We start from the raw sequence: 237,248 nt of genomic DNA, 5'->3' as shown, positions 1-237,248 counted from the left end.
GGACAGTCCCAGATTTACAAAAGCTGTTCCAGTTTCTGATTTCATCCTGGAATATCCCACTTTTCCTTAGCATGTCACTATTTACATCAGAGAAATGTTGGAGGGTATGCAATCGTTAATTTTTGGTGGATACCATTTTCTCCCCCCCCCCCCGGTGCCCTGGAACAATGCCCAAGGGATTGTGGGGGATGCAAAACAATGGCCAGGGTGCCAGCCCAGTTGTTCTAGCTGCCGCTTGCAATGACAGCAAAGCAAAGCAAACAAACAAAACAGGAAAAAAGAAAGAAGCTGTGCAACTGCCACTGCAGATGGGGATCCCCACCCCTGAGAAACTGTTGGAGAAATTTGATGAAATGGTCCCCCAATTTCTCTCCTTGCAAATGGGGGATGGAAGACTTCAAGAGCCCAACAGCTTTACTTCAAACTAAGGACTCCTTCATATGGAGAGTGGTCTTTGTTAAGAAAGATATGTGGCCACCCCAGGTTTGAAAGCACACCCCTATCCACATTCTGTCCCAACTAGTCATATGTAACTACAGTCAAACCTCTGTTTTCAAACGTCTCAGCTGCTGAACGTTTCAGAAGCCGGAAACCCGGAAGTGAATGCTTCCATTTTCAAAGTCGAATGACTTCTGAGATGCATTTTTCATCCCCCCCCCCCAATTGACTTTGCAGTCAGCCCACTGATCCTCGGTTTTTTTAACATTTCAGAAGTCAAACAGACTTCCAGAACGGATTACATTCAAAAACTGAGGTTCCATTGTACATGCAGCTAGAGCTAGATCAAGCTAAAAATCTTGGCACTGGCCAGCAATGAAATAACCAGTTTGTTATAACAAGAAAGGACTTATGAGTGGGCAAACCAGTATTGTTTGGCCTCCATTTCCTCTCTGTAACAAGATAATAGTGACTTCACCACCACCACCCTAAAAAAGGTCTTTAGTGATAAATATGCCAAGGAAATATTATAGACTGCCTTGAGCCCTAGAAAGGGTACGAAATAGGTCTATAGGAATAAATGAAGATTGCTGCAAGAGTTACAGAAGCAGCAGGAATTCACATCCTGGCAGAAGCTGTAATGAAGAACATGTCCTCTTCTCTAGAAAATGTGCTTCTGTGACCAAAAGCATGCATGTCAGTTAATCTGCTCCCAGCTCCAATTCTGCCGACTTTCTTGCCTGAGAGCCCCAGGACCCTTTGTGCAGTTTGTATGGCATGAACCACTTTCCCCACCCCAAGAGCTGAGAGGATCAATAAAGCGCACCCAAGGGCCCAGAGCTAGCAACGTGCCTGCAATTTAACAATGCAGAAAATTCAATGAGGTCAACGGTGTCACAAACACTCATCAGTCATTATGTGTCTGTCTCTCTGAGCTGATTACTAACTGGGAAACAGAGCAGTAAATCAGCAGAGCTCTGCCTGCCTCCATCTGGCAACAAAGTCCATGTCAGCGTGGGAGATTCCTATGCTCTTTCGACGCCTTAGGAGCCATTTCTGTGACCTCTGCGATTTGGGATGGCTCTTCATGTGGAGCAATCTCCAAAAGGCTTTGGATTAAAGCAGCACCAGGTGATTGTTTGGTTGACATGATTCCAGCTCACAATTCAGAGTAAAAGAATCAAATGTGATTCAGCTCATGCCTGCAAATGCAGGTTGGGCAATTATCGTTGATTGGCAGGCCTTGTACAACAAACCCGCTTCCTCAAAGGCTCAGACTTCCTGTGATAAGGGAAATGCACAGGAAAGTGTGCGATAACTCTTGATTTCATGTAACATCATCTAACATCCCTACAAACAAAGCAGAGCAAATGCTCATTAGATAGCCCCCACAAATGGCACCCACAAATGTTACTTTAAGTCTGCAGGTCAATAAGAGGCAAAGATTTGAAAGAAACTTCAGAGAAGCACTGAGGTATTGGGACCTTAATGCACAGTCTTCCCCCACTGAATACAGCAAGCTTTGGGCTACAAATAGGACATATTTCTGCCTATTTAGATTTTTCCTGGGTTGCTCTGTCATTGAAATGATTTATGATCAACCGTCGCCCTGGCGACCCCACTGGATTTCATTAGAAACACTGCAGCTGGTTCTAAATTTAGTTTCAGCCAAAGGAATGAAAAGGAAAATCTTATTTGAGAATGCAGGAGGGATAGAATAAAGGGGTTGTTAAAAATTATTTCACTTAATGCCACACAAATAATACAGCAGAAGCAGCTGAGAAAGGTTGCACAGGATGTAGCAGAAGGAGGTTGCATTGCAAAGTTTTGAAAAATGGATTCAGATTTCTATGAGCACCAGATCAATAAAACACAATCCAATATAAAAACAGATGTTTACCTTAACTCTTGGGCAATAACAATGCAACCCTAAATACAATGTCCAAAAGTAAAGACCAGCTAAGCTGGGTGTAGGTAATGACATAAGATCCATGACAGGCAGTGATGTATTTATTTAATGTTCAGGACTCTTGTTCGTCTGGAGTTTAACCCCTGAATTAAACTTAATTCTTTCGTTTCCCCCTAGTTAGTCTTTGGATTTATCTGGAACTGTATTTAATGGCCACTTGACTGACCAAGGTGGAAGCAAGTGGAGCACAACCTTGAAACAGAATCACGGAATTGTAGAAATGGAAGGGACCCCAAGGTCAAGTGCAAGCCGCTGAAATGCAGGAGTCTCAAATAAAGCAGGTAGCATGAGCAATGAAGTGGGGGGGGGGTCATGGTGGGCTTAGGAGAATTACATTAATTTCCCCAATAATGTTATACATTGATATTGTTGTGAGTTTGTGGGGGCATTAGGCTGTATGCCTGAGTCCCTTCTCATTCCTGGATCCAGCAAGGATTCAGCTGGTGGAATAGCCAGGCCAGCTTGGTAGTGGCCCCCTAAGTATGAGTCATTAAGGTAACAAAAGAAGTGACTCTGTGCCAGAGGACAAATGGGTACTCCCCCCAGCTGGTAGTTAGAAGGACAAAAACCAGAGTTCTGTGAGAGAGCTGGGCTAGAAGCAGGAGGCAGGCTGAAGCCTGTGAACGAGAGACATGCTTGATTTCTGCCTGACTCCAAGGCTGCGGCTATGGGAGAAGGAAGGACTTATTGGGGTGTTAATGCCATGAGCCCCTCCATCATAGGCTCAGGTTGTCTATACAGTGGTACCTTCAGTTGCAGACGGGATCCATTCCGGAGCTCTGGTCGGATCCCAAGGTTTCCGCAACCAGAGGGACCGCTTCTGCGCACACATGCACGGGGTGGTAGAATGCTTCTGCGCATGCACGCATGGCAAAAACCCGGAAATATACTTCCGGGTTTGCCGCATACGTATCCCGAAGTTTACGTAACTGGAGGGATACGTAATTGGAGGTATGACTGTATTTGTAAAGAAACCAACAATGGGAACAATTAAGAAGGGTGGAGGCACAGGTCAACACAATAGCTGCCACAGCATAGGACTGCCAAAAAAATGTGTTTTATCTCAAGTCTTCCTCCATAGGGAAGCCCATGGGTTGAGAGGTGTAGCGTTGACTGTAAATAACGAAGCTGTACTTAAACACATCATCTTTTATTTCTACTAGCTGTGGATGTGATCCACTTCCTTCCTGATATTGAACAGAGCTTTCAGGTTACATGGAAACAGTAGAATTTATCAGAACCACACCCATCGCCAAGTTGCTAGGTAATTTTAGAAGTTTGACTTAATAACAGTGCTTGGTGGGGCTTTCAATGGCCAGCTGCTTACATTCTGCTGTAAAGCACACGATATTTCTCTTCTTCCACTGCCATGCCACACTTAAAGCTTCTACATTTCTGATACATTACAGCAATAACAAAAAAACAGTTTGCCAACCCTGATATGAGAGAGGAGAGGAGAGGAGAGGAGAGGAGAGGAAAGGAAAGGAAAGATAAGATTGCTGGGCAAGTGGAGTTAGTTTCACATTTTAAACTACAGTACTGAGATTTTGTCACCATCATGGCTACAGAAATAAAATGGTGTTTTCTGCTGCTGCCCTGATGCAAAACTTAGGGCACAGCCACATCCTATATTTAAAGGACATTCAACGCGCATTTGAAGCTCATGACTTCCCCTTGAAAGAATCCAGGGAACTGTAGTTTCACACCTGCAGAGCTACAATTCCCAGTACTCATAACTGACTACAACATTAGCTTGGCGTGACGCAGGAATAAGGTGGCCAGGGCATGTGTGTGCAAAGCAGCAGTGAGCTCCTCTTTAGAAGCCCACAAGTCCATGCAGTTCTAGTACGCCATATCTTAGCTTGATGTGGCATGCAAACAAGGCCTCCTTCTCTCTCTGCTAGCCCATCTCTGCGCACCACATGGAATTAGAGCCTCGTGAAATTAGGCCAAGGCCACAGGCCACAGGTTCCTCATCCCAGCTTTCTGGAGTGGAGAGGCTTCTGTGTTTCTTGGGATCGTTCCCTTGAGAGAGCTCTCCACAACAGACACACACACAGTTTCCCTCAACTGTGATAAATCAGCCATGGGGGAAGCTGCTGTCAGGGTTGCAGCCCAATTTGCTTTGATGGAGGAATCTGAAGCTAAGGAAAGGAAACAGAGAGGTTCAGATCGCCAGCCTGCAACATCCAAATGTAATTTGCCTCACTGGAATCCCTCAGAGATGCCATTTCCCATCTGCTCAGGCACTGGGAGCCAGAGGCAGCTCTGAGCATCTGCATATCACAAAGCACCCTTGCTGACAGATCAACAGCAAACTCTCACTTTGCTTCTCCATCTGGGGAATCAGTCGGCAGCTCGTGACCTCTTCTTCTGTTCTGCATGTAAAACATGCAAGGCTCACACAAACAAATTTCCTTTTGTGTCACAGGAAATAATTAAACTATCAACAGCTCAAGCTCAAGGCTGGTGCAAGAGATTCTGCCGCCTAAGGCAGGCAGCTGTGCTGTTTCTACCCGCCACTCCTCCTCCTTCTGCTTCAGTCCTCCTTTCTCTTGTTGCCATCCCCTCCTCCTCCTCCTCCCATTACAATTTATTCTACGTTTAAACTGCATTATTAACTACCATGGCAAACCACAGCACAGGCAGTTTCCTGGCCATCTCACCCAGAATGCCTTGCTTTGAGGCAAGAATGCCTTGGCCATTCCTGAGAGTGAGACAGTTGGAAATAGAGGGGGAGGGAAGCACTGTGTCTCTGTAGGTGGGTGGCACCAACACTGCAATCCTATGCACACACTTACTAGGGCTAAACCCCACTGAAAGCACCGTATTTTTCGCTCTATAAGATGCACCAGACCATAAGACGCACCTAGTTTTTGGAGAAGGAAAACAAGAAAAAAAATATTCTGAATCCCAGAAGCCAGAACAGCGAAAGCAGCGATCCCTCCTGCTGTTCTGGCTTCTGGGATAGCTGCGCAGCCTGCATTCGCTCCATAAGACGCACACACATTTCCCCTTACTTTTTAGGAGGGGAAAAGTGAGTCTTATAGAGCAAAAAATACGTTAATACAACTTATATGCATAGTACTGTATATTTTTATGATCTGTGAATAGGTGTATTTTGTAAAAATCAATGTTTAGGTACAAATACCAACAACAACAAACAAACCCACCAACCTGGTAAAAGTAGAAGAGAAAAGGCAGTAAAATATCTGGAAAGACTTGCTGCGTCAAGGAGCCACTGGCAGTAACTACCGTTTTTAAGGTAGGTACTGTATTCAATTTAGCAGTTTGGCTCCATCTGTACTATACATTTAAAGTAGTATTATACCGCATTGAACAGTCAGTCCGCCCCGCCCCCCAAAAAATCCTGGGAACCGTAGTTTGTTAAGGGTGCTGAGAGTTGTCAGGAGATCTGCATTCCCTCTCACAGAGCTGCAGTTCCCTCTTCCCAGGGAACTATGGGAATTGTAGCTCTGTGAGGGAAAGGGAAACTCCAGTATGAAAGCGCTGAATTAGAATTTACCAGGCAACCGATTCAAGCTCCCCTGCAGCTTGAATCAATATTGATTATGGATTTTTTTTTTATCACACTATATGTGTTAATTAGCTGACCAAGGCCAGGATGTTTGTGTTATCTCCAGCACTGCCTTGTTAATTGGTCACGGTAATTATTTTGCTTTTAGGTAATCGCCTCTTCTTTTTGAATTGTACTTTGTTCTGATCTCACGTCTCTTCACCCATCCCAAACACACCCAGGCCCCATGATTTCTGGTGTAAGTTACACTTCAGGCATCTGATGAAGTAGACTAGAGTCCATGAATGTTTATGCCATAATGATAATAGTTCAGCTTTAAGATGCTCAAAGACCTTATGTTGTTTTCTGACGACTAGGATATCCTTCCTAAGCCAAATAGAAATATATCTATTGGCCAAAGGAAAACAAGCCACCAGTTGCTATTCAAAGAAGATCACCAGCAAGGGAAGATCAACCTGGCCCCAACTTGAGATCCTGCTGTTCTGACCTTTGTTCTGACCTTTAAGGACCCTCCACTCTACATTTTCCTTCCCTTCTCCTTCCCTTCTGTGTCTTTTTAGCTGCATTGGTTTGCCTGCCTTTCCTTTTGTGCTGACATGAACTGCTTCAGGAGACAATGAGGTCACATCCATACCACACTTGTAAAGCACTTGGCTTCCTCCAAAGAATCCTAGGAACCCTAGTTCGCTAAAAGTGCTGCGAATTTTAGTTCTGTGAGGGATAAACTACATTTCCCAGGATCCTTTGGGTGAGGGGTGCCATTGTTATGGTCAAGAATCTGATGCTTGGGGTGACCTGAGTTCAAATCCATGAAGCTCACTGAGTGTCCTTGGGGGCCAGTATATTCCTCTTAATCTAATCTACCCTACCTCACAGGGTTGTTGTGGGGATTAAATGAGGAGGGTGAGAGCCAGCATCTTCAGCTCCTTGGAGAAAATGTGGGGTATAAATGCAATAAACAAACAATAAATGAAACGGTGATGCTGCTTCTGACGTGTCCCTCTTCAGACTGTAAATTTCAGGCTGTTCCACCACAGGTGGTGAATTCTGAGGACAATACAGGCAAGATCAATGTTACACAACTGTTTCCCAAAATATGCCACTCTTGGGCTCTAATCTCACCAGCTTCTAAGATGGCGCCATGGGTATGCTTCTACATGTTCTGTGGCCAGATGGATATGACAGAGCCTGCTGTGTTTAATAAAATCTTCAAGCTTTTCCAGAAACACCAACTCTCAAGATGGTCCCATGATCCTCCACTATCTGAGGCTCACCTTCTTTGAGTGAGGCTTTGAACAGGATAGGAACTTTGATTGCATCTAAGGCAACAATAACTTGAAAGGGATGTCAGCAGCAACGCCCCGGTGACCTTTCAAGAGCTGAATTGCAGGGCTTAGCGTGTTATTATCAAGATTAAGCTAACCCAGCTGGTGCACATCGTTTCAGCAATGGCCTAGACTCTGTACGCAGCTTTGTGCTGATAACAGTTTTGATTTTCATGCATGCATTTGCAGCTTCACCTTCCTGATGAGCGACAGAGAGAGGCTGCTAGGTGGATGAGCCTCGAGTCAGCTCTGCACCGTTGGGCGGGAAGGTAACCTGCCCCCAACTGAGTGTTGCCTGCAAATTTCCTGTCACTCGGAGCAGAAAACTTTCTCACCTCAAACAGAGACCACAGACAGAGATAACAAGAGAGTAAATATAGAAGGAGCCAAAAATGAAAAAAAAAATTGTCAGAAACCCAAAACAGGCACAGGAAGTGGTAGGCTATTATTGAAACAAAGGCAGTTATTTCTGTCAGGCAAGGCCTAGTTTTATGCAACAACCACATCAATGTTATTGCTCAGGCTGCCTCCTTTGTGGATATTATTTGCCAGATACCAAGCTGGTGTTAAGTAAGCATGAACTGTAATAGCTGTAGACCACGGGCACCTGCCAGGCGAGACATGCCCCATTGACTCTAGAGGAGTCTACATCATGAAAACACTGACCTATTATAATGTACCGGTACCTCATTTACAATACTTCCCTGGATGGGTGTTGAAAGCTTGACAGTGTGGGTTTCAGCCAAAAGTTAACACGCTTCCGGATGTTTTATTGTGGAGCTAAGGAATCAGGAAGTCAATGAACAAGCACGGATACAGTAATTCAGTGGTTAAAGAACAAATAACTTAACATGTCATGGGGAAACTAAAATTACTGCTAGCAGCTAAACCAGTTCAGCATGAAGCATATAAATCAGGTTATCATCATCCTAATGCCCTCTATTTGCAATGTTTAAAGGCAGTTGCCGAGCCTTATGTAGCCAAGATGGCAGCATCCACAAGAAAGGAAGGCTTCAGTGAGTTTGGGGTAATTTCAAGGTTTGCAGAAGGACAAAGAAACCCCTGGAGGGGTGGGGGGAAACCAAATCTGGCCAGCGATGGTTGAACATGCTCACTTCAACAGACTCCTGACTATTGGGGTGGGGAAGAAAGAAAACAGAAAACCAAAAGGAGGAGGGAATGGAATGGAGTATCCTGGAAGGAGGCATGGCTGATTGGCTGGAATACTAAAGAGGAGCACTCCACACTGCAACATTTTATTGCAGACAGTCTAAGTCAGGTAGCCATGGCGATGCCTTCCAGATGTTGTTAGACTACAACCCCCATGATCCTATTCACCATGCTGGCTGGGACTGATGGGATTTGTAGGCCAACAACACCTGGAGAGCTACACCTGCTCTGATCTGTTTCCAGTTCCTTTTAACACACACATATATACCGTATATTTGGTTCAAAGGCTTGAGTGCTGCTGTTTCAGGTGCTGGGCTCAGTTGGCAGCCTTTCCCTTAAACAACTGTTCCTTTAGAGCCAGCGGACTCTGGTGGGGTCTCTGGGAAGCTACCCATTCTTCTTTCCAGTCTTCCAGCTCAGAAGGCTTTCTCCCTCCACTCAGACACGACCATCTCCTTGCCTGTCAGGTAGGACCTTCTCAGCTTCTTCCAGAAAGAGGTACCTCAGATTAATGGGCACCTCCACACCACAGCTGATTATGAACTTTGAGCCAATCCACATACATTGCTGTACATGCAGAGGACTCCCTCTGTGCAGTTAGGGGCTAGACTGAAAGAGGATGAACAGCAGTGGCAAGTGGAGGAGAGAAGAAGAAGAAGAAGAAGAAGAAGAAGAAGAAGAAGAAGAAGAAGAAGAAGAAGAAGAAGAACAACAACAACAACAACAACAACAACAACAACAACAACAACAACAACAACAACAACAACAACTTTTATTTATACCCCGCCCTCCCCAGCCAAGGCCGGGCTCAGGGTAGCTAACAACCAATAATAAAAGCAAGAAGGCTGCCCAAGGAAAGAAGCCTGCTCTGTGTGATATCTGCTCTGCTACAGAGTCATTCATTGTCCTTGGGACCGTTTCAGCCTCACTGTTACCCTTCTATAAAATGGGTAAATATTTCCTAGAACGTCTTATATATACAGAATTCCATAAACATATGTATGTGCGACTTGACCTGAGTATGTTGCTTGGCTCCCTTCTTTGAGCTATCTGCTCTGCTCACAATGTATTATTTCCTCATGTCCAGATGTGGCACAGTTGTAATCTGGGATTGTGATACTTGAGGGCCTGCCTGATGTCATGTGCAGATGGTATGTGCAAGGTTGGTTGGGAGACAATGGAGGAGTGCACCTTTGGGAGTGAAGTCAAACTGTTGGAAGGTTATTGTGCCTGCTGTGGCTGCAGAAGCAGATACAGGAGAGACATCTTTTGTTGCAGCCGGGGCAGATGAAGGCGTCTAGTTGTGCTGATGTTGCCAGGCTCCATGCCACTTTGTAACATGGAGTTGGTCTGGCAACAGGCCTGGTGCCTGAAGCCAGCTCCCCGTAGGGCACGTCCTTGGGGATCCTGCCATCTTCCATTCTGTGGACATGACCAAGCCAGCATAGACAACACTGAGGCAGGAGTCTGAACATGCTGGGAATGTGGGCTTCGGAGAGCACATCTTTGTTTGAGACTCTGTCCTCCCATGTGATGCCCAAAGTCTTCCTGACATAGCGCATGTGGAAGACTTAGAGGCGTTGCTTGAGGTGTGTAAGCTGCCCACGTCTCACTACCACAAAGCAGAGTGTTCAACACACAAGCCTAGCAGACCTTCATCTTGGTATTGGATGTTAGCATCACATTCTCCCATACCCTTTTGGAGAGGCGAGCCATTGCCGTAGCTGCCTTGCCAATACGCTTGTCCAGCTCAGCGTCGATGGAGGGGCTGCTGGTTAGGGTGGAGCCCAGGTAGACAAATCATGTACCACTTCAAGCTTGTGGTCACCAGAGCTGGTGTGTGGAGCGCTGACGACATCCTGACCCAGGATGTTGATCTTCGTCAGGCTGATGGTAAGGCCAAACTCCCTGCAGGCTTGTGCAAAACAGTTGAGGAGTCTCTGTAGAGCATCATCGGAGTGTGGTGTCAAGGCTGTGCAGATGGTATGTTCGTGAACACAGGTGATTAATAACGATTCTGCAACAGTTGTTTACAGACTGCTTTTGCACTGGGCTGTGCCTGCACATCTAGCAAAAACCGCTCAGACTCCATGCAGGTACTAGAATTTTAAAATTACTAGCCTGTCAGTGATCCTAAATCTGACTAGTTTCCATGGCAACCAGAATTAGTGAGCAGCCTGCATTTCACCTTGGTTTATCTGTTAGATGGTCACCTAGCAGCACCACACTGCTATGCTAGCAAAAAGTGGCCAATTGAATTGATTGCTGTGTGGCAGGATGGAAGCTTTGCCAGATTCTATTACATACTCAGTGGGGCCTCAAGTTAACACCAAAGAGGATTGCCAAACACCTTCCACCCCTCAGTCCTCAACACCAAACTTCTCAAAAGGAGTTCCTTCCAGACCAGGGTAGTACCTCTGTTTTTGAGGATAAGCAGTAAGTTATATGACATGGGTGTTTCTCTGTCGCTCTCTCTGTCCCCTCACTCTACTTTGAGAGACTCCCTCCGTCGGTTCCAGTGACTGCTGTGGAAGCAGAGGTGACGAGAAATAGTATCCATTTCAACTTCTAATGCAAATGGCCTAATCTTCACTTTCCAAAGTAACACGCAAACAGAAACACAGTTGTCTTTCAAAAGGCACACTTCTCCCAATCATGTGACGCAGTTCTTCAACCAAATAATGTGTACAAAAATGGGTATACGGTATTAGGGGAAAGTAGGCATACAAATTAATGTTAGTGAATACACACACACATTACATTAGGGGAGATTGTTTGCAAAAAAAAAAAAAGCAAGTATTTCAGGCAAAACTGCATGCAAAGAAAGTGTATCTTAGGGGGAAATTTTAAAGTATCGCAAATGGATACAGAAATGTGGAGATGTAATGCTGGAAAAAGGAGAAACCGAGAGAAACTGAAATTGACAGATCACCCATCTCTATGCAGAAGCAAGTGGGGATTATTATTAGTATTGTTGTTGTTGTATTTTTTGTGGCCAGGTGTTTTATAAAGATTTATAAAGATTCTGGGGAGCAGCTCTAGGACTCTGAAGGATAAAGAGAAGACTGGTACAGAAAGCACAGTTTAAGCAACTGAGACATGACGCAGAAAAACCACATCAGGACGGGGAGAAAGTACACTGCCTTCCTCCCCAACCCCTCCCTTTGCCTAGAGCAGGTAGCAGAGAAGCATCAGGGCAGGAACACGAAAGTGCTGCCTGTATATTGTCGGATGAGGAGGAACGTGCCGATGAAATTCAATCATCTTCTAGCCTTTGTCCCATTGACGTTGGTGGGGATGTGGGGTGAGTAGTGCTATCAAAGGCTATTCCATGGAAGGAATGGTTCAAAACTCAGCAGAGCTGTAAACTCACTGGTTGGCTTTAAACAAGCCATAATCCATTCCCCCCGCCTCTCCAGAATCTTTATAAATGATGATAATAATGCAGGATTTTTGAGTTTGTGCATGTGAAGCATTTTGAGCATTCTGGGGAAATTATAAGAGTTCTGATGTAGCTCTCTTGCTTCTGGAGTGCATTCAGAAATGTCACAACCCTTGGAGGGGCATTCAGCTGTCCCTGATCAACAGAGCATCTGTCAACAAACGGGCTGGCTGGGTAAAGGCGGCCAGTGGATGCCAATGCTAATATTGGCCTAGGCCCAGATTATCTGAAGGAACATTCTCCCATATGTTCTCCCCCATGCACTGTGATCTCCAGAGCTTTCTCTATAATGTGCTCCTTCGTTCATGTAATTATGGTCAAGGGCAGATGGACGGTGGGCTTTCTCTGTCCGGGTGTGTCTGTGCGTGCTTTCTTCGATACTCACTCCTTAGAGTAGAGTACCTGGCAAATCCCCCAGTTTATGGAAGATTATTGAAGGCTTTCCATTTGGGCTTTTAGGTTGCTGTAGTGAGGTGCATTATCTGCATGTTTAACAAATTTTGGAGACTAACTTGCTACTTATTCTTTTGTCAATTTTTACTGTCAACATGTATTTTCTTAACTGAAGTTATATAAACTGCTTATTATCTAAGCTGCTGCTACAAGAGACTTCAATATAAGGGCATGGTGGGCCAGTGTAACTTACCCCAAATATATCTCTGCTTTTATGAAATCTTTATCGTCAGCAGGCAGACAGATTCTCAGCTCAATTAAATCTCATTTTCCCGGTACCAATTTAGACCCGGGGCCAAATCAGCACAAACCTTTCAGACTGATATTGCTTGTTCTTGCTTGCTCTCAATGCACATCACCACTTGTATTAATACGGCTACTTAGAATTTTAGTATCATAGAATTGGATGGGACCACGAGGGTCATCTAGTCCAACCCCCTGCAATATAGGAATATTTTGCTCAACATAGAGCTTGAATCCACAATCCTGAGATTAGGAGTCTCATGCTCTTCTTACCTTTTATTCCAGGCTTTTTCAGACAAGTCTTAATGGTGCTTTCTTCTTGTTATTGCATTTTGCTACAACCGTGCAGCAAGGTCTAGAACTGCTGTTAGTGGCAGTGGCTTTGATCCTGCAGAACTGAGCTGATGCACCCACTATATATTATTTCATACATGGGTAGGCAAACTAAGGCCTGGGGGCCAGGGCCGACCCAATCACCTTCTATATCCAGCCCACGGACGGTCTGGGAATCAGCATGTTTTTACATGAGTAGAATGTGTCCTTTTATTTAAAATGCATCTCTGGGTTATTTGTGGGGCCTGGCTAGTGTTTTTACATGAGTAGAATGTGTGTTTTTATTTAAAATGCATCTCTGGGTTTTTTGTGGGGCATAGGAATTTGTTTGTTTGTTTTGTTTTTTCAAAATATAGTCCGGCCCCCACAAGGTCTGAGGGACAGTGGACCAGCCTCCTGCTGAAAAAGTTTACTGGCCCCTGATTTAATATTTCTTAGCACTGATTGTCTCAACTGCTTCCTCTGTTGGCTCAGAGCAATAATTTCATAAATTAAAAAAAGGAAATAAACCCCATATCTTATGCAAAATGTGCTCAGATGCAAACCAACCTGTTTTCTAGGAGAAAAGCAAAGCATTTCAAACCAAGCCCAGGATCCTAAATAAGAGCAGATGCCACTCCACTTTAGCAAGTGAGGTTAATGTGTGGAAGGAAGCCCTTGCACACACAGTCCTGTATGAGTGCTGCAAATGCGCTTCCACTGTGATTGTGGGGCAGGAGGCACTAAGCATTGCTACATCTGAATTAGCAGCTTGGGTAGAAGTCTGATGGTGGAACTATTGCTCATCATTCGGACAAGCAAATGGTTCATTCTGAACTCCAAACCTTCCTTCTGCTGCTCCCTTCTCCATTGTGCCTGAACACGATCAAGGCTCTTTTTATCTGTCTACCCTTGTTACATTTTCATTTAACTAGAGATAGTGAACTTTATATTATCAAGGGGGACTGTCAATGCTAGCAGAAGATTTTTGCTTTATTTTAGTGCAATACAATGCCAGTTCTTCTAGCTACGAGTAAAGATATAGATAGATTGATCAATGCAATAAAGAAGTATTACCTGGATGTTGAAGATGGATGGAAGGCTGATAGTAGGCTGCCACTGGAAAATCAAGTTCAGGGGACAAAATCAGATCACCTCGAATTGTTTAAAATGGGAGAGATTGCATTGGGGAGCGTATATGGATGCTTGCAGATTCTAAATTGTGCTGAGCATACCAACAGTGCTGTAATTCTGCATTACTATGCAATGTTTATGTATTTGTATAAATTTGCCGTGGCCTACTGCTAGTTTAGTACATTTACTTTACTTTACATAATGTTTATTTCACACTACTAGGCTAGCGGTCCCTGTCCCACAGTATCCCTTGTAACATGCGGTGCATAGAATATATATATATATATAACTTGAAAATATTATCTGATGATAATGATAGATGTCACCCATGCCAGGGCATTAATAGCAGAAGATAATAAAATTTTCCCAGTGCAGCTTTCTCTAGATAAATATATGTTTTGAGGTTTGTGTTCTGTGGTGCCTCCAGATGAGTTGTTTATTGAGCATTTAGCTTCATTTATTTGCAGTAAGCTTGCACAGAAGTCATTGCTGTTTACTGAGCATTCATTCTGAGTGGTTTGCTCAGAGGTTACGTGACTTCCCACCAATCGATTGTTATCCCACACTTTCTTGTGCATTGTCACACAATATCCTTACTGTGAAAAGTCTGTTTTAAAAAGTGGGTTTGCAGATCCTCCAAGTACCCCTTTTTTCCTGGGACAGTCCCGGATTTACAGAAGCTGTCCCAGTTTCTGATTTGATCCTGAAATGTCCCCCTTTTCCTAAAGATGTCCCTATTTTCATTAGAGACATGTTGGTGGGTATGGTAGGACGTTCCTATTTTCATTGGAGGGTATGGAGTTATGCAACCTCCGAGGCAAGGAGATAAGGAACTGTACCACCTTTAGAAGACATCTAAAGGCAGCCCTGTATAGGAAAGTTTTTTAATGTGTTGTTTGTTTTATATATGTTGGAAGCCATTTAGAGTGGCTGGGGCAACCCAGCCAGATGGACGGGGTATAAATAATAAAATTGTCATTGTTATAGAATAGAATAGAATAGAATAGAATAGATTCTTTATTGTCATTACACAAGTGCAACATTGCACAAGTGCAACGAAATTGGATGCCATCCCTTAAAAACAACAAAAGCAAAACAACAACAACAACCAAACAAACCACATTCCAGCCACACCCACACCAACACCCATCAAACTCCCAGGTCACACTATCGAGTTACAGCATTCAAAAAGGCCACAGCTCTTGGATAGAAACTGTTTTTCAGTCTATTTGTCCTTGACTTGATGTTTCTATATCTCCTGCCAGAAGGCAGTAGTGCAAACAGACTGTGTCCCGGGTGAGATGAATCCTGCAGGATGTTGTTTGCTTTCCTAAGACAACGGGAACCGTTCTTCCAAAGATGGGAGAGGATGACCAATAATCCTTTGGGCTGTGGTTATGACCTTCTGGAGCACCTTCCTCTCCCTAGCTGTACAACTGGAGAACCAAGCACAAATACAGTATGTAAGAATGCTCTCTATGGAGCCTCGGTAGAAGGACACCAGCAGTCTCTCACTCAGATTGTTCTTCTTTAAAAGTCTGAGGAAATAAATTCTCTGCTGGGCCTTCTTCACCAGAGCAGTGGTATTTGCGCTCCAAGTCATGCCCTGATCGATAGTTACTCCCAAAAACCTGAATTCCACCACCCTCTCCACCCGTTCCCCGTTGATATACAAGGGCTGAATGTCCGCCTTTTTTTCCCTGTAATCCACCACCAATTCCTTGGTCTTAGCCGTATTAAGAGCCAGATTGTTCTCTCCACACCAAAAGTCATTGTTATTGTTATTGATTAGGACGTCCCTGTTTTCATCAGATATTGGAAGGTATGGGGTTGCAGCACCATAGCACTTTAGTCTACTTCAACTGCAAAAACCTAAATTTGCTGATAAATGATTGAAACCCTCCCATAAAACAGTGACAGTTTGGAGAGGACCCGGGTTGCAATCAGCTAAAATGTCCAATGATTAACTGGGAATCAACTGTAATTTGCTCTGATTGTTTTTAGTTCTGAATTTTAAATTGTTGCAGCCTGCCCTGGGACCTGCCAGAGAAGGACAGGTAATAAATTTAATCATAATAGTCATAATAACCCGAGAGTCTCCAGGAATGACTGAGCTTGTGTTAAGGGACCATTCTGGGGGGTTTCGGGCAATAATGGTGCATAATATAAGAAATCACATTTAAGAGATATGAGTCTGGCTTTTGTTTTCAAGTGACAGTGGACATCATAGTATTGTGCCCTTGTTTACAGCAATTAAGAGGATGTTCACACAATGCACAATTATTTCAGGGCCCTGTGGGGTACTCTGCATGTGTAATTCAGAATGATTCAGGGCACAGCATGTTGGCATTTGACCTCAGGAGATGGATTAACTTTGCTGCTTGTTCTTGGGTCACTGACCAGCTCTAGACAAGCCACTTTGTCTCAGCCTCAACTCTCCAAATGCAAAAGGAGAATGAAAACGATAACCCTCACAGGGAGGTTTAAAAAGATGTTGAATGTCATAAGGAGCATTAAACATTTTGCGTGTTGAAAGTGTCATACAGTGGTACCTCAGGTTAAGAACTTAATTTGTTCCGGAGGTCCGTTCTTAACCTGAAACTGTTCTTAACATGAGCTAATGGGGCCTCCCGCTGCCACCGCTGCATGATTTCTGTTCTCATCCTGAAGCAAAGTTCTTAACCCGAGGTACTATTTCTGGGTTAGCGGAGTCTGTAACTGAAGCGTCTGTAACCTGTAGCATCTGTAACCTGAGCTACCACTGTATATGTGACAGAGCCTGCCCAAGATATTTTGGCCCCTTGAGGCGAACCACAAAATGGCGTTCTCACTGCCCATCCCTGACCAGGGAAGAATGGCTGAGTGAAAATCCACATCAGGAACAAGCGGGGTAATAAAGATCTACATCAGGAACATGGGGGTGGGGGAGATCAGCAATGCCTCCTATTTGCTAAGATGGTGCTGTAGAGGAGGCATTGAGAGGGGGGCTGCCAAGGAGGTGGCAGATTCGGCCTCCAAGGAGCACACCACAGCTGTTGCTGCCACCACAGCAGTGGCAGCCAATGATGGATTCCTTGGATCAGCTGCCCCTCTGCATCTTGCCACCAGAGGTGACCGCCTCATCTTGCCACATAGGTGGGCCGGCCCTGATATGTGATGATTAAAAGTAAATGGGAGCTAAGCATTATGACTTAAATCTAGTTTCTTTCCAAGCATGTTCTGATAAAGTTCCTTTCATTTTAATGTTGTTGTTGTTTTAAAAAAAACAGTTAGCACTTCTGGCGCTGTTGGATATAGCTGTAAACAAATAAATACTAAAAGCAAACAGGAAAGATGTACCTCCCCCATCCCCGCCACAAAGTTGCGTGTGGCACTCTGAAAATGCATCATTTTATTTATTTCATTTCCCAAATGTTTGCAGGTCTTGTCTTTCAAGTCCAAGCTGGCTGAATATTCTTTATAACAAAGAATAAAAAGCAAAGGTTTGTAAAACTCTTCAAAATGGAAGGATATTCTTACAGGGGAACGGGTGGCTAGACTAAAATATCTCAACTGTCTTGTCATGGCCCCCACCCTGGCTTTTGTAAAAGGCTGCCTGTATGATGCAGCACACAGCAAGTGGGTGCTCAGCCTCTAAAGATATTTTACCTGGCTCTCTGGACAGTTTTTTTTCCCCTTATGAAACAGTGGCTATGGGAGGGGGTATTTGAAACTCAGGAGGCTGGTGAAGAAAAGTGAGAGAGAGAGGGCGGGGTGTTAGCAAAGAGGGAGCATTTCAATTCAGTTTGCATTCACAGGCAAATCTGCCGAATTCGCACTTTCCTAAATAATACACGAACTGAACCACAGCCATTCTTCAAAATCCACAGTTCTCTGAATTCTACAATGCATAATATTTACAAGCATGAATATGTTGGGGTAAAGTTTGCATAAAAATGTCTATATTAGTGAAAGTAACATACAATAATGTATTATATAAGGGTTCTTGCAAGCAGAACTGTATACAAAAATGTATTTTAGGAAAAATAGGCACTAAAATGCTAACAAACTTTCTTGAAGGCTTTATTTTTAAAAATGCAAACAGATGGGGAAATGCGGGGAAATGAGAGAAACTGAGAGAAACTGAATTTGACAGATTCATCAAAAGAAATCAGAATTGATGCTCATTAAGTAACCAATGGCCATCTAACCTCTTAGCAAACCAATCAGGATTAATGCTCAATAAACAGGTCATGTGGAGACACACTCTCTCGCAGGGTTTCAGGTGATGAATAGGAGTCATGAGACCCTCAGTTTGGATCAAGACTATGGTGCTGCGGGAGGTGCAGGATAACCTTTCGTCTCCTGTGGCGTTTCCCCAATTAAAATCCTGCCCCCAGCTGCTATGTGCCTCATGGGGACTGTTATTCCCTGCCGGGCCTGTGGGAGGGGGCTTCTAGTTGGAAAAATGCAGGGGGGAAATGTTTAAATCCCCACCACCCCCAGCATCATGGCCATGACCTAAATTGGGGTTCCTGTCCGCTGTATGCTAAAAGCTTTACTGTGGGTTTTTTGGGAGGGAAGCTCTGGTTTTTTGTTTTTTTTTTAGTCCACCTCAATGCATGTCCACTCACAGAACAAACTTTTGGGTATCTGCTCAGAAGTAACAGGGTTTCTGGGTAAGTGTGTGTAGAACAGCTGCCATAAATATTAATTTGAGGACCAGATACACTGAAATCAGTGTGTATGGTTCCTAGCTGTAATCCTGGTATGCCCAGAGTTTCAGTCCATGTAGACTCCCTCAACCCAACCTAAACCTATAATATGGAACACATTTCCCCTCCAGTCATACATTTCCATCTCTCTTGTCCCTGTTTTCAAGAGAGCCCTGGACCTATCGAGGGCTCCAAGAAGGCACACATATTTGAATATTATCCAGAAATTACAAATTTGCTGGACGTAGCAATATTACGGCATTGGTGTGCCTGCCAAAAATGGGTCTTCCATATAAAAGTGTGATGCAGCACTACTCACTGCAGGGGATAATATAATTGGATTCGGGTGGAGGGAAAGGTATGTTCAAATTCCCACTCAGAGTCAAAGCTGAAGTGATGTGCAGAGGGTTCCAGATTAGATCTTCTAGTTTATTTTTATTTTTAATTTTAAGGCAGCAGAGGGAGTGGGAGGTGTGTTTAACACTTTCATCCAAGTTGGCTCCCTGATCAAAATGCTGCCCTTAGGTACTTATATCCCCGCACATCCCAGTTAACATCAGCTCTGAGGGAGGAGGCATTTAGTTTGAGAGAAATGATACAGGCACAGAAAGGGTTAAACCGCTGCTTTGATAAAAATTGGAGGCTCCTGTGGCTGCTTTGAAAATTAAAAATGAAGTTAAATGATCCATCAGGAACTTGGATCTCTGCGGTGAATTTCACTTCAGTGGCTGCTGTCATTATTTCAGGCTAACTCTAATGATTCTGTCAGGATTGTTTCATGCTGTCACTCTGAGTTGCTTCAGTGCGGGTGCGGCCAGAGAATAAATGCATAATGAACAATTAGGAATGTGAGATAAATTCAATTCAGTTCACATTTAGAGGTGAAACTACCAAATTTGCGCTTTTTGCAGCCATATGCTAACAAAACCTCTGCTGTCCTTCAAAATTTGCGCTTCTCTGAATTTTGCAATTCAGCTGCCCAGCCACGTAATATGTATACAAATGCATATCACTATGGTAAAGTGTGGATAAAAGGGGAAATAACAATAAAAATGCATTATATTAGAGGAAATTGCTTTGTAAAAGTGCGTATATTAGGCAGTTTGATGTGAAAATGTGTATGCTGGGAGAAATGGGCATGATTTCTCGTGAATTTTCATGCAGACGTCAATACAAATTGATGGGGAAATATGAAGAACTGAATTTGAGATTGGGAAAAATGAGAAAATTCGAGAAAATGAAATTAACAGTTTTGCCCTTCCCTAGTAAGAAGTAATGTGGATTTCGGCTGAGGGGAAAGAGGCAAGCTGGGATGCCTGCAGGCTAAACAGGAGATGGCCTTGATTTTTTATTGTAATTAATGCGCACCTTGTTTGTTCTACAAATAGCAGCTGATAGGAAGGCTGAGCAGCCTCTCATCCCTAGAAGCTGGAGGGAGAAAGTCTGACTCTTTCTCTTTCCAAAATTCCCACTCCTAAGGTGTTGTTTGCATTTCAAGGAAAACCTCTAATGATGCCAATTGGAGCTTCCCTTGAAATGCAAATAGCAGCTCCGGAGAGGCAAATTTTGTCAAGGACCACAGCAGTGAGAGAAAGGGTTAAACTTCCTCACCCTACCCTGCATGATCCTGATGCCTCTGAAGCTTCCCTGTGGCAGCTAACTACATAACACATGCACACACACACATATGCACAAATCACATTCATGCAATGAGCTTCCATGCAACTGGCTGTTTAAAACAATGCAGTAAACGAAGCCTGGATGGCGCCGAGATCATCGCCCATTTAGAATATCAGTAGACACTTGATGGCAGATGGAGGAGGCAGTGAGGTTCAGGACCTGCCTAGGGTCCAGTAAGAGGGCTGCTTGATACATGGAGCTGCAAAGCCATGCCAGCACATGCACAGTTGCCAGGGAGCTAGAGTTAAACCTTGCAAACATGTTTGTTGCATGCACCTACAGATGTGAAAATGTAAAACATATTGGATACGTTCATGCGAGTACAATCCTTGCCGAAATGGTTGCATGGATTTGTGTTTTTATAAATGGAGGGGAAAAGCAAGGTAGTTAAAAGTAGAGGTGTAATTATGTTGCATGCTTAATTGTCAGGTCTAACGGGGAGAGAAAATTCCCTTGGTACAAATCGGGACAGCTCCACTGAGCTCAGCAGAAATCTAACTTGAGCCCTTAACCCGTATCTTTAATTATTATTCACTACTCTCGGTGTACATCAAAATTCCACTTAATCAAATTGTTCTTCTGAGAACAGTAAGAAAAGATGGTAATTGGTGTGGTAATCAGAAGGAGACAAAGGGCCTAATTTGCATTTGTAAGGAATATCTCCTGCACATGTTCATTTGGAATGAATAGGAACAACATAAATTTGTTCTTTTGCACTTTTCTCATTAATGTCAAAGGAGCCTGTGGATGGGTTTCCCAGTGGGTTTTATGGTTTTCAAGCACAGCTCATCTACTTCATAGACTCAGGGCATTTTTACACATTATGCTTAAAGTGGCTTTCATCAAGTCTGCAATTCCCATGTAAAAACTACATTTGTCAAAATGTGTTGTTGCTGCTACTATCGTTGCATTTCAGGCATCTATTTCTTCCATATTTACAATACTCAGATATTCTTTATGCTCAAGAAAGTGGTGTGTAGAAATAGTCCTATTCAGTGCATTCTCTTAGAATGGCAATGGTGTCCACCTCAGAGGTCCCAGAACTGAGTTGCAGTGAGTTCCAGCTGGGGGGGGGGGGAGCCCTGGTCATATTACATCAACCAGACTCTTCAATGGCGTTCAGGGCTGGCCCAATACATTTTGCTGCCTGAGGCAAATGACAAGATCTCTCCCTCCCCTGCCCTCCCCATTCTACTTACAAAAGCCGACTGGGCTAGCAGCTAAATCTTCCTTCTGCACTGGCAATGGCGCAGTGTCCCCCTTCCCACGTGAAGGAAGCGGGCTCATTCAGATAGTGCAGGAAACGGTGTGTGGCAGAAGGAACAACTGGGAAGGCCTGCAGTTGCTAGTGCCCTCCCGTCAGCATCTGCAAATACAGTGGTACCTCGGGTTAAGAACTTAATTCGTTCCGGAGGTCCTTTCTTAACCTGAAACTGTTCTTAACCTGAAGCACCACTTTAGCTAATGGGGCCTCCCACTGCTGCTGCTGCTGCGGCACCGGAGCATGATTTCTGTTCTCATCCTGAAGCAAAGTTCTTAACCCGAGGTACTATTTCTGGGTTAGCGGAGTCTGTAACCTGACGCATCTGTAACCTGAAGTGTATTTGAACAGGTTTTCTTAATGAGCTTGAGATAAGAGGAGGGTGAAAAGCATTTGCAGTGTAAATTATTATTTTGGACAATGTCAGTTTTATGTTCTCATTGCAGCCCGGATTCAACAAGATCTGCTCTAAGCCTTTCCTCTGTAGGCCTCTGGTAGTTATCACAGAAGGAATGGCTTTACCCCCTCACATATCAAAATGCAGCCAAGGGGCACCAGCAGACTCACAGGGGGCATATGATTTCACCCCCTTCTTTATTTGCATTTTGCTGACTGGCAGCTGATAGTTGGTGTAAGAGGTTTTTCCATGGTGAGCATCAGGGATGGAACGGCTTTAGGGTGAGCTAGATGGGGTAACGTATAAACATAGCAGACTCTGACGTACTTAACTGATGGATGTGTCGCTATGTACAGGCAACTCCCCACTTACATGGGGGTTACGTTCCGGGCCTCCACACACGTAAGCGAAATGTGCGATGGGAGCCCACTACAGTACATAAGCTTCCCACCCAATGGCATAGCGCGGTAGCAGTGAGAGCTCCCAGCTGCCATTTTGGAACCCTTGGAGTCTTTTCTTTTTCTGGACTTTTGGCTCACTGACGTCCTCTTCGGGCTCTGGGGAGGGTCTCCTCGTGAGTTATGAGGGCTTTCCAGCTCTCTTCTGCCATTTCAGGTTAAGAATGGAATTATTTCTTTCCCATCGCTTGCGTAGATGTGGTCGTGTGTAAGTCAGTCATGCACAAGTGGGAGGGTGCCTGTTCCACCAAAATCCCAAAGACCTTGTGGTGTTCAGTGTGTGTGTGTGTGTGTGTGTGTGTGTGTGTGTTGGGGCAGGGGCTTTTCAAGGGGCCCTTTCTCATTTCAGTTCCTTCAGCACGTCTTGAAAAAGCTGTAGAAAGATTCTCAAGAGCCATGTGCCATGTGGTGTGGGCGTATGCACCTGGTGGGTGATGAATCTGGAAATTCTCCCATCTGCTTTGCACTCACACACAGCTTTTGGGCGTCTGCCCCACTTTATGATTGGTTGGTTGGTTTTTACTTTGTTCCTTTATTTGCAGTGGTCACTTGTGATGACGGACAAAGTGAAAGCATTGAAGGTCAGTATTTCTTATTCAATCGAACACAGTGAAACGCATTTGTGAGTAGACAGGCATAGGATTCTGCTTCACCACATGGATTCCATTTTCATGATTTATACCTGTAAAGATGGTGCATAGCTAGATCAGTTTCTGCCTTATGCTGTGCCATGTCCCAACTGACATTTAGTTTCCATGTTTTATCATAAGAAAGGGCACAAGGCCTCCAAAATTAAGCACATTTAAATCACATTTATTTCAGTGTGGGGGAGTTAAGCCATGATCATGAGACATAATTCTTTGCTTCAACATGGCAGTGTATTGTGGACTCAGTGCTGCTGACTATTATTATTATTTTTGCTATTATTATCATTATTATGAATAACTATCAGAATTAGGTTTCTTATCTGCCATTCACCATAAGGTCCCAGGGCGCATTACACCAATGTAAATACGGAAAACAGTTAAAACAATTTACCATAAAATAATAGGGTATTTCATCTTGCACAGGACTTTCCCAGTGTGTGCCCTGCACTGTCCTCAAATCTGTTCCAGAGGATTAGGAGAAACCCCATAACAGATTTAGGAAGGGAACACGGGTGGGCAAGAGGGGGAAAGTCCTGTTGGAGCCGCGGAAACTGTTCCACTTATGCAATGAATGACATGGCGCCACATTGAATACAAGCGTATATATTTCAGGTGTCAAAGGCAAGGCATGCATTCTAGTTTGGGGCTGCATCCACATGGCATCTTCATCATAATGCCATCCTATACCTCCCCTTCACCACAATTTAATCTGGATTTACCATTTCCACTGGTACGTTTTTTCTAAAAAATTGTGTTTTCCATGGAAGTGGTAAAACTGGATTGCACAGGGAAATAATACAGGACAAGATAGCATTTTGATGAAGATGTTGTTGCTGTGCTAAACTTGCTCGTATGATAAGGTTACCAGATTTTTTTCAATGAATCCAGGGACACTTTTCAACATCAATGGATTTTGTATGGGGACTGATTTGTAAATCCGGGGACTGTCCCTGAGAAATAGGGACATCTGGTAACCTTATCGTATGAGCCCACAATAAACTGCTGTGTGGAAGCAAAATTGATCAGCCGCCCCAAGAGGAGGGAGAATGGTGCAGGGGGTGATGCTATGTTCAGTGGTTTTGCCTGGATGTCTTCAGTATCTTAGTCTTTCCCCAACAGAATGGGCTGTGAGGCTCAGCGGTACCAGCTCCAGGTGTTCTGGGTTGTTGGAGATTTATCTCAAAGGCAAATGGAAGAGCATTTGTAGCACAGGTTGGACACAGCAGAATGCAGACCTTGCCTGCAAAGAGCTTGGCTGTGGTCTTCCCTTTGGACTGCTGCAGCCGTTTGCTGAAGAACCGCAGAAACAAGAGGCGCTCGTGTTGGGCTGCCAGGGAAACGAGACAGCCCTGGAGGACTGCGCCCTGCAAGAATCCAACTGCACTTCCCATTTGGCCTTGGTTTGTCAAGGTAGTTAAAACACTCCTTCCTGCTTGCATTCTCTCTTTGGGCAAAACAAGTGTGACATAGAAGAGCAGTGGGGGGTGTTTTGGAAGCGCCTTCCCATTGTACTAGAGATTCGGAGGTGTTCTCTGGCTTCCGCTAAGAGCAGACTAACCTTCTACTGAATGTAAACTGTTTTATGATGGAGACACATTTGAGACCTAAAGCCACTAAATGCAGTCAGCCATCTGAACAACAGTAGGGTTGCCATATTTACACCCTGAAAGTTGTTGAGCTTTTTTTAGACAAAACCCAAAGCACGATTTTCTTGCCTAAGATCCAGGACAAAGCACCACATTGCAAGAAACTGTCCCAGACGTAATTTCTGCCTTTGAAATCCTGGTTATGTCTGGTTGTGTAGCAGCCCTAAACAGCAATAGTTCTTCTTCCCACGCTCCCCCAGAAGGCAGATGGACCTGCCTCTAAATATGAACACAGCTTACCACAGTACAATTCACATACTAGGGGGCTACTCTATAGAGGAAGGTCCTCTGCTTTGAAAGGCTGTCAGGGGACAGTCCTCTATTTAAAAACATCATCCACTTGTGGGCTGTCCAGTCCAAGTCTGATTTAACAAGGGAGATCAGGAGCCATCAAGTTGCTAGCCAACAGTTACTAAGACCTGATCAGCCCCCTGCGCAGGCCAACAAGGAACCTTGTGCCTTCCCCCCTTTTACTGTATTTTTCCGTGTATAAGACGCCCCCATATATAAGACGCCCCCTATTTTTAGGGACTCCAAATTTAGAAAACACCCCTCAGCACTATCTGTGTATAAGACGAGCCCCAATTTGAAACCTATTTTTTGGTAAAAAAGACCCTAGTCTTATACACGGAAAAATACTGTGCATTTCTATTTTAAATTATATTAAATTTTCATAATTTTGCATCTAAACACTTATATGCAAATTTTATGCAGATTGGTGTCCTCTTTTATCGGTGATACAAATCCACATTTTTGGCCATGCGTACCTGGCCACCTTACATAGAATTTAGCACAGTCCAGTACAAGTTCCACCTTTTGTCCGTGCTGGGACAAGCTCTGAAAAACTCACTCTGCGAGTTTTCACATGTGGTTCAGTTTGAACCAGAGGGGGAACCTATCTATAGAAGGCTGCTCTTGGCTCTTGCCTGTAGCAATACTGGATAAACTCACTCCCCATTCCCCCTGTGCAACCCCTCTTAAAAGCTATAGCTCTTTTTTCGTCTCATCCCTTTGGTTGCATTGATCATTTCAGATCCCATGGAAACCTCAACAGCATCACAGCCAACAACAGCACCTTTCGTGACCTCCTTAAAACCCACTGGTAAGAAAACTAAGAAGCACAAATCCCCCAACTCTTTATTGATTCTGCTGCAAGTGATCAAAGCTACAGAAATCATAATTGTGGTTTAAAAAATTAGTTTTCCTGTCTAATAACTGTCAATAGACCTCTATTCCATCCCTTTGTCTAATCCCCTTTAAAACCATCTAAACTAGATAGCGTAGCCGTATTCGGTAGCGGTAGATTCCATACATTAATGATGTGTTGTGTGAAGGACTGCTTTCTTTTATCTGTCCTGAACTAGCTGCCAGTCAGTTTAATTGGATGACCCAAAGTTCAAGTATCATAAGGAAGAAATGCCCTTCTCCGTCCAATTTCCCCCGTTATGCATACTTATAATATCAGTATCCTAAATGTTCTCATTGTCATTATCGTATACATGTTTACTCATGAGACAACCCCACTTTCAATGGGGCTTTGTTCCAGGTAAATGTATATAAGTTTACAGCCTATGTAATTTCCCCCTCCAAACGCAAAAGCAGCGACACTTGAGCTTCTCCTTGTAAGGTGAATGCTCCCACCATTCATCATTTTGGTTGTCTTTCGCTGCACCCTCCCCACTTTTGCAATGTCCTTTATTCAGCATCCCTTGCTATCTACTTATATAACGTTATCACCATGCTGACTGTTATTTCCCATCGCTTTCCTAGTTTTTGCTTTTTTGAACTATCAACCATGACCTGACCACAAGATCTTTCTTGTAAAGCTACTAGAGCCCATGAAAAGTATGTGAAATCATGTTTTCCCTACCATGGGTATTATCAGAGATGATGCCATGCAGTGTTATATGCTATTTCCCTTACCCATCCACCCTGTTTGGAGACATCCTTCTGGGTCTTATTTCAGGCAAATCAAACAATACAGCCAACGGTGAAGTAAGTCTTATATTGCCTGTCAGCTTCCTCTTCCTTAAGTCTCAGTATTGCTTTGGTAGAACACAGCAGGGAGATGGATGGGGACAAAACTAGAATGGACTCTGCCTGTCATTGGCTCTGGCTTCACCTACGGTTGACCTCCCTGCCTTCCACCCTAGCAGTCCCAATGGCACCAGCCACCATTGAGTTCAGGGATAAAGTTCACATTCAAGCCAGACGCTTGTAGCTCATGCAGTTGACCACTGTACTGCCACACGACTTTGACAGTGCCTTACACTCACTTCCCTGCTGTCGTTCTCTTACAGATACTCCAAGGATAAGGCTAGAAGATGGGACCTCTTTATGCTCTGGGACTACGGAGCTGAAGTTTGGAGGTCGCTGGGAAATGGTTTGCCTGGCTTTGCAAAGCTGGTGGAATGGGCTAGCCCGCAGGGATTGCCAAGGAGCAAAGTGTGAAGCTTCAGTAGGACTTAAGGACCTGGCGTGGAGGAATCCGTTGCCTGCCCACTGGTCGGCGGTGCAGTGTGAGCAAAGGAACCTTAGCTTGGGCTGTCTCGACAAGACACAAGGGTGCTTGATAACCTTGGTTAAATGCTCAGGTGGGCAAGGCTGACTAGAAGAGCACACCTATGCTCTGCTTTCCTTATTTGGATTATATGGAATTCAAATTTAGCATTGCGGGGGGGGGCGGGTATATACATTTTATACACAACTGTAATCAGCTGAAGTTGTGGAATTCTGGATTCTAGCAGACTGCAAGTACAGGATAGTATTTTTTTAGAATACTAAATTCCCTCATTTTACAATTAGTAATAACCTCCATGCATTTTTTTATTTTTTATTTGGTAAATCACATAATGGTTTTAATGTAATCAAGTGGTATGTATTTTTTTTTAATTAGATAAAATAACTATAGTCAACTTGAACACCAGGGCTAAGCCTTTTGCAATGATACATTAGTTTAATATCTGTTTATTAACTTTTTACATGTTTTTACATAGGGGGACATTCTCAAATATGGCTCCAGCCCCCACTGCAGTCTGAAGGGGTGCAGTCCAGAATTCCACAACCACATTTTCCCACCTTATTTCATGTGGTTGATTGATTGATTAAATGTAGCTTGCAATTTCCTGGACTCTCTGAAAGTGAGATTTGAAGTATAGCAGTCATTTTCTTTAGGACTCTGTTGCTATCCTGAACACCAAGGTTGGTAAATAGTATTTGAATGCTGTTTGCAGTGAAAGTTGAAAGCTGAAAATTGACTTAGGCTGCACACACACACACACACACACACACACACACACACACCCCTCACACACAAAAAGAATCCTGGGAATCTACAGAGCTGCAATTCCCAGCATCCTTAACAAACAACAGTTCCCAGGATTATTGAGACAACGGGATGTGCTTTAGACGTGTGCTGTAGACACAGCCTATGTATGAGTTTTCTGTAGCATAGTAGGAATGAATTTTGGAAGATTTACAGGTTTATGAGTTTTCTGTAGCATAGTAGGAATGAATTTTGGAAGATTTACAGGTTTAGTATGGACGATGAGATTAAAAGATGAGCACAATCCGGTGAGTAGAAGGGAGCAGCTGGTTTTGCTGTTATGTGTCAGAGGCAGTAACATTTATCTGAGGACGAGCTTCCTCTAGGGATGAAATAATATGTAATTTCAACTTCTCTCTCCTGACCAAGTTTCCAAGCCCAGGGTGTCCAATACTGAGACCGTCTTGGGAATCCTGCTGGGTCTTGTCCTCACAGCTGCCCTCCTGTTTTTCTGTGTTCCCCCAGCCTACAAAAAGCTGGTGAAGAAATGTAAGTGACATTCTTTTGTTGTGGCAAACTAGAAGCTCTTCTGTTTTGTAGAACAATGCCCCCAGTCTAAGGACCTATTCATACCATCATATGGGAGCCCTCAGGGCGTGGGGGTAACATGACCATGTGACTTTTAGCGCTGAAGCATATGGGGGGGACGGACGGCTGAAGTCATGAGGGTGTGGCTTAGTTAAGGTTATTCACTGATGGACTGAGATAAGATGTACACCCGGGTATTTCTGGTTCCCAGTTTCCAGTCTAAGACTACAATTAGGGCAGGGAGAGTCTGTCATTCTGTTTCTCTAAGTTTCTCATTTTTCCAAACTTAAATTCAGTTCTCTGCATTTCCATAATAGTTTGTGGATTTATTTTTAAAAGCTCTCAGAAAAATGCATCACAATTTCATGGGGTTTCCCATTTTTTTCCTAATTTACACGTTTGTATGCAATTCTGCCGAATTGGCACATTTTAAATGTTATTTTAGCTAATGCACAGGCGTTTATATGCACACTTTACCTTAGTATAATCCTTTTCGTACACGTTACTTGTCTGGAAAACTGCTCTGCAAAATATGAAGTGTGAATTTTGAAAGGATTGATGGGTCTTGGCTTGCATTTTGTTTTGGGATGTGCAAATTCATTAAGTTCACCTTTATATGCTAACTGAATCAAAATTTTCCTGTAATGCTAGCTACATTGTCATGTCCTACACTAGTTCTGTGATTGTGTGCACTAAGCTCTCTATACTGATTTCTTTCTGTTCTTGTTTCCTGTTACTTTCTCTGGGATTTTTCTCTTTCTTGTCTTATCAATTGTTCTGGGGAAAAACAGGGTAAGGTTGATTAAGGCCTAGGTATATTCCTGAAGGGAAAGGGTTTAATTTTTGTTTGACTTCTCGCAAGTGGTGACTCCTAGTTGAGCCAAGTACAAATACCTGTTTCACCAGACGTGAAAGGCAGCAGAATATATGTCAGCCGCAGCACTATTTTGTTTACTGCATACAGCAGGATGGAGAACCTGTTCAGTTCAGGTGCCATATTTCTCATGGGCAATTTTCCAGGGATCTCATGCCAGCGGTGAGCGCAGAGGCAGAGTTAAAAATGAGCGAGGCAGCAGATGTGAATCTTGTCTTCCTACAGCAACCTACATTTCCGCCATGCAAAAGCCAAGATTGTTTACTCGGGTTGGGGGAGAAATAAGATTCAGTTTGTGTTTAAAGGCAAACTTTCAAAATTCACGCTTTGTGGAACAATGTGCAAACCAAAATGCAGCCATCCTTTGAAATTCACCTTCTCTGAATTCCGCAAAGGAGTTTTCCAGCTAAGTAATATGTACAAAAATGTAGAGTAAAATGTGCATGAAAATGCATAGTTAAGTAAAAATAACACATACTGCCTTGGTCGCGCTGGTTGATGATCTCCGGCAGGCTAGGGACAAAGGTGAGAGCTGTTTCCTAGTTCTGCTGGATCTCTCAGCGGCTTTTGACACCATCGACCATAACATCCTTCTGGACCGTCTAGAGGGGCTGAGAGCTGGGGGCACTGTTATACGGTGGTTCCGCTCCTTTCTCCTGGGCCGTGTCCAGAAAGTGGTGGTGGGGGATGAGTGTTCAGACCCCTGGGCTCTCACTTGTGGGGTGCCTCAGGGTTCCGTCCTCTCCCCCATGCTTTTTAATATCTATATGAAGCCGCTGGGAGAGATCATCAGGGGGTTTGGGCTGGGTGTTCATCAGTATGCAGATGACACCCAGCTCTACCTCTCCTTTAAATCAGAACCAGTGAAGGCGGTGAAGGTCCTGTGTGAGTGCCTGGAGGCTGTTGGAGGATGGATGGCGGCTAACAGATTGAGGCTGAATCCTGACAAGACAGAAGTACTGTTTTTGGGGGACAGGGGGCGGGCAGGTGTGGGGGATTCCCTGGTCCTGAATGGGGTAACTGTGCCACTGAAGGACCAGGTGCGCAGCCTGGGAGTCATTTTGGACTCACAGCTGTCCATGGAGGCACAGGTTAATTCTGTGTCCAGGGCAGCTGTTTACCAGCTCCACCTGGTACGCAGGCTAAGACCCTACCTGCCCGCAGACTGTCTTGCCAGAGTGGTGCATGCTCTAGTTATCTCCCGCTTGGACTACTGCAACGCGCTCTACGTGGGGCTACCTTTGAAGGTGACCCGGAAACTGCAATTAATCCAGAATGCGGCCGCTAGACTGGTGACTGGGAGTGGCCGCTGGGACCACATAACACCAGTTCTGAGAGATCTGCATTGGCTCCCAGTACGTTTCCGAGCACAATTCAAAGTGTTGGTGCTGACCTTTAAAGCCCTAAACGGCCTCGGTCCAGTATACCTGAAGGAGCGTCTCCACCCCCATCGTTCAGCCCGGACACTGAGATCCAGCGCCGAGGGCCTTCTGGCGGTTCCCTCATTGCGAGAAGTAAGGTTACAGGGAACCAGGCAGAGGGCCTTCTCGGTAGTGGCTCCTGCCCTGTGGAACGCCCTCCCAGCAGATGTCAAAGCAATAAACAACTATTTTACTTTTAAAAGTCATCTGAAGGCAGCCCTCTTTAGGGAAGTTTTTAATGTTTGATGCTGTACTGTTTTTAATATTCAGTTGGAAGCCGCCCAGAGTGGCTGGGGAAACCCAGCCAGATGGGCGGGGTATAAATAATAAATTATTATTATTATTATTATTATACGGAAATGCATGGTGTTACAGGAAATTGCTTGTAAAATGGTTATAATTGTTTAAACTGCATACAAAAATATGTTTGATGGGAGAAACTCACACTAAAGTTCTAAAAAATTTCATGAGCATTTAAAAAAATAAATCTCAAATTGTTGCAGAAATGCGGAGCACTGAATTTAATATTGGGAAAGTGAGAAACTTGGAGAACTGAAGTAGGCAGATTTGTCCATCCTTAGTGTTTACACTAGGGGACGCGGGTGGCTAGGGGACACGGGTGGCGCTGTGGGTTAAACCATAGAGCCTAGGACTTGCCGATCAGAAGGTCGGTGTTTCGAATCCCCGCGACGGGGTGAGCTCCCGTTGCTTGGTCCCAGCTCCTGCGCACCTAGCAGTTCGAAAGCACGTCAAAGTGCAAGTAGATAAATAGGTACCGCTCCAGCGGGAAGGTAAACAGTGTTTCCGTGCGTTGCTCTGGTTCGCCAGAAGTAGCTTAGTCATGCTGGCCACATGACCTGGAAGCTGTACACTGGCTCCCTCGGCCAGTAAAGCGAGATGACCGCCGCAGCCCCAGAGTCGGTCACAACTGGATCTAATGGTCAGAGGCCCCTTTACCTTAGTGTTTACACATGCCCACTTTTCTCCATTCTCTGTCCAGGAAAGCAAGAGGCATTATCACAGTTCATATTTCAGCCAGGCAAAAACATGGGGGGGTGGGGCCTTCTGAAGAGCCGCAGAGAGGACATGTCCGAGTGAGAGTCCCAAGGTCCGGAGGTTCCATATTCCTAGTATATAAACCATAACAGCTAATGTGCTGTTAACTACATCATTTTTAGAGCCATGCAGTTTGGCACAGGGTATTTATTTTTGCCTATGCTCTATTTTGCTTAATGGCTTATCAAATGTCCCCTCCCTCTACCCCACTACAGATTCAAAAAACAGAGAGCATCAGTGGATTGGCCCAAATGGAATGAATCAAAATGGTATGTATGTACGCATGTGTTATGCATTTATACTGTCCTTCAAGCAAGCCTCCATGGTGTTTTACAAAAATTAAAATCCATAAAATACAAAATACAATCAAAATGAGCTAAAACAATAGCAATATGATATCTATGCCATGAGCATAAGAGAAACATAAACAGCATAAAATCAGTATGAAACCAGTTGTTAAGGAACCAATTAACAAGGTGCAGTGGTACCTCGGGTTAAGTACCTAATTCGTTCTGGAGGTCCATTCTTAACCTGAAACTGTTCTTAACCTGAGGTACCACTTTAGCTAATGGGGCTTCCCGCTGCTGCCGCGCCGCCGGAGCACGATTTCTGTTCTCATCCTGAAGCAAAGTTCTTAACCTGAGGTAGTATTTCTGGGTTAGCAGAGTCTGTAACCTGAAGCATCTGTAACCCGAGGTACCACTGTGGTGGATATACAAACCCAGCTACCTCTCAACCCAAGACATATGCAAGATATGAATAAATCCATGTGAACCTCTTTTGAGGTTGTGTAATGTTAATATGGAATAGACAAAGAGTTATTGAACATGCATCCCGGGTTTTACATTCTCATTATAAACTATTTTAACAGGAATGTCTAACTTGCAACTCTGGCCAGTTTGGTTTGAGACAGACTGACCTGGTGTTACTTGACTCAGTAACAGATTATCATTTGCTACCTAGCAAATATGATGTAATGTGTAATCTGGGTTTCCATTTCCTACTATGTACAGCCAAAACTGGGGACGCAGGTGGTGCTGTGGGTAAAAGCCTCACCGCCTAGGGCTTGCCGATTGAAAGGTCAGCGGTTCGAATCCCTGCGGCGGGGTGCGCTCCTGTCGTTCAGTCCCAGCGCCTGCCAACCTAGCAGTTCGAAAGCACCCCCGGGTGCAAGTAGATAAATAGGGACCGCTTACAAGCGGGAAGGTAAACGGCGTTTCCGTGTGCGGCTCTGGCTCGCCAGATGCAGCTTGTCACGCTGGCCACGTGACCCGGAAGTGTCTGCGGACAGCGCTGGCCCCCGGCCTCTTGAGTGAGATGGGCGCACAACCCTAGAGTCTGTCAAGACTGGCCCGTACGGGCAGGGGTACCTTTACCTTTACCTTTACAGCCAAAATGTGGAGTTTTATTATAGCGTGATATTACAGAGCTACAGAAGCGATGTTATCATACTGTAATAAACACTCCACTTATTCTTTACCCCTTTGACTGTTAGGGTCAGAGACCCTGTCTAATAATCACAGTTCCATTGTTCCACATTTATGACTGAAACATCATAGCAGCACACTGAACTTCCATGCTATTAGATTTTTGATGATTATATGTGATCATATGTGATCATCGTTCAGAGATCACAGTAAGATCATTTACTCCCTCTAGAGGCAAGAAATAGCTTCTTTTGTTGCAACAAACCAAAAGCCAGGAAGCTAATACAGTGGTACCTCGGGTTACATACGATTCAGGTTACATACGCTTCAGGTTACAGACTCCACTAACCCAGAAATAGTAACTCGGGTTAAGAACTTTGCTTCAGGATGAGAACAGAAATCCTGCTCTGGCGGCGCGGCGGCAGCAGGAGGCCCCATTAGCTAAAGTGGTGCTTCAGGTTAAGAAACAGTTTCAGGTTAAGAACGGACCTCCAGAACGAATTAAGTACTTAACCTGAGGTACCACTGTATATTCACTCTGTTCCTTTCATTAAACAATAAAATGTATATTTAACTGAAAGTTAGGATATTTTCTGGATAGAAAGTGATTCCACATTATGCTTTTATTTAGTTTCATTCCATCGCAGCAGTTCTGTCACGTTCCAGCCACGTCCTGAAAGCCAAGAGGTTCAGGAAGAGAATAAGTATCCAGCCCTGAAGAAAAACTTTCATCTCTCACCCTATGCAGGTAACATACAATAGGTGGGGTTTTAAAGTCCTATAGTGTGTATCACATGACCTTTCTTTAAAAATCCACTGGGTTTCCCACACTTCCAAAGGATCCCAGTCCCACTGCAGCCCAGGCTGGTACTCTTGGTATTAAATTGAAAGAGTTTACATTCAATTCATATTGTTGATGCTGGGCAAATGTGAGTGTAATGTGCCATCTGAACCAATGGAGTATTATGACTGATAATTTCAGTTCTATGCCAGACCTTGAGGCTTTATGTTATTCCAGTCTTAGCTGCATAGACGTTCACCCACAGGCTGCATTCTCACATAATATCACATGGTTTGACACTGCATCCATTCCTTTTGCACAGCCATTGGCACATGTTCTTGGAAAAGTCTCTTCATCGTGGACCTCAGTTTCCCCAATACCCTTCTTCATATTTTATTGTCTATTACATTGCTCAAGGCGAGTTGTTTATTAGACTGATCCAAGGCGATCCAGTGGTTTGAATACAAATATCTGCATAAGCAAATGGAAAGCACTCCCACTTACGCAGGCAGCGGGAACATCGGTTTCCAGCAATTTCCCCCACCCCAGAAGTAGCCTGTTGTAGCAAACACATCCTGTGCTGGAGAGACCCCCAACCAACCAAGAGTGGTTTTTCAGGGGAGAATGAGTGGCTGTAGCAGGAAAGGGTCAAAAAAGCCCCATTGCACTCACAGAACACTGCATGCCATTCTCTGGATCAAAGCCCATTATCAGTGAGCAATGAAAACACAAGAAGACAGTATCAAAAGCATTCTCTTGGCATCCCAAATATTTTCTGAAAGAAGAGGGTTTTAGTCTCTTCTAGATGATGGCCCTTATAGAAAGATAACAGTCTTAAACACTCCCCAATTCTCCAAGCAATTAGAAGTTCACTGGCAGCGCTGCAAGGTTTTGTTACCTTCCAATGAGGAGACATATGATGCCTTTGCGATATCTTGTTCTCTGCTGCCCCAGAGGGCAGAAACAGATCTGTTGGGCTTAATTCACAGGAGGGTATATTACATCTTCTTTAAAGTAAGAACAGTTTCACAATTGAACCAATTACCTGCAGGGATGATAGGCTCTCCCTTACCAGAGGTATTCAAGCACAGATTGGACAGCCTTCTGTTGAGGATGCTGTAGCTCTGGGTTTCTGCAATGAACTGAAGGTTTAGCTGGGTGGCCTACAAGGCCTCCTCAAATATGATTCTATCCTTTAATGTGTGTGTATAATACACAAGGGCGTGGGTGGTGCTGTGGGTTAAACCACAGAGCCTAGGGCTTGCCGATCAGAAGAATGGCAATTCGAATCCCCGCAATGGGGTGAGTTCCCGTTGCTCGGTCCCTGCTCCTGCCAACCTAGCAGTTCGAAAGTACATCAAAGTGCAAGTAGATAAATAGGTACCACTCCGGCGGGAAGGTAAACAGCGTTTCCGTGCGCTGCTCTGGTTCACCGGAAGCAGCTTAGTCATGCTGGCCACATGACCCGGAAGCTGTACGCCGGCTCCCTCGGCCAGTAAAACGAGATAAGCGCTGCAACCCTGGAGTTGGCCACAACTGGACCTAACGGTCAGGGGTCCCTTTATATATATATATATATATATACACACACACACAGAGAGAGAGAGAGAGAGAGAGAGAGAGAGAGAGAGAGACCATAGTGGCAGCAAAAGGATCTTTCAGTACAGCCACTAATTCTGCATCAGATTCCCAAAGAGAGGATCTACACCACAAGTGTGCCTCAGTATTAATTTTAACCATCTCCAGCTAAAAACTGTCTGCCCCCAAATTCAAACTGCCAAAAATATTTCTCCTCCCCTCCCAACCCCCACCCACCCACTCAATGTTGACTTTAGACTCTTACCATGCAAGTAAGTGCCCTGTTAAGAAAACATCTCCAGAAAATACAGCGGAAACACCAGCCACTCCCCCCCCCCCCAGGTATTAGGAAGCAATTCACATAATTGTGAGCAGTTATCTAGAAAAATATAACAATAGCATGCACTGGTATATTGGGATGAAAGCTGATGAATTGTTGGAATTAATTGTTGTTCAGATCTTGACCTCTATTAAATAAATGCAACACACAAATGTAAGGTGATTGAATCAAGACAATTACTGAGTTTGTACCATCCCAAAGCAAAGGGAGATCCTCGAAATACAAAAAGCATTATGGCATATCCTGCTGCTACTTTAGTCTCCGTTATTTTAGTCTTTCCCTGGAATATGCAATTCCCTTTGAAACATTACAGTATTTTTCCTTTTTTTGTACAGCTCTGGAAGGGGCAAGCAACAGATCTTCCAACCCCCCAGACAACTCTTCTGACAGTGACTACGACTTATGTTCTGCACAACGGCTGTAAAATCTGAAAGGTATGCATGCCTATTTCAATAAACTTTCACGCCCAAGCTGATCTCTGATTATTTGTGGGTTTTTTGTTTTGTTTTTGTATATCCTTAGGTTGAAAGAAAACACCAGAAATAGGGCAGGTCTATAGCATAAATTGGATGCGGGTGGCACAGTGGGTTAAACCACAGAGCCTATGGCTTGCCGATCAGAAGGTCGACGGTTTGAATCCCCGCAACGGGGTGAGCTCCCATGCTTGGTCCCTGCTCCTGCCAACCTAGCAGTTCGAAAGCATGTCAAAGTGCAAGTAGATAAATAGGTACTGCTCTGGCAGGAAGGTAAACGGCGTTTCCATGCGCTGCTCTGGTTCACCAGAAGCAGCTTAGTCATGCTGGCCACATGACCCGGAAGCTGTACGCCGGCGAGATGAGCGCCGCAACCCCAGAGTCGTCCGCGACTGGACCTAATGGTCAGGGGTCCCTTTACCTTTTATAGCATAAATTAAAACTGATTTTTGCTGTGTGTGAAAACAATGAGTTTAGACAGGTGCTTTAGCTATGTGTCAGGCAAAACCTGTAGGATATAAACCTACAACTTCAGTAACTGCATTGTCACTTCTTAAAACATTGAATGAAATGAAATATTAATTTTGTGGGATTCATTTTCTCCCCTGCAGATACAGGCAGAGTCCAATACAAGGAAAAGCTGGGATCAGCAGAACTGAAAAAAGCTTTCCACCCACACCAATCAGTGTGAAATACCATCAGCATCCTTCCTGCAACCATATAGACCTTCTCTACCTTCAAAAAGAGATGTACAGTAAAAGCAAAGCCAGTGCATTTCCTTTTCAATGCACTGAGAGGAATTAGGATCTCTACCTCAAATCATCCAGAGCACTATTGTTCTATATTCAAACCTCATAGTGGAATTATGTTAGGTTCTCTCTGTTTGAGGGCCTATAAAAATGACCTTTGGGCTTCAGCTGTACTGGTCCTTGCCAACCTTATACTGTACCCTGCAGTTGTTTAGGACGATTCCCATCAGCCCCAGCCTGTGCTAGAGGACACAAGGTTGGTGAATGTTGCTAGATTGCATCTAGATCGCTCAATGGCGATCATTGCAAAAATTAGGACTGCCTCAAAAAATGCTAAGGTCCCTGGCAAGCACTAGCTGGGCAAGATTTCTGACAATATTGTGCAATTGGCTAGGTAACCATTCTGAGTTAAGACAGGAAAGTATGAATTAAAACAAAAACCAAAACCAGGGAAAGCTGTTGTTATTGAACAAACCAGGACTGCTTTTTTAAGAATATTTCCAAGCACAACAGTTTACCCTAGTAGCTAATGTCTTATTGACTAAACTAGATTATATGTTTATAGATTTGTCATAATTGAGCAAGTATAGCTGTAAGTTTTTAATGTTAACTTTGTTTTGCACTTGAGTGCATCTGTAATTTAATTTGTAAATTGTGTATATTCATGTTTAATATCTGGAGGTATAATAAAAGCAGGAGGGGACACCCCAGACATGCAAACTGGCAGGAGCTTAGTGTATTTTGTATTTGAGACTGGACGCAATGACGGTTAAGTGTTGGGCCACAGTTCAGAGACTAAAAGCTGGCTGGCATATTGTACAAAGTTGCCTCTCATCCCGGTCAATGCAATACCCATTGATACAAGCTTCCATACATTTCAAAGGCATTTTAGACATTTAAATGATGCAGAAGTCTTTTCATAGTTTTCAGCTGCAAAGTGAGGTCGCAGTTTGAAAGCTGCCAGTGAAATTCTTTGTGAAGTGCAGAGTTACCCCTTATGATGATCCTCACAGTAAAATCCTATAAATAATTGTGGAACTTCAGTATAATTTAGGAAGTTGCCATGCTCTGTGCCTAAATAATAATACTCCCCCTTCCTGATCCAACGAACTTTTTTTATAAAGGTACTTCTGAAATTTAAAAAATGATGTTAGTATCTTAAAAGATTACCATACATGTAATTACATACATGCTGTAGTGGTTAGTGTGTTTAATTAGTAGAAAGATCTTTGCTCATATCTTCACTCAGCCGTGAAGCTCATTGTGTTACCTCCAGCTGACCTACCTGACAGGGTTGTTGTAAGGACAAAGAACCATACGATTGTAAGTTCCAAGGTAGAAAGTTGAGACTAGAAATGCAGTTAAAAATGAAAATGTTGTTTCCCTTTGGAATGAAACTGACTAAACAAAAAACCTGTTCTGTCCTAGACAATTTAACCACTCCATTGATTTGTATGGGATTACAAAGTTTTATTTAGAAAGCAGAAAAATTGAACAAACAGGCTTACTCTGGCTTTTAGATTCTTTAAGAACCACCTTAGAGCTCTGGTTGTTTCTACTTTCTATAGTCAGTTTTCAGAGTACTGTCCATATTTATCTACAAACAGAATTTTTCACATGCAGTCCTCCAGGACCTAATTTTAGTGCACATAGGACAGCTATTTTCAGAATGTATTCTCTGCAAGTGCTGCCAAGATCTCCTCCTACATAAAATGTATTAATATGTGATGCAAAATTAATATGTGCATGCAGCCAAAGGTAAGGCCCATCACACTTGTCTTGTATGTGTCGACATGCACTAATCCATGCAAAAGTGTGTATGAGAGTACGGGGTGGCTATACTCACTTTTGTCATGTGGCCCATGCAGCCCTTGGAGCAAAGAAGGTATATCACCTCTGATCTAGTGTTAGGTTAGAGTCTAACCAAGTATAGATGATAAAGCTAATAGATCAAAGTTGGGGAACTGAGAGTTAAAAGTCAGTGCCTTCCATATGAGAGGTTAATTACAGTATACCGAAACAGAACAACACTAAATGCATCAATAAGGAAAGGGCAAATGGATGGTAGAAATTGCAGTGGACAAGATAGAGGAAACATGGTGTTGAAGGATGTTGAGAAGGGCAAAGTTTATTAGTCCATGGGGAAGAAAGATGCACAAATGGATCTCTTAAGTAGGGCACAGACACAAGGAACAGTCAGATACGACAAGGAAACATATGACTCTGTGAGATGAAAGGTGAAAGGCCTTATTGACACAAACTAGAAGTCAAAGGGAAGATGTTTAGCAAGCAAAAAAGAAGCATCAATATCAGATATCAATCACCACAACTCCATTTCCAAGAGTCATAATCATAAGCTTCTGTGCAATTCATCCAAGTTTTATTACCATAATTAATCACAGATATGGAACTGCTTCCATCAAATTCCAGGCGCGTTCTACTGGGTCAAATCTATTAGTAGTCTATTTTTTAAAAATAAATTACGGGCAAGCAAAAAGATAAAGTGCTTAGCAAAGCTATTTTGATCAACATTAGAGCCCCTCAGTTGGGAGCCAGTGTTTCTTCTTGTCAACTGAAGTGGGACAACAAACAAAGGAGGGAGAGGCTTTCATTATCAAAGTCCTCTTTTACCCCAAGAGGTTACTGAAGAAAAAGGGCAGCCACAGAGGCCTACACGCTTCAGTGAAGCAAACTACAATCAACAATGGAAAGAGGAACAATAGCATTTTGTCCATTATTCCCATGTATAAAAATGCAGAGCGATTTGACTTTCTAGAAAAGTCAAACTTGCTGTCTTATTGTTCAACGAACCGTTCCAAGATCCTCTAGCTCACACCTTCCACATACTAATTATTAGTACAACTAATACACCCACTGCTTACCCTCAGAAGGGAGGATAAAGACAAATAAGCCATGATGAAAACACACTGGAGGAAAGGAACATGCAAATTAGCTAACCTCTATGGGAACGGCCACCACAGACCGACTGAGGAACATTTGACTGCAGCTGAGGCTAGGTGAGGGAGCTTTTCATTCTCCATTTGTGTTAGCTGGGCTGTGCTTTCTATCTACTGTCTAGTACATAGTACATTTTCTTGGTGCCAGGAGAAATCATACATTCATTCATTCCTCTTCTGGAAAACATGCTCTTCTCATCAGAAATGCTGACCTGATATCTCCATCACGAGTTTTGTGGAAATTATAAAGTGAGCAGAATTCATTTTATTTATGTATTATAGATACTCTAATGTAGTAAAGTAGAAAACAACACACACAGTCATGAGCACACCAACACACGCACAGGACCAGATCCAAGCTGCAGCCAGTAAGCGGCTTACTTGGAACAATGCCAGTATACGTCAGCTAAGTGTCTGAGCCTAGATTTGTATTTTATACTATGGCTTGGACGGACTGCTTAGTCAGTACAGCTGGCCACTGAAGGCTGCCAACAGTCATTGCCTGCTGATACTCAGGAAATGGAACCATCCCACACAGCCGTTCCTTTCCAACTCTTACAGCATCAAACCACACATGCCATCAATATAATGCTTACGGAAGTATGTCTCTCAAGAGGATGCACCCAAGTTTTCATCTTGGGCTTCAGTAGCTAGCAAAAATCAATTCATCAGGCTGCTATGAAAAAGAATACTGTCTGGGAACGGGGACTAGTATCCTGGCCAAGAAGGGCCCTGAGGGGGCAGGGGCGGTGGTGGAGGATACCCAAATGGTGGGCTTGGACCTGTGGGATATGGAGGCTGGGAAGGGATGGGGTAGCTAGGCACTGGAGGCTGGGTAGGATAAGGGCACTGGGGCCTTCCCGCTGGTGGAAAAAATGGAGACTGTGGGTATCCTGGTCCTGTAGATAGGGCCCTAACGGGGGGCTGAGGGTATCCTGGTCCAGAAGGGGGTGCTCTGGAGGGAGACCAAGAGTACCCAGAGGATGCAGATGGGTCTCCTACCTGAGGCTGGGGTAATGAACTGCTAGATGAGACAGGTGGGTACCCAGGACCCGAAGGTGATCTATTCGGAAACGGGGGTTGGCTACTTGGCTGAGAGGAGGTGACATGTCCCACCATAACAGGTGCTCCTGGAAAAGAAGCTGGCTGGAGAGCTCCGTGAGCTGAAGGGCCGGTGGGCATGCAAGGGGATAGACTGTAAGGTAAAGGATAGGGTAGTCCCCCAGCCAGGCTATTCTGTGGCTGCTGGTTTGCAGGCCCAGAAGGCATCGTGGAAGGATGCTGGTGGTTGAACGCAGAGCTTCTGGCTGGCTCTTGGGAAGACTGAGACTTCCTCAACACTTCCTGAAGCTTCTCCACTTTCACCCGCCGTAGATGGGACAACTTCCTCATGGAGGAAAACTGCTCCAGGAATGTCTCCAGAGGCACTTCGCCCTCCAGGAACTTTTCAGCCATCATCTGCAATGTAAAAAGACAATTAAACCAGGGCTTTCATTTGCAGTAAGGAACAAGGTTCTCTGCTGCGTTCTTCATCACAGCATGCACATTCCATCTCCCAATGACTACTCCCAGTGAAAAAGACTGGGCAGGGGGTGGGGGTGGCGAGAGAAACTGGATCCTCTCAGGCAACTTGTCCATTGCTCTAGAACAATGGTGACCAAGTTCCCACAAGTCCACATATGAAACAGTGCCCCTCAAGTGCATTTGGAGCCCTCAGTTCCTTGGCACAGTTTTGCATCTAGTCTACCATCCTGGGAAGCAGGAAGGTAAAATACAGAGAGAGAGCCAAACACAAGGGCAGGCCGGACACTAAGCCACAGTCAGGTTCCTTGGCTCTTTTGCCACCGCACTGGAGTGCCATAAACTCTTGACGCTTGTGTGGTTTATGGGGCCCATGCTGCTGACTGGCCACCCACTCTAGCAAACAAAACAAGCTCATTAAAACAAAACACGTGAACTGCATTATGAGACGATTCTCACGCTGGCTTGAATTTAGGATGTGAGAAAGGAGAGGTGACACAGTCCTGGCCGACAGTCTGGGTGTATGAGGGTCAGCCTGGAGAGAGGTGAGCTCAGAATAGATCACCAGTATTAACAAACTTTATCAGACATGAGTCTTGTTTCCTCCTGAGTTTAAATCATAGGCTAACCTCAGATTCTTCTTCGATTTTCTGCCCTTCTACCTCCAGAAGATTTAACAGGGTGCCAGGCTGCATCGCTGCTGAGAATTTCTCTGGGATGGGGAAAGAATAAAGAAGGGTGATTAAAAATGCCATGCAAAACAAGCACGTCTCCTTCCCTCCATCTCAGTGACAATGTCAGTTCCTGACTCTGCACAAGCAGATATACATGAAGAGTGCCACCTCTGAAGGCACAGCTCCCATTGCTTTCAGAGCTGCCACCACACAACTATCCAGCCACAACGGAGAGGAAGGTTGGGGAGATAAAGAAGAACAGAGGTCTCTGTTGCCTATACACAAGCACAGAGCTTTCTATGGTTATCCAGGCACAAATAGCATTGAAACTATGGTGCACACCATCAGTCTGTTCAGGCAGCTAGAAGGCTCAGAAAAGAGGGAACCAAAATATTTTCTCATAAATGACCATCCCTCCTTGATGACCATCCACATTTGCAATGGGAGAGGTGTCAAAAAACAGGAGCCTTTTCCAGATCAGGAGTGGCTAACCCTAGGGTTCGCCTCCACACATCCCAGCACAGAAGAGGAATCACAAGAAGTAAATCTGGTTATGGGGGCGGGGGGGGGGGAGCCTAACTGATGCCCCATCCTGGACTGAGGAGATCTGAAACGTTACCCAGTTTTGCCTTTTGCTCCTGGCATTGCTCGACCAGCTTCTGCAGTTCTTGATATTTGTCTGAGAGGTTTGCACGTCCTGTTTCTAGGGGTTCCTGAAACTTCAGGTTCCGCTCTGCCAGACTGCGATTTGTGGCCAAAGCCATCTCCCTTTCCAACTGGACATCCTGAACCTGATAAAGACAGGGCATTGTTAGGGAAAGGTGGCTCCCCTTAACCCCCCCCCCCATTCCAGTCCAATCCTTCTGATGCATTCTAATGTATTCTAACCTCATTAGACTCCAGTGCCAAGCGTTCAATCTCCTCTGAATTGTCCTGCAGCTCCTTCAGCTCATCCACAGTCTTGTCTCTGAATGCCATCATCATTTAGGAGGCTCATTAATACCTCTGAGTCAAAAGAGAAAGCACAAGTGATTAGCAGGTTTTATATCCCATGCTAGGCATTCCAATCCTTTCATGTGTTGGTAATAAAGGTCGTTACCACCCATGTACTGTTTATATGACTGCAGGGTGACTCTATCATTTTCATTGTTAGTTTATAGAAGCTGTGTTTCCACATAAGGCAAAACCAATGCACAGTGGCACACCATGATCATACTCATTCCTCCCTCCCTCATTTTGGCAAGTTGGATTTAAGAGTATACCTGCCACATGTGAATGTTAGCCCAATAATGCATGATATTTTTCTTCCAGATTTAGTAGGGAAGGGAAGTCCCAATGCATGTTGCACTTTCTGCATGCACTTGTCAGTTAAGACATTGTCATTTTGTACATAGTGTGTTCCTTTGCACAATAACCCTGTGTTTAAACTCTGTAATCCATCCTCATCCTGCTAATCCCCAGCCCACAGTTTGAAGTAGCAGGGTCTGCATGGAAATCTGCAAGGTCCCTGCATCACTTTAGGTGTCAGATACACTCAGGCAGCCCAATAACTGAAAAGTTCTATGTGTGAAAGCATGCAAAATTAGGAAACAGCAAGCATAAGAAACCACCCGATTCAGAAGCATGCTGCCTTACCCAGTATCAAGAAAAACAGTGTGTGTGTGTGTACACATGAACTATTTGTATATACAATATTATATCATTTGTATCTGAGAAACTCACAACAGTCCTGTAGCTCACTCTCCCTTTGTTTGAATATCTGGTCTAAAAACGGCTCGCGTTTGTTTTGGAACAATGAGGCAAGCTCTCTCTCCATACTTCCTGCTCATTTAGCAACAGTCAGTGCACAATTGTTGGCACAAGGCCTGATTCAGATACTGCTCTTGTCTGCTTAAAAGTATTTATTTGATTCTGCTTATGAATCACTTCCCATAAAATATCTCAAAGTGATTTCACAGTAAAAAAACATCAATAACAAAACTAAGATTCTATCTCAAGACAACTTGCATATCTAAAAACAATTTCACATCCAGCACAAATACAGAGTTGGATGAAGATCTACACTTAAAAGCTGGTCAAAAAAGAAAAGGTCTTCTGAAGGTACCAAAAAGACAATTGTCTTATATTTAACAGAAGTGAGCTCCAAAGGGCAGCTCTTGCCACACTAAAGGTCCAATTCTTATATTATAAAGAATGGGCTTGATGCTGAGATAACATCTGCAGGAGGCTCTTTCCTGTGGAGCACAGAAGCCAACTGGGTATACATAAGGGGTATACAAAAACAATCTCGTCTGAAAATGAGGATTTGAAATCACCCCCTGTTAAGTAAGGCCAAATCAGCAACCAACTCTGGATTGCAATGGAAACAAATTAAGTGGAGGCACAAAACTCAATACAAGGGCAGGGAATAAAACAATTATCATCTCAAATACTTTACACAGAATTACTTCATATTACAGTGGTACCTCGGGTTAAGAACTTAATTCGTTCTGGAGGTCCATTCTTAACCTGAAAGTGTTCTTAACCTGAGGTACCACTTTAGCTAATTGGGGCCTCCCACTGCTGCTGCCGCCTCACGATTTCTGTTCTCATTCTGAAGCAAAGTTCTTAACCCGAGGTAATATTTCTGGGTTAGTGGAGTCTGTAACCTGAAGCATCTGTAACCCGAGGTACCACTGTATCTTGTTGTTGTTAATTTGATTTATTAGTCACTCAACGCAAAAAAAAACTCTCTAGGCAGCTGAATTCATCTAACAGCCCCATAGAAGAAAGACACAAGGACTTCTGGCTTTCCTCCACTCTCTGCCCCAGTTGGGAGAACTCCAAAACAGTGAGCAAGGGGAGGATTGTTCCATTTAGTAAACTGCAATGTTTGCGCAGATGGTACAGCTGGATGAGAGTGATGTTGAATTCCACCCAATCAACCTATAGTCACTCCACACTGCCAAATTAAGAGTGAAATTAATAAATTATTTTAACTCATTCCAAGTTTCTCAACAGTTCCTAGCTACCAGTGTCTGTTAATATCAAAGGATCTGGTGGTTCTTTTTCCTTCCTCAGTTAAGTGAGTGAGTCCACCTTACTCTTTGTTTTTTGTTCTGATCAGAGGTGGGAACAACTTTTTCCATTTCTTTTCTTTACTCGGTGTTTTCCAAGGGAAAGCATAATCTGTGTCTGAGTAATGCTATCTCAGCATCTCTAGCAGTCATGTTGGGGCTTCATCATCTGCTGACTGCCAAGTGGTGCTTTTCTCATCATCTTGTCAGCCAAGATGTATTACAAAGATTACTCAGTCACACTGCCACAGTTTCCCATTGCATGTGCCTCTTGTGGCTGATTCTAGGATTAACCAAACTCAGTAGTCCTATGGGTCCAGATTAACACCTGACTTTTCAACAGTTTATCAGATCCTTCAAACATAGTTTCTCCCCCTTGCTGTCCCACCACATCTACTCTCGTTAAAGACAAGGGATGGAATTCAACATCACACTTTGATGGAATGCCCTGTCAGTGCAAGTACTGCAGCAATGCCCCGCCCATCTGGCTCAGCTGCCCCAGCCACTCCAACACATATAAACACACTTTGGGGGATGGAATGGGGGTGAGGCATGATAGCAGTGAGGAAACAGCGGTGCCCACCGGCAGAACCCATCTGGCTCTTCCACCCATGTACCAGCAACAAAATAATCCCCCTCTTTTCCCACTGTCACACAATAGTTTGGTCCTTATTTTCCAAATATTCTGTTCAACACAAGGGGTGGCATGCAATGCTGGGCCCAACAACACAACATACTCCTGTGAGCACAATGAAGCTTCTTCTCCTATCCCCTCCGCCTCCCCACATCCCTAGTTGCGGAGAGCACAGAGGGAGGAGAGAAAATGGATGCCATGCTGCACCAGTTGAATTTTGCCAAGAGCACTGGATACGAAGACTGGATAGTTTTAGCCTTTTCTAAACCAAAATTTGCACACAGCAGGTGGAACAAACAACAAACTGGCAAGGATCATAAGCTGTTACTACCTGGCAGTAGCTCTTCTACCTCTTGTTGAAGCAAAACATTTCACAGGTTTGGCTCTGAGGATCCTGCATCAGTATCTGCAAGAGAATTTAAGTCAACCTTGTTAGCCTACCTGCCTCCAAAACTGAATGAATTAAGCTCTTCTGTGGGAGGGAAAGCGATTTTCGTTTCAAGATTAGTGCCATAATTTGAGCAGCTGGGGGCACTAGACATATTCAATTTTTACATCTACACCTAAGATGCTATTGAGTGTACACCCCCTTGAGCATACACTCAGTAGCAGATCATTTCCCCCTCTTTGTAATGTACGAAACTGCCTGTAAAATGTGTAATGTGCTCAATGACAGATTGAGAGGTGAGCACTCTTATTTAGCAAGTCTCTTAGTGAACTCTGGGAGCCAGCCAGGAAGCATTTGTTAGTTAGCAGACTGGACCAAATAAATACTCCACATCTTTCCAGGGTATCTTTGTACATGTTTATATGGTTTATCCCATGTATGCCAGTTCTTGAAAGGTGTGCACATATGCAGGCAAGACTCAATTACATCAGCATAATGGAAACTGTGCTTTGCACATGTCTTTACAGGCCATCCACGTGGGTTGTCACAGCTACAAAGCTGTTCTCTGCAAGTGGCAAAAACAGAGAACATTCCAGTAAGTCCAAAATGTGAATAAGCATTAGCATGAATCCTTGCTGTGTGCCAATACTGGACACAAATACAGTGGTGCCTTGCAAGACGAAAAGAATCCATTCCGCGATTCTTTTCTTCTAGCGGTTTTTTCGTCTTGCGAAGCAACCCCATTGGTGGCTAAGCGGATTAGCGCTATTAGCGGTTTAGCACTATTAGCGGCTTAGCGGCTAAGCTGTTACAAGGCTATTAACAGCTTAGCGGCTTTGAAAAAGGGGAGGGGGGAGCGGGGGAAAAATGGTGAGACTCGCAAGACGTTTTCGTCTTGCGAAGCGCCTCCGCGACAGAAAACCCTTTCGTCTTGCAGGTTTTTCGTCTTGCGAGGCATTCGTCTTGCGGGGCACCACTGTACAACTATCAGCAAGAAAACCTAAAAAGCACTAACAAAGTTGCCGGAATCATTTCTATGTTGCATTTAGGAGTGGGAAGACAATAGATGGTCAGTTGTCAATGACAGGTGAGGCAGCATGACATTTGCAAGAAAAATACTAGCTATAGAGGAAGTTGATGTTTGTTCACTGGAATGCCAGTAGGAAACATATACCTGGGGGTAAGGTAACTGATAAGCAAAAAGTTCAAAAGTAAAAGATAACTTATTATTTATTCAATTTATACACATGGATTTCTGGTACCACAGTTAACTTTCCCCTTCTTTAACCACAACCTCAGAAGCAGCCAAAAGGGGGGGGGCACACAATCATTCAATCAGATTTGCTACATGAAAATGAGCAGCGTCCCTTTCCCTTTTAAGCTGAGCCAGAGATTCACACTAGGATCTGATTTCAGTGCCACGAGTATCCTGCCCCCCAAAGAAGTTACAAAGTATTGCTGTAAAAAGAGGACACATCTTTGAGCATGAAGGAAGCTGCCCCTAGCCAAACCATCCCATAATACCTAAGAGGAGGAGGAGGAGAGTCCCCTCTCAGGGAAGGCGTGGCTCCCAGAAGAGCACAAGCCCCAGTTCCCTCTCTTGCCATTTCAGAAGCCAAGCGTCTACCACCCTCCATCGCTCAGATCCACGGGGCGGGGGGTGGGATCCTGCCCACCGGGAGCCGGTGGCGGGGAAGGTGCCGCCCGCACAGAGGACTCCCCTCTCACACCTACACACCCTCCACTCGAATGAAGCGAGAGGACGCAGCTCGACTCTTCTCGCGAGACGGCGCGAGGAAGGGTTAAGTGATAAAACTCCCGTAAGGGTCGCGATTTACCTGCGAAGATCCGGAGGGAGAAGAGGGGAGGAGTGAAAAGCGGAACAGAAGAGGGAATCCCTAGCCGCCGAAGTACTTCCGGCTTCCGGTGGAGATCCGGAAACTGTGTGCGCTCATTCTACTCCGAACCAAGAAGGGAGGGATTAACTCGAAGCTCATAACCCCCCCTCCCTAAAGGAGGGGAGGTGGTATGTTCCGCAGGCAGAACCAATGAGAACGGCGTGCGGTACCTCCGCCGCGGCCATTTTGTCGGCTGGGGGAAGCCGCGCGGCGGGCTGGGGCGTCCGTCGCGGGGCGAGAGTAGGCGGAGTTTCCTCGCCCTCGCACCTCCCGAGGGGTCGAGGAAAGGGCGGGTCATACGTGGCGGGGGTGGGCGGGCGGAGTCGTGACGTGAAGTCTCCTCCCCCCGGCCGCGTGGCAGGGAGTTGCGACGGATATTTCCATAGGCTCTCTTGGGGAGGCTCTGCTACCTAAGCTGAAACCAGTTCGGGCATAGCTTTATATTAGTCTTTTATTTTATTTTATTTTAAAGCTAGTTTTTAAAGCATGGTGGTGCAATGGGAGCATCGCGCTGCAGAAATCCATATAGGATCCCTTCGTGCATTATTTAGTTTCTCTCCATGCGGGCACCCATAAAACGCCTTAGGAGGCATCTTGCAATACTGGAAACTCAACAGTCTATTAAATGCAAATCTTCTGCACACCTGTTGGCTTGGTTCATTATTTCTACAACTTAGGTGTGGTCCTCTTGGTTTGTTTTGTTTTTTAACTGATTCTTCTTTCAGATAACTAGAAATAAACGCTTGCTTTCTTTACATACCATCACTTTATTTCAAGTCGACTGTCCTGCTCAGATGTGGTCCATGGGGCATCAGGAGCTGTCCACCTAACAGTCTCCAGTTCCCTTCTGTCAAGACAAGCATCAGCCAAGAAAAGGTCCAGCCAGCCAAGTGCCAGCCCCAGCTCTAAATAAATGAGTATAGCAGCCCTGAAGGCGAAAGAAGCCCTAAGCTGAGACAACAGCAATGGACACAAAAGTTGTGTAGAAACTCCCATTTACTCTGCATCCAGTGAGCTTGGGAAGAACATTTGCCACAAGCCATGTCGATCCTACTGTTTCTGAGGAAACTGTGTTTTGATGTGTTTCCCTCAAACCAGATTTGATTTGAATTTAGAAAAACAATGACTTGGCTGAGTTATAAACCCATAAGCCATGGGGAGTTGTGTCCAACAAATTTCTACTCCCAAGTAGATCCACTAAATTTATTGGACGCAAACTAATAGTGTCAGTTGATTTCAGTTTTGTCGGGGGTTTTCTGCACAGCAAAAACTAATTACCTTTAGTTTATATTGCATAAAAGAAAAATTTCTATGACTTTCCAGCACAACAGTATTAAAAACAAGCTGGTACTCGGCACAAGTGTCCAGTCTTTTTTATTTTTAAAATCACCAGCTATTAAAATAAGACTTCCCCTAAGAGGCTTTTACACATATATCTACTAGCTTTATAAGATAAAAATACTAATGTGAATGGCTTCTTCCACCATTTGGTATTTCAGCTGTAAAAGACAAATAACAAAATGCTTATTAACCTGCCCAGCTGCTTCTTAATACTTCCTCTAGAGCTATGCCAGTGCTAAGAGACAGGTGAGGTGGGAAAATGCATTATGATAATCCTCCATGTCTACGAAAAATTATATAGTTGTTTAGCTCTTTGACATCTGGCAGGAGAGCATTCCACAGGGCAGGTTCGACTACCGAATGCCACATCAAAAAAAGGTCTGTCGCTGGGAGTCACCCACCTAACCTATGAATTTGAGCACGGCCACTGATGATCTCCATACATGGGCAGGTTTGTGCTAGTGAAGGTCATAGGCATCCTAGGCATCTGAGCATGGTAAGAAAGCAAATAATTGTTTCATGGCAGAACACAGTTCATGCAAACACGTACCCCATATAGAGAATATCTAGGGAGTTGATTTGGAGATTGATTCAGATTGCATATGATTATGACAGACCCATGTATTTGAACCCAAATCAGTGAGCACATACAAAGTGGAGGGGGCGGAGCTCATTTTTCTTCAAAGAAAAGGGGAGCACATGAGTGGGGGGAGCAGAACCCACCCCCTCCCACAGCTTACCTTCCTGCAGTTCCATTTCCCCCAGAAATGGAAGTGAGCCAAGGAAAGTGGCTTGGGGAGCAGGATCTGCTCTGTCAGTACAGCTAGTTCACAAAGTATGTGCATCAGAATGCTGCAGCCCATCCTGGTCATCTGCTATCAGTCTACCAACCTGATATTGACTAGCATGGGCTATGCAGTCCACATAGCCAACTTTTCAAAGTGTGTATGGAGCTGGTTCTGGGTTTCCTGCCTTTTGTATGGTGCTGGATACAGTATGTATTTAGCATTGGAAGAGTTGACCCCCTAGATATTCATACCAGTAACAGGATGCTGAATATAGTGTTTCCATGTGGCTCAAATGACCTGCTGTAGTTAGCACTTAGCTGGCAACACTTTCCATTAACCACTGTTAAGATATTGGGACAAACATCCAGGAGCTGTTTGGGAACCACCTTGCACCACCTGTGATAACAAAGCAAGAATGCTAACAGACATTTCTACAGTAGCCAAAATTATTCAAGTCCTTGGGTCATGTAAAGCAAAAGATTTAAGGAACTCGAATCCATTTAGTTTATCAAAAACAGAGAAAAGGTTCAGAAGTCACTTGATTATAGCCATATACCTTCAGTGGAAAAATACTGGGTACTAAAAAGTGCTGCTCTCTAATCAAGAGGGAAAGGAGTGGCAATAACCAATGACTAGCTTCCAAATTCCAGTAGGAAAGAAAGTGCATGTTTTTTAACCATTGGTGAACACTGCTAATTTAATGGTGGACACTTTATCACTGGCAGTCTTCAAACAAAGCAAGAAAGATTATTTCCAAGTGACACAATTTGACAAAACTCAATGTGGTATTCATTTACTTATCTTACTGGTGAAATCAAATTAAAGCATTCCCAGTAAAGAATTTAATTTAGACTGAGCTACCTTCAGGGACTCTCATTCTATGATTCTGGAGTTTGGCCAGGAGAAGAACCGGAATAACTGCTGAAGATTACCTTAGGAGTTCTGGCAAGTATCTCCTTTGTTAGGTGGCAGGTGATGTGCTGCTATCAAAACTGAATAGAGTGGATAATTTATCTCTCAACAGCTGGCCTATTTTGCTGCCTGAACTGGTGCGTTTCCTCACATTCAGAAGCCAGACAAGTCTTAGTTCATCGGTGATGGGATACATTCTCCACATGGCAGCAGGGAGGTCTGGGGCAAGTTGAATGCATACACAGCCACAGTATGTCTTCAAACACCTTGCTACCACTCCTTGCCCACCAACACCTGCTGCCTGAGGCATGTGCCTCCTTCTGCCTAATGGAATAATGGCTCTAGCATACCTGACAGAGGGGTGATATCTCTACCCCTCCCCATATGAGGATGTTTCAGTGAACAAAGGGACGTGGGTGGTGCTGTGGTCTAAACCACAGAGCCTAGGGCTTACCGAGTTCCCATTGCTCGGTCCCTGCTCCTGCCAACCTAGCAGTTTGAAAGCACGTCAAAGTGCAAGTAAATAGATAGGTACCACTCTGGCGGAAAGGTAAACGGTGTTTCCGTGCGCTGCTCTGGTTCGCCAGAAGCGGCTTAGTCATGCTGGCTACATGACCCAGAAGCTGTCTGCAGACAAACAGGGGCTTCCGCGGCCTATAGAGCGAGATGAGTGCGCAACCCCAGAGTCGTCCACGACTGGACCTAATGGTCAAGGGGTACCTTTACCTGTGAACAAAAACAAAAGGAGACTGCAGTTTGTGTTTGGAGTCAGACAGAGTCAGAGGTCTCTGGAAATCATTTTGGATTCCTGGCTGTCTCCTAAGAGATATGATGTGGGAGAAGTAGATTTTGGCTGGCTTAGCCTCCACCTATGCTCAGTTTAGTTCTCAAAGTTACCAACATGAGCTTGACCAAACTGTGGGAGGCAGTGGAAGACAGGAGTGCCTGGCGTGCTCTGGTCCATGGGGTCACAAAGAGTCAGACATGACTAAACAACTAAACAACAACAATGCTCAGTTTAAAAGTTTGTAAATAAATGCAAACAAGTATACAAAGCCATAATATATGCCTCCTGCATCATTTCCTTCAAAATGAACCAAATCTGGGTGAGTGGCTGCACCCCTGGAACTTCTCACTGTTCAAAGAACTGGAGTGTGCTTAACACTATGGTTACTAAAGGGGATCTCACCTCCATCTTCAGGTTGGCTGGTAGGCTTTCCTGCTCTGTTTTATTCAGTAAAGAGGTGTAAGCCGCAATCTACTGTGCTGAGGTTATAAGTGAGATGGGTCTCCCTTCTCCCCAGCAATCAATACTGCAGGGAATAGGAAATGCACTTATTTCCCCAGTTCAGTTTATGAAGCAAGACACAAATAAATTGACCAGATCGAAATCCTACTAATTTGCCCTTGTATGTGGGTACAGCTTATTATATTTCTCTTTTCCCTGCTCCTATTTCCTTGCTCGCATCCTCTGGTTCAGAAGTTGACTGTCACTGTGCTCTTGTTTATACTTTATGCACAATAACGCAAATGCCCTGGATGAGCTACCATGAGAAGTATAATAGAAAATGTAAAAGAAGCCTCTTTACAAGCAGGTGCAGTTGCTACTCACAGTGCACAATTGTGCAGTACTTGTTAGAGATGTTTAAATGAAATGGAAGAATTTGGGAGGGATAAAGCATGACCAAATGAGGCCATGCAAACCAAGGGACTAAGAGAGCGAGCAAACATTGAGGATGCCCTGAGAACTGGGAGATTACAGCTGTCCAACAATAAACATGTAAACAATGTGGGTTAACACTACATTAAACATGATAGAGCTGGTGGCACCTTTTCCATCAGTCATATACACATTTTAATATAAGACCTTGTTGGGCAAGTTAGCATTGTCACAAGTTTGGCAATGCCATAAAATCTAACTGATGCACGTTCTCTATCTAGGTAGGAGCTGTAACACCTGCCCTGTCAACTGGGCTCATAGTTACCCAAGGGCATTTTCAGACAAGCAAGTGGAAGAAGAGTCAAATTACTAGGGAACATTACCATGGCTCAGTATACCTGAAGGAGCTTCTCCACCCCCATTGTTCTGCCCAGATACTGAGGTCCAACTCCAAGGGCCTTCTGGCGGTTCCCTCACTGCAAGAAGCAAAGCTACAGGGAACCAGGCAGAGAGCCTTCTCGGTCGTGGCACCCGCCCTGTGGAACTCCCTCCCACCAGATGTCAAAGAGATAAACAACTGCCTGACATTTAGAAGACATCTGAAGGCAGCCCTGTTCAGGGAAGCTTTTAATGTGTGACATTTTAATGTATTTTTAATCTTTGTTGGAAGCCGCCCAGAGTGGCTGGGGAAGCCCAGCCAGATGGGCGGGGTACAAATAAAATTTTATTATTATTATTATTATTATTATTATTATTATTATTATTTACTAGGTCTACTTCTCAAGCAGCAGATGAAGTGATAATTCTCTTCCTGGATTGCACCAGGTCAAATGGGACTCTCAAGATTAAATCCCCACACATAGAAAACTGGCGTGTCAGGGAGAAGCCTAAATTACAACCTTTTCTGGGGCGTTTATTGTTTGATCAGAGCCTTACTCTCTTTTTTTAAGGAAGGAATGTTATATCGTGAGAATCTCCCCAACGCCCAGTCTAGATACAGATTTACCAGGTCAGATGATGTTTGTGACCTGAGATGCACAGGATTGGAGGCATTAAATGCCAAGAAATTAAAACATTTCTAACGGAAACTATTTATCAGTTTCACAAATGTATTGAGTTCTGTAATCTACTCTGTCTCTCTGCTAAATGTCCCCAAGCAGAGAATGAAAATTAAATTCCATTAATTAACAAACTACACAAGAGTATCAGGAGACAGCTGATAAACAGTATTTGCAATGCCATTTTCATATTTTACGATAAATAAGGAGCAGATATGCAGCATGGCAGTTATCAGGCCAGTCAGCACAATAACACAATAACTTTAGTAAAGGTCGCCCGAGAACTCATACACATCTATCCCACATTGCAATTCACTTAATTTTCTGGGGGTTTGCTTGTTCCTGCAAGTTCAGGACCCCAATAGCTTTAATGGAAAATAAAGTTTGTTATCTAATGCTTGCAATGACTTAGTGTCTGATGGAAAAACCCCAACTCTTTGAAGCACTTCACTTGCAGTTACCCCATCCAGAGTCTTAACCATACGTGATTATATGTAACTGTCCTTTCACATGTAAGGTAAAGGTAAAGGTACCCCTGACCATTAGCTCCAGTCGTGACCGACTCTGGGGTTGCGGCGCTCATCTCGCTCTATGGGCCGAGGGAGCTGGTGTTTGTCTGCAGACAGCTTCCGGGTCATGTAACCAGCATGACTAAGCTGCTTCTGGCGAACCAGAGCAGCGCACAGAAATGCCGTTTACCTTCCCGCCGGAGCGGTACCTGTTTATCTACTTGCACTTTGATGTGCTTTCGAACTGCTAGGTTGGCAGGAGCTGGGACCGAACGGGAGCACACCCCGTCGTGGGGATTCGAACCGCCGACCTTCTGATCAGCAAGTCCTAGGCTCTGTGGTTTAACCCACAGCGCCACCCGCGTCCCTGTCCTTTCACATGACCTTACAACAAATCTGGGTTTGCCACCAGGACTACCTTTCTGGAGATTTATGGTTTTTATTGTACATTTAAAAAATTGTTGTTTTATATATTTTTATTCTTTTATGCATATTACATTTTCATGGAATGAAATACTATGCATAAAGAAAAACTGTAATGACCTTAATACAAATCAACACAGCAAACATAAATGCAACAATTGTACTTGTAAGGCTAAGAGGGAAATCACTATTTCTCAGAAAGTTAGAACACTTATTTGAGTGTGGGAAAATGTTTTCTGCTCTGTGATGGATGCAGTAGCAGAAGTATCATCTCTATAATGCACAGCATTGGCCCTACCGTTAGGCAGCAGATGATTAAAGGCAAGGAATGACTAGAGCTGTGTTTATCAAGCGGCCTTTCCTGCACCAACTATGATAGACTGATGCCCTCAAGTGCAGCAGAAAGTGTCCATCACCAGGGCTGAAGTAAGATTTAATAGCTAGTCTGGTTGACTTTTGTAACTGGAACAGGAGAGTTACAGCAAAATGTCTCGAGCCAGTTTTGACAACCCATGTACTTTAAAAATGCTTTGAAAGGGAGGCTAGATTTTTTTTTTAAAGTTGGCTCCTATTTTTTTAAAGTTCATAAAATGGCACATGGACAGAAAAAGGGTCTAGCTTTGTGCCTTACTACTAATGATATCAATGGTATCATAAAACTGGCTCCCATTACGCTCATGCAACCAGATTCCATGTAGTACTACTGCAAATGCAACCAACATGCTAGTTTAGGGGCAGGGGTTGTATTCTCCCAGTGACAACTTATTGCTATCTGTTCCAAACACACCCAGAATAACAAGGATGAGTGACTGGATTTACCACAGTTTCTAGGAGTTGAGCTATCAGGTGATCTTTAGCTATGCTGCTGTGCTACAATATAAAATAATATTAAACAGCATATTTAATATACAATTCCTTACATTTTTTGAAGAAAATTTATTTGTGCTTATTGTCCTGAGTACTATAAGAAGAAAATGTTTTCTTTTTAGTAAACTAAGTCCTACTCAGAGTAGGCCCATTGGAATTGATAGACACTGTGAACTTAGGCCCATGTATATCAATCGGTCTACTCTAAGTTGGACTTGGTTGAATGCAATCCATTATGTAAGTACCCTTGACACCTGCCAATGTGTTCTGATGGGTTTTAATGTCACATGAGTTTCAGCACCCTTTTAGGTCAAGGTCCTAGAGCAAATGGAAATGAATGAACTTGGAACGTTCTCTAAGCCTTTTCTTTAAGGACATAAAAAAAAATCTTATCAGGAAGGTTTGCATTTCTTATCGGAGTTGCAAATATGATATGAAAGACTTGGAGCTTCATGTATATAAGAAGCAGCACCCTGCTGTGTTGCTCTACAGTTGGGACCCACATTTCATTTTCATCAGCGGCTTGGGGATAAAGGAGACATCATGAAGTTGCTTTTGCTTCTGGGCTTGGTGGCACTCTCCCAGTGCTTGGTGACCAAGTAAGTACTGGGATTTCAGCTTTCTTGAAGGAAAGGAGGTATATTCTGCTTCAGAAACATCCAGCCTTATTTTTAAACCAGGGATGGTGAAGCTATAGCCCTCCAGATTTTGTTAGATACAACTCTCATCAGTCTTCACTATTGGCCAAACTAACTGGGACTGATGGGTGATGGAATCCAACAACATCTGGAGGGTCACATATCCTAACTAGGCTCTAAACTTTGTTCAACAAGCTCTTTCAGCAAACTTTCTGTCTCTGATGCCAAGCAAGCCATAAACCCTTTGCTGTGCCCCAGTTCTACCCCCAAGAACTAAAGAAAGCATTTTTAAAAATTATCTATCTATTCAGCCAGCTAGTCATCTACAAAAGCCCTGTATATTCTTAGGGTAGGAGGTGCCATCTTTCTATAGAAAACTTGGTGAAGCCATTCTTGACTAGGATCTCCAAGGCCTACTACATTGCAAATACTGAAAGTCCTAAAACAAACTTTGCTTTGCAAGCTTCGATAACTAGAATATATATTTTCTCCTATCACCTTGCCATCTTTCTTTCTTTTCCCCCTTCTTACTCTTTGCTGTTTAGGGTCCCTCTGAGGAAAGGGAAATCCCTGAGGCAAAACCTTAAAGAACATGGGCTGCTGGAAAAATACCTGGAGAAACATCCTCACAACTTGGGCTCAAAGTATTTCCCCAGCCAAGGCAACGCAAATGCCGCTGAGCCCTTGGAGAATTACATGGATGTAAGTATTCTTTATTCATAGGTTATAACTGAAACAATACATTACTGAGTTTTGGTAAAGAGAAGGAACTGTCCAGGGTTATTATGTGCTTGCAAAATTGGTTCACTTGGTATAAAATTAAAATCTGATAAGGAGAAGATCAGGAGTGGGACCTACATCTTGGTAACTAGTAAACCCAATCTATCCCTTCCAAAAATTCCCACACCAATTCTCCATTGCTAAGCATCCTTGGTTTGTTCTTCAGCCACTTCTATCCTTCACTGAGGCACTCCTATCCTGGCACTTAGTGTTCTACTGCCAGAGACTACCCTTAGGACTTCTCCAGATGACCTTTTTATTAGCATTCATATTGATTTGTGTCTACAAAGCTTATGTGGTAGTTAGGCTATGCCTGGACTTTATTGAGCATTTGCTCTGTTTATTTATGGGGCAGTTATACAACAATGAACATTCATCCTGATCTGCTTGCAAGGTGTTTACATGTCTTCCTGTTAATAATTTGTTCATCCCATACTTTCCCCATCATTTTTCTAATGGCCAAAGGTGAGGTTTTTTAAAAAGCAGATTTGTTGCTCTAGGTCAATGGAGCACTTTAATCCACTTTAATTTTGCATACCTAAAGCACCCTTAGATCTGGGGTATAATGTATTTAGAACATTTTAGCAGAGGTCTCCATGCAAACTCCTTCCTGAATGCAGAAGTGGTTTGCATGGACTCCTGCCAAACTGAGCAGGATTTAACCCTGCTGCTTGGACTGCACACACCCTGTTTCCAACAGGGAACAGGTATGCACAGCCAACATGGAATTTAACCCTGCCCTCATGACTATCAGATGATGTCACAAGTGATGTCAGCTGATGGGCAGGTGGCTGTGGTTTGGAGAAAGTGGTCTTGAGGGCCAACATGGACTCCTGGTGGACCAAGATTGGCCCAGAGGCCAGAAGTTCTTCACCCTTGTCATATGAGCTTCCAATGAACCAATCAGAATGGATGCTCAATAAGCGGGTCACCAGGAAGAACTTCTGTCTCCAGGTGAATCTTCTGTGGTGCAATAGTAATGATAACACCCTGTTTTCTTCCCCCCACAGATTGAGTACATTGGCACCATCTACATCGGTACTCCACCACAGCAGTTCACAGTCCTCTTTGACACCGGCTCCTCCAACTTGTGGGTCCCTTCTGTGTACTGCTCCAGCTCAGCCTGCTGTAAGTAGCCTTTAGAATTGGGAATGGACTGGGTAATCCTTTCAGCCCATGCCCAGCAATCATCTCCTCAATGTGTATTCATCATGGTCATGCAAAATGCAGTCCTAATAACAGGCCTAAGTGGACAGTTGCCTAGACTAGCCCATGGCAGGTGGCAATAAAGGGAATTGAGGTGGAACAACAACACAAGGTCTACCTTCACATATGGCAGGGGTAAGGAACCGTTCTCAGCCCGAGGGTCACAATCTCTCATGGGCAATTTTGCAGGGGCCTCATGTCAGCAGTGTGTGGGGCCAGAAGTAAAAGGGGATAGACAACTGCTAAAGGAGACTACATTGCGAGCCCAGTCGCAGTCCCCCTCCCCAGAAATCAGGCCCCGCAAATAAAAAGATACATACACAGCGTGTTATGGGATTAAATTAGGCCACAACTTTATTAAAATTCAGATGCAGGAGAACCTTGGCTTAGGCATTGGGTGTGTATCCCTTTCCAACCCCGGCTGGGAACTAAGGAAGAGCAGGGATTGGTAGGAGTTCAGGTGGACACCACAGAACATAAGTTTATGCGGCTGGGCCCCCCCAACTCCTCCCGTATGAGGGTTCTGACCATGCACCGAGCCCTCATGGCCAGCATAAAACCCCTCTAACTGGGCCCTGATAACGCCGCCATGTGAGAGATGCACTACTGCACTACCCCTTGGTCACATTGATGGACTAAAGGATTCTGCCCAAGGCCTAAAATCGCCACCCGAGGCTGCGAAAATCGCAGCCTCGCTGCCAAGATTCCCCCAGCTGAAAATGCCTACCACTTGCAAAAATTTAGCAACAACCCACAAACCACTCTTCCGGGTGCTCTGACCAGAATGGCTGACCTGCTTTGCCGTCAGCTTCCTTTTCTGGTTCCCAGCTCCATCCCGGGGCTGCAACCGATTGGCTGATGGAGCACATCACCTGGATGACCTACAGCCTAGGGGGATGGCCCAGAGGTTGGAGCAGCTGGCAGGCATGACCCTGTGGGTCAGGGAAGCCCACTCCGGGTCACAAAAGCTGCCCATGTCATGACTGGTGAACGGTCATTCCAGTCATACAAAATTGGAGGTTTCTATTCACACACATACCACACACTCCAATCGCCACCCAACAGAGCAAGAGGCATTAACAAATTTCAAGGACACATTCTAGCCAGACAAAATCCCTTGGGGAGTGTGGGATGGGAAAGGAATGACCTGGGATGAGGAAGGAAGAGCCCTCAGAGGCAGGCAAAGAGGCCTGGAGGTTCCCCACCCCTAATATTTGGGGAAGTGACATGAGGGGATATTTCTCTCTGCATCTACTCAACCGGCTGGAGAGGAGCATTCCCCCTAGCACTGGCCAGGTGTCTTCCCCTCACAACCACAGCCAGCTCCCATTCAGCTGAGGTTAGAGGAAAGAGCTTTCACATTGTTGTACTGAGGCAGCTCACGTCTGTATACATGCTAAACCTGAACGCCAAAACATCACGGATTAACTCCTTTGTGTTCTCAGCAAACCACAACCGCTTCAACCCCCAACAGTCCTCCACCTACCAGGCCACCAGCCAGAGTGTCTCCGTCACATATGGCACTGGGAGCATGACTGGATTCCTAGCCTATGACACCGTCCAGGTAAACTGCTAGGGAACAAAGAATGATGGGCAGCCAGTTTGGAAGCTAAACACTGGGCATAGGTGGATAAAGAGGAGCAGTACCGACTGAGAACCAGTGCTTTTTTTCTGGGGGTACTCAAGGGTGTGCAGTACTGGCACCTCTTTTTCTAGAAGAAAAGCACTGCTGGGGACCATAGAACTAAAATACATCACTCTTTGCCAACTTGGTGAGCTTCATATATTTTGGGCTATGCTCCTCATCAGCCTCAGCCAGCACACCTTTCAGAATCTGCATTACAAGTCATATTCTATACTTTACAGCTTGCACTTAGCTATGCTAGATTCCCTGTTATCTAGATTCCCTGCACAATTAGCAGAAGGTTCTTTGAAAAAGGATGTTTATATAGAGTAGGATTTACCTAATGAGTCCTGGCAGTGCAATATCTGCCTGAGGGTTTCTGCTTGCGCAATGGGGCTTCCCCCCTCCTCCCCAACTTGCCCAGCAGTGCACCCCCCATTTTTTCTGGGGGGAGGGGTCGGGAGGACACCCAAAACAGATGGAGGGGAGATCATTCCATCTGGCAAACTGCAAGACATTCACCATAGCACAATGTTGAATTCCACCCACAGTGTTTTTCCTAGGTTCTCAAAGGACTCCACAAACATTGGTCCCATTTGAATAGAACTCAGAATCAGTTTAGTGCTACACAATTGAGCCTGGTTCAGACTTGTTGTGTTTAATAAGGTCAATATGTGGTTAATTTAAATGATGGCTTATTTAAATAATCCAAGATTATTGGATTTCTGATGGTTTCTGATCCTGGCCTTCTTCAATAAACCATAGTTTAAGCTATCAGCAGTTCCAGGTCTGAAAATAATGACAAAATGGTTATTTAAAAAAAAGGAAACGAGTACTTCTTTTGTTCCATGGCAGAGGAGGATTGCTCACGTAGTACTAAAACTATGGTTTAGCATTAGGTCCAAGCCAGGCCAATATCATAGCAGTCCTTGCAACAGGCCACTATTATGATTCCCATGTTAAGGGCAAGGAGGCTGAGAGTGGCTTAGCTAAGGCTACTTTTCCAATTTGTGGATGAGCTGAGCTTTGAAGAAGGGGAATTCCAGCTCACACTCAAGATTACACTGTCTGAAAAGAAAAGAGAAAAAAAAGGAGCCTTTATTAGGGTTGCTATATTTCAAAAAGTGAAACTCTGGACACAAAAGTTGTTGAGCTTTTATTTCAAAATCTGAGAGAGAGAGAGAGAGAGAGAGAGAGAGAGAGAGAGAGAGAGAGAGATTTTTAAGCTACCCCCCCCCCTTTGGAAATTTGCCAAAAAATCAACACTTCCAATATGGACTACCATACGCCTGGGATTCCCCGGACATTTCAACCAATTTCTGAAAATTCCGCCCGGATGCCATTTTTGACGGACAAATTCCAAATATGTCTGGGAAATTCTAGATGTATTGTTGCCCTAGCCTTCATTATGTTGCATGGTTAACAAAAAGTACTGCCCATCACTGCTGCTACCACCACCACCACCACATACATCAGCTAGGAAGTGGAATATTTTCATTTAATTTCATAATGTATCTGACTGTGGCTTCCCTCCCACATAGGTGGGAAGTATTGAGGTCACCAACCAGATCTTTGGCCTGAGTGAGACCGAGCCCGGCACTTTCCTTTATTATTCCCCCTTTGATGGCATCTTGGGTCTGGCTTACCCCAGCATTGCCTCCTCTGGTGCAACTCCTGTCTTTGACAACATGATGAGCGAGGGTCTGGTGTCTCAGGATCTCTTTTCCGTCTACCTGAGTTCGTAAGTACTATATGAGCTATCTGAGAGCATTCCCCCACAAAGGGATGCAGCAGGGGCCCATTGCTAATGGACAGAGGACATGAGAACTAAGTAGGTTGTTTCTAGAAACTCAGCAGCAGGAAAACTTGTGCTGGATAGCAAGTCCAAAATTTGACCCAAACACCAAATTTAGCTTCATGTCTAAGCACAAAACTGCATGCAAGTCTTTTTAAAATATTGGGGATGTTGACTTTATTCCTCACTAACCATCACCATATCAAGCATCACTTAGGGCTCAGCTGGACCAAGAACTAGACAACTACTAAATATATTACAACTTATAGATGATGGTGGTGATGTAACCCTTTTTATAAATGCTTGTTGCCCTTTACTTACTCTGACATCATAGTCTTTACAACAGCATGGATGGCAAACCTGTGTCCCTTCTGATGTTGTTGGACTCTGACTCACATCAGTCTCAGCCAGCATTTTGGGGTGGATTCAATCACATACTGAAAGCTTATTTGGAGGTCTTGTGCAACAAGCCCATTTCCCCCAAAAGATCAATATGGAGAATACCAGTACAGTAAGGAAATTGATGGGGAAATGCAGTAGAAAGTGTGGATAACACTTGCTTTGATGCAACGCCATCTATCCTCCCCACAAATAGGAATGAATGCTTATTAAATATCCAACATCATCAAATCTCCCTGCAAGCAAATGAGGATGAATGCTCAATAAACAGATAATCTGAAAGCACCCTATGCTATGTGAAAGATTCTCTGCCTTAGATTCTGGGCAGCTGCAACCAGTCAGAGAAGACAATAATGGACTAGGTGGACAAACAGTCCCACCTTGAGAGCCAGTGTGGTGTAGTGGTTATGAGCGGTAGATTCGTAATCTGGGGAACTGGGTTCGATTCCCCGCTCCTCCACATGCAGCTGCTGGGTGACCTTGGGCTAGTCACGCTTCTCTGAAGTCTCTCAGCCTCACTCACCTCACAGAGTGTTTGTTGTGGGGGAGGAAGAGAAAGGAGAATGTTAGCCGCTTTGAGACTCCTTCGGGTAGTGATAAAGCGGGATATCAAAACCAAACTCTTCAAATCCAAATCCAACTCTTCACCTTATATCGGGCAGGTTCTTAGAGTCCTCTGTTGTTATTTTCTTCTCAGCAATGACCAGAGTGGAAGCTTTGTGATGTTCGGTGGTGTCGACTCATCCTACTATTCTGGGAACCTCTACTGGGTGCCTCTCTCTTCTGAGTCTTACTGGCAGATCACTCTGGACAGGTAATGACAACTTCAGTCATCACTTCAATCAGAGGCCACCAAGAAGAAGGTGCAAAATATGATGTGATCAACTGAGACACATATGAGATTCAGAGAATAGCTAAGGGAGGGAGAACAAGCAGGAAAGAGGCAGAGGCAGGGAGAGCAGCCATGGAAAGTTGTACCTTACACGCAATGGGTGGTTCTCATGAGAGCATTTCCTCATGGGCATCTTGTGGGCAAAAAGATGAAGGTTGCTCTCTCTTTGTCACATTTGACCTACCTGTGTTCTCTTCAGCATCACCATGAATGGCCAGGCTATTGCATGTTCCGGCGGCTGCCAAGCTATTGTTGACACTGGTACCTCCCTCTTGGCTGGTCCCCCTCAAGGCATTTCTAACATTCAATACTACATTGGTGCAAGCAACGGTGAGGTAAGGAAAGAAAAGAAGGGAGGCTTCCAAAGGTACCAAAGAGACTGATATGATGGAGAGTATGTATGTGTGAGAGAGAGGGGGAGAGAGAGAGATGAGTTCAGTGCCAATTCTGACTCCTGGGTGTTGGTTGTTGTTGTTTTTAAAAAAGCACTGATGTTGGGCCAGCAGTGGGAAACATGTGGCTCTTCATACTCTTATCAGCCCCCGCCAGCATGGCCAATGGCCAGGGATGATGGGAGCTGTAGACCAGCAACATTAAGAGGGCCACAAGTTCCTCACCTGTGAGGTAGGCCAAAATCAGATTATGAAGAGAGAAAAGGGGAATGGCAAGTTGGTTATTCCTCAGCCTTCCTGTGACCTTTCTCCATTGTACAAAGAACCTTCTGCTCGTAACTGGAAGGCAGGGTAAATATGGATATATGTGAGTCTGAGTTTAAAAAAATATATATTAATGAGATGCTTGGAGTTTTAGAAGAAAAGTTACTTTGGTGCTATTGTTATGGTGAATGCAAACAGCTTCCCTAAGAAAGATCTTCTGCTGCAGGAGCATTCCCTTTTCGATCCAAACTAGACTGTTGCCAAGAAAAGGTCATATTCATCCAAACACCAGCCAGCTAGCACTATAATTGGGATGGTTGTGCAAGAAGGTGGTTGCACAAATGTTGCCTGTGGTGGCAAGCGGCCCAGTTCCAACCCTGCCCTCATGATTTGAGTGGTGCTATTTGTTTTCTGTACTGCATCCCCACCCCCACCCCAGAGCTGTCATAATCATTTTCCTCTATTTGCAACATTCAGGGTGTGTGTGCTGCTGCTTTTGCAGCCAGAACAGCACCACTCATGCAACAGAGAAAGGCTTGAGGAGCCACCAAGATCTGCAGAAGTAGAACAATCTTTAAGAAACCTGGAGGGTGGGGGGACTCCAGATACAGTCCAATGAAGGCCGTGGAACACTGAATTGTTGAGGTGGGAGCGGAAAATCAGGGATGGAGTGGAATGAAGTAGAGTGGCTGGAATCCTGAACAGTAGGAACTCCACACTGCAACATTATGTTGAAGGTCCCATTTGTATTAACTGATGTCCTTCCCAGGGCCCTTCCACTTGGACTAATTGTTGGCTTTTCCTTTTGCTTTCAGCATTTGAAGGCACAGTGCCACATGGCTAATCTTGTTGTTTTTTATTTGTTCTACTCCACATCAGGTCAGCTGCAGTGCCATGAACAACCTACCTGACATTGTTTTTACCATCAATGGCTATGAGTTCCCTGTGCCTGCCAGTGCCTACATTCGCCAGGTAAGGGTCATGGTTCATCTAACCTGGAATTTTCTCGAAGGGATCAGCCTGCTGATTAAATCAGTCCCACTGGCTAGAACCCGAACCAATGGATTCAAGATACAAGAAAGGAGAATCTGACTAAACATCAGGAAGAACTTTCAGATAGTAAGAGCTGTTTGGCAGTGGAACAGACTTCCTTGGAAGGTTGTGGATTCTCCTTCCTTGGAGGTTTCTAAGCAGAGGTTGGATGGCCATCTGTCATGTATGATGTAGCTGAGATTCCTGCATTACAAGGAGTTGGACTAGATGACCCTCAATGTCCCTTCCAACTCTACAGTTCTATGATTCTATGAAAAGTTGATAGGAATCAGATCCATGAAGGGGTAATAATATCATATCAATTCCATAATATAAAACTAGGAAAGATCCACACCATACATTTGAAGTACATCCAATGCACATTTAAAGCACACAACTTCCTTCCCAAGAATCTGGGAACTGTTGTTTGTTAAGGGTACTGGGAATTGTAGCTCTGTGACAGGGAAATTACAGTCCTCAGGATTCTTTGAGAGAAGTCATGTGCCTTGGATATGCTTTAAATGTATAGTGTGAACCTGCAGGGTGTGGGGTGGGGGACAGAATCTCCTAATGCCACATTCCATAAAATGCACAAGCATTCAAGCAACACATGGCTGAATGAAAGGAAGGTGTGCTAGGGAGACAGCTGGTGTCCACCGAGTGACACAAATCACAAAGCCCTCCTTATATCAATCACAGGACAGTCCCCACACAGCCCCCAACCTCACTTCAACATAGATGCTCTGTGAAGGGTCTCCCATGCCAGTGAAGCTACTCAAGTGGTGTGACACAAAAGCCAACACTAACCGTATCTTGTTTCCCCTTGTTTCAGGGCCAAAATGGCTATTGCACAAGTGGCTTTGAGTCCATCAGCATCCCTACTCAGTCTGGTGAGCTGTGGATCCTTGGGGATGTCTTCATCCGCGAGTACTACTGTGTCTTTGACAGAGCGAACAACCAGGTCGGCTTGGCCCCTGTGGCATGAACGTGACAACATCTATTGGCAAAATGATTCCCTCAAGGTTGTTTTTACTTGCTGGGACTAAATTTAGTCACTATGCTCCCTCCCCATAAGCTGAAACACTAATAACAGTAGAATAAAAGAATATAAAGCAAATGAATTTTGGTTTGCATTCCTCACAGACTGAATACATAGCTATCTAACTAAGTATTACCAGTGAGAAACTGGAGCTGGTTTTCCTTTTTCGTGTTCATATTTTCTAGTTTCCATGGGTCTCTGCTCTTCTCTCCCTGGCTAGATCTGTTGAGCAACTTAAAACACAACACACAACATCACTCTATCCTGAATTTCTGTCCACCAGTTCCATGTGAGAGCTTGAGCTATTTTTTACGGGTCAGAGCAACTTGCTCTGTCCATTTCTGATAAACTTCGTTCCACTGAACTTCTGATATGTTCTGCTGCACAGAGGGAATGCTCCCCCCTCACTTGAAATGGGTTAACAGAACATGAAACAAAGACCTAGTCCTTGGGGATACCAAAGATACATGATGGCCCAAGAAAGGGGGAAGTCAGTGACCCCAATGTTCCAGGCAGATAGGCAGGCAAGGCACGATCAGCACCTTGGAGAGAGACCTAGATGTGGATTTCAGGACCACAGCTAATAATCCTGCATCTGAGGCACAGCATACAGTGTCCTGGAGCAACTAGCAGATATGTCATAGCCTGGGCTAGGTATTCATTGACTAGAGGCCTCACCCGCTCTATGCTGCATCTGGCCATTGACTTCTTCTGGCCTGATCCTCTGAGGAGTCTGTGGTCCAATGTTCAGAACCTGGTGGCAAAAAGTGTCTCCTTGGGATCAAGGGAGGAGAGATGGGCTCCAGTGCTAACAGCTGAGTTCCACATGGGGCAGGCCAGAGACTGGATCCAACTCCTCCATCATTCCAGAGCCATGACAAAGCCCTAATTTGGAATTCCCAGGACACATTCAGGCCAACCTGACACAGCACGTTACATGTTGCAAAAATTCTTAATGTGAAACTCTTTACTTTGAACACTTTAGTTTTTAAAAGCCAAAAACAGCACTTTTGAAGAAACACGGGTTAAATTTATTTGACACAAGTGTTGGTTTTTTAAAAACAAACTCTTATTCCCCCACCATTGCTGCCTCCCCCCCCCCCACATTGGAAACTTTCACCAGAATGTGAAGCCAGCAATTCAGAATGCACAGCCTCAGTTTAAAAAGCATCCATCTCCAGCTGCCTGATGGGAGGTAGAAAAACCAGTAATACAGACTGAAGTCTGGACTGTAGAGATTAGATTTACACTGGACACACTACAAGCTACTTTCCAAACTACCAAACTATGTTCCAAAAATAATTGACATCCATGATTCCTAAGCATTGAGTTTTAAGAAGTGCTGTTTCATAATGGGACCAAGAGAGAATTCTTAGCAACCTCACAAAATTACAGTCCCCAGAGTTCGGGGCAGGGGTAGGGGAACGCCATGGCAACTAGTCTGGTTTCAAATGTCCAGTACAGATGCATCCTTATTCGACACCTCTCTGAGGTAGTTAAACAAAATCTGTCCTGCCACCAGTTTCAGGAGTTGGTTGCAAACACCTTCAAAGCCTAAAACAAACCCAAAAAGACCAAACCACTTTCAGGGAGGCTGGCGAGTGGCATGCTTCAGCAAAGAAAATGAAATTCATGTTGAAATTTAAATTTCAAAATGCAAATTTACCTATCAATTGCGGGGGGGGGGGGGACATGTTTACATTTAGCTACCACAAAACGTATGTTTTTGGTGTTTGCATAAATCTAGCTCCTGTGTACTGTAATCTGAATTTCAGAACGCCTTACACAACAGTAGATCTGGTATCAAAGCCAGAAATGGAAACTAGCCAACTTTCCTTTAAAATGATCATCCCTGAAGACTGGCGTTCTCGTATAAGTCCAAAAACAGCAGCAGGATACCTGTGCTAGACTTGGTGTGAGAACATTTACTATGCAAGGGATTCCTTCCCTTGCTGGCAGCAGGCCAGTACTGCAACACAGCAGAAGAGGTGAAATTAGAAAAAAGTCCTTGGTCCTTGGTATATATATACTTGTCTTCTGAAGGGGCATAAGGCTGTGCTGGAATCTTTATACTGATATAAACAAAAAAAAAAAAAAAAGGAGGGTGATTATCCCACGTTGCTCCACAGCCAAGGAGACATTGGTTAGAGTACAAACAGGCCTTGTCATCTCAACAGGAGCTAGGGCTGAATAACTACCCCTGCTAATTAGGCCTGCTCTCCAAGAAAAGAGAAAGTAGATCCTGCCAATGATAAGTAGCAGCAGGGCCAGCTCACACCACTAGTGGCAACCTTTTTTTTTTTTGGTAGATCCTCTTCTACACCTATGAGGTTAAAAGTGGTTACGTTCCTCATGTTCAAAAGCAGGCCTGGTCTTTCCTTCAAGCTAGGGAGCAGTGCCACGGAGGTTATTCTCACCACCAGGGGGCAATGTAAGGCTGCTCCCCCAAGTTTGCTGGTCCATGGGTGAACCTGTTGTGTGGGGGGGTCTGCCATCTTGAAGTTCCAGAGGAGAGTCTGGACTGCGGCTGAAGGAAGGGGAAAGTGTTTCTGTTGGAGGTGACAGAGGAAGGCTGTGGGTATCTGAAGGCTGAAAGGAGGTGGTGGTGGACTCTGTGAGGTTAGCTACCATTAGCGGAGTGGAAGCAGGAACTGCATTGGAGGGTGCAGGGGTCCCAGCAGTCCTTGTCATGAGGAAAAGGAGCCGAGGATGAGTCAACAGAGAGCCAAAAGAGCTTGGCCTGGTGGGAGAAGGCCTGAGGTTTCCCGGCCTATTTGCAAGTGGCAAAGGAGACCATGGTCTTATCTGAGGAGTCACAGATTGGCCTAGTCGAAAAGAAGGGGGCTTGGCACTTGGTGGCCAGTTGAAACGCAGCTTGATGAGACCTCCTGGTCTGGTATGATGGAGATCAACATTCTCTGGTGCCGTTGGCCTCGTTGGCACAATCTCCCAAGCACTTGCATTACTTGCCGCAAGATGAACATCTGGACCAAGTGAAGCAGGTGTGGGAATGGGAGTGCAGAGGCTGCAGTTCCTCTCAGACATTGGGTCCATGGAACGCCTCTGGAAGGTTTGCAAGCCTGCCTTTGATTCTCTATCTTCCAAGTGAGAATTGGCTAGGCTCTTCTCCAGCGAAGCCACATCATCTGTTGTGAAACAACCACAGACCAGGCTGAGCACTGCTTACCCTGAATCATTCCAGAAAACTCTCAGCTTTTGGCCTTGGTTACAGACCACAAATTCTGAACTTCAAGGGCCATAGGTGCACATAAACACAAATGCACATTCTGCACCACACCATGAGATGCAAACACACACACACACACACACACACACACTATGGCGGCAAATTTCTGAGCTTTCTTGATTCTGTGTGAACCTGGGCACAACTAACACTCTGCTTCCTTTGGAAGTACATTGCAATAAACTTGACAGCTTTGAGCCAATTTGCATATTTAAAAATTTGGGGTTGGTGGGAATTAACTTAAGAGACAGCCAGGAATTAGGAGCATTAGCTCCTCAGCCTCCCTCACTTCCTCCACCAGAGGTGAACTAGGCTTTATTTCACCCGGGTCAAAAGCCCAGTTTACCACCACCCCCATGCGCATTTGCACGTGTGCACACACACACACACACACACACACACACGGAGCCTCAATGGAGCCCCTCTGGAGACTTCACTCAGGGCCAAAAACCCAGCTAGCCCCCCCCCCCCGGTAGCTCTGCCTCTGCCTCTACCACCACACCAAATTTCATGAGAGACAAATAAAAGCACTTTCTGTGGGCATTCCTGTGCGTAAGGAAACTGTAGAGTGAAAGAATTTCCCCTGCTGTGAGATTTGATGATGCTGAATTTATATCACAACACAAAATGCAGGTACGATGAGCACCCCTACCTGGAACTTCATTACCATGGCAGTCAGGGCAGCAATGTGTAGGGGGGCCAAAGGGCTCCGCACAGGTGCCTGGACAGGGCCTCTTCTCACAACTCACCTCTCCAAGCTGAGGGACACAAAGCAACAGAGGAGGGGCTGAACTGGTTCAGACAAAAACTGGAAACCATGGCTTCTTCCTGCTTATTTATTGAAAGGGGTTTTAACCCACTCAACGCCAAAACCTTCTCCCAGAGCAGCTTACAGATCACTATAAACAATACAAACCCTGCCCACAGGCTTACAATCTAAAAAGACACACCACAAAAAAGTGGATTGGGATGAAGGAGGAGATGCACACACTCAAGCACAACTTTTTTCTGATGACCAACTGAGTTGGAAAAGCTCAAGAGGAGGAGTCAAAAGTTGTTGGTCTCTCAGCTGCACTGATGGAGTGCTCAGGCATCCTTTCGTTTCCCTCCTCTGCTGGAGGCTGATGTAACAGCTTCAGCCATGTGACAGTGGATGATGAATCAGGCATCTTAGCAATCACCAAATCAATGAGTTGCAGTGAGCCTTTGTTTGTGTGGTTCCCTCCCCTTTCACATATCAGAGAAAGGCTTTAAACTAACCAGAGTTCCCTGTGACATCATAACTTGGATAACTGTTATGTTGATTAAACAATGGCTAGTGAAAACATGTTAGGATCAGCTTCTGGTTTAAACAAATCACAGTTCCAAGCTCAGGTGTCACAGGAAACAGTGGTTAGTTTAAAACGGTAAGTGGATGCTTCTGATAAGGAAATGAGGAGGAGACAGGAAGGAAAGGGGAAAAAAAACCTTTTCCCCAAGAAGGTAAAACAATATTTTCAAGCTTTGGGGTTCTAGAAAGACCTACATTGGCTCCCAGTATGTTTCCGAACACAATTCAAAGTGTTGGTGCTGACCTTTAAAGCCCTAAATGGCCTCGGTCCAGTATACCTGAAGGAGCGTCTCCACCCCCATCGTTCAGCCCGGACACTGAGGTCCAGCACCGAGGGCCTTCTGGCGGTTCCCTCACTGCGAGAAGCCAAGTTACAGGGAACCAGGCAGAGGGCCTTCTCGGTAGTGGCGCCCTCCCTGTGGAACGCCCTCCCACCAGATGTCAAAGAGAACAACAACTACCAGACTTTTAGAAGACATCTGAAGGCAGCCCTGTTTAGGGAAGCTTTTAATGTTTGATGTATCACAGTGTTTTAATATTCTTTTGGAAGCCGCCCAGAGTGGCTGGGGAAGCCCAGCCAGATGGGCGGGGTATAAATTTTATTATTATTATTATTATTATTATTATTATTATTATAGATAAAGAATATTCATTCATTCTTTTTCTAGGTTGCTGTCTTGCTAAAGGCCATCTGATCTCCTTAATGGAGCCCAGCAGTTCAACACCCCCAAACTTTATTCCCAGGCCTGCTAACAATAATAGCACTAATAGAGAACAATGGGAAGAGCAAGAGAACAGTGTGGGAGTGGAAGTGTAACCCTTTTGAACTGCAAACCATCCCAGGCTCCCTCCCCCCTCCCCCCACAAGAGCTTCACAACTCACCTGGCAAGTACAATGAATGCAGGGTTCACCTTCTGGTACAAAGACGTGTCCATTCACCACTTTCCTCCCTTTGTAATTGCAGTCTACAAAAGGAGAACAGCACAACAGATTTAATTTTAGCCACAGAGACCTCGCACCTAGTCTGATTAGAGAGACAAGAAACCAGACATATTAGAATGTTGGTATTCACACACATAAGTAGGACAGTTACTTCCTCTAGCACTAAACCGTGACTATCACAAAAATCTGGAATGCCCTAGCTACTTAATGCTGCACAGTTGCAATGTACAAGTTAAGTTATATAAATGCATTCCAGTGCAATTTAGAAGGCAATGGGACAACAAACCATCAGCTATTGATCTGAATACTATAAAACCATTCTAATGACTGATATATCCTTTTCAGTTTTAGTGGGGATACTATATTGGATACTATATTGCACAACTAGCCCTCATTTTTTAAAAAAAAACCCAAAACAATTTTTAAATTATTATCTGGAAAAGCCCTAAGATCATAATGCTTACCATGACAAACTGGACAGCACTCTCCTTCTGGGTGGAAAGGATATGTACAAAAGACAACACAGTCCACAGGAGAACATGCCACAGAGCCTAGCTGTAAGAAAACACACACACACACACACACACACAGAGAGAGAGAGAGAGAGAGAGAGAGAGAGAGAGAGAGAAATCCTTCATTAAATGGCAGAGAAATATAGAGAGCCTTGCCTTTCATTTCAAACTTCCCAGCCAATCTGTTTCAGGATACAGGGCATCTTATATAACCCTAGGCACTTATTACTACTTGTTTATCTGGTCCTTTTACAGATCAATTCAACTTCTTGGCTGTGGCAGCCAACGGCATAGCTAGCTGCTCGGGTGCCCGGTGTGGCGAGCACATCCTGCAGCCGGGGGTGGGACGAGCCCATGGGGGCATGCGTAGAGCCTCTCCACTGCCTTCCCCTCAGCTGTAGGGTGGCTGAGGGAGAGGTGGTGGGCAGATGCAAGCTCCATGCTGCCGTTTCAGGCAGCGCTGAGCCTGCAGGTGCTCAAGCCACCACGCCACTCCCAGGAGAGACGCGTGGCTCAGGCATGCTGCAGGCCCTGCGGTAAGTGCCGGCCCCCGTGGTGTGGCGCCCAGTGCCACCCGTGTTTTGTTGCGTTTGTTGACTTAAATAAAAAGTTCCCTGAGCCCAATTTTTTAAAAACTCATATTTTCGTAATTTTGTCACACACACCCTCAGTGATGACACCCGGGGCGGCCTGCACCCACCGCACTCCCTTCCTCCGCCACTGGTGGCAGCAGCAGCAAGACTTAATGCTGTGGTGGGGGCACCGCTGCATCCAAAGCCCTGTTGCTTGCCTGGGCAGAGAGTTGGGTTGGGGGAGCAGGAAGATTCTGCTTTTGTTTTTTAAAAAACAAATTCAGTGAACATCTCAAATTATCTCAATAACACAATATCAGCTTTTCAAATTCGTTTCAATAAAGACAGCATCTTTACTGCTAATGCATTAAAAAAATTAATAGCAACTTCAATCATATAATATTCTATATCATAAACACATGACATCCTTCCAAATTAATAGTGCAGCCCTTTAAATGTCTCCTCAGAAGCCCTACTGAGTTCAACTTGGGTTTATATTCCCAGATAAGCAGGTATAGGATTGCAGCCTAGAGTTGCATACACACTATAACTTTCAAAGCACATTTGAAAAACAATTTCCTTCAGAGAATTCTGCCCACTGTAGTTTACCGCTCACAGAGTTAAACTTCCCAGCAACTCTTAACGAACCACAGAGCCCTTAATTCTTTGAGATAGATAATGTGCTTCAAATGCGCTTTAGAGGAATACAGTGTATACACAGCCTAATTTTCTGGGGAAGGTGCCTTATACAATCCCAGATAAGACTTTAGCCTTCTTTGGGCTTTACATTTACAGTTAAGTAAACCTGCGTGCGAAGGCAGTGCAGGTGAGAGCATTGCCTCCACCTCTCCTGTTGCCATCTCACTTGCCTGCCGACTTGTGGAAGGCGACAGTCTGAAGCAGTGAGCCTTTTGCATCTGTGGAGGCCTCCCTTTGCATTTTAGAGCGCTGGTTCCTCGAAGAGGGCTGCTGTTTGTTGCTGTATTTTTGCTTGCTCTGTAGCAGGCACAGGAACACTGTGGCCTTGTTATTGGACTGCAGCTCTCATCAGCCCCAGCCGGCATGGCCAGTGGTCAGGGGTGATGGGAATTGTAGTCCAGTGACATTGGCAGGGTCACAGGGTTCCCAAGCTTGCTCTGTAGGACCTGTTACTAGGGCAGAACACCCCTTATAGGCTGGGAGAGGAGAACAGAGAACTTACCAAACAAATGCAGCTTAGGCAGGGGTCCAAGACAGATGGGAATGTCTCATTGTTGTAAAAGACTCTTCCTGCATAGGTGCAGCCTTCAGTCAAGAAAAAAGAAAAACACGCTTAGTTTGTCAACTTGGGTCACGTCAACAACCTGCTTTTATCTCATTCTTTTATCTTGTGAACTGCGGGATCTTTTGACAAAGGGTGGTATATAAATCTAATAAATAAAATATAAAATAAAATAGGGCAATGTGGGTCGTGACTCTTAACAATTACCTTTTTTCAGCCCATCTACACTATACACTTAAAACACCATTATTCAGCTTTTAACATAAAGAATCCTGGGAGCTGTAGTTTGTTAAGAGGGTTGAGAGTTATTGGGATTGAACCACTTTGGATCTGTGAACCAGTGTGGATCTGTGAAGGGAATAGGGTGTGTGGGAAGGTATGGGGGTGTCTCCTAACAACTCCCAGCACCCTTAACGAACTACATTTCCTGGGATTCTTGACATAAAGCCATGCATTTTTAAAGTGGTGTGGTGATGCTTTAAATGCATGGTGTGGATGGGGCCTTACATATGCAAACTGCAACAAACAGCAGCAGTCTTCTTCAGACATTAGATTTATGGTTAGGTAAACACGAGGGTCAGTGGGGACAAGAACACAATCTTTGCATTCCCATTCCCAGCCAAATCATGGAAGTCAATTCATGGAGCATAGTACGCTTGTGGGCTTCCCACAGGTATCCAGTTAGCCACTATGAGAACAGGATGCTGGATTAGATGGGTCTTTGGCCTCATCCAGCTTGTCTTATGTTCTTCCTTTGGTGACTTGCCATACATTTAATATCCCTGGGAAACCAGGGTTCCAAAACAAGCAAGGAGCCTTCAGATACAAAAAAAGCTCCCTCTTACTCCAGATTGTTTCCCTGCTGTTTTCAGTTCTTTCTCTATATGAAAACATTTGGGGTCAAATGAACATGCACTGTAAGAGGCATTATATATGACAAGATATTTGTCACAGACTGTAATTCTTGCATTTTGACCCCGCTGTTTTGCAGTTGCAGTCTGCACTGATGTGTACATTAATTCTGCAATTAGAATAAGCAATGTAATATAAGGAAAAGCAGGCAAGTTAGCAACAACAGCAAAAGTTGAGTTTTCTGGCTGTGGATTCTGGTGTTCTGATTTCCCTGAGAAGGGAATAGTTGTCTGAGAAGATGGAATTTACCTGCTGAACAATCTGGACAGCACTGCCCAGGGATCCGGATTGGGTGAGGACATGTCTCCAAACACTCTGTCCTCTTACAGCTCACAGAGCCATCTGCCTGCAACAGAAAAGAACTTCACAGAAACCCACAGCACAAACAGCTGGACTGTTGCAGGCAGATAGATCGATATCACCCCAGAAGAGACTTGAATTTCCTAAGGTATCTGTCTTTGAAGCAGCAAATATTTTCTGTCCCTGTGTCAGTTTTCATAAAAGGTTCCAGAATTGTTCAACTGCTTTACATTTGACACCTGAAAGCCCATGGTATGTAAGCAATAATTTTACAGTTTCATCCTACAAAGGTTGTTTATAATCCTAGAATTCAATGCCTTAAGTCCTGTTAACACTCAATAGACTAACTGCTCTGACATCACTTCGGCTAATTAAATGGTCATCACAGAAGCCAGGATAACACCTCTGCCTGCCTAGATCCTCTCTGACATCACAGCAGGCCAGCAAGTAGCACTAAGGAAGATAGGGCAGGCAGAGAGATAACAGGTTGAGGTGATGGCAAGGAAGGAAGGCACAGGATCACTGGTGGAGGTTAATTCATTTAAAACATTTCTCTGCCACTACTCCCCCCCCTCCCAAAAAAGGGTCCACATGGCAGCTTATACAAGTCAGTGGGTTCAGTGCCACTTATTGTCTATGGACTGTGAACACACTTATTTAATAAATAAAAGGCACTTCTGGCCTCCTAAGCAGTCAGGAGAGATCAAAGCCTAAATTTCATCATTTTTGTGACATACAACAAGAACACAACTATACCCTTTGGATCCCAGCATACACAGGCAAACAGAGACTGGGGTTAGAACTACAGTATGTTGTTCCAAGTGTCAATTGGATTCTCCTAATCCTGGCTCAGCTAAGGTGGTGGGGGCAGCAGCAGCAGCAGCAAAGGGCTACCATGGTTTTTGCAATAGGAGATTGGGAGGTTGAAACTGAATGAAGTAGAGCAGGTTATCATTCACCTGGCAGATGCATAACTCACAGGGATCACCCGGTGACCAGATCTGTCCAATTGGAAATTCAACTCCATTGTCATCCACAAAGCAACCTGGCCAAGAAAAGGAGAACAATGGAAGGAAACAGCTGTGAGCACAGAATGGGGACCTTGGCGAGAGGAAAACAAGGTGTGTGTGATGGTGGGACAGTAGAGCACAAAGATGCTTAGCTCACCAGAAGCCGTGTACCATGGGCAAACCTATCTGATAACCCATTGCCTACAATTATATACATCCTCATGCCACAACAACACGCCCCAGCCATTGAGATCTCCTTACCTGTCATGGGTGCAGCCTTTCGGCAGGTGAAGCAGCACTGCCCTGGGGCCAACAGCCAATCATCTCGGGGACAGTCCAGCGTGGGACAAGGAGTGAAGGAGCACTCAACTTCACCTTGCTGAGGAAGGGTGTGAGGGCGCATGTTACCCACAGTAATTGCAAAGATAAAGATAGGAGGTGCACAGAATCTCCCTTACTGAATTTTGCAAAACAAGGGAATCGGATCCTGCAATGCCAGGGCTTCACAAAGCCCACCACCATCTTCTACTATGCCCCTGCAGATCTTTCTTATAGAGGGCCCAAGGGCCATCAGCAAGAGTATCCTTGCCTAGTGTTACTAAGGTTTGCATCAGAGGCAGTTTAAAATGACTCTTGTTATACTGAAAGCTACTCCAAGCCTTGGCCTATGCTAAGCAGTGGGCAACATAAAACATGCAAAGATCTTCGAGAAAGCCTGTAGCTCAGTAGCAGAGCATCTCCCTTGCATGCAGAAGGCCCTAGGTTCAATTCCCGCTGTCTCCAGGTAGGGCTAGGAAAAGGTCCTCCCTGGAGAGCTGCTGTCAGTCAGAGCAGGCAGTATAGAGCTGGGTGGACCAAGGTTCGGACTCAGTATCAGGCAGATTCCCATGTTCCCAACTGAATTGACATGTAAAGTCAGTGCAGCGGGGTGGGGGTGTGGCATCTGAATATAGACTGCATTTTTAATCAAGGCATATATTGGCTTATATTTGATCAGGTTCCTAAATTAAATGGGCTTAGATTTTCAAATGTTTCATGCCAGGCAAGAAGGCCAACTGTTTATAGAGAAAACCTTGGCCATTCTCCTAAGACAAGGGGCCCCCCTTTGATTTATAGCAGAAAACAATTCTCAAAGTCATAAAAGCTGGAATTACAGGTTAAAGAGCAAGGTTACGGAAAATAAAACCATGTGCCTTAAACTTGAGCCAGATCTTCTTTCTAAGGTTAAAAGGCCAAGACCAAATGGAGAAGCATCTAGCTGGCAGAAAGAGAGGCTTTTTGGGAAGTCTTTTTAAAGCATTTTTGGGAAGTCTTTTAAAACTGTTTCTTTCTTAAACTGAGAGAGTTAAAAAGAGCAATAAATGTTGGGAAAGGCAACTGGCTTGGCTGGGGAAGAAGAAGCTTCTTCCTATTTTATTTTGAGGCTGGAAAGGAGGGTGAAAGGGGGGGGTGAACTGAAGAGGTTCCTTTTAAAAGCTGTTTTTTACTGAGTTCCTTCCTTTTTACTTTGAGAAGCTTTATTCTTTTAAAAGGTTACCTATGATAATGTATGAAATATATTGGTTTAAATGTAATTATGCAAAGGATCTAGAAAGAAAGAAATGTTAAATTCTTATTTCATAGAGTCATATTGCTGTAGGAGACCAGGGGGGCAGATGAGCCTAGCTCCCTGCCAGAAATGAGACGCCATCCGAGCAGTTCTGATATATATGGTTGTCAGACATTTGTTTAAAGACCTCCAAAAGGAGATATTTCATTGATGATGCATGAGAATATGAACCCAAGGTCTCTGACATCTGTTCAAGATAAAAATTTAAGATTAACCATTTGTTTTAGAAGGCAACAGGGCAAGGAGGGCAAAGAGGTGAGCTGGTAATTAAGATTCCTTGTTGAGACACATGTAAAGATATATTAATACTTGTTTGTCAATTATAAATGGAAGGAAATATAGCTCTTTGTCTCCCATAAAAGGCAATAGGAAATGAGTGTATTTTTGTGATTGGTCATACCAATCAGCCAATAGGAATTCCAACCAGGCTGGTTGGACAGATGCAGCCAGAGGAGAAGCAAAGGGGGCTGGATTAAGGAAATATAAGTGCTGGCCATAATGGCAGGAGGCCAGGCCAGAGCTTGGTAATCATATACCACTGTGCCTCACATTTATTTGTCTGACAAATAAATTATTATTTTAATTTCTCTGTTGCTGCGTTGAATATTTCATTCCAGCTAAGCGTTAACCACAAGCAGGGTGCTACATTTTATGGTGCCTGCGACTCGGATAAGTGGTCTGCTGGAACGCAGCCCCTTCGCCTACTGAGCAGGGTACAAGACAGAGGATCACTCACTGCCTACTCAGCGCGCAATGGAAAATTTTTTTCCAGGGGAACGCAGCAGTCTCGTCTGTCTGATACCCTGCCCACCGACGGCGACGGACCGGGGGGAAACGGAACCAGCTAAGGGTAAGTGCACTAAAGGGTTTTGGCCCTCCAATTAATTGGGAGGAAGAGAAGTCCTGATCAAACTTCTGCGTCTCAGTAAAGGGGAACTGAGTACGCTAGGTGGCTGGGTACATCAGATGGTGATCTGGTGTAGGGCAAAAGGGAAGATTGGGAGGTAGAGTGTGGGTGAAGTATCTTGCGCATTGCATGTGTGAGAAAGTACAATGTGTAACTGACCTAAGTGTGGAGTGAGTACTACTTCGTTTCCCAGTAAGGTGTGTGTGTGAGTGACTGAGTGGATACTTCACAGGGCCATACAATGGGAATTGGGGGTTCAAAGGGGGAAATACACCTCTTGAATGTATGTTAAATAATTTTAAGAAAGCCTTCTCAGGGGCATATGGAGTCAAAATGACGCCAGGGCGCTTGAGAACGTTATGTGAACTAGAATGGCCAAAACAAAATACTGAATGGCCATTTCAAGGAACCTTTGATATAAATTTAGTAAGCAAACTTTGGTCTAACATCACCAAAGAAACTGGAGGGTGCCCAGAACAATTTTCATATATAGATTCCTGGCTGAGCACATTAAATAAAAATCCTCCATGGATAAGGGAATGCAAAGTCCAACGATGCAAATTATTGGCTGTAAAAGCCAAAGCTAGGAAAGGAATCTTGCCAAACAAATTCAAACCCTCCACCAGTTGTAACCCCAAGGCAAGAAAGTGGAATGAATAATGGGGGTGGAGTCATAGAACTTGATTCCTTGATAGATTATGATAAATATCTTCAGGAGGCATTGGAGTCCTATAATGAAGCCCAAGCAGAAGTGGTTATTCCACCTGTGAGTCCCAGTAGAACTCCATCTACAGTCTCCTTTAGTGGAACAACTGATTGCCTACCCTAAACCCCTGTACATCTATTATTACAGAAGTTACAGGGAGACCTTAATCGGTCAGCAAGCAATACAGCTAGGCGTATAGAGCTGCCAAAAGAACGCCTTGGGACAGATACCATCCCCTATGATTTGAGGCCCCTAGAGCAAAGCGAAGAGAAAGGTCACGTAGTAGCCCCTCTTAGAAGAGTATTTGATGCACTTGAGGAGCCTGTGCTGGTTAATGGGCAACCTGGACCACGGCCACCTCGAACTTCGACCCTGCAATGTATTCCATTCACAACTACAGTCTGATGAATTGGAAAACGCCCCATCTTTCGCAGAAAAACCTCAGGCTATGATGGACTTGGTGACTTCAATAGTAAAATACTCATAGTCCTACTTGGACAGATTGTCGCCAGCTCCTGAATACTCTCTTCACCACTGAGGAAAGGAGAGACGTAATTAAAAAGGTACAGATATATTTGCGTGAGCAGGCCAGAGTGGGAAATATTTATAATATTGACCGTCATCTCCAGGACAACTATCCCTTGGAAGATCCTAATTGGGATCCAAACAATGCGATTTACCTGGCCAGACTTACCACCTACCGCCAGACGCTTGTGCAAGGTATTTGCAGGGCATGCCAGAAGCCCACTAATATGTCTAAAGTCTCAGGAGGGTAGATGTGTTACCCATAACACTGTTTCGTGTTCGGTGCGCACCCACAAAAAGACTTAAGTTGTCACCTTTTGAGCTCCTGTATGGGAGGCCGCCCTCCTTTGTTCAGGATATTCCAACTGACCTCAAACAAATAGGAGACCATGTGACACAGGGATAAGTGCAATCTCTCTCCCGTGTTTTTGTCTCTCTCCCGTGTTTGTTTGTTTGTTGTTGTTTTTTTCTTAACAGGTGGGCCCTCAAGCACACGCCGTGCAGCATTGCCAAGCCGATTCATCAGCTCCAGGCTGGCATAGCATATGGGTGAAAGAGTGGAAAACGTGATCCACTTGCACCTAAGTGGCGTAGACCTTACACCGTCTTGCTTTCTACTCCAACAGCGGTGAAGGTAGCTGAGGTGACCCCCTGGATTCATCACTCTCGTTTGAAGAAGTCTGAAGGCAGTTGGACGTGCAAAGGTGACCCCTCTAATCCTTTAAAACTGACTCTCTCCAAAAACCCCTGTACCTAGCCCTACGGGGAACGGGCTAGGTCACGGGCAACATTAGACGACCGGCCTGCTGCAGCCACAACTTGGAAGCTGGCTGACCTGCGCACGCCTGAAGCTTGAGGAGCATCTGAACCAGCGATTGTGAAAGGGAAGATTCTCTTATACAATTGATTGACTGCCCCCTTGTGGAACAATTATCAGAGATATTACACATTGGGGATCCTTGGGATATATGTTTTGGTCTTGGTGGTTCCCCATTTCTGTCACTGGGGGAATTATATTGGGACTAATAGTTTTATGCTATCACAATAAGGTAATCTTTTGTGGAAGGAATGCATATGCTAGACATCAACATGATTTTATTATTAATCCTGATCCCTTGGTAAGGGGAAGGGTCCTTGAATCTGACCAAATTTGTTAAATATGGATTCAGCCATGACCACAATATGTGGGTAGGCTTAGCTGAAATGGTAGCCAATGTTGCAAATAGGACCAATTGCCTTGTTTGCTCTCTTGGGCCAGATGATTCAGAGGGAGGTATGCCCTTATTACTGATACCATTAAATGCCATTGGTATGGTAAGCGAAATGCCACACCAAACAGAAGTACAGAATTTCCCCGGATGGAACTCAACTATACCTGTACAAGGGGAATTCTGTGTACATAAATCATCAGATGCAGCTGATTCTACCATGATAGGCTCTTCTCATTGTCACTATACTTGGGATTATATTAAGAATAGTCATACCTGGGCACACGGTACTACCTATCGAACTCGGAATACCTTGCCCTGTGCACCTCCTTTTATTCATGCATGGAAAGTGGTATGGAACATAACTGTGACAGAGAAAGGCAATCTAACATACTGCACTGTGAACTCTATACCCCTTTTGATATTTCGCCTTATACACTCCACATACCAAAAAAACCTCAGACCCGATGGTTGTGGTGGATATGTGGAGAATGGGCATACAAGAAACTCCCTTCCAAATGGAGTGGGACTTGTTTCCTGGGATGGGTATTACCACCAATGTGGATTTGCCCACTAGTTCAGCTAAGCGAACACGAAGGAATGCTGATATTTCTCGTATAGCAGGAGGAAGTACCCAAAGTTGGAGCGGTACTAATGATTGGCCACCAGAGCGCATTATAGCCTATTATGATCCTGCCTCCTGGAATCCTGGTGAGCTCATACAAGGGGCACGGGATCCTATTTATAATCTAAACAGAATAATTCGATTACAAGCAGTAGTGGAACTTGTAACCAATGCAACGGCCCAGAGTTTGAGACTTATTGCATAACAGCTGGATGAAAGTAGAGCCGCTATTTTGCAGCTGAAAATGGGAATGGATTATGTACTTGCCAGGCAGGGAGGCCTATGTGGAGTCTTGAACTTGACAGGGAATGCCTGTTGCTTTAACATTTCTGATAATGGTGAGGCAATCCGTGTGTTGGCCACAAAGATGGAGAATATAGCACATGTCCCAGTATAAACATGGGAAGGATGGGATATGGGATGGCTCACCAATTGGTTACTTAATGTCACAGGACTCAAAGGGATACTATTGTCTTGCTTGTTTTTCTTGACGGTAGTAATAATGGTTTTATGTATGATGCCATGTATCATCTCATGTTTTAGACGTACAATTAGCAAGATGATTTCGAATGAAACTCTACCTCATATCATGGCCCTATACAGAGCTTTAACTTAGGAAGATCAAGCTATCAAGGACGCTTTGTAGCCAGGTCCTTGAGCTTGAAAGGGGGGAATGTGGCATCTGAATATAGACTGCATTTTTAATCAAGGCATATATTGGCTTATATTTGATCAGGTTCCTAAATTAAATGGGCTTAGATTTTCAAATGTTTCATGCCAGGCAAGAAGGCCAACTGTTTATAGAGAAAACCTTGGCCATTCTCCTAAGACAAGGGGCCCCCCTTTGATTTATAGCAGAAAACAATTCTCAAAGTCATAAAAGCTGGAATTACAGGTTAAAGAGCAAGGTTACGGAAAATAAAACCATGTGCCTTAAACTTGAGCCAGATCTTCTTTCTAAGGTTAAAAGGCCAAGACCAAATGGAGAAGCATCTAGCTGGCAGAAAGAGAGGCTTTTTGGGAAGTCTTTTTAAAGCATTTTTGGGAAGTCTTTTAAAACTGTTTCTTTCTTAAACTGAGAGAGTTAAAAAGAGCAATAAATGTTGGGAAAGGCAACTGGCTTGGCTGGGGAAGAAGAAGCTTCTTCCTATTTTATTTTGAGGCTGGAAAGGAGGGTGAAAGGGGGGGGTGAACTGAAGAGGTTCCTTTTAAAAGCTGTTTTTTACTGAGTTCCTTCCTTTTTACTTTGAGAAGCTTTATTCTTTTAAAAGGTTACCTATGATAATGTATGAAATATATTGGTTTAAATGTAATTATGCAAAGGATCTAGAAAGAAAGAAATGTTAAATTCTTATTTCATAGAGTCATATTGCTGTAGGAGACCAGGGGGGCAGATGAGCCTAGCTCCCTGCCAGAAATGAGACGCCATCCGAGCAGTTCTGATATATATGGTTGTCAGACATTTGTTTAAAGACCTCCAAAAGGAGATATTTCATTGATGATGCATGAGAATATGAACCCAAGGTCTCTGACATCTGTTCAAGATAAAAATTTAAGATTAACCATTTGTTTTAGAAGGCAACAGGGCAAGGAGGGCAAAGAGGTGAGCTGGTAATTAAGATTCCTTGTTGAGACACATGTAAAGATATATTAATACTTGTTTGTCAATTATAAATGGAAGGAAATATAGCTCTTTGTCTCCCATAAAAGGCAATAGGAAATGAGTGTATTTTTGTGATTGGTCATACCAATCAGCCAATAGGAATTCCAACCAGGCTGGTTGGACAGATGCAGCCAGAGGAGAAGCAAAGGGGGCTGGATTAAGGAAATATAAGTGCTGGCCATAATGGCAGGAGGCCAGGCCAGAGCTTGGTAATCATATACCACTGTGCCTCACATTTATTTGTCTGACAAATAAATTATTATTTTAATTTCTCTGTTGCTGCGTTGAATATTTCATTCCAGCTAAGCGTTAACCACAAGCAGGGTGCTACAGGGGGACGTTTTGTCTTCTTTCTAACAGGTAAGGAGATTTTACAAGGAGTCTGGAGACTGTGTGACCGAGAATCACCAGTACTCCAGAGAACAACAAACACACCTAATAGTGAGTGACATGGCTAGCAAATCCTCTCAGATCAGGAGCATGGAGGGAGGCCTAGGCCAACACCTACCCTGCACACACAGGTGGTACAGTCATCACCATCCAGGCTGAACTCAGCCCCCTCTGGGTATGTCTGGCCGCGGAAATGGCACTCAGCTACGAAGGAAGGCAAGAGTATGTCAGTGATTCTCTGGCAGATCTACTGGAAAAGAGCGTTAGTAAGGTTCCTCTTCGGCTGCAGTGCCCCATTTATGGAATGCTCCCTCTCAGTGAGGCTCTCCTGGTGCCACATGAAATCACTTTTAGGAGCCAGGTAAAAAGGCCTTTCATTCGTTCATCTAGGGCAGGCATAGGCAAACTCCAGATGTTTGGGGACTACAACTCCCATCATCCCTGACCACTGGTCCTGTTAGCTAGGGATGATGAGAGTTGTAGTCCCAAAAACATCTGGAGGGCCGAGTTTGCCTATGCCTGATCTAGGTCCTTTTTATATGTTCAACTTTTATGTTGCTGGTTTTGCTCTGTTAGCTGCTCTTCTACTTTGATGATGGTTGAGCACCATGCTTAGATGTGTTGATGCACTAATTATTATTTCTGCTGAGTTCTGTGAGCAGTCTTGGGAAGTTTTTAAAACAGAAAGGCAGCATAAAAGTGTTTCAGATAGGTAAGTCCTTTGCTGTCCCTCCTGGTCAGTGATCTCGTGGGGTAAGTTTTTGCTTCCTCGGGACGTGTGGTATTGCACAGGGAGAACCACATAGCTGCAGGCTCCCCCATATTAAGAGCCAGTGTGGTGTAGTGGTTAAGAGCGGTAGTCTCGTAATCTGGGGAACCGGGTTCGCGTCTCCGCTCCTCCACATGCAGCTGCTGGGTGACCTTGGGCCAGTCACACTTCTTTGAAGTCTCTCAGCCTCACTGACCTCACAGAGTGTTTGTTGTGGGGGAGGAAGGGAAAGGAGAATGTTAGCAGCTTTGAGACTCCTTAAAGGGAGTGAAAGGCGGGATATCAAATCCAAACTCCTCTTCTTCTTCTTCTTCTTCTTCTTCCTTGCACATAGAAAACTCAATGTCAGGGAGAAAGGCTCTAGCCTAATGCTCTCAAAGCTTGTCGCTTGCAGCTCTGTGAGAGGCAAGCTACAGTTTTCAGGATTCTTTGGGGAAAGCCATGTGCTTTAAATGTGATTTTCATCTCTGTCAATATATTGTGGCAGGGGGCTTGTATTTGCCCTGTTCACAAACTTTGGTTCAATAGAAACTCAAACTTCCGGGTAAAACGATAAGATCATGAGAAAGCATTCCCCCCCCCACCCCGCTAATTGCTACCACTCTCATTAATTGCACTTGTGTTATCTTGCCTGTATCAGGGTTTCAGTAATTGGGGGAAATTCCACAGCTGTGAAGTCACATGTACACCCTGGATTCCCGGTTCTAGAAAACGACAACCTTAAATGACTTCCAGTTGGCTGGGAAGATTCAGGATGGTTACTAAGCAAAAGAGTATAAAGTTGCCCCCTATGCCTTGTAAGTTTTGCCTCACCTTCCTGACTGACACCTATATTTCATCTCTGCATAGGATCATGGATTCATTAGTAATGTATTAGACTAAGTTAGCTAGCTTTATTGTTTTTGTTTTGTGACTTCCCCAATGGGCCTTTATTTCTAACAGTATACTGCTATTTTGATTATTATTACTAAAACCTCTTAATTTCAGTGTGCCTTGGATCTTCACATTTCCTGCTGCGTAATTTGGCTTATTTTGCCTGAGGCCCCCAGAAGCGGAGAATGGTACTTCAACTCTTGCTCATCGGGACATCTTGGAATACAGCCTAAGATCTCCTGGCTCGGGTTGGGTGGTTGGTTTTACCCTTGGATTTTAGTAATGCCCAAACCCCCAGAAAATGCTGGCCTGGCTTTTGGGCAAGACTTTCTTGACAATCCCTGTGAGGGAGCATTCAGCAGCGCAACCCACTCCCTCAGCAGAGTGAAGCGCTGTTCCAAAGATAGCTTTACCCCAGAATAACAACATTTTCCTCAATATGTGTTCCAAGCGCCTTACACATAGGGTGGCCTGTTTGTCTAGGCCAGGCCTTTGGAAGAGTTGGTCTCACACCATTTCTACCACCCTTCGTTTGGCCTAGGAAACCACACCTTTCTCAGTGGAGAGGAGAGTGCCCAGGGTGCCCCTCAGGCCCTGGCCGCTTTGTGAGTGAGCATCAAGTAGGATGTTGCAAGCTATCTACCTGGCTGGCAGGGACAGCAGTCGGTCTGAACAGAACTGGGGCATGGAGTGGGTGCACATTCTGGAGAGATACAGGATACGTTGCCTCCCTGGAATCAAGAAGAGAGCCCTCAGCCAAGGTCACGTGTAAAATCAGTTGCAGATCACATGCCACACACAGGAATCAGGTGGCTATTCCTCCCCTGGAGTAAAATAACTCAGTTGCCCCCTCAGATATCCCTACACAAAGCTTTCTGGGTCACTAGTAAAAAGTTGTCTGCACAACTGAGACATTCGCATATGCCATAGCAAGGGCAAGGACCATTACACGAAGCTCAACACATGAAGGGCGGGTTAGCAATGGCAGCAAGCCAATTGATGAATATGCCCATTTCAAAGCAAGAAGGTGAGCTAACCTGAGGGACACGCACACACCTTCCCTGTGGACTCTGTGATACTCACCAGGCAGACGCAGATTGTGCAGTTCTCCTCAGAAAGAGAAAAGACATCCCCCTCAGCTCTGGCGGTCCCATAATAGAAACAGCCTGCAGGAGACAGGAATGTGAAATTTCTCCTCAGAGGGGAGAAGAGCCTTCTGTGAGTCCCATCTCATCTTGCCACTCCAGATTAGGAAACACTCATTGGCTTACATATGTAACCACTTTTAAAAGGATTTGGCCGAATGACACATAATCTCCAGTATTTCACAGATGAAAGTAAGGATAGGTTTGTACCCCTCCTCTTTTATATTTTTGGGTATAAAAATCCCCATACCAAGGTCATATCCGCACCATGCATTTAAAACACAAGGTTTCCTCCAGAAAAATCCAGGGAGCTGCAATTTACCCCTCACAGAGCTGCAATTTCTAGCACCCTTGTAGTTCCCAGGACTCTTCAGGGGATGTTTTAAATGTATGGTGTGGTTTTAACTCAATGTCCTTGTGTGTGTGTGCATTCACTTTCCACTCAGTCAGTTGACTCTGAAAATCGCTTTGAGCCCCTTTTGTGGGAAAAGCAACAAATAAGTAAGAATAGCTTCTAGAAAACCTGGGGAACGGGGTGAAAAATAAAATCTGGGCTAACAAAACTTTAACACGCCACTCCAAAGAGGCAAAATTCAGACAAAATAAGAGATACTGGTGGTTTAAACCAGTGACGGCTTCCAGAAAACAGGGACTGTCCTTGGTAAACTCAGAGGGTTGAAGCATACGGTGGAATATATAGTGGCAAAGTCCCTAATTTAGGTGTAGGGAAGGCCCATATGCCACAACCAGACCCATCAATGCAGTCTTAATCTTGAGGGCGCTTCTCTCACCTGTGCAGCTAGGACAGCACTCGCCCTCCATTGGAGGAACTGGGTGGGAGCAGGCAACCTCACACATCACTGATCCACACAGCACTTGCCCACTCTACAAAAGGAAAAGACAGTCACTGTAAAGGTGGCTGCACATTTGACACAGGGCTTGGGGGGGCAGGGCGGGAGAAAGCTAGGAACCCAGGACATACCACACACCTCACAGGAGCAGTTCAGGCACCCTGGCTCCACCCAGTGGCTGCCATTCTTATGAAAAGTCCCTCCACGCCAGCAGGCAGAAGGCAGGGCTGTGGAGGAAACCCCTGGAGCAGAAGGACTTGTGGGAAGGAGCGTCGTCATCTCCTCCCGCAGCAGCAATGGCGGCAGTGGGCTCTCCATCCTGGATGGCCTGGTGGTCTTTAGCAAGATGGGTGCGCCAAGGGAGGGACTGGGTGGAGGGAATGAAGGGGTGGGAGAAGCTGCAGGCGGGAGCACAGGGAGAGTGGGAAGGAGGCGGGAAGGAGGCGGGGTCCCGAGTGCCATGTGGGGAGCGGGTGCTCGGGATGGAGCAGAGCCCCTGGGGGGCACGGCAGGAGCCACAGAATCTGGAGATAGGCGCAGGAGAGTTGGCGGGTGCTGGAGAGACTGCAAGATGGGAGACGGGGCCAGGCTGGTCTTCGGAAATCCTGGGTTGCAGGGAAAAGAGGGAGGGAGAAAAGCCAGATAAGTTCAAAAATCCCCAGAAGATGCACGTCAAAAATATAAGGCATTTCCCAGCACACTTAGGAGCTCCCCACCTGAGCCACTCATATATTTATAGCTACTGTGGCAGGTACACACCCACCCTCACATCATTTGGCCACAGAAAAACAGGTACTGTAATAGTAATAGGCAAAGAGAGTTGAAGTCCATTTGAGAGTGAAGCTTTTTAACCACAGAAGAGTCATAAGTTTTGAATGTCCATCTCGGCACTCATGCTTCTGTCGCCTCCCTGACGTACCTCACATGTACTCCTAAGCATTTCCCAAGCAGCTGAATGCATATCCCTCATGGTCTCTTTCTAGACAACCCGTTTATATCACAATAAGTGCACAATTGCTGTTCCTGTGGTGCAAGGAATCATTTCTTTCTTCTAGGTAGCACTTTGGGTGTGCTTATGGGCGGCTATTTTCTCAGCAGTCCAAGGGTAATATTTTCTTTCTGGAAATGAGCAACTCAGTCTCCACTTCACCGCCTGAGCAGTGAGGGCAGTCCACGTTGCAGCTGCTAGTGTCTATTGGACAGTGCCTGTGACATCACTCAACATAAACAACGCAACTCAACCCAGATGACGAAGGATGGAAAGATGGAAATGGTCTTTACCTTCACAGGACACTCTGTCCACACTGAGCCGGTAGCCTGGGCGACAGCTGCATATGAAACTCCCGAGCGTGTTGTGACAGGAGTGCTGGCAGGTTCGCTTCTCACTGAGTCGCCGGCATTCATTCACATCTGCACCAGATGCAGCACTTACTTCAGGGCTGGGTTGGGCTCAAGCTTGTGGCTCTACAAGCATTCCTGTTGCTTAGCCATACAAGGTCAGAAAAGGGATTGCACAGCAAGGGACCTGGTGCATTACCACACGGTCAAAGCTGGGCTCGGACCAGCCTTGAGGGCCCTTTGATGCAAAGTGTATTTGGCCAGAGGATTGCACACACAGGGACGCACGGCCTCCCTCCTCAGCTGATGGTTACTGCTCCCTCCCATCACTCCCATCAAATTATCAATGTGATGACCAGGGAGGGGGCAACTTAGATTCTCATTGGGGCACTGGGAGTGGATGGGCAGATATAAAATAAACTAACAAACTAAATATTTTTCTTAATCTGGAGGCAGCAGGAGGTTTTCTCTGGAAAAAGCCAGGCTGGGTTAGTGTATCTGGCAAAAGGAGGTAACCTACCTCTAGAACACAGAGAGCAGCCTTATATTTAATCAAACCGTTATTCCATCTAGTTCAGTATTGTCTAGACACCAATGGGTTGTGACTCTTCAGGGTTTCAGACAAGGATCTTTCTCAGTCTTATCTGGAGATGCTGGGTACTGAACTGGGATCTTCTGCATGCAAAGCAGATACTCTGCCAGTGAGCTACAGCCCTTCCTCTGCTAGATTATACAACAGAAGTAGGGACACCTACCCACACAGGAGTGCTGGTTGCCATGCAGGTAGAAGCCGGAATGACAGGAACATCGATAGCTGCCCATGCTGTTCTTGCAGTGGTGCTGACAGGGTGTTGCTAGGCACTCATCAGTATCTAGGAGCAAAATGGAGGATGCAAATGCCAATATCGTTTGCCCCACAAAAATAAACCAATCTTTGACATCTTCCCTAAAAATATTCCAGCTCCATCCCTCTCCCCTCCTATATTCCCAATCACACTCACCTTGACAGCTGTGTCTGTCAGCAGAGAGTTGCATTCCTGGGCCACATTCACATACAAAGCCACCTTCTGTGTTCACACAAAGTCCCTCACAGGAGGCACTCAGACACTCATCAATGTCTGCAGGGGGAAACGTTCCCATGTGTCAATGAATGTAAAAGTCAGTTGCAATTCTGTGTGCAGCTTACTGTGGAAGAGCAATGACTGAGTAGCACTAAGAGCCCGCAGTCAGGAAGCTCCTCATCTCCCTGGGAGTAGGGGCTTCAGGCCCTGCTGCTTCCATGTAAGAAAGACACCTCTCTTCCAGCTCACCTGCACAGCGTACACCATTGGCTGTCTCAGTCATGGAAAACCCCAACGGACACACCCGCGCCACCTCCTGACAACCTCCGTGATTGCAAGCAAGGTCACAGCCATACTCTCCACAGGCACCAGGAACATCTGAAAAGACAGAGAGGAGAGATTTTAAGCCGGTGAATGGGACTCCCTCACTGGAAGAGGGTTCGAAAGCAAGAAGGAACCCTGACCATTAGGTAGGGGAGTGGGAGATGCAGGTAGGCAATTTCAGTGTTACATTTAGATAACTGTAGACTCTGGACTTAAACACTTGTTGTGTGCACAACAGATGACAACCTCAAGAAGAAGAAGAAGAGTTTGGCTTTGGTATCCCACTTTATCACTACCCAAAGGAGTCTCAAAGCAGCTAACAGTCTCCTTCCCTTCCTCCCCCACAACAAACACTCTGTGAGGTGAGTGAGGCTGAGAGACTTCAGAGAAGTGGGACTAGCCCAAGGTCGCCCGGCAGCTGCATGTGGAGGAGCGGAGACACGAATGCAGTTCACCAGATTACGAGTCTACTGCTCTTAACCACTACACCACACTGGCTCACAGGCTCAAGGTGTCCCCCTGCTCATTCTGCTAAGTGGGGCCCTGGATATCTGCCCCAAAGTCTATCTGTGAATGAACATCCAACTGACCTCATTGCAGGGATCTCCCTACTGATAGATAACAGGGCTTGTTCTAAGGTGTAAGAGGGCCTTCTTGGCAGGCCACTTCGGATTTACGTCATAGTGGGCAGCAGCAGGCACTTCCCAAAATGTCCTAGAGTGACACTATCTTGGAGGCATTGTAGGAAGTCAAAATGGCGGCTTCACGCTGCCTGGGAAGAGAGACCTAGCAGGCTGGTGTTGGTGCAGCAGTAGGCCTTGTTGGGGCCCTGGGGCCCTAGCAGCTGACCAAGGATGCTGGAGTTGGTGACTAGGAGCAAATTAACCAAAGGCCACACTTTTGCAACAGAAGCAGAGATGAGCACAACCCCAGTTGCATGGGCTTCTGTTTCAGGAAGAGCAGAATGTGAACGAAGAGCATCCTATGACAGAGGCAGGCAAGAAAAAAGGCAGGTGCCATGGCAAGCTTAGGCTGCTGCACATCATAAAGCACATTCAATGCACTTTTCCCCACCCAAAGAATCCTGGGAACGAAGGTTTGTTAAGGCTGCTGAGAACTGTAGCTTTGTGATGGGTAAACTACCCTTCCCAGAATTCTTTGGGAGGATACATGTGCTATGAAAGCATGGTGTATAAGCAGCCTTAGAGAAGACACACATCAATCAAGAAGAACTTTATTGTCTCCTGCCAGAGAAAACAGGATGCCAACAGGAAATTTATGACTTCACCAAGCTACAACTCTTGCCAACTAATGAATAAGCTATATAATCACAGGCAAATAACAGGCAAAGGTGCCCTAAAAGAAGTGGAAGAGGGTAAGCAAGGGAGGACCAGGCAGGGCATCACTGAAGGTACAGTGAGAAGAGCACAAGCCAGATACTTAGACGGGGATGCCTCTTACAGGGAAAGGGTCAAAAAGAAAAGGAAGGAACCTTTTATCATATGTGGTGGACCTGTCCCAAGGTGAAAGACTTCTGGGGAAAGATTTATAATGAATTGAAAAAAATGTCAAAATATACATTTATAAAGAAACCAGAGGCCTTTCTTCTTGGAATAACAGGTTTGGAATTGCCCAAGAAAGATGTTAAATTATTTTTGTATGCCACAACTGCTGCTCGTATTTTGTTAGCTAAAAAGTGGAAAACCCAAGTATTACCAACAACAGAAGAATGGCAGATGAAGATGATGGATTTTTCGGAGCTAGCCAACCTAACCGGAAGAGTTTGTGACCAGAAGGAGGAGGAGTATTAGGAAGAGTGGAATAAATTTAATGAATATCTAGTTAAATTTGTTAAGTTAAATTAACTGAAAATAGCTTGCAGATACTTAATTGGCTTAAGATTTTATTTATGTTAAGTGATGAATTAATATGTTTAATTCCATAAGGTGAAGATTTAAGGATGTTAATGTTTAAGTTAAATTTCATAAGAATTGGGATTTGGAAAATCGTTACAAGGACATGCAATGAAATTCAACCAAGGGGAAGTGAGGAAGTCACTTAACAAAGTTAATAAGTGTAATTTTCAATAAGGCTATGATTTATGTTTGTTTGTCTTGTGTGTTTGTTTGTTTGTTTGCTTGCTTGCTTGCTTGCTTGTTTGTTTGTTTATAATATTGTGAAAACTAATAAAATTTTTGAGAAGAAAAAAAATACAGGGAAAGGGTCAAAGGCCCTTGCCATGGTTCAGAAAACCCACAATGGCTGTCCAAATTGCTGGAGATGGATTGCTTACCCCAGTATGAGCAAGGAGGCAGCACAGTTGATAAGTTTGTTGTTATTGGGTGTGGGGGGTAGAATAAAGCACTGCTTGACCAATAAACCACTGCCTTCTACTACAGCATTCAAAAAACATAAGAACATCATAAACTTTGCATGGCCATTGTTGCAAAACCTATGATTACATAAACTGAAAATCATCCAGAATGTTACAACATGTTTACAAAAGCCTTGTTCTGATTAAGTGTTGCTCTTAATACAGTGGTGCCCCGCAAGACGAATGCCTCGCAAGACGAAAAACTCGCTAGACGAAAGGGTTTTCCGTTTTTTGAGTCGTTCCACAAGACGAATTTCCCTATGGGCTTGCTTCGCCGCTAAGCCGCTAAGCCGCTAATAGCCGTGCTTCGCAAGACGAAAAAACCGCAAGACGAAGAGACTCGCGGAACGGATTAATTTCGTCTTGCGAGGCACCACTGTATAGGTAATAACAACATGAACTGATTTCCCTTAAAAGCAACCAACTCTCAGATACATTTGAAGGATATTTCACTAAGCCTTCGCAGCAAAAGTCTTGCTTTATATGCCCAGAAAGGAAGGGCATTTTAGCAATTTGCTCGGTCCACTAAAATGTTTAAAGGCTGGATCTGGGCAAAGGAGAGGCAGAGCTTCTGCTGGTGTAGACTCATTGGGCTAAATAGAGCGAGGGCTGCTAGCCTTCTTTGGTCTGTGGGCTCATTTGCAATCCAGAGAAACTGCCATGGGCACCACACACACACACCACAACCATAATCACGCACACATTCACTTTCCTTGCTTTCCCCCCTCAAATCAGACTGAGGGGCAATGATCTTTTTGGAAGGTAAAGTTGGACAGGCAAGATTTTATTTTAATTTTTCCCAAGCCCAATGGGGGCAGGCACGAAATCCTTCCCTTCACAGATGTGACTCTTCAGCATGCCCCCCCTCATTCCAATTAGGCTTCTAATTAGCTGTGGGATAACTCATCTCATAACCAAAGTCTAATTAATGCATGAAGGTGTTAACACCATAGAGTAAGCTGTCCTGCCAGGTTTAGCTATGTCACTTCCCTTATCTTGGGAGGAAATAGGTAATCAAGCCTAATGTTCCCATCCAGTCCACCTGAGAAGCTCAACATGTGAAGAGGCATGAGCTGCTTGCTCCAGCTCAGCCACACGGTTCTCATTAGGCACTCTTGAGTTCCTATACCAATAATTTAGGGACTTTCGCCACTTTATGTAACTATGCTAAGTTTTACTACCTGTGCAACTTTTTTCTGAATGCTTTATGGAAAAGCACATGAATCTAACCTTGGAAGAGTTTGAAAGTAAAACCGTGTTTAACTTACAAAAGTTAGGAGAAATCAGCATCAAAGTGCTGATGAATTTTCATTGGAACTTCTAATGAAATTCCAGTGTTGTTGTTCTTATTTTTACTATGTATTTTGTGGGTTTTACATTGTAATTTTATGTTGTGAATCGCCCTGAGATCTGTGGATGAAGGGCAGTATATAAATTTAATAAATAATAATAATAATAAAACTTCTTTTTAAAAAATTAATCGCAAGCTGATGTGGAAATAAGGAGAAATGAAGATGGGAAGAATGAGAAACTGAGAGAAACCAAAACTGACAGATTTGCACATTCCCAGCCAGCCCTCACAGGAGTCCACATAGCAAACTGAATAACTGGCATCATCCCACAAAGTTCTCCTTACCTTGGCATGTAATGCCCTGCCCTCCATCCCTGCAGGAACAGACATTGGGAGCGATGCAGAAGCCGCTTCCACAGCCAAAGGAACAAAGCGCTGCAAGAAGGTCCAAGAAAGCACCAGTTAACAAAGACAAAAAATTAGGATCTTAATCCCACCACCACTCTACCCCACCACAGTGCAGCAGAAGAAAACCACTCTCATGCCAAGCAGGAAGGAGCCCAGTTAAGAGAGCTAGCAATAGATCAGAGCAGAATTACAGGTAAGGAAAGGGATTTTTTGGAAGAACTTTAAAGATAAATGAATGAGTTAGATGGGGAGGAGGCACTAAGATGCTTTCAGGCCATCGCTATTTTGGGGTGGAAAATGTGGGATAACGCTTGGAGGCAACATCATCTAGCCACCCTCCAAAGAAATAATAATTAATTCTCATTAAGCAGCCAGCACATTCTATTCTCCCTGCAAACAAATCACGATGAATGCTCCATCAACAGTGTGAAAGCACCCTCATTTGATCATTTAAAAAAACCCACAATCTAATCAGTAGGTACTACAAATGTTTGCTGCCAAGAAATGGATGTTAATGACGCTCCCTGTATCTAGAAGAAATAAAATCCCGTGTATATTTATGCAAAAAGAATTCCCACTGTATGCAATGGTATGGAAGTGAGGACAGGATTGAAGCATTCACTGCCCTTTTTAAAAATAAAACATCATCTTCTTTTTATTCCATAGGCACTTCCACCCTACCGCCATTTGCCAGTTTTAAACTAATGCAAGTATCCTAGCTCCTTGCTTGCCACCTGTGGTTTTGCGAGCATACCGAAAATGCTCAGGTAGAGCCCACTGATTCCTTACAGAACTACAACTCCCAGCCCATTCAGGAGTTGCCCAGTCTAGCTGCCTGTATTCATTGTTGCATGAAAATCCCAGCTGCCATTTGGGTGACTTCTATCAAACACCACTCCATCCCCTCACCCTGCGACAAAAAAATGATCTCTTTTCCTTCCATGCTGTCTGCATGGGCATTGTGACATCAGCCTTGCTGCCTGCTCTGCAGGAGGTAAGAGAAGCCCCCACCCCCTCCTTTTAGGGCTGGACTTGGCAGCACTTGCCAACAGTGACATCTAACAAAAACAGTTAGTGAGTAGCATGTTCTCATCTCCAATTGCCAGATGCCAGAAATGAACGAGAGCAGCTGGTAGTAACCCGCTAAGGACCCAGCAGCTGGACCTTACGTGTCGTCATGCGAGCAAATAAGCAGCTAAGCCAGGGAGCACCACTGCTATGAGCACATTCAGCAGGACGCCACATTGGCACAGCACATGGGGCCAGCGCTGCTAGACTAGGGAAATCAACCTTTGCAAAATGGGGTGCTGTAGCAGCATGTACACTAGAAATGTCTACTGTGTCGAGGTGCGCAGCACTGTGCATGATGCTACGTGACCCACTTGCGTACCACCCTGAAAGCTTTTTGACCGTTGCAGCACATCTATATTGGTTTTATGCAACACCTTAACAGTGGTGGCCTCCCCTAAACAATCCTAGGAAGGCTATAACTTGGGTATAAGAGCATCTGCTTGGCCTGCAGAATGCCCCAGTTTCAATTCTTGGCATCTCCAGCTAGTTAGGGCTGGAGAGACTCCTGTCTGAAATCTTGGTGGGCCATTGCCTGCTAGTGCAGGTGTTTGGTATCAAGTGGCTTCCTATGTTCCTAGTTTGCTGAAGTGCTGGAAATTATGACTGAGCTGCCTTATCCCCCTACAGCCCACCTCAGTTCACAAAATTGCATGAGCAAATGGACTGCTGAAACTAATTAAAAAGCTGTATACCTAGTATCTGACACTAAACTGACAACCTAAGAAGAGCCCTGCTGGTTCAGGGCCCATCTAGTCAGGCATGCTGTCCTCACAGTGGTCAACCAAGGTATTTGTGGGAAGCCCACAAAGAGAACCTGAGTGCAATGGTACTCTTTCCACTTGTGATTCCCAGCAACTGGTACTCGGAAGCGTACTGCCTCCAAAAGAGCATAGCCATGCTTCCAGAACATAGCCATCGAAGCTAGTAAGCCTTATCCTCCATGAATTTGTCTAATTCCTTTCTAAACACCACCAAGGGCACACTCCTATTTGTGCCACAATTTCTACGCAAGGAGTCAAAAGTATTCTTTTTTTTGTCCGGCCACTTTCCTCGGAAACCCCCCCCCACACACACACACTGTTTACTGCTGCATTGGAACAAATGTCAATCAGATTTCCCATGGATTCAGCTGTAAACAGTAGGTTTTTCCAGGGAAACAGCGGGATGGGGGGCACTTTCAGACCTGTGCCTAGAAATTGTGGCACAAACAGGAGTATGGATGAGCCCTAATTTGGTGGCCATCATCACATTTTGTGGGAGCAAATTCCATTGTTTAATTGTACACTGTGTGAAGAAGCAATTTGTCTTGCCTTGAATCTTCCAATATTCAGATTCTTCAGTTCACTAATGAGATTTAGCAACAATACAGAGTTGATGTCTTCCAAAGAACTCCAGGTACTTACGCATGGTGCACTGTCCGCTGCCTGGAGATGGTATCCACCCAGGGCAGCATCCGCTTCCAAAACCAGAGAGGCAAACATGTGGTCCGATGCGACGTCTAGGAATAGGAAAGAGACGGTCTGAGACATTTCCAGGAGTGAAAAGTAACTTTCCAAGCTGCACTGTTTTGAGGACTGAGAAACATGCCTCCTGCTTATGGAGGGCTAAGATTAGCAGTATGCTCAGGCTGCCAGTGGTCACATCCCAGAATCCTGGGAACTGTAGTTTTACCCCTCACAGAGCTACAGTTCCCAGGAGCCTTAGCAACAAAGGTAGTTGTTTTTTTGAGGGAAGCAATGTGCTTTAAATATGTGGTGATCAAAGGATTCCAGGCACTGTTGTGTTGTAGTTTACCCCTCACAGAGTTACAATACCCAGCAATGCTTAACAAACCACAGTGTCCAAAATAAGTACATGGGAAGAAAAGGAGTAGATGGAACAGTGGCACATAGGTCTCAGCCACACGTCCTTTTGCGCAGGTCCACACTTTAAAGCTCTGTTTCTGAGCGGTTTTCTTTTGTCCGTGGAAGAACCAAATTGCCATTTGCTTAGATTCAGTTCTAAAATGTGGGCTTTCCCAGGGAAAGTGCCTGGACAAAAACATGAACATCACTCAGACTTGTACCTAGACACGAAAGGAAGCCTGAATGAACCCATAGAGAGAAAGCTGTGCCCAGGATATGTGGAAACACAGGTACAGAAACCACTCTGAACGTAATGATAAACATATACACTATACAGTGGTAGCACATTCAAAGCACTTCCTCCCCTCTCAAAGAATTCTGGGCACTGTAGTTTGGGGGGTGCTGGACATAGTATCTCTGTGGAGGGTAAATTACAGTGCCCATAATTCTTTGAGGGAAAGAATGTGCTTCAAATGTGCTTTAAAGGAACAGTGTGTATACAGCCTTCTGGGCTAAGACACACATTCACTCTGCAAATGGTTGGGTACTTTCCACCCCCAGCACCTTTCTCTCATCTGTACTGATGCAGGTTGTCTCTCTAAATTGTTCCCCACAAGTACACATTCCAGTTTTGCCTGCCACTCCGGGTTTCCCAGGCATGCAAAGCTGCAACTGCTGAGAGGTGGTCAGTCAGTGATGGTGCACAGAATATATACCAGCCCACATTTGAAAGAAAAAGAAAAGACAAACTAGGACTTTGGGTGCACCGTTGCCCTATCCATGCAGTCCCTCAGTCAGTCAGTCAGTCGACCTTTCATCCCAACTTCATTGGTTGTGCAAGCTGAACTTTGTTCAGAAGTAAATTCGTGGAATTATGCTTCTATTCAGGCACATCATGAATTTTATAGATGATGGGGGCAAAAGTATGAGGGGGGCAGATCAACTGCACTGCAGCCTTCAGAAGAGAAAATAGGTAAGAAAGAGATGATGGGCACCTTGAGGGAAGCAAAATACTCCTTCAGGCAGGAATCGCTCTCTCTCTCTACACATGATACAAACAAACAACCCCCTCTTGGGCCCAGATCAGGGGGGGTCTCCAGGTCCCGCAGCCAAGCTCCAGGAGGTAGCTGTGTGTGTTTTGGTGTGCGTATGTGTGGGGGGGGGGAGGTCTGGGACTTGGCTGCCCCTGTACAGAGATGGGTATGGGGGGTGGGTACCTCTCCACGGCGAAGTTGGCAAGTTTCCTCCTTCCTGTGTAGACTCTCCCCTGGGCCCCTTGAAGGAACACAGAGACACAGGCAGCCTGGAAGAGCAGCTCCGCGAACATGACAGGCGTCTCTCTCCCAGTTCCTCAGAGATGCTCCCTTCAAGAGAGCTCTTTCCTTTTCCCCCCACAGGCCCCTCTCTACTACAGCATGGCAACTGCCTGGACTCTCCTCCCCAACCAAGGATGAGGCTGGGGGCTCCTTCTGGGCAGAGGGAGGGGAGCTGGGATCAATGATCTCAGGCTGGGGGCAGCATTGGGAGCAGACTCCTCCTCCCCACAGCCAGGCTCAGATTGCTCAGCTCTCCCCCCCACCCCCCAGCCCATGTCTACAGACTGGAAAAAAAACTCTGTGCGCTCTGTGTGTGTGTGTATGCGTGCCTCCCCCCTCCTCTCAGGGGCAGGGGCACCTCGAGAGGAGATGAGGAGGGAGGATCCAGCATTCCTAAAACAGCAGCTCTGTTGTTGGACTGGGAAGAGGCTTACCTCCCCCCCTCTCACCACCACCATCACCCCCCTTGTGGGAGTCTCCTTTTCCACATCTGGCAAGGCTCAAGAATCGCCCACCCCTCCCCTCTCTCTCTGGGCTGCTTTCCCAACTGCACCAAAGAGGAGCTGAAGGAGATAAAGTGTTCCAAGCCAGATCCAAAGGCGGGCTGGGGATTTGGGGAGGGGGCAAGACAACGCCAGGCATGTGTGTCAAATGGTGAATGTCGGAGAGGTGCCACTTGTGATAAATTGGGGGGGAGGGAGGGAAGGGGAGCTGTCCCAGAAAGGAGGCGCTGCAAAGCAAAAGCAAAATAATAATACAGGGCAAAAGGCCTTAGGTTCCCGTCACTTTGCATTTTCACTTGTGTCCTAAAACAAAACAGGTGTCTCAGAATTTGACCAAAATGTTACTATGTGCCATGTGCCCCCCCCCCACTTTGAGATTAGCTAGCAACACAAGTACATACCTGTGCACGCACGCACACTTACACAACCCCCGCCCGTCTTCTCATCTAGGCTAAATGGTGTAACTATCATTCACAATTTTGGAGTAGAGCTGATCAAAGCTGTTAAGATGGGACACATCACAGATGATACATCTCAAAGCTATTATTGTGCTAACAGTAGTGGGCTTCCCTCAGCAGAGGGAACTGTCCAAAATTAGGCAGCTTCTCACCAAGTGGTGGAAATAAACAAGGGAGGGACTTGAGTCAACCCACATTCCAAATGCATAGAGCAGCGATCACTTAATGTGGCAGGGGAGCTGGTCACAATATGGGTGTTTTTCATGGTGTTGACTCAGTAATTGCACAGCTGCTACACAGAATCCAGACTTGTTGAACTATCACATTTCCCCAAGCATTCTAATAACATCGTAGGGCAAGCATGATTTTCCTCCCTGCTGGCAGCTCACCTTTGATTTGCAAATGCCACATGTTGCGTGATTGAACAAGTGTCCCTGGTAACCCCGTGGCACTGTGGGTAATGAGCAACTCCATTTCCATCCATCATGGCCACGCAATTTTGTGGACTTGCAAACTTTCTATTTTTATGTTTCCTACATAGGCTTTGTGGGACGCGGGTGGCGCTGTGGGTTAAAGCCTCAGCGTCTAGGACTTGCCAATCGCATGGTCGGCGGTTCGAATCCCCGCGGTGGGGTGCACTCCCATTGTTCGGGCCCAGCACCTGCCAACCTAGCAGTTCGAAAACACCTCCGGGTGCAAGTAGATCAATAAGGGACCGCTTACCAGCGGGAAGGTAAACGGCGTTCTGTGTGCTGCGCTGGCTCGCCAGATGCAGCTTTGTCACTCTGGCCACATGACCCGGAAGTGTCTGCGGACAGCGCTGGCTCCCGGCCTATAGAGTGAGATGAGCGCACAACCCTAGAGTCTGGCAAGACTGGCCCGAACGGGCAGGGGTACCTTTACCTTTACCTTACTTAGGCTTTGTACACATTACTGACTTAAAACACAGCAAGGTCCTTTTCTTTTCCACAAGTTGGATTGAAGCTGGTTTGAGGTAGGTGCGATGGGGACACACAAAAATGTAATTACGTAGAAAAGAAAGGAGAAAGAGCAGACTGTGGCTAATGTCTTTTGTACACTGCTTCCCAAACCAATGGTGAGAGCACACTGGATGCAGAGTAAATGGGAATGTGTGCATAGCCATTATTAGCGTCCGAGTGCTCTTGTGCCATAGAACTTGCATAATCCTTTTATTTCTCAAACAGTGGCAGCGAGTAGTAAGGTTGCTTGTCCCTTTCTCCGGCAATGCCCCATTAAGGGAAGGCTCTGCTTTAAAGCAGTCTTCACCAATCTGATGCCCTACAGCTGGTCTAGGAAATAGGACAGGCCCATAGCTCAGGGGTAGAGCATCTGCTTTGGATGTAGAAGATTCCAGGTTCAAAACCAGCATCTCCAGGTAAGGCTCTCTGAAACCCAAGAGACCTGCAGTCAGTCCAAGTGGACAATACTAAGCTAGATGGACCAATGATCTGACTCTGTATAAAGAAGCCTCCTATGACTGCCAAAAAGGACTGAATCTTTGAAGTGGCGAGCGATTGCCTCCTTGTTTTTCTGAATCACACTTGCCCTTCAGACAGAGAAACAGTGTCCCTTCCTTTATACTTTGACCACACTGGTCATCGTGGATCCTGCCAAGTCACATTGTTCTTCCCAAAGGGAAACAAAGAGAGGGAAATCTCCTCTTCAGAAAGCTGCCACCGCTGCTTTCCAATTGGGCTACATTTTGACTGAAAAGCAGCCCAGGCTGCACAGCTCTGTGATTATTTCTCCCCTCGCACACCAGCTTCGAGCACTTTTTGTACCTGGAGGGGCAGGTAACTTGGTTTCAAGAAGGGAATGAACAATGATAGCAAGAAAACACACAAAGACCCCTGCTGGTTGAAGCCAAGGGTCCGCCTAGTCTCTTTCCAGCTGTGTCCTGCCAGATGCTTCCATGAAGCCACCAAAGCAAGGCATGAAAGCAACAGCCCCTGCCTCCCAGTTTTATCCGAAGTGGCAGCTAGTATTCAGAGGTATACTATACGGAGGCTCTGTTTAGCTGTTATTGGATGCCACCTACAAGCCAAAAACTATTGCTATATTTGGTCCTGTTAGGTAGGAGCAATACTCTGCAACTCCATAGGACATGCAAGGATCTTGCTGATGGGGAGCTGATCTATACAGTATATTCAATGGCAGGAGGCCCTCTCCTGCTGCTATATTACTTCAGAATGCAGGTATGGGACCATGTGTATGACTGCTTCCCTACATTAAAGCAAACAGCCATCTTAATGTGTGTTGACTTGGCGGCAATTCTCCTCTAATATAAGAGTTTTTAGGTACTAGCCTGGTGGTGGTACCATGCCCCCATTTCGTCAGGAGCAGTTCCCACCCCCCAACTCTACCATTTCAAAAGTAAATCTCAGAATCAAGAGGTATGCCTAGCTGCCTTGCTAATCTGAGAACACCCATGAACTTATTCACTTGTGAGCATGTTTGTGCACATGAACAGAGATCTCGCAAAGAGAAAGTAGCCATCCTGGTTAAAGCTATGAGATGCTGTTAGTTTATTCCAGGCCAAACCAAGAGAACTGCTGGGAATAGACCGTAATAGTCTTAACAACACTGAAGTTTCAGATCTCTTAATCATTCCTTCTGGGAGTGCAGCCAGGCTCTCTGTGAACGCTCTTACTATAAAACAACTTGGCCATTCGCTACACAGGAAGGTTTACAGCTCTGTGTAAGGTTACATGGCCAGTATCTCTTATACAAGAAACGTTTCCAAACACCCTGCGCCAAGGGGAAACCTTTTGAAGGATACGCTGTTTTACGGGAAGCTTGCAACCTTTGGCACCAGAAGATTTAGCACCTCATCTTAGTAACAGAATTGTACAATGAAACATAAATAATGAGGCTAAATGTCTGCCAGACTGTCAGCAACAGTGTCTTGGCATCTCTTTAGAAGCGATGGGAAGCCAGAGGCCACAATCATCAAGTGCACAAGAATTTGTACAGGGCATGGCTTCCTGCTATCGCAGGTGATGGGAACTGTTCCATTTATAGGCTGTGAGACGTTTAAGAAACATGCTGCCCTCAGCTGGGCATTACAGGGAAGTGTACATCATTTCACCACCTGCAAATGCGAGACAACACACCCCTCCTCCAGTATACAGTACCCTAAGACAAGTGCACAGAATCCTTTGGTAGAGCTGCAAACCCACTAGACAGCAGGGTCCCCCCTGCTCTGTGCTTAGCTTTGTGTGTAGGGGAAAAATAATGAGGAGACTTTGGTCTTCAAGAGTGGCAGACAACACAGCTGAAGCTGAGCAAGGCAGAGACCTGATAGCTAAGGAGATGGTAATGACATTTGCCCCTGTGCATTTGCCTCTTCCCATGGTCATTTATATTTTATTTTAATTATTTGTATATTAATTACAGTATTCCGTTTTCAGAGGATCGACTGCAGATCCCCCCCCCCAAACAAACCCTAACTCCTATTCCTTTTAGCAGTTGCCAAAGTGGAGAGAGCTCTCCTCCCATGTTTGAGAACTGGTGAAACAAAGTCTGGAATTTGGTGTTGAAGGGGGGGGGAAATGCAGAATTGTAGTTTATGGAGGCTTGATAAAATAAATTTGCCAACACCAGGTGGCCCTCCAGACACCCAACTGCAGTTTAGGTCTTATCAAATTCATAGGTGCCAATTCATTGAAAGCAGCTTTCTTGCAGTATGGGAATAAAAATGTTACATTCAATTTACGTATACTAGAAATTTTTGTAATTTCCTCAGCTTAACCTTAATGTTAAACACTGTTAGGCTGCCATTTTTGTGTTGTATTTTGTTTTGTCTTTGTGTTATGTACCCTTAATACTACGAATCACAACAATTCATAGAAATTTTATCTAGCTCATTTTTCCAGATTCTTTTTTGCAGCCAGTGCACAGAGGGCCACACTGTGTTGTAAAACTATTACTGTCACTCAAAAGAAACCAAACGTTTTCTGCCAGAGTATTCCTGCTTGCTTGTGTGAATAAAGCTTTCAGAAAGCAGTATCTTGGGTCTCTATATAATGGCAGGCTAACAGATAATGAATGATGTCTTCCACCTGAGGTTGACCGCAAACACGAAGCCTGTCTGCATATGAGACCTTGTTGTATCAGCCATCCAAGACTGCAGTGGGCATCACTTGGAAACACAGCTAAATAAAGGGATTTCTTAAGGAAACTGGCAAGAGTCTGGTCAGGTAACTACCTCTACAGTGGTACCTCGGGTTACATACACTTCAGGTTACAGACTCCGCTAACCCAGAAGTAGTGCTTCAGGTTAAGAACTTTGCTTCAGGATGAGAACAGAAGTCGTGCTCTGGCAGCGCGGCGGCAGCGGGAGGCCCCATTAGCTAAAGTGGTGCTTCAGGTTAAGAACAGTTTCAGGTTAAGAACGGACCTCCAGAACGAATTAAGTACTTAACCTGAGGTACCACTGTATATCTATAGCTCAGGTACCCTTGCTGAAATGGAATAAAAAATAAATTAAAAAACAACATTCCACCTTTCTGTGTAAAATGCTCAAGGACAGCTTGCCAGACCTTCCGTGCTCTTGTGTGCAATGCAATGTGTTACAAGCGTGTGAAATATAAGATTTTCTCCCCCTGGCCTAATAGAGATACTGAAGTAGAGTGGGGGAGATTATGACAACCAAACCTTTCCTCTTGGACTACTTTTATTTGGTAAAATTCCAAAACCAACAACAGAAATATTTTTTGTTTTTGTTTTCCAGCCCCTTCTCCCTGAATGAGCAGAAAGGCCCAGGGGAAGAGCAGCCTTCGACCCACTTGAGTTCCCTACCCAGACAGGCACAACTCCCATCTCCCCGACACCAGACACAGCCATCTAGCCATACGCCATCCAAATAGATGAAGAGGAAAAAAAGACTCCCACTTCAAAACACAAGGAACAACAAAAAGAAAAATCCAAAAAAGATACTAAAAGACAATGGTGAATGAGCTGTGGGAAGAGTCTAGGTAGGGGGCGCACCTTTGCCAACTGCTAGCCGTTACTCAATGGGAATAACTGGCTGAGACCAGTACTGGGTTGGTGAATCCAAGCAGAGCCTTATGTCATCAACAGCCAACATTGCATCCACAAGTCCCTAGCGAGATGGCTTCAGTTCAGAGAGATTCCCCACTTTCACCCAGGCGCGTTGCTACTGCCTCTAAAGTGTTACAGGGCAACTGGCTAGGGGACCCCAGCTGCAGGTGGGAAAGACTCCATACGCTAGCACAGAGGAAGGAGCTGCAAAGTATCTCCTCATCCAGCTAGTGGATACGGGTGAGCTCTTCCACAATCTTGATCAGGTCATCCACTGTGGCTTCCCTCTTCATTCCGCTGCCATCATCAATCTGAAACAAAAAGAGGTGTCAGAAGCTACCTTTGGAAACAACAGTGAAGGTGTATACCGCTTCTTAGTCTCTTATTGGGGCAATGCTTTGTATGCTAATAAAAACAACGAAGACTCGCCAAGTTTAATGGTATTTGCTCCCACGCTAGTGAGCACAGCATTATGGCCTCTCAAGAATGAGAAAGGCTGTCCCAAGAACTTCTAACAGGTGATTAGTTTTCCCATCCTACCTGTAGATTAGCCACAACTTCTTGCATCTTGGGTCGGCTGATGTCCAAAAAGCTTTCAATTAAGTCTCCATCAATAAATCCTGTAGCTGGCTCTGTCTTGCGTTCTGTATGAAATGATCTCCAGGTACAGTCATGAATCAAGGAAACAAACCATTTGGCAACACCAGCCTTAAAAGAACAAACTCTTACAGATTCTCATGCTCTTCACGAACAAAAATGGCATGAGTAAACACATGACAAAAGTGGTGCAGTGTAACATTAACTGACCTTCCTATAATTAACTGGGACACCTAAAAGATTGTATCACTGCTTAAACACCCAATCAATCACTGTGGTCTGCAGAAAGCTTTCTGCAGCTACCATCTTATTTATTTCATAAAGTTTATACACTGCTTGATTGTAAAAAACAGAAAACCTCAAAGCAGTATACAAAAAGACAGTAAAATCAAGAAAAAAATGTAACCCTACTTTAAAAAATACATAATGTCTTTCTATATGTATCTATATGTACTGTTGTTAGCCGCCCTGAGCCCGGCTTCGGCTGGGGAGGGCGGGATATAAATAAAATTTATTATTATTATAATCTTATTCATTGCACCCCACTCCTCTCTTAGTTAAGGCTTCCTTTTTGTCATTCCTCATCTTTAACTCTGGTTGCTATCTATGCTCGGACTGCCCTGTCATGTGATGTTCACTTTGTTCATCTTCCTTAGAAAGATTTTTAGATCTCTCTCTTCGACACACATCTCTTTTAACTCCTTTCTCCTCTTCCATTCTTATAACCATGTTGGTCATTTGGGGTTCAGATTACATTCATGCTCCTTCCCTTCCCTTCCTCCCCTCCCCATTCTTTCATTTATTGCTATGTGTTGTAAAGTCTGTAGGCAGGGACCAGCCTTTTAAAAATATCCTTGTACTGCGTCTAGTATGTCAGTTTGCATTTCTTGGTACAGAAAGTACTGATCTGGTGTGTAGAGATCTTTTCCTATTCTAATTAATTCAAGAGGGTTCTGGAAGCTTCTCTGTGTGAAAGAAACAAGCAGAAGGTTCATGATTTTTCAGTTATTCAGAGAAGCTGAGTACAGCTGGCTTAAACTGGTTCTGTTATCTCTTTCTGTCAAGGTCATGCTGACTATATAATGAGGCCAGTAGAAGCCTGGGTGTCAGGGAACTGACATCGGAGACACGGGAGGAGAGGGTCTCAGATTCTACAGGTGAAGGTCCTAGCACAAGGGGGAGACTCAGCTTGGTGGAAGGGGAAGGAAATACGCGTGACACCAAGAGTCCAGGAGAGCAAGGGGAAGAGGAGGTGGAAGGGCTCCGGGATTCTTCCCTGGAAGTCAGTGAAAAGAGCCCAAGCACTCCACTACCCACGCCCACCCTGCGCAGGAGACTCCCGCGCAATGAGAGGCGGAGACGATTAGGTGTCAAACAGCTTTTATGCTGGCAGAGGTTTAAGAAACGCCCACAGACAGATTCTGCCAGTGACTGAGGCAGTCAAGCGGAGATGGGCTGTGCAGTCCGAAGGGTTTAACCAGGCAACCAAGCACCCAAATGGGGTCGGCTTACGCACGAGTAACTCCAAACCACTACACTGGGTTTCACTCTTTTCTATCTCTCTTTCCTTCTGGTGTGATGCTCTGCATATAGCATACTTAGTGTTAAGGTTTAGTCTTACTGTAAGTTATTGTAAGTTTAAGTCAAGTAAGCTGCAACTGGATTTCTTATGGACAGGGCCAATCCTGAATGTATTGGATTTGTGACCATTATGCTCATTTACCTTCAGTAGCAGTAAAGCTCTGCTGGATGAAAGATTAATTGCCTCGAGTCTATTTTTGGGGGGAATCCTGCAACGTGTTTAAGTTCTTTTACTCTGCTAACCATACGTTGGAATCTGCTCTGGTTCAATATGCGTGGAATTTTTGACATAGTATTCTTAAGCATTTTGCACAATGAATAGGACAATGGTGAGACAAAGAAAGGATATAAGGAGTGTTCGATCTTTCCTACACTCTTAATGACTTTGTTAAGTCGGTTCTGCACATCCAGCAGGAGATTATACCAGCTTTCTGACAGCGAAGTCACCAGTCCTATGGAGAAGGACAACTGTTAAAACGATATTTTCAAACTGTATTCAAGAGTTATCATTTCAATCTCCACCTAAGGACTTTGAGGATGCTGCCTAATTTAAAAGCTGAACTGCAAGGGAGGGAGGGAGAAAGATTGGACAATTCAGGGAGCAGGAGAGATCAGACAGGCAGCAGTTTTTCCTTTGTCTTTTGCTTTTTGGCTACAGCAGTTTGAGACATAAACCAGGGAGGGGGGGGGGCAGACAAATCACAGATTATAAATGTTCCAATAGGAAATAATGGAAACCATCAGCTTGTTATGCAAATGAACAATTTCCTGGGAAAGCATTGTGTTCAGATAGCGGGACGTGCATGTATATTCTTCACCCAAGGTCTCTATTACTTCAATTCCTTTTACTAAAACTCCAAGTTAGCAGTAGCCCACCCCATCCCCATATTCCATAGCAGCAAACAGTGAATGGGACATTTTTCATTACTACATGGAGAGATAGAAGGTCCCTGGCTGGCTCTAACCTTACCAATCATTCCATTGACTGTGCCAAAAAGGACCGAGCCCTGTGTTGGTGTGGATGTTTCACCCAGATTCTGCATGACCAGAGACCCATGACAGAAGACATTGACAAACTCCCCCAGGTGGAACAGCCCAAACTCCTGCAGATGCTGGCGCTCCTCATCAGTTGTGGCAGCACTGCAACACAGAAAATCAGCTAGGAGAAATGACAGGGCAACCACCACACCTCAATTCCCAGGTGTAGTTGCCACATGCATGCTGCTTCAATCCATCCTTTTGGGGAGGCATCTCACCTGTCCTTCTGGCACACAAACAAGTTAAATGCATTCTCTGCCCCTAAGAAGTTGTCATCGTCCAAAATTTCCACAGCACTCATCCAGTTTGGATTAAAGTCACGAGCGATCTAAAAGGGAAGAATAAGTCATTTGCTGTTGAAATTCATTATATTCCTAGCACAATCAAAACTGCACTGTAGCTATAGGATCTTTTGTACCCCAAAGGGCAACTAATAACAATGGGGTGAGAGGTAGGACAAAGATAGTGGAATGCAGCACAAGAAAGACTTTGTGTGGAAGAAACCAGCCTCAGCAGAATATATATACATTTATACATGCATGTAAGTATGTGGTTCCAATCTCTGCCTCAGGCAGAAAATTCTAAGCTACTGTTAATCATCTTTAGACAAATATTTATTCATTCCACAAATGTGGCCAATACTGAACTCCAAACAGGCTTGAATAGATACTTGGCTCCTGAGCTGGGAAGTCCATATGATGCCTCCCTTCCAATAATAAGCACACACTGAATTGACAATTTAGTTGCCTTTAAAGACTGAAATCCAAACATCTGCAGCCTGAGGCACACATCTTACACTACTCAGTGATAAGGCCAGCCTTGGTCAAGTAGGCTTGACAATTCAAGTTCAAAACTCCTCCCCTTAACGCGCTGTCGTGAGAACACCGTGGCCAAAAGTCATGAAAAGCTGCCCCTGTTCCTGTCAAATGTTATTTTCTTTTCTGAAGCTCTTTATGAGGGCCTCTTGACTGCTGTACTCAATAAGGTAACAACCATAATCAATACCTCTTCAAAGTTCCCTTCCATGGGCTTATAGGCAAGCAAAAGGACAGAGCGCATTAGATCTCCAACTAAGATGAAGTCTCCCTTCGTCTTCACATAGAGGGCCATGATGTTATTGTAATGATTGCATTCGGTACGAAGCTCCTTCTCTGCTGTCCACTCATATAGCCGCACCTGGCAGAACAGAAAGGTGTATGTCACAGCTGAGACAGAGCCAGGGACATCACAACAGGGTCAGGTGCACTCCTGCTCAAATAACCCCAGCCCTGAAAGACATGGATGCGAAAGCTCCTGGAAGCCTTACCGTGCTGTTTATGCTAGCTAAGAGTTTTCCATTGAATTCCACCATGGAATAAACAGCTCCTTTCACTTCTTTCTCAGCCAGACTCTGCAATTTACCTAGGATACACATCAATACAACAGTAATTAAAAAGGGCTTGTGCTGCCCACATCTCAATGAGGAGCTAGACTTAGCTATAGCCAGAGCATTATTATGATACTGATAACACCAAGTTACAAGTTAGATCCCCATATGAGACAGATGCATATTCCTGCATTGCAGGGGGTTGGATTAGATGATCCTCAGGGTCCCTTCCAACTCTATAGTTCTATGATAGACTGGCCTTGGAAGCACTGCATGCATGCATGTGCTTAATGTTTCACTATAGGCACAGTTTAGTGGCAAGATTAGGAAGGTCTGTGCCACAAGATGCAGCCTCCTCCATTGCTTATACCAAGTTCTTTCTGTATAAGAAACATGAGGTCTCTGAAGTGGGAAGAGGCCTAGCCCTGTATGGCATTGGTGTTTGTTGGGATGGGAACTGCTATAGTGATTGCTATTTCTCTGCCTCTCTGAATGCTCTATCCCACTCTTGCAACACTAAAATAGCATGTCACTAAGGATCAACAACAGTGCTTGACATTTTATTCAGATTCATGATTTTAATATGTTGTTTGTCTTTTTCGTGCAACATAACAACTTCACAGTAATTTCATCAACAGCTTTCATTTCTCCGATGAAAAAGAAATCCTTCTGTGGCACAGTTAGCATATAACTATTGTCACTTTATTTGTACACGTGTCGCTCAAAATGATTCTCAACACCACATTAAACTAGTATTACCCATGCAATCTCCCTAAAGTATTCCCTATTGACGATTGGGAGAGACAAGATAGGTCAAGAAGCTGCTCAAAAATGGCAACAAGTTGCAATGAATTCATGTCATTGCAAGAAGCTGTGATTTTAAAAAATGGTTTCCCTGATATGCTTATTTTTCCCCCACTTGAAGCAATTAAGGCAGTTCTTATAACATTGAAAACCGTGTGCAAGACTTTTACAATAGAAGACCCTGGAAGCTAAAACCTCTCATAAGCAAGAGACAATTCTGCAGGCAAAAACAGCAATATCCAGAGGGCCTTAAATCTGATTCAAACCTCCAACTCTTACCATCAGAATAGTGGAACACCACAATACGCCCCTGCTTTGGTTCGGCCTCATCCGGATACACCATAGCTGTGCCCACAATAAAATATGTGTTGGGGTCTTTGCCCAGCTTGCAGGAGACGAGGCTTAGTGCATACTCATTCTGCAGAAACTGGTGAGCATGAAGAACTGAAGACAAAAAAGTGAAAAAATGAGAGAAAGCTCAGCTGGAGCATCTAGTTAGACATAGGTAACTATGAAACTAAAAAAAAATGTCTGTTCAGCACATTCTCATGCCAGCATGTGCTTCCAAGTTACCCTTCCCAGTCCCTTTTCACATGCTTAAATGCCTCTCAAAAAGCAGACTTCTCATAAGGGAAATTAGTAGCAGAGGATTACCTTCAAATGTATGCTGATCTATGATGAGTAGGTTGTGCACCTCTACCTCTTCGCCAAATGAGGTCTCATGTGGGGCTGTGCTGCTAGAGAACAACTTGCTGGAACTCACACTGCTGGAGAGGGCCTGAAACATGAAGGGAAGAACTCTTTCAAACTACTTCTGGAGGCCATGGAAACGGAAATAACCTAACCCCAATGAATGAGGCAAGTATATCCTTTCCTTCTGACCATGAACACACATCAGAGATCAAGATACACCAAGCATATGAAGAATAGGACCATATATGGATTGGAGGGGAAGAAGGCAATGGAAAGGGTCAGGGAGAATTAAGCAGCAGATCTGTATTGCCAGGTTTCCTGTTTACTGAAGAGGCACTTGGAAATTAGCCTAGAAGAAGGGTCAAAATCCCCTGGGGATCTGTTCATAAAAAAGAGAAACTTAAGTAAAGTTATGAGCAGATCCCCAGGACATTTTGACACTAGAAAACTAGGAGACAAAGTTTGAATAACTGGAGGTGCCTCAATGTGTTGGGCAGCCCAAAATATTTGTTCCTAGCATAAAACAGAGACATTAAATTCAAAAGCCACACACAACTATCCACTCAAATTATATTATTGTGCAAGGAAAGGACAAGACTAGCCTGCTAAAAGCACTCAATCTCACAAAAGCAGGAATGATCAGAATGCTAAGCAAAATAAATTCCCTCTGATGTAGCTGCAAGAAATCATGATACCAATGCCAGCTGCTTGCATGGCATATTGCAGAGAGGTATCTGCAAGGAAGTTCCTTTCACCTGGGTGCTTGCACTGGGTCTCAGTGCAGTGGTGCCTCCACTGGCATCCTGAACTTCAATGCGACTGGAGAGCACGCCAAAACACTGAGATACTTCCTGATAACAGATCTTCCTGCATGACAAAAAGGGACACATAGGTAAGGCAAGAATAAACAAAGCTACAACTACTAATACACTCCTACCTATGCTGCTTTCTACATTGTCACAGGAATGCAGACAGAAATGATATCACTCTATCCCACCCCTAAAACCTCTCTATTAGAGCCCCTGGAGGTACTCTTTTCTCGCTTTGCTCACCTGGGTGACTCATAAAGGGGAACAGTACGGATGTGCAACTTCTGAATTTCATCAATGGTGCCAATGGTCAAAGTGCTGTTGTTGGCTAAAGCCAGGCTGCAAAATAAGGACATATAAGGCATTTCACTTTAAATTTTAAAAATTGTTCTTCCACCACTACACATAGGGCCTCTTGAATCTAGGGTTCCTATCCACATAGCTAACTAAAGCAATAAAATAACCCCCAGTTTAAGAAATGCATCAGTGTTGGTATTTATCCTACCAAGACTTGCAGTAAGTTAAAAAGATAAGCAAAAGAAGTAGTATGTGTTAAATGAGATTTCTTGCTTTACCAAGGACTTCCTACACAGACATCAGGAACAAATAAAGCATGTGGATAGTAAGAGGCAGGGGAAGGAAGGTTGTGCAGGGAGTGGAATACAATCCTTGCATTGATAACGTAGACTAGGGATGCGGAACCTATCGGACTTCAACTTCCATCACCCCTGACCACTGGTTATGCTAGCTGGTATCAATGAATTAAACAAAACCTGAAGGGCCACCAGTTCCCCATGATAGATAACCTATTATAGGGGGGATGATTGTGAAAAGGCAGAGTGAATGTGGTATTGACACCAAGTTTGTTTCTTCTCTTCTCCCAACAGTATTCCCCATCAACCTGTCTTTTTAGCTTCCGAAACTTCCTTTGGAAAGCCACAGTAAAAGAGAACATATGCACACACAATGCTGAGGCATAAACACCAACCTCATGCCTGTTCTACCTCATCACTGTATTCTCCCCACTCCTGAAGGAAATTACCGTATTTTTTGCTCTATAAGACTCACTTTTTTCCTCCTAAAAAGTAAGGGGAAATGTGTGTGCATCTTATGAAGCGAATGCAGGCTGCACAGCTATCACAGAAGCCAGAACAGCAAGAGGGATTGCTGCTTTTACTGCGCAGCAATCCCTCTTGCTGTTCTGGCTTCTGAGAGTCAGAATATTTTTTCCCTTGTTTTCCTCCTCCCAAAACTAGGTGCGTCTTGTGGTCTGGTGCGTCTTATAGAGCGAAAAATACGGCAGTTTATGAACTATCAGCCCCACTTCAGAATAAATGATGCAAAACACTAAGGAGTAGCTTACCAGGCACTCTACTTATCCTGGTTACTTATCAACTTGAATGAATACAATGAAAGATTTAAAAAACACCAGAATCAGTCAGTGGTATTATAGGATGAATAATGATTTCAGGTAACATACAGTTAGATGTTGGGACTGAAATATACCATGAAAACGCAGGTGATTTATTCCAATATGGGGTGAACTAAGGTCCCTCTGATGAGCGGGGGGGGGGGGGGGGGAGATATTATTTATTAAATTTTTATATAGCCCTTCATCCAAGGATCACAGGGTGGTGTACAGAAGAAGAAAAAAGCATATGAATACATAACATAACAAGCAAAACAATAATCCATCCACGACGCCCCCCAATAACTGCATAATTTCCAATTGCTTTCTGAAGATTTTAAACTGGCTGTGGGAGGAATCAGAGGCAGTTCATTTAAAAGCAGGGGAACCTATCAGAAGTTTAAAGGAGAAGAGAAGGAACAGGAATTCAAAAAGTCATCTCCTTCACACTCAAGTGAATAACCCTGATGTAAAGGATTACTTTTTGCTCATCATTTAGAAGACTGCTTTGCTATTTTGCTATTGTTTCAATACTGGATTTTGAAAGCAAAAAAGCTAGCTTTGTGATCTCTATAACGTCTAAGCAGGCAGACCCAGAAGATTGAGTATTGCCAGTGTTCATTGCTACCATATACTCGCTCTGAAACAGCCAGAAGAGAACTGCCGTGTCCACATATCAAGTAGGGCTGAGCAGGGAGGCAGCGTGGATGCTCTGTGGGAAAATAGGCTTCTTAAAGAGGAGAAACAGAGCACACCCACCTGTCAGGGTACCCATCTGAGTTGAGAGGGCACATGTAGTTCACCTCCTTAAGATTGACATTGGAGAAGACCAGTTTGTGGTTGCTGCTGTATATCACAGTCGGGCGGTCAGAGCAGGCAAACACATTGGTGGTGGAGAGGGAGCGAAAGGTCCTTAAAACAGTGGGCTGGGTTCCCAGTGTCACTTTCTTACGATCACTCAGCAAACCTGTTGTGGGAAAGTATAGCAGGAGGGGTTACCTACCAAGAGAAAGCAAGGGGGGGAAATCAACTAGCAGGAGTGTGACTGCTGTTTGTCCACCACATGCAGATTAACCTACTAAATTCTCTCACTCGGCTAAAGAGTATCAAGACCACTGTGTCTTTTCACTTTCCACAGAAATCCATTCCAGACAGAAAGCAGAAAGATTCCCTTAAAACAGCTGCCCAAAAGAAGCAGACAACAGTCTCGCAGTATAGATATCCTGAGTAGATTGCAGTCTTTTGGGGGAGAATCTCCCAAATGTTCTATTCTCAAGGCCAAACCAGATTCTAGGAGCAGAACATCTGCAATTAGACACCCGCTGTGTTTGTTTTAAGATAAAAGTGTGTGGGAGAGGAGGGAATCTGGGTAAGAGTCAGGGTGTTGTGTGTGTGTTAACCCTTTCCCTGCATGCTGCTTTCCTTGTTTAAACTCTTTCCCCCATTGGGGCCAACATACACATAGTGTATTGGTATTTGCATGCTCTGTGGGGCATGCACCATTTGGGGGATGATTTAATGTACATGACTGAAATGAAGCAAATGGGGTAAAGGGAAATGGTTGAACTGTTTGGCAGCAGCTATCACCTTCAATAACAATGGCAACATACCTCATCACGAATCTCTGGATGTCATATCTAAGTTGGCCCTCAAAATGACCGTTACAGAGAAAGAAAGTTTGAGGAGGAGGAGGCTAAAACCTCACCTGTCTCAATGTTCAGTCCAAAGTAGAAGAGAGCCCCATCTCCCAGGGCACAAAGCAGGTAATGGCTATTCTCAAAAGTGGTCATCAGAATGGAACGTGGGATGATCTCTACAGAAAGTGGAACAGAGTTCGTTCAGATCGCCCTTAGCAGCATTTGCCTTTCCCAATATAGAAAACACACAAGCCGCTCATACCTCCTCCCAACATCTCCTTGTGTAAGAGGTCAAACGAGGGCAGCTTAAGAATACGGGCTGAGATGTCAGTCCAAAGGCCAATAGCACACAGAGGGGACATGCCACTGGTGTCTCCCAGGGGAGTGATGTCCAGGCAGGCCACTTCATGCTCCATCTCTGTGCAGCTGACAAGGAGGAAACATGTCAGTATTACAGTGAGTCTAAGAGAGTCAGCACAAAATGTCCCAGCTGCAGTTCACATGCACCTTATCTGCTTGAGTTCCTGGGGGTGGATCTCTAGATAGTACAACACTCTCCCCACAGCCACCACCACTTGACTGCTGTTACAGGAAGCCACACTGATGTTCTTCCCATTTGGCTCTTTCCATTCACTTGCAAGGGCTTTGGGCTCCTGAGTGACAAGCCGTACTGAAGCAGATGTTATCTAAAGAAAGAAACAAAAATAGGTATCTCTTCCTGACTCAAAGGAAAGTTGTTTTTAGGCCTCTGTCCATGCATCACAGTCCTGATATTTCACTCCTGATAGGATGCATACTTTAAAAGCAGTGGTGGCTAACTTGTTGCCCTCCAGATGTTGCCCATCAGGTCCCTTCAGCCCAGCCAGCATGGCCAATGGATAGAGATAATGTGAACTGTAGTCCAGCAACAATCAGAGGGTGAGAAGTTAGCCACTCCTACTTTAAAGGTTTTATCTTCAAGAAACGCTTGCTTGTTACCTGGATTAGCTGCTGATGGGCTACATTGCCACAGAAAAAGGTCTGCTGATCATCCACAAATCCTGTCAATTCGGTCTCCTCTACTTCCTCCCCATTCAGCATCAAAACCCTGCAAAATGTAGGAAGACCTGGTCAAAATTATCAGCAAAGACATACAAATTTTCAACTCCACTTTCAGCCCTACAAAACATCAGCATTTCTCCTACCTGGTTTGACCCACAAAAGACAGCACTAAGGTATTATCAGTTTCACGGTGTGAGTCTGACCTCAGAGGCCACAATCCTGCAGTGCAGAGACATAAAAACATATTTTATCAAGAGAACACAAAAGACCAAGGGATCTCGTAACTCAGAAGTGCCAAGCCAGCACGTTCTCCTGCCTCACTACTTCTAAGGCACCATACAGTGTTTACCCTGTGCCAACTATTCTCAGTTCTAGGCTAGAATAAATTATACAAACCATTATGTAATCTTCTCCCAGTCTAAGATTTTAGCCTCCACAGAATACAGAACAAAGGTAAAGAACATGATACAGAAGGTAAAGAAAGAAGAGTAAAGAAAGGCAATTCAAAAGAAGGAACAGAAAAGCATTGAAATATTACAATCCTATCTACCCAAAACCTGCCAGCCTCCTCTGTAAGTCTTCACTAACCACTTGCCCACCATTTTCTATTCCTTTCTGGACACCCATGAGGGGTAGAATCATGTGTTTGCTTTTTTTAGCGTGAAAAGCTCATTCACAAAATTTCCACTTTGAGCAATATGCATTATCCTCACTTGAGAGAGTGCCACAAATTATTAATTTATATCATGATGACACACCTTTAATCCCTGGGAGATCAATGCTGGCATGTTCATGAATCCCAATTCCATTCCGGATGATTCTCAGAGAGCCCTCCTTAAAAGCACCAGAGCAAGTAACCAGCTGGGGAAAGCAAAGAACAGCCATTAAAACACTCTGACATTAATAATGGCCATATTAAATGGGTAATGGGCATTGCATTTAATCCAATTCAGTTCCTGAAGATAAGGAAGCTTTTCCTACAATCTACCAGAGAGGCATTTAAGCAAATCTCTGAAAGGAGACAATACATTACAGCCTGCCACCATACTGTAGGAAATAAAATATATTTCCAAAATGGACCCACTACTTAGGGGGCTAAGTTAAAGTTCTCTGAAATTGTCTCTCGACTTTAGCACGTTCATGGCTGGAGAGGAGCAACAATTTTCAATCTATCATCAGATTAACTAGACAGTGCCCTGGGTCACATTAGGAAACCTAAGAAACTGTCATGTGCACACAAGACACCTATTCACAGAAGTAAATCTGGCGGTGGTCAGAAATTCCTCACCTACCACCACCATACAAAAAACATACCAACACCCCCAGATCCTTAAAAAAAAAAAAAGAGGCAAAAAAGGAGGCAACCTTTGCCTGCAAAGGGACCCCCCCCCCCCAAAAAAAATCTTTTTAAATTAAAAACTGGGAAGGGCATGGGGCCTCAGTAGGTGTATGAGCACACTGTGATGCCCATTGGATAGCATGTCATGGTCAAGTCCATTTTTATTGTATATAGCCAAAGGCCTTTACAAAGGACAGAAAATAAGAGGAAAAGTTTCCTCTAAAATCATGCAATGTAAGGATAGCATATCAGACCCTTGTTCAAAGTTCTGTTTAGCCACTGGATGATCATGGGCTAGGTCATGGGCTGTTTATCAGCCTAACCCACCATACAGGGTTGATCTGGGGATAAAATGAGGGAGGACCTCAGTTATTCCTCTGAATAACTTAAGAGGAAAGATGAGATTAAAATGCAGCATTATTTTTTAAAGTACACAAAACGCCGCTCCTAGTGAGGTCAGACATTTCATAGGGAAGGAAGAACCAAAATTTACCTGCCCTTGGCCTTGCCTTTCAAGATCTACCACACACATGTCCACAATGGGGCCAAGATTGGTGAAGGTTTCCATGGCGACAACATATGATCCTTGCTCATTACTGTCTACGTTGAGCTAGGAATGAAAATAAGATTAAATTTCTCAAGAAAACAAAAATAGAACAGAGCCTGCCAAAAATACTACACAGAGCTCCAAGAGATGGTAGAAATAAATTCAGTGTTCACCCGCCCATAGCATTTAAATATACATCTGGTAGAATACAGCTGAGCAACTATTTGCGGGTGAAAAATTCACAGGTTCACTGAGGGCTACATTTTACCTTCACAAGTTGGGAGTCCCCAAGCCGAGAGCCAACAAACACAACGCCATTATCTAAATAAGTCAGGCATTCAGCAATGGATGTCTAGTTGAGAATAAAATACAGAAAAAGTAAGTCTTTTAAAAACATTTACTTACGCAGTTAATTACTATTTATTAAAAGTATTTTAAAATTATTGTTCTGCCCCAAGGGGCCCTCAAGGTGGAATACAACTTTAAAAATACTTTGTTAATCTGCTTATATTTTACAACAAATGAAAAGAATTGCCAGTCATCAGGTTCTGAAACATAAGCTAGTGTGGTGCTGCAGACAGAACCTGGAGATCTTCTAGAGGAAACCAAGATTCAAATCCTCGTGACCATACAACTTGGTGGACAGCCTTGGAAAAGCATGGACTCTTTTCTTGGCCTAATCTACCTCACTGGATTTTTGTGAGATGAACACACTACTCAGAGCTCATTTGAGGAAGACTGGGATACAAATGTTATAATAAATAAAATAAAACTAAGAAATGGAAACACAATTAGATCTGTGACAAATCCTCTCACAGAGACAGAGAGTCACAACTGAGGGAAATCCTACATTTATTGATTCTCTAAGACAATTCTTTAGGTAACACCTGAACACAGCACTGCTTAGGTTTCTTAGGGCAAGCTGGGTGCAAATGCTTTATGAGACAGCACTGAAAGTTACGTGTTTGGAGAAAGATTCAAGTGGTCAATCTTTGCTAGGGGTTCTTTCTCCACCTTCACTTTAACTGCCCAAATGGCTTTGCCAATTTGTTTCACACCAAATGCCCCAGAAATGGGAGGAAGGAATAAGAACTACCTCTCCAAGAAGCTCCACACGCAAGTCCTTGAGACTGATGCCACCATCCATCTGCTCCTCCTTCTCCAGTAGTAGCATGAAGAGGCGGCCTTCCATGTCCCCCAGAAGGTAACGAGACCCATTTGGATCCACACGGTTGTGACATACAATTGTACTTTGCTGTTTCACAAAAGAGGCATTATTTAGAACTCTTCAGAGAACCAAGATGGCATTTACACTGAACTGCTCTTTGAATACTTTGATTCCCTCCTAAAAATGCATTTGGGAAGCTTTAAAGAAAGTGAAAAATCTAAAAGCATGGCTTAACATAAAATATCCTGGTCCTATCCTTCTTGTGTTGCCACAGCTATTATTGGTAGAGAGTACTTTAGTTGTAGCAATCTTGACTGACAGGCCATTACATTTTACTTCTCGACTGTTGCATTTACCATAGGTTGCTGTGATGAGGCCAACAGAGATACCACCTGATGAGTCTCGCACATGCTGCCCCTTCAAGGTTCTGTAAAGTTGCTTTAAAACTACACAATCTAGACTGTGCCAATTCACCTGTTTCCATTTCTGTGTGGAAAATTGTGCTTTGTTGGAAGGGAAGGGAAATATTTCCCCTTTTCAAAAATGTTCACTGTCATTCATTCCCCTATCTCCTGCTTAGTTAGGAAATGCCTCTACTTTCCTTAACCAGGAATCACATACTGATTGTGACAACATCACATACTATCTAGCTACATGCCCATATCACAGAAGTCAAAGAGAACTGATTTGATTAACAGCAGTGCTTTATGGGCTGATCACTGAATCAGTTTGCTCTCAGAGGGCAAGCAAAGCATTCAGGATAGGCAAATACTTGTACCTTTCTATAGCAAACCTCAGAAATCATGGGAAAGAAGGTTTTCAACACAGGTAGGTTCATAAAAATATCCCCCCATCCAATTTTGAGGTAGCCAATATAGTATACCACACCACATTCACACACATAGTGGATGGTACTTCCAGCTTTAAACAAAATATATTTCAAAGAGAGAAACATGTACTCACCTTGATGATGGGTGGGGCTATAGCCAAATATTTATCACCGTTGTGGTAGGTGATGGATTCTTGTCCAATGATTATAGCCCCTCCAAATGGCTCAGGCACTGTAAGGAATGTGTTTGGAACAGGCACGTGATTTTTTATTTTCTTTTTAAGCATCACAAACAGAAAAACGGAATATTCAGCAAGAAAAGAGATTCTAGTAAATAAAAAAATAAAAGATCTCCCTTCCCCCTTTCTTCTTATTCTGTATGGGATCCTCCCATCTCTGCTTTTGTGCACTTAATTATATTCTCACCTAACTGCAGTTTGTTACACACAGAATCTCCTGTTGACCACAGAAAGACAGCCACCTTTTCAAGGGAACAAAGCAGTTTGTAAGAAGAGTGAACGCATACTCCAAGGACTAAGAGAGAAGTAACAAACCAAGAGAGGAATTTAAGGAAGTCAACATGCTAAACATATATCTGGTTGCATAATGTTAGTGATATCTATTAGCAGCAACAAGTGCAGCTGTTATTTCACAATGAGTTTTTCATCTTGCAACTGAATTCACTTTTGGACAGCCTTATTACACCACATTAAATATAGGCTGGCAAGAAAATAAATTAAGTTTACATATTCTTTGCAGGCCTCTCACAAAGCTAGCCAGGTGAACCTATTTTTCCATGTATAACATGCCCCCTATTTTGGGGGACTCCAAATAAAGAAATCCCCCATATGCACTATCTGTCTGTAAGTCGACCCCCCCAAATTTAAACTTGAAAAAATAGGGGGGAAATATAGTCTTATACACAGAAAAGTACAGTATATCCTGATCTAGCCTTAAGACACTTATCAACTTGCCCATCCAGTTGACTCTGTAGCTTTGTCTAGGAAGTTGCCTGATCAAACAAAGGGTTAAACTGGGGGGTGGACCGGTGCACATGCACAAATTCCACCCACAATATCCTAGGGCACGTGGTTTTCTTCAGATCTTTGCACTCAGAGGGATGTTCCTAAGCACTGGTAAATCTGAACAGCATCCTGGGGACACTGGATGCAGTTTGAGCCTTTATGTACTCTGGTAAACAACCAAACAGAGTTTCTAAGTCTCAAGTTTTTCTTTCTAACCCACTCCTCTGTTTCTCTCTCAGAAAGCCATAGAGAGATAGAATCGTAAAGACATTCAAATCCTAAAACAAGCAAGCACCTGAAATATTCAGGAGCTGTAGGGACTCCATGCTCCACCATGCTGTGTTAACACACCCACCAGAATGTGCCACTACGTTATGTCCACAAGGAAAACAAGCCATGTGTTACAATTTACAGGTTTGCCCTGTAAGTAAACTGGGTAGTGCTGATGCAGCCACACACGGCTCATTTTCTCTTCCCTCTTGTAGCCTCAAAAGCCTAGTTGCTTTTGGACTTCTTGTTAAATGAGAAGCAAATCTGAAAACCATTAAAAACATTTTTTAAAGCAGAGACAGAGAGGGGAGCAGGAGAGGGAGAGAAAGAGAGAGAAGAAGAAGAGGAGTTTGGATTTGATATCCCGCTTTATCACTACCCAAAGGAGTCTCAAAGCGGCTAACAGTCGCTCTCAGTGGGGCTGAGAGACTTCAAAGAAGTGTGACTAGCCCAAGGTCACCCAGCAGCTGCATGTGCAGGAGTGGAGACGCGAACCCGGTTCCCCAGAGAGAAAGGGGGAAAGAAAGAGAGAGAGAGAGAGAGAGAGAGAGAGAGAGAGAGAGAGAGAAGCAAAGCCATTACAGTGTCACGGAGCCAGATTTGGAAAGGAGAAGCAATGCAGTGACTAATGCTCCATATGTCATCATTTGCAAAGCTGTACAAGAGGGGAGAACACAATGCTCTTATAAGCCACTTCAATGAATTGCAGGATTTATGCAATTTCATTTGGGCTGAACTATAAAGATGCTACAGCATAATCAAGAAAATTGGAAGCTCTGGTGCACAGAGCTTCCCCATTATATTGCACCTGATGGTTGCTATACAAGAAGCAACTGCTGTTTTTTTTAACCTCTAGGCAGCTGAAATCGTTAAGTCTGAGCAGTGGCTAGAGATAATTTACCAGGGCTGAAACAAGATCCTACTAGGACAGAGATATATGGCTAACTACTGCAAGAAGTAATGGGCACAAAAGGTAACAAATATGGAGAATTAGCGAGTAGGAAAGTAAGACGCTCCACTGCAACATGAATCCCACCAGGAGAATGGGAAGCAGATGCTACAAGATGACTGCAGGAGAAGATACAGGGAATATTCTTGAGAAGTATACACAGTTGGCTTCTGAAATAAGAAAAAAATGCTGCTTTTTCTATATGCAGGAAGCCGCAAGCTTATTTTTAAGCGTCTACAGATAAAGGTATTTTATGTAGATGAACTGACCTGCAATCACCATGGAGGCTTCAGCCTCCACATTCTCCTGTTTCCAGGGTCCCTTGTTAAACTCCTTCTCACGTAAAGACACTTCATATGTCTTGACATGCCGGCCCTGGGGATCCTAGAGATGGAAACAACAGGTATTGTCATGAATGGCACAAACAAATCTGTTCCAGAGGGTTCCTCCAACCCTTAGGAGCAAATTTGAGGAGGACATAGTCTGGAGGTCCAAAACTGAGTTCTCATTATTTCAACCAAAACCTTCCATTTCTATATAGGTATTGCTGAAAAGGATTAAGTGTACTTTCTATCACTGGTGTGATCTGCATTGTCCTAGTGGTGCAGCAATAAAGCTGCTAGCACATTTGCAAAGCTAAACAGGGTCCAGTATGGTTTCAGATTGGATGAGGGACTGTGTGTTGAGATCTCTGCATTGCAGTACGTTGGACTAGATGATCCTTGGGGTTCCTTCAGTCCAACTCTATGATTCTATGTCTATGTTCTATAATAAGAACACATTTTTTTTTAAAAAGTGCAGTGGCTTGGATCCACACAACCAGTTCTACTTGTCCAAGGGATCTTTGAAATTGTGTTTACTGAAAAGCATCCATTTCACCCCACCCACACCTGGCTAACAGTTTTGAAAAATCCAGATTTGTGACAAGGAATATGGAACCTGGAGCTGGTCATTATTCTGAACTAAACAAGGATGTGACATTTTGTCTACCAAACAGGGGCATCTCAAGTGGAAGTAAAAATAAAATAACTCTGCTCCAACTTCACTGCAATGAATAAGCATTTTCAGCTGGCATGGTAGCAAACCAAGCTCTAATATTATGTGGCACATACACTCTGAAGCCAAGGATGGGTACAGGGAAGGATTCTTACCTACACCAATAAGGCAAGAAAAATATGTGCTGATATTTTATTGGGCCAACATAAGGAGAGCAGGAGATGCAGCTTGCAAGGGTTTCCTCTCTCTCTCTCTCTCTCTCTCACACACACACACACACACACACACCCCATCTAAAAGTTTTATCGGGATTTTAAACGAACTCAACATGGAAAGGGGAAGAAGAGAAGGAGCCAATCTTAAATTAAAACCTGTAAAGGCTCCCAATTTGTTTTGGGGGCTGGATCAGGGCTAGCTGGAAGCACCAGATAAGACAAATCAGATGAGGGGGGCCATACACAGCCCTAAAAAAATTCCCATCCCACTTTTGTAAACAATTTTAAATCCCTTATACGAGAATGAAGAGCTAAAACACATGCCTCTCATTACTGTGAAAAACATTGGCTACGTTATATTAAACAGTTGCCTAACAACCATTACACAAGAATGCATGGTTCATTGGGAAATAGGGCAGCAACATCGTTATACTAAGCTGGAAATATTAATACTGTCAGATCTTGCTATTTTATGAATAACCCATGTGATGGGAGTTATGTCTCACAGATGGATCTCCCTACCCCCAGATGAATAGAAAGTGCCTGGACAACAATAAAGCGAGCCAACTTGATACAGGAAAAAGAAATATCATGATTAAAAGCTTTTAAAGCAGGATTGTCACATAAGCAGGCCATTCAGTTGATGATATCATACGACGTAATGCAGAAAACAGATATCATACGACGTAATGCAGAAAACAGAATACCGATATAAAAAGGGACAAGTTTTGCAGTCTACAAATAAATAAAAACTGTGAAATATCACAAACACAGACAAAATGTTTTGCTTTTTACAAGTGTGCTTTGACAGATACAAAAACCTAGACATTAGCAATAGCCCTGAATCAAAAAGTGTTCCGAGACTACTGGCCACCACTTGCTCTGCCAGCAATTTCCATTTTAACACACAGACCCAATATTGGTACCTGGTAAACAAAACAGATGGTTGGAGGCTGGCATCCATACAGGAACTTGACATCAATGACCTGCAGCTCCTCCAGTCGTATGTTAAACGCCTTTAATTCCTTATTTTCCCGTTCCAGAGGAATGACCTTGAAGAGGCCATCATAGAGTCGCAGTCCTATCATCCTGCACTCTGGGTCAATTATACCAATTATACCTGTCTCCGAGGGACGACCAATACGATCCTAGAAGAAAACAGGGAAAGCCATTTCAGCAAGCTTCATGTCTGATGTTGCAGTTTCAGTGAAATATGCAGGATGGAGCCCTCTGAAATCTATCAAATTGGCTTTTGTTCACTAGCTAGTAATTTCTTCTACTTCAAGTTTGAAAAAGTTTTTCCTACAACATACGCTGTACCCTGTTTCTACTAGCACTAATATTTTCTCTGTTGGTATTCCTGTGCCTTATAATCAGTGTCAAACAAATATTGCCAGTTTAAATATGTGACAAATGAATGATGGGTTCTGCCTTTCATTGTTAAACTAGATGCTTTATATAGTAAGTTTGTGCATGCTCAGTCCATACTTTCCAATTCTGTATTGTGTTACCCCTGTATTAGCTGTTTTTGAAAAAAGTACCAGTCTGCTCTTTGCCCTTTAACACAAGCATAATCTTCTGCTGTATGGCAGCTCCTCGTAAAGATTGTCCTCATGCTGTAAAGAAATACTGGGCTGTACTTCTGTGCTGTCTTTCCATTCACAGATGGCTTGTTGACCCAGCAGAGGCATCTTTGACCCAGTAGGAGGCAATTTTCGCTAAGCCCCCTTTCTCATATCGATTTGAAATAGATTTGAGGAGGCCAATGAAGGCTTCCAGTGTTAGAAACTTAGATATGAAAGCTAGAAGCTAAATGACACCTTAAACCTAGGTTATGGGTGCTGCAATGGAATGCATAAGCATGCTTTTTTATAACAAGAATAAAAAGCTGAAAATGAATGAACTGCAGCTAAAATCTTATATTCATTTTTCACTTGGTCTAGTCCTTATCTGAAGACTGCAAAAAACAAAGTTGTGGTGTGTGTCTAAGCTGCTCCAAATGCCTCCGTATCAGAGCATGACAAAATCAAGCCCCAGTTCTCCCAGCAGTTGAAAAGGAGTTCAGACAGCCTCAGAAGCACAACACAAGTGTTGGCATGATCCCTGGCCCCCTTCTCCAGCTCCAATGAGTGGCCAACCAGATACCTTCAAAAAGTCCACAAGCACGGAATGAAGGTAACAGCCCTACCCCTATTTCCCCTCCTGCACATACTAATCACTGTGCAAATATCAGCTTTCTGCAGGACAGAATTCGGTCATAGAGCGCAGGTTCATGACTGTTGGGATCAGACAGCAAAATGTATGTTTGATTTTGGACAGCATGAAAAGCTGGATGAGTAAAAAGAGTCAAATAAATATGAATATTATACAAGTGGTGGTGTAAACAAGCAGAGCTACAAGCACATGACAGTCATTGAAAGAAAATACACTGTAACAATAAATCGGTAGAAGACCAAGACTCAAACCCCAACAGAAAAGTGCTGAGGAGATGGCCTGTTCAGTTATCTACCCAGCAGATTGTTAGATGTAGCACAACAAGAATGGTTACCTGAACGGCATCGTTCCTTAGGTTGAACATGGACTACACAAAATACACAACAATGTTAAGCAGTCCTAAGCCAATCTCCCCGCTTACCTGCACATTGCCATGGGCTCGGGTGATAATGTCAATGCTCTCCCCACTTTGTTTGTATTCAAGGATGCAGGCATTATATTTTGCTGTCAGAATAAAGAGCAAATCCTTGCTCTCCCCCTTAGGAGAAACAATACAATTAGAAAGTCTTGCCAAAAAAGATTCAATTGAAAAAGCCTCCTCAACCACACCTTGGACCAGAGAACATATTTAACCTTTCATTTATTTAGAAGATTTACACTCCACTTTCCCCACAGAAACACAAAGCTGTTTACAATTTATAATACAAATAAAAAAACTTGTGATGTAAACTAATGCTTTGAAAACTCTTCATTGTGTGGTTTGCTTTCCATTTAGCATTTCTTCATTCTATGATGCACTGACTTTAGCCTGAGTACCCCCTGAAATTCAAAGTGTAGTTCTGTCAATTTTATTTGGATGCCAGGTAGATGCATTGTGAATTAGAAAGACCATTAAAAACTCAATCACCATTTCTGAAGGTTCCTGGAAAACTTCAGTTAATGGATGACATCCATCTTGCCTCAAATGCTCCACAAGGCATTGCTCTTTAGGTAGTTTGCTGAAGCCTTTGACAGGCTGGCAGAGCCAGATATATCTCCTCCCTCCAGAGATCAGTCCAAGATGGAATCAGTTCCCAGGACTGATCTCCTCAGCAGCAACAAAAAGGAAGCCACTTTGGAAATAGCACTCTTCAAAGTCCAATCACAACTGTATTAAACATGAATGGACCAAACATGAATGCACATCAGCTCATGGCAAAGTGGTATTGAGCACATCACCCTTACGTACCAAATTCAGCCTAGTCACTAGTTGTGAGGACACAGTCATACCATAAAAGCAAACATGCTTTTCAAAGGCACCCTCAAAGCAGAACTGAAACAACTCTTCCCACGTATTATTGGAATATAAGAAAACATGCAGTTCAAACAGCTAGCAGGCAGGGACCCTCTGTTTTGGCTGTTTTTAATTCTGAATTTTAAGTTGTTGTAGCTAGTAGTAACACTGCACAATGGGGAGGTGCAGAGTCTATTACAAGGTGCTTACTAAGCACCAACTCTGAACAGCTGGTACAAGCCAGCCAAACAAACAGCTGCAAGGAGAAGATCATGTGGACCCCGATGCCGGGACAGCATTTGGTTGCGGCCATCCAGCTCCAGGACACAACCAAAAGACTTTGGGTGCAAAATTCGCCCGCAGCCCTCCCTAAGAGCAAAGCTCACCTTGGGCCGGAAGAGCTCCATGACGGCGATCTTGCCATACATGCCCACCTCCTTGACGGGCCGCAGCCCTTCCGCAGTGACCACATAGATCTCCAGGCGGGTGTTCTTGGCGATCAGCAAGTTCAGGTCCTCCGCGGAGGTGAAGTGTCCTGGGCCGGAGAGAAAACATCGCGAAGTTGCCGGGGCCGCAGGGGGAGCTGCTCCTCCCGCCGCCGCCGCTCCTCCCCCTCCACGCGGCCCTCCTCGCTTTGGGCTTCCCCTCCACGCACCGCGGGCCGTTAACCGCCCCCTAACCGACTTCTTCCTCCCGCGCCTCCCCTCCCCCTGCTTTTTTTCCACGGCACCCCCCCCTCCCGCCATTACCGGTGACGCAGCTGTTGACGGCCGTGGGCTTCTGTGCCGTCACCACGTAGTTGCACGACATGGCGGTATCGGGGAGCGGGGCTGCTGAAGACCCGCGGAAGGCGACGGGGTGAGGAGGAGGAGGAGGACGGGGAGGGGAAGCGCCAGGCAGCACAGTCTCCAAAGGCCACCAACCACCTCCGGCACCAGAGAGAAAGCGCCAGAGCGCCCGCGCCGGGCACCACGGGAAATTTGACGAGAGGGGCTGCAGAGGCGCGCACGGCAGTGGCAGCGCCCTCTTCCGGTCAGAGGGGAGTAAACCCTACCACTCTCCTCCGAGAAAAAGAAAAGGGGGCGGGGAGACTTGCCCCACCCCCTCCTGTCTGACTCCGTGCGGAGCGTGACTGGCCCTGCGCGCCACCGCCAACTGCCGGAGCTCGCGCTGCCGTCGGCCAATCGGCTTCTTCCCCCCCCCCGCCCCTTGTCAGGCAGGGCGCGCGTGGCTGATGCTGTGAGCCAGGCGGAGTTTGGATTGCAAGGCGAAGTCTCTCTCGCCTTCGAAAAGGGAGGCGCGTAAAGGCAGTAGTGACAGCCACACGGTGGCCAGAAGCGACTTCGCCTCTCGCCCCTGAGCAGCCGCCGTCTCTCTCTCTCCCTCAGGAGCAGGAGCTGTCCCTCCTCGCCTCGGCCGCAGGCTCTCGGAGCATCCTGCTGAGCTTGGTAGCCCGGAGTCGCAGCTCCAGAGGGGCAGCATGCAGGTGAGACCCAGAAACGTCTGGTCTCCGTGAAGCTGAGGGAAGGGATGTTATTGCATTTCTGTCCAATTCCTCTTAAAACCCCTGTGAGGTAGGCGCTAGCATGGCCCCAATTGACCCATGAGGCCCATGGCTGAGTTTGGGACTTGGGCTAGAAAACTTTCAGCTCTGCTGCCCTTGCACTGCTTCTGCCTCAGTCAGAACAGATAATTGGTTTTGGTCAGCTGCGGTTGTGCGATCACTGGAAAGCAAAGGAAAGAGTCCCTTCCATTAAGTCTCTGAAGCCCTGCGGATTGAGGGAAAGCATCCGAAACAGGGTAACTTGTGACTTGGGAGTCGAACTTCAGTCTCTTTGTATCGGTCCCTTGCAATGTTTGTATTGTGCCTTTGTGTTCACTCAGGAATATTCAGGACAGCTTAGGGTACAAAGAAATAATAAAGCAAGTATATACAGTGTTAGAAGCCCAGTCAAATGACTATGAAGCCAATGGAGCTAACAAAAGAGAGGTGTTGGAATACTTAGGGTGGGGACCTGAAGGTTTGCAGAAGTAGAAAATATATTGGGGTGATGGAAAACTAAACAACTCAATAAGGACGGAGGGACTGAGCATGTGATTAGTGGCCACAGAATCCCACTGATGGGGGGAGACAGAAAAACAGACGGGGAGATTGAATATCCTGAAAGAAGGCATAGCTGACTGAAACTCTGAAAAGGGATATTCTACACTGCAACATTTTGTGGCAGCTCCCACTTGTATAGCTCTGAAGGGCACACTGGCTAATAATTATCAATTAATAATGCAGTCAGAAGACTCAGCAGATAATTAAATGCACGGAAGCAGAAAATCAGGACCAGAGTCCAAACTCGGCTACTACCCATGCCAAATGCTTGCTTAAAGTTTAACAACAGGAGTTTGACCTGGTGCCTAAAAGTGAGCATGGAGGGAGCCAGACACATCTCCCTGGGCAGCAAATTGTCAATTCCTCATTTTCTTTTGGTGGGTTATGTCTCAGCTGTGACCATTTGAACCTTTTTGCATTACCGGAATGTGACTTTGGGGGCCATAGTATATATGATTTCAGAAGATTAAATCTAAGACCCAGGAGTTACAGGGAAATATCTACTTCTACAGGGTCTATTACATAAAAATGCTGTGGAGACTGCATAAAGAAACCCTTTCACCTTCCTTCTGGCCTTAGAAGTGGCTACCAGATATTGTGCTAGAATGAGCCAGCTGCACAAACATGAAGCAACACTAGGAAAGCTGCACACATGGTTTTGTTCTTCTTTCTAGCCCCAAGCTAAAAGAAAAACCAAAAAAGCAAGTGCAGCATCTATAACATTCTGAAGACTGGACGTGGATATTTCTCAACCATTAAGAGTCTGCAACTCTTTAGGACTAGGAGGGAATATGAGAAGTGTCAGGTGATGTTGTCACAGACTAATACTGTTGCAGTTGCATGACCAGCTCTTGATGACCTGGAATTAGTTATTTGTTGCTACAGGTGACCAAATGACTACTAAATTACAATACTGTTGAATGACTAACATACTGTTTACCTACTTCGCCTTCATGTTCTAAAGATCTCCGAAGCACAGTAACTGGTGTGTCTGCCTCTGTTCTGTGGAACAGAATTCCTGTCACGCTATGACAGACACCTGCTATCTGCATGTTTGGCTGTCTAATTAGTATTGTTTTTAAATTTATCTGTTATATTCTGTGTTTTTAGCTGTTTTTGTTGCATTTGTACACCTGGTGACGTTTGTGGAAGTCAATGTAATAATAATGCTTTAGGATGAAGCAGGCTGGAAGTCTCAAAAAGTTAAATGGAAAATATATTGGGTACAACTTTAGACAAAGAGTGAACGTATCAAAATTATGCTTTCATTCTTACATAAAACTCAGTTTTGATTCACATAAAACTCAGTTTTGATTCACAGCTGCTGCTCTTTCTGCTAATGTGGAGGAACAGTTTTTTCATGGATGGCTAACAAATTCTACCAATGTAATGGTTGTCTGTGGCATGACAGAAAGCATGGAAGCTGAATAAACCAATCTTCATATTTTTTGAAAGCAATATCAGGTGGTATTGCAAATACTAATGAATGGGTGTGCGAGTTACTTTTGTGTTCTGCCTTTTCACTCTGCTATTCAGAGGAGTTTGACATGGGAAATGCATGGGCTCAAGCATTATACACAGCTTGCATGTGTCTCTTGCAATAATTCTTTTTTCAGATATTACAACAAAATCATGAAACAATTGCTTATAAGCACTTGTAGTGTCTGAAGCTGGTTGGACAGTCATGAACTAGAAACTACCTCCATGTGGAAGGCTGTGCGTATGAGAAACTTTTGTGATGTTTTCCTATTCTCCTATTCTAGGGTTCAAAGAAGCTAGTGAACACAATTCTGGGTTGTGCAGACGATGCATTGGCTGGAACAGTGGCTTGTAATCCTCATCTCCAGATGTTGCATGGACACAGAGTGGCATTACGTGCTGACTTGGAGAATCTGCGGGGCAAAGTGGCACTTATTTCTGGAGGTGGTTCAGGACATGAGCCTGCACATGCAGGTTAGTGGGATCAAAGTTATGGGAGCTTTGAGTCTGGGGGAGAGAGTTTCAATCTGGTTTCCCTCACTTCACTTAACACTGGCATTTCATGAATACAAAGAGAAGAGGACATCCTGTGATCCCATATTTCTGGACATCATGAACTGAAAACCTTTGTGCCACAGTTCTCCTGGCAGCTGTACAATTCAGTTATTGGAGTTAAGATAAACAGCCACAGAAGTAGAGTGTGAGCAAGATGCTCCCAAAATAGATGCAATACCGCCATGCCTGTCTTCTTTCCTCAGGGTACATCGGGAAGGGAATGCTCACTGGAGTGGTAGCTGGTCCAGTATTCACTTCACCTGCAGTGGGTAGCATTTTAGCAGCAATTCGGGCTGTGAGGAAAGCTGGTGCAGGTATGGCATCATTTTTGGTAGATGAACATCTCTCTTGAGGGAGGAATATCACAGAATTCAAACCGTCTCTCTTCTGTAGTTGGGACGCTGCTAATAGTGAAGAACTATACTGGGGACCGTCTGAACTTTGGGCTGGCATTGGAACAAGCACGGGCAGAAGGGGCTTCTGTGGAGATGGTGGTTATTGGTGATGACTGTGCCTTTACCAAACAGAAGAAGGCTGGCAGGAGAGGACTATGTGGCACAGTGTTAATACACAAGGTAGGAATCATCCATCCCCAAATTCAGAACCAACATTGTCATTGACTTAGGACCCCACTGTACAGTAGTATTACCAAAGTGCAAATAATGCTTTGAGGCCTGAGGTGCCCATAGGCATTCCTCCCTGCATATTGTGCCTGAACTCCTAGCCACATAAAAGCATGATTCTTCGCACAGCCATTCTTCTCCGTTAGACCTGACACACCTTGCTTTGTCCCTGTAGTATGAAGTGAAGGAATGTATGCTAATCTGCTGTGATCCTTTTGTTGAGAAATCAAAGCAACATTTTTCCTTACAGTTGTTTATGTTTAGGTAGCTGGGGCTCTGTCTGAGGCAGGTTGTGGTCTGAGTGCAATTGCTCGCAAGGTTACTGCTGTTGCACACTCAATGGGTAAGTGTTTAAGTAGCTCTCTTTGGGGGATAAGCATCTGGCCAAAGGCTACATTATTATCGGCAAATCAAGCAGTCTAGCAAGGTCATGCTGGCTAAATTTATTATGCTGTCTTTTATAGGGTTTATGGTTTTGACATGCAGTGAATGTATTGAAGATTTAAAATTAATGATCCCTGAAAGAAAGAGAGCCCCAATTGTGTGGCTGAACCTTTGTGGTTAGTGTATAAGGTTTGGACTCGGCATTCACCATCGCCTAGTTTAACCTCCCACACAGGATTGTTGTGAGGATTAAATGGGGAGAACCATATACACCACCTTCAGGTCACTGGAGGAAAAGGTGAGGTATAAGAACTTGAGAAGAGCACTGATAGGTCAGATCAAAGACCTATCTGTCCAGCTATGTGGTCCCTAAGTTCCCAACCAGATGCCTTTGGGAATTCCATAAGCAGAACAGAAGTGCAATAAGACACTACCACTCATGATCTCTAATAACTGGTATTCAGAAACATGCTGTCTCTGATAATGCAGGTAAAATAGCTATCATGATTAGCAGCCATTGATAGCTTGATATAAGTTTAATTAATATGAACAAATAACGTTTCTGTAATTAGCAGGTGATCCTCAAGACTGCACCTTTTAATCCAAAACTACATTGCAATATTGTAGTATCATTTAGAGTTGTAACCCAGGGCATAAGCAGAACATACACTTTTGTCTATTTTCTTATACTGATGCTGAAACATCTGTATGGAAGGTGGCATTTTATTTTTGCACAGGCACCCTTGGAGTTAGTCTAACCCCCTGCAGTGTTCCTGGATCTAGACCTACCTTCCAGCTTGCTGATGATGAACTTGAGCTAGGCTTAGGTGAGGAATGCGTTTCCATCTACTTCTTTAGAATGTCCTCATGAGCATTGTCTCTTTGGGACTGCATACCGTTTGTTTTGGGACTCTGTCCATGCTCTGAATTATTAGTTGTGACCAGTTCCATTCCATCATTGCAGGCATAGGAGTCAGTCTGAGGCGCTATCACCTATGATGCATGGGTATCCATTATCAGTCAGACACTAACAGGGCACAGATATGTTCTTTTACTATTTTTCTTTTGTGTGTAGTTCACTGGCTATATATCACTGACTAGCATGACTAGGATTTCATCAATTAGTGCCCTTAAACTCAGTCATCTTCTATTTTGAAAGAAGATAGTCATGGCAGGTGCCATAACTGATATCTGATATCTTGCTCTCTCTGCAGGAATCCATGGTGAAGCAGGTGTGCGCAGGATGAAGGTAAGTAGCCTGTCACCTTTTTGCTAATGAAGAAGTACAACCCTGCCCCCTTACACATGTCCTCTTCACAGATAACATCAGCAGATCAGGTTGTCAAAATAATGCTGGATCACATGACCAGTCACTCCAACGCTTCACGTGTGCGACTCAAGTCTGGTGAGTACAATTTTGAGGCTGGCCTATATATTATTCCTTCTACTCAGAGGAATCTGGGAATATTTTTTTCTGTGGCTATTTTTCTATATCTGAGCTGTTATATACAGTGCAATATATACAAAAATGCTTGTAAAATCACGTCATGTAGTGAGTTTCTATTACAATATCAGCAATTGCTGGAATGGAGATTTACTGTGTGATTGGGCAGTCATTGATCAGTAGATCCAGATGTTAGCTCAGATGTGGAGAAATAGCCATGCAGAAGCTTTTTACATCACCTTTTGCATATTAAGTATAGTGTGCAGATTAGTCTTCAATCTTACTTTGTTTTGGCTTTCAGGTGCTTCTGTAGTCTTGATGGTGAACAATTTGGGTGGGTTATCCTACCTTGAATTAAGTGTAGTGGCTGGGTCTGCTGTGCGTTGTCTTGGTAAGTTTCCCTTGTTAGAATATTGGTTGAGATTGTCTAATTCTGCATTGTGTAAAATTAAAAACTATGCAAAATTACATAAATGAGGCCTGTAAAATAACAGATTGCCTAGATACCTATAAGGTGAGAAAAGAATTTGGAGCATGCTTAATTGTGCAAAACTAGCATTTAATGTTCATAGTGATGCCTAGAAGTTTAGAATACTTACGGTGCAGATTATATGTAGTTTTGATAAAGCTCATCACATTTTACTTATTAGACCAGCTTTAGAAAAACTCATCTTTTCCAACACCCAAGGCGGGATGCTTCAGCAGTAGAGCACATGCTGTCCAGACTAGTATGCCACAAGCTAAGAGTAGGTGCAGTGTGTAAAAAAAGAAAGAAAAAGAAAACATAGAGCAAATGGCTTGAAATGTATATAATGAAATAAATCACACACTATAAAAAAACAAACAGGGCACTAATCAGCTACTGGGGACAGTAGCTTCACAGTTCCAGATATGACAGCAGAATGTTGAAGCTTAATTTGGTGTATCTCCACCAAACATTATATCACTGTGGGACATCAATATGCCATGCTCTGCAAGACTGGGATATATGGGGAAGAACCTTTATGATATCAGAGGATCACAAAGATGTTCAGGGAAAAAATGCACAGTACCTTTCATATATCCATCTGGCTCCACCCTGGCAGAGATGTAATGTTCCTAATCATGCTTCTTAGTTTCTCTTGCTTCATCACTGCAGAGAGCAGGGGCATCCATATTGCCCGAGTTTTTGTTGGCTCCTTTATGACTGCACTGGAAATGGCAGGTGTCTCCCTTACTCTTTTGCTTGTAGATGATGAGCTGTTGACTCTCATTGGTGAGTTCTTGAGATACCAGTTTTCTTCTCAAATTTGCAACTTGAAAATAAGTTGTGACTCAATTGATCAGGGTGTGTGGGATGTGTGTGTGTGTATGTGGTATATGTCTTGAAAATATGTATTACGTGTTGGAGGCTCATTTTCTTCCTGATAATGAGTACATTCTCTTTCCAATGCAGATAAAATAGATAATACAAATTACATTATTTCTCTTGATCCAAATGGCAGCATTTCCTGACAATTTGACCGAATGTCTCCAGCTTGCTACAGGCCCAGTGATGACACACAATAACTCCAAAATAAATAAATTTGAACTTCTCATTAATAATATAAGTACTGTCTTGTCAGACTGTCCAATTCTGTTATGTTGGGCTTGGTTATTTGGGGTTCATAATCAGACTTTTGTGGCTTCTGCTAAGAAAAATGCTGATGATTTTCAAGAGTCCATGTGTTGATGACTTCATGGATATGAACCAATGGTGTTGTGAAACTATCAGCAATTGTATATCACAGTCTTGTATTCCAAATTCTAGATTCCGACACTACAGCTGTTGCGTGGTCACAACCTGCGAAGGTGCATGTGTCAGGCCAGAAAAGAGTGAGAGAGTCAGTAGCACCCAAGGAAGAGGAGAAAGAGGAGTCTTTTCCATTTAGAGGTACAGGATGAAGCATCATCTCTCTCTCTCTGAGAAATTTCTTGCCAGATTCATCCTGTCTGCTGAGACTGTGATTCTGGCTTTGTGATGGCAGAATGTCCTTCTCTCAAGAAGCACTGAGAGTGAACGTAATCTGGAGACACAAGCAGCACCAACAGGAGATATTGTGTCCTGTTTGAAGGACTGGATGAGCAAAAGGCTGGTCAGGACAGTAAATGCCTTTTTGCCAGAAATGTTGGCTTCAGTTTTGCTTCACTCTTGTTCTCTCATTATCTGTATGACATAGAAAACAAAAATCTTTTTATACCCCAGTTTCTCCATCTGTAAGTTAATGATAATACATTCCTAGGTAGTAGTATTTGTAGCGTTTCTTTCTGCATATGCAAGCAATTGGATGTATTTATCTGTGAGCTGGCCTTTCTGTTTCTGCACCAGTTAATCCATGTATATTCATGATGACTTCAGCATAAAGTGACTTATACACATGACTGGGCCATCATAGATCAAATATCACATGCAGAATGTTTCATATTACTTTATTCATTTCAAATACAGAACTCTTCAGCTGAATCATTACAGATTTTCAGCTGTTTCATCAGGTGCTGAGTAAACAAGTGATGAAAAATCCAGCATGAACTGAAATAGCCTGCTAATAAAGTGATATGTTTGGATAGAGTTTACCCTTACACTCACACATTATATGAAAGGGAAATGCATAGCAACATCAGTACTTGCTCTGTAAGACAAAATGTGAAACTGGGAGCCTTACCATTATTGAAATGAAATAGCTATTCCCATTTCATTTAGCACCAGCCACGCCCTACATGAGAGCAGTTCTAGAGAAGGTGTGCAACACACTGCTGAACCTACAAGAGGAGCTCAATGATCTAGATCGGGCCGCAGGTGATGGAGACTGTGGTAGCACACATGCACGAGCTGCCAGAGGTTAGTGCTCTTCCGACAACTCCTTTGCTATTTTTGGAGCACATAACCTCAGCTTGTGTTCCATTATAGACTTGGGGTTGTAAGTTAAATGAATAAAGACACTGGTGTACTACTTTTCTGAAGGTCAGAGAGAATATGTGCTGGATGAATATATGCTGTTTGATGATATGTTGATAAAAAGTGTGTTGGAATCCACGGGGTTCCATCTTATCCCCTATGCTATTTAACATCTGTATGAAGCCTCTGGGCAGTATTTTTGATTGTAGGTTATTTTAAATGTTTTTAATGTTGCACTTTAAATTGTTTTAAATCATCCCAGGGTGTTGAAGGGTGGGCAATAAATTAAAATACCATAATAATATTATGGTTAAGCTAAAATAGAGCAAAAAATATGCTGAAAGGTAGTAAATTTGTTCCGGTTCAGGAGGGAACAGTAGGCTTGGTGGCTTACGTAAAATGCCTTTCTGAATCTTCCTGCTTTTAAAGGACTCTTCAGAGATGCCATAGATTGAATATGATAAAAAGGTGTTGGTGTTGGAAAACTATGTACTCTGACTGAAAAAGGTTGTTGAGATCTTTTCTCTTGATGCTTCAAATTACCATACTACCGTATTTTTCGCCCTATAGGACGCACTTTTTCCCCTCCAAAAATGAAGGGGAAATGTGTGTGCGTCCTATGGGGCAAATGCAGGCTTTCGCTGAAGCTTGGAGCGAGAGGGGTCGGTGCGCACCAACCCCTCTCTCTCTCTCCAGGCTTCAGGAAGCTATCCGTAAGCCTGGGGAGCCCGCAGGAGTTCCCGCAGGGCTCCCTAGGCTGCAGATAGCAGCCTGCTTGCCCGAGCGCGGGGCGGACTGAATCAGAGCGCCCCGCGCTTCGGGAAGCTATCCGCAGCCTGTGGAGCCCTGCGGGAGTTCCCGGCTTGGGGGGAGGGAATAAAAAAATGTTTCTTTATTCCCCCCCCCCCCAAAAAAAAACAACTAGGTGCGTCCTATGGGCCGGTGCTTCCTATACGGCGAAAAATACGGTAATTGAGACATATTTGCAGAATTGCTTTATAGGCTTAGTCTTAGCTCTTTTTGGGACCTATGTTGTTGAAAAATGCAATTGATTGCAAAATTAGTGAGGGCCCCTCCAGACATCCTTTTTATTCATGATTATTTGTGTTCTTGATCATAATAGAGTTGTCCCAAACTTTGGGATGGTCATCCTGCTTCAGTTCCAATCAGTGCATATCCTGTGCTGAAAACCTGTAGCTCTTTTTAACAAATGTTTAAAATGTTCATTTTTGTTCTTCTTTGTTGCATGATAGCCTCTCCAGACATCAGTAATGTGGTAGCATTGGAGAAGCATCACAGCAGCATAAATCCGCCATTTATGCACTATTACCGTGTTTAAAAACATATTGCAGAATACACCTGCAATGAACACCAGTCTGGAGCGGCCCTAGCCAGATGAGAGATTGTCAATTTTAACCAGTGAGTGGTTGTTTCCTCAGCAATCCAGGAATGGGTGGATTCAAAACCTCTACCACTGTACCCCTCTCAGCTGCTCTCTGCCCTAGCAAAGTTACTCCTGGAGAAGATGGGGGGTTCTTCGGGGGCGGTGAGTGTTAGAAGAATTTGGATAACCTGTTTAAGGTTGCTCCTTGCTCTTATGTAAGGGTGATTGGTACTACTAGAATTTGTGTGTGTAGTGGGAGAAGGAGCAACAGTTAGGAAAAAGTAGCAAATAAGCATTTTTACTGCTGACACATATTCTCTAAAAATGTGGCTCATGTTAGGATACGGGGTGGGAGATGATCAGAATGTTTTAAACACTTTCAGATGGAGAAACTGGGAGCTTCCTAGTTGTGAGACTTAAACTAGCCCTACAACAAGCAACTCTTTAGAATGCAATACTGTTTCCCTTTCTCATCAATAAATGCTCTTTTGGTGAGAAATTAAGTTTTTAAATTATAATATCTAACATACAGAACCAGCATATTCTCATAACTTAAAAATTAAAGCTTTTACTAAATTGGAGCAAACTTGTATGCATGTAGTAGTTCCAAAATACACTGAAACTATTTCCACTGAGAAATTTAAATGTAGTCTATTCATGCAACAGACGGTTGTAGTAAAATAGACTGTGCTGCTTTGGAGGTGGGGCACATTTTGGAAAGAAGTTCTAACATAAAAGGAGTACAGTTAGGCTAATTTCTACTTACAAAATGTTTTTAGTGTAGAGGATGATGCACAGATGTGATCTCTTGCCTACAGTCAGAAGTGCTACAATCCATTTTACTACCTCAGGACTCTAGTCCATCTCATTCTGTTGTGTTTAGAGGTCAAAAGCTATCACATAAGGGAATTCATGAAGCAACGGTGTTGGACAATGGAGACACAGGTTTATATCCCCTTTTGTCTGATACTCAGTGGGTGCCTTTGTGGTTCGTTAGTCTCACAACATGGCAGATATGCAGATAGAAAAGATGTGCCATAGACCTTGGAACCAGGGTGGGCTGTAATAATTTGTTTTACTAGGGCCACTGAATTTTGATTTTGATCTGATAGCTCTTAGACTACCTTGACTATGGAAACTTTATTAAAAGGTTCTTTGTTAAGATGCTTATTGCTAAAAAGAAGTTCCATTCAGCTTATTTTGTTAGATTTTATTGCGTTTTAAACTATTTTCTGTCTTAAGCTGTAGGAGTAGATAAGGAGAAAATTGTAATATGCTAAAGAGAAATACTGCATTTGATTATTGTATTATTACCCTAGACTTTATCAGAGATGAAACCACTTTGTTTTCTTACAGCTCTATGGACTGTTTCTAACAGCAGCTGCTCAGCCCCTACGGACTGATGATGAATTGGCAACTTGGTCAGCCGCCGTGGATGCTGGTATTGATGCCATGATGCGGTGAGTGTGACCCTTACATGACTGCAGCAGAGTAATTATACATGTGTTCTCTTGCTACTTCCATCCTTGCTATATGAGTGAGACTGTCTCTACAGTGGGAGGGATGCACATGTGGAACCTACACTACTAACTGTATTCATCTGACAGGTATGGAGGAGCTGCACCTGGAGACAGAACTATGGTGAGTAATGTGCCCTAACACTGTCCTTCATTAAGGCCCCTTCCATTCCAGCTATTTGAAGCATATCTGAAGGCGCCCAGGAACTAATTTTAGGGGATATCTACACAATGCCATGCTTGAGTTGTTGCCTTGTTAATTCGGATTTACTGATAATACCAACATAGATGCAAAAATTCCAAAAGTATGACTTTGAATTTTTGGAGACAGTTTGTTTCTGGGGTGTTATAACACTTCTGAGGGTTGCTCCACTGCCATGCTGCCTCACTTGTGGTTTGGCATAGAAGGACACACTTGAGTCATTGTATTTCAATGAAGGTTGTTACTCTTGCTTTGATGTGAAGTATGGAGAAAGGAGGGTCTGTGCTCGAAGAAAATGGGTACTCTCAGACATGGTGCAGATGGGGTACTATGAATGCAAAAACACAAAATTCAGGAAGGTATGAGCAGTGTCATGCTATCCCATAAGAGCGGAATGAGAAGGGAAAGAAATCAGGAGAAGCACCTGAAATTTCTTCTTCTGCCATGGAGCTACCTCAAGGCAAAAGTGACACCACTTATTTTTTGGCTTTACTTAGCAGTCATGGGTTACAGTCTTAACTATGGTTACTTTAGAATGCTTCACACATCTGCACATTCCAGACACTTGACACTAGCAAATTAGGGTAGTGTTGGTTAGCACAATTTATCTAAACAATAGTTACCAACATTAACTTGCCTTGTCCAGAATGTATGGAATATTTCCCATAACATTCAGTTTCAGCAAACATTTCCAGGTGTTCAAGGTTCAGATAAGAGACTATCCCTGTCAAGATAATGACTGTCCATAACTAGCCCTGATAGAGCTATTGTCCTCTTAATTATTCTTTGTATCTTTGCTAGCTGGATTCACTCTGTGCTGCTGCTGAGCAGCTCAGAGCCCTGAAGAACCCACAGACTAATCCACTGAAGGTTCTGACCAAAGCTGTAGAAGTGAGTATGTTAATGTACCTGCAACCCAAAGTGTAAAAAAACAAACAAAACCCTTTTGCATCATTTAGGAAGATGAGAGCAGGGAACTATAAGCAATTTTTCTCAGGTTATAGATATGTAGTATATGTCCCATATCTGTAGTTCTGTGCGTTCTCATATTGTCCAATCAGCATAAGTCTTATTATCAGGCACACAGTATCAATTTCACTAGTAGTCCATCTGCAATCTGAAAAATTACCAAACACTTAAAATCATTAGGCAAAATCCTAAAGTGGTTTGTTTGTAGCATTAGGACTAAAAGGCATCACACCACAACAGAAATGGGGAGGACTAGTGTCCAGATGAGGGCTTATGGTTTCAAATTTAGAAGCATATGAAAGCTTTTGGTGGTATCTATCTACTCTTAATTCCTTGCAAATGGTGAGCACATAGGTATCTGTTTCTCCTCTTATAATGTCTTGCTTTTTTCTGCAGGAGGCAGAGGCTGCTGCTGAGTCTACAAAACATATGGAAGCAGCTGCAGGCAGGGCCAGTTACATTGGCTCATCCCGCCTAAATCGGCCAGACCCTGGTGCTGTAGCAGCTGCAGCTATTCTTCGTGCAGTGATGGAAGGATTGCAGGTTAAAACAATTTAATTTAGTGGTGATTAATTTATTGTATTTATAAAAGTATATACCACTAAATCACAAAACATATCAAAGCGATTTACAACATTTAAAAGATAAAAACTACATTTAAAAAGTAAATATAAAAACTAATTTCAAAGGAAAAGAAGTTAAAAACAAGCATAAATAAACCATGGTGGAGGATGAACTCTTAATTGTCTGCATAAGCCTGGCGAAATACAAAGGTTTTCAGCAGGCATTCAGAAGATGGCACAGAAGGTGCCTGCTGAAACTCTCTTGGCATAGTATTCCAAAGCAGTGGGCCAATGACACTAAAGGTTTGGTTTCTCATTGTTGTCAAATGAGCCTCACCAACTCAGGGAACACTCCTGCTGCTGTTCTCAGAGGGATATAAAGGTTCAGGCGATCCCTGAGGTACCCTGGACCTAAGTTGTAGTGAAGCAGGCTGAGAGATTATTCTGCTGCCTCTATTGTTTCCTCGAAGAGCCATGCAGCAGAATTGTTTTGAGTGTTCCAGAGTATGGTTGTACCAGAAGTAGCAGATGGGCCTCTGGAACCTTTGGCAGCATGCTGTAAGCAATTTGCACAATGCTTTGGGGATAAAATCACGCAGCTCTGTAGTGCCTTGGATGTCACTGTTACTGCAACTCTAGTTGAGGTGCTCATTGCAGTACTCTGTGGGGTCAATTTCAATTTATATGGCCTGATGATGTGGACAGAACTCTTCTAATGATGTGGACAGCTTCTTGCTCTTGACTGCCCATCCTGACCGGCAAAAGCTGGTTGGGAGGGGTCCTGGGTGCAGTGATACCTCCTTCCTTTGATTCAGCTCATAATTCAAGACTTGCTAAAATGTTGTATCACCATTCCTCTCCTGTGCAGGGCTCTCCATTGAATCGAAGTAGCTTCAGAATGGCAACATGATGTTCTTACAGTACCTTGCTTCTAATACTTCAGGCTCAAGAGCATCCTTGCAGTGAATAGTATCTGGTGTTTCTGTAACCCCATGCATGAGTACAGGTCTATGCTTTATATTCTTAGTTTTGAGATCATTACTTTGTACTTTATGAAATTTGGCTGTAATAAAGAGTCCTATCTTTGGAGTTGCTTGTGTTGTCACTCTGCTGCTTCATAATTTTTGCAGCAATACCTCCCCACTTAGGAGCTGTTCCTGAAGATCTTTGATTAAAGCCATGCATTGATTACATTTAACAAAACAGGAAGTTTGTACATCTGTTACTCAGCTATGCTGACTGAGGTTTTTAGACACCACCCCGCTGATGAAGCCAGGGTGGGCTTTTTTCATAACAGAAGAGAGCTGTGATTTAGATAAATCTGTGGAGGATAAGATAATCCATAGCTACTAGTCATGATGACCATAATACCTCCAGTATCCGAGATAGTGCCTCTGAATAGCAGGGGCTGGGGATCACAAGCTGGAAAGTATGGCTGTTCCCAGGTCCACAGCACTGGACTAGATGGGTCTTTAGTCTGATCCAGCAGGCTTTTCTTATGTTAGTATGTTAATGGTGGGTGGGGCTAGAGGCAAAAGTAAGCAGAGCAATGGATTTTGGACACATTTTGTTTACATTATGGACACACAATTGTCAGAGGTTTCTACGCATACACCCTCTCCATCCAGGTAAACAAGAGACAGCATTATCTTAGTTCAAGGACACACTCCAGGTAGGAAAAGCACTCAAGGAGAGCATGGATCAAGGCTGGTGAAGAGACATGGCCAAGGGAGATGCTTCCATTTGGCTCCTGGCCCTGAGGTTCCCTAGCCCTCTATACAAAGAGGATGCTCCTTTGAAACTACATTTTGTAGACAAAACTGTTTCATGGGAATAGATAAGCTCATATTTGACTTGGGCTAATCACTGTCCTCAATAAACCAGGTTTGTACTAGTGGCAGTAACTAAGGAGAATGATATGTGCACACATATATACCCAAGTAGGAAAACAGACATATTCAGACCTTAGAAATATCGCATCTTTTCAAATGTTCATTCTTAGCTTGCTTAAATTGCTTCCATGTGTGCAACAGTCCTGATAAGTTTATACAGTGGTACCTCGGGTTACATACGCTTCAGGTTACATACTCCGCTAACCCAGAAATAGTGCTTCAGGTTCAGGGGCGCCGACTTATAAAAAATATTGGGGGGCCCATACCGACTTATAAAAAATATTGGGGGGGCCCAAGACCTCCAAACCGCTGCTGCTGGGGGAACGAAAGGGGCGAGCCCCGGGCTGCCCCGACCTTAAGTGAACCTGTGAGGGCCCGCCCTTTGCAGCAGCCGATTGGCTGCCGCCGTGGGCGGTGAATATTAAAGAGCTAGGGGGAATCCCCGCTTCTCGCGGGGCTGACGCCAGCCCCGCGAGATTGTTGATGGGTCGAGAGCCCGCAACCCCACCCCCTCTCTAGATCGGGAGTGGCTTTGTTTTAACTCATTACTGAATGTATTTTAAAAGGTAACTATCGTCAAACAAGGAAAATAAAAAATTTTGTGATTTTACAAAGCATAATATAACTAATAATTTTCTTAAATTATTGGGGGGACAGAGCCCCCCCAAACGAATTTTTGAGGGGGCTCAGGCCCCCTCAGGCCCCATGGAGTCGGCGCCTATGTTCAGGTTAAGAACTTTGCTTCAGGATGAGAACAGAAATCGTGGTCCGGCGGCACGGCAACAGTGGGAGGCCCCATTAGCTAAAGTGGTGCTTCAGGTTAAGAACAGTTTCAGGTTAAGAACGGACCTCCAGAACGAATTAAGTACTTAACCCGAGGCACCACTGTACTTCTGTTTCCTGTTGTATCTCAAAAGGGGGAACAGTGGCTTAATATCTATTTGACAAATACTGGAATAAAGCAACTCAGCCAATTTCTTCATAGAAAGCTTACCTGATATTGAATGGCTTGTCTAGGCAAGGAGAAATGGTATTAGAATTATACTTAGGAGCTAATCACTACATTTGCAAAGAACATTTGTCAAGAAGCAGATCACTGAATGGAACTTTCTAAACAGCATTAAGGCTTCAATCCTAACCCTGCTTACCTAAGAGTAATCCCTGTTCAGATCTATAGGATTTATTGGTCTGTAGACATGGTTAGGATTGCACTGCAAGACAATATACTGGTCTCAGGTTGCTTCCAAATCACCTTTTTATGGAGCATTCATCCACATCTTTCTGTACAAAGTTTGCAGGGAGGTTACATGATATCCACTGTTCCTGAGCATTTGTTTGCCAGGAGGTTGTACTATGTTGCTCAAGCAAGTGTTACGTTGTAGGACATTTCCTCCTTTTCTTGCCACAAAAATTCCAACTTGGGGGTGGAAGCGTGTTGATATATACAGCAATGTACAAAATATAGTAAACATTAAAAGTGAATTTGGTGCTCTCGCACAATCCCACCCACAAAATAGCAACACTGCTGAAGTGCTATTAGTACTTTTAAGGTAAAAATGCCAAAAAAAGTTTTAGACAAGAGACTGAGTACTCTGCTCTCCCCCCCCTTCTTTTTGTCTATGAATAGAAGAGAAGACTAGGCATGCCCCAACCCTTACCTAGCCAAGGTTGCCTCCAGACGACCTGCATATTGAACATTCAATTTCCTTGCACAATGCATCAAGCATGTGTTCATGTGTTATCCCACCCTTTCCAGTGATTTTCCCTATTACTTTCATTATCACAAAAGTATGATTGGGGGTGGAAAGGTTTGTGGTCATGCTGTATCAAATCAACTTTAATTGCACAAACCTAGTTTTCAATTCCCCCTGAAGATAGCAACAGCATTCTCTACTGTTTGCCATAAGGTTCATATATAGAGGCAGCATGTACAAAAGTTCTGAAACACATTTGAAACCAAGAGAAGAAGAAACCATTGCTTATTTTAGAAAGGTGGCAAGAATGAGACTTAGGAGGAGCTGTTGATGACTGAAAGAGTATTATGTATGTTTATGTATGGGTCTGGGGTGGTGGGGGGAATTATTTCACCAATCATTGTATATTAGACTGTGATGGCCTTTTACCAGTTCTAACAGACTGAAATCTACAAAAAAACAGCAGGCACCACATGCTAGGAATAACTAAGCCAGATACCAGTGCTCTGAATCAGGTGATATCAGTAAGTGTTATTCAAGTGCAAATTTAGCTTCATGCCAAGAAATAGTTCTCAGCCAGGAAGAGACCATTTCCCACTGCTTGTTTCGGTATGGGAGTCTTTATGTGGTTAACCGTGGAGAAAGCAATCTGTCTTTCATAAGCACCCTCAAACACTACTGACATTATAGTACATAGTTTATAGTTCCAAAAATGATAGATGAGGTGACTCAACAAAACAAGATGTATATCAGAGAGAGAAAAGTCACAAGTATCCTATAAATCAGGGGTCTGCAACCCGCGGCTCCGGAGCCGCATGTGGCTCTTTTACACCTTTGCCGCGGCTCCGGGGCAGATATTAGCGAGGGGAGGAGGCGCATTGTGCGCCCCAACACTCCCCACTGTGGCGTGCGCTGTACTGGCTGTGACATCGCATGGGGGCGGTGCGTGCATTAGTCACGCACCGTCCCGACGTCACCTTCCCGCCTTCTGTCAGATCGCGGCTCCGGAGATATATTTGTTTTAAATGTCGCAATGGTTTTGCGGCTCCCAGTTGTTTTTTTCCTTCGGAAACGGGTCCAAGTGGCTCTTTTTGTCTTAAAGGTTGCAGACCCCTGCTATAAATGCTTGGCCTTGAACTAGGAGAGCTAATCTCATACCTAGTTACTAGAATGGCAGGATCAAAATCTCTATATAAAAATTTACATAATGACTTGTCAGCTTATGTCAGGCTAGTTGAAGGTGAGCTGTTTAGTAAGAATGCTGGAAAACGGGATGTGGTAAAACATAGTTCTAGAATAATTCAAACATCGTCCTGAATATCACTTTCTAATTTGTACCTCTATATATTCCATGTTGCCATGGGGGGGGGAGTGGCTCCCCTCCCCAAAAGAAGGTTATGTTCATTTGTTACTGGAAAAATAAGCAGATCACTGATCAGAAGGTCGTCGGTTCGAATCCCCGCAATGGGGTGAGCTCCCATTGCTCGGTCCCTGCTCCTGCCAACCTAGCAGTTCGAAAGCATGAAGTACATGTAGATAAATAGGTACCGCTCTGATGGGAAGGTAAACGGCGTTTCCGTGCGCTGCTCTGGTGTGACAGAAGCGGCTTAGTCATGCTGGCCACATGACCCGGAAGCTGTACACCGGCTCCCTTGGCCAGTAAAGCGAGATGAGCACCACAACCCCAGAGTTGTCCGTGACTGGACCTAATGGTCAGGGATCCCTTTACCTTTACAGGAAGTATTTAGGAGGATATAATAAAAGCATAAACACGTGACATCTTGAAAAAGCGGTGTGCATTCTGCAGACTAGACAAGGCATCCCAATACATATTATACATTGGCTGCTACCAATGTAGAATCACCAAGAAGTAGCCCCATGTGAGAGCAAGGCCAAAGTGTCCCTCGCTTTGACTCTAATGACAGATGAACCAGATGTATTAAAGAACTCTTACTAGGTGGTAGCTGCAACAAAGTAAAGAAAAAAGAAAAAAGGAAGGCATAACACTTTGTGTAGCACCAGTGGAGGTATGAATCAGGGCACGGCCCACCAGTCCCAGTCTGCCCCCAGTCAGCCCCCAAATGCCTGCCATCCTACTTTAGCATCCAGTCCAGGGATTGGTCCTGGCTGCCTTAGTCTCAGTATTGCTTGTACAACTCAGCAGAGAGGAGGGTGGCTCTGGCTCTATCTTTAACTTTCTATCCTACCAGTCACCACGGCGTACCAGAGTCCTATGGTAGAAATATATATGCTGTTTATGTGTGTCTACCAACAAAATAAACTACAGAGCTAATCTGACAATGAGTGGAAAAAATGAATGGGGTTGATATAATGACTCCAACTAGAAAGATAACAATGGTACATTGAATGGCAATATTGTTGTTAGCTGTTCTGAGCCCAGCTTCGGCTGGGGAGGGCAGGATATAAATAAATAAAAATTATTATTATTGTCCTTGCTTATCGATCATGGCACACACTGACTGCTTCCCTATGAGGCTTTCAGTATATGTGTTCATTATGCCTTCTCTGAAGCTTTTAATGTGTATTTGGTATGCCTCCGCCATGCAGTGTTACAGGGCATCTGGATGTAAGCCAAGTATAATCCTCCCATTGCTTTCCCATTGCTTCTTCCACCTTTTTTCTTACTGTTAAAGAGGGAAAGAGCAGAAGTGCACAGCAATCTCCTTGCAGTTGTGCACAGGAAAAGTCACATCTGAACCACACTGGGAGTTGTTTTCCCTGAGGAAGGTAGCTGACATGTTGGAGATGACCGCTCCTTTCTCTAAGGCCTGCCATGTACTTCTGGTTTAAAAATCATTTCATGTCCTGCACCCCAACTCCTTTCTACCAGATTTCAGTCTTAATAAATTGTTCCCTAGAATGAGGTTCCCTACACACTTCAGTTAGCTATTTTATTGGTAAACTGCATTAAGATAAAGTAGTGCTAACTTCCAAGTACCAAGGTGTAGGTTTCAGCAGTAATCCTGCAAAGCCACAATCCTCCAGCCCCTGTGCTGCAGACACTATTAAAAACATTTAACAATTGTGCTGTGGTAAAATACTGCAACCAATAAGCAAGGGGACGGGGAATCGATTTAGCATGCTTTCTAGCTGGATTGTTGAACTGGCTACACTGGATTCTCCAATTAGATCTGGTTGTAAAATTGACTGAAGTAGAGATTAGTCATTCTCAAGTGAAATCCACGGGATTTAGAGCCTGATCTCTAATGATGTTTACTTGGAAGTTTACTTTTTTGCAATTGTGCTAATTGTGTAAACACATTCACACAGGAGGGCACACAAGGTAAAAGGTAAAGGTACCCCTGCCCGTACGGGCCAGTCTTGACAGACTCTGGGGTTGTGCGCCCATCTCACTCAAGAGGCCGGGGGCCAGCGCTGTCCGGAGACACTTCCGGGTCACGTGGCCAGCGTGACAAAGCTGCATCTGGCGAGCCAGCACAGCACACGGAACGCCGTTTACCTTCCCGCTGGTAAGCGGTCCCTATTTATCTACTTGCACCCGGGGGTGCTTTCGAACTGCTAGGTTGGCAGGCGCTGGGACCAAGCAGCGGGAGCGCACCCCACCGCGGGGATTCGAACCACCGACCTTTCGATCGGCAAGCCCTAGGCGCTGAGGCTTTTACCCACAGCGCCACGGGGGTTAAAATGGTGCTAAGAAGCACCCGCTTCAAAATGTGAGGAAAAAGGAGACGTGTGACAGCCAACCAACAGGTGAAGAAACAGAAGGATATAACCTTGTCCATGCAGTTATGTCATGCCCACCTTGTGGACAAAATATAATAAGATGCAGACACTGCATCAGAGCACCAGAGGCAGGTGGATAATCAGCTGCAATTCTGCTTATAACGGGAGAGTCATGACTGATAGCAGTAGGAGACCCTCATCTGGACACACTCATTGAAACTCCATCTCTTTAAGAAGATGGATGAGGAATGCTAAGGCCGCAGGCACCTTCAGAATTGTGCTGTTTTTCTGTTATTAAACAGAAAATACCTAACAAGAGTAGGTATTAAACAAATACCTAACAAGAGTCACAGGAAAACACAGGAGGACAATACATGGATGTCAGCACTGTATGGATGCCCCATTCAAAAGTGAATGCCTGAAGCATGACAATTCCACGCTGAACACCTAGTGTAGAAGCACCTGCAAATCCAACAGCAAAACAATAAGAAGGAATCATTTATTTCATCTGATAATTTAGGTTTCTAATAAGTCCATGAAGTACAAAAATCTGGGAACTTGTCATAATGGCACAATAGCAACTAAGAAATGAATTGTTCAGAGATACCTGGATTTCCAGCAGCTCAACAACTCAGCAAGAGGAAGCCGGGGGTGGGGTGGGGTGGGGTGGGGTGGGGGGAATTAATAAAGTACCCAGAAGGCCAGACAATTCAGTGCCACAATTAAAGTTTCAACTCTTGCACTGAAAACAGAAGCAAGAACGGCTGAAGATCTCAGTGGAGAACAGGCCACCACACAGGTCTGGATCACAATCCTTCCTGTTTGCTGCTTCATTTATCCTCCTGTAGCAAGGGCTGTAGAAAAAGAACAGAAGTAAATAATAAAGCTTGATTCCATAAGCTTTCTATCTCACTCTCAGATATTAAACTCTCTCAGAACATGTTGTCTATTGCTTATGATGTTCAGTCTAGGCCTCTTGCAGAGAAAATTCAGACCAGGTTTCTAGGATTTAGCTCCCATACTGTTGCTCCTTTTGCCAGGGATAAGTTCCACTACTATACACATGTGTCATTCTATGTCTGAGTTTTCAAAACAAATGTTCTGCAATATAAACCCATGGAGGCTATGGGGAAATAGGACAGAGAACTGTTGGAAGCCAGTCAGACTAATAATCCACAATAAATATGTCTTATCATTAACCAAAAATGAAATCTCAAAAACATGCCCCACTGTTCAGTTATTTCCTTCGTTAGGGTGGTATGCAATGAACATATTTGCGTGTGTGTGTGTGTGTGTGTGTGTGTAATAAAACCAAAAAACCCACAACCCCAAATCTAATGAAGTTTAACGTCTCCTGTCCATACTATCGGTCAGTTCTTGATGGGCTATACTCATACCATGTGTTATTGTCCCCCCTCTCCTCAATTATTACTTCCCCATTAGTACTTTATAGAACCCCTCCCTGACTTAAGGACACCTGCGGTCCATTATGAGCATTTGCACAGGTATTTGCTTACTTGTGTGCACAGCCATTAAAAGAAATATAGATACAAGTTTTCTGATATACCAGATTTACGGAAAACAGCAGATTTTTAAAAGAAAGAAAAAAAGCATATATGAGGTCATACTCAGCCCCACCAGAAGCCCATTGAGAACTGCCTTGTCATCAGAAGTAGAGGTGATGATGAAAACATGACACCCAGCAAAACATCATCACACACATACATATATGGATGTCACCCACATAATGTGCTTTAGTACATTCATATTTGGGTAGCATGTGGTTTTATGTTGGATTTTTTTCCCCTTACTGCATTATCTGTGTATCAAATAAATCTGAATTATTGGGAAGTGGTGCAAGTTTCTACTTGAAGGAGGATAAAATCATGTGGATGGCAGGGGAAAAAACATGTAAGCAAGGGATGCACCAAATCTACTTGGAACTCTTGTGTGTACACAGCGAAAATACACTGCTCTCATCCTAACAACAGTTGAACAAGAGTTTCATTTTCTGAAAAATTCTTCCCCCATCCCTCTGCTACTTTGTCCAAGCTAGTACACACTACCATTTAAACTCAACAGACATGAATTACAAGCCACAATACATTGGTGGGTTCGAGCCAGTATGGTGTAGTGACTAGAGTGCTGGACTAGGCCCAAGAAGATCCAGGTTCAAATCCCCTCTCAGCCATGTAGCTCAGTGGGTGACTTTGGCCAGTCCCTCTTAGCCTAACCTGCCTCACAGGGTTGTTGTTAGGATAAATTGTAGTGGGGGAGACAGAAAACCTTGTGTGATGCCTTGAAGGATAGGCAGGAAATAGTTGTAGTAAAATAAATCAATCTTAAAGGCTAATAATAATAATAATAATACCACCTCTTGGGTATCTTGCGAATTCACATCTGGACGCTTCCATACTGGCATGGCAAGCGCAAACAGCACCAGTAGCCCAAAGACCAGGATCAGCATCCCCAATATATTGGCAAACCATGCCTCTGCAGGAAGCTGAGCGTAGGGTGTGCTCGTGTTTGTTCTAAAAGTACAGACAAAAAGCAAAAATGCTTGATGAAAAGCCAATAGCACCACAAACACCTCCCCAGAGACCCATAAAGAAGGAAATATCTGGATAGTGCCAACAATCTATATTAAGCCACGTAATCTCTTTCACCATATGTAGCTTTGCTCCAACAGCCATTCTGCTGTCCCAGACACCCAAGTAATGCATTTGGGCTCGAGGCTGGAGCACATCTTATATTCAATGAAATGTGTACAATGACCTATTGAGCAGAACACTATCTTCACATTGCAAGCCTCCAGACACTAGCTCCACATTCCCATCTGCTTCTGCTACATGTGGTTTAACCGCATTCTCAGGTTCCCCATTGCCTTGTGGACACATTTCCCTTCTGTACTTCTAAAACAGGGATGGGGAACCAGTGGCCTTTCAAATGTTGCCGAACTATATGTTCCTTATTCCTGGTCTCAAAGCTATCATTGCTTTCAAACTTATAATGACTGCTATCGATCTGGACCAGGCTGAGCAGCTGCCTCTTCATCCTTCATTATTTGTACCCCAGAAGACTGCCAACTCTGTCCAGTGTAAATAACCAGCAACATATTCTCCATTGTCTTTTTAGCGCAGACTATTTCCTCCTCCCAGTATCAAGCAAGCCCTCTCTGTTTTGCTACTCACAGTTTGAAGAAAAGCTTCTCATTGATGCCCGAGATGCAGGCGGCCACAACTAAAGGGATGATGGCAGAGCCAAAGAAGACATGGATGGGCTTGTACAAGGCTCGGAACCAGGTGGGAGCCCAAGGCAGCAAGAAAGAAGCAAAGCCCATGGCCCACTGGATGGAAGAGATAAGAAATTGGGATATTTTCAGAAACCCATATTGGAGGCAGAGCTCAGTATGGTATCTGCACAGGGACTGAGCACAAGTAATGCAGAAACCAGATTTGCAGAAGTATTTGTTTTATTATATTCATGATCTAAAATCTCAAACTAGCTATGAGAGCTTGGGGGGGGGGGGAGACAGCCACCAGTGAACAATTTAGGTTAGTTTTTTTCAAATATCTACTGCGCTTTTACAGATAACATTTTAAATAAAACAAATAAAATGTTTGAAACAAACTTTTAATACCACATGTGCACATGGTGAAGGGGTTAAGGGGGGATTACTCAAGAGGGAGGAAACCTAATATTTATGAAAAGGGTGGCTACAACAAATTATTCACTCTCACAAAATACAAGAAGTGTCAGGCCGCAGGTTTAAGACAAAAGTATATCTTCTATGCAATGTCGGTGACAACCAGTGCTTTTTTTCTAAAAAAAATATGTTTAGGAGTACTCTCATTTTCCTATTCATATTGAAATACTGCCCCTCAATGAGGCCAAAATTAAATTCACAAAATGTTTAGGGGTATGCGTACACCTGTGTCCCCCAGAAAAAAGCACTGGTGACAGCCCACCAAAATACTTTGCTTTTAGAAGTATTACGATGAATTCAAGGAGGTTAGATCTACAAATGGCAGCTTTCTCAGTACTGGGATTCATGGGCTGAGATTGTGCTAGGAGGCAACCACCTTATTTAATTCCAAATATGTCTTTTGCACCTAGCTCTGGTTGGTTGCTCTTGGGATTCTTGTGGGAAAAAAAACCAAAGTAGATCCAACAAACCTGAAGTTTGTGTATCCCTTCTGAACACTAAAAGTGGTAGCTCCAGACAGGTTTCCCCCTGCTCCAACCCTACACAAAAGTGACTGGGACTGAACCAAGTACCCTCTGCATGAAAAACAGGGGTGGGGGATATTTGGCCATCAGATGTTGCAGCACAGCAACTCCCATTTGCCCTAGCAAGCATGGCCAATACTCAGGGATGATGAGAAGTGTAGTTCAGCAACATCTGGAGGGTGAATGTTCCTCACACTCGATGCAAAGTATGTGCTCTGCCACCAAGCTACAGCTTCTTAGGTTCTTACCCACCTGACAGGAGAAGAGCAGCACAGCAGCAAGCCCTAGCCAGCTGTGGAGGGAGTACATGTTGGCAATGCCCTGTTTGTTGTGATAGTCAAAGACGGCCACCAGTCCCAGGACAATTAGGATGAATGCTGCCAAGGTCAGTCCTGCATGCAGCAGCTTCCATGGCAGCTTGGGCCCTGACCAAGAGAGGGGCACGCGATACACTAGCACCGCTGGAGGAGAGAGAGGGGGAGAAGTCACTAGAGCCAAGATAGCTCAGGCACCCTCCCCACATCCCCCCCAAAATAGCCAAGTCACTGATTCCCAGGCTTGCTTGTTTTGTATACTGCCCTTCAGCCAATGATCTCAGGGTAGTTCACAGAATAAAAACACAAGATAAAAACACAAGATACATAATAAAATAACCCCCCGCCCTCACAAACACACTTAAAAGGATACAGTGGTATCTCAGGTTACAGATGCTTCAAGGTACAGACTCAGCTAACCCAGAAATAGTACCTCGGGTTAAGAACTTTGCTTCAGGATGAGAACAGAAATTGTGCGGTGGCAGCGGGAGGCCCCATTAGCTAAAGTGATACTTCAGGTTAAGAACAGTTTCTGGTTAAAAACGGACCTCCAGAACGAATTAAGTTCTTAACCCAAGATAACACTGTATAGGATGTTAATATCGGTTCTGTTACTGGGGCAGGAGGAGAGGAAATCAGAAAAGGATTGGATCCTCTTTTCACTTACCTGCACCAGTCAAGACCAACATGCCTGTCACCATGAAAACTGGATGCCAGTTAAACATCTGAGAAGAACCATCCCAGGCAAAGCCACCAAGCCAGTGTTGGGTCCAGTAGACTGTGAACACCACACACAAGATCCCCAGAATTCCCAGTAGGATTGAGAGCAGCAAGAATGAGACTCTGGGAATCATCCTGTTCACAGGGAGCACACCTGAGAAGGCAAGAGACCAGCTAGCTGTAAAAGCTATCCAACCATCTGCTGGTTCTGGCACCAGCAAGATTTTTGCCTCCTCTTTTTCTTTACTACCTAGTTCTGCTTTCCTCCCTTCAGCAGAGAACTGTTTTTCTGTCACACAGTTTTGTAACCCAAAATAGGGTGGAGTCTCAGACGCTGGGTCAGAGGAACTGATTTCAATAGTATGTCCACCACAGACCATGAAACATCAAAACTTCACAGCTAAGTGGAAGGTAGATCTGGAATTTCCCCAGGCTGGTTAAGGCAATTCACATTCTAACCACTATTCTCTCAAAAGTCAAGGTTGGCAGTTACCAGCAGCTTGTCCAATGGGATAACACACCTCACAGACTATATCCAACTGTGTCAGCAGGGGCTTCTACTGTCTGCAGCCCCTGTCCACTAAAAGAAGGAGGCTCAATTACTTCCTTCAGAAAGTAAATGGTACTACATACTTCCCAAAGCCAAGTTGCACAGAAACACCAAAGGAGTACACATGTTACTGAAGAGAAAGTTTCCAGAGAAACAAAACAGTCCCACAGTTGTTGATCAGGAACCAGAACCTACACTGAATTGATCATATGATCTGGCAGGATGCAACTCCAATTTAGTTAAATCTAGTTAGGCAGCAGAGACCATGTGTTATGTCCAATTCTGATATCCAAGGCTCTTCTGTGAACCAAGGCAAACTTTTGTGTAAGCAACACTGGCACTCATAAAGTGAAATTAGATTGGCTGCTACTGGATCCAACTTGATCTAACTCATAGCTGAGTTTCAGCCAAAAATAAAGGTCACTGCAGTCAATTGCATAAGAAAACAGATAGCCTCACATTAGATTTCAAATTTATTTACGAACTGTCCCCACAGTGAAAGGTGCAAACCACAGACTTTTTCTAGCAACCCAGCAGCCCTGCACAGATGCTGCACCTGCAACCACTGGGTCCTGGAGGGAGACAACGGTCACAAGATCATCCCAACTTCTGCTTTCAAGACAGAAGTGAGGAGCTTGCAGAGTGTGTGCATTAAAAGACTATGGCAATGACTGAACCTTTGTCTTCACAGTGCAAAGGTGGGCTGGAAGTTAAGTGAATGACAAACTAGGGTTGTTGTTTTTTTGTTGTTTTTTTTAAAGTCTCTTATCTAACTGCAGCCAGACTCTCAGCTTGGATGGCTGGCAATTTCTACTAGCATCTTCTCATGAACTGGAGAGCTCTACTGAAACTTTTGTGCCATTAACTCACCACGTACACCAAGTGGAAAATGTGTCTGATGCAAAAGTGAAAGCTGCTGAGCAGCTGTGTCCTGTGTGGTTTCTGTGGGGGCATAGCCCACAAAATATAGTTTAAAGTTGCCAGTTCAGTTTGGGGTCACACCCATACCATACATTTACATTCAAAGCTCATGGCTTCCTCCAAATAAGCTTGAGAATTGTAGTTTGCCTCTCACCGAGCTACAATTCACAGCACCCTTTACAAACTACAATTCCCACAATTATATGGGGGAGTTTTACAGTTCAGGAGGGCCCTGTTTCTACCATTGCTGCCACACTGGATTCAAACTGTCAGCCCACATTGTGCTGTGACTGCTTTTTCTCCAGAGACTCTGCTTCCCTCCCAAAATTATTTTCCCTCCTGCTTACATCAGTCCACTGCAACTGAAAAATGGCCATTTGTATTACTATCTACCTCTCTAGAAGGAGGAGGGGCTCACACCCCTCTGCTGTCCAGCACAGAGTAACTACTGTGTTTTTGTTTGTTACTATGGCATGCATTTTGGTGCTTTTATATTTTAAACCGCCCTATGATCCTTGGATGAAGGGCAGTATAGAATTGTTGTTGTTGTTAATGTTAATATTCCAGTGGTTCAGTGTTTGGCAGTTTTAACTCCCCAGTCCTTGATTAATTCTAACTTTTATTGGACCCAGGAATTTAGAGTGTCTCTCACCCCACAAATTCATAACAACACACACACACACACACACACACACACACAAAATAACCCCATCAATAGATTTAGAACAAAGTATTAAAACACCCTTAGGAAAGGAAGTGTAAACATCAAGGGTAAGTAGGTGTAAGATAAGAAAATACATAGAAACTACAGCCAACTTTGGAAATGTTTCATTCAAAATATGGTTTTGCTAACATGTTTTGACCCAGCTACCCGACTAGAATCATTTATCTTTATGATCAACCTTTTTACTTACAGTCTTATAGCTTTACTGCAACGTATAAGCGGGGTCAAAGAGAAGAGCAGAAAATGGCCACTGTAACAAGAACTAATAAACACTGATGCACTACCATGCCAAAGAGCCCCTTTTGAAAATCGCACCAGGTGGTTGCTGCTTTTGCTTTCCTTTGCTTCCAAAGAGAGGGAGGACTTTAAGCACTTGTGGGTCGATATTTAAATAAGAATAATTTCTGGCATCGACTGGTGAACAGACAACCGTGACAAACTACCCCGTCTTTTAGCCTTGAATTTCACCGTCTCTCGGTTTCATGAACATAACGGCAGCCAATGCAAAAAATGGATGGGAGAGAATGCTAAGCTGGCACTACTTATAGCTGGCAGTCTCTCGGGGTGACGCTGGCAGTGAAACGCGGTTGCCGACAACTTATCGCAAGGCGCAGAAGTGTGCAAACGTCAGTTCCATATTCAGGCTGCTCCCTCATGCGTGCTGAACAAGGAACCAACTCCAGCCTCATAAAGTTAACAATAAAGCACAAAGTCCCGTGACGTCCAGTGCTCTGCCTCAAGAAAGCTGCTGGCATAAAGCGATAAATTGGTTTGCTGCGGCAACAGCCTTCGTAAGCAACATACAGTACAGTTACCTTGCACAACTGGGGCACCTGCTGCTCTCCAGATACTGATAGACTACAACTCCCATCATCCAGGGCACCTCCCCCTTGTGGCTGAGGCAGATGGGAGCTGGAGTCCAGAAGCACCTGCAGGGCTGCAGGATCCCCGGTCGCATCTCTGTTCAACTAGCACACGAAGCATCTATTGGATCCAGGCTGTCGAGCGAAGCTGAACCCACAGCAGTTCCAGAGAGCAACTTGCAAGGAGTTTCAAGCACTGCAGGTTCTGCTGCCCAGTGCACACCCCCGACCGCGCCATTAAAGCACATATGAGGAGCAATAAGGAATTGACATTTGCTAGACAGCATAACGTATAAATGGGTAGCGGGATCGCCCCTTGCAGGGAAGCGCCGGGAACAGCCGCAAGAGGGATTGCGCACACACAAGGGTCAAGGTTTGCTTTCGCGACCCAGCTGCGTCCACGCACTCAAAGAACCGAGAAATACAAGCAACAGCTCACACCTCGCTTCCGTCTGAGTCGCGGGGAGCGCCGGGAAAAGTAGTTCCAAAGCTCCAGGTCCCCTTCAGCTCCATCGTCTCTGCTCATGATAGGAGGCACTTCAGACTAGTCTAGACGCAGTTTATGGCACTGCCCAGCCAACGCCAAGACGGGTTTCTGGGAAATGTAGTTTTCTCAGCAAGATCTGTACAGTACTGTACAGTATATTGCTGGGCATGAACACGGCGGGGAATCGAGCCGGGAAAGTTCTCATTTAATGAGCTTTACAAGCCTCTTCGTTTGCTTCTGCCTTTGCAATGTACCTAGGTGCACCCGTCATTAAAGTTTTCCCTTGCGTCAAAGAGATGAGGGACTTCCTGGATGCCTAAGTGCCCGGCAAATTGAGCTGGTATAGGTATATTGCCGGTATGTATACAGGTGTATTAATAGGAAACGCGTCACGTGACGAAGTTTTGACTGTCACACAGCAAGAGCTGAAGGAAAAGGAGGAGCTTTGTCAGGTTGGCAACCTTTTCTATAACTCCCTGTTCCACGCCAGTAAGTTATTATTGTAGACTGGCAGCGGCGTTAGGTGCCCCTTAATCTGCTGAAATCGCGCTGCAGGATTTCGCTCCTGTAGCTGTGATATCAAAACAAAAATATATCTCTGGTGGTCTGATTCCACTGGAACGAGTGTCTCCATTTTTAAAAATTGAGGCAGTAAGCACGGATTGATTTCATCAAATGGTGGAATGCCTTTCCAGCTGCTAGAAGCCCCAGTTTAGTGCGCTGAAGGAAACCGAAGGAAGGAAGAGAATTCTTTCTTTCGCACCGAAGTGGTAATAACCCACCAGAAAAGCTCAAAAGCCAGATCAGCGGCAAAGGGTAAATAAAGGCAAAAAAACAAAACAAACAAAACAAACAACAAAAAACAAAAAACAAAAAAAAAAAAACAAAAAAAAAAACCGCCCTCCGCGCCATGTATCATACAGAGAAAAAGAGCGCCAGCGGTCGTCGTCTGCACGCGGAATTTCAGCTGCTCATAGAAATCAAAGGAGAAATTGAAGATTTTACTTTAGCAATAGTTGGGAAGCAGGTGCCCACATAACGAGCAAAAAGTAGTAGCAAAGAGAGGAGTCTATAATTTTCTAACTCGGGGTCTTGAATCAGGTGAGAGGCGCGCGCACACCCCTGTAAACATTTGCGAGTGTAGCGCGGAGTCTGCGGAGTTTAGTGGACGAGGGTGGTATGAAGAGGCAAATGAACTAGACTGCTGTAACCTGGAAATGCAAACGTTCGTGCTACTTCTGACCTGCACCATTAATAGTGTCCTTGCAGGGCTGTTATAAACAGCTCTCCAAGCCAAAAACCCCGACACACAAATGGTGAAATGTCATCCGACTGTGCTGGGCCATGTTTTAAATGTTGTTGTTGTTGTTGTTTTTTAAACTAAGCATCAAAAAAAGTAGTCCCCTCTAAGCCGCTGTAGAATCACGGGTTTCTTCCAGATGCATTCACTTCCGCCCCATGGAAGACTTTATAAATGGCTTCCAGAGGCAGGGCGGAAGTTTCCTACCCGGGCAACGAGATTCTCCGTCCGCTCTGTCATTTACAACTCTGTGACCGTGACCGCAAGGGCGGCAGCTTCCGGCCAGGCTGCCTCCTACGCTCCCCTGAGTGGCTGCGCCGTCTCCATGGGAACGGGCAACTGCCGCGCCAGGTGAGGGCCGGGAGCAAAGAGCGAGCTGGAGCAGCGACGGGCCTATCTTTCGCGACCTGTCGTGCCCCGTTACTTAACACGGGAGCGTGAGGTCGAGGGCGCTTGGGAGCCCACAGAACGAGATCGCGTGTACCCGGATCGAAATTTTGATCACCAAGGAGATGAGGTCCGTGGCGCTTGATCCGTGTTGCCCAGGAAGAAAAGGCGCCTTTTCCAGCCCCTTGGAGGTGGCTGTGGCCAGTCAGCCCTCGCCACCCACCCTCGTGCTTTGCTTTCCCCTGTGTAGAAATAGGAGAAAAGCCGCGGAGGGGCAGCAAGAGTAAAGTTCTTAGATCACCGAAAAATGTTAAGAACAGTGTTAGGCAGTAGCAGTTAACGGTGCAACCAGTCTTACTTCAACAAAGGGATTCTTATTCATTGTTTGTATTTCTGACTGGTTTATCTTTGCTCTCTAGTGATAGATTGTGTGTGGTGTGCTCCAGATTTGTGATGCCCCCCTCCCCCCTATTATTGCAAGTGTTGCTCACCTTATTCTCCCTCTTTCCCCCCACCTGGTGTTTCTGCAGGTTTCAGGTCTCTGCCCAAAGGGAGCTATGAGTGATTGCGCTGGAGGAAAAAGTTTGTATCCCTCTGTTGTGTGAGCATGAGGTGTCCCTCTCATCTGGGATGCAGACACTGAGGCAAGGAAGATGCTCCAAACCAGCAACTATAGCCTGGTGCTTTCCTTGCAGTTCCTACTGCTGTTCTATGACCTCTTTGTCAACTCCTTCTCGGAGCTGCTGCGCATGGCGCCCGTCATCCAGCTTGTGCTTTTCATGTGAGTATGGCACAACAGTGGGTGCTTGTCACTGTCTGGGTTTTTTTAAAGGGCTTGTATACATTTGTCTCTGAAAAGATGCTCAACAGTGCCATGAGCTCTTAAATAAGCTGTAGGGATCAAAAACGTGGTTACTCTTCAGGTCCTTGGATAGAACTGTAGACTAGTGCTTGAATAAGTGATTTGGAATGGAGAAGAGATGGTTAGTATGTCTACTCAGGAGCAACAGTGCAATCTTATATATTATGTTGACTCTGAAGGAAGTCCCATTGTTTTCAGTCATGCTTACTGTTGTGTAAGTGTGCATAGGATTGCAGCTTAAGCTTTTATGTATACAAGAGGACTTGATCCATAGTAAATGTGCTTAGGATTACAGAGAATTTGCCACATTGAACACAGTGGAACTTTTTTGAGTAAACATGCACAGGAATGCACTTTCTGTTTGTTTCTTGGGACACTCTCATTTAGGAAAATGGGAAGAAGAGAGTGCCAGAGAAGAGATGAATGGAGGAATGAAGTAGAATAAAAGATACCAAGAAAATTATTATTCTTTCCCTACTCCTGAAACATCGGCAGTTAGTAGGCTGTATTGTGTTGAATGATATTTTTAAAGGGGTGTTGCTATTATAATCCATTCATTCTATCTTTTCTCTGTGGGTATTAGCAGCTGTTAGCTCAATTGCCATTACATAAAGTTCTACACTCAGATTATGAAAATGAGTGATAAGCAGGGGGAAATAGAGATAGCTGCAGCAGGTATTATTTCCATTGTAATCTTCTAGAAAGGGTTTCGGGGTTCCCTTTCCTCTGTAATTAGTGGACTAATGTCTCACTTGGCAGCATGGACAGTGAAAACTTCTGCAGCTATGTTAATCTGCTTTTTGTTCTCCAACTACTAGGCTTTAGCCACAATTGTGGGGAGCCTGTGGCCCTCCAAACGTTGCTGGACCACAACTCCCATTATCTCTGACCATGGGTGGTGGTGGGGAGCTGGTGTCCAGTAGTATTTGGAGAGCCACAAGCAGGGGCATACCTAGGAGTTGGTTAGGTGAGCCCCTGCCAAGGGTGCAGGCCTGGAGAGTGTGCACAAAAATTGTGCCTCTCCACTCTGGCTTGGAGTGGCTAGGGACTTGCTTGCCTGTTCGTGTGCTCCTTGGGCTGCTCCTCCAATACTATGGGTGGCTGGGCAAAGCATGCAGGCTCCTGTGGGTGCTTCGGTGGAGAAATGCAGTTGTGCAAGGGACCAGGGTGTGTGTGTGATGCCAAGGATGCAAGGGAACCTAGGTACACCTCTGTGTATAAGGTATCTATCAATCTCTGTCTCATTAAAATGTTTGCCTGTCTTACAGCATTCAGGATATTGCCATCCTCTTCAATGTCATCATCATCTTCCTCATGTTCTTCAATACCTTCGTCTTCCAGGCTGGCCTGGTTAATCTTCTGTTCCAGAAATTTAAAGGGACCATTGTCTTGTCAGCAACGTACCTTGCTTTGAGCATATCCTTCCACATCTGGGTCATGGTAAGGCAGGAGAGGATTGTTTATACTGGTTATCAAGGAAGCCCAGATTCTGAATACAGGAGTAATTGTGCAAGCAAAGAAAACACACGTTGAAACAAACTTTATTTTGTGCTCCCCCCAGGTTTAGCACTGTGTAGTGCTAAATGGAAGAAATGTTGTGCAAGAGCAGGGATGAATAGAAGAAACTAACAGGTTAGGTTAGGACAGGTAGCTGTGGAAGAGTAGAAGTGCTCTCTATTGAACCCTAGGAATCCCTTGCAAACACCACCTGTGGATTTCCAAATTTGTTTCAACACTCATTATATTTTTAAAGCAGCTCAGGTTTTTGTACCAACTTCTGTGTGATAAATAATGTGTGCAGAATTTGTAGAACAGTAGCTGTCTCATTGAATTGGTTGAGGAGTTTCCAGGAATAAAGACCTGGGAAGGAGTTGGATTAGATAAACCAAATAGTATTTAAGACATTTAAAAGCTCATCTGATGAAACAGGATAAACTGGAAGGGGTCCTAGCTGTTGCAACTGTTATAATGCAATATATTATTGTGGCTTGGCATGTTAATTCACCTTCCAACCTTTCAGAATCTTGTCAGTATAAAGCTAGAATTTCCTATTGATAGGGTTAGCTGGATACAGGAGGCCTTACAGTCTTCTTGACCAGTGTTTTTCCCTCCCGTTGGGCAGTTTTTCTCAGCTGTCCTTCGTTCTTCACCATCACACCCTGGACTTCTTGCATACATACCAATCACTTCTTTTTCTAAGATCTTTTTGAACAAGCATACTTTTCTTTTGCTCTTGATGAGCATATTTTACAGTGTGCTCCATTATTCTTGTTTTCTTCGGACATCTTGTTACACTGACTTCTGCTCACATTAATTTATTCTTTTTAGATATCTGTGTCTGAGATCCATGAAAAATGATTGGCCTTTCAATAATTGCCTAAGCTGTCATTTAAGTGGTCTATTGTACGTTTTGTTAATACTTGTATTCATGAGATAGCAAATCACACAAAGCACCCTAAGTTAATGTATTGCATCCTCCATCACAGTAGGTTATGGTCTTTACTGAGGGCTAGCTTGTTGTGTACATGTGATTATGTGTAAGTTGAGTGGTTATTAACATTTGTTTGACTTGGTTTACTGGCACTTTTTATGATTTGGAAGTTGTGTAGGCAACAGCTCCTCCTTCAGATTCCCCCCACTGCCCAATTTCCTGGTTTCTCTTGTTGCTTCATGCTGCCTTCACATCTTTTCAATGTAATGTATAGACTTTGTATTCCTTTACACTGCCCAATATGCTTGTAGCAGAATCCCTTCTTAATCTTTTAACTCTTTCTTATTTTAAGAAGCAAAAACAATCCCAACAATAAGGAAGGCTGATGTCATTTTCAAAAGAACCAACAAGAAAATTTATATTTAGATTCTTATAACAGGCTTCCAAACTTTATCTGCAGTTTTGTCATGACTACATGACTACCCATGCTGATTTGCAGCTGCAGCTATGGACACAAATGAAGTATTGGAATGTGACTCACTAATTTGCTCAGTACTGGCATTAGTGTAGTCCTAGTGAAGTCTGGTTGAAATGTTATATGCTTACTACTATTTTGTAATATTGTATAAAGGTGGCCTCTCTTAATTTATTGATCATTGGCTGTATAAGTAAGTTTCTTGGCTGCAGCATTGTTCACAGCCCATTATTCCATTGAATCTTGCTATGCTATTAGTTGATTGGTGTGAGCCCATTGGATCATTGAAATCTCATAGAATGAGCAATATATTCTTTGTTCTGGCTCTATTTGCTCAGTTCTGTAGTTACCTCCTAGGTTTGTCTTGTCCTTCTAGGCAGTGTGCCTGGGCATTTGTCCTATATCACATATCTTGAGCTTTAATAACTGTTATATCATTCAACTTTTTTCCTGGACAGATTTGTGAAGTTTAACAGAGGTCATTGTAATTTGGGTAATTAAAGGGAAAGAGGACAAAAGCATTTGGGACAAAAGATTTGTAGGTTTCCAGGGTATTTGGAAGTGTCAGGAAGCTGTGCAGAAGTTGTCTTGGAACAGTGGCCAGGAAGTATATTTGGTCTCTGAGCTTTTAGTTGATCAAACTGTATTTTCTGTTTGACACCCTGATCCATTGTAAGCACTCAGCATTTTTGCTGTTGTCACAATAGGCAGTGATCTGTGTGATTTACTTTTCAAATATCAACAGATGTTGTGATTTAAAAACTAGGTCCTTATTCCTGGTTCTTCGTGTGTCTTGCTATCCAGCTGCCTAACTGGAGGATACATATTTCAATTCAGTCCAAGTTTTGTTCAGTGGAGCAAACAGCTACAATGAACAGGTGTCACTGACATGCATTGACTTACCATTGATGATGGGCTATATTGCCAAAGAGTCATAAAAGTTTGTGGTACAGTACCCTTGGTTTCTTGGAACAGAATGTTTAAATTCCAAAGCAGTGCTTGCATTGATATGAATCCACTGCATTGAAGGTAAAAACCTTCTCATATCTACAGCCTCAATAGTCTAGTACCACCCTATAGATTTTTTTGGCTCTCTTTAGATGAGTGAGGGCTTTACGGAGGCTAACAATAGATTTATTTCAATCTCACCTCATTTCCAGTGTGCCTATTTTCCTTTTCATTCCCCATCTCTTTTTTTACTCTTTTAAGATTGCATGCCATTATTTGTAAATGGTAAACCTGCCTAGAATACACTGGACAAAATGGTACATATTGTAGTTAAGTCCCAGTATCTTGTCATCTGATATTTAGGGAATTAATATCTCATCTTTGAAGTTAGATGAAGCAATCTAGCTTGAAAGTTGGGTACTACTGCTTTCCTAAACCTTGCTTGGTGAGGCAGGAGGATTTAAGAGGATTTTCTGTGATCAGTTGTTGAGAGCTAGAATAGGTCTGGTTGTTCTGTATAAATCTGCTGATCCGATTAACCTTTCTTTGCTCCCTGAGCTGCTCCGAGTGCTGGCATCCATTCCATGTGGTGTCTGGTTGCTTAACTGTTAAGAAAGACTTGGAATAGCCTATTACGACTGGGAACATGAGTTTTGGAAACTCTCTAGTAGTGGAACTAACATCATTACTCTTTTTTTCCAACAAGCTCAACAAATATTGTGTCTAATTTTAATGTGGGTCAACTTTTGGTTTTTATTTTATCTGTGAAAATATTTTTATAGATACAGTTGCATAAGTCCTGGTTTAATATACTTGGAAAAAATGTGGAAGCTTCCTTGAGTGGGATGTAGGAAGGGGACACACCAATCAATGGGATACCACAGGCGTTCTTTGTTGTCCTGGATTGTTGCATGGTTTCTAGAATGTTTATTTGAGATTGTAATAATCTCTGAACTTTCAAGAGAAGGAGTTAGGAATGTTGCTGCTTCCCCAATATATAAATAATTATTGGGAGTAGGAAAATGGGAGCCATGTTTCTGAAGGAATTTGGTAGAAAGATGGGGCACTGAAGAAAGTCTGAAAGGATGGTTGGTATTGTTTTGTGTTGTTCTGGGAGGAACAGTCTATTTCCTGCCTTTAATATTTCATACATTTCTTTCCCACAGAACCTCCGCTGGAAAAATTCCAACTATTTTGTGTGGACAGATGGGCTGCAGACTCTTTTTGTTTTCCAGAGAATGGGTACGAGGCTGTTTCATTTCTCCCCTGTGTTATGACTTCTGAGCAAAGCTTAAAAATTTATCAATGAGGCTGGTTCCATCTGTGCTTCCCCACAGAAAGTAGATGGGACAGGGAGCAGGGGGAGTGTAGCTGGGGGGATAATGGTGAAGTTGAATGTAAGAAAACTAGTAAAGTTGATACAGTGTTGACCTTGCTGGCTTGTGACTTATTTCTGATTGGTTGCAGTGGCTGTGCTGTACTACTACTTCTATAAGAGGACGGCTGTGCACTTGGGAGATCCCCGTTTCTACCAGGACTCTCTTTGGCTACGGAAAGAGTTTGCACAAGCACACAGTTGACAGCTGCTTCTGGATCATTTGGAGCTTGCTAGAATGTCCACAGAGATTTTACCAATATCTTGCAGCAAGTTCCCCTCCTCCCACTACAATTTGTCTCCTACAGTCAAGTTCTAAATCTCATGTGGTCAAATGACTTAATCCCTTTCCTACATTCGTGCACATTAGGCTACTCATCAATGGAACTGCTCTTTTGTGGATACCCTGCTTGCTACTATATGCTTCTCAGTCTCCAAGCACTCCACAATCCTCCTTTCAGTTCAGCAAACTGCACTCTGGATTTGGCTGCAGCCTTACTGAGGAACGATTTGAAGTGCCAAACAGATTTGGCTGACAACTCCCACTGAGTAGCAATGCTGCATTTTCCTCCTTGAGAATATTTTCTTGCCCTAAGCTCCCCTGTGACAGAAAAGGATTCCTGCCTTCACTAGTACCTCTGACAGTGTGACAAGGCATAAAGACTATGGTTTGGCTTTGCAGTATTCAGCCTGAGCAAATGTACTCTCATTGACTTGTTAGATTCCCCTTTTGTACTTGCATTTTTATAAATGGCGAGAAAATAAATCGGCTCTTTTTCAGAAACCATAGTGTGGTGATCTTGCTTTCTTGTTTTTCCTCTAATGTGTGGTAATAAAAGGGTGTTCTTTCCATTCCAAGGCTTGATTTGTTACCACCAGTTCTCTGTGTTGTGCTGTTGATACTAAAAATAAACCATATAATTTAGCAACATTCCAATACAGGAAACGAATGTTTTCGTTATGCCTGGCATGTGTGTGGTTTAGGGTAAGATAATGAAATTCACAGAAAAAATAAACTGGGAGGGGGAATAGAAGCTTGTTCCTAAAGTGCAATACCCAAGAAATCTTGTACTCTAAAATGTGGGGCAGGACTCCTAACAATAGAATTAATTGTGGAACGCTGTGGGCCTTTGATGGAATAATAAAAAAGCTTTTGAGGGCAGGAGGGGATACTGGGTAACTTGTTAAGTGGTGGATTTGGGAGTGGATTTTCGGATATATACGAGCTAGGTGCCGTTTGAGCCATGTGAACTAAGCAATCCGAGGTGCTTTGTATGATGTGCGTGTGTGTATGTTGTCCCCACTTCCCGGGGAAAAAACTTGTAAAATCTAAAATAAAAATGTGCGTATGAGGAAAGGGTGGAAGAAAAACGTTACATAACAAGCAAAGAAATAGGTGTCGCTCCTTGTCAGAAGGCGAGAGAACGGAGCCCCTGCGTTTATTTCCTGCCTCCACAACTCGCGCGGAGGAAGCGCGGGTAGCATTCATTGGTTACCATGGAGACGAGGCGACGCCGTCCCCGCTCGGAATCTGGGCCTCCGCCCCAAAGAGACGCGGCTCGATATCCGGTATCGCATGGAGCTTTTTGCCTTTCTAACGGGTCTTCCGGCACAAAGAGGCCAGGGATAGAGCGGCTCTGCTCTGCGTCCTTTCGGTCTAACGTGCTGGGAGCGAGGGAGCGAGCGCGCGCCTCGCCAACCCAGACCTTTCTGCCTCCGCGAACGCTGCGCGCCACTCCGCCCTCTCCCGCTTCCGTGCAGTCAGCTCCGCCGGAAGTGGGTTTCCTGCGTAGCGGTTTCCATGGCGATGGAAGATGGCGCCTCGCAGTAAGTCGGGGTCCCGGCAGTGTTCTAGGGCCCTGGGGGCTGCGAGGTCACGTCACCGCGACTGATCCCCGTGGAAGGCTCGGCTCTTCTTGATTCCCACCCCGCTCGCCCGGCCCGCCGCTCAGGACACCCCGAGCCCTGCAGCAGGGACGGGAACCGGGCTCCGGCTGCAGCCCGGCAGCGACGGCGGGGATCTGACGGCATCCCGCCAAGCGCTCCCGGAGCGAAGGGGAGGGAGGCAGAGTGGCCCCCGGGTCCCCAGAGCCTGATGAGGGGCCTCTTCGCTCAGCCTAGCGCTGAGCTTCCCCAGAAAAACCATTCTGCCAGAGGAGGGTGGTAGACTCGAGGCCACGTCCTGCGGGAGGCTGCCCCTTCGCAACCCTCTCCTAGTAAAGCTGCCCAAATACGGGGTTTTGGACCCTTCCAAGGGGTTCTCAGATCGGTGGGGTTTTTATTCTCTGCTGCTGGTTGGTTTCCCTTTGCCTGAGGTATGTTAGACCATTTGCTGAGGTTCCACGCTAAGCTGGTGAGGACACAGCACCCCAGTTTTGAGCTCACAACAAAGGAAGTGTACATAAACTCTAATATAGTCTCTCAAGAAAGTTTGTACTGCTCCTCTTTAAGAGGTGAGAGTGGAACACAAAATGTGTACCCCATAGATAATCATATTCTGGTTTCACCTAGATCGCCAGCTCTCCTCCACCCCTCTGGAGATTCTCCTGTTCCTGAACGGCTGGTATTATGCAACATATTTTCTGTTGGAGATTTTCATATTTGTCTATAAAGGTGAGTCTTTGAAGGGATGATATGTTTGGGTTGCCTGCAGGCTTTTTTTACGCATTTACCTTGTGGCTCTCGCCTGAAGAAAGTGAAAGAACAAAGTGGATAGTGTAATTATTTATTCCTCACCTAGCTGCTTGAGAGTTCACAGCCTTTTTCAGAACCATCCATGTCCCACTGTTTGTTGTCATTCTAGCTGCTACATTAGATGTTAACCAACATCAGCCCCTCTTCTTTTATTAAGGAATTCATTAAATGGGAAGAGGCATCTGGCTTTGCTGTTCTCTTAATGCACATGTCCATTTGTGTACCCGCTTAGGACTCCTGTTGCCCTACCCCTCTGCCAATTTGGCTTTGGACCTGATTATGCTTTTTCTCTATCTTGGGATTGAAGTGACCCGGATATTTTTTGGTGAGTATTCAATAAAAATGTTCCCACAAGTAGTGCACTCACCTGCCATTTTGTGAGCATCTTTGATGGCACTTGACCTGAAAAGATGACTCCTGGGGAAACCCAGCCAGATGGGCAGGATATGAATAAAATTTTGTTGTTGTTGTTGTTAATGTGGTTCACTCATCGATAAATTCTGCTTCTCCAACAGCAAAGGTGTTTGAGAGTAGAGTAGTTGAGCAGAGTGTAAAGTGCTGACAGTGCCTTCACTCCATCATTCTAGGTCTTCCTAATTATTCTGCTGAACTGGAATAGGTGCCTCCAATGAAATGATGCCCAAAGGCTGAAAAAGGGGCTCTGTGGTACATTCCCTCATTCAGGAGTAGGTAGGAGGCAAGACAACATTATGCGGGTGGAAATATGAGATCCCATTCATCCAGTCTGACTGTCCTTCCTGACCTGAGACTAGCTTATGAACTACAGTACAAATGTTAAATGCAAAATCCCATTCCTTAATCTCAGTTAAATGATTCTTGATTCAGGTAGATAGCCGTGTTGGTCTGACGTAGTCAATATATATATATATATTTAAAAAATTAAAAAAATGTTCAGTCATCAACAGGTTTACCATACCCATTGAGCCAATCACCCATCTCCTACTACCCTTCCAAGAAATACCCCACCCCACTTCCCATTATATATAAGGATCTGGTGATTTCTGTTTCAGTGTATCTGAAGAAGTGTGCATGCACACGAAAGCTTATACACAGAACAAACTTAGTTGGTCTCTAAGGTGCTACTGGACAATTTTTTAATTTTTTAACTTATTTAGTTAAATGAGTTAAATGAGAACTGATCCCTGAAAAGTAGAGCTATTCATTTTGTGCCCTCAGATTCCAAATATTGTGGCTTTTATGCTGAACAGGTTATGCATTTTCTTTTTCATATTTTCTGTGTATGGCAGGCTCAAAAGGGAACCTCTGTCAACGGAAAGTACCACTTGCTATCAGTCTGGCTTTAACCTTTCCAGCAGCAGTGATGGCAGCCTATTATCTGCTGCTGCAGACTTATGCTCTGCGGCTAGAGGCCATCCTTAATGCTATCCTCCTCCTCTTCTATGCTGTGGAGCTGTTACTGGGTGTTCTCACTCTGGCTGCCTTCTCCAGGTACTTTACTTGCCTACCATTATGGTATTTTAGGGAAATATTTTTTTATGTGCATTGATTAGATTTTGTTTTTTAAGACACTGACTGTACTTACATGTAATGTTGGGTTTAGTGCTATATGGAAAGGTCTAAGTGAAGTTTCAGGCTCGTGTGTGAGTCCCCATATCCTCTTCCTTTATGGCTGGGAGGACGTGGAAGGATTTACTTTCACTTTTAAATAATCCCCGTTTAGCATCATGTTGGAACCAAGGATCCTGGTTTAAAACAACAAAAGTCCTGTGTCACGTTAAAAAGTATCAAATTAGTTATGGCATAAGTTTTCATGGACTAGCTTAAACTGTAATAAACTGTAATAAATGTGTTAGCTTAGCCTTTAATGTCCCCCAAAGACTGGACAATATTCAACCAAATATCCACACTAGTGCAAGGATTAGTATTAGTACAGTGGGACCTCTGTGCCCCATGCCATTCCCAGAGCAGATTTAAGGGGCATGCAGGTGGGGAAAATGTTCAATTGCACAAGGAGAAATCTTTCTTCTTAGCGCTGTGTTGAATGCAAACCTTTGTTATACTCTCTGGAAATTGGTATACTGTAACTCTGATCAGTTTAAGAAGCCAACTTCATAACCCATAGTGTGAAGTTGATTTATTATGGCACTTACCAGAGTTTTAAACCAGGATTCCTGGTTCAGACATAATGCTAAGCTAGGATTCTTTAAAAGTAGAATTAAATAGAGAACATAAAATCCTGCTGAAGTCCTCCTTGGCTGTTGTGGGAGAACATGCAGGTTTGACGTTCTTTTTCTGATTGATTCAGGCTCAATGATGTAATGCTAAATTGCAGAGGTGGCTTATCATATATTTATGTTGGTTGGCTTATTTCTTCAAACAGGGGAATCAATGGAATAGAACATGGGCTCCCCAGATGTTGCTAGACAACTTCCATCATCACTGACTATTGGCTATGGTGGGAGTTGGATTCCAACATCTGGAGGGCTGCAGGTTCCCCATCCTTAGAATAGGTGTTCAGTCTGTTCCAATGTAAATTGGGTAAGAAGGCAGAGGTATTTGCTGTCGCTGTTGCTAAGATCCTCACGTTTCGCTCTCTAATTTCTGCAGTTTGGACTCTTACTGAGAACCTTTGTGGGCTGCAATGTATGGAACCGTGTGCTCTTCAGATTGGAGAGAGGCTGCATGAACCCTCCATTTCTGTGGCTGGAACAAGATGAGGTGTGGGTCCAATTCCCCCAATAAGCTGAAAGAAGCTCAACTTCTCATTTCAAGCTCATTCAGGTAGAGCAACCATTAGCAGGGTCTCCAGTGTCTGGAAACAGTTTTCATGAGATGACAGACCCACCCACCCTAACTAAGCTTGCAATCCTCCTGGAGGGTGCCAATTGATCCATTCCAACTTTGTACCTTGGGTAATTGACTCTCACAAGTCAAAAGACTATGGGCCAGTGAATGCCACCTAATAATCAGACTTTGCCTGCAGCTGGTGTGTCCTTTGAATTCCCCAGCGTGGTACATTCTAACAACTCAAGACTCTAGCATGTGTGCAGTGACTCAGGAGGGCAGTCTTGCTCATCCTCTCTAAGTGTTGTGTTACCTCCTGTGCCCTTTTCCTGAATGGGGGTAGGGATAAGGGCAGCAGGCCTTGTGCCCCTTCCCCCCAAACCAGTGTTGTTATTGGTGTGTATTGACAATTTGTGATACTTGGTTTTCTACTGCATCCTAGGAATAAATATTTATTTTTAAACTACTGTAGCTATGTGGAGCTTCAGACAAACATTGGTACAATGGGAGAACAGCGGTGCTCCTAGAAGCATGGGGGAACCCTCTTGGGGTGAAGAGAGGTACACATCTTTAAGATAACTGAGGCTTTGCAAATAATCCTAACTGCATGAAGGCGGTTCAGAAGGGACCTCATGGGCACAGAAAGTTTTTGCATAAGGAAATTCACATTCAAGGGTCCTGGCTTGGGTCTGCTGTAGGTAGCAGAGCTTTCATTTAGAGTTCAAGTATGCCCTGTGTGAGGGAGGATCTACGGAGGAAGGGTCATTTCCAAGAGGTCTAACACAGGGGCCAATTGGGCATCAGTTGAGATAAGCATGAAATAAGCCCACACAGAAAAAGTTTATTGGTGGGAAGAGCAGGGTCAGATGCTCTCAGAAATGGAACAGTGTTGCTCCAGATGCGTCTGAAGCCCCTGCCCATAGTCGGCCTCCTTGCTCAGCCACAAAAAACTTGTTGTTGGGTGCTTTGATGATCAGGCAGCTGGAGGATGCAAACTGGATGGTGAAATTGCTGGGACGGTCACTGTTTACCAAGATTTGTCCATCGTTATCCAGAGCCCAGTACTTGCTGCCTGCAGGTCAAGTGGCAGAATTAGTGGAAGGAAGGGTGAGGGTCAGGGAAGGTAGAGGTGTGGCAAGACCAGCTCTTGGATCTCTCCGACTTTTACGAGGTAAAAGAATCACAGGTAATTAGGATGTGCTTGTCATGGCAATACTAGGTATGGTTTAGAAAGAAACCATGTATAAAGTGAAAACATGACTGACACCTAGAATAATAGAGTTGGAAGGGACCCAAGGGTCATCTAGTCCAACCCCCTGCAACACAGGAATCACAGCTAAATCAACCATGACAGATGGCCATCCAACCTGAACAGTAGTTTATCCTTAATTGGGCCTAGGAAACTATTGTCCAGGGGTCATGGAGCAAAACAAATAGCAAAGGGGGGTGGGGAATAGTGACGATGCGCTCTTTTGCATTGTTTTGGTTTGGGAAAGCAAGTTTTGGCTCCCTCTTATGGCTACATATAAACTAGGCTTGTTTTTATAAAAACCCTTTGATGGCAGCTCCCATTTATGAGTAGGTCATGTTTCTCTCGCAACACAGATACTAGGAGACCCCAACCCCTTGGAATATACTTAGTCCCACCTGGAAACATACTAACCAACTTGGAAGTTGTAGTAGCCTTCCTCGGTGAGCGACAGGCTGCTGGCAACATAGCTGACGCAGTTCCCTTCCAACTTCCTCATGTCAGAACACAGACCCACGTAGCCGGCATCACTGTGCAGGACAAGCAGTGGCCGGTTCACCAGCACCAGCAGGAAATCTTCACTCTTCCCTGAAGGTACAAGGGAAACCTTTAGCATTGGCCGCACCTGGCTTTCAAAGAGAACTATTTTGCCACCCTTCCTTTTGCTCTCAAGAGGGAATCAGCTCCCCAGGGAAAGTCAACTTCAGTGCTAAAGATCAGGAAAAATCACCCCACACTGAGAAGCCAGGCTGAGTGTTGTAACAGAAATACTGTTCTTCCCTTGGGTTTTATCCCGATTTCTACTGTCAGTGGCATTTGCCCCAAGTTCATTCAAGTAACCACTATGGACAACAACTGCACAGCTATTTCTGGTGGTGGTTCCCCCCAAACTGGAACTCATTCTCTGACTGCTTCCCAGATCATATTACAGAAGCAATGTCAACCTACTTGGTATGCAGTTCTGGGGGCCAGGATTATATGCACAGAGGGGCAGTGTTTTGTGAGTCTTAGGATGTTTTTTTCTCTTTCATCTAGGCTGTATTTGTAGTGATGTTAGCTACTCCAAAGCGTAAGGGAGTGTAAACAGAACTCATTCCATCTTGCAAGAGCAAGATTATGAAAGTTTTGGTTGTTGGTTTCCAACATGAAGCCCTTGAGGTGTCTAAAAAGCCATTTCATAGGATGGGCTTAAGGTTGGCTCCCCATGTTCCAATTTTATATCCAGGGACAGCTTGGTTTCTGTGCAAAGACTTTCCCCACATTATTCCTCTAGAGAGCTATCTAGTGCAAGGCTGTCGCTTCCATTCCTTTCCCCTAGAACTACCTAAAGCTAATTTGCAGCTGGCAGTGTGCAGTCTCTTCCCACCCTAGCCGTGTTCACCTGTCCACACTGATGCCCTGGTGCTTGTAAGAGAAGCTCTCTACCAACTTGTACCTGCAGCTTTGGGAATTGCCAGGAGCTGTCCATTGGGCCGCATGGACACTTGCTTGTCTGCTATGCGGAGACACACCTTTTGGTCTTGGTACTGGATGTCGAACCAGACATTCCTGTCCTGTTTGGTGTTGCTGTTAATACAGTCATTAGGACCCTGCAAAAGACAGGATGCATTCGTTGGAAAGTGCTTTTTGTGTTTTTGGGTTACTTTGACTGATAGAAACCTTCTGTAGCAGTCCCTTTATCAGCTACGTTCTGAGATCCATGTTGATATATTTTCAGTGGAAGGTATTTGGTGCTGCATCAAGACTGAGAATTCCATTGTGGTAGGTGACGCAACACAAGAGTACAGCAATGCATGAGCTTCTCAATACCAGGGAGGTTAGTCCAGCAGTAGTTACCTCCAAAAGGGGAAGGTTTCTAACATCAGCAAGCTAGGGATGGTGGTGGACCTTGGCTTTATTCAAAGCCACTTTATTGTTGACTTCACACTTCAAGTTGCACTATGTGAACCATAGCCCAGACTGAAGCCAAACTATAAGATTTCTAAATGGTATGTTAGATGTGCAGTATAGGTTTTGAAGCACAACAAAAATCTGCAAAATTTCTGACTAGGGTTCATAGCAGATAGTGTAAGTGCACACCATGAACAATACAGCCAGAAGACCACCTTCAACTCTACTTATAAGTTTCATTTAGTTCAACAAGTTTTACTCCTAGGTAAGTGAATAGCAGACCTGAAAAAGATGTCTCCAGCGCTCCGGGCTTAATCAGTTAGCTTTTTCTTAAGAGGTTGTTCAGGAAGATGTGCATTCCTACTGCACACTTACATATTTCATCTGTGGCAGGGATGAGAAACCTGAGGCCCTCAATATGTTGGAGTAATAACTGCCAGCCAATGATCAAGGACAATAGGCATTTGAGTACAACAACTCGAGAGCCACAGGTTCTCCATCCTCAGTGTACAAAAAACAAATTTTCACTTTTCCACAAGGAGGATTGTGTATAATTTGCTTTGTAGAATAGAGTAACTCCCCCCACCCGCACTAAAGTTGACAAAAATATTTTGGAAAAGGACTGAGACAGCCCTTACTAACATTAACAAACAAGTCCAGGACCAAGAGCTATCTTCTGCTATTTAACAAGCCTCCTTTTATCAGTACTCACCCACCTCCTTGCTCACATTTAAAAGAATTCCAGATTAAGTTAGTGCACCACAATCTGGGCACAGATGTATCCAGTGGAAGCTGATCCACTTGGGCAAAAGGGGCCCTGCCCCACCATCCTCACTCTGCCCTTGATCAGTCCCCCCATTCTCACTTACAACCAGTCGTGGGGTGGGGCTGCCTGTCAGCTTCCTCCCTCCTTAGTCTCAGTGTTGCCCATTGTAGAATATAGTCAGAAGGAGGTTGGGGACAAGACTGGAATGAGTGGCTGTGGCTGAAAAAAGCTTGGGGCTTTCTGCATGCAAAGCAGGTGCTCTACCACCTACGAACTGCAGTCCTTCTCCATAGTTAGGAAACAATTTGAAATAGCTGGTCCTGCCTGATCACTGCTGTTCCTCGTAATGCGTGGCAGGCACACTCACCAAGGACATATACGCGCCGCTGTGGCTACGGAAGCAGACCTTCTTTGTGGTGTCATCAAACAGCACCTGGAAGATCTCGGTGTTGCCAACAGCCATAGCATTGGCATAGAGATCAGCACCTGCAGGGGGCAAGGAAGAAACACCCGAGGTCAGCATTCCTACATATGCCATTGCCCACTCCTTGCAGGCTGAAATCAGTGCTTCATGGATGGAAAGAGGAAAACATTGTGCAGAGAATGGGGGCATTGTTTGTGTGTCAACTGACCTAGGATCATTTGGACCTTCCTATCTTTATCTTTGGAGGAAGACAAAACATCACGTGCAAGCCTAAATTCAAATCCTCTTTCAGATCTGGATTAATTGTGCACAAGTTAAATGTGCCGTAAGTTGCTGGCTTGCTGTACTTTGTTTCTTCCAAAGGAGTGCAGTGTGTGGATTCAAGTAACCTGTCTCACCAGGGGAGCCCGATGGAAGATCTCTGGCTACATGGCTTCTCCCATGGCCCCCCAAATCTGCACTGCAGGTTCAAGACAACCCCCGAACAGTGTATGTGGGAAAGGTGAAATCACTTCATCTGGGAAGCAGAACAATCGCCTTAAAGTGACATTGAATTCCATCCTGGGTTTCTCTAGTCAAAGCACTTTGTGTGGTTTTCTTCCAGTCTTCTTGCCCTAGTTCTATAGCTACACCATTCATTTCCTCAGGTTTTTGCTTTTTCAGCTCACAACCTACTTAGCCCCATTTCGATTGGCCATCTTGTATTCTGGTTAGCCTCCCTAGCACTTCTGTCACACCACTTTTAATAAGAAATGCTGTGGTTTTTTTCAGGGACCGTAATCTTACTCGATCCTTGCTACTTCAATTGTATGTGCCCTTTTTCTGCTTCTTACTTCTGCACCCTCTCTTCAGCCATCTTGCCTCTGAGGTCCCAGCATCTAAGCTTACCTGCCTTCTAAGAACTCCTCCCAGCCTTCACCCTGCCTCCCAAGTCAGTCTTATCTCAGTTTTACCCAACCAAACTGACAACTGCCCCATTGCTCGCAGAATGTGGACTACCACTGTGCCTCATTTCCTGAGCAGGTGGAATGGTCACAAACATTCCATCTCATCAGACCGGAAAAGCCAATCAGCTGCAGAGGCTTCACAAAGTGCAATGCAATATAGATAGTGCTGTTTTCTCCTGACTTACCTGGCCTGCAGCAAATGAACTTGTTAGTAGAAGAAGAGCGCATAGAGACCTGGGCAGGGCTGGATTCCATGCTGAAGAGTTCCTCCCGTCCAGGTTTGTCCATCTTTACGGTTCTCATGCTACCCTCTCGCCCAGTCAAGTACTTTCCCTCCTCATCCCGCAGAGCGACCAAGCCGCCATGCACCTCCAGGGAGTACAAAGTTTGTGGGGTAACATCTGGTACCAGTGAGCCGTTGGAAGCCAACAGTTTGCCAGCCCCATTCCTCAATCCATACTTCTTTGCTGGAGACAAAGGCGAGAGAGATGAGAGGTTGACAGCAGCTTGGTGTTCAGTCCTGGAAAAGAATCTCCAAATCAATTGTCTTACAAAGCAGCATCAGGGCTGATGCTTGTTTCACTGCAGAATTGCCACACAGGCCCACCCTGCCTGCAGTTCCAAACACTAACCCTTTAGAGCACACTAGTCCTGTTCGCCCTTAACATTTCCCATTGTATTTCCCTTACCCAGAATCTCATATATCATTTGTACATGTGTGTAAACAGCCCCCTGTGCTTTGTTCTGATAGGCAAGTTGAGGTTCATTGGGCCTCAGCTTTGTACAGCATTGGTGGTGCTGATACTGCATTTGTTTCCTCGTAGATTACACCCTATTTTTCTTGCATAGTTACTTTGGGGGTTTACATGTGTGCTTGATAAAGCTAGAGGCCATGAGGCCCTACCCAGGTATAGTGAGATGTGCCATGGGCACATGCAGGCTGAGATCGGGATTGAAGTCATGTTCCCATCTGCACTAATACACACCTTTATCCACACTACATGCGTGTTTTAAAAACTGGTTGTACTAGATTCTTTAGCCTAGTGTGCAATTTCACTTAAAAGTGTGTGTGTGAGAGTGGGGAACCTCCAACATCAATACGGTCAGGAAAGAGGATTTGCACTTGGAAACTTCTCTGCACAGACAATTCCCTTTCTTGCCTTATTTGGAAAGTTTGCACTGGTGTCTAACTTACCAGAAAGTCTTGCATAGGGCAATTAGTAGTTCTAAGAATTACCCAAGCTAATTAATGATGTTAAGGAAATCAAAATTCCTGCCAGCCACAGTGACTTCTTGGGTAAACAGAATTTGAATTCACCTGGTATGTATGGGGAAAATTGCCTTCTCTCACCATTGGACTCCAGACCTATTGGAGGAGATGCAAATGACTCAAACTGAACTTTTTCACACATCAATAACAGAGGACTATCTTAGAAGGTGCTTGGGTGGCTTTTGGATAGAGATGTGTAAATAAGGCAGTGTCACTCAAACTTTTTGAATTAAGACCTTCCACTTAGAAGCACTTACTGCCTTCCCAGGCCACCCCACCCACCTGTAGCACTTAGAAATCCTCAGGTACAGGTAAAATCACAAGCAGACAAACATCTGTAGAATAAAGTAGCAACTTTCTCACTGTGGGAGGAGAAAGCCTGTGACCGGTACAGACTTTCTCCAACTCTCAAATTTCTTAAGTCTTTCCAGGTGTTCAGACTTACCCCAGGTTGTCTGCTCCATAGTTGGAGAGGATAACAGAAAACTTTAAACAATCCTTAGTTCAGAAGCAGCAACTTTCTTGTTAGTATGGTAGCTATAAGTCCTCATCTGCAATACGAATTACTGTAAGTGTGTGTGTGTGTGTGTAACCCTACAGCAGAATGAAAGCTTGTTTTGCTTCTTTAACACGCTCCCCCAACAAAGGGGGGGGGGGAGATGTGTGTTACAGTATTAGAGAGAAAAATTGACATATCAATTGAAAACAAAATAGGAAAATGCCACCACCCACCTCTGAAATCATAGTAGATAGTGATGACTGATTCAGCCCCCCAGGGCATGTCACGGTCACAGCGCAGCACCCCCGTTTTATCGTCACACCGCACATAACGCTTCCTGTTGGGGTTGTACATGGCAACATTGGGGTGCACAGCCAGGTGGAGGGTCCATTTTTCAGTTTCGGTGGCAGCCTGGGCAAAGCAAGTGACGTTCTCCTCTGCTCCACCCAGGTAGCGCTTGGACTGTTCATTTTGCAAGGACACCTGCAGGGAGGGAAGGATGTCTGGTCAGCTACATTGCCCAAGACAAGAAAAGCAAGAATACTGTCAATGAGCAAAGAACATGGCAGAATAAAATTCAGGTATCATTACACCAATTACGTTACACCTTTGGGCTTATGGAGTTGCCATGATCACCTAAATTCCATTGTGCAACAGCTGTTTCCAGTTGTGGATAGGAAGTGGCTAGGGCACCTTGAAGGATACACCAGGCAACTCTTAGCACAGGGACTCAAATAAGCTATTCAGACACATTCTCTCCCCTTCAGCCCATAGTGGCTATCATACTGTTTGGCCACGGGGCAAAGAGCTTCCCAAGGAGACCATTGGCGGGGGGGAAGAGTCCAGGGACATTTTGCACTCTTCCTGATGCACTTTACAGCACTGGAGTGCAGGAATCTGCTGCCTGAACTTACCTGTAAGAATCTAGAAAAACCCTGCTTCTCACCACAGCAAACTAGTCTGCAAATCGAGCTCAATCCTGCCCTCATTTCTGCCTCTTAATTGTAAAAAACATTTGTAAGCAAAACAAGAGGTCCACATTTGGTCAATAGCGGAATAGTTTTGAGGCCCTATTGAGGCAACTTTAAACATTGTTTTCCTACCTTCTGCCCTCCGTCTCACCCACCCACCCAACCCTTTGTCCAGAATTCCAGCCCGATAATATCAAACATAAGCTACACTTGAGAGATAGGATGCTTGTGCCTGGGTGAGAGATAGCACCTTGCCATCTGGATACTGATGCAAGAGAAAGAAGGTCTGAGGCCCTGGTTTGTCCTGGTCACAGGTGACTTTTCCATTTGCGTCAGCCGCCAAGTAGCGTTTCAGTGCACTGATCAGGTGAAGCTTTTGGCCAGCCCCTTCTCCTGGGCCAGCTGCCCCAGCTCCCTGTGGGCTCACAAACTGCAGTACCCACAACTGGCGAGGCTTCAGTTGCTTGCCTGTGGCTGCCACCTGGAAACGGAAAGGTTCAGCAGTCAGGTACCGGTTGGCCGCATTAACAAGGCCAAATTCTAGTGAGTATGTCATGGTGAGAATGACAAGAGACTTGAATGGTACCCATTCATCAGACCAGTTATCTGGGCTCACTTGAGATTAATCCTGGTCCCTTAGATCACAATCATCACCTAGCAACCAGGTAAACCCACCCACTCAGCATTAAGCCCCTCCCACAGACTGTTCACCACTCAAGCTGCATTCTGAAAGTACTACCACCTCATCCGCCAGTCACAGGCAAATGCCCTTTTATGACAAACCTTCAGGAAGGTGAAACACAAACCATCTGTGCAAGCCTATGATCCCCAGAAACATTTCACTGAATACCACTAGCAATCAGGACAATATTCTTGTAACTGAACCTTTTCCTGCCATAGACAGAAAGCCCTTATATGCTATTATATTTCCTTGCATCCTTGCCTGATAATATTCAATTTCACGTGAAAGGCACAATCCCCTTTCAAAGTGTTTGAGTTTCATCAGTTTCCATCATGGCTTCATTTCCCCATCTCTGTTCAGCATAATGCTTATCCCTTTTTATGAAACCTGTGATTTCTGTTCATGTTTTCCAGAGCAAATATTTTTTAAAGGAGCTCCTTAAAATGATGCTGAGCATCAAATCTTCATTCAGTGTACTGATTTCACACTGGCAGAAATTCTCAAGGGTCTCAAATCTTTCCTTGGCTTGCTACCAGACACTCCCCTTTAAATGGAGATGACTGAGAGATAGAAGCTTTTAAAAAATCATTTTAATATGTGTACATAAAGTGGGTTTGGAACTAGTTTAGCAGTACATAAAACCATGGTTGTACAAGGGCTACTACCCAAAATATGGCACTTGTCTTATCTATCCATCTTCTTTTCCATATCAAGGTCTCCCCCCTGCTCCCGCTCATATTTAGTGGAGATTCTAGAAAACAGCTCACCCAGCATTCAAAATAGTTACAAAATGAAAAGAAGCCATACAATGCAGTATAAAAGATTGACAATATCATCAAGTTTATTACACAATTTCCAACCTATCAGAAAAAGACAAACAAATCAAATCACGAAGAACAGGGGTGGGTGAGTTGAGAGGAACCAAGGCTATGTTTCTGTTGTTTCATTTCTTTCTTTTCTTACTTCCATTATTTCAAAACAAACTAAAAATGTCCATTATGTAAAAAGCAACTTTTCCAATCATCAATTTTTAATATATTTTACAGTTTAAGTTGTCACTCCATTGCTTACACAACTTTCCCCGTTTTATTTTTTTTAAAAAAAACCACATTTAGAGCTGAGCACCTCTGTGATCAACAGTACAAAAGGAGGTGCCACATCACACAAGAACATCCTTTGCCAGACACCACCCCCTCCGCCCACAACATTGTTCTGCGAGACAAAACAGGGTCCTTCTACAAGGGAGGCTTCACCATGCAGCTGAACAATCACATTAAGTGTTCGTGAACACAACAGATGCTTGGCCTCACTACCGAGATCCAGTTGCTGGAGACTGCATATTCCAGGGTGTAACGTGTTACCTTGATTTTAAGTAACTGGGTGCTCAGGCTAGGATGGAGCAATGAAAGCTGAAAATGAACACCCGAAGGGTTGCAACTCAAAGATGAGAGCTTAGTCAAGAACTCTGCAGGTGCTTTTGTCCCATAATGCTCCAAACACGCAGGTTTTTGCTGCAACTGGTCTCAAAGGGCTGCCTGGTGACTAGAGTGGCTCCAGAAACCCTACTTACGATTACATAACACAGCTAAATATGGTGGTGTGAAGAGACACCTCCCACTGTCTCTAATCGTCTCCCTAGACTGGCATGCCAGAGATCAGTGAGGTATGGTGCTATCTGAAGCAAACTCATGAGTGAACCACTCCAAAAAGGAACTCCTTTTAAAAGGAGGCAGGGGCCAAGGAAAGCTCTGGACCTTAAATCAACACGTTCAACAAGTACATCACATAGAATTTTAAAAATGCTTAGGGTGTGCTGCATTCGGTAACTTCCAGGTAGCCCCAGCTTGACTTTGCCCCTTTCCATTCTATGGTCTCCGTTCACAACACTTCCTCTACAACAAGGAAGGCGGCAATCTGGGAGGGGCTGGCCCCAGAAACAAAGGTTTACATCAGAAGTTACAACTGGAGCAGCTATTGCATGAAACAAAGCAAGGAAAAATGGTTAGCAAATCAGTGGAAAGCGGACCTGCAGTAGCCAGATCTATTTTTTAAGGGAGATTCAATGTTGTGAGCCGGTTGACCAACGCAGGCCCCTCTAGAAGAAGCCAGGTAGAAAGGAGGTGACATTTTCCCGCAACTAAAGGAGGAAGGGAGAAGAGGGGTCACCCGAAGAAGCAGCCAGCCTGCCTTCCACCCTAGCAGGGAAATACTGTTTTCTAAGCTGTGTACAACGGTGCTGGAGGGCGAGACTGAAGCTGCTTGGGGAAAAGGATCAGATTTAAGGAGGAATGGATGCCTCGATGCCTAAGAAAACAATGCAACGTGGACCGTGGACACGAGTTCCGGGGAGAATAGGGTCAGACATCTCATACTGTGCTGAAGCACCAGTTTTTCTCGCAGGAGATGAGCTGGATGGGCTGCTTCCCCAGTGCTCCTAAAAAAGCCACGGAAAGGAAAGAGGCGAGAGACCTCTGTGGAAAGCACCATTCTCTTTGGGTCCAAGAATCCATGGATTGAAGTGGCCCCCTGGTCACGGTGGCTCAGACAACCAACCCCTCCCACCCTCCAAGTCATTCAGTGCTTCTCCATCAAGCAGCAGCGACAGCACACAGGCAGAGCTCAGGTCCCAATACCATGGTGTGCCAGATGGAGTTCTGCAGGCAAAGTCCCTTCCAAGGGGTCCGGAAAGAGCAGAGGGCAGTGGGAAGGAGGGGGTGGAGAAGCCTCCATATTTTAGTCTTGATTAAGGAGAGGAGATAAGAGTCCATAAAAACACTGAATGCTTCCCACGCTCCTAGAAAGAGACAAAACAAAATTGGAAACGCCAGTAAGTTCTATAGCACTTTCAAAGAGGTTTGTTGAGAATTTTGTTCATTAACCCTGGACTGTAACTCCATGGGGAAGTCACAGTTATTTCCACATGCAATAGGGAACCAAAGCTACAGGGTTGTCTTAGCTCATGGTTGAACTGGACTAGACTCAGCACTTTACCCACTGAATCAAACTTACTCTCAAGTCAGACTCATCACCACCTTAGGTGCTAGTCACATTCATAAAGCAAAGAGGGTGGTGAGATTGCAAGGCTATGTTTTACTTATTTTTGTAGTTTCTACTCCACTTTTTATTCCAGGGCACCCAAGGCAGATTGCCATTGGGGAAAAATGGCTAATTTTCAAGTTAGAGAAGTTATTCTACCAATACTAGTCTGTGATGCTCCTCTTGAATTAAAAGATCTGAACTCTTTTTTTTTGCAATTTCTCTCCCTTATGCTAGGTCTGAGAATTCAAAGTCAGTTGGATTTGTTGTTGGTTTGCTTTACAAAGAGGCAAACAAGACCAGCAAACATGAACACAGAGATGGTAAAAACTCTTCAAAGAGATAGTTACGTCTGTGAGTCATAGCTGGGCTCATCAGGGATTCCATAAATCAAACACACTAATGATGACTGAATCTGAATTTAATGCTTGCAGAGGTACAGCCTCAGACACAATCAATACAGTCAGGAAGGGCAAAAGTAGCTTTCCGCACAAACTTAAAAACAAAACTGCCCAAGCACTCGCACTTTCCCATGGCATGGATGGGAGCAATAAGCCATGGAGATTGGCTTGTCATTAACATGCACATTGGAATCACAGCTTGTTTCTCTTGAACAATGGTCGGTAAGTCAAGAACAAACTTTGGATTGCGGATTGTGTCTTGATCAGATTATTGCTGTCATTCATAGCAGGGCAGCAGCAAACTGGCAGCTACTGAGCAGTTTGCATTAGCATGCTACTAGTTCACAGTAACCAGGACTTATTGCAATATATAGACTGGGCCCTTGACACATTTACCAGGGCATCTGATTCTAACCTACAGAAACACCGTAGTTTTGCTCCATAAGACGCACCTAGTTTTTAGAGGAAAGCAAGAAAAAAAATATTCTGAATGAAACAGTGGATGTATGATTTTTGTGGTTCATGCTGTGGCCACAGACATGTGATTTGACAGCGAGTTTGGGGTGACCCAAAGCAAAAATCCTGAGGATCCATGTGGACCTGTGCTTTGTAACCACATTTTTGCGCCATTGCGGCCCCACACAACAGTGGGTGCAGGATTTTTTTGGGTGCAGGCTGTAGCCATGGACATGCTATGTGATCTGATGTGATTTCGGGTGACCCAATGCAAAAATCCTGAGGATCCATGGGCTTTTACCCCCCCCTCCTCCCAGGCAGCCTCCTTTATCACTAGCGTCCCTTATCTCCCTCCTGATCGCTTGCCAATCAGCTGCTTCCTTTCAACACTCCCTTCCCTCTTGTTTGCCTTAGTGTCTTTTCCTTAGCTGGAGCAGTTTTTTGCTTCTCTTTTCTTCTAATTTCTCTCCTCAGTGCTTTAGTCTTCCTGTCTCCTCTCCTTCCAAGTTCGCTGTCTTTACCTCCCCCCTCCCAGACAGCCTCCTTTATTGCTAGCGTCCCTCATCTCCCTCCTGATCGCTTGCTGATCAGCGGCTTTGTTTCAACACCCACTTCCCTCTTTCAAAAGAAAGAAAGAAATCATGATCTGCTTTTCGCCCCGGGCAATTCGGCTCCAGGGACCACAGACATCTTCCCTTACTTTTTAGGAAGAAAAAAGTGCATCTTATGGAGCGAAAAATACGGCAATCCACTGGTCACAGTACAAGGAATAAGGAAAAGTACCCTAACAAAATTGCATAGTTGGCCTGAAACACACAGTTATTCAGAGCCCAGCTGAATATACTAAAAATCTACTAAGTTAGAAAATAAACAGCTCAAGCATGTACTCAAAGTGCAAGTCAATCAGGGAGCAGACAACTCCCTTATTTTTTGAAAAATCTTACCTAGCAGAACATACTGCATGGAGAACACAATACAATATGTATTTGCCCTGGTAGCTTAAGATCCATGCATAACCAGTCCACTCACTGGAGAGAAGTGTGAGATTCTGCCATGGAAAGTCTTCCAGAGCATAAGGGAAATCAACCTTACCTAGCCAGCATCTACAAGAGGGATGATACTCAACTTGAAGAGAAGGCGCTTTTTTTGGAAAGGAAAATACACTGGGTGGGGCTGGAGGGGATGGGAAAGGTAAAGCAAACTGGAAACATCTCTCACTTCTCTCAGTGATGTCGGTCTCTTTCTCTGTCCCTGTCTCTATGTCGCTCATGCTCCCGGCTTCTTTCCTGGAAATAGTCCTCATGCCGATCTTCATTATGGACGACGTCTCGGTGCCTCCTACTGCTCTCACGAGACCGACTGGGTGATCTATCCCGAGACCGGTGCCGTTTTCTGGAAAACAATGAGGTATCTAGTTACTGGCAAGCTGTAACAAGACCCTTTCCCCTACCAAAAGCACTTATTCCTACCTGGCTGTACAAAGCCCAGGAAGGGGACCAGAGCACAACTGAGACTCGCCCATCAGCAACATGAGTGACAGTAGCTGGATGACTTGGCAATAACTGTGCCTGAAGCTCACCTGGAAGAGCTGCTGCTGGTGCCCATGCTGTAAGACTTGGCTTCAATGCCATGAAGACAATCCTTGAGTGAAGAGATAAGGACTCTACACCGCTCATCATTTGCGACACGTGACTGTTTAATCACAGCGATGGCTGTGAGCAGGGTCTCAATGGCATCGCTGTAGTCCCCTGCAATATAACAGAGCAAAGGTGCCATGGTAAGAATGAGGCCAGGAGCGAGAAATGGCAAGAGGTAGCAAAAGCCAGCTCTGGTTACCTGCACTGGCACCAGACACAGCTTTGGAAATGGCACTGCTGGAAATTGCTCGATTCCTGTTCATGATATCCTCAAATTCAGCTTCACTGACAGGAGGCGGCAATGGGCCCAGTTCCCTGCTGTAGTACACAAACACACACCCATCACACACAGAGGATAAACAGCTTCAAGCAGAACTATGACACAGTTCCTTATTCATAGACAAGGCAATTCAAGGCCTTTCAAAACAGAAATGTGTGGTTGACCAGGTACTGCCCCCCTCCCCAAAGCAGGCATTAAGTAGCATCCTTCAAGAAGCAAGTTGTCAGCTGTCGTGCCCTAGAGCTATGCGAGGCATTTTCTACCACCAACGAGAAGGTGGTTTCATGTCTAGTTGAACCATCACTCTTTGCATAAAAACAAAATAACTAAGCCCTTGCTAAACAAGAGGCTTAGCTACTGTTCTTTGCACTGCTTAGTTTTGATTTTTTTCTTCTCAGATTCCCGGGAATGGGCTTGCTCTCACCTGCTGTGGTTGTATGCTGCAGAGGTCTTGTTATAGGTGTCTGGCGGGGGCCCCATTGCTGCATTGGGTGGGGGGAAGAAGGCTGGGTTGAGGTGCAGCGCAGGTGGCACGGCCCCAGGAGGTGGCACAGTGAGGTGTGGAGGAAGTCGAGGGGGAGGGGGCATGAGGTGTTGGTAGTGGATTCCTGGAGGGGGAGGGGGAACCCCGAAGCTTGAGGAAAGAGGAGGGGGTGGTATGGGTGGAGGTGGCAGCCCCATGAGAGGAAGCGCAGAAGGAGGGCGGTTGAAGAAAGGCAACACAGGAGGCTTCTCAATGCGTGGCGGCGGCACAGCATTCTCTGTCGGAGTGGCTCGGCCATCTACCGAGTCGGAGGAATCCCTTGAGTGAGCCCTCGGAGGCACCCCTGTCAGACATCACAGAAGAGGAAAAGCGCTCAACACTGTAGCAGTCGGGTAGGTCAGTTTTCTGACAAAATAACCCTCTCCCCGCTTTCCAGTAAGTACACCCATGTCAACCATCATGCCTCTGAATTGCAATAACACCTTGCCCAAATATCAGAACTCTTATCTCATACATGTGAGAAAAAGTGGGTTTCACTAGTATGTGCACACAGACTTTTGGGTTGATTTGGGCAATGTTGAGGTATCTAGAGAGATACCTTCCTGCTCTGGAACTGGGCGTTCCCAGTCTTGGCCAAGAGACCTGTAAGAGCTCTCTTAAGTATTGTGTGCTGAGTTGACAGATAGTTGTATTATGCACTGATTATGAGTAAGATGGACAGGCAGCATAACATGCTAAATCAATGCTTAACTTTAATTACAATTTACAATAGCAGTGTGTCCAAACTGAACTGAGAACATTTCATTTATGGTCTTAGAATGTCTTGAGTGTATTTTACACTGTTCAGTTTCAGTGAAATAAATTTTGCCTGAGCATTCAAGTAATACTTATCATTCATATAGTGCTTATAGTGTGTTCAAAATGCTTTATGTATTAGCACAGTAAACTTGCTAATAATCCTACTTGACAGATCTTTATCGCAAAGATTCTAGATAGGTGTTTAGGCTGAAAAAGTGTGGCTTACCTAATATTACCTAGTAACTGAGCTTATAGCCAAGGGGAAATCTGAACTGGTGTCTATGTTGTTTACATCTCAGCCATAGTCAGTATGTTATATTATATATAAAGATATATTAAAATATTCATTTTTAATGTAACTGATTAGAACATCACATACTATCAGAGACAAATGTATTGAACTTTCTCATTTAAGGAAAAGCAAAATCAGGAAGCTTCAAGAGAAAAGAACGAAAATGTGACAGCATAAAAATTAATCAAACCATGCTGAATATAAGGGAAATATTTGACTAACCCACTCTTTGGTACAGTGACAACTAAAATAGACGGTGTTGTATCCAATGCTGCATGAGCAGAGTTCAATGTGTTAATGGAAGTCCACTGTGCAAACGTAACACCACAAATGGGTTATCATTTGATGAGTAGGAACTCGGAAGTTGACTTAATCCAAGTCAGAACATTTACAATTCTGATTCTGTGATCAACACATCTTATTCAGTATAGTCTACACTGACTGGCAGTAGCTCTCTGGGACTTCAGAGAAGACTCTTTCCAATCCTACATGGCGATGCCAGGGATTAAATATGGAAACTTCTGCAGACAAAGCAATTGTTCTACCCTCTGAAAACTGCAGGCAACAGCCACAAAACTGTACATGAATGGCCTTCTCACTGATCTAATTCTCCTAACTAATGATGTAAAATGTGTCTGAAATTCTAGCTAACACTATACAAGCACTGGATTATGCAAGAATGGTCTTCAGTAAAATCACTAATTGGCTATAGTGTTATCCCTACTCCTTTCCTATTATAAGTATTCTAATGAGTGGAAACCTGAACATTCTAACACTACACAATTATACAGAATCCTCCAGACCCATAATTTTGGGAGATATGCTTAACTCCCACTCCTCCCCGTCCCCTGAAATAATGACCTCAGGAACCTACTGCTTAGTGAATGCACTCAGCAGAACATTTGGTTCTTTTAGTAGAATTCTTCAATAAAGTGAAATATTAAAACCTAATATGCCAATATCAACTACCTTGCAATATATGAGGATACGTTGCTTTACATAAAGGCAAATATCAACAGGCTTATATATATATTGCTGCTTTTAAGTCACTGAACTACTTCCTGAACACCTACTGCAAACTGAGTGTTTTCTACTACATCCAGAAAATAATCAACATTTCCATTCTCACAGAATACAAAATGTAGATGCAGAGAAGTCTCTGAACCTTAATCTGTAATACAAACCGCATCTCCTTCTACATAAAATAAGCAACTGAAATAAGCAATTATCTGTGGAATGGAAGAAAACTTATGGTCCTTCTGAGAGCAATATAGTTTTAGATACATCAGCAGATCCTGACTAATGAATTAAACTAGATTCAGTTGCCATGAATACTTCTGGCTATAATTAAGAAATCGACATTCTTAATAAATGCAACGTTAGAAAAACAAGGGGACAATACCCAAGTACTGGAAGGCAATTAATACTATCCACCATTGCTCCACCAGGCCAGTTGCTTGGCCTCAAAGTCAGAAAGCTTCCTAAATCTGGAAACGTGACTCCTTTATTCTTCCCAATGAAGAGCTATTGACCCCAGAGAAATAATCAAGCCATGCTGACCAAAGTACTGTACTTAGAGTCAACTTTATTTGACACAAACCAAGATGGCAATAATATGGAAGGGCATTACAGGAAGTATTTACAAAGATTTACAATGTCTGCGTAAAGCAAAAATATATTATTTCAAAAACTCCAGGTTAAAAAAAGCTGTGTCATCTTAATTTAGAATTTCAATGTACAATAAGCTCAACTATAGTATGTTATGAGATTTGATACATTTTTAAAAAAATTAAGACCTTTATTCAAGATAGAGAACCTAAACATAATTGAAAGAAATCAATAATCAAAAGAACTAAAAAAAATAATGGAGAGAATGTTGAGAAGATGGATTTTGAAACATATTGCGATCTTGTCCCAATGTGGCAAAATTAATTAATTGCAAATATAACTGAGAAACATTTCAAAAGAAAAAAACCATGATCATACAATTGCAATGACACACAATAATTAGGGACACAGAAATCTGTTATACCATCACCACATGATACTTGGTGACAGCAAGTTTGGGATAATCTAATAACATTCATATTTCAAACTCAGCATGTGTCTGAATTACATTAAAAATTCACTTCATGGTCACCGAACGGAAGCCACTTTTAGGTTTCCTTTGTGATAAATAGGAGAGTGCAATAAAGAGAACTTCAAACGTTTAACTTGTGCATGTGTTTTTCTTTATCGTACTGGCTTGTCTGCTTTACAGTTCGCCACTTTGGGGGCTAGAGAGAGGCAGAGTGTAAATAAAATTACTAGAAACAACAAATTTGTATTTCTCAGGCCCTTTGGGCGAGGAATCACAAAGTGGTGGAAGTCATTAACGAAGGCCTTGTCAAAAATGGTGACGTGCCATGGTTACTGTCAGGCGTTGCCATTCACCAGCGCGACCTCCTAGTGAAGATAAGATAAGCCCCTTTAAGCAGTTTTTCACAGGGAAAAGCTTGATGAGGGCTAAAAGCAGCTCTGCTTCATCTTATGATTCAGCAACACTGACTGACCTTCCTACCACAGAGAAATGGACCACAGCACCATGACACCCCGTGGAGATTAGGGACATAGGGCCAACATGACTTTCTGCACTGAATTTCAGTCAATTTCTAGGGCAGAACATGGAGGCCATTAAAACGCAGCTGTGCTAAAGCTGACAAGGCTGCAACTCTATAGTCAGTTGACACTATGACAGGATCATACAAAACGGTGGATCCTAACAGTCCAGATTAATTCTGCAAACAACAGAGGAAACTGTCCTCTTCTCCACTTACTAAGTCAGATAGTACATTCAACAGCATACCTTTCACAGAAATTGACAAACAGGGCCATCTATTATGGTCCTCCTTTGCCACCCTGGGCTCCTTTGGGAGAAAGGGTGGGATATGTGTTTTATAAATAATAGTAAATGAATTATATGACCAAGAGGTAAGGCCCCAGCTGGAGCACTGCATCCAATACAGGGCACCTTACCCCTTCAGGGCTGCACAAATTCTGGAGAAGGTTCAGAGAGGAGCTGGGGGTGGTCCTAGCTATGGCAGCTTCAATAGCTTAAGCCCATTCAGTTTGAAGCGTGCCTCAAATCATGCAATATAGAAGGGGATAATAAAATCTACTTGGGCGTCACTCAGCAGCAACAGAAAAAGAAAATATACATGGACACTCCCTGGATATTCACACACATCCAAATTGTTTCTGGCTTAAAGCTCTGCTCAGGTTTCTCTGCGACCTAACCAATGCCCTGTATTTCTGCCTTGTTCCCTACTTAGCAAATGCAACCCCCATCTAAACTTACTTTTTCGAGCCTGAGCCTCAAACTGTGCAAGGTTCTGCCGGGTAGCCAACTTCACTTCCACTTTATCTCCATTGAGAATCTTTCCTGGTAGCAGCTCCAGAAGTTTGTGGACGGAGTTCTCAGAGGCAACCACCACTTCTGCGTACCTGGTCACAGAGGAAAAAGAACTGAAGACTGTCAGCAACTTCTAGTAAGGAAAACCATCTAATCCAAGACAAGAAATCTTCCCCCACCCAAGGTCTAAAAAATGTCACTGCTATGTAGCATTGGTGGGTGGGACGGGAGGAAAAATTAGACAGGGCCACACCACTCCTGCTCTCACCCCCCCACCCATCCTCATCTGCTCACACATATGAGCTCACATCATTACATTTATCGCTCTCGCATACACACAGATGCACTGAGGGAAAACCCCCCATTTGTTCCTATGTGAGTGCCTCCCTCCTGGCAAATTGCAGGTGTGGGGGCCCAATCCATGTCAGGAACAAGAGGTAAGGGGTTTCATCCCTTTATCTCCCACTGCAGTACTTATCCAGATGAAGTTCCTGTGCCTCCAATCTGCTGCACTTCTGTGATAGCATGGGAGACAGAGAGCTCGTTCCACCAGGGTTTGAAATTAGCGGGTACCAGTCACATTTTGCAATTGGCCTTTTGCAACTTGATGGAGATGTCCAGGTGCCACTTTTAGTGCCTAACATCTCCATCTGTCTTTGTTTTTTGCTGCTGCCCCGCTGCTAGGTGAACCAGGTGTTTGGCAGGGTAGAGAGGTAGCAAAAGACTTGTCTTTTGCTGCCACACTACACAGCAGACCTCCTGAGTCACCCAGCAGCAATTTTAATTTTTATTGCTGTGGGGCTGCCTGGTCTGGTGAGGGGGGGAGCAATAAAAATGGCCCACTACACATTTTGGTTTGGCACCCACATGGCTCCTAGTATTCCTATCCCAGTTTCTAACACTGCCCTCCACGGCCAGCCCAGGAGCCAAGGACAAGAGGCTGTGGAGGCTGGATGGGAATCCTCTGGCGGCCAGATGTGGCCCACAGGCCCAAGGTTCTCCCATTCCTGATTTGATTGATTTCTCAGGCCAACCCCGCTGTCCACAAGCACAGTGTCATTAACAGTGCAGAATTTTCAGCTCCATGCCCTCCAAACATAAAGCTGTCATTAAGAGTAGCAGCAAATAGCACATTGACAAGGGATCGCTCTGCAGAATTGGACAAGAGCCCACCACCTTCATGAATCACATATAACAAGTAGTCATTTAGTTTGAAGGCAGTGGCATCCAAACCGGACAGTAACAGGGACTTCTAAGGCCACCTTAAAAAAATAGCAAGAAAACCAGACTTATGTGCACACCATTATCAACCACACTGGTCCCTAGATCATTCCTCCCACAATTACAGCCCCTCATGATGGGTCCTTTTATGAAGCAGTCTTGGAGTGCTCACCCTTTGGACTGGCCATTGGCTCTGTTCTCAGCAAACTTGAGTTCCACCACATCATAAACACCCACAGAACGGATTATTCGGGTCAGCTGCTGGTCAGTTGTCCACTATGTATGAAGAAGCAGAAAATTACATCATAACCTGAAACCTTTTAGAGAACCCACATCATCTTATATTAGTAAGAGAACTCATCCTTCTCAAGTTCCTATACTGTTCCTGGTATAGTCTAATGAAGGAACATTCGATTAAACCCCTCCCACTACAGTCACTTTTGGAGCTGCAAATGTGTGAGCGCGTACATGTGTGAACATGTATCTTCCTAGAAGATGAAAGTTCTAGACAGACCTAAGCAATTGAAGGAGCAGCAGCAGCAATCCCTTTCCCAACACATACCACAGGTATTCAAGAGAACTGCGTGCACTTAGGGCAGTGATAAGTCTACACACCCTAAATCATGACACAGCAGGCCCAATATGACTTACTCAGGTCCTAAGACATTCATTCATAGGAGAAAACTCTCATACCTGTATGCCGGCTACAGAAAATTTTGTGAAAATGTCTGTATCATGGCATCTTAAGGGTCCCAATTCTACTATTATCATATTTTCTGATGTATCTTAAATGTGTTAAATCCTCTTCTCTTAAAAGTTACCCTGCTAATGCAAGAGCATCATATTCTCCAACTCTGAGATGTGCTGCTTTTTAGCATAGTATGGAATACTTGCTGGAGAAAATTCATTCACAGTTGCTGCAGCTTCTTTATTTGAAGCCACTGTTGAGTCTTTGTGAGAAAAGCAGGATAAAAATGTTCTAAATAGAGCAATGTGTCATAACGAACAATGCTTCTAGTTATTTATCCAATGTGTTGTGAGGACTGAGGTTGGCAAGCAGCAGAAAACCTACCCACCCACATGGGGCTCTATACTCTATTAACATTAAAGAACAGTGCATCTGTAGTAAGATTAAAGTGCAGATGCAGCCTTTCCACACAAATGTTTTGTTTTTGTTAGGCCCTTTACTTTCTGCTCCGATTATGGAACGCACTCACCCAAGAGAAGCTGCCTACATAAACAGCAGCCCTCTTATTACGCAGCCCACTGTAGGTATACAGGATAGCAGGTGATTTGCTGTTTGGCTTAGGAGACTGCTCTTGCCGGTTTTCGGGTGGTGGCTCGGAGCTGCTAGGGCAACTTTCAGAAGGTTGTGAGCTGGCAGCTAGCACGTCGTCATATAGATCCATCTGGTCAGCATTACTAAACTCAGAGTCCTAGAAGACACAAGATATCACTGAGCACACGCAGAGGCAAAGCAGGGCCAATCCTCCACATTCGTTCTTTTCGTCACAGAATAGTAGCACACCTATATCAAATAATAAATTCTAGAATTTAAGTAATAACGTAAAACCTGCTTCTCAAAAAGAAGCATGCACTTTTTGCTAGTTGCAAGGAAGAGCAAAGAGGACTAGCTATTTCATGTAGCCCCAAGCACCCCATCGTTTTCTCTGAGATGAGGAGAATGAATGTTTCACTGCCATCTATTACTGCACAAGGCATTTTGCCTCTCCATTCTTTGTGGAGGACTGGGTAATCGAACCACATTTTTACATCCCCCCCTCCCCCAATCTACACTGTGTGCAGACACACCTCATTTTCCTCACTGCTCCAATGAGGGGTGTTTCCTTGTTGCATATATGCAGTGAAGGAGACTATCATATATAGCATAACCACCAACCTCTATAAGAGGCCACTCAAATTGGCAGAAAGGCCTCTTGGTTTATTTCCCTACTTTGGATTATTTGAGCAGTATCGTGTTGTAGGCTGTTCATGAAAGGTGATCAGGCTGTGTCAAGATTTATACTGAACCCCACTAGAAATCAGCCTCTACATTTTTCTTCAGAGGAGTCACTATCAGAAGCAAACAATTATATATACTGTAATTCACAGATTATTGTAAGGTATGGCTTCCCACCTGAAGGATTCTTCAATGTTTTAAACTAGCAAGACTGCAAAAACTCATGCAGGATATAAACAATCAAATTCTAACATTTGTTATGGGTCTGAATTCAACTATTTGGCCTATGTTATCAAGAACATCAGCATTCTGGCATGTACTGGATCATGGTCACTGTCTAATTTCAGATGGAAGTGCTTAACTCCACTGAAATCAGTCGAACTTTTAATCACAGTTAGCCTGTTACATAGTTTTCAATGGGCTTTAGCCTGAGTATGCTAAATTGGATTAAAGTAAATATATTGGGATGCAGGTCACAACCATTTGTTGGTTTCATAGAACCAGTGATATGCTTGTTACATTCCAATTATCTAGAATAAAAGAAACTTGGGTGTTATTTTAAACATAACAGCAGCTCCTGCTTCAAGCAAACTTTATAAAGTCAAATACTGGGAAGTCTTCAAGTAGAAAGTGGTACATGCTACAAAAAATTACTAGCAGCAGAAATAGTTTTACATAGTAGTATGAGACAAATCTGCAATAATGAATGGATATTACGCATAAGAAAAAGAAAAGTTACTACTAAACAAAATGTTATCAATTAAGAACAGCAGTGATATTAAAGGGTGATAGGAAAATCAAGTCACTTCAACATCTTCAAGCTATCAGCACTTCAAGCTATTTTTAGGATACCTCTTAAATCTGCAAAGCAGAAGATTGGAAACTTACTTATTGTTAGCTTCCTGACATCAAGAAAAATATATTTAGATTTCCTCAGTAAAGACCACAGTACAGCTTGTGATACTCACTTTCAACTAAACTAAGACAGTTAGGGGCACAAGGCCACTCTAGCCTTGTAGCAAATACTGACTGCCATTGCAAGGCAATGAAAAGCCCACACCACCAGAAGAATGTCCCCAATAGCCTCCAGGAACCTAATACAGAATCGCATAAGCTACAGGGTAGGAGAAAACAGTGCATATCCAGCAACACCACCCACACATATACTACAAAGTAGTTTCCTGATTAGGATCATCAGGAACAAAGGTAGTGGCTGTTGATGATGCTATTGAAACCTTCCAAAGATCATGTTAAATGTGTTTGCAAGCATTCATGTGAGCAAGACCTGCACATTCTTGGTTATCTGGTCATGTCTCACACAGGTAACACCTTTTATTTTATTTGCTGTATTTCTGGGCAGTTATTGAACCATGCAATAGGCCTGACACAAGAGTTCTTCCCTACACACAATACAGTATAGTCTCAATAAATAATACAGACCTATTTATTTTCAGCAACTTCCCTGCAACACCTAGAGATTCTTTCCACTGGCCACGGTTCCCAAGGAGACATGCGACACGTTGTGTCTCTTCAGACTCAAACGGCATTCTTTTGATACTACAATGCTGATATCCCCTTTTTCAAGGCAAGAGGGAATTCCAGTGTTTATTCATTTCTAATTCCACAAATAGAGAATTGATGATTTACACAGTTTCTCCCTGCATCCTAGATGGCTCTCAATTTTTTCCTTTTTTGCCAAACAATATTTATTGGAACTTGAAAAAGTGAATCAAGACCATTAGATGCAATTGGTAAACCAGAGACACAACAGCATACAATTTCTTTTTTAGCAGTATAGGAAGAGATTTGGGGTTAATTTTTGTTTTACCCCTACCCTAGTACTTCCAGGAGGAGTCTCCTGAGAGTCCCATGGACTGCAAGAAAATCAAACCTCTCCATTCTTAAGGAAATCAGCCCTAAGTGCTCACTGGAAGGACAGATCGTGAAGCTGAGGCTCCAATACTTTGGCCACCTCATGAGAAGAGAAGACTCCCTGGAAAAGACCCTGATGTTGGGAAAGATTGAGGGCACAAGGAGAAGGGGACGACAGAGGACGAGATGGTTGGATAGCGTTCTCGAAGCTACCAGCATGAGTTTGACCAAATTGCGGATGGCAGTGGAAGACAGAAGTGCCTGGCGTGCTCTGGTCCATGGGGTCACGAAGAGTCGGACACAACTAAACAACAGTACTTCCAAGTGAATCAGGAACTGTTAAGACATTTTTCAGAGTGAGTTTTAAAACTTTTGGAGTAAGAAAAAGCTCCGTATAGGAAATATGCAGCTGGAATTTCACCGGCTTTATACTTTGCTTTTCATTACTTTGGACCCTTTTCAAATTTGAAATATGACTATCTTATTTCTTTTTACAATCAGAGTAAAGCTCAATTCCATGGAAAGCCCGACCCTTTTCTTCAAAATTTAAATGCACGAGGCTTCATCAAGAGTTTCCCTTCATTTGTGGAAGGGATGGCTCCTGCTGGAGGGAGGCAGAGATGGCCATTTTTGCTGATTTCCTCCTGCTGCCACCTCCCATGCAGTTCCAAAGGGTCTTCCTCAACACCCTCGCCTCAGAGCAGTTTTTCAGGGGGCAGGAAGCATCAGTGGAGATTGCTTTTCCTTTCCTCCAATGGGAGCACAGATTGAGCAAAGTTCTGCCTGCAGGAACTCTGGACCCAAGCCATAGTATGTGCTTCTTTACTTCTGCATGGCACAGAGGCTTTGAACTCTCTACAATGTGTATTTTTCATGAAGCTGCATTTGCAACACATTCTTGTTTGCACTCTGAATCTGAAGAGGAAACAAATAGTTTGCTGAAACTTTGATCAAATCTTTAGCCTACTTCCATACATTGAGATTTCCATTTCCAAAACTTGATCCTAGAACACAGTGCTATATTCTTGGCTCAACTATTAATTTATTGTAAAAACCTATAACCTGCCTTTAAGGGGAAAAAATGGAATCAGGGTGGTTTCCAAAACAAAGTTTCATACGATATCTAAAAACATAAAAGAGCAGCAATTCTAAAAAATAGTGGTAATGAGCAATTGTTAACATGCCAGGTCGAAGAATATAAGTAATTCCTGAAAATCACATAAAGGCACAACATTAAACAAATTAAACTGAGAGTGGGGAGAAGACAGTCAAAAGTCTTCTTAAAGAGTCATGTTTCTGCCTGCTACTTAAAAACAGTGTGAAGGCCTGACTGATCTCATTGGGTAAGGTATTTAATAAGGTGTGTGCCACAACTGAAAAGGCTCTAAGTTGACAAAGGCCTCCAGATGAATCCCTACATACAGTAAGCTCACAGGCTCTTGGTCCAATTGTTCTTGTTATTTAGTCATGCCTTCTCTAGTTCTTCAGTGGATTCTCTTATGGACAAGAAAGCTTACAGGCAACTTTTGCATCTCTGGGTCCAAAGGTGTATTCCCACATCCATGTAATACTGCTGCACTACTGAAGTTGTGGTGTGCAAATCCTAATGCTGCTAAGATGGAAGAAAAGGAAACTAATGAAAAAAAATATGTTGCTCATTAGCATTCTATCCAAGGACCATGAGTGTACATTGATAACCATCATACTACCTCATAGGAAACAGCACACACCCTCCACCGTTAGACAAGCATGAATAACTCTCCTGCCAAAACACACAGGGACAGAACTCTGAAATGAAAGGGTTAGCATATAAAGACAACCCATTGAAAAGCTATGGGAACCAAGTTACTCTTAAACGAGGGGAAATAACATGGGCAGCAGCATCCATTACATCAGAACCCACTCCAGAGGGGATCTGGGACTGGGCCATAGCTGAAAGGTAGAGCATCAGCACTGCATGCAGAATATCAAAAGGTCAATCTCTGGCATACCAGATAGGGCTGGGAGATACCCTCGTCTTAAAATTCAGAGAGCCACTGCTAGTCACTGTAGACAATACTGAGCTACAGAGACAAATGGTCTGATTTAGTATAAGGCAGCTTCCCATGTTCCTCAAGCAGAGGTTCAGGTACAGCCCCAACTGAAAAAAAGAGCATAGCTAATCATCATACTCTTGAACAAGCACATGGAATCACAAGGTGCCACACACCAAACACATAACCAGACTCAGTACATAAACTATTCTGGAATACATGTATTAAAAAATATGAGCTCTATGCACACAACCTGATCAGACTGGTAGGGCAGATCATGAACTGGGAATTCAGCATCTAATGTGAAGACAGTTCCCTGCTATCCATAGTGGGGAAAACACGTGATAACTGACAAGTTTTGCACCATGGAAAGGAGCCCTACTCCTACACAAATGGAACATTTACACCTGCACATAGCTCACATCTGTCAAAACCATTGTGGTGGTGCAACTCTGCACTTGTGTAGCAGCCAGAGATGTCACAACTATGGCCATGGGTGAGATTCAAATAAGAAAAAGAAAGGAAGAAAGGGCAGGTGTCCAATGTTTACTATGTTTTCAGGCTCTCCAGAAGCAGCCTGTCTCATTGCTCAGTACACAAACAGCTAAGAAGTTCAACTCCTGTACTTACAAAAGGAGATGCACACTAGTAAGCAGGTTCCCATGAAAGGTAAGCAGTGTGGGGAATAAGCCATACATAGTAGCAAATACCGTATTTTTTGCTCTATAAGACTCACTTTTTCCCTCCTAAAAAGTAAGGGGAAATGTGTGTGCGTCTTATGGAGCGAATGCAGGCTGCACAGCTATCCCAGAAGCCAGAAGAGCAAGAGGAATCGCTGCTTTCGCTACACAGTGATCCCTCTTGTTGTTCTGGCTTCTGAGAGTCAGAATATTTTTTTCCTTGTTTTCCTCCTCCAAAAACTAGGTGCGTCTTATGGTCTGGTGCGTCTTATAGAATGAAAAATACGGTAACCCACCACAAAACACCACCATCCAAGTTGAAGTTGCTATCCACAGCCAGAGTACGCCCCCCCCCCCACCTGCCCCCAGGGAAGCTCCATCCATATATACAGTGAAGAAATGGGGAGTACATTTTCACTATTCTTCTTATCCTGCAACAGATCAAGTGTGGCTGACGACATCATTGGCAATACATGATGAAGCAACTATAGGCCTATAAATACTGTTCTTTCTTTCTCACCACGTACACTGGTAAGGTCACATTCAAATCATACATTTAAAGCACTCTTGAGGTGCTGAAAGTTGTTAGGAGACTCCTATTCCCTTCCCATAACTTCAATTCCTAGAGTTCCCTATGAAGAGGGGCTGATTGTTAAACCACTGTGGGAACTGTGGTAGCTCTGTGAGGGGAATGGGGATTTCCTAACAATTCTCAGCATGCTTGATAAACGACAGCTCCCAGAATTCTTTGGGAGAAGCCATGACAGTTTAAAGTGGTATCATAGTACTTTAAAAGTATGCTGCGAATGTGGCCTAAATCTATCCACTGGGGAACAAGCCAATGTGGGTGAAGACTAGGTAAGCACACATTAAAGAGGAGAGTGGCTGAAGGTATACAGAATGAAGTGTATGGTAGGCAGAAATACTACAGGAAATAGACATAGCACACATGATAAATGTGCACAAAAGTCATATAAAGTTTTTGAATTATGTAACAAATACCTGAACAAGAGGATTTGGTCCTCAGTATATTTTATGTTTCTCCTCTTGCCACAACTAGGAATTTTAAATAAATATATAAAACATATTTGTCTGAAAGCTATAATGGTGTCATCTACACCAGTGATTTGTTGTAATTAAAACTTTTTCAGGGTAGAACACCTTCACCAGAACAGATTACCAAGTTTACAAGAACAGTCCTTTACTCTAGAAAACTATTGTAGAAATATGAAAAACTCTTATAGATAAAATTAATTCATTACATACTCGTGTTATACTTCTTTTACTCTTGATAGGGAACAGAATATTTAAAAATGGGGTACTATAGGCAGAATACAATAAATTTTCCCTGATCAAGTGGAACATTTAACATACACCCCACGCCTTCCAGAGACAAGCATCCATCCATCCAATGCTCCCAGAGATGAAATGTGGTCATTACCTAGAGCCATGCAGTCAGAAAAAACAGTTAGTGCAGCAGCAGAAACCCTGTGTGATGTTGCAACAACTTCACCAGCATTCATATATTCAAAATTACTGAAAACAGCTAAGTGCCTTTGCACTAGTTGTGAATGCAAGATGGCATGTACATGAATACACCTGAATGTACACCTGACATTGGAGGGAATTAGCACTGGGCACCCCTAACGTCAACCCAAAAAAGGAAATGTTCCTACACATCCCAAACCAAGATACAGGAAAGCTGACATATAGGTATTAATCGTCTCTTGTACACCAATCAATCTAGTGCTATAACCACATACAGGGATACTTAATGAACATAAACTAGAACCCTTGTGAAATGAAACTTATGCATAGTAGTAAATAAATCAACAGGAAAGAATGGGTGTGACCAGGAATTAATGACGGGACAAAATGGAGATGCTTGGAGGTGGCAAGATCAAACTTGGGACCTTGGCAATATAAACTATATGCTTTATCTTTACCTGGAGTAAGGACTATGAGTACTGCACATGTAGGAAGCCTGTGACACCCCCCCCAGATGTGCTTAACTACAATGCCCATCATCCCTGAGCACTAACCATGCAGCCCAGGACGGAAGGTAGCAGAGGGGCCCTAAAGCATATGGAGCTATATGTTCTTCAGCCCAGGTTTGTAGGAATATTGGGTGCTGGTTTAAGGCAAGTCAGACCACTGTCCATATAGCTTAGTATTTGCTAGACCAACTGGCAAAGGTTCTCCAGGGCTTCAGACAGCAGTCAGTCACTATCTGGAGATGGCAGGGACTGCTCTTGGGACCTCCTGCGTGGTTTGTTGTGCTCTGCCACTGAACAATGCCACTAAAGGAGTTATTATGAACAAACTGGCTGCTGGTTGCCATGTTTCTGTGGTTACAGTATAATTCTGTTCAGTGTAAGTTTGGTTCCAGTCCTACTGCTTATGGAATTGCATGGCCTTCTTAATGTTCTATTTAAAGTAATACATAAACACACACTTGAAACACATGTGGGTGTTTATTTCTATTTATTTATTTATGTATTTATAATCCACACTTTCATCAAAATATGCCAAAGTGGTTAACAGCATATAAAAATAAAAGCAGCAAAAAGCATCAATAAAACATCATTAAAGAGAAAAATCGTATTGCAAAGGCCTGTACTGTTTAGGGTTTTGTGAATTAATGTAAGTACCTTGAACCTAGGCAGGTAACAAACAGCCAACCACAACAGCTCCCTCAGCAGCAGTTGTATGTTGCTCCTTTGAGCAGTCTGGCCACTGCATTCTGCACAAATTGAAGCTTCCGGACTAGATAAAGGGTAGCCCCACATAAAGTGTGCTACATTAATCAAGCCTTGAGGATTGAAATCAATAGGGAACAATATACACCACAAACCAGATTTGATTTCTAGTGCAATGCACTCTCACACAAAGTTAGTACATCAGACAGAAAAGGTTATCCTGTCTTCCCACTTCTTTCTCCCATTAAACACAGTCATTTCAATAACTAAGATGACCCAATTTATAATTGTAACAAAAAATATTAGGTATAAGCAGGCATGAAACGTGGGAAGTAGAACTGTAAGGTGGACTAAAGTTGCTGTTACCTACACCCCTAACATCACTTAACTGTTCACTTTTTAGGCTATAAAGAATATGTACTGCAAGCAATGTGTGCACAAAACTGAAGGATCTTTTCCTATGAAGGTGCTAGTATTGCCTGTGATTAACTGCGTAATTGCCTGTCAGTTTCCATGTTTTATTTTTTGTGTCAATGTGGTGCGGCGAATGGGACAGAATACTATGTAACTTGAAATCACATGCAGGAGCTACTGTACCAACCATCTTGGTCTGCTCACTGACCCAGGTTACATATTTCTAAAAGATTCAGCATCCTCAACTGTTATGTTAACTTGATTCCAGGAAGGCGCCTCTCACTTAAGAGACTACGGAGACTAACATGCTATTACTTTCTATTTCTATCATGCTGTAACTTCCTATTTCTTTTTTTTTTAAAGGAAGCCTTCATACATTCCAAAACACACACGCACAAATAGTGATTCAACATTTTTTCCAACATGCATTCATTTGGTTCATGAGGTTTTCTTTCCTGTAGAGTAAAACAATTCACACCAATTGGCAAATGTGAGGAGTTTATTAGGAAATCTCCAGTTATAACGCTGATTTAACACTATTCACTTCTCACTCAACGAACTTTTCACACAACGGAATTTGCTTCTACAGAGATTTTCGCATTTCTACCGTGCAAGGAAAGGATGCTCCAGCAGCCTAACAACGCACCTGAGGACAAACCTCTCTTTTGAGACCTCAGCACGGGCCGAAGTTTCGGGGCTCGTGGAGAGTTCGCCTCTTCTTCTAGCGCTCACCTGCCGCCCTTCCACATCCCGCCGAGACGGTGGCGCAGCCCTTACGCCCACCCAGCGGGGTCCGCAGCCGCGCTCACCTGGTTAAACTCTTCGTCGGCGTAGATGTCGATGAGGTCCACTCCTTCCGACATATTTCTCCAGGGGAGCCGCCGAGAGAACCGGGGGTGGGGGGAGAAGGAAGAGCCGCACTGCGGGGGTCACAGAGCAAAGAGAAGCGGGAAGGAGACGCAGGTTAGTGAGATCGCCGCCTCACGCGGCCGCCGCCGGCAGAGCCCAGGCCCGTTCCCGCGCAGCCCCGCTCCGCCGAGGATCCCGCGCAGGCGGCCCCGCCCCCCTCGCCGCCTCAGTGCCACTCGGACGGCGGGGCCTTCCACCGGCAGCGGAGAACCCGAGAGCCGGGCCGCCGCCGCCGCCGCCTCCCTCCCCGCCTCCCCTCCTCCGCGGGCCGCCATAGCTGCGCGCGCCTGGACGCTCGCGCCCGCCATCGCCTCCTTTTTCCCGCGCTGCGACGGAGACACGCCGCCGCCGCCGCTGCCCACTTCCCCCGCGCTCACCCCGGCCACGAAGCTCCGCCGCCTCCCCGGCGCCGCTCGGGGCCCGTTATACTGCTCAAGGCCTAGCAATCCCAGGCAGGCCCAAAACGCGCGCGCGAACCCCCACCCCCCCTCGTCCTCGGCCGCCTCCTCCCCTCCTCCTCTCACCGCTACAGCCAGCGCCTCCTCCCGTTGCCCCGCCCCTTCCTCCCTGCCGAGCCCCGCCCCTTCCGGTTTGTTGCTCTGCCGCCTCGCGCAAGAGTAAACAAAAACAGAAAAGGCCGCTCTCCGTAGGAGGCTTTTCCGAAGCGGGCGCGGGAGGCCGAGAGGTGGCTTTAGGGCGCATGCGTTGTGGAGAAGCTGAGAGGCTCTGTGTCTATGGTGGGCCGTGAAGGGTAGAGCGGCTGCGGAGGAAACCAGGATGGCGGCGTTGAGCGTTCGCGTGAGTAAAGGGAGATGTGTATTATGTACCTAGGCATTTGTTGAATTCGTGCCCCCCGCTTCTCCTCCAAGGAGCTCAGGGTGGAGCGCCTAGTCCTCCTGGTTTAATCCCCACAACACCAACCCTGCCAGGCGGGCTAGGCTGAGATTGAGAGGCAGCGACTGGCCCCCAAGGTCACTCTCTGAGCGTCACGGCCTCCCCGAGTCCTAGTCCGACTCCCCAACCGTCGCACCAGCAGCAGCTCCGGCGCGTTCGCGTAGTAACGGAGTGGTGGGTCGGACGCTGCTTCTGCCGCCCTTGGTTGCCTTACGCCGCTTCCCTGCCTGTTTGTCTCGCAGCGCCTCTTTCTGCTCCCCGCCTGCGTCCTCCGCTCGTCGAAGTGCTGCTACCGCGGGGACTCTCCCTCCGACTCCGGGCGGGATCTGCTGGAGATCCCTCTGCCGCCTTGGCAGGCTCGGCCCCACGAAGCCCCGGCGAGGAAGCGCGCGAGGCTGCTGTACGAGAGCCGCAAGAGGGGCATGCTGGAGAACTGCCTCCTGCTCAGGTGAGCCGTCGCCTTCTGTTCTGCCTTTCCTAAACCTCCTCGTTGCTTTCAACTTGGACTTGTTTCCTGGTAACGAAATTAAGAATCGAGTCTTTAAAATTCCCACACTCCAGTATCTCTCCCCCCCCCTTTTATTAGAATTTTTCTATTATTATTATTATTATACTTTATAATGTATAATAAAACAGAGATAAGAATGATGAAACTACCGTATGTTCTCTGGGCAGTTTAAACTTATAAAATGCAACTGGAAATTTAGCTGAAAAACAGTGAGTACCTAATCATTGTTGTCTACTTTCTCCATAGTGTGCATCATTTTATAAACCTACATTTTTTAAAAAAAGAAATGTTGCACTCTCCTTGCACTTGGAAATACCCTTATCCAAGGACACCACTAGGAAGCATTGTTATGAAATATTGAAAATCAGCTTATAGAGGAAAAAGGAGAAGATTGTCCATTCTGTTTTCTCTTTGTTATCAAGGGTATAGTCAGACACTGGTTTATCTTGAACTGGTAGAGGGGAACCTGGGGATGAATGTGGTCTCCCCTCTGGGACCCTCTATCCAGCTCCTGGGACTCTTCTTCAAAGGCCACACCCCTCAGTGGCCCTGCTCCTCAGTGCTTTTGCCTGGAGAGAATTGGACCTTGAACTGTAATAATGCCTTTTGTTTGTCTGAATGGGTGTGCAGAAATTTCTGACACTTGCATAGCCAGAATGTAGTATTTTTATTACATTGTGGTATCTGTATCTTTTTTTCTACCTACTCTGGTTTTCCCAGTATGCTGTTTTATTGTTTCCCATAGTTTCTTTGCCAAAGAGAATCTGAATCGAATGAATGAGCAACAGCTAGATCTTTATGATCGCCTGATTAATGAGCCCAGCAATGATTGGGATATCTACTACTGGGCAACAGGTAAAGCAAAACACTGTATTTTGGGGTCACTTGCTATTGGCTCTTATGTGACTTGGGGGGCGTGTCTTATGAAGGGTATTTCATAATATAAAAATATATAACATAGTAACAAACAATAACCTCCCTGCACACAGTTAAAAAGGCCAAAAGCCTGGAAGAACGGGAATGTTTTTGACTGATGCCTAAAGATATGTAAATAAGGCATCAGGCAAGCCCCTTTGGGGAGAACATTCCACAAGTGGGGAGCCGTCACAGAAAATGCTTGCTCTCGTGTTACTGCCCTCTGGACCACACACAGCAGCATAGTACATGTAATATTTCGACCTCTGTCCTGAAAAGGTGTGTGATTGTCCTAGAAGGTTGTCACTGACAATCCGAAATACAGTTTTAGCTATGAGCAGGGTCTAAAAATTGTCATGTTCACCATATAAACATTCCAACTCTAGCAGTCAGGTTGATCAAGAGTATAACTAATGTATACTCTACCTTTAAAACATATGTATTTTTATTTGCAGTAAGCCCTTTTTGAATTTAGTATAACTTAACATCCTCCTTAACAAGTATAGTTTTAGGTTGCAGAATTGCTGTATAGTTAATGATAATACATAATAATGATAATAACCTCAGGTTAAGACCTTAATTCGTTCTGGAGGTCAGTTCTTAACCTAAAACTGTTCTTAACCTGAAGCACCACTTTAGCTAATGGGGCCTCCTGCTGCTGGCATGCTGCTGCCGTGCGATTTCTGTTCTCATCCTGAAGCAAAGTTCTTAACCCGAGGTACTATTTCTGGGTTAGCAGTGTCTGTAACCTGAAACGTCTGTAACCCAAGGTACCACTGTATATTATATATTTTATGGCAGGGGTGGGGAACTGGATCTGGCCAGTAAGCCAATACTCTGCTTCCCCCTGCTTCCCATGGGCCAACTTTGACAGATGCATGGGACCACCCAACTGTCAGTCACCTGATGGCATAATACATCAAATAACACCTATCAACATTCAAATGGGTTACTATACAACAATCCTCTTTGAAGATGCACTTTCAGCACCAATCAGCTGATGAGCATTACAGGGAACCTTTGAAGTCCATTTGGAGGTAGCAATTAGGATTCAAAGTGTTTGCTCCAAACAGCTAGTCGTTTTTTCTCTACAAAGGAGAAAATGCTCTGTTTGGAGTGCCACTGACTCCCAGCAGGGCTCCCTGTCTGCATTAATCAGCTGATTGGTGCTGACAGAGAACCCTTCTTTCAAAGAAATAATAGAGAACTCACTTTAAACTCCTGATTGTTCTTTTCTTGCCCATACCTGCCCCATTTCACTTACGACATCTTGTGGGTTGTGGGCAACAGCCTCATGTGACCTGCACCAGCCTAATTAGGGCCACGGGCCGAGACTTCCTACTGCCATTTTACAAGAAGTTCCAAAAACATTCTTGCTCCCTGTCACATAAAAAATGTCTTTCGCTTGTTTGCAAAGCAAGCATTCCATTTTGTTTCCTTTTCTGTACTTAACACACTAACTGGGATGTCTTTGAAATGGGGCTTGACAAATAATTTTAAGTCCAGTGACAAAAAGATCTCTGAAAACCTACTAGATCTGTAGACTGTAGTTCTGAGCAGGGGTAGCCAATGTGTTTTCATCCAGATTTTGCTGGACTACAACTCTTATCTTTGTTGGCTGGCACTGTTGAGTTGGAATCCAACATCTGGTGGGCACCTCAGTGTACAGAATCTTCAGACATTGGTAGCACAGCTTATACTGTTGTTTCACTTCTTCCTTTTTTCTCCCCAAAGAAGCAAAGCCTGCTCCCGAAATCTTTGAAAATGAAGTCATGGAGATGCTTAGAGAGTTTACCAAAAACAAGAACAGAGAAAAGAGACTGCAACAACCAGATCTTGAGTATCTTGTTGAAGCTTCACACTGATCCTGTGGTTTCTGGAGAAGGCCATACATTCTTGAAACCTAGAAGCACACACTGTGGTATTTAGGCCTCTTGAGTCCCACTCTTGTGAAATATTTCCTGAATGGTCTGTTTTCCATGCTTTGCTTATCTATAATAAAGCTTCAGTGATGCGGTCCTTTAGATACTTGGTTATAGCTCCCATTAAATTCAATGCAACTTACTTCTGAGAAGACAGGTATAGAAGTGTTGACAGAGTACCTTTTCTGACTCAGAATGCACTTCAGCAATCCCACTGGTATAGGACTGCAGGGTGATTGATAACAAAAGGCATTGTTGCGTGTTCTTGTTCATTGAGAAATGCACATGGTTGTTAAATTATACATAACAAATCACAGTTGTACCTCAGCTCCTGAATGCCTTGAGAGTTGGAACTTTTCGGCTCCCGAATGATTGCAAACTGAAAGTGAATGTTCCAGTTTTCGAATGTTCTTTTGGAAGCCAAACGTCTGATGGGGCTTCTGCGGCTTCCAATTGGCTGCAGGAACTTCCTGAAGCCAGTCAGAAGCTGCGCTTTGGAAGCTGAACGTTTCAGAAGTTGAATGGACTTCCGGAACGGATTCTGTTCAACTTCCAAGGTACGACCCTCCCAGCAGATGTCAAGGCAATAAACAACTATTTTACTTTTAAAAGACAACTGAAGGCGGCCCTGTTTAGGGAAGTTTTTAATGTCTGACGCTGTATTGTTTTTAATATTCAGTTGGAAGCCACCCAGAGTGGCTGGGGAAATCCAGCCAGATGGGCGGGGTATAAATAATAAATTATCATTATCATTATTCTTATACAACTGTAGTATTATTTTATATTCTGCTCAGTTCCAGGATTCCTGGGCAGATTTCTGTATTGTATGATTCTGTCCAAAAGGTGAACAAATGATTGAGAATCATAGATTTGTGGAAGTCTATAGTACTCTTTATGCTATAAGTGTATTTTCACTAATGAATATCCATATTCATAGCAACCCCATATAAGTAATTCATTACTGGGCATCTTAGATGCTGAGGGTACCTTCCTTAAGCCAATTGCTGGAGTTGGTGCAGTGATCTGACTCCATGCAGTACATGACAGCAATGGGTTTGCCTCAGGCCTCCCCACAAGTGCAGCCTTGTCCTGGATATACGGTACTTACCAGTTTTCAGCTATGTCAGCCTATGCACTGTTGGATGTGCCCATCACTTTCCTTCCATTCTGCTTGATAGGTTGCATTTGCTACTGCCTTTGTCCAATTGCTACAACTCCTGTGTCCCTAGCCTAGACTTTCTTCTTATTCTTAGCCACAAATATTTTTGCAGGAATTTTGAGACATCAGTTGAAGGCTCCACCAGAACTTGTACATATTGGTCCTGTTTGCTAGTACATCTTCAGTAGATCAATGAGGCCAACATTAACAAGCTGCATATGGAAGATTTGGTCCTTGCATATTGCCCTTGTCTATGTCCTTGGCAGTGTGTGTGTGTTTATTATTTATTTTTTTAATCCCACTCTTCAGCCAAAAAAGGCTCGCAGAGCAGCTTACAAATCATTAAAATCACTATATATGCCCTCAGCCTTACAATCTAAAAATACAGAACACAAAAGGAAATGGAGGGAGCTAGGAGGAAATAAGCAAACTCTGGTTCAAATCCATGTTTTCAAGTTGCTTTAATGACCAGCTGGGATGGGAAAATGCAAGGAGAGGAGCTGCCAAAAGTTTCTGATCTCTCAGCTGTCCCAGTGGAGTGGCCCTACATTCCTTCTCTTCCATCATTGGCAACAGGCAGATGTAATTACTGCTACTCGGTGACAGTGGATGCACAGAGGGGCCTAATTCCTTCACAGAGTGGACGGCAGCCCCTATTCTGTGGTACCTTATTTCATGTGTTTTTTGTGGGGGGAAAAGAGTCATATGTTGGGAATTGCGCCAGGGTACCCAACTACCTTAATCCAACTTGGGACTCAAGGTTTTAGCTGGCACTTGTCAGTAAAAACCAGTGGCACATGGTTATTGTTTTCCTCCCTGCTGACCCTATCTGTATCGGTGTCTATTCATTTCACTCCTCTTTCCTCATTTGCTACCGTCAGATATAGTGGCAGCTGCTGCATTAAATGGATACTGTCTGTCCTTTGTAGTTGTTGTAATTTGATGAGTTTGGCAGTTAGTGAATACTCACACTGTCTCCCCCCCACCCCCAGATGTAGAATAATTCCCACCCACTTGCTATACCAAGCAAAGTTTAATATAGAAGTACACAATATAATGTTAAACAATGAATATCTCCAACTAAACATTTGAAAAAACTTTCTGGCAGTAAGAGCTGTTTGGCAGTAAACAGACTCCCGTGAAAGGTGGTGGGCTCTTGTTCCTTGGAGGTTTTTAAACAGATAGGATGGCCATCTATCATGGATGCTTTAGCTGAGATTTTTGCACTGTAGGGGGTTGGACTAGATGACCCTTGGGGTCCCTTCCAACCCTATGATTCTATGATTTATTATATGTTTATAGTGCCTTTCATTCAAAGATCACAGGGCAGTTCTGAACATAGACAAAATGAGAACAAAAAATTAGAAGCTGAAAGTAGAATTTAACTAAAGAACATTATCATTTCCCAGAACACAAAAATGTGTGCCACTTGCTGACAAAACAAGGTTCTTCACTCCAAATTCCTTATTCCAAAGGGGACCACCCTTCCATTTGACAATTTTATGTGAAATACTAAAAAATAAAAAAGCAAATAGATCAGCCTATGTCTCTGTTCATAAATTTTCATAAACATACACTGTTTATTCAGTCTGCTTGTATTTCCTTTTTTCACCCAATCAACTGCTAGCATTCCTACCTGAATGAACTTTCGCTATTCTATTTTTAGAAGTTGATGGTGCAAAAAGAAGAAAACAGTACTGTGTGACTTGTGTCTAACCCTGTTAGGCTCTTTTCCACTTTTCAGTCAATTACTGGGAGTCAGGTATTTTCAAAACAGTTTTTTGAAATTGTTCTAGGATACATAAATACTTTTTCTTCCGGCCAGCAATGACTTCTTCAATAATCATATAAGTAACACTTTCAGACACCCAGGGGTTTCTACAGAACATGGTTTATGTCATGTACATTTTTTAAATTAAAAAAATCCTATTAAAACTTGCTAGCTGTGTGACAATTTGAAATACAGCTTGGCCCTCCTAGAGTTGGTTTCCCCTCCACCCCTTACCACACAGAACTTTAAAAGTCATGCTTAAGGTTACATGTTTCTTTGCAGCCACCTAGTCTATGGCATTACCTTTAAACTACCACATGGTGTCATTATAAGCATGATGATGATGTTTGCTCAGTACTAAATATTCACATGCAGCCTTGATCAAAAGTGATGTGTAACTTACATATCTTTAATTTTGTATGCTCAGAGATTTCTCTTCCGTGTCAGAGTTCAGATTGCAGAGATTCTGTGTCAAGCAATGCCACATTCAATGACATGAGTAAAATATACTTAACACAAATACACTTATTTTAGTCCTAGGTAAGCAACAGAATCACACAGCACCAAAACTGAGCTATCTGAAACCCACAACTCATATTGCTAAGACTTTACAATAGCATTTCAATATTATTTCGCAGATACAAATGCAGAACATTGGGAGGTGGGATAATGGTGGCGAAGGCTTAAATTCTCAAGAGTTGTGCGCCGGACATCTAAAGTTACACTTGAATTACACTGCACAGCTGTGACTGCAGACATTTAGTAGGCACGCAGCCTTACACATGTTCCTTTCTGCCCACTTGGTACTGTTCTGTGTTTTACGGACATGGGAGTGGGGGCAGCACTGATTCTGGTGACTCTACCTTGTTCAACTGCAGCATACCTCCCCAGCTCCTATCTAGTAGCTCAACTTGAATACAATGGGACAATGGCTCAGGAAACACACAGACCTCAACCCCGTGAGGGCTATATTTAGGAATCCAAATAATCAGAACGATTTCATGTACGTATTGGGCATGTGTGCTCAGGGCCCCTGCAGTTGCTCCCAATACCCTCTGAACTATAAGGCCATTGGAAGGAGAGCAATGTTGTCGAGCTAGTTGCTAGGTGCTGGTTGCTAGGTTACATGCTGCTAGACTTCAGCTTTCTGCATTCGTCCGTCAAGTTCCCAACTTCAGTTCCTTAAATAAATGAATGGTTCGTTCCTTTTGGACATCTAGTTCTGCTTGCTACCATCAGCCAGCAAGCAGTGCCCCGTTGGTTGGGACAGGTAAGGACAATGTCATCCTCGCGAGGCGAAATGGGGTTGGTGGCTGCAGGCTGCTGTCCATGGTGGATTTAGCTTCATGTTGTCTCACAAACTTCTCTGCAGTGTCCTTTGGTCTCCTTTGCACTGCACTGGCTCAGTACTTTGACTGGAAGTGACTAGCCAAGGATTTCCCCAACTCTGCAAGCTTACGACCTTTTTGGTTGGAGCTACCAGAGACTGAACTTTAGATCTTTTGGACACAAAACATGTGGTCTGACCCTGAACTATGCTTCTGTACCTAAGTTAAATAGTCCTTCCCCCGCCCCCTTTTCTGTGCTTGGAAGATTAGAAATATTAATTTTTAGAAAAACGACAAGATAAGGGGCAACGGCTAATTGCTGTTTTGGGAGAATCTGTTTAGATGTGGTCATGTGGTTTAATACCTGATTTAGGTCTTTCCCCTACACTCTGTGCACAACCCTATGTAAGGACATATGTATGCATCTCATTTCTCTTGCTGGGTTCCTAGATATGTGTATGAACATGTCTGGTGTGTACAGCAATGTTTCCTACAATGATGGCTATTTTCTGAGACCATCAAATTATTCAGGTCAATAGAAACAAAATGGGATTCCAAGTGGAACTTGCTGAATAGGCATTAAAATGGCAAATGCAGTTCATTTATTTATTCCATTTATATCCCATATTTCCACTTAAGGAGCTCAGGATAGTGTACATGGATCAATTCCTCCCCATTTTATCCCCAGCGACCCTGTGTGGTAGGTTAGACTCTGAGGCTGTGGCTTCCAGTCAGCTTAATGGCTGAGCAGGGTTTTCAAGCCTGGCTCCGAGGTCCTAGTCCACCTCCAAGCACAACAATGACCACCTATGTGTAAAGTGATGCACACTGGGGCAAAAAGATCCTATATGCTGATGGGGTCTGAGCTGATGGCGACCAACCAGGAAACGCTCAGTGCAAATGTTGAGACGGCTGCGTGAAAATATTAATTCAGAGTTTGCTTTGTTACGAAAGGAAACATCTTCATACAAATATGTGGTGTGTCCACACTTTAAAATACAGTGTGCAGTTCTGGTTGCCTTGCCCAAAAAAGGATACAGAAGAGCGGGAAAAGGCTCGGGAAAGGGGCAGCCAATACAAACTTTACAAGGAAAGGTCCTAGCATTTCGGGACTCGTTAATTCTGAAAGTGGAGTATTTTTCATACTGCGTGTGGTTAAACTATGGAATTCACTACCAAAAGACAAAATGATAGCTGCTCGATTTAATGTTTTTTTAAAGGGAATTAAATAAATTCATGGAGGATTAGGCTGTCATTGGCATCTAGTCATGATGGCTACATCCTGTCTTCAGGATCAGAGGTAGGATGGTTCTGAATACGAGTGGCTGGGGAATGGTGGCAGGAGGGGTCTATTGCACACCTGCCCTGCTTCCTGGCTTCACCTGCCCAGGAGGGAACATGGGAGCCAGCAGCCAGACTAGACAGATGGGCAGAATAGTCTGTAACCACTGTTAATAATTTTGCAGTAGTTCTTATGGTAAAAAGGCATGTGTCCTAGACACATAACTTATTAAGAAGGTAAAAATCTTAGCGTCAGTGTCCCTGACAAAAGGGGCAGTGAATGGCAATAAGTAATTTTCTATCCCATCCCCCCCATCAAGACAATACACAAAGTGTACGACCCATGCAAAAGCACAATAAAACTGTGTGTATGCTATACTTCAAAGCAGGAGGCGTCATCTGCAACATTTATTGTTGTTGTCTCCACCTTCTCCCTGCCCTTGCTCCAAAGAGGAGAGCCTCGCCACGTGGGTGAGATGCTGCAGGACTGGCCAAGTAGTGGTGCTGCTGGTCATGGCTTCCAAATGCAGAAGATGGTTGGAGCCTCCTTCCCCCGCCAAAGTGGCAGCCGTGCTTTGCCACATGCTGGGAGGTTATTTATTTATTTACTTACTTACGAATTACCTATGTGTGTGTGCCAAAATGATTTAGGGTAGATGCACACCATGCATTTAAAGCACATGCCACACACATGGCTTCCCTTAAAGAACCCTGGGAACTGTAGTTTCCATTTCACAGAGCTGCAGTTCACCCATAAAGAACTACAGTTCCCAGGATTCCTTGGGGGAAATAATGAGCTCTAAATGTGTGTTGGATTTTCATAGAGTTGGAAGGAACCCCGAAGGTCTTTTGAGTCCAACCCCTTGCAATGCAGGATATAATAAAAACAGCTAAAAATTGCTTTTAAAACTAACAATGCAAAAAAAACACACAAAAAAACCTCCTAGAGATAGGTATTCATTCATATTGCTTTTAAATCTAAGGCAGAGACCTCTTCAGCCAGCTGGGAAAGCTTGGTTAAATTGTCTGTGAGAAATTTCCCCAACAAAACAAATATATTTTCAATTGTTTCTGGAATGTGCAAAAAGTGGCCTCTGCCATATCTTGGCAGAAATGCTGTTCTACAGAACAGGGGCAGCAACACTGAAAGCCTTCCTCTCAGCTACTGTTAACTGGGATTCTAAGATCTTTGGAACTTGAGGGAGACTCCTGCAGAACACAATAATCTGCTGTATATATAAGGAGTAAGGTGGTCTCTCAACTGACCTATTAACTGGTGCCATTTATTTTGTCAAGACATGTATAGCACTTCAGGTGTGTTGGGAGGGCGGAGAAATTAAAATGGAAAGTTCTCTGTGGTACTTCACAACAAAGCAGTTGAATTTATGAAGGAAAAATGCTAAAATAATTGGAAATAGCTTCCAGATACTTAATGGGCTTAGGATTGTATTTATGTTAACTGATAAAATAATATGTCTAATACAAGAAGGAGAAGATTTAAAGATGTTAATGTTTAATTTAAAGGGTATTAAAATTGGGATTTGGAAAACCGTTATAAGGATATGCAATGAAATTCAAGTAAGGGGAAACGAGGAAGTCGTTATACAAAGTAAATAACTGTTATTTTCAATAAGGTTATGATTTATGTTTGTTATGTTTTGTTTGTTGTTGATATTATAAAAACTAATACAAATTTTGCAAAAAAAAAAAAGAATTTATGAAGGAAAAATAAGAAAAAGTGGTTCCTCACAGCTGCTCACCAATGGACACAAAATGGAGGTTTGGAAATGAATATGGAGCATAACAATTTCCCACTCAGAGGTTATTGTAAATGTGAGGTGGTTAGATTGAAAACATGTTGATAATAGTGCAGTGCTACAATCACCACAAGCACTCATATATTGACAGCAGAAGAACAGCAAGAAAGATGCAATAGAAGAGTTCTAGAAAAAGGACAGGCAGAAATTGTGGGAGGGGTACAGATTAGCTAGTGCTTTATGTGGAGTGTGCAGAATCCATGTGCTACAGCATGGGGTGGGGACTATCATACAAACTGGTTCCTGATTCATAGAGGGAAGGACACTCACACCCACCCACCCAGTACTGGGAGATCCCTGAACATTTTACTTGATCTTCAGTGTTTCAAATCCTTCTGGAAGCTTTTCTCTAGAAGCCTCTATAAAAAGGAAAAGTGCCACCCTACTCTTGTGTGGTTCCCCTCCATTTCAACAGAGATTTCCCTGAGGGTGTCTTACTTGCCAATTGGAACTGAATAGCAAGGTTGAATATTTTTACAATCTTCAGGTAAAATGGTATATTCTGGTATCTCCATTTTTGTGGAAGGAGTTGGTTCCATTGCTTCACTTGAGCCACAGTGCACCTGCAACCAATAAGGAGCGTTTAAGACCTGACCCTGATGTATTAAGACCACAAATGGCCTGGTTTGTATCATTAGCTCCCTTTAAAAATCCTGAGTCTGTGACATCACAATGCTGTGTGTGTGACCTCACTGTTTCTAAGGAGACATGCACACAATGCACATGAACAGTTGCTTCAAGTCAGACTGATTTCTTTGTCCAGAGGCTGAGCCACATTCCTGCTATCCAGAATGATTAGTGGTCAATCATCTTCCATTTCTATTCCTCCAGGGAAACCTTTCGTCAGTAAATCCACCTCTGTATCTTCAGAGAAGATGGGTCGTCTCCCCCTAGGGATTGTTTCTCCCTATGTAAAAACTAGCTCTGGTGGGTGTATGGACCCCATGAAATTCTACTGTACCAGCTATGGCACAGCTTATGGTAAGGACATCTTCAATAAGGGAAGGGATTTATCTTATCTGTGGCTAGTTTGGTCATATCAAACAAAGGAAAGTGTTACCTGCCCAAAAGGATGGTAGGCTGTTCAGGCATAATCCCAATCCCAGGCTTGTTGCTGCAATAATAATAATAATAATAATAATAATAATAATAATAATAATAATTTATTTATACCCCGCCCTTCCTGGTTCAAAAACTGGGCTTATGGCTAACAACAAATTTAAAACACTTTAAAACACTTAATTATAAAAGCAGTATAAAATATGGTATAAAAACATGAATAACAATAAAATTATGAGATTCAAGCTCCCATCATGTGCAACATTTAGTAACGTTTGAGCCTTGATTGTTGGGAACCCATTCAAAATAAATTGAAAACTTTTGTTAAAAAAACAGAAGCCTTTTTATGAGGTACCGACATTCCAAAGGAACAGAAAAGACTTTTCATATATGCGACAACAGCAGTATGGATGCTACTAGCCCAGAGATGGAAAGAAAGAGTTCCTACCAGAGAGGACTGGCAAACTAAGCTGTGAAACTCTGCTGAAATGGCAAAACTGACCAGGAAACTTAGAGACCAAGAAGACAAGAAATCCAAGAAAGAATGGGAAAAGTTTATAAAACATTGGCAGGGTTTTAACCCCACTTGTAATGTAACAAATATTATGGACAATATGGATAGATATAAAACATAAGACTATGAAATAATATGCAGTTGGGATTTTTGACATTAGGACCCAGCCTCGATTTGAAGCTTAGATATTATCATAGGTCAAAGCACCAAAGATTACAAGAATGTTCTTGGAGAAGCCCCACCCCTTCCCACCTTCTAACATGCATGAAGCTTCCATCCTTCAGAATTGATTCTTGCAGTGGCTTTTGCAGAGAGAGAAATGGCAGTGAGGCCTCCTCTGTCAGCTTGGCTGGCACCAATTTCCATTTGCCTTTTTCCTACCAGAGTAGCTTCCATCTGGAGCCATCATACCTGGTGCATTAGGGGGAAAGGTGAGGACCACTTTATCAGCCTAGCTGAGACAAACTACCATTTGGCCCCTGTCCTCCTGGAACAGCCACTATTTGCAGCTGCCCCACGGCATCTCTCTTGATTCGGTTGGGGTCAACTGCCATGTAGCTCCTCCACTCCTCTGCTGTAGTGATCATCCCACCTGAACATTATGTAACACCTCGCTCCAATCATGCAAGAGTTAGTATACTCAAATTCACTTGGTTTTCCTTTTCCTTCCCCATCTCTTTCCTTCTGCGTCATGACAATTAGATAAAAAAATTGTTTTAAAAAAATTGTCCAGTAGCACCTTATAGACCAACTAAGTTTGTTCTGGTGCATGCACACGAAAGCTTATACCAGAACAAACTTAGTTGGTCTATAAGGTGCTACTGGACAATTTATTTTTCCCTGACTGCATCAGACCAACACGGCTACCTACCTAAATTGACAATTAGATAGTTATTATTTTATATTGTAAACTGTATTGAGTGTGCAGTGGGAAAACAGTGCTTTATAAATGCAGTAAGTAAGTGAATATATAAACAGGCAATACAGATCTGCCATTGTCTCCCTTTCCTTTGCCAGGTCAAGCAGGGTTTCGTCCTCGGACCAGCATCCACTCTGGAGCAGGATACAAAACCAATTACCGTCCCGTCGTCCACTACAAGCCAAGCCTAGACAAAATAGATAATCCAACTGTGGGGTAGGTATTGGTCGTATACTTTGTGGAAATTAACTGGGATGGATCAGAACAGGGAAACTGTCTTGTGCTTTGCATACCACCCAACCCGCTGCCCTCCAGACGTTTTGGGCTCCAGCTCTTACCACCCTTGGTGATTGGCTGTGCTGGCTCTGGCAGATGGGAGCTGTAGCCCAGAGCATTTTGGGGGTACCAGATTGGGGAAAGCTGTGAAACATAATCACATCCTCATAATGCTCATGTCACATCTGAGTCAGTGACATGCTTGCATTTGCTTTACTTGTACTCCCTCAAAGCACAATAACAAAGTCTATGGCAAGGCAATTGCATTTGGCACTTCACCGTGGTATCCATATGCAGTGTAGATGACTGGAAGAGCCAAAGACAGTGATCTTTTGGGTTGCCTGGACTAACGCATCACTTTAGGAGATAGAAAGCATGGCTGTCTTTAGAGCACAATTCTAACATGCCTAAACATAACCTGATTAAAATCCACTGTGTCTCTTAAGTTCAGATGCTGTGTATTTAAGGAAGCTTTTAATGTTTAATAGACTATTGTATTTTAATATTATGTTGGAAGCCGCCCAGAGTGGCTGGGGAAACCCAGCCAGATGGGTGGAGTATAAATAATTTATGATGATGATGATGATGATGATGATGATGATGTCTCTCATGCTTAGTCTTTTCTCCGAAACCAGGAAGCTCCTTCAGGACAATTATGAATCGACAACAACCAAGCACTTCCAGCCTCTTGAGCTCCCAGATGGGAAATATCCTCTTCCCTGGAGTGTGTACCAGCCAGGGAGTGGGTATGTTCGAGAAAAACCTCTTTCTTTCCCCACCACTAAAGAGGTAAGTATCCCAAACCTAGGATTTGCCTCTGTGTGGTGGATTGTTGTGCTATTGAACATGCTTGTAATGTGCCAAAATTATCACCTAGTGCCATTAATAATGGCTTGGGCTATTTCTTCAGTTCAGGAAGGCTGGAGCTTAGAGCTTCAGCAATGAGGCAGCTCAAAGTCCGACATCCATCTAGCAAGTGGCAAGGCCTTTATTCGAGCAGCTTCTCCATCCTTCTGAGTCAGCTCTCCAAGAGCCTGCATCCTGGGTCATAGCTTTTTCTCTTAAAGGGGCCATGTGCCTGATAGTTACCATAACTGATAATGCATACATGAATCACCTGCGTTGTGAATTTCAATCCGATGTATCAACACAAAACTGTGGCAGTGCATGTGTGGAAGGAGGATGTTTTGCAAGACTAAATTCTGAGCATTTAGGAGTCATTCCATTTCCAGGCTTCTCTCTATATATCCATGAGGTCAAAGAGAATCTACTGTGATGCAGGGCAAAACACAAAAGCCAGGATGTGTAAACTGATGTGATCTGGCAAGTGTATATGAGGATCCAAAATGAACAGAGCTTCAGAAATACAAGATGTGAAGAGGAGTCACGTTTTGATGGTACAAGGAGCCAGAAAGAAGTCAGTAGGTGCAGTGCAATCCCATAAATGCTGGTGTTCAGAATTAAGTCACACTCTGATCAGTTTAAATATGCTTACTAGTCCCATTAAACACAGTAGAACTTGCTTCTGAGTAAATGCCCATAAAGTTGTGCTGTAATGTGATACATTTATAGATAAAGGCACCATGTAAGTAAATTAAGGTTTGGAATATGGATGGTTATGGGGCAGGAGTGCATAAGTGTACATTAGTATTAGTGATCCATTCATAACCTTTGAGAGTCAGAGTGGACATTCCTGAGTCACATATGAGGCTTGCTACATAGACTAGTAATCATGGGTGAAGCTCGATAGCCTAGGGTTTTGTTGAGAAAGATTAGTGGGGTTTTCAGAAGCCTATATACTACCAGACTATGCTTTTACTAGACATATCAGTAAAATATTGTCCAGTTGGCAGTTCTGCACCTAAAGCACTGGGACTCATTAATGAATTGTTCTAATTAAGTGCAGGATGGAGCTAAGGAGAGCTGCTGCTGGTGTATGTGTGTGCATGCCAATATGATTGTGACCTGGGTTATATACCAAGTGGAACATGTTGTGGTAGAAAAGAGGCATTTGAACAAGGATCGCTTCCTTTTAAACCCAGACACTGTGTTGAGAACAGTTTAGCTGTGTGAGGGATTGAGACTTGGGAAGTGTGCAGTAGGACTGAGCCCTAGTATCTGCCAAACCCGGTTCCTCTATAATTTCAGAATTGCTTTACAGTTGTGTGAATACTAAAAACAAAGTGTCTCTCTTTTGATTTGCCTTCTATATTGTGGGCTTTCAGACCCCCACCCCACCCCACCCCCGTAATCATGTTTTTCAAGGCATTCACTGCCACAGGAAACATTAAAATCTTTATTCTGTTGGAAACACATAAGCTGAAATTCTCATTATTTTGTTTGGGGTGTATAGGAAAATGAAGAAATGAATGAGATATGGGAGCATGAAGCCTTGTAGCTTCACTGATTGACCTCACTGGCTTCCTAATGTTTTAACTAGAGCTGTGATCAAGGGCTCAGCCATGAAGAAGATGACTCCCTACCACTTCTGAGAAGGGGACAAATACAAGATGCATTTTATATATGCCTTTTCCTGCTCACTTTTGACTGTTCTTTCCCCTCCTTTCTCAACAATAGCCCTGAACAGTATCACTTCAGTTCTGGTATTTGTGGTATTCATACTTAACTTTCCAAATTGCAAGCTGGGCTTCATTTTGCAGGTCAAGAAAGTCCATTTTGACACAGCAGACCAGGGAGCCCAAGCTATAACAGGGTTGGAGCCTAAACATACCCCTGACCTGCACAAGTTGTATGGAAGAGGTTCTGTCGATGTGGAACATGCCAGACATGTGAGTCAGCTGCTAGTTCAATGGGCCCTTCCTCATTTGACTGTAGCTTAGGCAGTACCTGATCACAGAAGAGGTATAAAGGGGAGTTTTCATTAGAACTCAGGGCCAGAAGGTCTGGCTTCTTCACACAGTGCATAAGCTATTGAACTTGCTCCTATTGTATAAGATGTAGTGACGACTGCCAAATTGGACAGCCTCAAAAGGAGATTAGAAAAAGCCATGGAGGATAAGGCTGTTTAATGGCTGCTACCAGTCCTGATGGCTATGTACTACCTCAGTTATCAGAGACAGTATGCCTCTCAATACCATTTGCTGGGAAATACAAAAATAGAGAGAGTGCTGTTGCACTCAGGTCCTGGTGTTGGGCTTCTCATAGGCATCTGGTTGGCCAGTGTGGAATCCAGGGTCCTAGGTTTGGCTCTTATATCCACCACCAGATGCAGTAAAATAAAAGGGGAGTTTCCATTTTATGCATGACTTTCTCTACTCGTGTCCTCATAATCCGCAATGGGCGATTTATTTTTTTTAAATTGTGCTTGCACTGCTGCTCACAGCAAACCTGTTGAAAACCAATATTTTAGCATACAGTGAAAGTATTGGCAGGAAAAGCTTGACCTCCCTGGGTTACTGCAAAACCAAGTACCTTTCCATATAGAAAGTGATCCAATTTTATCCCCATAGTCCTCATTTTCACTCCTGATCTAAAGCTTGATTCACATATGCCTGTCTCCTTGCTTGATGACTTGCACCAGAAGGTGTGAATTGCCTCCATAGAAAAGTATTGTCTGTGGTGATGTGAGCTAATAGGAAAGCTCTAGTCTGCATTCTTTGATCTGTGAAGGTTGTTTCACACCTACAAGTCATCACTCAACATTTCAATCATTGAACTATGAACAAGCGTGATGTCATCCTAAGGTGGTCTGTATGGGAGAGGGGGGAAAGTGTGACAGAATAAAATGCAGTCCTAGAATAGTGAATTGACAAGGGATGGTATAGCACACTGGTCCTTTACCTGGTGGGTCGGGACCCATTCATGGGGCACGGCCTGATCAAAAGTGGGTCATAACAGGAGCACTACTACCATGCAAACATATGTTAGAGATTTAAGAAATGGATCCCCAAATGCAAGTTTGGATTAAAAGGGGGTCCTGGGTACTGAAAAGGTTGACGATACCTGGCATATTGGTTAACATGTTAGAATTTGGCTGGTGAAACCTGGGTTCACATCCCTGATCAGCCATATAGCATGACTTCAATCCGACACACAGTTACCTGGAGTAAGCTCCATTGAACTCAGCAATTCTTATGCTGGATGCATAGGTTGAATTTAGGGGTGTTTTGCTGCCTGAAGGGAAACAGGAAGGTGCCACCCTGTCACTGAAACATCCCCTGTCAAAGCCTCTCTTACTTAGGTTGTGCAGTGGTGCCCACAAAGCATCAGAGATGGTGGTGGGTTCCGATGAGATCTTGTGGTGCTCTTGCGAGATATTGCAGACTGCATGAAATTGATTTTTGTGAGACTGCACAAGATTTTGTCGCTGCTGCTGTTGCTGCCATCACCGCTACACTAGTGGCAGTGGCAGGATGGGTGGGGCACTAGCGCTGTTCAACTTGTAAATGCAATCTTTAGCTTTTAATTAGAAATGCAAAAAAACAAACAACAACAACAACAACAACACACACACACACACACACACACACACTTGCTATTCAAACTGCTAGGGCAGCATAGGAACCCGACCAAAGAAAAGTCTCTCCTTGATTATTTTCCTTATCCTCTGACTTCTCCAATGCTAATCCGCCACAAATGGTAGTAAAGCTTGAATCAGAGCAAGAAGGATTGTGTCAATTACCCTGGTACTTCATTGACTGAAAAAGGCTGTGAAGTTTTGTACCCCCAGTTTCCCTACATCACTGCTTAAAATGTAGAAATTGACATATGGGGGCAGAATAGACCATGTGGAGGGAAATGGCGCTACAGGAAAACACGGGAAGAATATGAGATTATTCCAATTGTGCCTGCTTAGTCTTAGTTACAGTAGTGTATGGGGAGCAGGGGGTCGTGCCAAATGCTTCCCAGAAAACACAGGCTTTGAGGAAGGGTTTGCAGGAAGTGAGAGAGGTGGGAGTTCCAGGCATAAGGATCAGTAAAGGATAAATGATAAAGTCATGGGAGAGAGCAAGATAACTTCGGAAAGCTGAGAACTGTTACCCCAGGAATAATTGGTCTGCCCTTAAACAGAGAAGCAGGATGGATGTGGAACAGTGCATTGGAAACCCTACTGGCAGGGCAAGTAGGAGACTCCATCTGGAGCATTTGGTCTTACTCTCTGCTGCTGTTTGCATATTTGCAGGGACCTCACTACATGTCCACGGAGTACAACTCAAAGTACCGCTTCGACATTCCAGGACAACCAGGTAATTATTCTTCATAGCTGACAGAGCTTCATCCTCGTCCACAATATTGATACTCCACTCATAAGAAAGGGAGCTGTCTGCTTCTTCATAACAATCAACCTGCCAATATCGTGGTCAGGGATGATGGGATTGTCATTCAACAACATTTGGAGGGCCAAAGGTTCCCCACCATTGGTTTAGAAGGGGGTATTTAGGCAGCTAGACATCACATCAAAGTGATAAATGCTTCTTGTGTTTCTTACGTGACATTTTTCAGGGATGTAATGACAGGTGAGTTATGCCCAAGACTAAGCACACATGTATCATCTAAGTAAACAATACACTTACCTGGGGCCCTCCAGATGCCATCAGACTACAATTCACATCAGTCTGACTTTTGGCTATTCTGTCTGGGACTGATGGGAGCTGGAGTCTAACAACTGGAGGGCCACAGGTTCTCCATCTTTGCTCTAAGGATACTTGAAGTCCGTGGTTCTGTTAAGAAGCCACTTGTGTTTGTTCAGTCTAGATATTTCATTTTGTATCCAGGCACAGTATGGTTTTCAGGAGATAGGCAGTCTTTAAACAAAAAGGGAACACGAGAAACAGATTCAGTTTGATTCAAAGAAGCTGGTCACCATCTACTAGAAAATTAAGTGTTCTTAGATCTGCATTAAATTGTTACTTTACTATTAAAAATAGACCATATATACGGTAATATAGTACCACTTTCACAAAGGTAGCATCCTGAGATATATTCTTGACCAGTTTTCTTATTCTGTATTTATGTAATGCTGCAATATGTCATTCTCACCTCCGTGTTCTTTGAATTTAAAATTCTTTTAAATCCATATTTAGGAAGTTAAAGCAGTAGTCTGGACTAGATCCAAATCACAAATAACTCCCAGCTGAATTCTTTTTTTTTTTTTAACGGTGGCACATATCAATATTGCCACCCACAGTCTTCAGAAATTTTTAGATTAAAATGTAAATTGGGATATTTGTTTTTTGCCTTTTTTTCTAAAAATGTTCCAGTTGACATTTAAGTCATCTTCTGCAACTTGGGGGTGGAGGTTAGAGATTTTATAATGGAAGTCTAACTTGGAATTCTTGGGACAGCTTGTCACATTTCATGTGCAAGATATAAATGCACAAATCACTCTCATGTCTGAAAATAAATTCACATTGAAGGTGGCAGTGAAAAATCAATGCAGCTCTCTGAAAGAATGTTTTTTCTGTACACGTCTGATTTTTGCTTTGGAATTTTGCAGTTCAGAGGCCTTCTTTCTAGTCTGTTGCAGATTTTCATTTTTGTAACAGCTGTGCTGAATCTGACCAAAGCCCTTTCCATTCTAGCACAGCCTACTAGATGCCAATGGGAAGCTCACAGCCAGAACATAGAATCACAGAACTGCAGAGTTGGAAGGGACCTTGAGGATCATGTAGTACAACCCCTGCAATGCAGGAATCTTTTGCCCAACATGGGGCTTGAACCCACAAACCTGTCCAACTAGCTGAACTATCATGAGTAGCCCTCTCCCATTTGTGATCCCCAGTAAGTGGTATTCAGCGCAAGGAGAAACATACACTACAAGAACAGGAGCAGGAATGTATGTGGTGCAGCGGTCTGGCTGGTAGCACAGTCGGAAAGTGCAATATAATGCAGGGAAAGGAGATGTGGGTTCTTCTCTGGAGAGATGGAATTGCTAAATATGTTTCTGCAGGTCAGAGTGTGGAATTATTAGTTTGACACACCTTTTTATGCTTGGAGCTAAATACCGGGTAAAGTACAGCTCTCACCTTTTCACCACTTATCTTACCCATGCCCTCTGCCTTCCTCAGCCAACAGCTTGCTGTCTAATTTTTGTACTGTTATGTCGCCACTGCTATCTACAGAAGTCTTCTGCCTTCTTTTTTCAGTGTGCTCCTTTTCCTCATGTTATCACTTCACCTCTCTTCTCCCCCCATACAGATTTCCTGCAGAAGAAAACAATTGGAGCCAAAGAAGAGACTGGTTTTACTGAAGGTTGCCTGGCAAACCCCATTATGGACAAATCTCAGGTTTCTCCAGTAAACTCTGTATATGCTGCTGTTCTTGCCGAGGGTCACATTAAGCATTAACCTGCAGAGCCCAGTGGAATATGGTGCTTCTGCTCTAGTTGCTTGTTAGTTTGAACAGTGGATCGATCTCTCCTGACCCCTGTGCTCCTCACTTACTAAGGCACTTGCCCCCACGAGAAGTAGCGATGGGCACAGACATGGATGGCTTTAAAAGGCTAGGCAAATTCACAGAGGATGGGGCTATAAGTGGCTACTAACCACAATGGCTTTGTTCTACCTCCGTTGTTGGGGGCAGTATGCCTCTGAATGGCTGTTGCTGGAAATCACTGGCGGGAAGAGTGCTGTTGCACTCATGTCCTTCCTGTGAGCTCCCCACAGGCACCTGGTTGGCCACTGTGAGAACAGGATGTCCTACTAGATGGGCTGTTGACCTGAACCAGCAAGGCTCTTCATATATTCATATGATGTGATAGTGCCTATTCTTATGTAGCCAAAAAGGCACCAAGCACATACCCAAAAGAGGTACTAGCAGGCTTGGAAGAACTTCCAGGTTTTCCAGAAACCTAAAAGCACCAAGAAGACTGTGCGTGCTCAGTGGGCATGGCATGCTTGCTGCTGAGGGTGGGAGGAATGGAATGAAGTTTCCTGGAGAAGGGGATCACTAGCTAGTTAGAACCCAGAACAAGAGCATTCTACCCTGCAATATTTTGTTACAGGTTCCACTTTTCCTGTACCTGAGTCTTGGTCTGTGGGTACTTTGCTTTTAAGAGAGGTTAAAGGCAAAAACAAATCTAGTTTCTCTGTACATTTAGCCATGAATGTTCAAGTGCAGTCCATAGGTCCTTGCAGTTTCACTATAGCAGGAATATGATTCCATGCAATTAAGGACAAAATACCACTAGTTCAACCCTTCCCAACCTGGTTCCTTCCAGGTGCTTTGGATAAAAGCTCCTACCAGTCCCAACCAGCACAGTATCTTGGAAGGCTGAACTAGTTGCTCCTAAGACAGGCTTGCCTGCTCCCAAGTAGAAGCTGTAATGGAACCGGTGCTTCCTCTTGTCTACTTTCCTCTCCCTGAGTCTCAGTACTTGTCTTCTGCTTTGCAGAGCAGCGCTCCAGGAGTCAGCATTACCAAGACAGATTATCTGCCATCTTCCTTTGCACATGTAAGGAGACCATTTGTAATAGGGTTGTTACTGGTGGAGACCTGTAAAATCAGTTGAAGGGATGTGCTTTGCCGGTTAGGCAAAAGTGCCATTTCCCCCTTCCTGTATTTCCTTTTGTTGGCTGTTTGCATGTGATGTACTCACCGTTAATATGTCCCCCCCTCCTGACAGGGTGATGAGTTCCTACCAGTCCTGTCAAAGGGTTCTGAGAGGGGATCTGGATTCAGTCGGCAGAATCTTGGCCGTACCCCAGTAAGTGACACTCCCTTATCACCAGAAGACCTGTCCTGCTTCCTTTAGTACATTCCCTCTGCCAACTGCTTCCCTACTTACACAATCTCCCTTCACTGCTCTCTCTAGAAGTCTCTGCCACTCTCTCCCTGCCAGCACCTCTTATTTCCTTTTATCTACATTTTCATGTAGCTTTGCCTGACGTGACCTATTTTTCTACCTGCCTTTGTTCCTTAGGCCCTTTTCTTGCTTTCTCTGGGATTTGTCTTCCACTGCCAGAGTCCGCAAACAGAAGCCTCTCCTGAGTCTCTGCTTGTTCCTCTTACTACCATCCGTGGCTATCTTACAGACAACCTTCCTCATTTCGATCCCAGTCTTCCTTGTTGCCTCCCTTTCTTCAGTAACTCCTACAACCTGGGGTGGCTGGGGCATGTTGGGATTGGTGGGGGGGGAGGCCAGGAGGCCAACAATAGGCGGTAGTCAAGAGCCAATGACAGGCAGGTTGAGACAAAGGAGGAAGAAGCTGACACTCACTGCCTCCCCATGGACTGATTGTGAGGAGGCAGGCAAGGTTGGTGGGGCCTTAATGGACCAGCCTCCACTGCCCACAATGGTTCCTTCACTCATGACCTTCAATCTCCACAGACGGTTCCACCAGATGTAGAGGCACCAGGTCCCCTGAGCCACTCTCAGTTCCAAGGGCTTCAGCATCAACCTCAGACACAGAACAATCTTCTAGGTCGGGAACAAGTGGGTCACAAGGTATGCCTGAACTACAGTCTCAAGGCCTTACGTCTTCATAATCTGTTGGGCACTTTGCTCTGCTCCTATGGTACTAGACCCTTACTCTTTTCATGGACCTCTCTATGCAGGAACCAACAGGATTCAGCCTCAATAACCTTAAATATGTGACACCTGCACATGATCCAGATCTGCCCAACAGATTCCTGACTAGCTATAACTCCAAGTAAGTTTGACACTGGGTGGCCACCTGTGTTGGGAGAAGTAACATTCCCAGGCTATGTCTTGTTGTTAAGGTACCATTTTCCTATCTCAGGGGTCCCCAAACTAAGGCCCATGGGGCGGATAATGCCTGAGGGACATGTTTATCTGGCCTGTGGTGACCCCTGGTGTCCACTCTTACTGGCGCTGCGCTGCGCGGTGCCCACTTCCGGATCGGAGGAGCACCAGAAATAGCTTGTGCACATGCACGTTATTTGCATTTCCAGTGCACATCCGGGTTGGAGGAGGCCCATGCACATGAGCTATTTCCGGTGCTCCTCCAACCTGGAAGTGCGCTGGAAATAGCATGTGCGCACGCGCTCCCCTGCCCTGCCACGTGATCAGCGCTGGAGACACTGGCCCGAGGCGCGGTAAGTTTGCTGACCCCTGTCCTATCTGCATAAAAGCCTTGCAGGTCTTTTATCCTTCAGGTATTTTTCATGCAGTGGCTTTAGAGAGTGCATTGTGGGAGTACTGGAACAGCAAAGGTTTGTGCAGCTGTTGGGCCTGTTTGTGTGGATGGCGTGTACTGAAACAGATATTTGTAGAAGTGCATTGTTTGCAGGATATATATACACACACACCTGATTTTGTTTGAGGGAGAACGGAGGCAGCAGGTGAGTTCGACTACACATGGAATAATTCACCCTTTCTCTCATTCAGGTTTTATGAAAACATTCCAAAGGGAGTGGATAGGGAAGGCTGGACACGAGGAGGGATCCAGCCACAGCAGCCTGGTGGTTTTGCTACTAACAACCACGCCACTGACTTAGGCACTGACCCCAATGCCACAGAGACCTTGAGGACAATCCATCCTCATGTTGGCAGGTAATCTTGGATTTGTTGTAGCTCTTCTTCTCTGACCTTCCTTTACTGTATGATTCCTCTTTCAATCCCCTATGTTTTCCCCAACTGACCTTTCTTTTGTAATTCTTTCTCCTCCTGCATTTCAGGACAATTACAACAGTTGATCCATTCTATCGTGATTCTCCCCATGACCGCCGCTTTGCTGCTCTCCATCAGACGACTGTGCCCAACTAAGTAAGTGACATAACCCATTGCATCATTGGACAGTAGGCTGGCAGTATCAAGCATCTGAGAGGTACCTGCAGAGTCAAAAGGGCAATATTGTGTGTTATGCTGTTTTAATTTGGCCACTGTTTGGAAACTGGAGTCTAGAGCTTCTCAGGTTTAATCAAACCAGACGGCCTTTTTATTGGGCACTCATTCTGATTTGTTTGCAGGGAGATTAGTAAACATTAGTTATTTAATGAGCTTTCACTCTGGTGTTCATGGAGAGGTTAGATGACATTGCATCCAAGCAACTGTTATCCCAGTTTCCAGAACATTTTCCCTCATCACTTTTCTTATTGTAAAATGTCTGATCATTTAGGGAAGCAGGTTTCTTGTGTAAGACCTCCCAATCAACTATATGCATGCAACCTGAATTTTCTGGTATATGATTGGATTCCACCTGAAAATAGTGACAGACTGGAAACACCTACGGTTTTATGGATGAATTCCAGGAATACATACAGACAACTCCAGCGCTTTTTTTCTTCTCTGAAAAGTAAAATTTCATAGAACCAACTGCACTTTTTCCATACACAAAAATGTCCTGGAAATTTGCCATGGGTTAATTTTGCTGGGGAAGACAAATGTGGACATTTTTCACTTCCATTCTCTCTGCCTTTCAACATCAACCTTCCTGTTAAGGCTATTTATTCAACAAAACTGGTATATTGCTTGATTGTAACTAAAACCTCTATGCCGTTTACACACACACACACGTTAGTCTAACATTAAAGCTTAGACTAAGGTTAGTGATTGATTTTAGTCTTTCTGCCTCTTTACAGCCTCTGTTCCAAACTGGACCCCACACTGATATCTTTGGGCCTCAGAACAATATCCCACATGCTAAGGAAGGAGCAACAGTGATAGCGCTGTCACATCATTCATATTTTACTGTTAAAGGTTGTATAGTTTTAAATAAATTCAAACAATATATTGCTGGTATGTTTAATGGAACTGGCGCAGCATCTAAATGGATATAGAAAGACCCCTGGAAGCAGAGATGGATATGACTTTCATGAAGAGTCTGGTGAAGATTGAAGAAACAGAAGGGTTGGGGTGGAATGATCACAGTGAGGCCTCATGTGCAGGTGCCAGATGTAAGGCAGACCAAAACAGATGCATGCTCTGAACCAGGAACTACATTTATTCTTCAACTTCTAAACTTCTCTACACTTGTCCTTCCTAGTATTAGTATATGGTATAAAGATTCCACTAATACAATGGGTGGATGAATGCTGTGACCTTGAAACACAATGTCTTGTGTTGCAAAAGCACAAATATCTCCTTCATATACAGTGGTACCTCAGGTTACATACGCTTCAGGTTACATACACTTCAGGTTACAGACTCCGCTAACCCAGAAATATTACCTCGGGTTAAGAACTTTGCTTCAGGATGAGAACAGAAATCGTGCTGCGGCAGCGCGGCAGCAGGAGGCCCCATTAGCTAAAGTGGTGCTTCAGGTTAAGAACAGTTTCAGGTTAAGAACAGACCTCCAGAACGAATTAAGTACTTAACCCGAGGTACCACTGGGATGCGGGTGGCGCTGTGGGTTAAACCACAGAGCCTAGGACTTGCCGATCGTCAGGTCGGCGGTTCGAATCCCCGCAGCGGGGTGCGCTCCCGCTGCTCAGTCCCAGCGCCTGCCAACCTAGCAGTTCGAAAGCACATCAAAGTGCAAGTAGATAAATAGGGACCGCTTTATAGCGGGAAGGTAAACGGCGTTTCCGTGCGCTGCGCTGGCTCGCCAGATGCAGCTTGTCACGCTGGCCACGTGACCCGGAAGTGTCTTCAGACAGCGCTGGCCCCCGGCCTCTTAAGCGAGATGGGCGCGCAACCCCAGAGTCGGACACGACTGGCCCGTACGGGCAGGGGTACCTTTACCTTTACCTTTACCACTGTACATCTAGGACATCTTTCTCTTGCACTCTTCCAACAACCCTGCTATGTATACACTGGATTTCTTCAGTTCCCAACAACTATAGTGTAATAAAGGTTGTGTGTCACTCTGCTGAGACTGCAATCAGACTCATTTCAGGCCGTATCTGGTACAATGTCCCCATACCAGTACCACTAGCATGTTATTCTCAGTATGCTAGTTAACATTTGCCTTGTGGCAGCAAATATATTTTATCTTTCTGATCGTGGTATAGAGTTAGAAACACACACACAGAACACTGAAACAGTAGGATCTTTTGTCCCCTGCAGGGTGTGATATAACACCATATAGTAAGGGTTCCCATATGTCCTTGTACTGTGAAACACAAATTCACCCACCTACATAGCTAGTAGGGTACAGCTTCTTTCATGCATTGTGCAATAAACATTCACACAGTTGGGGAGCATTGTATGGTGTGAAGTAGTGGGAGGTGCATGCAGAGCTGGAATTCCCTGTATCCTTTAATTGTGTGACCCATATGAAAAGCCTATTTCTCCTGTGGCCAGGAATAGTAAAGACAACACACACACTGTACCCTCCCCCCCCTCACTGTTACATGAACGCAGTCTCCCTTTCCCTTTTCAGCATGGAACTGACACCTTGATTTCTCTTTTCTTTCAGGTGCAATGCACACCATTTCAGCTCTGGTTCTCAGTTTTCTGCCCAGTATTAATAGGAGTCACAGTGTACTGCTTTCCTTTTTCCATTTCTCACATTTCTCTCTGTGGATGAGTTTTCACTCCTAGTCAATGTTTCATGAGCTGGTGGCACAGGCTGCTCCAACACTGAAAAGAAATACTTCTCTCAAATGTACCACACACGTTGCAGCTTTAAGCTCAGCGTAATGGTATCTGGCATCAGATCAGTTTCTCATTGTGCCTTGGAATGTGACAGCATGTCTGATCTCTTCTTCAAACTAGGAGGAAACTGAGACGGTTCTGCCACATACACACCTCAGCATGTTGTTGTCCTAGGACCTAGATAGAACTCTCCTTGAACTTAGTTGGTGCATGGAATGCATTTGTTGCTTGATAATGAAAGAGTTTAACGCAAGCCAAGATGATTCAAAAATGGGGCAAAAGGAATGGCTGGTTTTTGCATGTGTGTATATAAAGAGCTAGCATGGCTATAGCTTTTAGGACAGCTTTTGGGATGGGAAAAGAAAGCAGTAAAAAAGCAATTTAATTTAAATCCTTAGTTCATTAAGGGTACTATCGGGTTCTCTCTGTGGCCTCATGGTGTGACTGTAATATTGCAAGCAAAGGTTTTCATTAGCCTGATGCCTCTGAGTGCCAATAAAATGTTTCCTTACTGTTAACTTTTTGCTCCAAAACTTTCTCTCAGCCATCCATAGTTTAACTTCTTTGAAATTTTTAGATTGTTATCTGATGCCACCTCTTTCCTTTCCTAGTGAAGCTATGCGGGGCTAACTCCATTAGAAGCTCGCCTTTAAAAACCATTTCCTTCTGCTCTTTGATCATTTCTGGGCTTGGGTTTTGTTTTGCTTTCAACGTCCTCTCACTTGTCAGCCAGCACATGACTAGAAGAGTCCTGTACGCGAGGATCATCTCCTCCCTCTTTCATAACCCTGACACCTTCATCTTTGCGTACACCCTGCAGAACTGCACTCTCTTCTAGGCTGTTCTCTTACATATCTAATGTGCTGCCTGAGCCTCCCTCTCTGCTCTCTCCCTCCCACTGAATATCTGTGTTTATATTTCCCCAGATGGATTAGTTGCATTTTCTGAAGATAGGCAGCCCATGCTGTTTCTTGTCTCCAACTTTTGAGTGAGTAGGGGGTTCTTGTCCCAAATTGTGTTTTGCTCTACACACTTGTGGGTGGGTGGGTGGGGAGGAGTGTCTTCCACATTTGTAGAAGCCTATATAACATATGCTGCTGCTGCTATGTGCTATGTGTGCGTGTGCGCAAGGGGGAGGGGCAGAGGTACAGATCTGGACACACTGGGCCAAAGGGGTTCCCCATTCCACTGTATGTGGTGTACTGGATGACAATGGTGGCAATTTCCTGAAAAACGGGCTACTGCTTCATGGTTAGCTATACATAGGAAATATAGAAGCTGCCTTTCACTTTGTCCATCTAGCTCAATAGTGTCTACACGGACTGGTGGCAGCGTTCCATGCTTGCAGGTAGAAGTATCTCCCAGCCTCATCTGGAGATGCTGGCAATTTAACCTGGGATCCTTGCCATGCAAAACAGATGCTCTACCACTTAGCCATGGACTCTACTATACTAGAGGGAAGTTTAAAATGGGTATGAATATATGGATCAGATCTGCAACATCAGCTGGTAACTATGTCTGCAGAAGGCAGAGAAGTCTACATATAGCTCTGGAAAAAGAATCCCCATCACCTTTACAACCATCTGGAGTGAGAATAATTCAGAGCGAGTGTCACTCATGATGATGGAGATATAGATATACGACTGAGGGGGAGTTGGTACTGAAATAACAAGCCTACCAATGGGGATACATTAATATAGTTCATGGGGAATAAGGCAGTACTGATCTGACTGTGTGCTAAGCAAACTCTGTGTATAGAACTCTGAGGTTCTGATGTGCCTGCAAATAAAGTTAATGGAAAAACAACTGCTCATTTTTATGGGAGCTAGACCAAGATCTGAAAGAGCCTTATTTTTCTCATCCTCTGAATCTGCATTTATCATAAATGTTAGCCTCTATTTTATGGATGGGATTTGTAATTTATGCATTTTAGGCAGGTGGAGGAATTCTTTTCTACACAATGTGGCTATGGCCACATATTTACTCCTATAACTCATGTTTAAACATTCTCTTTAATATTAGGGTTTCTGTATCTTAAAGTTTACTTCAAGGGCAGAAGGCTGATTCAGGGTGTAGATTTAGGGTGCTTTGCTAGTCTATGCACCAGATTAGAAACCAGTGGCACGTAAGGGAGCAAATCTATATTATTATTTTGAACAGTCATGCATAGGGATTCTTTTCACATGATAATCAGTTCTATGTGACAGCTTAGAAATTTGAAGTCACCAAGATTCCTGAAGCAAGTTCTCCTAACTTAAATAGCCAGTCTTCAGCTGCCTGAATGTAAATGTTTAGCTCTTGGTTCACAAACTTACTTCTGTGTGTTAACTGAATGAAATCTAGTGTTTTCTATACTAAACACAGATTTTATATAACCAGAGGCCAGAGTCTTCATACAACTGTTGTACCTTTTAATGGTTTGCCTCCTAACCTGATACTGTATTTGTTGCACTGACTTCCAGCAGCAGATGCGACGAACTGACGTAATACGACAATCAGTGCCAAATGCGCACAAGAAGTCTGTGTGGATTCGCTTTTTATAGATTGTTGAAGTACTCAAAAAGCTACTTTTGCCAGCAGTGCCTTAAAAACCAGCTCATGCGGAGTTCTGCATCTCCTCTTGTGGCTTTTGCACCACAACTTCGGCACATGGCACCACAGCTGCAAATCACAGCAAGGAGCTGTGACAATGGGCCCTCAGTTTCTCAGCTGTAAATTGTGAAGAGCAATCTTTCAGTTGTTACAAGGATCAAGCTCTTTAAAAAGGAATGTCTGATAAGTCTGCTTACTCAAAAGTAAGCCTCAGTGGACACAATGGGGCTTGCTCCCATGTGACTGGGTGCTGTTAGTTTCCAACCAACAGATGCCACCCTGCAGTAGTAACACTCGTGTGTGCCTTCTCTCTGGGGAATCTGTGGCAGCAACATTACTGGGAAGCCTTTTTGCTTTGCAGTGTGGACTTTGGGTGCTGAGGGGAAATCGACCGTCGTCCCCACTGTGGTTGTTGCTGCAGCTGCTTCCCACTCCCGCCCTTTTGCAGCCCCTCGTCACATGGGCGTAGCTCCCCGCACTAACATAAAGCCTGCACCCCCTAATAAATCCCGGTTACGCCCATGCCTCGTCCTCTCTCACTCGGGACTCTCCTTCTGGGCTTCTGTACCTTCCGGGCGCCACACGCAGAAATGGACCTCGCCCGGGGGGGGGGGGGGCAAATCTCCTCCACGTCCCTGCATCTCCTAGTCGCGGGTGGGGGCGGGGCGGGGGTCGAAGCAACGACCAACCTGCACCTGTTGAATTGCCACCTGTTAGCGCAGCAGTTTGAAGGGGCGGGAGCCACGTGTGAGGCGGTGCTGCCTATGGCGGAGCCGAGCGGGGCTTGTAGGGCGTGGAGAGGAGGGAGCCGAAGGGGGTGTGTAGCCGGGACGAGGCTGCCGCTGCTGCGGGCGAGCGAGGGGCGGGGCCTGCCACCCCGGCAGCCGTTAAAGGAGCCCTCGCGCGAACGTCTCCCTCCTCCCCTTCGAAGAGGGAGCCACAAGGGCCGGGGCCACGAGGCGTGGCTTCTCGCTCCCCCCCCCTCCCACTGAGCCCTCACAGCTCAGTTAGCCGGATTGGTTAAAAAAACTCCTCCACTCTTCGCAGGCTGTGTGTCGCGGGAAGGGGGGCGGCGGTGGCGGCGAACGAGAGCGTAGTCCCGCCCCGTCCGAAGCGTCGGGCTCTGCCATAGGCGGGCGATCCCGCGTGGGGGTTTCCATGGCGACGAGTCGCTAGGCGCCGGGCTCGTGTGTGTGGGAGCCGAGCTCAGACCTAGCAGGGAGCCCCGGAGCGAGAAGCCGGGAGGGCCGAGGTCAGCGCCTGTCTGGACGGACGCGCGACGGGGCCACGCGAGCGGGGTCCCTGCTGAGGGCTGGAGCGGCTGCTCTGTCCCGGTTGCCCTCGAGGAGGGAAAGGTGGGCTGCGAGAAGAGGCGGCAAGCAAGCAAGCAGCTCTGGAGCGGGAGTTTCGTCCGCCCCACGCGCCGAGAAGCTCCTCTCCCGCCCTCAAGGTCCCAGGAGCGCAGGGGGCCGCCACCAGACTCCGGAGGAGGCCCAGCTCCGAGGGCAGGGAAGGTGTTCTGAGGGGCGAGGAGCAGCAGGAGGTGGCGGCAGCATCAGTTCCAGCCCTGGCAGGGGGAACCTTCATCCAGCGAGCCCTGGTCCTAACCCCGGCAGGCCAGCCTGGTGGTGGGCAGGGACCTCGGTGGTTGCCATGTCTCCTTGGAGCCCAGCGGGCAGAGGTGGTGGCCTTAGTCCTGCTAGCAGCAGCCTGCCTTGGCTATGAGGATGGGCAGTGGCGGGTCCTCGGGGAGGGAGGAGCGGCTGCCCTCAGCTGCCGAAGAGCAGCTGAGCGGCGGGGATCAGATGCTGGAGCTCTCGGGGCGCCACTTGAAGAAACTGCCCTTGCCAGTCTGTGCCCTGGGCACCCTGCAGAAGCTGTACATCAGTGGCACGGGGATAACGGAGCTGCCTGAGGAGATCGAAGGGCTGCAGGAGCTGCGTATCCTGGCCCTGGACTTCAACAAGCTGGAGGAAGTGCCCGAGGCCCTGTGTCGCCTGCCCAACCTGACCCGCCTCTATCTGGGCAGCAACCGCCTCTTTGGGCTTCCCGCAGAATTCTGCCAGCTCACCACTCTCCGTTGCCTGTGGATCGAGAGCAACTACTTGTACCACTTCCCTCGGGTTTTGCTTCAGATGCCTTGGCTGCAGTCCCTGCAGATGGGAGACAACCGGCTCAAAACACTGCCCAACGGCCTGCCACGCATGAGGGGACTTCGTGGGCTCTGGCTGTATGGGAACCGCTTTGAGGAGTTCCCCAAGTCTTTGCTTCGCATGACGCAGCTTCACATCCTCGACCTTGACCGCAACAAGCTGACTGAATTCCCTGACCTGAGCCACCTGCGGAGGCTTCGGCTCTTCTCCTACGACCACAATCCAGTGGAAGCACCACCCAATGTGGCTGACACAGTCCTGGTAGTGGGCGAAGGGGCTCAGGAGTTTCTGGAGGCTAGGGAGGAACGTCTCCAGGCCCTTCGGGAGCAGGAAGAAGAAGAAGAGCAGGAGGAGAATGAGTCTGAAGTTCTGCAGGCCCAGATGAAAAATGACTCCTCCATGTTGGATGATGGAGAGGGAAGTTACTGTGCCCGGGAATGTTCTCCAGAGGAGACATGAAAGGCTACAACAATTAACATGGCTGCTGCTGTAAAAATAAAAATCTGATGGATGTTGGTAGGCTTTTGGCTCTACTGCTTGACAGGGTATTAGGAGCTGGGCATGCACTAGGCTCAGGAGGAGCCACCATCTCTGAGGCAGGTTGATGGGACCTTGGCGATCCCTTGTAAAGAACACATGACAGCAACTCATCAGAAGGCTTGCTGTCTTTTTTCTATGTGGAGCCATGCTTGACCCTAGCCCATATAGCTGTAATGCACTATGGGTAACTTGTAAGCACCCTACCGAGTCCTAGGACACAAGGGATGGGAATAGGAGGTACTGTATAGGAAAAATTGTTCTCATGATGGATCTTTTCCTTGCATCAAATCTTTGAAATGCTAGTCCTTTTGACCCTCGCTCAAGATATGGGCAATGGTCACATCCTGGTGGAAAAGTACAACCTGCCTCTCTCTGGGCAGTAATCACCTCCTTGGGCTTCCTGCAAAATTCTGCCAGCCGAAGACTTGAAGTGACTTTCCTGTGCTGCTCTGAGAGTCTGGTGTATCTTTGGGCGATTCCTTTCTGGTTGTCTGGTATGCTACAATGAGTCTCAACAAGTCAGGATAAAGCCATTTTGTTCTCTCCCCTTCCTACCTATTCTTACCCACCTTGAACTCTGAGCCCTGGAGGGCTACAGAGTTGAGTGTGTGAATGTAACATCTTTTTTCATCCCAGGATTTTTTTATCCTACTACTGGAATTAGACTTGGAGAGAGAAACGTCCTTTGGACTGCTCCGTCCAGCTGTCAGGTTTGAGAAGAAGCTCATGCGAAAGCTTTGTTTGTGCAGAGAGCTCCCGGTCCAGGAAAGAGCTTTGCCTCCAGTCTTTGTATGGTGGGAAAGGAGCCTTGTGCCTTGCCCTGCTGCTTTTCCTGACTTTTTATTCCCTTAAAAGGGCACAGAAGCAAAACTGGTATGACCTGGGCCACTGCAGACTTCTTGTGGGTCTTGGGTGGATGGGTGGCAGCCACAGAACTTTCCCCCCATCTCGGAAGGTGGCAGGTTCATTCTTGTGGGGGCTGTCAGGCTAGATTTGTATTAAATCTAAGCAATAAAAGCATGTCTAAGAAGGGAGTAAGAACGGAGGAATGTGGGGAGGGGGGCACAAATTCTCAGGGAGGTTTCTCCAAAAGCAGGAGACCAAAGCTCTTGGGTGGCGTCAGGGGCTATTTTTAAAGAGTATTGTAAACAAAATTATAACACCTGGTGAAAGGAAGCAATGTTCTCAGGCATTCATGTTGAGATATATATGTATATAAACGTCTTTTTCCTCTGCCTGTTTCAGCACTCCACTCTTTTTTGCACTTCTCTTTCCGTCTCCCTGATACCTCTTTGCTTCTGACCCCCTCCCGCTGTTCTCCTCCCCTCCATTGCTCTCCACTGTTTTTTTCCCTTCCTCTCTCCTCCAGCACACACCTCTTCGTCAGCTGTCTTCAGTCCCTCTCTGGACCAATTCCACTATGTTCAGCCTCAATCTCGATATCTCTGTTGGCATGGCATGGCTATCCAAGCATTGCCAAAGTTAACATCTTTGTCTTGGAATGAATTTCAAAGAAGCAATGGGTGTTTATGCTATGCTTCTAATTTTATTACAGTTTATTTCTCTTCCATTGGCTGACTGCCACAAAACATTGTGCTACTTATGCCATCTCTTTTCTTTCCCTATATACCGCCCCCACACCCAGTTTTGAAGTTTCTGATGCGAGTGGGGGAAGGATTCCTCTTCTGTGGAATGTTGTGCAAAGAGACTGAATGCAAAATATCTGTGTCACTTTGGGGTTGGTTTCAGAGAGGTGATTCATACAAAATGTTTTCACACTCTTTATCAGTTCAGCCACATGATCATCTTAACCCGCGCCTTTAAATAAATCTATTACCCTAGATCTGTGGTTACACACCTGGGAATGTCATGTGCAGAGTTTCCACCTGACAGCTAATGTGGTGTTGTTTACAATTGAATGCCACTGAACTACTGGCAATTATTGTCAGAATCCACTTCCATTTTTAGCATCGTACAGTTAACTGCAGCATGCTGATTGTGTGAATAGGCTTCTGCCTGAACTCTTGGTTTGCATAGTGTCTTGACGAACTGCAGAGTTGGCAGGAACCAGTTTGAGCTTTATGCATTCTATTCCAATTAGGTCAGTGTTTCCTAAACTTTTTTGTTTCTCATTAAGAGTCTCAGCAGTTGTCTTGTTTTTATTGGGGTAACACCTTTGATTATTCTCGCTGAGAAATAATTACTAACAAGCCTGCAGTGCTGAATTACCCCCATCACAACATCTGATGGGAAGTGTTTGTGTGGCACAGATGACTTTTGAGAATGAAAGGCCCTGTTGTTAGCTTGATTTTAATGTTATGTCCTTTTAGCTAATAATTTTCCTTTCTAGGATGTTATACAGTATTTTAAAAGACTTGAAATAAGTCCTTAATGTCATATGTCACACATCTCCTTTGGTATTAAGGACAGTCCACCTTTGACAAAGTTATCCTTGGTAGCCAAGCCGTAAGGGCTATGGGAAGGTGCAATGGGGAAAGGTGCAACAGTTTTACTAATAATGTGGTGTGGCCCATACAGTGAAGAACAACTGAGTATTTATAGTACAACGAAATGGCAAGAAAGGGATGATATTCTGATGACTAAATGTTATTGGGGTTTATTTGTATGTTTGGTTACATCCATACTAGTTTTATTTAAAGGTGCTGAAGTATTGCCTTTCTGAAATTAGCTGGAAACAGAATTAAAGTGGTAATTATACCTGGTACTAACGATAGCACTATATTAATTGCAATGCCCATCCCTATGATAACGTCCCAAATATCTAAGATATTTACTCAGAAGTAAGTCCTATTATGCAAAGATCCCATGTGACTTTAATTAGAAGCTTCCACTTTGTAGTTTAAATCTCCAGTTGCTTTATGGTGTTTTTTTTTATGAGCCTTGGCTTTGCTGATGAATGACTCCTTAATCAGTCAGTGCCTTTCCTCCAACAGGCTTGGGGACTTTAATATCTGATTTCCTCTATTCATTCATTCTTTCTTTCTTTCTTTCTTTCTTTCTTTCTTTCTTTCTTTCTTTCTGAAATAGAGCTGTTTTGCAGTTTAAAAAGTAAAAGAAATATTAAGGGGAGG

General features: G+C 44.2%; 13 protein-coding genes across 31 annotated transcripts; 7 read left to right on the top strand and 6 right to left on the bottom strand.

The window, feature by feature from the left end:
• The first annotated feature begins 11,614 nt into the window (after window positions 1-11,614).
• CD5 (CD5 molecule) lies at window positions 11,615-38,083 on the top strand. The gene is made up of 10 exons (XM_028737451.2): window positions 11,615-11,744; window positions 23,057-23,095; window positions 24,281-24,571; window positions 25,841-25,909; window positions 27,108-27,401; window positions 28,502-28,621; window positions 32,227-32,280; window positions 34,070-34,186; window positions 36,473-36,571; window positions 37,222-38,083. The coding sequence occupies exons 1-9, from the start codon at window positions 11,672-11,674 to the stop codon at window positions 36,559-36,561; spliced, it is 1,146 nt and encodes a 381-aa protein (XP_028593284.2). The 5' UTR covers window positions 11,615-11,671; the 3' UTR covers window positions 36,562-36,571; window positions 37,222-38,083.
• Window positions 38,084-39,461: 1,378 nt separating this feature from the next.
• On the bottom strand, window positions 39,462-48,637 carry VPS37C (VPS37C subunit of ESCRT-I). 2 transcript variants are annotated; one of them, XM_028737464.2, is made up of 6 exons: window positions 48,428-48,637; window positions 46,533-46,607; window positions 43,400-43,516; window positions 43,131-43,302; window positions 42,467-42,549; window positions 39,462-41,774 (listed from the first exon to the last, which is right to left on the bottom strand). In XM_028737464.2, exons 3-6 carry the CDS (start codon window positions 43,493-43,495, stop codon window positions 41,025-41,027), a joined length of 1,101 nt encoding a protein of 366 aa, XP_028593297.1. In that variant the 5' UTR covers window positions 43,496-43,516; window positions 46,533-46,607; window positions 48,428-48,637; the 3' UTR covers window positions 39,462-41,024. The 2 variants fall into 2 exon arrangements, with proteins under 2 accessions (XP_028593297.1, XP_028593307.1); XM_028737474.2 differs by lacking the exon at window positions 48,428-48,637 and adding an exon at window positions 48,114-48,356.
• Window positions 48,638-56,549: 7,912 nt separating this feature from the next.
• LOC114584107 (pepsinogen A3) lies at window positions 56,550-66,154 on the top strand. The gene is made up of 9 exons (XM_028705629.2): window positions 56,550-56,644; window positions 57,229-57,385; window positions 58,474-58,591; window positions 60,115-60,233; window positions 61,835-62,034; window positions 63,185-63,301; window positions 63,579-63,714; window positions 64,915-65,007; window positions 65,900-66,154. The coding sequence occupies exons 1-9, from the start codon at window positions 56,589-56,591 to the stop codon at window positions 66,050-66,052; spliced, it is 1,149 nt and encodes a 382-aa protein (XP_028561462.2). The 5' UTR covers window positions 56,550-56,588; the 3' UTR covers window positions 66,053-66,154.
• A 1,030-nt stretch (window positions 66,155-67,184) lies between these two features.
• On the bottom strand, window positions 67,185-98,765 carry VWCE (von Willebrand factor C and EGF domains). 4 transcript variants are annotated; one of them, XM_077932637.1, is made up of 20 exons: window positions 98,390-98,764; window positions 96,732-96,826; window positions 94,195-94,284; window positions 90,110-90,238; window positions 89,801-89,917; window positions 89,555-89,671; window positions 88,743-88,871; window positions 87,600-88,066; window positions 87,402-87,495; window positions 86,549-86,631; window positions 86,109-86,196; window positions 83,942-84,027; window positions 76,452-76,569; window positions 76,160-76,225; window positions 75,130-75,222; window positions 73,909-73,991; window positions 72,088-72,178; window positions 71,564-71,646; window positions 70,003-70,108; window positions 67,185-69,252 (listed from the first exon to the last, which is right to left on the bottom strand). In XM_077932637.1, exons 1-20 carry the CDS (start codon window positions 98,497-98,499, stop codon window positions 68,492-68,494), a joined length of 3,006 nt encoding a protein of 1,001 aa, XP_077788763.1. In that variant the 5' UTR covers window positions 98,500-98,764; the 3' UTR covers window positions 67,185-68,491. The 4 variants fall into 4 exon arrangements, with proteins under 4 accessions (XP_077788763.1, XP_077788762.1, XP_077788768.1 ...); XM_077932636.1 differs by having other exon boundaries at window positions 75,130-75,226; window positions 76,140-76,225; window positions 98,390-98,763; XM_077932642.1 differs by lacking the exon at window positions 98,390-98,764 and adding an exon at window positions 97,940-98,101 and having other exon boundaries at window positions 75,130-75,226; window positions 76,140-76,225.
• Window positions 98,766-104,127: 5,362 nt separating this feature from the next.
• Window positions 104,128-127,265, bottom strand: DDB1 (damage specific DNA binding protein 1). The gene is made up of 27 exons (XM_028737321.2): window positions 127,062-127,265; window positions 126,699-126,847; window positions 125,461-125,577; window positions 123,752-123,973; window positions 121,884-121,998; window positions 119,505-119,602; window positions 118,470-118,628; window positions 117,642-117,725; window positions 117,320-117,436; window positions 116,246-116,348; window positions 115,631-115,706; window positions 115,425-115,533; window positions 114,954-115,132; window positions 114,709-114,872; window positions 114,515-114,622; window positions 113,569-113,776; window positions 111,645-111,740; window positions 111,348-111,459; window positions 110,554-110,677; window positions 110,179-110,343; window positions 109,036-109,130; window positions 108,735-108,905; window positions 107,948-108,057; window positions 107,662-107,831; window positions 107,041-107,143; window positions 105,054-105,177; window positions 104,128-104,824 (listed from the first exon to the last, which is right to left on the bottom strand). Exons 1-27 carry the CDS (start codon window positions 127,120-127,122, stop codon window positions 104,741-104,743), a joined length of 3,423 nt encoding a protein of 1,140 aa, XP_028593154.1. The 5' UTR covers window positions 127,123-127,265; the 3' UTR covers window positions 104,128-104,740.
• Window positions 127,266-127,409: 144 nt separating this feature from the next.
• TKFC (triokinase and FMN cyclase) lies at window positions 127,410-141,539 on the top strand. 3 transcript variants are annotated; one of them, XM_077932598.1, is made up of 19 exons: window positions 127,410-127,798; window positions 129,091-129,221; window positions 130,180-130,369; window positions 130,654-130,764; window positions 130,844-131,025; window positions 131,338-131,416; window positions 132,195-132,284; window positions 132,672-132,706; window positions 132,778-132,862; window positions 133,203-133,292; window positions 134,040-134,156; window positions 134,691-134,813; window positions 135,621-135,758; window positions 137,255-137,361; window positions 138,556-138,659; window positions 138,807-138,840; window positions 139,720-139,809; window positions 140,284-140,430; window positions 141,319-141,539. In XM_077932598.1, the coding sequence occupies exons 3-19, from the start codon at window positions 130,264-130,266 to the stop codon at window positions 141,358-141,360; spliced, it is 1,680 nt and encodes a 559-aa protein (XP_077788724.1). In that variant the 5' UTR covers window positions 127,410-127,798; window positions 129,091-129,221; window positions 130,180-130,263; the 3' UTR covers window positions 141,361-141,539. The 3 variants fall into 3 exon arrangements, with proteins under 3 accessions (XP_077788724.1, XP_028593169.2, XP_077788714.1); XM_028737336.2 differs by lacking the exon at window positions 129,091-129,221; XM_077932588.1 differs by lacking the exons at window positions 127,410-127,798; window positions 129,091-129,221; window positions 139,720-139,809.
• A 6,689-nt stretch (window positions 141,540-148,228) lies between these two features.
• On the bottom strand, window positions 148,229-156,641 carry CYB561A3 (cytochrome b561 family member A3). 3 transcript variants are annotated; one of them, XM_028737348.2, is made up of 6 exons: window positions 156,505-156,641; window positions 152,953-153,159; window positions 152,224-152,432; window positions 150,933-151,087; window positions 150,116-150,272; window positions 148,229-148,595 (listed from the first exon to the last, which is right to left on the bottom strand). In XM_028737348.2, exons 1-6 carry the CDS (start codon window positions 156,587-156,589, stop codon window positions 148,572-148,574), a joined length of 837 nt encoding a protein of 278 aa, XP_028593181.2. In that variant the 5' UTR covers window positions 156,590-156,641; the 3' UTR covers window positions 148,229-148,571. The 3 variants fall into 3 exon arrangements, with proteins under 3 accessions (XP_028593181.2, XP_028593188.2, XP_028593198.2); XM_028737355.2 differs by lacking the exon at window positions 156,505-156,641 and adding an exon at window positions 156,016-156,441; XM_028737365.2 differs by lacking the exon at window positions 156,505-156,641 and adding an exon at window positions 155,391-155,528.
• Window positions 156,642-156,772: 131 nt separating this feature from the next.
• Window positions 156,773-165,112, top strand: TMEM138 (transmembrane protein 138). 5 transcript variants are annotated; one of them, XM_028737281.2, is made up of 5 exons: window positions 156,773-156,907; window positions 158,768-159,018; window positions 160,368-160,539; window positions 164,120-164,195; window positions 164,421-165,112. In XM_028737281.2, the coding sequence occupies exons 2-5, from the start codon at window positions 158,891-158,893 to the stop codon at window positions 164,531-164,533; spliced, it is 489 nt and encodes a 162-aa protein (XP_028593114.1). In that variant the 5' UTR covers window positions 156,773-156,907; window positions 158,768-158,890; the 3' UTR covers window positions 164,534-165,112. The 5 variants fall into 5 exon arrangements, with proteins under 5 accessions (XP_028593114.1, XP_077788750.1, XP_077788749.1 ...); XM_077932624.1 differs by lacking the exon at window positions 156,773-156,907 and adding an exon at window positions 156,980-157,002; XM_077932623.1 differs by lacking the exon at window positions 156,773-156,907 and adding an exon at window positions 157,102-157,366.
• An 842-nt stretch (window positions 165,113-165,954) lies between these two features.
• TMEM216 (transmembrane protein 216) lies at window positions 165,955-180,784 on the top strand. 2 transcript variants are annotated; one of them, XR_013393841.1, is made up of 6 exons: window positions 165,955-166,155; window positions 166,840-166,941; window positions 167,255-167,347; window positions 168,291-168,492; window positions 169,612-169,785; window positions 177,284-180,784. XR_013393841.1 is itself a non-coding variant. In XM_028737307.2 (5 exons), the coding sequence occupies exons 1-5, from the start codon at window positions 166,143-166,145 to the stop codon at window positions 169,625-169,627; spliced, it is 426 nt and encodes a 141-aa protein (XP_028593140.1). In that variant the 5' UTR covers window positions 165,955-166,142; the 3' UTR covers window positions 169,628-170,251. The 2 variants fall into 2 exon arrangements, 1 of the variants encoding a protein (XP_028593140.1); XM_028737307.2 differs by lacking the exon at window positions 177,284-180,784 and having other exon boundaries at window positions 169,612-170,251.
• On the bottom strand, window positions 169,611-178,360 carry LOC114600691 (fascin-like). Its single transcript, XM_028737197.2, has 7 exons — window positions 178,055-178,360; window positions 177,067-177,316; window positions 175,250-175,531; window positions 174,061-174,179; window positions 172,473-172,626; window positions 171,452-171,625; window positions 169,611-170,860 (listed from the first exon to the last, which is right to left on the bottom strand). Exons 1-7 carry the CDS (start codon window positions 178,358-178,360, stop codon window positions 170,661-170,663), a joined length of 1,485 nt encoding a protein of 494 aa, XP_028593030.2. The 3' UTR covers window positions 169,611-170,660.
• On the bottom strand, window positions 179,305-201,648 carry CPSF7 (cleavage and polyadenylation specific factor 7). 4 transcript variants are annotated; one of them, XM_028737222.2, is made up of 10 exons: window positions 201,574-201,648; window positions 200,950-201,060; window positions 191,700-191,918; window positions 190,655-190,758; window positions 189,208-189,353; window positions 184,721-185,123; window positions 184,216-184,334; window positions 183,959-184,127; window positions 183,598-183,771; window positions 179,305-181,280 (listed from the first exon to the last, which is right to left on the bottom strand). In XM_028737222.2, the coding sequence occupies exons 2-9, from the start codon at window positions 201,001-201,003 to the stop codon at window positions 183,603-183,605; spliced, it is 1,383 nt and encodes a 460-aa protein (XP_028593055.1). In that variant the 5' UTR covers window positions 201,004-201,060; window positions 201,574-201,648; the 3' UTR covers window positions 179,305-181,280; window positions 183,598-183,602. The 4 variants fall into 4 exon arrangements, with proteins under 4 accessions (XP_028593055.1, XP_028593045.1, XP_028593064.1 ...); XM_028737212.2 differs by lacking the exon at window positions 201,574-201,648 and adding an exon at window positions 201,427-201,567; XM_028737231.2 differs by lacking the exon at window positions 201,574-201,648 and adding an exon at window positions 201,427-201,565 and having other exon boundaries at window positions 200,787-201,060.
• Window positions 201,649-201,659: 11 nt separating this feature from the next.
• On the top strand, window positions 201,660-227,065 carry SAXO4 (stabilizer of axonemal microtubules 4). Of its 3 annotated transcripts, XM_077932602.1 has the most exons (16): window positions 201,660-201,847; window positions 202,186-202,391; window positions 203,197-203,306; window positions 213,476-213,625; window positions 215,235-215,352; window positions 216,048-216,201; window positions 218,073-218,201; window positions 220,556-220,619; window positions 222,571-222,659; window positions 223,766-223,825; window positions 223,997-224,077; window positions 224,702-224,818; window positions 224,929-225,023; window positions 225,722-225,886; window positions 226,012-226,099; window positions 226,915-227,065. In XM_077932602.1, exons 1-15 carry the CDS (start codon window positions 201,827-201,829, stop codon window positions 226,097-226,099), a joined length of 1,647 nt encoding a protein of 548 aa, XP_077788728.1. In that variant the 5' UTR covers window positions 201,660-201,826; the 3' UTR covers window positions 226,915-227,065. The 3 variants fall into 3 exon arrangements, with proteins under 3 accessions (XP_077788728.1, XP_077788730.1, XP_028592976.1); XM_077932604.1 differs by lacking the exon at window positions 223,766-223,825; XM_028737143.2 differs by lacking the exons at window positions 201,660-201,847; window positions 202,186-202,391; window positions 203,197-203,306 and adding an exon at window positions 205,227-209,488.
• A 4,875-nt stretch (window positions 227,066-231,940) lies between these two features.
• Window positions 231,941-235,389, top strand: LRRC10B (leucine rich repeat containing 10B). Its single transcript, XM_028737184.2, has one exon. It carries the CDS (start codon window positions 233,185-233,187, stop codon window positions 234,073-234,075), a length of 891 nt encoding a protein of 296 aa, XP_028593017.2. The 5' UTR covers window positions 231,941-233,184; the 3' UTR covers window positions 234,076-235,389.
• The last annotated feature ends 1,859 nt before the right edge of the window (window positions 235,390-237,248 follow it).

The sequence above is a fragment of the Podarcis muralis genome, chromosome 1 (genome assembly GCF_964188315.1).
Source record: "Podarcis muralis chromosome 1, rPodMur119.hap1.1, whole genome shotgun sequence".
Taxonomy (NCBI): Eukaryota; Metazoa; Chordata; class Lepidosauria; order Squamata; family Lacertidae; genus Podarcis; species Podarcis muralis.
This window is presented reverse-complemented; position numbering and strand designations above follow the sequence as displayed.

Excerpts from the sequence above, each read along its gene's own strand:
- CD5 (XM_028737451.2), top strand. The coding sequence starts at position 11,672 with ATGAGGAGGAACGTGCCGATGAAATTCAATCATCTTCTAGCCTTTGTC. Across the intron at positions 11,745-23,056 it reads GACGTTGGTGGGGATGTGGG|TGGTCACTTGTGATGACGGA; the intron begins GTGAGTAGTGCT and ends CTTTATTTGCAG. Across the intron at positions 32,281-34,069 it reads AAATGGAATGAATCAAAATG|TTTCATTCCATCGCAGCAGT; the intron begins GTATGTATGTAC and ends GCTTTTATTTAG.
- VPS37C (XM_028737464.2), bottom strand. The coding sequence starts at position 43,495 with ATGATGATGGCATTCAGAGACAAGACTGTGGATGAGCTGAAGGAGCTG. Across the intron at positions 42,550-43,130 it reads GGAGCAAAAGGCAAAACTGG|AGAAATTCTCAGCAGCGATG; the intron begins GTAACGTTTCAG and ends TCCCCATCCCAG. Across the intron at positions 41,775-42,466 it reads AAATCGAAGAAGAATCTGAG|ATGATGGCTGAAAAGTTCCT; the intron begins GTTAGCCTATGA and ends TTTACATTGCAG.
- LOC114584107 (XM_028705629.2), top strand. The coding sequence starts at position 56,589 with ATGAAGTTGCTTTTGCTTCTGGGCTTGGTGGCACTCTCCCAGTGCTTG. Across the intron at positions 63,302-63,578 it reads TGGCAGATCACTCTGGACAG|CATCACCATGAATGGCCAGG; the intron begins GTAATGACAACT and ends TGTTCTCTTCAG. Across the intron at positions 63,715-64,914 it reads TTGGTGCAAGCAACGGTGAG|GTCAGCTGCAGTGCCATGAA; the intron begins GTAAGGAAAGAA and ends ACTCCACATCAG.
- VWCE (XM_077932636.1), bottom strand. The coding sequence starts at position 98,499 with ATGTTCGCGGAGCTGCTCTTCCAGGCTGCCTGTGTCTCTGTGTTCCTT. Across the intron at positions 90,239-94,194 it reads GCAGGGCATTACATGCCAAG|ATGTTCCTGGTGCCTGTGGA; the intron begins GTAAGGAGAACT and ends CTGTCTTTTCAG. Across the intron at positions 71,647-72,087 it reads GTGCTGTCCAGTTTGTCATG|ACTGCAATTACAAAGGGAGG; the intron begins GTAAGCATTATG and ends CTCCTTTTGTAG.
- DDB1 (XM_028737321.2), bottom strand. The coding sequence starts at position 127,122 with ATGTCGTGCAACTACGTGGTGACGGCACAGAAGCCCACGGCCGTCAAC. Across the intron at positions 117,726-118,469 it reads GTGTGGAGCTTCTTGGAGAG|ACATCCATTGCTGAATGCCT; the intron begins GTAGTTCTTATT and ends ATTCTCAACTAG. Across the intron at positions 114,873-114,953 it reads CAGGAACTCAAGCAGATAAG|CTGCACAGAGATGGAGCATG; the intron begins GTGCATGTGAAC and ends CCTCCTTGTCAG.
- TKFC (XM_028737336.2), top strand. Across the intron at positions 132,285-132,671 it reads TGAACTTGAGCTAGGCTTAG|GAATCCATGGTGAAGCAGGT; the intron begins GTGAGGAATGCG and ends CTCTCTCTGCAG. Across the intron at positions 140,431-141,318 it reads CAGTGATGGAAGGATTGCAG|GGCTCTCCATTGAATCGAAG; the intron begins GTTAAAACAATT and ends TCTCCTGTGCAG.
- CYB561A3 (XM_028737348.2), bottom strand. The coding sequence starts at position 156,589 with ATGAGCAGAGACGATGGAGCTGAAGGGGACCTGGAGCTTTGGAACTAC. Across the intron at positions 152,433-152,952 it reads GTTGGTCTTGACTGGTGCAG|CGGTGCTAGTGTATCGCGTG; the intron begins GTAAGTGAAAAG and ends TCTCTCCTCCAG. Across the intron at positions 148,596-150,115 it reads ATTCGCAAGATACCCAAGAG|CCCTTGCTACAGGAGGATAA; the intron begins GTGGTATTATTA and ends CTTTTTCTACAG.
- TMEM138 (XM_028737281.2), top strand. The coding sequence starts at position 158,891 with ATGCTCCAAACCAGCAACTATAGCCTGGTGCTTTCCTTGCAGTTCCTA. Across the intron at positions 159,019-160,367 it reads ATCCAGCTTGTGCTTTTCAT|CATTCAGGATATTGCCATCC; the intron begins GTGAGTATGGCA and ends CCTGTCTTACAG. Across the intron at positions 160,540-164,119 it reads CCTTCCACATCTGGGTCATG|AACCTCCGCTGGAAAAATTC; the intron begins GTAAGGCAGGAG and ends TCTTTCCCACAG.
- TMEM216 (XM_028737307.2), top strand. Across the intron at positions 166,942-167,254 it reads TTTCATATTTGTCTATAAAG|GACTCCTGTTGCCCTACCCC; the intron begins GTGAGTCTTTGA and ends GTACCCGCTTAG. Across the intron at positions 167,348-168,290 it reads AGTGACCCGGATATTTTTTG|GCTCAAAAGGGAACCTCTGT; the intron begins GTGAGTATTCAA and ends TGTGTATGGCAG.
- LOC114600691 (XM_028737197.2), bottom strand. The coding sequence starts at position 178,360 with ATGACATACTCACTAGAATTTGGCCTTGTTAATGCGGCCAACCGGTAC. Across the intron at positions 174,180-175,249 it reads GTTCATTTGCTGCAGGCCAG|GTGCTGATCTCTATGCCAAT; the intron begins GTAAGTCAGGAG and ends TGCCCCCTGCAG. Across the intron at positions 170,861-171,451 it reads CTACTACAACTTCCAAGTTG|GCAGCAAGTACTGGGCTCTG; the intron begins GTTAGTATGTTT and ends CTTGACCTGCAG.
- CPSF7 (XM_028737222.2), bottom strand. The coding sequence starts at position 201,003 with ATGTCGGAAGGAGTGGACCTCATCGACATCTACGCCGACGAAGAGTTT. Across the intron at positions 189,354-190,654 it reads GCCAATGGCCAGTCCAAAGG|GTACGCAGAAGTGGTGGTTG; the intron begins GTGAGCACTCCA and ends CTCTGTGACCAG. Across the intron at positions 183,772-183,958 it reads ACCAGCAGCAGCTCTTCCAG|AAAACGGCACCGGTCTCGGG; the intron begins GTGAGCTTCAGG and ends ATTGTTTTCCAG.
- SAXO4 (XM_077932602.1), top strand. The coding sequence starts at position 201,827 with ATGGCGGCGTTGAGCGTTCGC. Across the intron at positions 202,392-203,196 it reads GAGAACTGCCTCCTGCTCAG|TTTCTTTGCCAAAGAGAATC; the intron begins GTGAGCCGTCGC and ends TGTTTCCCATAG. Across the intron at positions 215,353-216,047 it reads ATAGATAATCCAACTGTGGG|GAAGCTCCTTCAGGACAATT; the intron begins GTAGGTATTGGT and ends CTCCGAAACCAG.
- LRRC10B (XM_028737184.2), top strand. The coding sequence starts at position 233,185 with ATGAGGATGGGCAGTGGCGGGTCCTCGGGGAGGGAGGAGCGGCTGCCC.